Below are 288,358 nucleotides of genomic sequence, written 5' to 3'. Positions count from 1 at the left end.
GTTCCCCGGGGTCAACAGAGATCCCGAGCCCCTGAGGCGTGGTGGGTGCGCAAGCGCCGCGGAGCGCTGCGTCACCGCCCAGACGTCCTTCACGTCACGTCGTGACCTCACGCGGCTCCGGGTCCTCGCACGTCACCGGAAGCGTGACTAAGTGTCCGAAGGTATTTTGAGAGAGGGGGGGGTGCCCCATTCGCCTAACCTTTATCACAGCATACTGTTACAATGGCTCTATTTTATTATTAGCTCTTGTTGTTCATCTCCTACCGCGCCCAATTTGTGGCTTAAACATTCTCTTCAGTATGTAGGTATAGGAAGAAACAGTATAAGCAGGATTAGGTACTCCCCGGGGTCTCTGAACGCATTCCCCCGCCCCCGCCCCCACCCCCAGCGGACCATGGGGGCAGCTGTGTTTCACCAATTCTGCGCTGCCTCCCTGACAACGTCGCGGCAGAAGTTTAAGAATGTGGAGGCTGAGAAAAATTAAGGCCATCCCACCTCAGGTTTAGCCTTAGCGTAAGTACAGCCATCTTAGCTCCGGCAGCCATCTCAGACCGCTGTGCCCAAGGGCTGAGCTTTCCCCTACTTTACTTTAGTTCTAAGAAGCCCCACCCTGCTTTAGTTCCAGAGACCCCCACCCTGCTTTAGTAACAGGAACCCCTAAATACCCCTGCCTTAACTAAGCTCCCGGGCCAAGTCCCTACTCCGCGGTGTCAGGTATACTTGGGCCCAAGCTTAAGCTTGTCAAATAAACCCTGGTGTGATTGCATCGGTGTCGGCTCCTTGGTGGTCTCTCAGATGCGAAAACTCAGGTACAACAAAGAATATTCTGTGTTGCCTTGCTGCCTGTTTTGCATCTGCCTTCGCCAAAGCCTGGGTGGACCCCAGAGCGGGAGGGAGAATGCCTCCGAGCCTGGTGAAGCCCACTGCAGGCTATCCTGTGTCTGTCCTGCGGCTCTGAAGCTCCACGCCAGCTGTTCCCGGGGAAGCTAGAGGCCATCTGCAAAGGGCAGCGACACTGTAGTGGGAGGGTTCCCTCGGGTACACCTCCTGTCACCCTGACATTGAGTGACATAAAAATTGAGGGTACCTGTGTATGTGCCTTAATGTCTGACATGAGATCCAGGCTTTTGTTTCTGACACCAGTTACCACTGTAGTGAATGCCCGTAAACCAAAAGACACCTAAAGAAAAAAAAAACAACCGCTGGAGAGCACCTATTTGCTGAACACGGTTTCTGACCTTAAATTTCCATGATCTGAATATTCCAGAAGACCTCACCGAGGCAATCACATTTACACCTGTACCCAAGTCTCAAGGGCACTGAGCCTCTGCCTCCTTGGGTAAGAAGACCAGTCTTTGACAGAAACTCCTCTGAAATAGGTCTGCAAAGTTTCAGGGATGTTTACATGTGTCCAAGAATCAGTGCTGGTGGTTGCTTGGTAAACATGGCAGCCATGGCCCAAGGCTGGATGCTGCCATGAGGAAGAAGAAGCTCCTCATAGGTGACCGTCAGCCAGGGGTCCACAGCTTCAGCCCCGTAGGATTGGTGAGTTTAGTAGTCCATCCATATATTCCCCTTCCAGCTGCGCATTGTGGTGGGGTAGCCAACATCCGCTAATAAAGAAGTTATGGAAAAATGATTCCCCTCGACCCCTGGGTGTGTTTGGAACCTCTCTTTCTCTGACAGATGATTCAATTCAGGAGAATCTATAGTTCCTCTTGGCCAAACTGGCTCTTACTGGATAGTTCATATGCATTCTATTTAAACATCACTGACAAATAGAATTCAAGTCCCTGTTCGTTTTTTAGTAAACTCTCCACCCTCTTGCAAATCAGTGGATAAAACCTGATGTATGTGAAAAGGAGCAGTGTCACTTTTTTTTTTCTTTTGCCAGGATTACCTGAAGCTTTGCTCAGCCAAGATTCCTTACTAGATTTCAAACGCAGGAAAAAGAATTGGTATGCAGCCAGCTAGCCGTAAGACCTCTAATTAGAATCATAGATTACTAGCTTTGAAGAGGGAATTTATAGATAACTTAGATCAGTGATTTTCAATGTGTGAGCTATATACTTAGGTATCTGTGAATTATAATATTTTAATCCAGAGGATGCCAAACATTGTCCAGACTCTAAATGAATAGTACATACATCTCCTCTTCTCCACATAGAAGACTATTTTTCAAATATATATGCCCCTATTGAGATGAATAAACTACAGATGAATCTCAACGTGTGAATTCATGACAGTTTTTAGTTTTATGCATTTCTTCAAACAACCAACATAAAAATCCACCTACATTTATAGGGAGAGAGCTCATGAAATTTTTTGATGCAAAAAAGGGCATCCTCATATTCAAAAGGGTTTGTGATACTTTCATGTAGGTCTACATTTCCTAGAATCGCGTGGTTGCTTGTAAAATGTACCCCAGATCTGGGAATCCATATCTAGCAAGAGGGCCCAGGAATCTGCATTTTAGGCACATTCTTTCAGAAATTCACCTGCATACTAAAGTGTGAGAACCTTGGCTTAGATCTATCCACTGATTTTATGGGCAAGGGAATTCAGGCTCAGAGGGGATGTGACAGGGCCAAGGTCCTAAATTCTTCATCATAGAATCAATAGAACCTCATCTATCCTGTCCGTGTCTTGTTCCTCTCCAGCCCAGTAAGGTGCCAAGCAAGCTTACTTCTCTCCCAGGAAGGGCTGAGCTGATGAAACCCACATAGCCTCAGTACGGGTGCCTCCATGGGTGAATAGGTTCTGCCTCTGAGATTCCCACTCTTCACCCTCAGCTCTCCCGGACCCAGTCAGGATGGCCAGGCCAGTCTCCTTGCTGCACTCTGTTCATGTCCAGCATTTACAGCCACCAGGCCTTTCCCAGTGCTTTTCCTGCTTCCTGACGCCCTTGCTCATCCTCTATTGGTAGATATCACCAATTCTCTCAAGTCCCAGCTCCAAGTTTTGTGTTGGTTTGGTCTTGAAACTCTCTGTACCTGCACCTGTGCTGGTTTCCATGCTGTTTTTATTTGTGTCTCACGTGCCTGGAGCAGAGCTGTGTGCGGAGGTGCTTGCTTGAATGTGTCCAAATATGCATGACACCAACTCCGAAACATTTAGTGTGGACATACACCCTCTTCACCCTTTTGTTTCTTTATAACCATACTCCCCAAGTGCTTTTTGCCAGGCCCTGGAGATACAAATGGACCAAATGTAGCCCTTCTCTCAAGAAGTTTGTATGCCATGAGTGATTTAGATCCCTCCTTCTCTTTGAGGTGTTGTTGGTTTTTTTTAATGTATATATTGGCACAAATTTAATTTTCTCTGCACCCAAATAGGTGGTAAGTAATTATTAAAGTTTGTAAGCAAGTAGCAAAATTGTGAAGAAGAACAACCAGCAATGGAAACATAAATCCTTAAGGAATAGTATAATTATCTAATTTTAGAGCACTTGCTACATTCTGGACCATTTATAAACAGCATCTTATTTACTCCTCAATGCAACCCTTCAAGTGCACTCTTATTTCTGTTTTAGGGAGGGAAAAAATGAAGTAAGTGACTTGCTTGAGATCCCATCAAATGTGATGCCAGATTTGTGTAATAGGCAAAGCTGTGTCCTTAACTGCTGCTCTGTGTCTCCGCTCCCTGCCCTGACAGTCCTCCTGCATCTAGGTTTGCGTAAATGCTGAAGTAGAAGCAGTTGCCAGAGAATGAAATGAGCAGTGATGAGTCACGGAGGGCAGACAGCAGACCTGAGGTGATTGATGAATTTGTTATCAGTAAGTGGGGTCAGGCATTACAAAACAGCATTAGAATCTATTGCACAAAACCCCAGGTTCTCAGTGAGCCATGCAGAAAGCCAATGCGCGTCACCGTTCTCTGATGTAGAGTTTGGTGTCTTGACCTGCCTTCCCACCCATTTACCCTGGAGCCCTGTCTTCTTCAAGGCTGGTTCTCTAGAGGCAGTCCAGAGAATTCAAATTTTAAAAGCTTGTCCCCAGCCTGACTCATTGTGTGGTCTCTCTCTGGTGAGTCACCAATCTGTGACTCAGTTTTCACATCCTACGCAGGGCTCAGAGCTTGGCTGTTGGGATCCTGGGGACAGATTTATACGGAGGTAGCATAAGGTTAGTGAACCCAGGATCCTGCGCTATGTTTATCTCCTTTGGCTGCTGGGAGCATCTGTCAACCTGTCAGAGGTGTTTATGGGTCGGTCAAGATGGGAAACTCAGGTGGCCTCACCAGTGAAGTCAGCCTCCATTTCGAATGATGCTATGTGTTCAGAGAAAAGACTCATGTAACCTTCACTCCAGATGCTTATCCAAATCAAAGACAGGGAAAGGGTCAGAGAGAGTGGAGCAGGAGGGTTTAGAGAAGAGATTCCTCCAGAAAGAGCTACTCCTGATCTCTCCCTTAGGAGCAGGGGTGGAGCCGCTGCAGGATAACACTGAAAGCTACTCCTTGAAGTAAGGGGATGCAGGAACTAGTGCCCTGGTCATGCTTGGTGACTGCTGCCTGGCTCCTGTCTTCAGGAGGTAGCAGAAGAGAGACGGGTGACTTGCTTTCTAGGTGCAGGAACAGGTAAGAGTGCTGGGTGGGTTTGGATGCACTCTTAGAGTTCTACAGAGTAGGGGATACAGTCATTTCCTGTACATGAGATGTAGGTCATACCAGAGAGACAACAGTCATGTGGTTTGGGTTATCTAAGATCTTGTGTGAAAGTGCCTGCTAGAGGAATGAAGGGCTTCTGGCTGGAAGGCAAGATGTGCTACTCCCCATTGACGCAGGCAGCACCAGGAATGGAGTTACATCTATCAAGGCCAAGAAAGTATAGGACAGAGGTCCCAGAAGGGGACCTTGGAAGAAGCCATGGCATGACCCTATGAGAAGAGTCCTGTTTGGCCCACCAGGATGCTTTCTGTGGCCAAAGGCCAAGCTCAAGTCCAAGCTGTCCTACTCCTTGCATTCCTCCTGCCTGTGGGTTTCTCTTGAAACAGCAGAGAGCAAGAGTGGGATGGGGAAGAATCAGAACAGGAGTCAACTATAAAGCTACATTTCTGCTATGCTGTGAGTCATGCTTGTTCAACATACTGGCTACACAAATCAGGAAGGTATTGCCTATTTTTTATATATTTATTTTCTTAATTACTGATAAATGCCTTTACTTTTCCCTTGGAGCCTGGCCACATCCTTACCTTTCCATTCCTCCTCTCTGTATCTCATAATATGGTTATAGGCCTCTATGATAGCATGCTACATTGTATCCTGATAGTTTACCAGTGTTCGCCATATTAAAAGATGAGTTCCTTGTGGACAGCAATATATCTTATTCAAGATAATATTCTCCATAACCAGCATAGGGATAGGGTATGGTTGGTATGCAGTCATTTCTTACTAAATGAATGACATAATGTATGCACATTGATAGGAAGGACTTAGCAAAAGGGAGATAGATTTATCCAGATCTTTTGAAACTTCTCACATCTTACAGTTTGGCTCTGTCCGTTGTTTGTCCATGTAGCTCTAGTAATAGTCCCCGAAGACCTGAGTAGCTCTTTGCCCATGTGAACTGTTGAGGGAAACCCCAATTATACCCATGAGACACGTGTCCCTGGGGAGGGATGGAGACATTGAAGAGAATAAGCTCTCGATCAGGATAAATAAAAAATGGGAGCTGAGCCACGCCTGCCTGGTTTCAACAGAACCCACTATTGTGCAGGGAACAGTGGAGAAATTGTTCATCCACATCTCATTGCTCATGGAAATATTCCGACTGCAAAGTCAGTGTCAGCTTTGATTTCCTGCCCTGGGAGGAGGCTTGGTCAAAAGGCACAAAGTGGGCCTCTGCAGAGTCATAGGGGCTGTGAGGTGGGGTAGGAGGAGACCCTCACACTCCATCTTTGTTCTCTGGTGGAACTTCTAGTGCTGGGGTGGTCAACCCAGCCCAGCCCAGTTCTAGCCTTAGGCTCCTCTGAGAACTCCTCTTGCAACCACAACAAAATCACAGGCAAAAGAGGTCAGACCAAGCCTTAGAGTCAGTGCCTCAGTCCTTGAAAGGACCAAGCCCTAGAACATTGGGAATCCAGGGGGCTGAGGGCTGGGGAATAGAGAGGCAGAATTCACCCACCCGTTCTGGGTCCCCTTAAAGAGGACAACAACCAAAATAACCTGGAAAAGGCACTTAGAGAGCAAAAGCAGAGCCAGTTGCTGCCTCAAAGCTAATTTTAAGAATGTCCCTTTCTCTTGAAATTTCATCACCATGACTCATCTCACTGCAGGCCAAGATTCTGAAGCTCTGAGTCAGACTGGGCCCTGGGAGCTGAGTCTCGATGGGAGTTTTACCTAAATAAAGCCTGCAAGCTGGGCCTGCTGTGAGAGTTGTGTTTGGAATTTGCTACTTCAGCAATACACAGGCCCCTGCACCTCTCCCATGTAGTTGCCCACTTTTTCTGGGGCTGCTGGTACAAAGTCTCCTCCTTAACACGAGATCCCCCTTCCTCTTGCTTGAACTTTCAGGTAGTGTCTTTCCATACCTTTCCTGCTAATTTAGTTCTTTTTCCCCAATACAGTAAGCATTGCCATTGCCGCTTTTTGGATACTCGCAGGTGCAACAGGTGTGATGATAAAGCACAAATTCCAGAAAGGACCCAGGGTCCCCTTCTCTAAATGGCAATCAAAGGGAATGGCATTTAAACTTGCATCCTAGAAGGTCAGAGCTGGAAGGGGCCTTGGCTCTTCTCATCCACCCTCCCTGTCATTATATAGATAAGTAATCCATATCTTGGAGATGTTAACCAATTTGACCACGGTAGCATAGCAAGGTAGGAGATGAATCTAGACAAGAAGCTGGGGGCTGCTCAGATCTTAATCTCTTGACTAAACTGCTTCTCCTTTTATTTACTCTATGTCCGTATTGATCCCTGGATTTTATAAAACCTACATTTAGATATGGGGGGAGGAGAGGACCTATAGGAATGAGAGAAGAGTCAATGTTCAGGGCTGAATGCCCACTCCTTGGAGTCCCTTGAGCTCCAGGCCAGCAACCTGACAAGATGGCTGCCATGACCATGGTGGCAGGTTATGGCCACTCCTCCTGCCATGGAGGCTTGGAGATATGCCCTGGAAGGGAAGATGGGCCGGTAGCAAGTGGCTTGGGGGCAGTGACCCAATTTTTACTCAGGGATGGTGGTAGTAGAAAGTTAGCCAAAGCAACCAAGACAGAAACTCTGGCATCTCGACTGTCCTTGAGGCACATGGTGGGCATCACCCTTACTGTGAATGAGAGCATGAGGGGATATGTAGCCACGTATTGTAAGAATGGGTTTGGCATCAGGCTGTTGAGGTTAGAATTTTAGGAGGGTTGTAACAGAGGCCCTCTCATATAAGCTCAGGTAGGAAGGATTGCTGTAAGTGTTCAGAGTCCTCACAGGAGCCAAAGGATAGGTGCTGTGGTTCAGCCAGGTCTCAGATCCAAGAAGAGGGCTGTGTCATGAAACCCTTCAGTTCCATAGAGCATGGTTCCTGGCTCCACTCTCTCTGGCTCTGTGTCCTTACCCCAGATCTCTTCCCTCTCTCTGTCCTTCTATCTGTGTCTCTGATTTTACACTCACTTTCTCTTGACATCTCCACTTCTCTCTGTGCATCTGTCTTCCTCTCTCTCTGCCTGCAGTTTTCTCACTTTACTTCACACGTGGCCCAATATGGCTGCCCCTCCTTTAAGTGCAACTCATCAACCAGTGCTGTACTCAGCTTCCAGAGCTATATGGCTGTGATTTGTCCAGATTCTAATACCATAAGAGAGGAACCAGATGGGCCAATCAAGTCCTAGGCTGTTGGCTACCCCATGGATTAGCTGCCCTTGGGTCCAATCAGCTATGGCCATAGGAGCAGGGTCTCCGGGACACAGACAGTCGACAGGAATAGGAATCCTCCTATGGAGGATTCTTGACACACAGAGTATCTGGCTATGTATTCCAGCCTTGCCACTTCTGTGACTTTGGGCAAGGCTCCTTACTTCTCTGAACCTTAGTGTCTTTATCTAAATGAGGGAAATAATACTTACTCCATGAGGTTGTTGAGAAGACTGGATAAATACAATATGTCATCATCAACCCAGCCATCCACATGGCAAATACTTAATAAATAGTTGCTATTATCAACTAGCACTGATTTAAGAGAACTGGAGTCTTGGGCATACATAGCACAACCTGGACTGCGGCCTTTTGAACTTCTTTTTCTTCTTGCCATTTGCGACAACGTAGTTGGAACTAGAGGGTATCATGCTTAGTGAAATAAGTCAAGCGGAGAAAGACAACTATCATATGATCTCCCTGATATGAGGAAGTGGTGATGCAACATGGGGGCTTAAGGGGGTAGGAGAAGAATAAATGGAACAAGATGGGATTGGGAGGGAGACAAACCATAAGTAACTCTTAATCTCACAAAACAAACTGAGGGTTGCTGGGGAGAGGGGAGTTGGGAGAAGGGGGGTGAGGTTATGGACATTGGGGAGGGTATGCGCTATGGTGAGTGCTGTAAAGTGTGTAAACCTGGCGATTCACAGACCTGTACCCCTGGGGATAAAAATATATTATATGTTTATAAAAAGTAAAAAATTCAAACTTCTTTTTCTTTTGTCTTTCTGCACTTGGAAATTTTTTTTTCTTTCCCCACTTGATGTTTCTTCATTTTCCCCTTGTTGTCTGTGCTGTAACCCAATACTTGAGGATTTCACAACAGGATGCATTGAAGCCAATGTTTTCCATTTGGATATGCCTTACACGCTCTGCCTTGCTGTTGTCAGTAACATTGAAGGGGTGGAGGGTGTGGTTTACTGTACTGAATAATGCTGTGATCTGTTTTTTTTTTTTGAAAATTGCTCCAACAAAGGAAAGAAGTTGTCTGTGATGGCACTGCTGGCTTTTATAACATAAATATGAAGGTCTGGTTGTTGTTTGGCAAAAATCCCAAAATTTCCCTCAAGAAGCTCAGGCCAAGTTAAGAGTCAGCTATAGAATGCAGAGATATATTTAATAAAAAGCAAATATTACTCCAGCTGCCAGAAATTTTTATAAATAAATATTTTACCAAACATACACAGCCTCTCTCTGTACCTGTCAGTCCCTTAATTATATATTCTGCAAAGTCATTGCTTGGAAAACTGCATGGGTAAGCTGTGTACATGAGAATGTCAGTGTGTGAGCACTGGTCTTGGGGGGAGGTAGGTTACTAGAGCCTTCGGGACTTAGGGCCAGAGCTACAAATGGAGGAAGGAGTTCACAGATAGAGACAAAGTCCTAACAGCCATGGCAAAGAAAGGCCTGTTCCAGGTTAGAGCAAGGAAATAGGATGCAAAAACAAAGAGAGAATCTATGATAAAATTCTAGGTCATTGCAAAAGTTTCAGTAAAAGCTTCTAGGGCCTGGGCTGACTTCATGGGCTGAGCAGGTGCACAGGTTCCTACACTTAGAAGGACCCCATGCTTGCTTTAATGTTCTGTGGTTGATGTACTAAATTTTTTTAAAAAGATTTTATTTATTTATTTGACAGAGAGAGAGAGAGAGAGAGGGATCACAAACAGAGGGAGAGGGAGAAGCAGGCTCCCTATTAAGCAGGGAGCCAGATGTGGGACTCAATTCCAGGACCCCAGGATCATGACCTGAATGGAAGGCAGATGCTAAACTGATTGAGCCACCCAGGAGCTCCAATGTACTAAAACTCTTAAAGATTTTTGAACAATGGACTCTACATGTTAATTTTTGCGAGGGTCCTTGAAAATTATGTTGCTGGTCCTGGCCCAGGAAAATTGAACCAAAGACTCATTTCCAGAAATACAGCTAATAGGAAGAAAAAGGGAAGGATGAAGGAGCGACCCCTCCCGCTTATCAGGGTGAGGCCTAGAGGCAGCCATCAAGTGATTTTAGAACGTAGAAGAACTAGGCAGAGGTCAGTGATCCAGCTTGAACAGGCAAGGACTGTGGCAGCAAATGACACGCCCATAAGGTTGTGCCTTGAAGTGTGCCTGGGGGTATGGCTCACAGGGCACTGGTCTCAAACTGGAAACCTGCCTGGGTATCAGGTGTCAGTCCTTATCCAATCACAGCAGAGCCTCTTGGCCACAGCCAATCAATAGGGAGGGAGAGCAATACAGGCAAAGTACAGGTACAGGTGAGTTCTCCATAGACAGACATAGATACAAAGGCCAGCTTTGCCCCTTACCGGTGTTGTGCTTTTGGGCAAGCCTTTTTACTTATCTGAGACTTACTTTCTTCATATGTAAAGTGAGGGAAACAATACCTATTCACAAAATTCATCAGAAGATTTGATGAGATACGGTATATAAAATTCCTGTCACTGTGTGGTACATGCAAATAATCAACAGTTCCTATTATAGCCTACAGTTGATTTAGGAGAACCAGAATTAAGAAGAGTAAGTTCTAATCCCACTCATGTGACCTTGGGCAAACCACTTTACCTGTCAGTTTCCTTATAAGTAACAGAAAAATTAAAAAAACAAAAAAACCCACAAAAAACCACCCATGCCTAAAACAGTGCCTTGCACTTAGCAGGTACTCACTGAATGTATGCTACCAAGTGAATGAGTGAAGGTGTGTGTCCTGCCTCACTGTGATAAGGAATATGAGAGCTATTTTCAAATCTACAAAGGGCTTTTTAACTACATTATCTTTTTTGTGGACTTCAGAGAATCAGACTTATTACTTTTGGGGGGAAGGGATCAAATCTGTTTGGGACCACCTCACTCTGAAAATAAAATAACTTTCTGAGTGCTTGCCTCGTTGGGGATTTGGGTCAAACTTTTGTTACTGGCATCAGCACATAGCTAACTAATCCAAATGTAACCAAACTGGGCTGGGAGTCTTTTCATTGCTTCTTTCTCCTAAGTTTTTCTTTCCAGAATAAAAGGGAAATGCTATTATCACATGGCTTACCACAAATCAAAAAGTATAATTAATGACAAGACATTCAATCTGCGTGAGTCTACATCAAATGGATTTAGAGCATGTCATTTCTTTTCATTATGGCTCATGAAGCATGAAGAGTATTTAAAGAGAAAAAAAAAAATGTTTCATTCATTAGCCTCCGAGATGCCAAAAGGGGAAATGACTTATGTACAAATGACATAAAGCACATATTTTCCTTGTTCTGAGTTTACATATCCCATATGGGATAAAAGGAACCCCAATGTCACCACCATACCAAGCGCCTTAGATGAGAAGAGTTCCGGACTTCAAGGATAAAATAATAATCTGAACAATGAGAGGTCAAAGGGGAGCTCCACCAAACTGGAGTGACCTTGAGCTTAAATGGATTCTTGAGGCATTACATACTTTCTGTCTTGAATGATGAAATTGGGATATGGTTAACAATTGCTAGAAGACCCAGCTGGCTAAATCTCTACCAAAAATCTGTGCTCCTTCTTCCATTGTATAAGTTGTGGCTTCTCAACCAAGTGCTAAATTTTCCAGGTTTCTAGCATTGAGTGTGATGGTATAGATAAATTCTCAACAATGCAACATTAGTGGAAGTGATGTGTTCTTGTCCTCTGGAGAAATATGAATACAAATCCTTGGCCCATGATTATTTGGATTATTTGTCTTTTTCTTATTGAGCTGTAGTAGTTATTTATATATTCTGATTACTAGCTCTCTATCAAATGTATGATTTGCAGATATTTTCTCCCATTTTGTAAATTATCTTCACGCTTTCTTGATAGTATCCTATGAACTGCAAAGTTTTTAACTGATGAAGTCCAATTTTTCTATTTTTTCTTTTGCTGCTTTCCATACAATTGCTAAGAAACCATTGCCTCATTCAAGGTCATGTACATTTTCTTCTAAGACTTTCATAGTTATAACTTTTACATTTTGAATTTTGAACCGTTTGAGTTCTTTTTTATATATGACATGAGGTAGGAGTCCAAATTTATTTTGCCTGTGGCTATCCAATTGTACCAACACCATTTGTTGGAAAGATTATTCTTTTCCTTATTGAATATTTTGGCACCTTTGTCAAAGTCAGTTGATCAGGGTTTATTTCTGGATTTTCAGTTCTGTTCTCTTGATCTGTATGTATACCTTCTGCCAGTACCATGCTATCTTGATTGCTATAGTTTTGTACTAAGTTCTGAAATCAGCAAGTGTGAGTTCTTCAGCTTTTTTTTTTCCCCCCCAAGACTGCTTTGTCTTTTCTGGGCCCTTGCATTTCTATTCGAATATTAAGATCAGCTTATCATTATCAGTTAAAGAAAAAAAAAGGCAGCTAGAGCTTTATTAGTGTTGTGTTGACTATATAGGTTAATTTGAGGAGTATTGCCATTTTACCAATACTAAGTCTTTAAATACATAAATAATGGGATGGCTTTCCATTTGTTTAGATTTTCTTTAAATTCTTTCAACAGAGGTGCCTGGGTGGCTCAATCAACTAAGTGTCTGCCTTCAGCTTAGGTCATGATCCCAGGGTCCTGGGATGGAGCCCTGCATCAGGCTCCCTGCACAGAGGAGAATCTGCTTCTTCCTCTCCCTCTGCTCTTTCCCCTGCTTGTGATCTCTCTCTCTCTCTCTTTCTCTCTCAAATAAATAAATAAAATATTTTTTAAAAAGATTTTATTAATTTATTTGACAGACAGAAATCACAAGTAGGCAGAGAGGCAGGCAGAGACAGAGAGGGGGAGAAGCCGACTCGCTGCTGAGCAGAGAGCCCAATGCAGGGCTAGATCCCAGGACCCTGAAATCATGACCTGAGCTGAAGGCAGAGGCTTAATCCACTGAGCCACCCAGGCACCACAATAAATAAAATCTTTAAAAAAAATTCTTTCAAAAATGTCTGATAGATTTTAGTGTATATTTATTGCACTTTAAAAATTAATTTTATTCATAAGTATTTTATTCTTTTTGAAACTATCATAAATGGAATTTTCATAATTCAACTTTCAGATAATTCACTGCTGGTATATAGAAATAAAATAATTTTGTATATTCATCTTATAACCTGCCTGCTTGTTATACTTGTTTATTGGCTGTAATAGGTTTTTTTTAAATAAATTCCTTAGAATTCTCTATATACAACTTCATTTAAACTGTGAATGAAGATATTTTAACCTTTTTTTCTTTCTAATTTGGATACCTTTGATTTGTTTTCCTTACTTAATTCTCATGGCTAGACCCTCTAGTACAATATTGAATAAAAGTAGACATCCTTGTCTTGTTCCTGCTCTTAGAAAGATTTCAGTCTTTTACTATTAAATATAATGGTAGCTGTGGGTTTTTCATAGATGTTCTTTATCAGTTTGGGGAAATTGCCTTCTATTTCCAGTATGTTGAATTTTTTTTTCCATGAAATGGTATTGGGTTTTGTCAAATGCTTTATCTGCATCTATAAGATGAGTATGTGGTTTTTGATCTTTATTAATGGTATATTACATTGTCTAATTTTCATATGTTGGATCTAACATTAATTCCTGGGATAAATTCAATGGGCATGGTGTATGATCCTCTTTATGTGTTGTGGATTTGGTTTGCTAGTATTTTGTTGAGGATTCTTGCATCTACATTCACAAGAGATATTGGTTGGTAATTATCTTTGTGTGACATGTTTGGTTTTAATTTCAGGAAAATATTGGCATCATAAAATGAATTGAGAGGTGTTTCCTCTTCTAATTTTTTTGTGAAGGATTTGTGTGAATTCTTCTTTAAAAAAGTTTTGCCACCAAAGAATGAATCCTGTTTTAGAATTTTCTTTGAAGGAAGTTTTTGATTACTAATTCACTCTCTTTACTTGCTATGGGCCTACTCAGATCTTCTGTGTCATTTTGATTCAGTTTCGGTAGTCAGTTGCACTCTAAGATTTTGTTTGTTTCATCCAGGTTATCTAATTAGTTAGCTGTCTCATTGTTAGTGAATAATTGTTCATAGTGTTTTCTTATAATGCTTTGTATTTCTGTAAGGTTGGTAGTGATATCCCCATTCATTCCTGATTTTAGGGATTTGGTTTCTCTCTCTCTCTCTCTGTTTTCTTGGTCAGTCTAGCCAAAAGTCTTGTCAATTTTGTTAATCACTCCAAAGAAAGAACTTCTGGTTTGTCTGTTTACCCCTATTGGTTTTCTATTTTCTAATTTGTTTCCATTCTTATCTTTATTATTTCCTTCCTCTAACTGCTTTAGGTTGAACTTATTCTTTTTCTTCCTAGTTTCTTAAGGTGGAAATTTGAACTACTGATCTGAGGTCTTTACTCCTTTTTTCATATAGGTATTCACAGCCTTCACAATTTCTAGCAGCAACCTTGCCTGGGTGTTGGATTATGCCCATTTACAACATGGAATCTGAAAGTTAAAGAGCCTAAATGACTTACTAAAGGCTGTATAGACAGTCAGTGGAAAAGTTGGAATTAAAATTTCAACCCTCAAAAAAAAAAAAAAAAGAAAGAAAGTAAAATTTCAATACTCTAAGTGGGGAATGAGGGATTAGTCAAAGTCACCATACTTTTCTTCTCTGCCACATTACTTTTAGAGGCATTAAAATATTCCCAGAGAATTCTAGCTCACTTTTTGTGTCACACTGTCTTGTGTGATTCTGTAATCATTGTAACCATTGTGCATGCATGTGTATGTTTTGACAGCTTATGTAATCTGTGTGTGTGTGTGTGTGTATGTGTGTGTGTGTTTTGAAAGCTCAAGAAAAACACATTTTTTTGAAAGCAGAAAGTATTCTATGAACTTCTATATCTGTAGCACTCAGAATGATAAATAATTTAATGTTTGAATGTTATAAGAGAGGCTGCTCAATGTCTTTTCTCATCTATTGTGTTATTTTAATTTCAGCAAGATCCTTTAGATGGGTGATATTCCTGGGCCCAGAAGCTCAGACATGTTAGCATGTGGCCAGGTCACAGCACTAATAATAGGTGGATTATAGGCATGAAACCAGGTACCTGATTCCACATTTTGTGATCTTTCTGTTCCACATAAGATGCTATGATGAAAATGGAGTAGATGAAATGAAGTACTTTAAAAATAATCATTCATTCATTCATTCATTCACTTCAGAAATGTTTATTGAGCCTTTGTTATATGTCAGGCATTGTACAAATACTTATAAGTGGTGAGCCAAATTAGACATTGTCCTTTTACTTGTGAATAGAGAGATATTAATCAGATTGTTCATACAAATACATGTATAATTGCACCTATCATAAATGTTAGAAGGCAGACTCATAATGATGAGTAACTAATGAGGTGATCTGACTGGTAAGCTAGGTCAGGTAAGACCTCCTTGGGAGTACTGTTTCACTGAGATCTGACGTTCATAGGAGCCAAATGAAGAGCATTGCATGCAGAAATAACAGTATGTATAAATGTCCTGTGGTAGCCCCAGCTCTTTGAGAAACCCAAGGGTTTTGTGTACTTCATTTAAAACATTGTAATCAAAACCAATATGACACATCACAACTGAACAGTGAAACAGTGCAGTGTACGAAAAAGGCAAGTTAATCCTACCTTCTTCAAAGACCAAGTTACCTATCTCTCTGCTTATAAGCATTCACATCAGAGGATAGAGAAAATAGTGGGGGGGGGGGGGAGGAAGTGATATTACTACAGTTTTCTAAATACAAATCTGTTCATGTCAGTCCTTGCTTTAAAAATTTCTCCACTTCTTCCTTGAGTGCAACAAGATTTTTCTGCTTTTAGATGGTGGAAGACTGAACAATTTTAATTTCAATGGTAGTAAATTTATTTTAAGGTCTAGCAGAAATTGCACTAGTAATTTCATACATATTTCTTCCTAGAGGGAAGAGTAAGTAGTTAATCCTACTGTGATGTACCTTAGACAGTTGGCATGAATTACAGGTGAATTTTTCAGCCATACCTATTGATTTTTTTTAATTTTTAATTTTTTAAATTTCTTTTCAGTGTACCAGAATTCATTGTTAATGCACCACACCCAGTGACTTACTGATCTAGCCAAACCTCTCCCTCTACAGTTTAGAAAGCATACAGTTCAGAAGTACACATTGTATATATAATGTGGTTTGCTAAACATGGACCCTCACATCCTGAATTTCTGTGTTGAGTGCTATAATTTTTTCAACCATACATCAAAATGTTATTTCTAATAGTACACAAATATAACAGTAACAGCCAAACATTTTTTAGTTCTTTCCAGATGCCAGGCACTGTCATAAGCCTGTGGCATGACTAACCCATCATAGGAACAACACCAAGTCTGAAGTCTCTTTTGGCTCTAATATTCTTGGATACTCAGCCAACAAGACTCTCTGAGTGGAGCTCTACGTTGAAAGCTCTGGATAAAGCAGTAAATGGGGCATGGGGTCTGGGTCTGTATGGCTGAAGGTCCCAGGCTTGAAGGGTCCCAACACAGTTCGGGGTGGGGAGGTGCGAGTGGCCCAGGGCAACATGAGATGAAGGGCAGGAAATGAGGCCAGAAGTAACAACACCAAGAGGTAGAGTCTCAGTTCTCCAATGAGGAAACTGAAGCACAGCATGGTAGATAATTTGCTCAAGGTCACACTGCTAGGACACGACAAAGCTAAGATAAACACCAGACTGGCAACCCAGTGCTCTTGTTCTAAACCATCACGGACCAGAGTGATTCAAAATCATGATGGTGGCACAGAAAGGAGCAGTTTAGGAAACAGAATAGTAGATAGAATCTAATTTCCTCAACCAGGTACCCTTCTGGCCTCATTTCCTGCCCTTCATCTCATGTTGCCCTGGGCCACTCGCACCTCCCCACCCCGAACTGTGTTGGGACCCTTCAAGCCTGGGACCTTCAGCCATACAGACCCAGACCCCATGCCCCATTTACTGCTTTATCCAGAGCTTTCAACGTAGAGCTCCACTCAGAGAGTCTTGTTGGCTGAGTATCCAAGAATATTAGAGCCAAAAGAGACTTCAGGAATCATCCTGAAGAATTTCATAATTTTCTAGATTAAGGAAAGAGAAGTCTAGGGGAGGAGACCATGTTCCTTGCAGTCACACATCAAGTCACGCACAGATAGGATCAGAATCAAGACCCAGCTCCCAGACCAGGAGCTTTGCTAATCCATCTGGCTCTCAGCCCTTTTTTTTTTTTTTTTTAAGATTTTATTTATTTTATTTGACAGAGAGAGAGATCACAAGTAAGCAGAGAGGCAGGCAGAGAGAGAGGGAGGAGGAAGCAGGCTCCCTGCTGAGCAGAGAGGTCGACGCAGGGCTCGATCCCAGGACCCTGGGATCATGACCCGAGCTGAAGGCAGAGGCTTCAACCCACTGAGCCACCCAGGCGCCCCTGGCTCTCAGCCTTTTGTCCTTTAAATTCATCAAGGAAGATCCAAGAAAAAAACACAAAAACTAGAACACAGATAGCAGAGGACTATGGGTACCTATTTCAATGTTTTTATTAACTCTTGAATACATTCCAGTGCATTTCAAAGTGATTTAGAGACCACAGAGTGGGCCTGGAAATCAAAATCATCCTAAGCAATAACAGTGTTTATGACACCAGCGCTTCACAATGAATCCAGAAAGCATCTGGGAACCTAAAATAGATTCCTCCAGGCTAAGGGGAAAATCTTCATGTAGAGATTAAGAGATTTGTCCGAAGGCATGTGGGGACTTACTGGTTTGGGATTAAGCTGCATGGGCCCATGCCCTCCATCCTGATTTCATCTGACAGCCAACCAATAGCATTAGCCCTGCAGTGAAGACAACACTCACTCACTCATTTATTCATTCATTCATTCAACACATTCACTGATGTCTGGTCTGTGTCAGGCAGAGTGCCAGGCATGAGGCACTAGGTGCCTAAACAGAACATCACGTAAGGATGGCAGGTGGTCACCTACCCTCAACAGCGTGCTGAGAGCCAGAATAAGGACTCCGTGAAGTACACATGGAATCCCAGAGGAAGGAATTATTCTGGTGAGGGCTGCACCTGCACCTGGTTTGAATTCTGTCTCCAACTTCCTAGCTCTGGACCTTCAGAAAACTAATTAGCAGTTCTTGGTCTCGGTTAGTTGGACATTAAAATGGCAGGGGGCATAACGAATGAGAGTATCTATTGCACAGGACCAGCGTGTGGATTAAATTAAATAACATCTGTCGAGTAGTAAGAACAGTGGCTGACTCATCAGTGCTCAGTAAAGGGCCTGTGAATCGTCAGAGGTCAAGGGCTTCCTGCTCTAGCCCCATTTCCACCAGCCGTGTTAACCCAGGCCAGGGACTTAACATTCCTGCATTTCCATTTACTCATTTCTAGATAGCGGGTTGCTCCATAAGAAATCAGAGATCTATGTGTCTCCTATTCTTCAGCGAAGAAACTAAGAAAGCCATCCTGAACCCCAGAGAGTAGCTTCCAGTAGAGAGGAAAGTAAAGGGTACTCTGTGAGTCTCCCTTAGAAGCAAGCTGGGGGCGCCTGGGTGACTCAGTGGATTAAAGCCTCTGCCTTCAGCTCAGGTCATGATCCCAGGGTACTGGGATAGAGCCCCGCATCGGGCTCTCTGCTCAGCAGGGAGCCTGCTTCCTCCTCTCTCTCTGCCTTCGTCTCTGTGATCTCCATCTGTCAAATAAATAAATAATTTTTTTTTTTTTAAAGAAGCATGCTGTATTCGTTTGCTAGGGCTGCCATACCCAAGTACCTCAAACTGGATGGCATAAAAGATATTCATCATCTCATACTTCTGGAGGCTAGAAGTCCGGTGTCACATTGTTGGCAGGGTTGGTTCCTCCTGAGGACTGGGCAGGAGGACCTGGTCGAGGATCACTCCTTGGCTGCAGGTGCACTCCTCCGGGGGCTCTTCACAGTATGTCTTCCCTCTGTGTGTGTCTTTGCATCCAAATGTTTCCTGTTTTGACAAGGGCGCTAATCATGCTTTCCTGGGTCCCACCCTAATGACTTCCCTTTAACTTGATAACCTCTAGAAAGACCCTCTTAACAAATAAGGTTAAAAATTTGAATTTTTTTGGTGGGGGGAGGGCACCAAATCCAGCCCATTATAGAAGGGAGTTAACATTTGAACCTCTGAAAAAGAACTAATAAAAATATATGGCAGATTGTTTTACAATTCACTAGTATCTGTTTTTTCATCTGGGAAAATTGAATTCCCCTGCGCCTTGAAATTAGTCTTGGCTGGGTAATTTGTTTGGATCAATAAAATGCCAGCAGAAGTGACACTCTTGGCAGCAACAGTTTTTGCTTTGTCATGCCACCAGGACTGGCCCTGTATCAGGGGGTTCCTACTTCATCGGCCTGGGTCCCAGAGTAAGGATAGCTATCCGTAACAGAACCCAGAATGGGAGTAAAGCGTAAATCTTTATTTTTACAAGCCACTAAGATTCGGAGGTTCTTTGTTACCTCAGCATAACTAGAAGAAGGGTAGGCAAACTCTGGTCCTTAGGCTGAATCCTTCCTATCACAGTTTTTGTAAATAAAGTTTTATTAGAACATAACCATGTTCATTCATTTGCCAGTTGCCTATGGCTGCTTCCAAACTATAATGGCAGAGCTGAGTAGTTGTGACAGAGACTGCCTGGTCTGCAAATTCTAAAATATACACTATCTGGCCCTTTATAGAAAACTTGCCAACTCTTAACCTAGACAGTTCTTACTAATACAATATATTTGAGGCTTTAATTTTTCCTTGGAATTTTGCTTTTGCAACGTTCCCCAAGCTTTGATATGTAACATAATAATGATTATTTATTTCTAAATAGTATATAATTTATTTTAATTCTCTTTTTCATCTGAGTTATTTTAAAAAGTACAATTAGTTTGTTTTTTAAGTATACTATCCTTTCATTGTATTTACTATCATATCAATGATACTATCATATCATTGTATTATAAGGATACTGTCCTTTCAATAGTACTTATTACATTATAAATATAAATACCATTACATTATAGTCAAAGAATGTGGCATATTAAGTTCTATTGTTGGAATTTATTGAGTTTCTTTGTGGCCAAATACATAGCCTATGTTTGTAAATGATCCACATATATTTGAAAGGAATGTGTATTTTTCTTTGTTAGATGGTGAGTTCTTTCTCTGTGTCTGACTCTCCTTCTCTCCTTTTATATTTGTGATCAAGATAGTTAATGGTTATTATTTTTTATTCAGATCTTTTTCATCTATACTTGCTTTTGGCTTTTTGATTTGCCCTTTTCTGAGATAATGTTAAATTATTCCTTTACAGTTATGAAGTTGTCAATGTCTAACTTATGTCCATCTTTTTTTGTTTATATCTTTTGAAGTTATGGTCCTATATATATAAAGGCACCTGCCTCTTACATCTTCTTGGTGAATTGTACCTTTAATGAATTTGGAACATCTTTCTTCATTCCCTTGAATGTGCTTTGTCTGGCATTAATACTTCTACATCTGCTTTCATTTGGTTAACATTTGCCTGTGTCTCAGCATTCTCAGCTTTTAAGTTTCTCTAGTTATTGTTTGTTTTAGAAGTGCTTTTGGATCTCTTTTTAGACCAAGCTGACAGTCTCTGTCTTTGAATAGTGGGAGTTAATACATTCATACTTGTTACTACAAATATGTTGGGATTTTTAAAAGATATTTTCATTTGTTTCCTATTTAAATTGTTTTTTTTCCCCCAGTTTCCCGTTTCTGCTTTTAATTGGTTTATTGAGGTTTCTTCATCTTTTTTCTTCCAATGTTTAGATTAGGTATGTTTCCTTCAGTTCTATGGAAGTTAGAATGACACACAACTTTTTTCTCTTTTTTTAATTGAAGTGTAATAAACATACAGTGTTATGTTAGTTTTAGGTATACAATATAGGGATTCAATAATTCTGTACATTACTTAGTGCTCATCACAGTAAGTGTACACTTAATCCCCTTTATTTCATCCATTCCCCCACCCATGCACCCATCTCCTCTCTGGCAACCACCAGTTTCTTGTCTGTATTTTTGTTTGTCTCTTTTATTCTTTATTCATCTGTTTTGTTTCTTAAATTCCCCATGTGAGTGAGATTATAATGGTATTTGTCGTTCTCTGACTGACTTATTTCACCTAACATGATACCCTCTCAGTCCAACCATGTTGTTTCAGATGACAAGATCCCATTCCTTTTTATGGCTGAGTAATGTTCATTACATACATACACGTGCGCATGCGCACACACACTCACCGCATTCACTTTTTCTTTAATTTTATTTATTTATTTATTTTCAGCTTAGCAGTATTCATTGTTTTTAGAGATTATGCTGAGTGAAATAAATCAGACACCACATTCACTTTGTCCATTTGTCTATGGATGGACACTTGGTTTGTTTCCATTTCTTGACTGTTGCAAATAATGCTGCAGGGGGGTACCTGGGTTGGCTCTGTTGGTTAAGCATATAATTCTAGTTTTGTTTTTTTTTTTTAAGATTTTATTTATTTATTTGACAGAGAGCACAAGTCGGCAGAGAGGCAGGCAGAGAGAGACGAGGAAGCAGGCTCCCTGCTGAGCAGAGAGCCTGATGCGGGGCTCAATCCCAGGACCCTGGGATCATGACCTGGGCCAAAGGCAGAGGCTTAAACCCACTGAGCCATCCAGGCGCCCCTAACTCTAGGTTTTAGCTCAGGTCGTGATCTCGTGGTTGTGGGATCAAGCCCTTTGTTGGGCTTTGCACTCAGTGAGGAGTCGGCTTCAGATACTTTCTCCCTCTCCTTTTGCCCCTCCTCACTCGTACTCTCTCTTTCTCTCTAAAATGAAAAAATTAAAATCTTTTAAAAAGATAATGCTGCAGAAAATATAAGGCTGCATATATCTTTTGGAATTAGTATTTCTCTTGTCTTTAGGTAAATACCCAGTAGTGCAACTACTGGATCATATGATAATTCTATTTTTGATGTTTTGAGGAGTCTCCATACTGTTTTCCACAGTGGCTGCAGCAGCTTACATTCCCACCAACAGTGCATGAGGGTTCCTTTTTCTCCACATTCTTGCTAAACATTATTTCTTGTCTTTTTGACACTAGCCTTTCTGACACATATGAGGTGATATCTCACTGTGATTTTGATTTGCATTTCCCTGATGATTAGTGATGTCAAGTGTCTGTTGGCCACCTTTATGTGTTTTTCGGAGAAATGTCTCCTCAGGTCCTCTGCTTAATTTTTAATCACTTTATTTATTTATTTATTTTTTGGTGTTGGGTTATATAAGTTTTTTATATGTTTTGGATATTAAGCCCTTATGGGATGTATTATTTGCAAATATCTTCTCCCATTTAGTAGGGCACATTTTTGTTTTAGTGATGGTTTCCTTTACTGTGCAAAAGCTTTTTTATTTTGACATAGTACCAATAGTTTAATTTTGCCTTTTTTCCCTTGCCTAAAGAAGCATGTCTGAAAAAATGTTTCCACAGCCAATGTCAAAGAATTTACTGCCTGTTTTCTTCTAGGATTTTTATGGTTTCAGGTCTCACATCTAAGTCTTTATACATTTTGAGTTAATTTCTGTATATAGTGTAAGAAAGTGGTCCAGTTTAATTCTTTTGCATGTGGCTGTGCAGTTTTTCTCAACAACATTTATTGAGGACTTTGGTTTTTCCCCATTGTCTATTCTTGTCTCCTTTGTCATAGATTAATTGGCCATTTAATTGTGCATTTACTTCTGGCTTCTCTGTTCTGTTCTATTCATCTATGTGTCTATTTTTGTGCCAGTCCCATAATGTTTTGCTTAGGACAGCTTTCTGGTATATCTTTAAATCTAGAATTGGGATACCTCCAGTTTCGTTTTTCTTTCTCAAAATTGCATTGGCTAGGGGCACCTGGGTGACTCAGTGGGCTAAGCCTCTGCCTTTAGCTCAGGTCACGATCTCAGGGTACTGGGATCGAGCCCCGCATCAGGCTCTCTGCTCAGCAGGGAGCCTGCGTCCCCCTCCCTCTCTGCCTGCCTTTCTGCCTACTTGTGTTCTCTGTCTCTGTCAAATAAGTCAATAAAATCTTTTTAAAAAATTGCTTTGACTCCTCAGGATCTTTTGTGGTTCTAGCTCTGTGAAAATGTTACTGGTATTTTGATAGGGATCATATTAAATTTGTTGATTGCTTTGGGTAGCATGAACATTTTAACAATATTGGTTCTTTCAATCCATGAGCATGGAATATCTTTCCTTTTATTTCTGTCATGTTTAATTTCTTTCATCAGTGTTTTATAGTTTTCAGAATAGAGGTCTTTTACTTCCTTGGTTTATTCCTGGGTATTTTGTTCTTTTTTGTGTTATTGTAAGTGGGATTGTTTTCTTAATTTCTCTTTCTTCTTCTTCATTATTAGTGTATAGACATGCAACAAGTTTCTGTATATCAATTTTGTATTCTGTGACCTTACTGAATTCATTTACCAGTTCCAGTATTTTTTGTGTTTTTAAGTAGTTTTCCAGTAGTTTTTAAGGCAGGTGGATATTCAAAGTATTAATTATAAAAATAAAAGAGATATAATCATATTTGTGCACCATGTTTATGGAAAGTCCTTACTGCATATAAAATGCAGGTAATCATCCTATCTGTTCTCCCTGTGTTACAAGAGGATAAGGAGATAAAAAGGGAAATGAAAGCCAGTTCTGTTCTGTTAGTGTTTATGTTAAGATAATTATAGCTCCATTTAATCAAGTTATTTGAACTAATTCTCGAAGCCTTAGCCTTACTTATTAGTTTAAAAGGATTGGATGAATTTCAGGCACAAGAAATCACACAAGCCTGACTTTAGGTCAATACTGACTTTTCCCTATTGGCAAAATTTCCTTTCTACACTGAAGGCCTCTGAGCACATAAAAAGCCTCAAGGTAAGATAAAGGACACAGTAGAGCTGCCTTGTTCAAGGGCTCAAAGTACCTTTTCTAACCAAGATTCATGATAAATCTGTGTGATTTCCTATATGCCAAAAGAGGAATTGTATCTGTTCAACAACAGCTTTAGATTTTGTTCACACAGCTCAAAATTTTGTTTATGTGTCCTGGATTTTCACTTCTCCTTTTCTTCTCTGCTGACACCCAGTTATTCTCTCTCCCAATGTTCCGTCTGTCACATTTCATTGGTTACTTCATTTGTTCATTTATGTAGTCGAAATTGACCAAATGCCTATAAAATGGTATAGATGCTAATGGTACAAAGTTGAACAAAAGGACTTCTTTTCCTCCAAAGCACAGAAGCTGGTTTTGAGAGGATGAATGGTAGGAATTTTATAGACATGGGAATTCTAGGCAGAGTGAAAATTATGTACAGAATTCTTCTTCCTCCATGGTTCTGTTCTAATATGTTTGGGATGACTTCGGGTACTTTGGGATAACAAACAGAGCCCAGGAAAGCCTCTTTACTAAGAATATTACAGGAAATTCCTCTCACCTGAACTTTCAGTGTGTGAAAGAGTCCTTCTGCCTGGGATTCATTTCTACTTTTGGGGACACTGGTAGATTCAACCTGAACTCAGAAGTCCCAAAGAAGGTGAAGACAAAAGAGGCAAGGGACAAAGATAACCGTCAAGTTAAATCATAACTCCTGAATCATCTGGAGAGATTAAGCCATAATTCTCTTAGGCCCAATTGTAGGGAGTTGCTTTTCTATGCAGAAAAATCCTGTCTGGAGTTGGGGCAGATCCAAGTTCTGTGGGGCCTGCTGATTATTACACAACTGGGACTAGAAGGAGGGTGGATCTTTACAAAGACAGCTATAAAACTACAAATCTGGAAGTAGATGCAGTGCCTTGGAAGAGGCCCATGCAAGTGAGGGCCCCAAAGCTTGTCTCTCATTAGATTCCTGGCAACACTGCCTCTGACCAGAGCTCCAGCAATAGGGAGTTAGGGAAGCATTAGGGTTCTTCAGGCATGTCTGGGCCGTGAAGTCACTAGGACTTGTTTTTCAGCATGCTTCACAGGATGTAGCTCACCCAGGTATCTTCATGACATATCCTTGAGTATCAATGATATGTAACCCTATTGGGTACCAAGGTTTCTGGAACCCTAAATCTGTACAACTAATCAAGAAGAGTGTGCTTGTTGACTATGATAGAAACGTCAGGATGCTAGTCTCTTCTCTGGGGTGGTTGCTAGCTTCTCAGTGGAACAAGCATCATCATTCCTTTCTAGGCCTGTGAGGGCTGGGAACCAGGAGCCTTCAGAGCCACCAGGGCAGAGTAAGTAAGCTATTTTGCTCTGGGGTGTTAGGCATGTTCCCTCATGTATTTCTATGTTAATCAACTTGAGTTCTGGTTTAAAGGCAGTGAATCATCTTGAGGACAATCTGTGCTGTTGGTGCTTGCAGGAGTTTAAATGGCCAACTTGGAATCCAACACTGTTGAATTTAGAGGGCAAAAAAATTCACATGTAAGAAGGATGTTTCTCCCTCCAACCAAACAAAATAGAATTAATCCTTATTAAGAAGGAGGAGACCTACAATGTCTGGCAGGGAGAGAATGTCTGGGGGAAATAGTGATTTGCCAATTTACATAGCGTCCTTATTTTTATTTGATTTCCTTCTTGTCCAAGAGTTTTGTTTGGCATTGTATGTGCTTAGTCATTTTGTCATGCATCAGTCAGACTCTATACAGATCCAAGCAAGGACAGGAGCTGGGGCTACAAAGAAACCTAAGAAGGTCTTGCCTTATAAGGAATGACCAGCAGAGAATCTGACCCCAAGAGGTGCTTTGTAAATATCTATTGAAATGAATAGAATTGAATTAAATTAAATATGCTCATAGTTTGGGGGAGAATAAAGAGTAATAAGAAGTAATTATCCTACAGTGTAGCAACTTTTTCCCCCTTAGAAATGCAGGGTTGTATAAACATTAATGGCTCTAGATTTAGAGAGATTAGTAAGAAATCCAGGCTCAAATTCTAGCTCTGTCAGTAATCATGAGTGTGACCTTGAGCAAACTGCTTAGCATCTCTGTGCCAATTACCTCATCTGTCCAGTGAAGTAAAAACTAGTACTTACCTCATAGTGTTGTAAAATTATGAGAGATAATATAAGTCAGTCAGTAAGATGCCTGAGCACAAGAACATTTTGTGTTGCAAAGCATTTACAAGGACTTAAGAAGCACAGTGAAATGGAAGAGAAGGGTTTTGCATTTGGATAGGTGGGGACCAGGATGTGACTTGGATTAGATATAAGGACTGATGGGAGGGTGGATGGATGGATCAGTGGACGAATGGATGGATGAATTGGCAGTAGGGTAACTGTGGTGTGGAAGAGGATAGCACAGGATCTTTTGTTCTATCTGGCCTCTGCAGAAGCTGTTTTCATGTCCCAGTGGCTCTCATGTCATTCACATGATGGGCAGGGTATGACAAAGCCTTGGTGTGAGGGGCTCTCTTTCTTTATGTTTCTGCACAGTACACAGTGTGTGATTCTGGCACAGTGAATTATCGAGACACCGGGGGTTTGGATTTTAGGGAGGGAGAACTAGGTAGGGAAACAGGATAGTCAAGGAAGGCATTAGCATTGGTGGAAACATTTGGGTGCTGTGGGCAGTGAACACCAACAAGGAGGCTGAGGCAGTAGCAGGGGTTCAGACTTTGATCATGAGTTCCAGTGAGACCTAGAGACTCCACCAAATGATTGAGGGCATCTTTGAGGAAGAGTTGAGATCCTGCAGGTGAGGCTGTGAGCTTGCAAAACTTGGGTACTAATAGACCTTATTCGTTCTCTCAGATTGGTGGGATTTGAGGACATTTGGGTTACACAGGGTTTTAAGTATTCACAATATCATTTCTTCCTTTAAAGTTTCTGCTCTGAATTTTAATCATTTAATTCACTTCTTTCAGTGATAATTCATAAGGAAGAGAAATAAAATCTAAGTGAGAAGGACAAACTTTTCCTCTTCCAATTTGGGTCCTGTACTCGGGGTCTGCAAATTAATTGACCATAGGCAGACTAAGAGGAGAAAGACAAAGTTTATTTACAAGAGGTTAGTGGCAGCTATAATTCTCTACCATATTTTGTAGTTTTTGGTGTATCATATTGTACAGTTCCCATTAAATTCCAATGAATTTCTACCTATTCCCAAGTATTTTGTATTTTTTGATATGATAGTAAATGCAAATTATAAAATGTTTGTTTGAATTTTATCTTCCACTTAGTTGTTGTGCATAAGTAGAAATGTAGTTGATTTTTGTATATTGACTCTCTGGTCTTGCTAAATTCATTTCTTAGTTCTAGTAGGTTTTTGCCGATCTCTGAGTTTTTGTGTTCTTTCTTTCTCTTTTTAAGAGCTGAATGCATTTTACTATAGAGCTCACTTAGAAATACTTAAATACACAACTTAAGATGGTATATATTGAGTTTTGAAAGACAGTTCTACACCCTCACTCAAGAACTAATGAAAACCATTGCATTACCAGTTAGTTTGAGTTCTGGTGTGTTCATGTTTCTCTTCAAGAGCTTGCCCCAGTTTTGGTTGTTCCTCCTCTGTTGGAGGAGCACCTGTCCTTCCCATTGCCAGACTGAGAGGCTGCTTCTTGCCCCCAGTACTCTGCACCATGATGGCTGCCAGCTGGTTCTTCATCTCTCATTTGGGGATTGGCTTCTCCCACACTCTCTCTCAGCCTCTGGAGATGGCCAGGGTGTATTCCTTGGCCCACCCACTTTTCAGCACCGTGCTTCACCCTCCATTAGTCATGGAAGGGAAGAGTATCATGGAAAGAGTGATTTCGGTGGCTGGGAATGGAGATAAACAGAGGATCTGACCTTGGCAGAAACAAACTCCTGGGACTTACTGTGTAAACTGTTAAACCTCTAGGCTGCAGAAGCTCAGTGACTTGGTTTCCAGCTTGACTTTTGACATCGATTTCGTAGGTGGGGTAGGGGTGAAGGTCTAAAAGCTGTTACATAGAAATCACAATAAGCTGTGATCACAATAGTAAAGCAGCCATTTTTAAAAATAATTTTTATTAACATAAAATGTAGTATCTGCCCCAGGGGTACAAGTCTGTGAATTGTCAGGTTTACGCACTTCATAACACTCACCATAGCACATACCCTCCCCAATGTCCATAACCCCACCACTCTCTCCCTCCCTCCCTCCCCCCAGCACCCCTCAGTTTGTTTTGTGAGATTAAGAGTCTCTTACAGTTTTTCTCCCTCCTGATCCCATCTTGTTTCATTTTTTCCTTCCCTAGCCCCCTACCCCCACCCTGCCTCTCAAATTCCTCATATCAGGGAGATCATAATGAGAATTGTCTTTCGCTGACTGACTTATTTCGTAAAGCAGCCATTTGTATTTGACCCCACAGCTTTTCAGTTCTTTTCATTGCTCAGTAATAGGAAAATAAAGTGATCTAAATGCTATACATAAGTATTCACAGCACTGTTTTAAGATATGAAAGTACGTTCAGGACTTCCATGAATTTTAATTGTGGTCTACCTACATAAAAAAAATTGGTCTTCTGTATGCCTTGCGTGGTTTTTGATCTTTCACTATTTTACTTTCCCTTCTACAGCATCTATTATTCTCCATCATAATTCATCTACTGCAAGACTGAGAGTACATTGTGTCTGGTACAGTCATTGGTTATCCCTGTATCCAGCACAACACCAGTCACAACAGGAGGGGATGATTCCTTAGCATTTCTGAGTAAACAGTCATGTTGTCCATGAATAGACAGTCTTACTTTGTTCTTTCCATCTTTATGCATTGTATTTCTTTTTCTTGCCTATAGCACTGACTAAAACCTTCTGATTAGTGCAAAATAGCAATAATAAGAACAGACATCCTTATTCTGTCTTTCATTATAGGGAAAAAAGATTGAGAATTTTACCATTAAAGATTATGTTAGGGGCGCCTGGATGGCTCAGTGGGTTAAGCCGCTGCCTTCGGCTCAGGTCATGATCTCAGGGTCCTGGGATCGAGTCCCACATCCGGCTCTCTGCTCAGCAGGGAGCCTGCTTCCTCCTCTCTCTCTGCCTGCCTCTCTGCCTACTTGTGATCTTTCTCTGTCAAATAAATAAATAAAATCTTTAAAAAAAAATTATGTTAGGCATAGGTTTTTTTCATAGATGCTCTTTATCAGACTGAGGTGTTTCCTTTTCTTTCCTATTTTACTGAGGATTTTAAAAACAAAGGGATGCTGAATTTTGTCAGCTGTTTTTTGCCATCTGTTTCAAGGACCCATGGTATTCCTCCATTGTTTTCCTAACATAGTTAATTATATTGACTGATATTTGAATACTCAATTATCCTTACACTCCTGAGGTAAGTCTTATTTGGCCATGATGTAGTATACTTTTTATATACTACTGCATTTTATTTGGAAATATTTTGTTAGAAATGTTTTTATCTATGTTCATGAAGAGTATTTATTTTTAGATTTTTTAATGTAATTTTTTTCAACATCAGGGCTGACATGAATATTAGGAAGACAATAATTTAAATGACAAATTTTACATAGTTATTAACCATTTAATGGTCCTAACCATGTTAGAACTGTTCAGTAGCAAGTAACAGAAAGTAAGTTGAGCTAGCTTAGGCAGCTAGCACTGATCCCAAGATCAGACATGAGACATGTATCCCAGCCTCTAGAAGGAATTGGAACCACAAACCACCAAACCCTCCACCTCCCTACGTCACTATCCTTATTGCTCAGCTTCATTCTTCCCATTTTGAGGACTTTATTTCCCTGCTCCTCTGATTCACATGACATTTCCTAAGCTTATTACTAAAAAACAAATAAATGAGTCCCAGAAAGATTCAGAAACCTTTCTCATGCATCACAAATGCATGCACAGTTAGAAAGTAATCGACTAGTCTTAGTCTAAGAAAAAGGAAAAGCAAATTAGATCTATTGATCAAAACAAAATTTTCATTAGTAATGATTATAGCTAATACTCACTGAGTGTATACTATATACTAGACCATTGGCAAGCACTTCATTTACTTTATCTTATAAGACTTAATCACATCCTTATGGATAAAAACTCATACTATCTCCATTTCACCAATGAAGAAATGAGGCTCAGTGAGGTGAGATAGCTTTATAGACTTCTCTGTGAGTTATAAACTTCACAGTCAATATTGTTGCATCTAAATGGAATGCAGACCTCTGACAGAACACAAATTATTAGAAACAAAAAGGAAGAAGTCAGAATATTAAAACTATTAACCTTCCTATTATGTCTGAGGTTGCGTTTACTATCTGTGGCAATATAAAGATGATTCCCAGCAGTAATGCTACAGAAAGACTTTTGTTTAACAGTGCTGAGGCATAGTCAAAACTATAAGATCATTATCTTTTTATATTACAGTCAAGAAGCTTTTGTTTTCTCAATAGCCAACTGAGCACTCCTATAGCAGAATATCAGAAAGAAAAAGGAACTAACCTTAGTACTAAGAAAGAACTTTAAATTTTAAAAAATAGCCAATAACAATATAACAATGATTACTACTTTATTAAGTATTTACTAAGTTCTAGGTCCTCTGCTAGATGCTTTACCTTTACTGGTTTATTTGCTAGTCATACAACCCCAAAAGTGGGTATTACTGGTGCATTTTGGAGACAGAAAAACTGAAGCACAGAGGGGTTTAGGAACTCTCCCAAGAATCCCAGCAAATAAACTCCAGAGCTAGGAGAGTACCTTGCATGGTTGTAAGTTATGTGAGCACAAATTGGCTCCTTGCCTTTGGATTCGTGTAGCCCATTTGTTATGGTTATTTTGAAAAAAAAGCACTTTATGATTTTATGCCAATTTTCAAAATTCCTTGCTGCCTTTTAGAATAAGACAATATTGTGAATCCAGGAACTCTTAGATACTCTCATTCTGGCTCTCAGCCATAGAGATCACTGCATTTCCTTGACCACAGAAAACACTGGCTTCTATAGCCCAGGGGTCCAGGGCTCATAACCATTTCCAGTTCCCCCAAAGTGCTGAAGACTAGAAGGTAAATAGTCCTTCAGCATGAAACAGAGCAGGGCAAACACACCCTCAGGCATACACAGGATGGAAAGTTTGCTTAATACACAGAGCTCTAATGGCAAACACAGCAAAGCAAACATGGCACTGAGACGAGAAAAAAGGAACAGGGCAGGGGAAAGTCAGCTGATCACATCCAGACATTATCTGCCTGAACATCTGCTTCCCTGGAGGGGGATAGGGAAGGACCCAAGTGGCCCCGATTTGCCTCCTTTAAACACTTGCTGCCCTGATTTTGGCCTAGCCTACATATTGAGTGACAAAAGCCATTTGGAGAGGCCTTTGTTTGGCCGTATCATAATTTATCCAAGATGAAAACATCTTGAATATTGACGTTCATCCCTGATGGATTAACAACAACAACAACAAAAGGGCAAATGTCAAATCAAGGGGCTCCCAACTGCTGAAATTCACAGGCTCGCTCTAGACTAATTAAAACTCAGACTAAGGAAACTTGGGCAAATGGAAATCTGGGGACCCTTCCGGGGAAACTCTATGGTACTAACTTAGGTAAAGTTGGCCTCTAGGAGGGGCTGTATGAGTTGGGAGGAGGAAATCCTTCTCTGCCCTTCACGAACACACATTATCACCATGATCTTCATACCCAACCAAACTAATAAATCTTCTAGTATGCATCTTCCGTGATTACTGGTTGATTGGCACTAAAATCTTGAGGGTAGCCAGTTGATGAGTAAGAGATAGAACCTTCAATCCTCATGGTTTTCCATTCACTAAAATGGAAAATGACATCACCCATGGATTGGTCTAATACATTTGTTGGCAAGTCTGGAATATGCCCTTCAGGTGAATGGCCAATAGTACAAGGAGGCTAACTCTGTAGGCCATGAAGAAACAAGGTGAAGATCAAAGCACAAAACACTTTGTCAGTTCTGCCTGTTTGCCTGTCTTGAGAAGTAATGAATCTTCCAGAAAGTGGGGTGGGCAGCACATTGTAGAAGTAGCCAAGCATACCATGGTTTTAGATATCCTGCCAGGTCAGAAAAACTGAGATTCAGTGTTCCTAAATTGTTCTGAGACCTTTCTTGGGCTTCCTCTATATTCTAGGCATGGTGCTGGGTGCTGGTGGCATAAAGACGAAGACAGAGTCTCATCAGAGTCACGCAGGATAGCTGGGTACCCAGACACAGAGACACACTATCTCCGTCAGGCATGTAGGTGCTGGACCAGAGTTCTGGCAGGCCACTATGGGAGTGCAATGCAGGGGACCACTTAACACAGGCTTCGGTGCAGGCAAGGGAAGGGGTAGAGAAGTATTTCCTGGAAACGATGTCTGAGCTGAGTCTTAAAGAGTGAGTTAGGAGAGGGTTAATTGGAAACAGGGAGTTGAGGGCACCATATTGCAGTCTTGCCATATCCTGAACTGGGAGCTGGAAAGGAATGAAGCCAGAAAGGTAGGGGTCTGGTAACAGAGAAGAGTGTGTGAAAAAAACACCTCTACACCCAGCCACAAAGCACAGAAGTGATGTTTCAAGAAGTTAGATCAAATGCCTATGATTTGAAGCCAGCCAGTCCTAAATTCAAGTGTCAGGTCTGTAACTCACAAGTGAACATCTAGCAAGGTGTTTAACTTTTGGGTCCCATTTTCCTCATCTGCAAGCCGGAAAGAATGACAGTACCCACCTAATGGGGCTGTTGTGAGGACTGAAGGAGGCAGTGTGCGCAAAGCCCTTCAGGTGGTCTCAGCACATTGTAAACTCTCAGTAATGATAGAAAGTAACTTTAGAAAAAATATACATACATTTGCTCATGATCTCACAGTAAACGGCAGAGTGTGGATCTGACACCATCTGCAGGGAACACCCAGGAAGACAGTGGGGGTGACCTGCCTTGGGAGCCAGCAAGAAGGGGAGCAAGCTCAGTAGAGAATTTAAAACTGTAATAAAACTGAATCAACATTCGTCTGCTTTTTATTATTGTCAAGCACAGAAAATTCCAAACGTCGTTAGTGATAAAATACTCCTCCCCCTCCCATATGTTTTGTTGGTTTAAGAATTTCTAAACCGTTGCTGCATGATGACTGTTGAATTTAAAGACATATCTGAAAGCCACAGTGGCCGCCAACATACATTGTCAACTAAAGACCTTCCCCTGGATCTCGTTCAGCAGAGCATAATTTTCAAATGTTCACTCCAGCGGCTCTGTTTCCCCCCTTTACATTTTAGGCAGGTAAGCATTCCAAATGATCACACAGGGTGATAGAAGTGAAGTGACTCAATTCTCTTTCTTCATCTTTCAAGCTCTCAAGCTTTCTAGGCTCTTGTTGTGTAATCTGAATCTACTGTTCCAACAAGGGAGTACATACGAAACCTCATCTGCACACAAAGTGTGCTCACGTGTCTGTGAACTTTTAGGAAATGATGAGGAGTTCTCAGAATTAACTTCCATGTAGATAAAATGTTTATTAAAGAATAAGGAATGGGGCGCCTGGATGGCTCAGTGGTTTAAGCCTCTGCCTTCAGCTCAGGTCATGATCTCAGGGTCCTGGCATCGAGCCCCACATCGGGCTCTCTGCTAAGCGGGGAGCCTGCTTCCCCCTCTCTCTCTGCCTGCCTCTCTGCCTACTTGTGATCTCTCTCTATCAAATAAATAAATAAAAATCTTTAAAAAAAAAAAGAATAAGGAATAAAAATGGGCCAATTTAATGCTATTTTCTCCAAATAATTTTTCCTGCAGAAGAGGGTATTTAAAAGTTATCTGCTCCATGTTTCATATATGCTAGGGTCTCACCTCTGCTGGCCTGTCAGGCTCTAATGGCCCTGCTGATTCTTCCCCTCTTCCCTCCTAACTCCCGCAGGGCTCCCACTGTCCCGGCGCCTCTCCCTTTCCATGCTGGAACCCCCACACTCCTGTCAGCAGAGTCAGTTACTCAGGTAAGACTGTGTCCATCTGAGGCCTTGCTGTAGTGCAAACTCATCACCCAGAATGGACAACACCTCAGTGCTTAGCTACCATGACAGCTTAGCAGGTATGGTGCCCTCTCGAGTAGCAAGCTCTAGATGAAGCACCAAAATAAAGGATGAGGAGAGAGGAAGGAGGCAGGATTCAGAGTCATGGTGACAGTAGAGAAGCAGACCCAAGTGAGGAGAGAGCCCAGAAAAGAGAGGTGGCTTACAGGGTAGGGCTGGAAGGCAGCAACAACAGAGAAGTCTTTCCACTTCACAGTTTTGCCCAAGGCAGAGGAGTATAAATTTGCTCTTTGTGATCTGCTGGTTTGGAGGGATTCCAAAAAAAAAATCCCCAAAGTCTTGAAACTAATTACAGCAAATGATGGGCACTCTTGTAAATACACGAGGAAAAGACAGGAACAGCCTTCTTTTCAAAAGAGAATTTGAGTAAAGTAGCCAAAAACCTGATGGGGACAAGACTGTGGTATCTGGGCAGAGAGACCCTATAAACCCTCCTTGTTAAAAGCCTGTGTCTGCCTAGTCTTCCAAGTAAGTGGGTTTTTAGAAAGACATTTATTAATGAAAGATCACTGTGGAGTTTCCAGAAGTGACGTACAGAATGACAATGTGTTCTTGAGATGGTCAATGCCATCAGTTCTCTTCACTATCTGGACATTCATCCTATATTTGTTGGGCATTTATTTTGCCTCAGGTACTTTGCTTGACCCTTGAGATGCAGTTATGAATGAGAAAAACAGTCTCTCTTCTCACGGGGATTAGAGTCTACCAGCGGTGACAGTAAATAATAATACAATAATTAAATAAATTATCACCCATACAGTAACAAATTCAATGATTTCAAGTGGCCAAAGTGCTATGAAGGAGAAGTACCAGGTGCTATGGGAGAAATAGGCTGGTGGAATTCAACCATGGCAGTTCATGGTAGGAAATCAAGAGTAACGCGAGGCTAGGAATCACTTGGCAGGATCACATACCCACCTATGAAGTACATGGCATTTGCTGAGTGGAGCTATAGGAAATTCTTTGGCACACTCAGAGTGAGATACATTTAGCAGTGACTTACACTCACATTACTTCATCTTGGGGAAATCAACATTTCTAGATAGAAAATACATTTCCAGACTGCACTGTTGCTGTCATCCAAACAATGACAGCAATGTGCATAGTGGAAGGGCCCACACTGGCCTAAGGACTTCCAGTGAGGACTCGGTAAAATGGGTTCCAAGCTCGGGGTCCTAGGACAAGCCAAATGCACTTATAGTGAAGAAAGATACAATGAAGAAAAAGACTTACACAAGGGGCCTTTTTCCAGGAGAAGGGAAAGGACACTATAGCCTGATGCAACAATTTCATGTCTGAGAAATGGACACAACAAACTCAACAAATAATTAAACAATATGCTGGAGGACAGAGATGGGAAGAGTTTGCACCAGAATCCAAGAAGGATTATTAAATAATCTCATTTAAATGGAAACAGAGTTACCTAAACCTCTGGTATCCCTAATCTGCAGCAAATCACAAATAGTGAAGGTAATTTACATAGGTATTTTCTTACTATTCTCACTCAGACTGCTCAAAATTAAAAAAAAAAAAAAGAAACTAAAATAAAGGTAAGAGATATTCAATTGTACTGTTGGAGGGGACTATAGGATGTTTGTTAAATTTGAGAAACTATGGCCCCAAGATGAAAGATGGACCTTATTCAGAGAAGAGAATAGTGGTTTTGTTAGAGGAGGCAGTTAGTTAAGTTCTAACAGGATGCCTGGAGGCCAGCAAAGAGGAAGTCATGACCAGTTCTTGGGGAAGTCAGAGGCCTGTCCTGGCAGCTCTCCACAAGAAGTGGGATCAAACCAGGCAGGCCCAAGATGGTGGATGCCAATACAGGAAACCCCTGAACAAATAAGGAAAAAAAGCACAAAATCCTGATTCCAAGAAATCTCCACCCCAAGTAATGAATATTCCACCCCTTAGTTAATAGCTGTCAATGAAAGATGGAAACCCAACTGCCCAGGGCAGGCAGCTCTCTTGGTGTGCACCCCTTACCCCTTCTCTCTCTCTTACATTCTCTAAGAGTATAATTTTCACTTAAAAAAAAAAAAAAGTATAAACTTTCCCACTGTGTCATTCATCTGCTGTTCTGTGTCTGTCCTTGAATTCCTTCTCCAGATGAGACCATGAACGTTCTGCAACTCCTTTGGGATGAGGTAGGTCAAAGGTCCAGGGCCTGAAGTCTCTTCAGTTTACCCAACAACAGTTTTATTTTCAGAAACACCTGGATCCATTGTACTGACCATTTCTCCTTACTGTTTTTCATGGTCTAGAATGATTGTATTTACCTCTACTTTTTATTGTAAAAATCTCCCTACTCTAGTGTATACAGTTTACACTGTATACAGTTTACTACACAGGACTTCGCTTGTCTAGTTCACAGATACAGTCCAGCTTCTCACAGTCCTTGGAGCAGAGTAGGCACTGAAATAAGTATTTAAGAAATGAAGAGATGATATTACATCAAGAGTAGGACACAACAAGCCAGATATGGCCTGGCAATGAAGGAAGTACATTCCAGATAAGTGATACGCAGTAGAGACCAGTATTCATTGCTCCAAGTGGAGGAAACTCATATTGAACAAATCCCACACAGCAATTCTAAGGTTGAACAGGAGATGAATAAAATATGACAGATGCTTCATTCTTCCAGAATACAAGCTGAGCTTCACAGAAAACTAAAGAAAAATCAGGAGTTTACTTTGGAAATGATGAGTTTGAGATCACCTGTTTTCTATCCAGGTGGTATTATTTTTTTATTTTTATTTATTTTATTTTTTTTAAGATTATTATTTATTTATTTGAAAGACAGAGATCACAAGTAGGCAGAGAAGCAGGCAGAGAGAGAGGAGTGGAGAGCCCAACGTGGGGCTCCATCCCAGGACCCTGAGACCATGACCCGAGCTGAAGGCAGAGACTTTAACCCACTGAGCCACCCAGGCGCCCCCAGGTGGTATTATTAAAGCAGGCAGTTGGATATACAGTTCAGGAGAGAAGTCGAGGCTGGATTTGAAATGATAATGTGGAAAACAAAATTCAACTGAGTAAATTTGAAGATCTAATTGGCTTTCTTAAATAATTAATCAGTTGGGCGGCCTCCCATCTAGCAAGTAGAGGGGTGCTCCCAGGAGCTGTACAAAACAGAAGGTTTTTATAGGAAGGAGGATGGGGCAAGAAAGTTACAAGCAAAAGAAAAGAGAGCATTGTTCCAGGTTAGATCACTTTCCCCTAGGGGGAAGGTCAGGGAATCTTACCAGGTAAATTACCTCATCTTCCTTTGTGACAGACTCCTTCACAGGTGCTTGTCAGAAAATTCTTGATTAATAGGTTAAGATTTCCATTTCTGGGGGAGGTTAAAACTACCATTAGTTTAGCTATTAAGCCCTGATTTGGTGACTTGATCTATCCAAGTAACACCACTTTGGGGCTGTGGTTTTCTTTTTAACAATAGATATTCATTTAGCTGAACTGTGAAGTATGAGTGAGGACAGTAGTGCTGTAAGATAGGGCTAGAAAGGCAGGTTGGGGACAATATGCTAAATAATTTTGAAAAGAAAGATACATTCTACGGTTTCATGGTGATGAGGATGAGGATGAGGTTGAGGATGACTAACTTACCTGTTGGTCCAGAGAACATATGAGGGCCAGCACTTAGCACAGGGAATAAGTGACTAAGCCTGGGGGCCTTCAGAGATAGCATGCTCAAGCATGAGACCTCCCAGATACCTATGTACTTCCCAACTCCCCTCCACTGAACCCCCTGAAAGGAGAAGGAAAGAGCAACAGAGGAAGATGACACAGTGACTTTGCACAGTCTATCTCCTGCTTGGAAGAAACTGAATTTAGAATTAGTCATGTAAAAACACACAACAGGTGATCTTAATGGGAGCATTGTGACATTGTGATTACAATGAGAAATATATATTTGATCTTCTTCTCTGGCTCCGGGTATAGAGCTCCTAAAATCCTTGAAAGTGATGGGGGTGAGAAGAGCATCTTTTGTCATTGGTTGTTAAGCCCCTTTCAACCTTACCTGAGTTTATGCCAATTAGATAACTCTGGAGGTTGAGTTTATGCTAGTGAGATGACTGGAGGATGGGACAGGTTGCTGGAGGAACTTTCAGGTCTCACCCTTCACCCCCTCCTGGAGCCTCACCAATGGCCATTGACTTAGTCAACACTGCCTATGTGGATGGAAATTCCAGAAAAACTCCGAATGAAGAGGTTTGGAGAGGTTCTGGGTTGGTGAATACGCGGAAGTGCAGGAGGGTGGCCTGTCCAGAGAGGGCATGAAAGCTCTGTAATTCTTTCCACATACTCTGCCCTATGCTGTCTTTCATTTGGCAGTTCCTAATTTGTATCTTTTACAGTAAACTGGTGATAGTAAGTAAACAATTTCCCTGAACTCTGTGAGATCATTCTAGGAAATTATTGAACCTGAAGCAGGGATTGTGGGAACCCCCAATTTATAGCCAGTTGGTCAGAAGTATGGGAGGCCCAAACTCGTGGTTGGCGTGTGAACGGGTGGCAGTCCTGGGAGACTGAGCCTTTAATCTGTGGGGTCTGCACTAACTCCTTGTAGATAGTGTCAAAATTAAATGGAATCGTTGGACACCCAGTGTCGTTGTCCACAGAGTTGGAGAATTGGTTGCAAGCATGGGAAACCCTCACACATTTTGTGTCAGAAGTATTCTGTGTGAATAGAGAAATAGTTTTCCCTGTAGGTATGTAAACCTGTTCTCTTGACTAGGCATTAGGAGCTGTAGGACCCTGCTGCCATTTTGTGTATTTCCTACTATGACCAGACACCAAGACATATGAATAAATCAAGCATTGGCATTTATGGATTTATTGCATCATCTATGGTTCAGAGATGTATTGGGCAGCCAGGTCACCAAAAATCTTCTGAGGACAGAATAGCAGCGATAAAGGACCCCACTGCCTTAGAAGAGCTTGCTAAGGCAGCTCTATTGTAAACTCTTCTGCATGCCAAAAGCCTTTCTAAAAGTTTTATGTACTGTATCCCATTCAAATCTGTAGGAGTGGAAATTCTCTTCTTTCATTCTAGGTTCTTTGGCTGATCTAATAACTGAATTAATATAAGACAGGTTAACAAGAGAAAAACAAGCAGAAATTTAATAATAGGAATACTCCCTGTATACGCGGGAGAGACCCAGGAAACTGGAGTAACTCTCTGCAATGTCCAACCCATCACTTTAAACACCATCTTCAGTTTAAGACAAAGATTTGGGGTTGGGGAGTCAGTTATGGGAGGTTACCAGGACAGACACAGTTAAAAAGTAGGATTGTTAAAAAAAAAAAAAAAAGAAAGAAAGAAAGAAAAGAATAAAAAAGTAGATTGTTATGCAGATTTAAGTTCTTGCCTTCTCTATCATACAAGTTTCTAGATATTTGGTCATCCTCCTCTTTAGGTAAGACAAGGAAGACGTCCTTACAAATGGGGATATCCCTTATAAATGTAACTGTCTCTTACAAAAGGATGGGTAACTTACCAGTTTTTAAAATGACCAATATAAAATAATATGTGCAAGAGGCTAATTTTGAGGTGGCAAAATCTGTTTTCCTTCAAATACTATAACAAACATTTTCTGGTGGCTGAGCCAATACATACACATCAAATTATAGTTATAACTTCATGATTGAACCCGATGAGTACATTCTAAATGGAGGACTGAAAATTTACCTTTATGAAGACAAAATTTTTCTATGAAAAAAACTTCTGTGTTTAAATTCAGTTGGCGAAATCTAATTCTCCTGCCGATTTGTAGTTTGATCCATAACCTTAGAATTTGCTTAAATGATCCCAAAGGCTATGGAACAAAGAAATATATATTTGAAAACGTCAGTGAAATAATTAGTTGCAACCCTAAAGATGCACAAATGTCATTTCATGATTTTTGGCTAGCGTCCTCTTTGTGTGTGGGGTAGGGAAGGACAGCATGTTTTCCTTTTTCAATTACTTAGGAGTGATAATGAGTCTTTCTTTGACTCAATATGTCATACCACTGAAAAACTGGTTCCTATTTTAGTTAACATTTGTGAGAGCTGGGTGAGCAGTGTTTTTGCCAGAGAACTTTCTCCTCTCTGTTTTGTGTATGACAGCGCTATGTTAAGGAAAGAAGAGTCCCATTGCTTTGCCAGCTTAAGTTCTAGAAAGATGTAGGATTTTTAAAGCCAGGCTCCAGGAGGATCCGTGAACCCATAAAGCAGCAAGTTATACATATTTATCAGGTATGTACATTTTTCTAGGATGGGCCTATAGCTTTCACTGGAGTCTCAGAGATGCTCTGAGCTTATCAAAGATTAAGATCACTGTTGTACAACTTTCTAGAGGTATAACTAAATAAATAGGTAGAATAATCGAGACTCTTTATAGCTAGATGTATTATAGTAATTTTATGTAAATGCAGTGTTGAAGTAGAGTTTGAAATAGTGATGGTCCCCATTCACGATCCCCATGTTTTTCTCTTTCTGGGGTTCTCCAGGTCCAGCCCTCTGTCATAGTATTCTGTCTGTGCCCTTGAAATTGTTTGAGAATGCTGTCTCCTGTTGCTGAGATACGGTGTAGAGGTGGTATTTTGATTATTTTCTTTTAGTAGAGAGCATGGTCTCGCTCCAACATACTCTCTCACTTGTCAGTTCCCCTGGAATATCAGAAAGCATTTATTTGTTAGGGAATCAGACTAAATACTGCGTGTGTCCATGAAGGGACACCAGGGTATACACAACAGCTAATGTTGAAAAAATGCCTGCGCTTTAACATTTCGTGTGTAACCCATGTAAGTTTCAACAGCCCAGTAACTCCATCTTTGCATGGTGTCACACTGAAAGAAATTTAGCCCTGCTTCTCAAACAACTGCAGAGAAGTTTAATTTTTCATTGAATTTCTCAAACAGCACTAAAATGCAAAATAATGAAAAATAAAAATATTTGATATCCTTTTTTCCTATCTCTGATCTCTATCGTTGCCTGTGCCTGGTGTGTGCTCCCAGTACTTCTCCTCCCCCATTACATGCTCTCCAAAATCTCCCCCAGCTCAGTGCCTTTAAGCCTGAACATCTCTCCTCCTCTCACCGCCTTAGTCCAATGTTCTATAGATCAGCTTGATTTGTTTTGGTTTCTTTCTTTTGCCTGTGTGTCACAACCCCAATTCTTCCTCCTTGCTCCCTCCCCCCCCAAAAGCTGATCCAGCAAGCAAGGTCTTTCTGGAGGGCAGGGGAAGGAAAGAGGGAAGATGAATTGCTACTGCAACTTGAATCATTTATCTCTGACACCGATGTAAAAAAACCCCACCACACTCATTTGAGACCTAAGCATAACTTCAGTTTGGGATCGTATCTATCTTAATTAACTTGTCTAATTAAGCTGTTCACACCTGATTAATTTGATTAGAGGAACGGTTTATAGACATTAGCCCATACATGGTTGCTCTTTATCCTCATCGATTTCATTCTGCGTATGTAACACAGGCACACAACATCCGCAGGCACACACACTACCCCATCACCCTTCCCTTTTTAGCTTTGCATTTAATTGAACCTATCTTTTACTCTAAGGGCCCTGATCCAGCAAGAGCTTTAAGCTTCAGGCAAATGGAAAACTAATTTGCATAAAAGCTGCTTTGCGCCAGTGAAAGTCTGGCACGTTCTAAATGCTGTAAGTACTTAGCCTCCCTTTGCTTTAACCATTAAAATCTGCAAAACAAACCTCCAGGGAAACCATCATGATGGGACTTGTGGAGTCAGGCACATTGGTAACTCAGCTTAAGGAGTCTTTCATCTTCATTCTCATGGCAAGGGAGCCCTAAACACCACCTGACCCGAAGCTGTGCCCTCACATGGGTTGCAGAATGTGCCAGGCCCGACTCCCAGAAGCAGCAATCCCAGGAATGATTGCTGCTAAAACCTCCTTGGGTTTCAAAAGCAAGGATAGGGTGAGACCATCAAACTTGCAAATATCCTTCTGAACACTTCCATTAGTTGTAAAAACTATGTTGCCTCACATCGGGGCGTCTGTGTTATGCATTTCCCAGCATTGGGAGACATCTCCTTTTCTGGCTCTTGTCACCAGTTACTTGGGTGATTTTAGCCTTGAGAATGCCTTCCAGGTCTAATACTCTCTCATAATAACACGAGCACCTTCATAATTCATGATTTGAAAGCAATGTACATGGGAAAGCACGTAAGACAGTGAACAACAAAGACACTTTCGGCGCTGGGCCTTAGGTTCCTCACTTGTAAAAGGAGTGGCACAGAGCAGAGAGAGCAAAATTATCTCCTGAGGGGTGGTCCTGCTTAATGCGTGTGCTGGTTTTTACTCTTAAGAAGTAAACACTGGCAGAAGCTCTGTAAAGAAACATCAACAAAACAAAGCAAAGCAGAAACCACCTCTGGCTCCGTATGAGCTCCCACCTAGCTGAAGAGAAAAGAGATCTTCTCTTATTAGCTAGACGGCAACTCTCCGTGTGTGTGTTGTGTGTGTGTGTGTGTGTGTGTGTGTGTAACAACACCGGTCAAACAACTTATGAACACGAATTGAACATCTGTGTCAATATTAGCAAGTGTTTCTTTCAAACAGGCTGTTAGAAATAATATAAATTATTAATTATTAATTAATTATCAGAAAGTGCTAAACATAATAGGAAAGAGGGTAATCCTGCATTCTTTGTCTGCCTCCCAGCCTCACTGTTCTTTCAAGCCTGTCATTTACACGTGAATCCCATAACCCTTGAGCCTTTGTAGCTCCAAGCACTGCCATCAATCCCGCTGTTTTTGGGAAATGTCAGATGCCATGGCAGCGGCTCTCTAATTTAGTAACGTGTCACTCCTGCTACTTATCTTGAAGTTACCTTTGTCCCCTTGCCTGGACCCTCATTCAATAATTCATCAGAGAAGCTAAACACTTTGTTAGGCACTTTGGGGTGCAAAGGAAAGTCTCAGCTTAAACGTCACTCTCTCGGGAAGGCCAGATCGCCCAATCCCTCTTTGCAGAGACCCATAACTCTGGTATCCCTCTTGAAGTCTGCCATGTATCAGGAGTTTGTCCTTCTTTATTGGTGAGTAGTACCCGCATGGTGTGACTGTCCCAGAAGGTATTCAGTCTTGAAAGACATTTGGGTTGTTTTCAGTGTTTTGCTATTACACATAAGACATGTGAATGTCAGATTCCCTTTCTAGAATAAAATGCCCATGAACGTGCTCACAAGGTTCTATGGCAAGTGCACGTTTAGTTTTGTGAAAAACTCCAGGACTGTTTTCCATACTGGCTGTGCCATTTTACATCAGCGCATGAGAGATCCAGTTTCTCTGCATCCCCCAATTATATTTTACTTGCTCTTGTAGGTTCGTAGTAATATCTCCTAGTGCTTTAATTCACATTTCATCAGTGGCTAACAATGTTGAAAATCTCCACATGTGCTTCTCTTGCTATCTCTAACTCCTCTGTAATGAAATATCTGTTTATTTCTTTTCTCTCTGTATAACTGGATTGATTGAGCGTTTTTTTTGCTTGTTTGTTTTACTACTGAGTTTTGAGGGTATAAGACCTCTGTCGGGTAAGTGTTTTGCAGGTATTCTTTTCCAGTCTTTAGCCTTTTTTTTTTTTTAAGATTTTATTTATTTATTTGACAGAGATCACAAGTAGGGAGAGAGGCAGGCAGAGAGAGAGAGAGGCCTGAGCAGAGAGCCCGATGTGGGGCTCGATCTCAGGACCCTGAGATCATGACCTGAGCCGAAGGCAGAGGCTTAACCCACTGAGCCACCTGGGTGCCCCTCCAGTCTTTAGCCTTTTGATCTTCTGCTGGGAAGTTCTTTCACAGAATGAGGTTTTTAATTTTGATGAAGTCCAGTTTAGTCGTGTTTTCCTTCATGGATTATGCTTCTGGTATCAGGTCTTATAACTTGTCACATAACTCTAGGTCTTGAAGATGTTCTTCTCTGTTTTCTTTTTCTGAAAGTTTTATAGTTTTATATTTTACATTTAAATCCATGATCCATTTTTGAATGGTTATATATGATGTGGAGGTTTAGACCAAGTTTCTTTCTTTTTCTTTTTCTTTCTTTCTTTCTTTCTTTTCTTTTCTTTTTCTTTTTTCTTTTTTTTTTCTTTGCCTAAGGATAACAAGTTGCTTCTGAATAATTAGCTGAAAAGATTAACCTCCTTCCTCCATTGAGTTGTTTTGCACCAGCAATAGACATCTTTTAAAAATTTATTTTCATGAGAGCTGTGGTCCATGTCCTCATGGAGGTGACAATCTCCAGAGGGAATCAGCAAAAATCACAGCAGCTTAAGAGAAAAGCTGGGACAGGGGTATGCGCAGGAGTCTGGGGAAGCAAGGAGCTGTGCCTCAGTGCCTGGCTTCCTCTCCATCTACTTGCATCCACACTGTTCTGTGGCTGAGTGCCTGGAGCCCCCTGCTCTGCACACAGACCTTCCTGGACGAGAATAGTGAGGTCTAACCAGCTAGCTACATTGGAACAATGACCCCTGAACTATTCTCCAGGATTTTTACTCCAGATCTCTGCTTGCCCCCCCCAGCAAGTTGAGCAAATTCATTCTAGTTCTCATTCTCATTCTAGTTCTGTAGTCTTGGCCATCAAATGTCACCTGAGATGTTGTATTCCCAAGTATGAAACTCATTGTTTCTCCCCAGTTTTGTTTGAGGTTGCCCATGTAGATCAAGGATATGAGGAGAGAATAAAGCAGAAATCTGTGCATTCTCTGTGAATTGGCACTGTGCAGATAACCAGTGAGGTACACTCTGACTCCAGGTTAAGGAGATGGTGGACAGAGAGAAGAAAGAGACATTTCTTACTAGACTGACAGCCTACTTGATTTGAGCTCATTTGGTCTATGATGTGTAAAAAAATAAGTTAGTAGCCAAAATAACAGCAACAGCAATAACCCACTGTGTGGCCCAAACTGTCTGGAGTGTTGATCTCTGTGGTTAAAGAGATTAGCCACAGAATTGCTTCACTCCTACCATTAGAGGTTTTATTTGGCACTTATCACATTTAGCTATCTCTGTTTAACTATTTATGGCCTAAACTGTGAATCAACGTCTTTGAAGAAAACTCATCTTTGCAAAAACAACTAGTAGGGGTCCTGGTCTGGGGGGGATTTTCTCCTATTGCCACAGTGACTGCTAAAATTGAGGGTTAATTTTTTCTTGTTGGAAATGTGATTAATCAATTAAGGGCTGGAAACACTGGACTTTTTCATCACTCAAAGGCCCAGGATGCTAATTAACCAGAGTCATCCTATTTCCATAGCAGACCTGGTATGTAGTCAAGTCTTAAAAGGAAAAATTCTAAGTATGACCTGTTAGTAGTAAAGAACTCTTATAAGATCTGTTCATTCATGAGGTCCTCCTGTCTTGGCATATGTTCTTAACCAAAGAGATAATCCCTTTTTGGTTAATGCTAGTGGCTATAACCCACAAACTACAAAATATTAATAGCTTAATGAAATAAAAATATGCTTCTTGCCCATTTAATTCCAAATGGATTTTCCTACTTACTGGCTAGTTCTGTTCCAAGAATAATTAAGGAACCCATGTTCCTCTCATCTTGGAGCTTCTTCATTCTCAGTATATGGGTTCCAAGATCATTGATTTGGGAGAAGGAGCACAGAGGATAGCTATTAGGTGATTTAATGGGCCAAGCCTGAAAATTGCTCAGATCATTTCTGTTCATATTCCATTGCCTAGAACCTGGTTTTATGGCCATACTAACTTCAAGGGTGCCTGGGAAATGTAATGAAATTGTGTCTAGGAGGAAGAAGAAGCAGGTTTAGTGAACCTGCCATAGTGTCTGTCATAGTCTCTGAAGTCATTGCACATCAGTGATTTGGAGCCAAGTGATCTGCAGTGATTTGGAGTTCTTCCAGGGCATATGGTCCCACATAGTCTACCTTGCTGAACACGATGGTGATGATGATGATGACCGGAGGGCTGTTGATCCATTAAAGTTCCTAACAGGTCAGTGAGCTCACCACCAAAACTTCATCAGTTATCTTGCTTTTTTAAATCTATAGATGAGTGAGTATATAAATTGGTGAAATCCTTCCTTTGCCATGGAAATAAATTAATAGTAAAAAGTCACTAGCATGATCCTCATACCTTCATCCCGAATTAACACACTGCCCATGAGTTCAGCAATTCTTTGCCTAGAGAGGCAATATAGTGTAGTGGCCATTAACAGAGTGTAAAACTACGCCTGGGTTCAAATTCTGTCATAGACTAGCTGTATTAATTAAGACTCCTTAATTATGAGGAACAGAGACAAATGAGCTAGTTTATGCTGATAAGGGGCATTTGTTATAAGGATGAAGGGGTATCTTCTGGAAATCAAGAGTAGGAAAACAGCTAGAGCTCAAGAAGGGATGGAAGGCTATCATGAATGTTTTCCCTTCTCTGCTTCTTTCTTTGCAGAAGATTTATCTTCATTTTTTCTGCCCCTATCTTTTTTTCACCATATTATTGCAATCTGCCTCCCCAAGGCTGTCTAGTCTATGTGTTCCAGCCACAAGCAGGGACTTGCAGTCTCTGAATTCCAATTTCAAATTTCTAGGAGAAAGAACCTGATTGGTTCAGCTTGGATCACGTGCTCATGGATGATCCCAATCAATAATGAAAAAAGAAGCAAGGCTCTGTCCAAAAATAGCTTCCAGAGGCCAGGTCCTATAAATGTAGGCTCAATTTTGAAGGTGCAAGGGAGGGAGAGAGAAAGAGAGAGACTCTGCTCACAGATGTCTTATTCCTGAGCCTTAAATTCCTTGTCTATAAAATGGAGATAATACCAGCCAACCCAAAGGGTTATTCTGAGGATTACATGAGACACTGTATACAAAATCTTGTGTAGTACCTTGCACAAAGAAGGTATTCAATAAATGATGAATCAATGGATGGATAGAAAGTAACAATACATCACTGCTTTTATCAGAGGCTATAAGCATTAAGAGATAAGTTTGACTAAGGAGGTAGAAGCTCTGATATAAAGGTGATTGGCTTTCAGTTTTATGCAACATTTTTCATGCTACAATCCAGAAAACATGAAGTTGTTATGCATAAAACCGTGAGGATCTTGAACCCTGATGTAGGTATGCAGGCTTGCCAAATTCTGCATTTGAGCTTTGAAAGAATTTAGGGAAGAGCAAATAAGCCTCTTACAATAAGAAATTATTGTTCCTAACTCATATGCTCTAATGTGCAATGGGTCAAGCAGATGATGATTTTATAAAAACAATTCATTCTCTGGTTTCCTACCTGTTACGGATTGCAAGTTCCTGCCCAGAGGCAGTCTTTGCCACCATGTTTATTACTCCAATAATAGGAGTTGAAACTCCTCCAAACCCTATGCTGAACACTATTTGGCTAACACGCACAGGGTATAACATAGATTTCAATCCCACTGCCACTGCCATTGCCACACACAGGGCATCACTATATTTCTCCTGGGTCAGAGAAATGGTTCCTGTGCTCATTCTTTTCTCACCCCACTACCGCAGACCTCTCCAGGCTTGCCCCTCACAGAACAAACAAACCTCAGACTGCTCAACTTAACATTCTGACCCTTTAAGATCTGGTCCCAGAATATTTTCTAATGTTATTTCTCATCACTCTCCAGTCAATTGCCTCCTTTCTGTCTTCTAAACACTCTTCAGCGTTTGCATTGATTACGCTGCTCATGCTTTTATCTCTAACTGCAGTATTCTACCTATTTCTCTCTTTTTTGAGGTCTTGTCCGTCTCAACTCAGACTTCAACCTCTCCACAAAGCTTTCTGTAATGACTTTAGGTAGCAATTGTTCTCCTCACCTGTGCAGACACTCATTACCTACTGTGGCAAGTCAGTTGTTTGTATCAGTTGTCAAGAATGGCAATAAAGAATTCATCTATTAAAAATGTATAGTTAATCCAAAGTAGGTTATGGTAAACTCTGAGAACAGACAGAAGCATCCTTGACACAAAAGAGGCATCTCTAAGGAAAAACTTACTTGTAAACTCGAAACAAATGATCATTTACTTCCAGAAAATTTAACTCTTGTGGGATAGATGAGATGGGGGAATAAAAAGCATAGTCCAAGTCTCATTTTAGTTAGGGTTAAAGGAGTGAAAGTAGAGAAGCTAATGAATAAAAACATCTACTGTTGGTTGGGATTATATTTTCATATAAATAAATAAATACAGGGTTTCTAAAAAAATATTTTATTTATTTGAGAGAGAGAGAGCACATGCAGGGAGAGCAACAGGCAGAGGGAGAAGCAGGATCCCCACTGATTGTTATGGATATGCTTAGTTTTATTCCTTTCATAATATTTTTACACATACTATTTATTACCTTTTACACATACTATACTATCCCAGGACCCTGGGATCATGATCTGAGCTGAAATCAGGAGCTTAACTGACTGAGCCACCCAGGCGTCCCAAGAAAAATGTAGCTTATACTATGACTCCATTATCAGAAAAAAACAGTGTAGTCCTCCTACTAATTAATAGAAGGAAGAAAAAATTTTAAAAGCTTGATCAAACTTGGGGCACCTGGGTGGCTCAGTGGATTAATTCGCTGCCTTCAGCTCAGGTCATGATCTCAGGGTCCTGGGATTGAGCCCCGCATCAGGCTCTCTGCTCAGCAGGGAGCCTGCTTTCCCTTCTCTCTCTGCCTGATTCTCTGCCTACTTGTGATCTCTCTCTCTCTGTCAAATAAATAAATAAAATCTTAAAAAAAAAAACTTGATCAAACTAGCGAAAAGAAGAAAACAAAGAATGGCAATAAAAGGTAATAAATAGTATGTGTAAAAATATTATGAAAGGAATAAAACTAAGCATATCCATAACAATAAGTGTAATAAGTTATCTCATCAAATGACAAAGGATCACAAATTGGGAGAAAAATCAAAATAAAGAAAAATGCCCCCAAAATGATTTTTAAAATAGTTAACAATAATGACATAGAAGCTAGCCAGTTAGAAGAGATGTTTGTTATAAATAGCTGGCAGTGGTGTGTCAGCAAATACCAGCTTCTTGCTAACCCTGTCAGAGGAAGATCAAAAAGTGTACAAGACATATGAAACCAAACAATAACAAGGAGATAGAATTAATATCAAATAAAGTAGAACTCAGAGCAAAAGATTCAATAAGACAGAAAAGGGTATTTTGAATGATAAAAAGAAAATACAACTTCCACAAAGGCTGATGTACCAACCAAAATAGGATTGAACTGCATAAGACAAAAACTCTTAGAAATAGGAGGAGAATTTGATAAAAGCACAATCAAAACCATATTGGTTCTTTCCAATTTGGGGCTATTTGGTTATTATAAATAAATCTTCTGTAGTCTTTCAAGTAAATAAATTTTTTATAGGCATATGTTTTTATATGTCATGGGCAAATCAGAGTGGAGTTGCTGGGTCATATGATAAGAATACGGTTCACTTTATTACAAACTATCATCAAACTGTTTTCCAGAGTGGCTGTACATTTTGTAGTCCCACCAGCAATGCCCGAGTTCCAGTTGTTCCATTTCTTTCCCAACACTTGATATTGTCCGTGTTTTTTTTATTTTAGCCACTCTAGTGAGTATGGTAACAACATGAGGTTTTTGTAAAGATTGAATGAGATAATATTTTAGAGCACTTAGTCTAGTATCCGGCAACTTAAGCACTTAATAAATATTAGCTATCAGAATTACCAGGTAGCAGAAAAGAGATTAATAAGAAGGCAATAAAAAAAGGAATGTCTATAATTTTATTTTAAGAGAGAGAGCCAGCGAGCAGGGTAGGGGTGGGGAGGAGCAGAAAAACAATCTGAAGCAGGTTCCACACCCAGTGCAGAGGACATCATAGGGCTTGATCTCACCGCCCTGAGATCTTGACCTGATTCGAAACCAAGAGTCAGACATTTAACTGACAGAGCCACCCAGGTGCCCCAAGAATGTCTATAAATTATCAGGAAAAGGACTGAATAATCCTTTTCCTAATAATCCTAGAGATAATGAAACAAATAGTCACTTTGTAGAAATTATAACTAGGCAATAAAAATATGAAAAGATTCTCACCCTTACTAATGGTCAGGAAAGTAAAAATTATAATAACAATGAAGTGTTGTTTCCGAACTGATTAATAAAAATAATGAGACTGATAGCATAAGTGTTTTATAAGTGTAAAAAGAGGAACATTTTTGTATACCAGTGATGGGAATATAAACTGCTATAACTTTGAAAAAAAGAATTGGCCATTATCTATTAAAATCTTAAATATGGATATATTTCATTTGACACTTCTACTTCTAGGCCTTCTGTTTTTCATCAGTAAAAGCATAAGAACGTGGTAATGTAGTTTATAATAGAAATAATGAAAACTCTCCTGGTCACCCATTAATGGTAGAAGGAAGGAATAAATTTCATACAAGTTTGCTAGGAAATACTGTGCAACTAGAAAGGAAAGAGATAGGTCTATATGTATTGTCTGGGGGAATTTCAAATGATATATTGCTAAGCAAGTCCCAGAACAATATTTATGGTATGATCCTATTAGCGGGAATGACTTTCATGGGCCTCAAACTCAGATGTGCAAAAAATATATGATAATTGCCTTTTTAAAACACTTTTTAAAATTTTTAATAAACATATAATGTAATATTAGCCCCAGGGGTACAGGTCTGTGAATCGCCAGGTTTACACACTTCACAGCACTCACCATAGCACATACCCTCCCCAATGTCCATAATCCCACCACCCTCATCCTACCCCCCTCCCCCCAGCAACCCTCAGTTTGTTTTGTGAAATTAAGAGTCTCTTATGGTTTGTCTCCCTCCCAATCCCATCTTGTTTCATTTATTCTTTTCCTACTCCCCAAATCCCCCACGTTGCATCTCCACTTCCTCATATCAGGGATATCATTTGATAGTTGTCTTCCTCTGATTGACTTATTTCGCTAAGCATAATACCCTCTAGTTCCATCCACGTCGTCGTAAATAATTGCCTTTATTTTTATATGGCTGAACCGATGTTATATCTTGAGGAGACAAAAGCCTTGAAGTATGTGAGTGGGGCAGGCACTGGGCAGTTTTCCCTTGGTCATTATCTGCTGCTGTGTCCTTCCCTCTAGACTGTCAGGTCCCTTGGGTCTGCCAGCAACTGGTGTCACCCAACTGATTACAGATCATAGCACAGGGGAAAACATTCTGCTGCTCACTGAGGAACACAGGGCCATAAAGACTCCGAGCGTGTGCCACAGTCCTATTCTACAGTGCTTTTCCTTTGAGATATTTACTTATTCAAAAGCAATGAGGTGTGAAAAGGAGTAAACAGAAAAGCAGAAAGCAGCCCCTGAGCAAAGCCTGGACAGTCTTACAGAGACAGCATGCAAAAATGATCTAAGGATACCAAATGCTATGGACTGCATGTTTGCAGACCCACAAATTCGTATGTTGAAATCCTCATCTCTGATATAATGATATTGGAACTGGGACTTCGGGAAGGTAATTAGATCATGAGGGAAGAGCCTTCCTGTTGGGGTTAATACCCTTATAAGAAGAGACTGAGAGAGTGTGCTCCTTTTCCTCATTACCACGATACAATAAGACAGCCATCTGGAAACCAGGAAAGGCCCTTCACCAAGAACCCAACCATGCCAGCTCCCTGACCTTAGACTTCTAGCCTCCAGAACTGTGAGAAGTAAATGTTTGTTGTTTCAACCACCCAATCTGTGGGATATTTGTAGCCTGAACAAAAACACCAAGGCATGCAGGACTTGAGGGGCTTGGAAGCTTGAGGGAAGGAAAGTGCAGAGAAGTGAGTCCTTGAGGCTTTTGCAAGTTCCTAAGCAGCCTCAAACAAAAGCAGCTGATAGGAGGCTGAGAAGCTCATTGAGCTTACCGTTCCATCTTACACTTGAAAGATAAAAATTAGAGTTCAGGGCCTTCTAAGGTGAAGAGACGCTAGTCGATAATCCAGATCTTCCATGGGGCCCCAAAGGGCTATACTCCAGACATAGGGTATATATGACTATACTCCAGACATAGTGAAATTGGGAATTCCTTGTCTTGGTGACCCTCTTCAAAGACCCTCAACCCAAAGAGTTTGTATCTTTTCTGCTACAGTCAAAATTCACTTTGAAAGTGTTCTTCCAAGTCTGTTGTTCAGACTTGATAGACAAAACCGTATTCTTTTGGTTCTCTCTTCGTTTCTGTTGCAATAACTTGTGGGTAACCAGTGTCGAATGTGATTTGGAACAGAGTAAAGCCATCAGTTTTAAAGAGGAAAAAATTAATTGCACAAAAATATAAATTCTTATGTGTTAGATGGAGATGATAAAACCTAATGTGTAAAGCTGTTGGGATAGAAATAATGAATGTGAAGTGTGTAAATCAGTGTCTAGCACACAGTAGGACTGCAGTATATTATAACTCTACCGCTCTTATGATTCACTCTTTACAAATTGTCTCATTGAGACTGAAGAGAAGTGTTTATTTCAAGCTCAGCCAAGCATGTGTTTGGAAAGGCAGGACACTATAGTTGATTCTCAAAGTTTACCTTTTACAGCTACTATTTGACATTTTGGACAGTCATCTATGATCAGTGTTTTTCTGGAAGCAGACCTTTGAGGTCGTAGCAGTGTTGAGTGAAAGAATCAGAAAGGATTAAAATAAAGCCTCCTCATTCTCAGTTCAGCCTTCCCAGAAACTAAGGGGCTTTAGAAAGTAAAGCTGAAGGTTCGAAAGCTATTTTCAGCATTAAATAAAGCTTTGCAGAAACCAAAAGCTTGTCACACTAGCTAAAATAAGAGGTCAACTTTCTTCAGGCTGGAGTACACCATTTCTGTGTTAACATTGTTTAGCTCATGTTGGTCAATAGCTTTGATGGCTTGTTGATGACATTGGAATTTCTAGGATGCTGTCGATGGGTAACATGTTCTTACAGACACACATTTGGTGGTTTCAGTACCCCAATGGAACATGTCCGGAACAGTCATGGCATTGGACACAAGTATCACAGCACAACAGCTGGTGTTAGGCCAGTAACTGCTGACTTAACTTTCTCCTCATTATTATAATTAGTGCCACAGCCATGACAATGACTCATGTGGTTACACAATTCATCATGCTAAATAGAAGTGACATTATTGATCGTTAAACAATAACTGCCCAAGCAAAATCATTAATTGAATGGCTAAACTTTTTCTTTATAAATTTTGTTTACTTGGAAGATGCACTTTTTCAAAACATGGAATTCATGGAAGAGAGAATAGGGCTTGGGGATCAAGACTTGGGAAATGACTTACTTGAAGCACAAAGACTTTGAGTGGTGGTGGTTCTAAGGAGAAAGATGTGCCGAGAAGGCTTGAAGAATAGGTGGCATATGAACCAGGCAGCGGGCAATACCTCTGATTTAGATATTGGTGGGTAAAGAGTACTCCAGGAGGAGGTAGCTGCTAGAACAGAAGTAAGGGGGAGCAAGGTGAGAGCAGTATCCTCAGTTACCAAGTGGGAGAGGTCAGCATCAATGCATTCATGGTCTTCCTGTCTCAGAGAAGAAAGTCCATGAAATGTGTATTCACCATACCCTTTCTTGATGAGCAGAAATTGCAGATATCTCGAAGGATAACTGTGAGATTGTTAAACTCAAAGCAAGTTAAGAGTATATGATATTTCCTATTCTGTACCTTTTACTTATTTCTAAGGCATCTATTACATTGGGCTGTTAAGAATAGAAACTATAAAGCTACAATAAAATCAACAAAAATAATATGCAACATGTTGATGTGTCATTTATTTTTATATATATCACACACACACACACATGCACGCTTGGTCAAAACTTGTTGGTTAAAACTCTGTCACAAACTACTGATGTTTATATTTGTTCCAAGAAAAACATAAGATTTAATCCACATGCAATTCTATAACTTTGGGTTAAATACATTCAGTGTTAAGATTTGGTTTTAGTCTCTCTTCTTAAGCTTTTCTAATATCCTAACAACCAAGTGGCTGTTTTAATCCTATAGAAAAGATGACTGTTGTCTGCAGGTTTTAAGTATAGAACATGCACTGTGATCCGTTGTGGCAACCAAAGAGTCTAGAGTTGAGAGTCATTATGGGCTCATCTTTTCTGCTTTACCAATTTTGGGGTGGTTTTGCCTGTTGGGACTCACCATGTACTGTCCCTATGAGTCAGAGAGGGTTGTGAGCAAATCTGCTCTGGGGTTCCCAAGGAACCAAGACCATCTGGAAAAGCTGTGTGGTATCAGATCCCAGGCCCTGTCAGGACATCCAGGGCAGAGACACCCAGGGGTTTTCATGAGTCTGCATGACGTTTCACTAATAACAATAGTGAGTCAAGAGGTTCCATGACTGGCATGGGTTATTGAATGAGATTCAAATATGAGTCATGTTTGCTTAATGCAATCTATGTTTCCTATACTTGGTAATCCTTAATGCTCTGGTATTGTGATGTACTGTTAATGTATTTAAGCTCAAACACTTCAAAATTTGATAATAGCATTCATTCACTTTCTTCATGATGATTAATAAATGGGTCCAAGTCTGCTGAGCAGTACTTCTACTTCTACACAATGGAAGTCAGACAGGTAGTTACAGAACTCTGGCTTTCTAGTTCTTTTTTTTTTTTTTTTTTTTTTTTGCTAAAATTCTCCATCAGAGTGATGGTATTTGGTATTTGGTCCATGAGTTACACGCTAAATGCCTGTGTCCCACAGTCACTTTATCCCTGAACTGCATGTCCTGCTCACGTCTCTTGTCAGTTCTCCCTCTAATCCCTTTCTCATTATAACCCCCCACTACCATTTAAGGTAAAGAAAAGGAGAATGGGAGACTTATACCAAAAATCAGAGAATAGTGGTAACTAGACAACAGATGTTTCCAGTTAACTTGGAATTAAGTGGATCTTTTTTGTTTTCATGTCTTGTTGAAGGTGAATTAACCCACTTTTTGGCTCGTTTTGGTCTTGAAATTATGGGAAGTTTCTAAACGCAACATGAATTCTCACTCTGTAGACCTGTAACTATATGGGTAAATAGGAAAGATTATTGGGCAAAATGAGATTGAGTCTAGCCTTACCATGTAATTTTTTATTTTATTGACTTTGATATTCCTTCATTTTGTTGATGTTTCTCTAAATACTCCAGTCCTGCAAGCATAACTAAATAAGAGCATCTGAGTGTCGATTTTTTAACAGGGTACAAGATCAGTGGCCTAGGCCAGCTCACCCCATAGCTCGGTTCCGTCCCGAAGTTCCCGTTAGTGAGGTCCCAAGAATGCCAATTTGCCAAATGTGTAGACGATGCAAAACTCTGAGCAAGAGCTAACACATCAGAAAGAAAAGGCAACACTGTGGAGATGGCAACGAGCAGAAACAAGAGCCAGACATGAACAAACATGAACAAAATTACAATTAAAAAGCATGAAAGAACAAAGAGGTATTTAGGTTTGAAATTTTCTGTAATCTCAAAAAAAATCAATTGTTCAAATAGACTCTTGTCTCTTCAGCAGTTCATTTGGCCTTCAGACTTCTATTAATGACAACCCAACCTATCCAACAGTGTGACAGAGCTCTTACACATTTCAAGTGATCTGAGGCTGCATTATTGGAATTTTGATGGATTAGGGTAGGTAAGGGTCCCACTGGACTTTCCTTATCAGTCCATACCTGAAGCTGGGGGTGAGGGAGGTGGGTGAGAAATCTGCTATTAAGAGAATTGCTTGTTTTCACTCTTTCTGCTTTGGTGACTGACATTTAGTACAGTTTTATAGTTTGGATTTCCAATGGATATTTGCTCCAAACAGCTAGTGCCTTCCTCATATGATGGTCCCTGAAAACACGTAATATCATGCTTCCCCTCAAAATTTTTCTTTTCTTATTAAAAAAAAAAAAAACAAGCAAAAACTCTTATGTTAGAAAAGCATGAACCATGAACTATTACTAGTGTAACTAGTGTAACTAGTGAACTAGTGTTACTAGTTCAATGTACTGACCCAGTGCAATACAACAGGAAACGCCCAATTTATCCTTTTGCATCATGACCTTTGGTTATGCTTGGTCAGGTCTGCCACCCCCCTAGCCCTCCCATGCCTTGAGAAAATATCAGGCCAATCTCAAAACTTACAAGTTTGAGGTGATATAAGTTTAGTGAGGTACAATTTAAAATTTCAATCTCACATTCATTTCAAAGATTCTTCTCCAAGCTAGGCCTGTTTTACATGCAATGGGAAATGGCTGGGGGAGAAAAGGGTATGTATAGTCTGTGTTTCCCTCTTCTTCCCCCTCTCCTATGTGGTTTCTTGGAGGCTTCTTTCTTTGCATACCAACAACAAAAGACTTTGGACTCCGGATTTCTGTCCTGGGGAGCTGAGAGCAACCCTGCAGGCCATTCCTCACTTCCTTAATAGAATGTGGGGTACGATGTATTTTCCTTAGCTTGGGGGTTTAACTGGAATCCTGAGATACTAAGAAAAATCCCATTCAATATCCTGTCATACGGTATATAGATCAGTAAGCGAGATTTCAGAAATGCAAATGTATTGTTCCAATTTGATAGCCTCTTTACTAATTCCAATCTATTATCAATTATTTCTTATTTTGTCCAGGATTTTCATCTTGGCTTGGTACGAGCCAAGAACTTAGAGTTCATTAATTACCAAGAAATTTCTCTCTATGCTAGCTCCAGTGCTCAGCACGCACATCATGTATCTTCCAGTCTCTCACTTTCTTCTTCTCTTTTTAAAGATCTTTATTTATTTGAGAGAGAGGGTGCCCATAAGCTGGGGTGGGAGAAGGGGAAGAGGGAGAGGGAGCTGGATGTGGGGCCTGATCCCAGGACCCTGAGATCATGACCGGAGCGGAAGGCAGAGGCTTAACTGACAGAGCCACCCAGGCACCCCGCAGGAGTAGGGTTTCTAGTGAAATGAAGGAAATTCTGTCCTTTGAGTAAGAAAACCATTCTTGTGATTAAAAAATGATCACACTCGGGGCGCCTGGGCGGTTCAGTGGGTTAAAGCCTCTGCCTTCGGCTCAGGTCATGATCCCAGGGTCCTGGGATCAAGCCCCGCATCGGGCTCTCTGCTTCGCAGGGAGCCTGCTTCCTCTTCTCTCTCTGCCTGCCTCTCTGCTTACTTGTGATCTCTGTCTGTCAAATAAATAAATAAATAATCTTAAAAAAGAAAAAAAAAGAAAGAAGTGTGTTTTTAAAAAAAAATGATCACACTCAACTGTCTTATTGTTCCCCCCATTGTTCAGCTTTCTTCAAGCATCATGTTGTAGGAAGGCATTTTTTCCTTTACAAGAGGAAAGTGAGAGGGGTGCCTGGTGGCTCAGTCGGTTAAGCATTTGCCTTCCGTTCGGGTCAAGATCCCAGGATCCTGGGATCCAGCCTCATGACCAGCTCTCTGCTCAGAGGAGAGCCTGCTTCTCTCTCGCTCTCTGCCTGCCATTTCCCCTGTTTGTGCACACGCTCACTCTCTTTCTCTCTGTGTGTCAAATAAATAAATACAGTCTTTTAAAAAAAAATGTTAGAAACCCTGCTGCTACATGAATGTTTAGTGTCTCCCTGCTTCCAGAAAGTTCTTTCTGGGGAGCAAAGTTTGTGTTCTTGGCACCATCACTGATTTGTTATAAAACCTGGACGATCTCTAAGGTCCTTTCCAACATTAGAATTCTGTAATTGCATATACTCTGGTAATTACTGGAAGTTTTAAAAAGTCCCCAACTCAACTCCAATACTTCTCCTGGTTTGTAAAGAAACTCCAATCCTCTCTTCATTTCTGTCACACTCATCTTGGGAAAGCAAAGGTTTTTAAAAACAGGTGTCAGGGGGGTGCCTGGGTGGCTCAGTGGGTTAAGCCGCTGCCTTCAGCTCAGGTCATGATCTCGGGGTCCTGGGATCGAGCCCCATGTCGGGCTGTCTCCTCAGCGGGGAGCCTGCTTCCCTTCCTCTCTCTGCCTGCCTCTCTGCCTACTTGTGATCTCTGTCTATCAAATAAATAAATAAAAATTCTTTAAAAAAAAAAAAAACAGGTGTCAGGTCTTCTTCCTTCTTCTGAGTAAGAGCTGGGCTTTGGATGCAGTTCCATAGAATCACACAGCTTCTATTGGAGGGTCTTCTGTATGCTCTAGGCAGACAGATGACTTTAAGGTGACAGGGTGATTAGACATGTAAGCCCCTGTCTGGACACATCTCTGTTTTGTGTCAGGAGACTCATGAAGAGAAACTTGGGCCTCATCTTGGTTGACTGATACATATGTCTATTGAACCCGATAGGCCAACTGAACCTTGAAGCTGGACAGGGAAGATGCCTCTCTTTAGGAAAAACCATATTGGACAAAGGATATTTGCAGGGTAGGTGGAATTAGAAACCATAACAGGAGGAAGCAGAGGTTCAAAGTGTGGCATGAGGTTGTTCTGGAATCCAGTGGGGCCCTGTCTTTCCCCAGGAACACTTGTGTGCTCTGAGAAGGGGAGAGATGTAATAAGTGAGTCCAAAGAGGCCATGCCATTCTGCCAGGTAAATCTGAAAGAACCATGCCAGGAGGAGTCCTACACCTTCTTCTTTGCCTTTGCCTGCCACCATGAAGAGAGCTAAACTCTGAGAGTCTGGCAAGAGAGGAAAAATGGGGAATCACAGGAATTCCGAGACAGGAAGAATTATCGAGATTTTCAGGCTGTCCTCTGGAGAAGGCAGCCACCCTGGGGACTTCCGAGGTGTAGGGGTACAGTCCACTAAGTGGGAATCTGAGCAGAGTTTCACCAGTGTTGGGGACTGGATCAGGAGGCTACAGCCCCAGGGGGCAGAGGGAGCAGAAGAGTCAAAGGCGTAATTCAGATTATAAAACCTGCCTCTTTTCTGGGCAGGCTCCTAGATACAATGTTTGAGTGCACTCAGATCCTGACATTTAACAGGTGGAGGGAGACAGATTTTGCAAACTAAAAGCCAAGGGAACTTCCCTGCAACACGAGAGGGGTGGGGGGCTGGGGAACATTCACAGGACTCCCATGTTAATAGAACCTGACAGTGTCTAAAAGGCTCACACTTCTGTGTATGTGTGTGTTCATTCTATGATCACTAAAACATAGTTAAAATTTACTGAACATTCAGTTTCTACGGTTACCTTCCTTAGAGCTATACCAGTATTTCACACTGAAACTTTGAAAATTGTACCTTTGAAAATTCAGTTAAATGCAATTTAACCAATGTTTATTCAGGAATGATTACACAGAGAACACAGAGGAACACAGAGGAAGTATTGAAACAGTAATAGTTAATATTTATTGAAGATTTACTATGTACCACATACTGCATCTTCATGACCACCTTATGCATTAAGTACTATCATTATCATCCTAGTTTTATAGGTAAGAAAATAGAGGTTCAGGAAGATGAAGCAAATCCCCAAGGATCACACAGCTAGTTACTGGCAGAGCAGGGACCCAAACCGCGAAGCATCTGACTGCAAAGAGAAAGCTCTCGGCTTCCATACAAAGAACTTGTAGTGTATATCGGCAAAATACTCAGATGAAAACCCCACACGGTGACCTTGGTTTCTATCCCTTATTTTACCCCTTACTTATTTTATTGTGCAAAGTAAGGTGTTAAATATCATATTCGTGCAGCTCACTCTGAAAACCTGCTATGAACATCAGGGTCAACCCTGTAAAATATAAAAAGGCACTTCGCTAACTCTGATGCCTGAAGAGAAAAAGGGCGTCTTCCAGTCCAGTCCGTGTCACCTGAATGCTGCTTGATGGATCTCCACGTTCACCCTTTACAAGCCAGTCTTTTAGATTCGAAACCAAGCCCCAGGTTCAAGCTAAGGAGAATTAAATCCACCTGCTCCGAGAAGTGCAGATTCCTAACATGAGTGGCCTGCGTGGGACAATTGGTGGGACCTGGACGGAGAAACACTGGCCTTTGGGTCGGAATCCATATGCAGCCTCCCCGCCCAGTGAACGCTGGCTCTGTCACAGGTAAGTGCGCCGCAGTGACAGACTGCGCAAGCCAGCCACTCTAACAGGGGATCCACAAAGGAGGCAAATTACACCTCTTTGGGGGCAAGGCTCAGTGAACCGGGAAGGGGTGCTGGAGGCTTACTCTGAGCTGCGGGGAGGAGGTGTGGAGTGGTGAAATGTTGTGAGACAGGGACAGGGAGCGGAAGAGAACCGACGTTTGCTGAGAATAGCCTGTCCGTCTCACCGATCACCTTCACAGAAGCCTTCATAGGAAAACAAAAAGTAACCCAAACTCTAGTGCATTCCTCAAGATGCCTCCAGAAAGCTAATGATTTTTGTTCCACTGAGGAATAAAATTGTCGACAGAGGAGAATATTCTTTTTCCCCATTATGGAAGTTGGCTGGGACTGTGGCGAAGTCCATGAGGAAGCGGTAGGCCACGCTCATTACAGTTTAACAAGCTTGGAGCCCAAGAGGCGAAGGAGCCAGAGGAGTAGGGGTCAGAAGGCGCAGGGGATGCTGAATGGGCCAGATGGGCGAATCACACCGCGGACAAAGAACTCACCCCTTCGACTGCTGGGCCACTGCCCTGACCTCCCAACAAACACCCAGGGCACAAATTTGTTCCCCCTTATCAGCTGCTTAGCTCAGCAGCTGCTACCATGAATTTCTGTTTCCGCGTCCTGCTTTTTACGAACAGTTGCCTTTTTGTCTAACTTTTGTGTGAGGAGGGAGGAGGCCGACGGGCCAGGAGCATAATGGAGAGATGGCGCGGTCACTGTTCAGAGGACTGAGGGCCTGAATGAAGTGTTTCAAGAGGGGCAGAAAATAGATTTTTTTTTCTTTTTCTTAAACAACCTCTGGGAAATCCGGAGGCCTAGAGAACACATATGAAGTGCTGGTTATTCATTCTCTCCCCAGTCACTCCGATCAAGGGCATTTTCTTCTTGGGATTTCTGTTGCGGGGCGGAAGCAGTGGGCATGTGTGAATGGATTATAGATTGTTTGTGCCGAAACCAGCCATGAAAATAAGAGCTGGCCCGTAGGCCAGGCTTGGAAGGGAGCAGACCTGTCGAGGATTAGTGCGGAAATAAGTGAGAATCAGGCAGGGAGTCTGATGAGAAAGAAATACTGTACACTCTATCCTTCTCTCTGGAAGCAATTACGTGTGGTACCACAACTCCTTGGGTAGAAACCTGAATGGGTTTATTAACAAGGATTTCAAAGTGTTTTTGTGATAACAGGATACAGGGATAATGGAGTCTGGTGGCCACTTCTGTGAGAAAAGTGGGTACTTCAAAGATACCCATTTCTTGTGAAAATTAGGTATTAAAAATTATGGCAGTGCAACAGAAGAGCAGGGAAACGGAATGCAATGAAATAGAAAAATAAGAAACATGTTTTCTTCTCTTCTCTTACCCAACAAAATTACTGTTTGATTTCCCCCTGTGGCATTTTCAGAATATCAGGGAACTGTTTATGCCCACTGGATCGGACAAGGGGAGGGTGGCAGGGAGGTGGAGAGAGGGAAAATCAGTCACCCTGGAAACGACCCCAAAGGAGGGGTCAGTGTCTCCGTGGCCCCTCTCCTCCACATCCATTTCTAACTCATACCCTCTGCACTACTTTGGCCTTCCCCATTCATGTGGATCAAACGTGGTCCAGTGGGTATTTGTTGCAAAGAACCCTGGGCTAGGTGTGGTGTAAGACACAAGGCTGATGAATTAACAATGAGGATGATCACTGGGGATCAGCTGACCTCGGTACATTTGGAGCTCACCGGTACCAGGCCTTGCTAAGCACTTCCCAAACAGAAGCCCTTAGTATCCTGCCAGGGCCTCTGGAGCCTGGGCTAAATCCTGGTTTACTTCAGAGAGTTATTTGACTTCTCCAGGTTTTATTCTGTCATCTGTAAAATGGAGACAATAATGGTACCCGTATCAAGCAGGGTCCAGTCAGGATTTAACAGAAAGAACTGGTTTCACGGGTACTTCAGAGCTGAATGAGAAGGAAGGGAGTTTTGAAGCAATCACAGAGGGTAGCCTCAGTAAGCAGCTCCCACCTCTAAGGCTGGAGGAACCAAGGGAAGAGGCCTGGACGGCTAAGAAGCTAGACCTGTAGAGGAGAAGACCCCTGAAGTTTATGGGGGCCTGTGAAGCTTGTTATAGAATGTGGGAGGACAGTGGAGGCTGCATCTGCTGCTGATGCTGGGGGGTTGGGGAGTGAGGGGATACTGAAAGGCAAAAAAAAAAGCAAACCCAGAGAAAGGAGGCAATGCCCCACTCTGGCCTTCCATCTCTCTCTCTCTCTCTCTCGCCCCCTATTGGCAGAAATTAATAGGAAACTTGAATCCAAAGAACTGCTTTACAGAGTCCAAGCACCGGCCATACACCAGAGGATAAAAAAGTAGATCTAGAGCCGAGAGAAATAGTTTAAAAACAAGCTCAGTATTTTATAAAAATATGATGGCATTACATGAGTTGATACTTATAAAGCACTAGAACAGTGCCTGGCATGTGGAAGTACATTATAATGTGCTTTTAAAAAAACAAATAAATACATTAATCCGCCAAAAACCAATGTAGGAAGTCATATTAGAATCCCAGTTTTATTCACGAAGATGACGGGGCTTACGGAGGTCACATAAAGTGCCCAGGGTTATACAAGCTCATCATTGGTGAAGTCAAGACTGAATGCGAAGCTGTTGCTTTTACTTCTTTGAGCCCCTTTGAGGTGCGGAAAAGACAAGCACATAAGTCAATTACTTCACAGATAGACAGACTATAAAAGTGCAATAGGACAGCTGCAAATAACAGACTTTGGGGAGCATGCGGAAGACAGAAAAGCTGCTGTGGGCTGGGGAATCTGGGCACACTTACCTGCTGGTGGATGTGGTGTTTGAGTGGAGCCGGGGAGAAAGGACAGGGTCTAACTGGCAAGTACCAGAAGCAGAAGAAACTACTTGAGCTAAGTCCCAGAGTGCAGGCATGCGTGCCAAGTCTGATGACTGGGACAAAAATGTTCCCGATCATTCTCCTTTGGCATAAACAGTAGAGCTGAAGTATCTCTGAATATAATATAAATTCTATTAAATATAATAGAATTTAATGGGAATTAAAGAGTTCTTTTAGGGCAACCATGAACATGAAATGTTGTGTAGAATATTACACATTTGTGAAACAATGGGATTAGCCAAAAATTAATGAATTTTTAATGCACCTCCATTTTTTAAACCCATACGTAGAGACATTAAGATCTGCCTACAAAAGACAAATGGTCTTGTTTCAAGATAGCTGACTGGACTAAAACTCTTAATTTGAAGCTATTACGATATCCTTTCAGCGGTACAACAAATTTGGTTTCAATCAAGTCCACTTCTTGGACGGTTATGCACATATTTGGTTCACTTCCATTTTATTTAATTCAACAAACTGAATGCATTCTTGGTGCCAGGCGCTGTCTCAGGTATTGAACATGCAAAGAATTGCAAATGGTGGTTCCAGCCCTCAAGGAGCTCAATCCAGTAGGGTAATGGATAGCTATGCAAATCTTGGGAATCCAAAATGGAAAAGCAAAGGTACTAAGTGCATTGGGAATATGGAAAGTGGCCAGGGAGGATGGGAATGGAATTTCTTTCCAGCCACCCCAGGAAGCAGCATCACAACCATGGCAGTAAATGAGACGTGCAGGGAGAGAGGCCAAAACAAATTATGGAAACTCATTAGTTTTATCTAGTGCTGGACCAGATCACAGCACTGGCTAGCTAAGGAAGTCAGAGTTGTAGGGAGTTGGAATAAGTTCTGGAAAGTTTCTATGACTTGAACCTTGTCTCTGTATCCTATGGTTAGCTGTAAAATTAAAGAAATTGTCCTAAAAGCAGAGATGGAAACCGTGCATGCCAATAGTAAGAGCTAACGGTGTCTGAGCATCCACTCTATGCCAAACACTTTAATATAAAATGAGTATTATATCTAGACATGCAGTTTTTTAGTCCCCAGGAACCCATTTTCCCCTTCTTCCTTGTAGTAGAATATGTGCCTTTCCCATTACAGACAATATTTTCCAGGCTTCCCTGTAGTTTGACCGTGACTTAGTTTTCATCAATAGAATGTGAGTAAAAGTCACGTAGGTAACTTACACGTCACTTCCCCAAAGAAGTGCCCTTCACTTCCTTTTTCCCCCTTTCCACTGGCTGGGAAGCCCATGTGGTTTCAGTGCTTCTGGGCACAGTAGGACACCTGGAGAAAGGACATGGGCTCCTGAACAGCTCTGTGGCAGAGAGCCCTCACCTCCTCTTGCTACTGCCTTCTGCTGCTAGGACCTCTCCTTTCCTGCGGCCAAAGATCAAAACACACGAAAGAAAGACAACATTGCTAGAATTATGTCTGAGTTAAGAAAGGAGAGGCCACAGATGGGGACATGTGAGAGACTCTCATAAGATGTGAACTGTACATGCTTCAGTGAATAGATTATATAAAAATTATATTGGCTTGTTTGGAGCTTTTGTTGTTTCCGTCCTGGCTTCCAGTACAGTTTCGAATGACTGAGGTTTACCTATTAAGTGTTCTCCAGGTGAGAGAAAGGTCATTGTATCAAGCCAGGCAGACTCATTCAACAAACAGGTTTGGACCATTTGCTGTGTGTCAGGAATCAAAGACGAAAATACACCCTGACACACAATTTCACCTCTCAAGATTTGTTGACTAGTGGGATGATGTGCACATATAAAAACAGTATTGAGAGGAAAGTATCAACCCAAACTGTTTGTTTGTTTGTTTGTTTGTTTGTTTAAATCATGTATTGGCTTACGTAAATCTGCAGTTCAAGGGTTCACCATGTCTGCCGCTGCCCCTTCCTAGATTCAGGATCCTCTCCTCTCCCTCAGGAAGAATCTCTTTCAGTCTTCTTTACAGTCCAATCTTTATGAAAGTGGCTGTCCCTTTCCTTCATTCACCCAACTATCAGTTGGACAAAATTATACAAAATTCACTTCTCAGCTCACACCCTGAGCTGAGAAGTGAAGATACAGACGTTTACAGGCAAAGAGCCTTTCCACATGAAACTTACATCCTAGATGGAGACAGACAATAAATAATTAGAGAAATGAGCTAATGACTGGCTCTGGCAAGTTCTGTGAGGGGAAAAATCCTTCTCTCTATAGTCCCTCGTGGAGGCGGACATTGGATGAAGTGGAAGAAAGGCCTTCAGTTGACAGTTTTGTGGAGACCAGAGAGAATGAACACTGTAAGTAGAGGTGACAGCAAGTACAAAGGTCCTGGGGTGGGAAGAAATTGGATGGGGTGGAAACACAGGAAGGAGCAAGTGTGGTTAGAGTGCAGTGAGAGACAGAGTGGGATAGGGTTCACCCTATCTTCAGATTCACCCGAAGAAGTTCATCTTCTTCAGGTTCACCCGAAGAAGTTGCAGAAGACAGGCTGTGGGATAACCTATAGACATCCAAAAGAGTTTGGATTTTATTCTACATACAATGAAATGTTTGCTTTAAAAGGAATCTCCTGGCTACTATGTGGGCAAAGTATAAAGTTAAATTCAGGACTAGATGGACCTCAAATCCTTGTCTGTCCACAGCAATCCATGCCTGGGCTCCACAAGGTACGCAGGAGCCCTTTTGGTAACTGTAGATCCTGTATCAGTGATGTCCCATAGAACTTCCCGCAAAGATGTAAATGTTCCCTATCTGTGCTATCCAATCCCAAGCTGCTAGACAGGGGCTCTTGAGCACGTGAAATGAGGCTAGGTGTGACTGAGGAAATGGATTTTTAAAATTTTATTCCATTTAAATTATTTAAATTTATAGATCCACATGTGGCTAATGGCTATTGTACTGTGCCGTGCAAAGCAACACTGGGTGTCTGGGGATTTCAGCTTTGAAACCCAAAGCCAGGGCCTTCCCGCAAAGGTGAGTGAGCAGAGGGCATGTTACTCCCTAAACGCTAACACCCTCTGTGCGTTCAGCTTGTCAAGATGGAGACGATCAGGAGGCATTCTGAGCTTCATTTTGCCCCTGGGGAGGCACGTGCACAGGGTTAAGAGGCGCCCCACGGGCGTCCTCAGGGGAAGTCCCGCACTGCGAACGAAGGTTTGGGGACCTCTCTTTCCAGAACGCATAAGCCCTGCGCTCTCGCGGCCGCGGGTGCGGTGCAGCCATTGGCAGGAGGAGAACATCGGACCGCAGCGCCTTGCCCCGCCTGCGACACCCGCTCCGGGCGCAGGACAGGTGGGCTGGGGAAGGAAGGATCCGCGAGCCGCCGAGCGACGTTGGAGGTTCGGGGCCCCTCGCCGAGCAGTTGCCTCTTCCTCGCGGGGATGGGGGCGGGGGTGGCGCGGGCGGTCACCCGCACCGGATCTGCTTCCCGGGCTTGCTTTCGCTTTGGCGGGGGCTTGGCTAGGCCTGCGCGCCGCAAGCTAGCGGAGAGAGCCGCGCAGGTGGCGGCCGAGGACGGGCGGAGGCTGGTGCCTTTCGCCCTTCAGGACCCGCTGCCTTCTGCCCGAGGAGGCGTCCCGGGCTCTGACTCCGTGCCCTGAAGCGCGCGTGGCTCCTGGTTGGCCGTCAGGCACCCCTGACCTTGGTTTCTCCCCGGTGCCAGGTCTGCGCAAGGACCATGGGCGCCACGCTGGGCACGGGCGCGCGGCTGGCGCTCCTTCGGGGCCAGGCCTGCGGCGGCGTCCCGCGCTGGACGCCCTCCGCGTCCGCCCGCGGCTGCCACTCCAAATCCGGCCCGGCTCGCTCCGTGCCCCTGAAGAAGCGCGGATACGATGTCACCAGAAACCCGCATCTCAACAAGGTAACGGTCCCGGAGGGTAGGATGGCCCTAGCCGCTGTCCTGTGGCGGGCCGGGAGGGGCGCCCCGCCTCCTGGGTCTGGGCTGGATCCTCCCAGGCGCCCTTCCAGAGGTTTTCCATTTTTGTCCTGCAGAGAGGCTTCGCGTTTGTCGGTTTGGCTCCCTCCCCTCCTTGCTCTTCTGCGAGGAAAGCGGTGACCGGTAGTGCAGGGCGCCTCATCGCTTCCACAAGAACAATAAAGACTGGTTACGGTCCTCTGACCAGTCTGACCTGTGGTGGGAGCTCCGCCTGAGGTTAGCCAATTCTGTTGGTCGCGGGTAGTTCATTTAGCCTCTGTCAAGCACGTTTTCTTATCTGTAAATGAGAGACAGTTGCCCCTGGTGTGTAGTGAGATTTAGAGAGAAAATGGAGGCAGAGTTCTTAGCATAGGACCTGACACCCAGGGAGAACAAATGTCAGCTACGGTTATAACTGTTATTCTGAGAAAAAGATCATTTTTGAGAGCTGGGGGGAAAAGGAAGGCTAGAATTACAGAACTTATAGACCTTAATGGCCATCAAAGATCCTAATTCAAACCTCTCCTTTTATAGATGAGAAAACAAAACAAGGAAAACTAGCTCAAGGTCACCAGCTAGTTAGTTCTGGCCCTGCCACTGGAATCCAGAGCGTGGTGCTGAAGATTCTGGGAGTAGAGTTTAGTATTACTGGAGTTAAAGCCCTGGAAGCAAAGAGACCTTGATTTAAGGCCTGTCTCCCCACACCTCCTCAAATTAACTTGGGCATCTCATTTAATACCTACTTTTACGTAGATATTTAGGTTCAACTTTCTCCTGCCTAACATGGATATAGTGACAGAACCACCATTCTTACCTCATCTGGTTATTGTGACAATCAAATGAATTACTAAACTTGAAATACTATTTTAAGCTATATAGAGTGCTTGATAAATAGGTAATCACTACAAAATAAAATTTTTAATAATTTCTTTGACTCAGAATTGCGAAATGCAAGTGAGAAAACACATGTGGAAAGGTTTTTTTGAGAAATAATATTATACAGATGCTAAGTATTAGGATCATTTTCTACAGAATTAATAGAAGAAGCTAAGGGGAAAAAAAATCTTTCAACCTCTGCTTATTGCACTGCTCCTTGGTCCCCCCACAAAAGACTGTAAATCTTTTGTATATTACTACTTTGGGATATTTAAAGTGTCTTATGAATTGTAATTGCTTTGGTAGCAAACTGGCTTGACCAACAGATACCTTTTACTAAATATGCAGAGAAAGGATTGCAGGCAAGGCTTGACCCTGCAGTGCAGATGGCGTCTCTAAGGATGCAGGTTCTCTCTGGCTCTCTGTTCTGCTTCTTCAATGTCATCTTTGTCCTCAGGCTTCAGGCAGTGGAGTCTTTCACCTCAATGCTGGCATCATCTCCTATCTCCTTTTCCCACACCGCACTGTGCAAAGATAGAAAGACATTTTCTTTGGGAAAGGAGGATTCTTTCTGAAGCCTCAGAGATCATTGACTCTGATTGAATTCCCTTCCTATCCTCCAATTTTCCTAATTTAAGCCAGTCAGGGCTCACCCCTGAAATTAAAGCGAAAGTTTAAGGTAGGACCACTCCAACTGGTTTAGAGTAAGAGGATGGGATTCCTCCACAGCAAATCTGTGTCCTGTCATCAGACAAAGAAGGGGTTGGTACTGGAAAGCAAAACAATAAATTCCCACTACAGACTCCAGGGGTTTTGATAATACTTGCCTTAGAAGTACTGGCATATTATCAATCACCACTTACTGCTTTGGGACTAGTTTAAAAAAAATAAAGGAAGGGCTTGAATGTCTTCTTTTTTAGCCCTAAGTTTGGGGCTCCTTAAAAACACTTTTCCCTTGTCCCTGATATAATTTTTTCTCCTCCTAAATAGTAAAAGTGGGACATTGTCCATAAATCTAGGGGATCGGACCCTTTTGTAATGTTCCAAAATCTTTATATGTCCCTGAAGTCCGTTGATGCTGATCTGGGGTGAGGCGGGTATCTGGGGTGATGCAGAGGGCTGGAGGAGGAGCAGTGGAAGGAGAAGCAGGGCAGGGAGCTGCTGAGGACGCCCTTCACTTCCCTCTGGAGCGTCCCTCTTGCTGTTCGGCTGACCTACAGCACCCCGAGAGAGTGGGCTCTTTCCATCAGCCAGCTGGGGCGACCTGCTGAGTTAAACAGCACAACTGAGGTTATCGCTGAGAACATAAGAGAATGGCAGCTTGGCAGGGAACTGCACTTGGAGGGTGGGTCTGTGGGTGGACCCCCCCCCCCGTTAGATTGTGAGCTCCTCCAGGGCAGAGGCTGTGTTTCATGCATTTGTGGTGGCACAGGGTAGTTGCTGGAAGATCTAGCAAGGCCATGGACATGAATATTAGCATTACATTCTTGCAGTGTGTTTACTAGATTCTTTTTAATTTTTATCTTTAACTATTTTTTTAAACTGATGTGTGGTTGACATACAGTGTATTAGTGTCAGGTGCGGTTGTTGCCAGAGGTGAGGGAGGTGGAGGGATGGGTGAAATAGGTGAAGGAGATTAAGAGGTGCAGACTTCCAGTTATAAAATAAGTAAGTCACAGAGATGTAAAGTGTATGTGTTCACTAGATTTGCATCCCACATTATGAGTATTCTTCAATTGCATGTTTAAAATTTTTTAATTTAAATTCAATTTATTTAACATATACTATATTATTAATTTCAGGGGGTAGAATTTAATGATTCATCAGTTGCATACAAATGCCCAGTGCTCATTCCGTCAAGTGCCCTCCTTAATGCCTGTCACCCAGTTACCCCATCCCCCCCCAACCTCCCCTCCAACAATCCTCAGTTTGTTCCCTAGAGTAAGAGTCTCTTTTGGTTTGCCTCCCTCTCTGTTTTTATCTTATTTTATTTTTTCTTCCCTTCCCCTGTGTTCATCCATTTTGTTTCTTAAATTCTGCATATGAGTAAAATCATATAGTATTTGCCTTTCTCTGATTTATTTGGCTTAGCACAATAGCCTCTAGTTCCATCCACATCATTGCAAATGGCAAGATTTCATTCTTTTTGATGGCTGAGTAATATTCCTGTGTGTGTGTGTGTGTGTGTGTGTGTGTGTACACACCACATCTTTTTTTTATCCATTCATTTCTCAATGGACATCTGGGCTTTAGATAGGTCAGGAGAGACATTTAAGAAGCTTGAGGGCAGAGCATTGTCAGGAGGTGGAATTCTCCAGAAAAATAGCTGCTAAATAGACCAAGCACCACCGCTGTTCTATAATGAATGGATCTGGTTACTGCTCTGTCATAATCTCAATGCGAGATCCGTGACAAGCTCAGGGACCCCTCTGCCCTTGTCACACCACTGTTGTAAGGATCATGGGAGGTGCCTGGGAAATCATTTTGAAAACTGTGGTGAGATAATCAGATGATCATGTGGACACTTCCCAGAGCTGGGGCCAGAGGAGCCTGTAGAGAAGACCTAGTCTGGAAGTTTTCAGATTATGGGTCACAAATTGTGGGACTTGAAGTTAGCTTAGTGGGTCTCACCAGCATTTTAATTTTTTTAAAAGTGGTACAAGCTTCGGCAGCACATATACTAATTTTTTTAAAAGTGGGTTAGAATAGAATTTAAAAACAGCAAATGCCTTAAACGTAATAAAGAAGAGTGTTAAATCACCATGTGAAATGCTGATCTTCACTGTGAATTTTTGTTTAAAAAAACAAAAGCTTTTGAACATTGAACAATCTCATTCAACACGTCAGTTTCAGATGAGGGAACAGACTGAGAAAGTCAAGTAACCTCACAGAGACTGTCATTTGTTGCAGAAGTGGGCAGAAGCAGCCCGCCTCCTGAATTTCAGGCCAGCGAACAGCGATGACATTTCCCATGTACATCTGCTTTGGCTGATTTAGACGGATTCCTAATAATGATAGGGTTGGAACTAGATGATTCTGAGTTCTCTGCAGGAGTCTGTGTTTTCTAAGTCATACAAATGCACTGGTACATCAATTTTTATTTCCTTTTTCACTCCTACCACTCATCTCAGATTTGCACTAGATCTTTTCTATTATCCATGGTGACTGTGGCAACAGAGCAGAGCTTTCATTCTGTATTACAAGATGTCAGCCATATTTTACTTACATTAAATAGGCAACGATGTACTCCATTTCATCGTCATAGGCAGGTATCATCCCCATTCTGTTCAGGTAGCAAATGGGCCTTCAAACCATTTCTGAGCTCAACTTACCTATAGCCTCTCTTAGGAAGGGCTGTCCTATTCCCTGCTCCTGAAACAAGATTTGAGCACCACCCCCCCACCAACCCCGCTTGTCTTATTGCTCTGTGTTTGTTTCCTTTTGGCCTGAGCACCTGTTATAAGGTCTGGTTGGTGTTTCTTCCACCCTGGGCCCTGGGTACCCTGCAGACGGACTCTCTCTGACACATGATATTTTCTATATCTAACTTGAGATGCTCAATGAATATTTGCTCTTGAAATGACCTCAATTGAGGCATGGCCCCTTTGCTGTCAATGTTATTAATCCTACTGCCACTACTTTACAGTTAGCCTGATGCCCTCATTGTCTGGAAAAATGCCTACCAATGGCCTGTTTGAAGGAAAAATACCTCCTTGGCTCTTATCTCCCCACACTTAAGGACATTTCACTGCACAAGTCTGTTATTTCCCAGAGCATATCAACCTCCTCCTTTGACCCACATGCCAGTGATGGACTTTTGCCTTCTGCCACCCACCAACTGCTTCTTGGCAGTTTTTCTTCTTGGGCTTGATATGCAGGGAAAGAATGAGCAAGAAGAGTGTTTAGATCACCATGATCACACGCCTGCGCCTTTCAGGCCGTGGACCTCCGAGCTGCAGGGCCCTGTAGGTGACCACTTTCCTACGTGGACCTGGCGCCTGGAGGTCACTGAACGTGCAGAGGTCCAGTGGCCAGTGCTGCGGCATTGGCTGCACGTCTGAGGTGGCACGGGTTTTAGCTCCATCTTCTGTACACAGTGGTGAGTCATTAGATTCTCATTTGGTGCCAGCTTAGAACTTGACCTTGCCTCCTTGGCATGAGGGGAATCTGTCCCACACTTGGCTCATCGATCTGTCAGGAGATGGTTGCTGGGGGTATGGAGATTGAGCAGTTTGTTGGGGATGCTGCTTTCTGTCCCCAAAGCAGACAGCATAATGTACCTTCGTGAGACCCGTGCTTCGGGCAGGATGTTGAATTGGGCCCCCCTGACTGACAGAGAAACAGTGGGTTCTTTTTTTTTTTCAATAGCTAAAAAGTTTAATAATTCATTTTTAAGCTTAAGATTACAGAAAATCTCTTCTCAGTTTGGGAGTGATTGCAGCGATGGTCCCAATGTTTTATCCATCCTGTATCCATCATTTTTTACCATGTAACCTCATACTCTTTTACCACTGGGATCAGAGTGTCCTACTATATCAATTGACACTGAGTTCAACCATGTGATTTGAAGCAGTGGGTTCTTAAGTCAACACTGTTTCCATGATGTATCAGTTCATTCTACACTGGCGCCTCTTGTACTGTGACTCAGGATGTTGAAGTGCAAATATTGTTCCAGTATTTTAAGAACAAACAAGCAGAGGCAGGTTGAAATTAAATCCTACCTTGTTGACTACTGTTCTGGCTTCATGGGACTGATAGCATTTGGTGTCAGGGCATTGTGCTTGGAGTGGCTAATGGAACTTGTATTCGTTTGGCCAAAGTTTAGGCAGCTGTGAAAACCCCAGTATGGAGACTTAAATGAGATAGAAGTGTGTTTCTCTAATCAACAAGCCTGGGTAGACAACTGCAGGTCAGTGTGTGGCCTGACGTTGTTGCTGTGTGTGTTGCTACGTTCTGTGGTCCAAGGTGGCTGCCCTAGCCTCTGCCAACGATTCCACACAGAAACCAGAGGGAAGGGGAAACGCCTCTTGAGGGCACAATCTGAACATTGCAGATGTCGTTTTCACTCCCACTCAGCTAGCCAGAACTTGATCATAGGCTGCAGCTAGCTGCAAGAGAACCTGGGAAACGCAGTCTGTAGCCTGGGGTCCATATGTGCAGCTAACATTTCTACACCATTAAGGATATTGGGGAAACTGCCACAAAATGTTTCTCTTTGAACTTTTAACTTTTTTTTAACTCTTTTAACTCTTTTAACTTTTTTTTAAAAACTCTTTTAACTTTTAACGTTTTTAGTGTCAACTTTACCCCAAACTTTAAAATCCATCCATTTCTCTCCATCCCTGCTACCTCCAGCCCTGCCCATCCCTTCATCATCTCGTGTCTAGATTTTGCAGGAGCCTGCTCATTGATCTGCCACCTTCCCATCGTCTTCCTTCGGATTCTCAGAACCACATCTTGGGAGGTTAAAACCAGGCACACATCCTTAACCACTCTCCTTCCTTCAGACCCCATATCCAGTCCTTCAAATAGTTCTTTTGCTCTATTTTTGGACGAGGTCTGGAATCCAGCCCCCGCGCACCATGGCTCCCACCCTGACCTAAGCCACCGACGTTTCTTGGCTGGGTAACTGCAGGGGCCACCTCGCTGCTGTCCTTGCTTCCCCCTGAGCTCCTCTTGTTTACTTGTGCATGGCAGCCAGCACCTCTTATGCACTGCAGCCAGCGTGATCCTTTTAAAACCGTTTGACCACGTCACTCTTCTGCTCAAACCCCACAGTCAGAGTCCTTAGAACAGCTTGCCTCATTGGACACCCCCTGCCCTCGTCTTTGCTGCTGCCCAGCCTCACTTCTGCCAGCTGTCCTCCCTGCTGTTCCTCACACACCCTCAGCATGCTCCTGCCTCAAGTCTTTGCCCTGGCTGTTCCCCCTTCCTTGAACACATGTCCCCTCAACAGCCACATGTTAACTCCCTCGCTTTCTTCAAGGCTTCTCCCTTTCTCAGGGAGACCCACTCTGCCCCACCAGATGTCCTTGTGAATGCCCTGCACTTTTCTTGGCCCTCCTTAATGTGGAGGGTTTTGATACTTCCTAATGTATTATTTAATTACCTTACTGAAAATACCCTTGTTTATTGTTTGCATTTCCTCATGACGATGTAAGCTCCGTTCGGGCAGGCATTCTTGTCTTATTTGTTCATTGATGTATCGGAGGCACTCAGAACGGTGCCTGGCCTGTATGTGGCGCTCAATAAACAGTTATTGGATGAGTGAGTCATTCAGAGACTTCTGCTGAGGCTTCTTCTTCTCATCCCTTCCCTTCACCTCCCTTTTCACCAAAGCCCCTGTCTTTCACCCTGGTAACTCTTCTTCCCCAGGGCCCCCCTTTGCAGTGTTGATATGCCCAGGATCACCTCTATCTGGATTGTAGATCACCAGGGCTAAGTAAATAACGTTCAGACCAACTTTTGGAAGTTCATGCATCACTCCGGTGACATTTGTATTCTGTGGAAAACCCACCAAATAGTCTTATTTCAAGCTTTGCCCGCATACCATTAGTTTTGTCTAGAGGCAGTATGTTTATTTTCATGTAATAAAATGTTAACACAGGGACCCTGCCACCTGTTCTAAAAATGATTGTAAATAGCGAAATCTAGATCATGGAAATAGCAACGCTGGAGGCACATGCCATACAGAAATACACGTGTTCTGGCTCAGACTTGGGCCAGCTGGCCTCTAGGCCAGTCTAACTCCAGGCTGTCAAGGTAGGGTGTCTGTAGATGCTTTTTTGGGCTCATCCTCAGTCTCCCTGTTTCCAGCTTCTCTTGGTCCTCTTGGACCTTTGTAAGCTCTAGGGCTATGGCTTTATTTTACTTGGCATTTTTGTCATTTCTACCAAAGGTTTATCATCTACCCTCTTCTTTCCAAATGCCAGTTTTGTAGTGAGAGGGGAGAAAAAGGTCTTTCATTCATAGGGCCCCTGCAAGGGGATCAGTCATGTGCGGCACTTCTGTTTGCAAAGACATGGACTATAGTCCACTTCCAGACCTTCACTTTGATGTGTAGAAAGTACATTGGGAAATCCTTTGGGGTGGAGTCCGACTGCCCGTCTGATGCAGAACACAAAAGATGCTCTATGATGGTGCGATGAAAATCTGAGGGATACCCTCCTGTTGGGGTGCTGAGGTCAGTGGTTAAAAGCATGCCTTCATTCTGTACCCAGATGGTTGCCTGGCAGCCTGCTTATAACACGGCACTGACCGAAAGGACTCAGTAAGGAGTAGAATGTACCCAGTCATTTGAGGAGAGGGATTTTTTGATGGAAAGATCGTCAGCTTTGAGAAACTTGAAAAGAGAAAATCAAAGCTGCATTTGCTTTTAAAAGTTTTATTGAAAGCTGGAGGGACTAAAGAATTGAATTGAATGATTAGCAACTTGAGAATATTACTTTTTTTAAAGCATTTTGTCTGGATTCTGCACCACTGTTGGAAAGCAGAGCTACATGATGCCCAGAGCACACTTGATCCTGAAACATACTCCCCTGAGGTGTGGAACTCTGGAGGGGGCAGACTCTGGTAGTTCCTTTGGGTCCTTTTTGCTTTGCTCTTTCAGAAAACAGAAGGAGGGTGCTACTGTCTGCATGAGTTCGTATCCCTCCTGAGCTCCTGAGGTGTCCCATGACTTTCCCAATAAGAGAAAGGAAGCCAAGTGCCTTCACATCTGAAGAGGAGCTGGGTCTCCACTCACAGTAGACAGTCTCTCCTCCCTCTTTCTCTGGTTTCTGAAGGATGCGGTGAGTTTTCCAAGCCAGATTCCTTCTGTACCAAATTTCCTTCCCTAGGGCAATGTCTTGTGGAGGGAATTTAAGGAATAATGATAGGAATAGCATTTTTTCAGGACATGCAATGTGCCCAGAATTGTTCTAAACAGTTTCTGTGCATTAATTCATTTCATATACTATAGTGTTGCAATGTATGCTCTTACATTCCAGATGTGGAAACTGAGGCCCAAGGAGGTTGGCTAGGTTACCTAACTCGCCCAAGAGCATAGAGGCAGAGCTGCATCTCAAACCCAGGCCATCTGGTTGTAAGTCCACGTCCTCCCCCACTGTGATGCACAACCACTTCTGGGCTCCAAGTGCCCTATCTCTTGAGACTGGCGCGTGGAGTCTGATGTCTCTGGGCCATTCCCTGTCATGGGCCTCTGACGGACTGTTAGCCCTTCCACCGGCTCTGTTAGATCAGACTCCGGGAGCTGGAGAGAACTTCGAGGATCATTGGATGCCTTCTCTTCACCCTTTACATGTGTGTAATTCTCCCAAGACTCCTTTATTTATCAAAGTTATTCAGTCAACATTTGCTCCATATCTGTTCTTTTTTAGGCAGTGGAAACCCAGTGGTGAATACAACCCTTCTTTGGCCTTCAAGGAGCCTATAGTGTAAACAGGGTGACGGTGGAACCAGTTAGGAAGCAGGAAGTTCAATTCAGAAGGTCTGTGTAATGGGAGGTGCATAGGTACTCGTGCTCTCTGGGGCCACCTCTGCCACTCCAGCTTCCTCGATGAGCCACATGGAAGTGACTCATTCATTCCTCCCACGCCTTCGGCATTTAGCTTATGTGGTCACGGCTCTCTCCCACATTTGGTCTCAGTCTACAGACACAGTGTGCATGACTGTCTCCATTTCAATGTCATCTTCAGAGCCAGGACCACGTCTGAGGCATTGCCATGACCAGCCACAATGGCTTCTTCATAGTGTACCTTCAATAACAATTAGTTGGATGAATCCCTTTCCCCTTCCCCCTGGACAGGTCAGAAACCATTATGGCGAAGACAGATAATATACAACCCCATTGGCCATCTCTTCTAAAAAGATGGTGACAATATAAATTATATTTTGATTCTCCTTGGGAGTTTGAGGACTTTGAAAGTGAAGGGAAATCTTTTGTTTTGATCATAGAAGTTTCGGGAATCTACTGCTTTAAGAGAGTCTCCTGCTCTGATGGCCTGCCTGATGTATGTCATCTAAGGGACAGAAGGCTTACAATGAGATTCTTTATTCTAGTCCTTTGAAGACACTAGATTTAGGCCTGCTGTAACTAACAGCAGGTTAAAGGGTTTTGGAGTTTGAAGGAACATAGCTCAAATCGATTGCGTGTGGCCTCCCAGGGCCATGGCCTGTGACTAGGTGTTATGCAGCAGGGCACACAGGCTACCATTGAGGGGCTGGGACCCAGAGTTCCAGCTCCAACTCTCATTCACTAGATCTGGGACCTTGGAAAGGCCATTTCATTTCTCTGAGTCTCAGTTTCTCATCCGGGAATGGGGAGGATAACAAAATATATCTATCTCCCAAGGGTGCTCTCATGTTTAAATGAAATAATGCAGGTCAAGCATATTGTAAGTGCTTGGTTAGTTCTCAGTCAACCCATGTCTCTGAAGTTTCTGCTCCATTTTGAACACAAGGCATCACCCTGGAGCGTGTGGACCTGCCCTCTTAGAGCATCTAGTTCCAAGGAGAAGGGAGGAGCAAGAGATCCAAACTCATCTTAAGTCGGCATGCATACTTTCGATTTTGGCAGAGGTTTGCTAAGAGAGGAATGAGTCAAGGAAGAGGCACGTTGGGTGGAGGCACAATAATTTCTCTGTACTTGATGGAGCTTAAGCTGGATGTTCTAGATATTTGTCTGAAAGAAACTTGAGTAAAAATGTCTGTAGCAGCAGAAAACTCAAGGGCCATTTGAAGAGCTGGTACTTCTGAAAGTTGAAACTAGGGTCGAAGGGAGTGGCCACCATCATACCCTGCAGGAATCCTGGGACTTTGTCCCAATATTTTGGCACATCCTAACCAAGGTTTTAAAAACTAACTCTGAAAAACAAATCCAAATTTAGCTCATCTGTTTATCTGCCAGTCTGTCTTTGTAACATGTCTCTGTCTTTCTGTCTATCACTATAGCACTCTCAGTCTCCCGAGATTATGGTATCAAGACAGCAAGACAAGAGCACGTCAGCTCTGGCAGTTTAGCATAAAAGTTAACATGTTGCTTCAAATCCAGCTAAATCGGGCATGGCGCACCTCACCAAGCTGGCGGCCAGACCGGGCGGGGAGCCTAAGCGAGTCCTACCGTCTCCACACACTTGGCTGTGGTGATTAATAAATCCTGACATTAAAAATATTTTAAATGAGGATCCTCCCTCTGTTAGAATCAGGATGAGCGTGCCTCCAAAGACTATTCACAAATCACCTGGTCCAGCCCTCCGTCTTGGAACAGACAATATCCTAACACATACCACGATTTTACAGGGAGGGTTTCCGAGACCCAGACAGCCTGCCTAGGAAGTGAGTTGAGGCGGATCCTGGCCCTTCTTGGGTGGTGTCTGTGTCCCTTAGACCTTCTGACTTTGAACGGGAGCACTTCGCTTGCCCTCGGAAAATAGCGCCTGAATCCGCTTCACCGACTTCCGTGGAGGGCCTGTGAGTCTCCTCACGGAAAGGAGATGCTTAAATATTGACATTGTCATATGTTGCTCATCTGAACATGTGCTGGTGCAGCTCCTGCTGTCAGCTCTTGGGGGTCCGTTTCTGAAGAGCAGACCCACTCCCAACTCCTACCGCCTTCACTTCAGGTGTTGCGTTTCCCTCTGCAGTAACGCGATCCTGACGACAAAGCATTTGACAGAAGGCTTACCCCTCACATCGTGCTCTCCCGTCTTACCTCTTTTATTTTTGGTCTTTTCCACCCGTGATTATTTGTTTTGACTAGTAAGATCTCTTCAGGTCACAGGACAGTGAATAGCAATGCTATTACCACCTGATAAAATAGGCACAGATATAGATGGTGTGGGAAACAAAACAAAACAAAACCCTATTCACGGCCATTTTTAGAAACGTGCTTTGAAATTTGCCCATCGGAGCTGAAAGATTTCCACTGTTCTCACACTCCAGGAGCTGGCAGCAGCTTCTCCTCGCATCTCAGGAGCCTTGGGAGCCGCCTGGCTGTGTCTGTGGGAATTGATGGCACGGGTGGATGTGGGGCACCTGCCAGGAGGTGCTGGGAGTGAGGGCCTGCCGAGCAGAGGGACTGTCTGACCTCCAGGAAGCCACCCGGGCTGCAGGGCCTTGAGCATCCTCAGCTGCTCCTTTGTTGACTGAGCTGATCGGTGTTCCAGTGTTCCGTGACCTTCTACTGGTCAGCTGGACACCGAGTCAGGTGTGTCTTCTGGAACTCATGATTGCTGGAGTGATAATATTAGAAATAATAATAATAATAGACACGTACAGAATGCCTACCCTGCCAGGTACTCTTATAGATGCTTTACGTATATTCTTGCCAAGTGGAGAAAAAATGGTGAAGAAAGTCAACTTTTCCTGTAGCTCTCTATGAGAGAGATAACAAGTCAACGAACAGAAGTATACAGGTGGTTGTTGGTGGTTGAGGGGAAATGAGCAGGGTCCATTTGAGGAAAGAACAGAGGGTTGACTTCGGCGGAGGGAAGACCTCTCAAGGAGACGATATTTGCAAAGGTCCCTAATGTAAGAGGGGAAACCAGGATAAGTGTGTTTTGGGCAGAGGGAACGGTGCGTGCAGGGTCTGGAGGCAGCAAGCAGCTTGACCTGGAAGATTCTGAGCACAGACAATATGCACTCCAGCGGGAGCGTGATGAGCAAGGGGAGGGGGCCGCCTGAAATCCAGGTGGAGAGGACCTCGGGACCAGAGCGTGCAGGGCCATGGCGTCTGTGGGCCTAGCTTCATTCCCAGTACAGCAGGACACTCTTAAATGTTTCTAAGCGAGGAGGTGATAAAGTGGATTTATGTCCATGAAAGATCTGTGGAGAACAGGTCGGAGAACCAGAGTAGAAGCAGGAAGACAAGAAGGGGCTGCAGAATTAATGGGACCAAGAAAAGATGGCGCTGGCACGTGGGGGGTGACAGGGCAGAGGAGAGAAGTGGCTGGGTTGGAAATGGAGTTTGAAGGTGGAACGGATGGGACAGGACCCTGTGTCCTCTTCCTTCAGCTTCGCCAGGACTCCATCCTGCATTTTTCACACCGCCTACCCTCCATGCAGCTGCCCTCTCCCCCACCCCCCACCATGTACTGCCGTACCTCCTATCCTTCCTCAGCACACCTCATAACACCTCATAATTATAAGGAAGTAGGAGGTTGGTGTTTTACCTTTGGAGCTTAGGAAGTGCTTCTTGATGGGTCGTCTCATTGGATCCCCACAAAAACCTTGAGTCAGGCATTTGTTTTCTAAGCGGGGGAGACCAGGGCCCAGAGAGCCCAAGTGAGTCTCTCAGACCATGAAGGGAAACAATGAAGGGATCACTTCAGATCCTCTGAGACTTCACTGGTTTATTAAACAAATATCTGTGGCGCACCTTTTGTGTTCCAGGTACTGTGTTGGGTTTGAAAAAGAATGAGATGCATCAGTTGTGATCCTTGCCCTCAGGGAACTTACGGTTCAGACTTAAAACCTCATAAATGTAATGCAGTGTGATAGGCTTTATAGTACATTAAAAATATGCTGTTAATAATGTCCGTGGAGAGAAAAAAGGGTGAGGTTTCTTAAAGTGGATGACCTTTGATCCTTCTTATAACAGTGTGTTCCATGAAGTGAAAAGGGAAATCTGCTCTGATTTGTCTCCTAACTACTTAATTTTCTTGCTGTGTCAGGGCAAATATCTATACGATATAAAGGGGTTCCCTGGGTGGACAGAGTAGGGGAAAGGCGTCCCGAGCAAATATGGCAAAATGTCATGGCATGTGAGGCAGTGTGGTAATTCTGAAGGACAGAGTGTGTAGGGTGTGGAGGCTGGAGAGCAGGGCAGGGGTCAGACTTGGATGGGGCTCTGGGACTGCTCCTTGGTTGCCAGAAGAGTTTGACCTTTATCCTGAAGGGCGGGGGTGGGGGGTGGGGGGGTGGACCTCTTGAATGTGACACTAGGGGATTGGAGCAGTAGGCAGATCACCCTGGCCAGTGGAGGGCACAAGAGCAGAGTATCGTTAAGAAGGAGTTCATTACTGAATGGCAGATGAGGAGGGCCTGATATGGTGCTGGTGAGGTGGGCACAGACGTGAGAGGTGCCAAGGAACCAGAACTCTGCATCCGTTCCAGAATTCCTTGAGTTCCATCATAGCAGTAAAAGTCCAAGATTTATTGTCAGTATCCCAGAAAAACAAATGAAAACCTAATATTTATCCATCAGGAATTTACACAGCTTAATCAGGATATTATATTCCTTTGTCTTTGCCTAGAATTAAACGGAGTAAAACTATTAATACTGGTTATCTTACACCAGGATCAGAAATTTCGCTTGGCTTACACGTTGTATGTCTTAAACGTTGAAGAATTATTGTAAGTGCAGGATTTCTCAAAACATGAAATTCCACAAGGAGTCCTTTGGCACTGGGGAAAATTACTAATGAGGAATTGCTAACTTGGGCTTGCTTTATTTTAAGTGTTTTACTCTGAATACTGGTGTGACTGGCCTTTATCTAGCTAACCATGGTCACCTTAGCCAGCATTTTTGTCCTTATGGAGACATTGCCCTGCCTCCCATATGGTAATTGCCATCTCTGCCTTTCCCCCACCACAAAGATTGGACGAGACTATTTTAACACCAACAGAAGTCCAAGGGCCTTGCTTTTTCTTCCATGTTTTCCTTCAGTCCCCTGGAAAAACAGTAACTCCTCACCTCGAAAATGGAAAGAATATTCATTGTTTGAAAAGTGTATTTTCTCGATGAGACTTTCCTTCCTCTGTTTTTGTTTTTGAGAAGACTTAGGTGGAATAGAAACAAGGATTTGAGATTCATGCCAGATGAGCCTTCCACAGATTTGGCCCTCCACGGGCAGTGTTGCTGCTTTCACCATTGGATTGAACTTTAGCTCATCTTTTTCTTTGCTGAGTGCTGGTTTGTCTTTATGGACCATGATTGCTGGAGAAGGAAAATAGAAAGTCACAAGTTTATAGGATTTTTTTTCTTTTGGGGGGGGAGCTAATTCCACCCAGTATCCATCACTCGTCTAGGTAAAAAGCTATTTTAAAGATTTTTAAAGAGGTGAAGTTTTCAAAGAATCAGCAGCACAGATACCTCAGTGAGCCAACTCTTGTTTTTCCTACATTCTTCGGTGTCATCTGGGCAAAGCCCTCTGTCACATGTTATGACTATAATCACGAAACTATGAACATCATAGAAAAAGTCCAATGATGAAAACAAGCTTTCCAAAATGAGAATTCTTGGGAGGCTAATAGTCTTAGAGTTCTTGCAGAATTGTAAAAGATCTTTGGTCAAACCCATTGGATCCAACCATGGGTTTCCCAAGACTTTGATCTTGGGAAACTCACTGTGTCCTATCGCTGCAGTGGTCGTCTTTAATTCTCTTCTTCTTCAAAGGAGTGAATTTTTATAATGGGCCTAACCCTGTAAGCATTTCATAATATTGTAGCTTCAAAGAAGGAAGGCTGTAAACACATTTGCATCCACTTAGCTGATGGTTTGTAGATCTGAGGGACTCTTCGTTCCCTGCGTTCCACAGGGAAAGCATTTATTTCATTGGTTTTGCCTCTGAAGTGGAGTTCCCAACAACCCACTCAGAGAGGAAATGCTACAGTAATATCTTTGGTAGAAAAACGTCTTCTGATGTACTTGCTCTGGTGTTTGTGGTATAATTCTACTTCTGCCTTAAACTGTTTTATTAATTTTACTGCCACTTTTTTGTTTTCCATACCAAGTGAGTAAGACTTTTCTCCTACTTCCTTCTTGTCTTCTTGGTGTCAGGATGTGGTATTTAGCCCCCTAGAGTTGCATAGGGGTCACTAAAAACTATACTTAATTTAGATACATATTACACATTCATGCTTTTGAAATGTACTAACGTGTGCCTTTCATGGATCCCCGTGAAACAGAAATCAGATCATGTGTGCTTGGTTGACTCCCCAGTTGTTGAGAATGGTGATACTAGCCTCTGGGGTTCAGAAACCCTCTCTTCCCCATTTCTTCCCATCAGAACTAAGGGCTTAAGTCTGGAGGCAAGATCCTGGGGCTAAGGTATAAGGGAAAGATGTATCCCAAAGTAGCAATAGGAGAGACACCAAGCCAGGAAGGAGAGAAGAGAACCTGGGGGGTGGGGAAGTGGGCCAGTGGTGAAGGCCAAGAAGAACTGAGTTGTGTGTCTTGTTAGAGACCATAATAATAGGAAGAACATGACAGACAGGAAGAGAGGTGAAGAGAGAGGAGTGAGGATCAAGGTCCATGATAGGTAAGGTAGGATAGTTCAAGGTCAGAATGAATGACTGCTGGCTGCCTATGGAGCATTAGCATTTTGGTGGGTCTGGGAACCTCTGAAGAGGTAAGGCGGCTTCTTAAGAAAGCCAGACTGGGCTGAGCAGCTGCAGATGGCCCAGTGAGTGCAGGAGGCCTGAGGTCCCAGATGGCGTCATTCGAGCACACAGTGGTCTCGGGCTCAAGCTGTTTCTCAGCCTTGGGCTCACAGCCACTCACCTCTGCATACTGTGGCAGTTGCCCTGCACAGCCGCAGTTTGAAGGACATCAGACACCCACTGCCCCCACCAAAGTTCAAGGATATAAGACCCAGAGGCCCTCTAGCTTTCGGAAACCCCATGGTCTACTCTTTTTTGTTTCCATACTATGGTAGCCATCAGGGTCAGAAGCTAATATGTTCTGTGGATCTCCACCAAGCCGAATTCTCCTATTGTGGGAGTCAGTATACCAGAGATGTCCTTGGAAGAGTCTTGTCTAAGCACCAGAAAGCTTTCCCACAGTCTTGTTTTGTTGTCTCTTCTCTCTATATCAAGGACTTCTCAAATTGTTATCATTCACCTGTACCCCCATCTTACTAGTGAAGGAATGTTAGAAGTTAGGGCAGAAACCTACAGGTGGCTGTGGTTTGACCTTGAGGCCAGAGGTCAGTTCTGGCCTCACATCCACTCTCTCTCTGCCCACTTGCAGATGTTCAGACCACAGGTCCAAAGGTGAGTTCTGATTCCCATCAGCTCCACTCGCTCCGTTCCCTTATACCTCCAACAAACCACACCCACCTCCAGTCACCCACCCAACCACACAGAACCAGAGGACTGTATCACCACTCTCTGCCATCTTGGAAACTTTGAATCCCATGACTCTTAGTGCAAAGCTGTGTTTCTAGCTTAATTTGAAAGAATATTCTCATTTCTTTCACCTTAAGTGTTCCTGCTTCATTTTCATGCCTGTGAGCATTTTAGTCTGTAGAAAACAGAGGGGAATTCTGTCTACGACTTCACTGAGATCAGCATGGCTGAGTTTATGAATTCTTTTTTTTTCTTTTTTTCCTTTGAGAAAAGATCAGCTTTGGATCCAGACACAATAGAAAGCTCAGGTCTAGGATTCTGGGATTTGAACACCACACAAGGGTATCCTCTGAGTCCTTTTTAGGGAAGTCGTCATTTATATCCTAGCTCAGATGTATGCTTCTGTGCCAGCAGTAATCAATTACAACAACATGTGGGGGAGATGTTTCTCCTTGGGACAAATATTTGGGTGGGAGGTTTGTGTTTCAAGATACTGAGCACTGATGGTAAATAAAGCCATTTTGCTGTGATTCAATCACATCTTACTCATTCTCTTGTAGGATCGTGTGAAGGGAGATTATGTACATTGGGGAGACGCAGGTCATGCTTTCCCATTGAATAGATCTGTTAAAGGAAAAGGCATTATTTCCTTCCCAGCTTCTTTTTAGACTCAGATGAGAATAGAAATCTCATTATTAAAAAAGAACAAAAACAAGAATAACAAGCCTTTGTGGGAAAGCCCTGACTCCTGAGCCAGGAAACCTCAGGCTCATAGAGCGAGGTGAACGCTGGCTAGGGAGAGAAGAGCTGAGCAGCCATCCTTCTTGGCCGTGGATCCTTCATGGGGCCCGGGGTCAGGATCCACACCCATCTCCCAGCTTCTGTTTCTGGAGGTCAGGAGATGATTGCTTCCACGGCTCCTTCTGGGCTGACATTCAAAATGGGCTCCATGAGGGTGATTTCCTCAGGGGCTTTCCAGCCACGGGAGAAGGCAGAGCCATTCACATTTCTGCGAGGAGGGGAGCGGGGAAGGGTCCTTGGAGGAACTCTGGTTTTGGAGTTCCTGGAGGGACATGGTTTTGCATCCCGCCCTTGCCACTTACCTGCTGTGTGATCTTAGTTAGGCTACTAGATCTTTCTCTCCCTGCCTCTCGTGTCTGCAGACCGTGGCTAACTATCCCAACTTCCCAGAGTCGTTTTCAGTATTAAATAAAAAAGGAGGTAACATCTCTCTAAAGTGCTTGCTTAACCCAGCACCTGATGCACCGTAGGAACCCAGCATATGCTCCTTAGCTCCCTGACCCTTTTACTGCTGTTGACATCCCATTATATATATAAGAGTTCCAGAAACCTGCAAGATCATGTATCCTCCAGCCACACGCTGCTCTCCACGGAGCTTCCACCTTCTTTCCAAAGGAGCTTCTCGGTTAAGGAAGACACAGTAAATAATGCCAGCTTCCTTCCATGTGTGCTGTGGGTTGCGATACCTTCCTTCCTTTCTCTCTCTCTTTCTTTCTTTCTTGCATTTGTTTATAAAAATCAGTAGCAAATGCCGATTTCCCTTTCCCCTGGTGGCTGTAATTGCTGTGTTCCTTTAAGGTCTTGATTGCAGAAATGAATGCAGCTGTTGTGTTCTCCATCCGCACAACCCTGGGGGTCCCGTGGGTGTCCTGCCTCCGGGGCTCCCAGTTCTTTCATCATTCAGGAGGAGGTTTCCACCTCAGACTCTGGGCTTGAGGTTAGTCTGGAAGGGAACAGCCCTTTGGGCTTTTCACCGAGGGGAAGTGGGAGCATGGGGAGGGGGGGAGTGGTGGTGGTGGCTCAGGTAACCCCTGGGGCGGCAGAGCCGGGCATGGGGGCTCTGTGGGAGCTGGAAGCTGGGTAGAATTCATGTTAAGTTGTTTCAGTAAAGGCAGAACCAGGTGTGTGTGAGTGTGTGTGTGTGTGTGTCTGTGAGTGTGCGAGTCTGTGTGCACGTAGTTCAGGATCTCATCTGTTCTCATTCAATGTGCCTATGGTTTCCTTATTTATCGCCTCATCTCCAGTTTCTCCCACTCTGGGTCCAGCTTCTTTGCCAGCCTCCACTAGATGAGATTTTTAAAACATGCTCACTCCCCTTCTTAAAACTTTCTGTGGCTTCTTCCCACCCATAACCACAAGTACAAACTCCCAAACACAATGGCCGAGGCTTTTCTCAAGGGAATCCCAATCCAGCCTCCTCATCTCTCTCCTCACTTTGCGCTCTTTGCCTGCCCACACCAGACTTGCGAATGTTCTCAAGTGCACACCAGGCTGTCCTCCTTCGAGCCTTTGTGCCTGCTGGTCCCTGGTTCCTCTTAGTTCTGACAGCCCTGGGGTCCCTTCCTCTGGAAATCCTCCCTGACACCTCCAGACATGAATGCAAGCTCTCCCCGGCTGTATCTCCGTGTTATGCCACCGCTGTGGCTCTTACCACGTTCTTGCGATGATCTTGTTATTCTCTTCCCAACTGTGCTAGGGTCCCCACAGCAGCGACGGTTCCTTCAGTCCCAAGAGCCTGCCTTGGTGCATCACTCAGTTCGGTGGCTGAGTGAGTTCATGAGTTCACGCACTAAGTGTGTGTGTGTGTGTGTAGATGTTCGCTGTGGGTAAGACCCAGCCGTGGTTGGTCTTGAAACCCTTTGGGGATTCTGTATATAGACCTCTGTAAAGATTTGCTCATTGTGGATTCCATTTTATACTTTTAGTTCTTATGGAGATGCAAGAATCGTAGTGGGCAAATGGCAAATCCTTGCCACACAAATTGTTAGCTTCTCATTTCCTTTCATAGATCCACTCTGGTGGCCTCACGGGCCTCTGAAAGCCTAGATTTTAGGCCCCACTCTGCTGCTTACCAGCTGCTGTGTAACTACAAGCCAGGCACTGAAGGTGAAACCAACACTAACATTTTTAGGGGACACTGCTGTGACATGACTTTCTCATTCAACCCCACACCACCCTCTGAGGTCACCGTTTATTAAGTCCATCTGTCTTTTCTTTCTCTTTCTTTCTTTCTGTCGATACAGAGAGTGAACATTAGAGAAGTTAAGTCACTTGCCCAAGATCACATACATAGCAAATAAAAGCCAAAATACATGCCACTCTGATTCTCAGACTTGCACCTGTTCTTCCTGATGGCTTCCTCTTCTCCAGATCTCAGTTTCCCCATCTGTCATCTCCTAGGCTGTCAGGGGAGGAAGGGAGGATGGGTGGCCCATGTCTCCTGGTGTGGGGAGTGTTGTCCCCGTGGCCTCTGGCCTGGACGAGGCTTCTCTGGAACGAGTGCTGGCTGCAATGGCCAGGCACTGCTCTCCAGCCTAGACCATGACCTTGATCCTCCTCTTTAAGACTGTTTACTCTAAGAGGCAAATACTGGAATACCATAATGAGTTCCATTTATAGGTAGGAAAAACCGAGGCACGGAGAGGGTAATAGGCATCATTAAGGCCTTCCAGGAAATTAAACCTAGAAAGTCTGAGGCCAGACCTCCTTCATGCTGCCTCCCAACACCAATCCACAGAACAGACTCCAGTCCCCTCACCTGTCAGAAGCAACAGGCTTCTGCAAGGGCCCATGGAGGTTTCCTCTCTATTACCCTGATGACTAGTAAATGGTCTCTGCCCCCTCTGCCGGGCACTGTGGGAGCTTCTGCCTTCCCGAGATCTGGGGACTAGGTTAAACAAGGTAGCCCCAGGAGAACAGGAAGGGAAATGACCAAGTCAAAAGATCAGAGTTCCTATCCTGCCTCTGCCCTTTCGCCAGCTCGTGCTGGTCCCCCAACCTCCGTGAGTCTATTTCTTTACAAAATGAGGATAACATCACTGAGTTGTTCTGGGAGTGACATAGGTTCTCGGATATTTGTAAAGCCCTTGCCTTGGCTTGGCCTGTCTTAACAAAATACCATCGACTGTGAGGCTTACATGACAGACATTTACTTCTTGCAGTCCTGGAGGCTAGAAGTCGGAGGTCAGGGTGCTCGCGTGGCCGGGCTCTGGTGAGCACCATCTTCCTAGCTTGTAGTTGGTGGCCTTCTCTCTGTGTTCTCACCAGGCCTTTCCCGAGTGCAGGCACCTGTGCAGAGAGAAAGCTCCTGTGTCTCTTTGTCCCAGCAGAAGAACCCTGCCCTCGTAGCTTCATCTTAACCTAATCACCTGCCAAAGGCCCACCTCCAATCACACTGGGGATTAGGTTTCAACATATGAACGAGTGGGGGGGGGGCACAAATATTCAGTCCGGAATAGCCATCAACCAGCAATATTCATCATCATGAGTTAAAAAGGAGAAGGAAAGATTGCAGGACCAGCTACCAAGACCTCCTAGTTTGGGGGACATCTTAAGGTCACCTGCGAAGCTCTGGTGCCTCAAGTTCACGGGCAGTTCCTAATTCTTTAACAGTGCCCGGTGACATCCAGAACAGAGCAAAGATACAGTCTCACCCCTGAAGAATCGCAGTGGAGAATTTCATCTAAATTAACTTTCATTGTTCCTTATCATCGATTAGAGTTTCAGTTTGACCCCGAGGGAGCAAGCCAAGTCTCGTGTTCAAAGGCACCTGCCGAAAAGTTTCCCAGAAAGACAACAGTGGACACACCCGCTGCTATCTATGACTTTTTCCCCCCCACAATAAAACCCCAAAAGACTAACAAACAGACACAAAACCCACAACCATTTCCAGCCCATAAATGTGGCCTTCTCTCCTACCTGAGCCTTCATGCAGAGTAAACAACACCTCGGGGGTGGGACTAACAGGCTACCAGCCCCTTTGTTGTTTGGATAATTTTCTTTTGGAGACACAGATCATTAATTTCAAACCAAAAGCCACAACTTTCCTGAATGACAGGTAAGCCGTGGATCGGACTATGAGCTAAGAGCCCTGGGAAGTCCGGTGTTTTTGTTGCTCTCCCGGAGGTCAGGCTGCCTGCTCCTTAGCCCACAGGACTGGCCAGCCCTGTCGGGAGGCAGGTGTGGGGCCTCATGGCTGCTCAGGCTGCTGGGGTCCAACAGTGAGCTCAGGCAGGGGTGAATGTGGCTCACTGACATGCGCTGTGGCCCCCGCATTCCCTGGTTCATTTGGGGAGAAGGATTTATTTATCTTTTTAATTTTATTTTCTTGGCAGGGGGAAGGAGGATTTAAATCCGGGCCTCCACTTCGGACTGACCAGGGGGAGACTTCCCTGAACACCTCTCTCAGGTCTCCCACTTTTTCCCTCCCTCTCCCTCTTCCTTCCCGTTCTCTTGCCCCCAAATGGCTGTGTGTTGGAGTGGAAGGACGGGGTGTGTTTTGGGTAGGAACTGGGGACTGAATTAATGGAACGGATCAGGGTCAATGCGGAGTAAGTGCAAAAAAGAAATCCTCGTTCCTTGTCATTGCTCCCATCTTGGACTCCAAAGGCACTTTGGTGACAGAGTCAGCACAGCACTGTGAGCTGGTGGCCTTGCTCTCATGTCAGCTTGGCCGCTACTGGCGGGCCAGCCACTGAACTGCCCTGAGTCCCGGGTCCTACATTGAGATGCTGGGATGTAACCTTACAATATCACCATGATAACCCAGTGAGATAGCAGGGGCAAACATGGCTTGAGAGGTCTAAAAGTGCCGTTTATATTAACACCAGTATTAACTATAACATTTGTCCCCAAGGGAACAAGCCAAGTCTCGTGTTCAAAGGCACCTGCTGAAAAGTTTCCCATCTATCGTAGCACTTTCCCTGGGGCAAGTACTGAACTAAGCATTTTCTAGATACTAACTTTTGTATCTCATGATGACTTCCGGTGGTAGATGCTGTTATTATATGCCCATTGTATAGAATTTGAAACTGAGGCACAGAATGAAGCAACTTGCTGCAGATCACACAGCTACTGAGTGGTGGAGCTGGGATTCAAGCCAGAGCACGCTAGCACCAGAGTCCGAGCTTTCAACCAAGCTTCTGTAAACATGAGCTGTAGTCTTGCAAGGACAAAGAGGCATGGGTCCTGATAGAGTAGATGTTGTCCATCCCATTCCCTGGCTTCCCTTGGTCCATTGGCCTCAGTCCCTTCCCCTGATTTGTGGGCCACCATCCTCTGTGTAGCCCATCTCAACCGCCACCTCACTGGGTCTGCTCTTCCTCCAAGATTCTACACTGTCTCCTATGAAATTCATCTCCTTCCTCCCTATTCCACTGGATACGCAGGGTAGGCACCTCTAGGCTGTTGAATTCTTCTATACTTTCTCCTCACCCCATGTCTCCTGTCCCAAAGTCCTATTGATTCTTCCTTCCCAAAGTATCTCTCAGCTTAGCTACCTGGTGCCACTATCCTGGGCCAAGTCCCACTGCGTGCTGCCTTTCTCTCACAGCGCCCTCTTGACAGCTTGCTGCTCTGCTCCCGCCTCAACTGACCTCACGTCCTGCCCCAAAACAGCTTGTGAGGGCTTTGTTCTGTCATGTACCATCCCATTCAGAAACACTCAGCTACGATGGCCTGACAAATAAACCCAAGCTTCTTGGCCTGTTGCTTCAAGTCTCCTGTGAGGAGAGCACTGCAGCTTGGCTTCCCCCATTACTTCCCTTCACACATACTGTGACCTGGGAAAACACACTCTTCCTCCTTCCTGAAAGTACCTGGACCTCTTGGCCTTCGCTCAAGCCATCCCACCACCTGAAAGGACCTCCCCAGACCACCACCACGCCATCTTCATTTGTGCCTAAGTAACCCCAATGCCCATGGCAGATACTTTTTTTTAAATTAATTAATTTGTTTGAGAGAGAGCAAGGGAGAGGCAGGGGGAGAGAGCCTCAAGCCGACTCCCCACTGAGCACGGAGCCTGATGGGGGGCTTGATCTCATGATCCCAAGATCACAACCTGAGCCAAAAGCGATAGTCAGATGCTTAACCACCTGAGCCACCCAGGTGCCCCCAAGGGCAGATACTTCTTATGAAAACTTTCAAGATGCTCTCTTCCTCCCTAGCTCTGATCTCTGTTGCCGTCTGGCCTGAGGAAGACCAAGCATTTGAATTTTGGATCAACCTGGATTTGTATCCCAGATACCTATAACACATATTACTTCTCTCCCTTGCTTCCACTTCTATAGCAATGGAGTCCCAATGTCCCTTCTGGTTCCCTTTTATTTCTCTTGTTATATTTCTCCTCCATGCCCTTATTTTCTAGTTGTTTAATATAGACAGTGGAACATAGCATTTGGGAGGAAGGGCTGTAGAACCAGCATATCATGGGGTCAAATTCTGGCTTTGTCTCCCTTAACCCTGTAACTCTGGGCAAATTGTCTAGGCATGTGGTGCTCAGGTTCCTGATCTATAAAACAGGGTTATTAGCAACAGGACCCCTCCTGTCATCATTAATGAAAGTGAAATGAGCTAATACCACAAAGCTTTTAGCACCGTATCTGGTACATAGTGACTCAATGTCAGTCTGTCCTCGGTCACATCTCTCCTGTGTGCCAGCCAGCTGACTGGAAACCGTAAAGCTACTTGATACTCTGCAAAGAGGAGTTTCTGTGGCTAAGGATTAAGAAACCAAACCCCCAGCCAGGCCACACAGTGCTCGATGGTGACTCAGTGGTCACTGCAGGAATGCGTGTTGGAGACCCACAACGTTTTTCTGTGGGAACCCTCAACATCCTGAGTCTGCGTCCCTGGGCGCAGGGGCTCGTGTTGTGCTGGGGAGGAGAGTGACTAAGAGCAACCTTTTGGCTGTGGTGACTGACTCATGAATGAGAGGAGTGAGCGGAGGGGGCTCTGCAAGCCCACGTCTCTGTGTGTGTTTCCTGGCAGTACAGCCCTGCCCCACGGCCCAGGGCTTCTATGGAGGGGTTCGTGTAACTGCGCACATTTCCCTGAAGGAAACTGCCTGCCTGGGCCACTGCTCACACCTCCTGTGCCCACCCATGGCCCTGGAATAGCAGTTCTGCCCTGGGTCTCCTCAGCACGTTGTCACAGAGAATCAGTGCATCCGGGGCTGGGAAGAGCCTTGGGAATGGGGCCCAGGGCCCCTCCCCATTATGCAATTGTGAAGACCGATGTCCCAGGGGAAGCAGGAGAGTTAGCAGCAGTCAGGACTGGAAGCCTAAGAACTGTGTTCTTTCCCAGAAACCCTGCAATCCTCTGTGCTAAATGAACAGAGATGAGGACAGCCAATTCTGAGCCCAGTGTCTGGCACCAAGCAGGCATCTAACAGGGTCTGTTAATGTGTTATTACCTACTCGTTTTAAGACTGTTTCAGATTGCCTTTGTCATGCCACTGGTTCCTGATGCATCGGGAGCTTTGTAGAGGATACAGCATGATTCAGCAAGTCTGGGATGGGCATGGGAATATTCTTTCAAGTTTGTCAAAGAGATTCAGCTGTGTATTTGGGTTTGGGAACACAGAGACCCCTCCGTGCCCACTGTTTTCCCATCGTGAGTGTGGCTCTAGTTCTTTCCCATTTCTTCATTCTCTACAAATGAAAGGCAGTTTTGTGGGTGGGCTGGACTTAGCTTTGGAAAATTCTGACTGGAGTCTCTAATTTGTACCCGTCTTAATGAGCTACGTCCCACCAAGACATGGATGTGCAACAAGGGAGGGGTCTGTGTCCTCTCAGGAGGCGGGAGAGCACAGGGGATGAAAACACCGGCTTCAGGATTGAAAATCCCTGTTTGAATCCAAGGTTATGTCATTTATTGTCAGGTTCCTTTAACTCCCCAGGCAAGCTGCAGGACCCCCATTTTTGAAGTGCTTATTACGCATTTTGTTCTACTCAGCACCTACAATCCAGTAGAGAACATCTGCCCCCCACGGGTCAGGAGGCTAGAGAACAGGGGTGGTGGCGGGGAGGCACGTTCTCCAGCCTCCTGCTCCCCCCCCGTCTCCCGCAGTGATCTGGGTTCATCAGTGACCTAGGCGGTACGTCCTCTCCAGTATCTTTCCCATTCATGCCCTTCCTGCCAGCCTTGCCTGCCCCCTTTCCAGGGTCTGTGTGGCCCCCATTTTTTCTCCCCCAAGGACTCCTGGTGAACTCTCACTTCCTCTCAGCCCTCCCCCTACCCATTGCCTCCCTATTGCTGACAGACCCAGGCAGCCCTGTACAGGCACCAACCTCAGCCTGAAAAGCCCTTTGAGAATCCTGACACAGGCCTCTAGTAGCTCACTCACACTTATTAACATGATTACTCAAGGAATAACTACGGTTTCTGAGGAGAAATGCTTGGATGTTGCCATTCTGAGAAGACGCCAAGAAGTGTGTTTTCTCTGGGCCAGAGGCCTCATTTGACAAATCGGTTTCGTTCTGTTGATTTTTCTTGGCATTTGGACGTGTCTGAGGTAAACACTGTGGGAGGTTTGGTTTTTTACCTGAAATTGTAATGTTGCTTTTGGGCTTGGAAGCTCGTGTATAAAGCACCCAAGTTGCTGTTTAATCTCCACAGCGAAGAAAAGGCCAGAAACAAACCCCTAGGGGTCTTTTTCATGGAAACCCAGAAGTGGTGCCATCCATAGCAGGATGAGGGACACAGGAGAGTCACTGGAGACAAAATCCAATGAGGTGTCCAGCTCAGGCCCCTGGGGTGGGAGCCCCAAGCCTGCAGAGTCCATCTGCATTGATACAACTCTTCGAGCGAGTGTTCTCAGTCAGGGTCTTGTGATCAGAAATCCAAACTGTTACTGCTCGCTCCTTTTTCCTTTATTAATACGAGCACTGAGTCAAGATGGCTCCTACGCTGCCAACGTGGCCTTGAGCTCTCTTCATTAGGACTTTGTTGGGGGGCGCCTGGGTGGCTCAGCTGGTTAAGCCTTTGTCTTCGGCTCAGGTTGGTTCTGGAATGGAGTCTCATGTTGGGCTCCTTGCTCAGCAGGGAGCCTGCTTCTCCCTCTGCCTGCAGCTCCTGCTGCGTGTGCTCTCTCTTTCTCTTTCTCTCTGACAAATAAATAAATAAATAAAATCTTTTAAAAAAGAAGAAGAAGAAGAACTTTGCTGGGAAACCCCATACAGAAAACAGGTAACAGCAATGAAAAAGGTTCACTGGGGGGATTTAGATCTTTACTTACAAGTAAGTCGTTGTTTGCAGAGCCCCTGTATTTCCCTGGGTTCTAGAGCTCTGAGAGCTCCAGGCCTGGTTCAGATGTGGTTTCCTCTCCTGTGTGCTTCATACAGCTTCATTGTCACACTGCAGGGATAGCCTTAAACCTCAATAGTTCACGTTTTATTATTCATATCCAACTTCAATCACAGTTCCTTGCCCGTCAGAGCTGACTAAGGAGGTGCCTGGCAGGAGCAGGTGGGCCGTACGCTCAGCCAGCAGGGTCATTTCTGAAGGCTGCCTTATTGAGTAAGAATGATCGCTTTGCCCAAAACCTCAGGCACCCCTGGCTTGTATCAGCTGGGCCACATCTGACCTCTGGAAGCAATGCCAGAAACCCAGGGCTCAGCAGAAACCCAGGACAGACAGAACTGACTTTCAGATGGGAAGACAGTGTAGACTGGCTAACGCTGTTTCTTTCAGAGAGGAAAATCAGAGTTTTAAGTGGTTGGTCTTCATACAGTGCTTACGGCTCCCGGTGATGAAGGAACTTGTAACCAGTCTAAGTGTACCTGTTCCTGGGAGATAATAGGAAATCTAAGGTGGAGAAAGGGCATCTTGTCTAAAGCTTAACATGTGGTCAGTCGTCTTTCTTCAGCTTAAGAGAGTGTTCCTAAGTTGTTTTTAAACTGTTTTGGGGGGTGCCTGGGTGGCTCAGTGTGTTAAGCCTCTGCCTTCAGCTTCAGGTCATGATCTCAGGGTCCTGGAATCGAGCCCTGCATCAGGCTCTTTGCTCAGTGGGGAGCCTGCTTCCCCCCTCTCTCTCTGCCTGCCTCTCTGCCTACTTGTGATCTCTTTCTCTGTGTCAGATAAAAAAAATAAAAATCTTAATAATGATAAACAACTGTTTTCTAAAGCTTTTCCTTAAGAAAACAAATGATTAGAAGCTCTGCATCTTTCTCTTGCAATGTGTTTTGAAACCCCATAGAGAGAGCCACGCCTCTGGGAATAGTCCAGCTGCTCTAAATGTTATAACAAAGGACTACAAGTTCAGGGACATGAACCCAAAATACTAGACATTCTCATGACCCCTGTGAGAGAGATAGTAGGGCTCCAGTTTCCAAGCCTGGGTTTTCTTTTCCCAAAAGACAAATCATCACGCAGTCCCATTGAATTCTCTGTATAACCAGCCAGCTTTTGTAGGAGCAAGGGGAGGGGGTGCATGAGGCTCACAGGTTTTTGTCTGTGGGGACTATGGGGTGTGTCCATGGAGAACATCATCAGGGAGGAAGAATGGACTGGCTCCATGCTTGAGCTAATCAGATGACAACCATAGTCACCTTCCTTGTTTGGTTTTTTTCATCCCGTATTTGCCAACAGGAAATACTAGATTTAGAGGCTTTTCTCCATGTGAAGTTTTTCCCATACCTGTGTAAACTTTTCTGTTGGTAAGACTGGGAAACTAGAGCCACAGAAGCCCATAATTTAGTCAAGATGCACATAGTGGAGGGTTTGGAACACTGGTCTACATAAATCCAGAGTCTGCCTTCCCACCTCCTGTCTTGGTTACCTAATCCATTACCTAGAAAGGAGATGGAATCCTAGACAGGTGACCAGAACAGAAACATTATATTAAAGTTTCCAGGGAGGACGAATGTCTGGATCAAGTTTTTAGTTATCAAATCATCTACAAGGTCAGGGGCAGACACAACTGTAGGATGCTGGTTCTCAACCTTGATGGCACTGAATTATTTGATGAATTTTAAATAATACCAATGGCAGGTCCTACTTCCAGAGATTTCAGTAAAATTTGTCTGAGATATGGCCTGAGCATCAGACATTTTTTTTTAAAGATTTTATTTATTTGACAGAGAAAGAGAGAGATCAGGCAGAGAGGCAGGCAGAGAGAGAGAGAGAGAGGAGGAAGCAGGCTCTCTGCTGAGCAAAAAGCCCGATGTGGGGCTCCATCCCAGGATGCTGAGACCATGACCTGAGCCGAAGGCAGCTGAGCCACCCAGGTGCCCAGCATCAGATATTTTTAAAAAGCTCCAAGGTGAGGGACACCTGGGTGGCTCAGTGGGTTAAAGCCTCTGCCTTCGGCTCAGGTCATGATCCCAGGGTCCTGGGATCGAGCCCCGCATCTCGCTCTCTGCTCAGCGGGGAGCCTGCTTCCTCCTCTCTCTCTGCCTGCCTCTCTGCCTACTTGTGATCTCCCTCTGTCAAATAAATAAATAAAATCTTAAAAAAAAAAAAAAGGCTCCAAGGTGATTCAGATGTGCAGCCAAAATCGAGACCCACTGCTTAGGAAAAACAGAAATGGTGTCTTAGTTCTAGCGGTCCCAGCAGTACTGGGGAGGAGGTGGACGCAGGACAGGCAACAGAAATCAGCCAAGGCTGGGACCCAAACTGTCACACTAACTACTTGCAGTGATTTCTGTGGGTGCCAAAAGGTCGACTCTTATGTACAAGCTTGTTACTATTTTGTGTACTTAAATCTTGACTCTCCAAACAGATTATAAGATCCCTCAGAGTTTGAAATGCCAGTACCCAAAAGATGTCTACCATCTCTGCCATCATCCCCAAACTCTGTGATCAGGAGGGCAGGACCTATAGTTATTCTTAATCTCCCAGGCTGCAGAGCAAAAAGGCCTGGCCCGTGGTGCCTAGAGGTGGGGAGGATGGGAGCATCTTCATCTAGGGGCATGGTCATCCATGGAAAGGGTAATATTAATTTATTAATATTAATTTATTCCAGAAGCCCTTCTGCTTTGGTGTCTGAAATGGGGATATGTTTGTGTACACTGTAACCAAAGCCACCCTTTTCTGGCAAGTTCGTGGGTCTCTTGCCAGAACGTTAGCCTCCCTGCTTCTCCTTTGGTGCAGGTACACAGGCTTCTGCCTCACAGCAAATCAGCTGGTGAGGAGGGCCTTGGCAGAGAAGCTGTAAGGAGATTCACAGGGTCCGGCGGGTTGTGATTTTGAGGTTGATACTGAATCCTTCAGAGTGAGGAGAAAGGGGCAGACTTCACAAGTCAGCAAAAAAACGCTGCCAAGAATGTGCTTGCCAAGTAGCTGTGTACATGATTCTCAGAGCCTTGGAAATTTCACTGTGTGTCTGATTGAAAAATTACATTTGTGGTCTCAGGCCAGGCAAGAATAAAAGAAATAACATACTTAATATTTGTATGCTTCTGGGCTGAGAAACTTTTAGTTTGAAAAAGTTGTTCTCCCGAAGTTGAAAATCACAAAGGACAAGCAACTTTGGTTAGAATTTTGTCAGAAGTCCAGCACAGTCCTCACGGCCATGATACAGAGGGGCTCGAAGAAGGAAATTGTTGAGCAACTGTTTGATTCACAAGTTAGATCCTTGCCACACACTATGTTACCCATGAAGATATTTTCAAAATACAAATATGAGACTATCACCCATCTGCTTAAAGCCTGTCCGTGGCTTTCCGGAACCTTGTGGAACACAAAACCAATCCATGGCATGGCCTACAGGGTCTTGCTGGACTGGTCCCATGCTACCCATGGTCTGTCTGCTCCTTCCTGCTATGGGGCACCGACAGGCATGCTTCTCTCTCCCACGCCCCACACCAAAGCCTCTAGCCACTCTTCACCGGTTGGTTCCGGCCCCTCCTTCAGATCCCAAGGGAAGTGTATCTGTGAGGCTCTAGGCAGGAGTCTGAAACCACACCAGTTATCTGATCCAAGGGGCTATCCTATAACAAACCACTGAACAACGGCAAAATCATTAACTAGATAAATAAAAAGAATAAAAAGGAGATTCCAAGGTGGGGCTGGGAAACTATGGCCCACGGGCTAAATGCAGCTCATGTCAGGCTTTAATGACCGGTGAGGTCAGAATGGATTTTACATCAGTAAAAAAAGCTGTAGAAGTCCAATACACAACAAAGACAGCACGGGGCCCAGAAAGTCTGAAGTGCTTGCTCTCTGACCCTTCACAGAAAAGTGTGACAATCTGCGCTCTGAGGCATCACGGGGGTGACGGCTGGGAGACGCAGCTACCACCCCTCGGTTTGCGGGAACAGAAGTGGAAATTCCTAAAACGCAGAAACTTCAAGAGGTGGCCCAAAGGCCTCCGACCCAGACCAACTATTGTCTCTGAGGTGGGGCATGGTGGCGCAGAGGACCTCAAGCTCCGCCTAACTGCTGCCTCAGGCAAGACCATTGCTGCTGGCCCAGAAAGCGCTGCAGGGACACATGCCACATGCAGGTACAGGGAGCCTGCAGAAGCGCGCCAGGAGGCAGGCAGGAAGGAGCAGGCCCTTCTGTCCCCTCCAGGCTTCCAGTCTCCCTCCATTGTGCCCTCCAGTAGAGCCCAGCATGAAGGCAGCATTCCAGCCCCCAGATCACAGCACAGACATTTGGGGAGCAGGTTTGGAGCATAATCATGCAATACTTGATGCAGGAAGCCTTCCCTGAACTTCCCCGTGTGCTCGGTGCCCTCCCTCGTGTCTTTATTCCATGGCGTGTCTTTTCTCCGCAGCTTTTCCGGCGGGAACCGGGGGGTCATAGCAAGTGCTTTACACGGTGCTCACTGCACCCGCACAGTTCTAAGTCCTTTCCAAGATGAAATCTTCCCAACAACCAAAGACAGATACTCTGTCATGCCCATTTTACAGATACTGAAATGGAGGCATACAGACATGAAATAACTCATGGCTTGACTCAGCTGGCAGTCAGAAAAACCAGCCTGTGGACTAAGGCGGTTTTGCTCCAGGGGTCTGTGTTGGGAAACCACCCTCGACTGCCCCTCAGTTTCATTTTACATCTGTGAATCTTGAGTCAGTGTTGTGTTTCCCTCACTAGACTGGCTTCACGAGGGCAGACATCAGATCTCTTCCCGCTGACCGTTGTGTCCCCTGGGCCCACCGCACAGTCTGACACACAGAAGGCTCTCAAGAAATACTTGTTGAATGGATAAATATGGGGGAATGGGAGTCCAAGAAGAGGGAAGCTAACGGTTAACTGTCCGAGCTAGGATTCCAACACCGATGAACTGGACTGTGGAGCCCGTATTCTCCCCAGCCATGAGCGAGCCCACGAGGGCTTGCCAGCCAGTGATGCATGAAGTTCCCGAGGATGGCCTTGAGGCACTATAAATTTCCCACTGTTCTCTGTATTTTGAACAAATGATAGTGTTCCTTGCGGTCTTCGGGCTATCCAGAATGTGTGACCAGCTATAATTCTGCATTCCCTGGTCATGCCGCATGAGAGAAATCATTATGCTCTATACAATCTCCAAACCAGGGAGTGGGGCCTTCCAGCAAAGCTTTCTTTCTTTCTTTTTTTTTTTTAATTAATTTCTTTTCAGTGTAACAGAATTCATTGTTTCTGCACCACACCCAGTGCTCCATGCCATACGTGCCCTCCATAATACCCACCACCTGGTTCTCCCAACCTCCCATCCCCTACCCGTTCAAAACCCTCAGATTGTTTTTCAGAGTCCGTAGAGCCCTTCATGCTGGGCTCTACTGGTTCACCTCCCCTTCCAATTTCCCTCATCTCCCTTCTCCTCTCCATCTCCCCATGTCGTCCTCGTTATTTGTTATGCTCCACAAATAAGTGAAACCATATGATAATTGACTCTCTCTGCTTGACTTATTTCACTCAGCATAATCTCTTCCAGTCCCGTCCATGTTGATACAAACGTTGGGTATTCGTCCTTTCTGATGGAGGCATAATACTCCATAGTGTATATGGACCACATCTTCCTTATCCATTCATCCGTTGAAAGGCATCTTGGTTCTTTCCACAGTTTGGTGACAGTGGCCATTGCTGCTATAAACATTGGGGTACAGATGGCCCTTCTTTTCACTACATCTGTATCTTTGGGGTAAATACCCAATAGTGCAATTGCAGGGTCATAGGGAAGTTCTATTTTTAATTTCTTACGGAATCTCCACACTATTCTCCAAAGTGGCTGCACCAACTTGCATTCCCACCAACAGTGTAGGAGGGTTCCCCTTTCTCCACATCCTCTCCAACACATGTTGTTTCCCGTCTTGCTAATTTTGGCCATTCTAACTGGTGTGAGGTGGTATCTCAATGTGATTTTAATTTTAATCTCCCTGATGGCTAATGATGATGAACATTTTTTCACGTGTCTGATAGCCATTTGTATATCTTCATTGGAGAAGTGTCTGTTCATGTCTTTTGCCCATTTTTGGACATAATTATCTGTTTTGTGTGGGTTGAGTTTGATAGGTTCTTTATAGATCCTGGATATCAGCCTTTTGTCTGTACTGTCATTTGCAAATATCTTCTCCCATTCCGTGGGTTGTCTCTGTTTTCTTGACTGTTTCCTTTGCTGTGGAGAAGCTTTCGATCTTGATGAAATCCCCAAAGTTCATTTTCACTTTTGTTTCCTTTGCCTTTGGAGACATATCTTGAAAGAAGTTGCTGTGGCTGATATCGAAGAGGTTACTGCCTACATTCTCCTCTATGATTCTGATGGATTCCTGTCTCACGTTGAGGTCTTTTATCTATTTCAAGTTTATTTTTGTGTACGTGCTGGGAAAATTGAACAGCTATATGTAGAAGAATGAAACTTGGCCGTTCTCTTACACCAGCAAAGCTTTCTGAGACACACACCATGTTAACTGACGGTGGTTATGTCTGATGAGGAGCTTAGCAATGGGGGCAGGGATTCTTATCCTTTTTATTCTACATACAGCATAGGGAATAAAATATTTGGACTTCATTTTCAAATAGCACACTAAAAAAAATCTTTAATTTAAAATATAGAAAAAATCATGTTCTTTTAGCAAATTGAAACAAAGTTAAATGGTGCTCATGACGTCAGGTCCACATTCTCACCCATTGGCATGTCCTCTGCTGCTCCCATCTGCATCTCTGGTCTCTCTTCTCTCTTCCCGAGAAAGCTCAAATACTTGCTGGAATCCCCATGCTTCATTTTCTCTGTTCTTGCAACCTTTTGCAGTACTGTTCTACTCAGAACAAAGCCACCATCCCTACAACTGTATACGAGGCCCTCTGTGATCTAGCCCTCGGAGCAGCCCTTTGGCCCTGGCTCTTTTCCTCGGTCTGATGCCAGAGCAGAAGCTCAGGGGAACTGGAGGGAAACAGCCGAGAAAGACAGAAGAATGGAGGGGTTTTACTAACCTTCGTTCATTGTTAACCTTCCAACTCACTAATAAAATTTAGTCGGTAAAATAGCCAGTTTTCTGCATGGACTATTTTAAGACCAGAGAAATAGATCTTAGTTCCCTGTGCTGGTGGTTTCAGATATTCCTATGAACAGAAGCAGCTCCAGAAACTCTGTATTAGATGTGACCCCGGGTAGTAATCTCATTGCCCTTGGTGGGGGGTATGGGGGAGTCATCTCAAAACTCCATTTGTATGGTAAGCATATTGTTTTTAGTTGATTCTGTATTTATTAGGTTGGAGAGGTCTGTTAGAGAATTCACAAATTTCAAAGTCACTGCTAGTGAAAGTAGGGACTACATCTCTTCTGATTAAAACAAACTTGATCTAGATTAAGTAAAATAGAGAACCGAAGGCTAGAGGGGTGTCAGACAGATCCAGTCACTGGCACTCGGAGCAGGCCTGGGGGAACACTGGAACCAGGGACTGGGAGGCCCTCAGAATGCTCCAGCTTCTCTCCTTCCTTATTGCCAACAAGCTAATTTCTTCGACTTCTCAGTTTCTCATTGTGGGAAATATGGCTGCTTCACAGCTCCCAAGTTTACATTAAAATGCCAATTTCAAAGAGATACTAACTCGGCCATCTCTTAGTCCCAGTACTAAATTATAAGAGAGAGAATGTACTGGTCCAGCCTGAGTCGGGTGGCCACCCCTAGTCGAGTCACTGCTGGAGGGAAGAGGCCGCACTATACGTCTGGGCTGCCAGAGGGTGCGTGGGGTCGTAGTGATGATATTCACTGTGTTAAGGAAAAGGCATTTGTAATCACCATAAGGAAACGTGGATATACCCAGAGAGTTTGATAGCTGCTTGCTATTGAACTTACCTACTGATTAAGCTGTGGATTAAGCTGTTACTTCTATAACAGTGCCTTCGTTATTTGACTCTTGACCGTCTGGTAGCTTCAAACAGTATGAAACAAAATAATAATAATTATAGTAGTAATAGTAATAATAATAATAATAATAGCAAAGACTTACCTTGTACCTTAATAAACCAGACCCAATTCTAAGCACTTTGCTCTTTGTTAATTCATCTAAATTAATCCTCACAACAATGGCATCAGGTGGATGTGATTATGATTTCCATTTTAAAGATGTGCTAACTGAGGCACAGAGGACAAAGTCTTTTACTCAAGGTCACACTGGCAGTAAGAGGTGGATCCAGGATTCGAATCCAATAGCCTAGCTCCAGAGTCTGTGTTCCCGGGAGAGTGGTAGAGAATGGCTGAAAGGCTCCAAAGACAAAGCTGGAAAGACATTCTGGGTTGGATCCATTCACCAAATAACCAAGAGGGACTCATCGGCTGATGATGGCAGCTAGGGCTAGGAAGGAGATGCTGCACCAGAAAGTGAAGAGGCAAGAAACCATCACAAAAATATGAATGGAAGGAGAAAAAGACTAGGCAAAAGAGGTGCTTGTGAGGCAGTGTGAAGTCGGGAAACCATAGCACAGAACTGGCAAAAAGCAGAGAAACACCATCCCAGTGTTTTTCAAAATTTGGTCCTTAGACCTACAAGCCCTTGGAAAAAATGCAGTTATCTGGCCCCTACTCTGGACTGAATCAGAAGTTTATCAAATCTCCCAGAAGACCACAGGATTTCGCAGACATTGTTAGGCACTCATTTCATGATTGTCCTGAGGGAGCCGCAGACAGCTTTGCGCACCCCCAGGACCCTGGAGGCCTCACTGCATGTGGCAGTGTCTTCCCTAAACCAGCTTCTGGGGCAGGGAAGTGTGTAGTATGATTTCTAATGATGCATTGATAGTAAGATCTCAAAGGAGAACCCGGACTGCGAAGCTTTCATTCTAGCTTTGTCACAAACTAGCCATGGCAGATACCTAAGGTTTCTTTTGTCAAGGTTGGATATAGGTTAGACTGGACCAACGGAAGTATCTGGAAAAGTCCTTCCACACATGTCCTTCCTTCAGTCCTGCTCTCTTCCGCATCCTGCTCTGCCCAGGGCAGACAGTAAACAATCAGACACTCCTGACTGAGCTCACTTCCCTGTATTAATCACAGTGCCCCAGGCACCCACTGACAATTGCTTAAAGTTGGCCTCCCTTTGAAACTTATATGTTATCTCTACGGTAGATGATCCACAGAGTTTTTGTAAACTCTGAAAATTCATAGCGTTCTTCAAGGAAAAAAAAAGTAATTTCATTGTTTGTCTTAAAGGGTTCATTTTCATTCCTATAAAAATTCATGCAATAACTGTTTTCATATTTTGATTTTCTTAAGTCTCAAGCAGACCTTCTCTCTCCCAATTATTCCAATCTAGACTGTAATTATGATTTGAATGTTGTTTGTACTGAAAACCCTGTAAATCTTCATTATTCAGTTATGCTAAGACGTTGGACTAACTTGACTGTAAACTTATGTTTTAGAGCGACTTGAATGTGAATACAGCTTTATTTAGAAGGACAAGTGTAAAGTTTAAAAGCAGGGGGGCATGGATGGCTCAGTCAGTTAAGTGTCTGCCTTCAACTCGGTCATGATCCCAGGCTCCTGGGATTGAGCCCCACCTCTGGCTTCTCTGCTTCTCCTTCTTCCTCTGTCCCTCCCCCTATATGCACATGCTCCTGCTCTCTCTCTCAAATAAATCAATAAATGAATAAATAAAAATATTTAAGAAAAATTTTTAGAAAGGAAAGAAATCCTTAAATTTTAAAGTATTTTAGGTAAAAAATATAAATAAAAACTTTCTGGGGCGCCTGGGTGGCTCAGTGGGTTAAGCCACTGCCTTCGGCTCAGGTCATGATCTCAGGGTCCTGGGATCGAGTCACGCATCAGGCTCTCTGCCCAGCAGGGAGCCTGCTTCCCTCTCTCTCTCTCTCTCTCTCTCTCTGTCTGCCTCTCCATCTACTTGTGATCTCTCTCTGTCAAATAAATAAATAAAATCTTTAAAAAAAAAAAAAAAACTTTCTGAAGTGTTGAAACCAGGCCTGGCCTGCTGATTCCTTATAAATTCTTAGACCGGTTGTAAATAATTCAAAGTTTTGCTTTTTTGTTTAAGAATACTAAGGATGATGCTTATAAACTAGCAAGCCTAAGGAGAAAAAAGTTTTTAAAATATGGTACAGTTGACCTTTATTGTTCTTAAGTTCCACGAATTCTGTGCCAATAAAAACATGAGTTTTCTTTCTCCCATTGGCACTGGGTTGAAATTGCTGAAAATGGTGATTTTGCTCCTTTTATTAACCTCAAGGAACATTGTGTTGGGATGGGAAATGAATATTTTAAGCAGGCAAACTATCTTCCCAAAGCAATTATGGAGAAATCTGGAATTGGCCTGAGTAGGTGGGTTTTGATACTCTGATTTGGACTCAAAACTGAAACATTTTGGTTCTGGACACTCCTTTGTGAGGTCTGGAAGGGTTCCCTTGATATCAAGTATGTCCTGGATCCAAACCCAGACCTTATTTCCGAGGAGGCCGAGTCCCGATCTTGGGCTGTGTTCCATTATTTAACCAATCGCAAGGCCTGAGAAACCTCACACTCTGATGGGAAAATGTTCTAAGACAAGTGGCCCTGGGTCAGATGGAGCTTATTATGTGAAGCCTCAGGAAATTGGACTAAGGCCCTGGAGGGCAGAGAGATTGGCTGAATTAGTAAAATGTCTGAATTATAAAGTGTTTGACCAGAAAAAGATGTATTTTGTGAAGAAACACAAGTAGCTGAGACTAACTCCTTAATGAGCCTTGCCTGGTAGAGATGCCTAGAAGGTGAACCTTCCCTTTGTAATCCGCAGAATAAATACAAAATGAAGCATGTGATCAACTTTCTTAAATGATTGTTCACTTCCGCCTGATCTCCGTTCTCCCTGCAACTCTATGGCATGACGGAAAGAGGAGTGCCTCTGTAATCCAGCAATCAGAGTTCAGACGCTAGCTCTGAATTCTCTCGCATAAGGCCTGACGTATTAGGAAAGAGAAGACGTATATTCTAATACACTAGAAAGGGGAAGACCCTCTAAGGAGACAATGTGACAGCAGCTAACAGTGGTAACTGATGCCATAAACTGGTGCTTAAACTCTCTGATCTTCAGTTGGCTCATCTGTAAAATGGAGCCATGGCCTCTGCCTCACAAGGAAAATCCAATGGCCCATGAGCCCCTACCTGCTTGTCCTCTCCACAGGGCAGTTTCATCTCCTCCTGGTCTTTCTCTTGCTATGCCACCTGGTCAGCCAGCCTCCCGGCTCTTCTCTATTCTGGCTTTATGGGCTTTGCTGCTCTTTGTCCTCAGCCTGGAACCTGCTTCCTCCACTTTGCTCAGCATACCCCCTCCCCTCCTTCAAGTGCTCCTTCTCACAGGCCAACTTTGACCAACGTTTTTAAGACTGTGACCTGCTCTACTGGCCATGTCTCCCTCTAGATCTTCCATATCACATTTGACTTTTTTTTTCCTTAGCATTCATTGCTAATATACGTCTTTGTTGACTTACTATGTTTATTGCTTATTATCTGTCTCCCAACCGAAGTATCCTTTAAAAGGGGTAGAGAGTTTTATATCAGTTTCTTTCATTGATGTTGCACCTAAAAGAGTGGCTGGCACAGAAAAAGACACTCAATATAATACATTTTTTTTTTTTTAATGAGTAAATGCAAGCTAAGTCTCCAAGCAACCAAAGAGCCTATGCAACACAACACATGTGATTTATTCTGAGAGTGGCCCTGGAGTCCCTTGCACAGAACCCTGTTGGCCCTTAGTTTTGGTATAATCCCCCTAAATAGGCTCTCTGGTTTCCCACCTTACAACATTTTAGAAAAGGGAAGATATTAAAAGGTGGCAATGTGACAGCAGCTAGCAGTGATCACTGACACCTTGATCACAAGAGAGGAGATGGGAAACTTAGAAACAAGCTGGAAAAATTAGATCCTATGTTTGAGACCATTTTATGAAGGCAAATAGCCCCAGAGGACTTCATTCACATGTAATGTTAGGCATTTATGGCATTGAGAATGGTGATTACAGTTGTAAAGATAAGGTTGAATAATGTTCATCAAACCCTACTTAAGATAAAAATATGTATCATATACTGCAGTTCAGTAGGATGTGGAGTGAATGCCTAGTAAGTTCCAGGCACTGGGCTTGGTGCTAGAGATTTAAAGGAAGATGTGTTTTGGTAGTCTGGAGTGTGAAAGAGATAATGTAAACACTTTTAATTTTGTCCAGAGATATTGAAGTTTTAGCATTTAAGAAGGCACAATTAATTACACTGGAAAATTTACTTAAATAAAAGAGCTCATTCCCTGGATAAGTTGCTATGAATTAGTGCGAATCCCAAAGTTGGAAGAGCATTAGTCAGCCAATCAGGCTTACACCAGAAGGATACATTTGCCGCTCTAATTAATGTAGGGTATTTGATCCAAGCTCTTAACTTCTCTCCACTTACCAAAGGTACCATGTTGACAAGTAAGGTCAAATTTGGTGACCAAAAGAGCACTGACATTAGTTGCAATCATATTTTTAATACTCTAACACTCTATCATGCAGTTTCAGTATTATTCTGTAATTTTTCATATGAATAGTTTTTTCAGCAATGAAGTTGCCGATTCCTTAACATTAGAAACAAGGTCATAAATGTGACCAGGTCAGTGTTGTGTATGTTCAAATTTAGATCTAGCTAATATTTATTCTTTGTCTCCTATATGCAAGCTCTGTGCAAGGCATTTTTCCCACTATCTCATTTACTCCTTATATTGTTTTGTAAAGAATCTTGTGATGTAGATATTCTTATCACAATTTCTGGACTGAGGAAACTGAAGCTACTTAGGTTATTTATGCCCTACCTCTTGTAAGTGGATTTGAATTCAGGCCCTAGACTTCAGGCTAGGATCAGTGGTCTTGAATAATGAGCTTTGGTCCTGCCCTACTTAGTCTTCACTGAAGTTTAATGTCATCTCAGAATATTTTTTTGATCTTGGATTATTTATTTTCTTTTTGTCATTTGGACCCCACTTGTAGATCGAGTTTCACATCTGTGCTGCGGTTTAGCACCCAAAAAAAGAAATTTTATATATGATAGAGCCAGAATGTATTTTTCTTTATCCTTTGGTTATTTTTCCTTTCCTACTCACATAGTTTGTGGTTAAATTATTTTCCTTAGACTTTCATACTAAAATAATTTGTCTTTGGGTAGAAGCCAAGCACAGACCATTTTCAATTCTCTACAAGATTGTTTTTCTAAGCAGTTCAAATGAAAGAATTCCCATGCCTCACAATGGGCATTTGTAAGTTGGTTATTTTGGGCAGTCAGTGCTAGAATGTAGTCTCATTTCAAAACCTTGCATCTTCTTACTACACCTTCCCTGAGGAAACGACCCAATAGCTACATAGAAAACAAGAGCAGTGACCTAAAAGCCCACACCAGTTACTGTTTCCAGATTCACATAACAGTTTCCTTCATGTTGAGTTTGAAATTTTAATGAGGTTAGTTAATTTTCCACTTTCTACATAGCTATGCATAAAAATTTCTTCTTACCTTAGAGGGAACTAAGAACTGGAATGAAGAACCCGTGAACTAAACTAATCAAAATAATCCCATGGTTTAGACTTATCAAGCACTTATCTCATACCAGGAATAATGCTAAGTGATTTATCTACCTTATTATAGTTAAGACCTACAACCCCCTGTGGTAGATGAACAAACACTCAAAGAAATAATTTGTCCAAGGTCACTCAGCTGTAACAAATGCCAGATCTGGGACTCAAAACCAAATCAGGTTGGCTCCAGAACCCCTTCTATTCACCTCCTTAAACAAAAAAACAAACAAACAACAAAGATTGTTATTTTGAAATATTTTAGACACAAAAAAGTTACAAAGAAAATACAGAGAGTTCATGTATACCCTTTACCCAGGTTGGCACATACATTTCCAGAATCATTTATTAAAAATAAGAAATGGATGTTGGTACATCGCTATTAACTAAATTCCAGATTGTATTTGGATTTTATCAGTTTTTCTTTCTTTTTTTTTTTAAATTAACATATTCTGTATTATTTTCCCTGGTGGTAGAGGTCTGCAAATCATCAGGCTTACACATTTCACAGCATTTACCATAGCACATACCCTCCACAATGTCCATCAACTAGCCATCCTATCCCTTCCCATACCCCCAGCAATGCTCAGTTTTTGTGTGTGTGATATTAAGAGTCTCTTATGGTTTATCTCCCTCCCAATTGCATCTTGTTTCATTTTTTCCTTCCCTAACCCCACAATCCTCCACCTTGCCTCTCAAAAATCCTCATATCAGGGAGATCATATGATAATTGTCTTTCTCTGATTGACTTATTTCGCTAAGCATAATACCCTCTAGTTCCCTCCACCTCATCGCAAATGGCAAGATTTCATTTCTTTTGATGGCTGCATAGTATTCCATTGTGTATATATACCACCTCTTCTTTATCCATTCATCTGTTGAAGGACATCTAGGTTCTTTCCATAGTTTGGCTATTGTGGACATTGCTGCTGTACACATTTGGGTTCATGTGCCCCTTTGGATCACTATGTTTGTATCTTTAGGGTAAATACTCAGTAGCGTCATTGCTGGGTTGTAGGGCAGCTCTATCTTCAACTTTTTGAGGAATCTCTGTACTGTTTTCCAGAGTGGCTACACCAGCTTGCATTCCCACCAGCAGTGTAGGAGGGTTCCCCTTTCTCCACATCCTCAGCAACATCTGTTGTTTCCTGATTTGTTAATTTTAGCCATTCTGACTGGTGTGAGGTGGTATCTCATTGTGGTTTGATTTGTATTTCCCTGATGCTGAGTGATATGGAGCACTTTTTCATGTGTCTGTTGGCCATCTGGATGTCCTCTTTGCAGAAATGTCTTCATGTCCTTTGCCCATTTCTTGATTGGATTATTTGTTCTTTGGATGTTGAGTTTGGTAAGTTCTTTATAGGTATTAGATACTAACCCTTTATCTGATAGGTCATTTGCAAATATCTTCTCCTAGTCTGTCAGTTGTCTTTTGGTTTTGTTAACTGTTTCCTTTGCTGTGCAAAAGCTTTTGATCTTGATGAAGTCCCAGTAGTTCGTTTTTGCCCTTGCTTCCCTTGCCTTTGGTGATGTTTCTAGGAAGAAGTTGCTGCGGCTGAAGTGGAAGAGGTTGCTGCCTGTGTTCTCCTCAAGGATTTTCATGGATTCCTGTCTCACATTGAGATCTTTCATCCATTTTGAGTCTATTTTGTGTGTGATATAAGGAAATGGTCCAGTTTCATTCTTCTGCATGTGGCTGTCCAATTTTGCCAACACCATTTGTTGAAGAGGATGTCTTTTTTCCATTGGACATTCTTTTCTTGTTTTGTTGAAGATTAGTTGACCATAGAGTTGAGGGTCTATTTCTGGGCTCTCTGTTCTGTTCCATTGATCTTTGTGTCTGTTTTTGTGCCAGTACCATACTTAAGACCCTTTTTCTATTCCAAGATCCAATCCCAGGGAACCACATTTCATTGTGTTGCCATGTCCCCCTAATCTGTCTGCTCTGGATACTTTCTCAGTCTTTGCTTTTATGATCTTGGCAATCATGAAAAATACTAGTCAGGTATCCTATAGAATTACCCCCATCTCCCAGACTGGGTTTGTTTAATGTTTTCTCATGATTAGACTGGGGTCATGAGTTTTTTGAAAGAATATCACAGAGGTAGAATCCTTGTTCTTTTTTTTTTTTTTTTTAGATTTTATTTCTTTATCGGGGGGGGGGGGGAGAGGGCGAGCACAGGCAGACAGAATGGCAGGCAGAGGCAGAGGGAGAAGCAGGCTCCCGCCGAGCAAGGAGCCCGATGTGGGACTCAATCCCAGGACACTGGGATCATGATCTGAGCTAAAGGCAGCTGCTTAACCAACTGAGCCACCCAGGCGTCCTGGTAGAATCCTTGTTCTTAAACGTTTCCTGATCCTGTGTCACTTTCAGTCGTGCCTATGTTATAGACTGGCATTATATTTCTGTCTGCCGTTCTACCTGAGAAGCAACTACAACTGTAGTGTGGTTTGGAAAAACACAAAAAGGCAGAGGTTCATTTAAGTTTGTAACATAATGAGAAATCACATGATGACTTACTTATTTCCATATTGCCAGTTAACAGCTTGTGGAGAAATTCCTAATAAATTCCTAATGTTCAAGTGAAGAGAAGTTCCAATGTTTTAGGTGTTGAAAATCCGTCCAAGAGAAGTACACCTAAATATGGCAAACATTTTATTTAAAAAAAAAAGTTTCTTTAATGCTGCTTACAATAATACAATGTTCAAAAAATAACATAAATGCCTGACAACAGAGGAATATTTACATAAATTGTAGCATATCCCCATGATGGTATAAAACACAACATTTTATACACATATATACATTTTAAAATGATGTTCATAAAAGGTAAATATTAGTATAGCTAACATATAGTGGGAAAAGCTAGATACAATATTGTATATTTATCACTGTCACAGCTAATGATGTACATACGCATGGTCCAAAAATGACTACAGGATAAAAGACAAAAATGTCAGCAGTGGTTGGTGAGTGGTAGGATTATGAGTAAGTTTTACTTCTTTCTACTTTTCAATATATTCCATGCAATTAGGATGTTCACTTTTCCTTTGTTAAAAAAATCAATCAATCAATCTATCTATCTATATGTATACTTATAGATACATTTCCCCCCGACCAAGGAAGAATCCTTGAGAGCAAGACAGATGAACTGGGCCTCATCCTCTCTCTAATCCCCAAGCCACAGCAGCCCCAGGTCAGAAGCTAACATTCTTGGGGTTGGAGGGGGTTGGGAAGAGGACTGAGGTGCTCTGCCACCATCCACCTCACACCTCCATCAGCAACACCCCCTCCAAACACTCACATACCTTGACAGCCCTCCAGAGGCAAAGTGCTTCCCTGTAGCCTCTTGACTGTAGACTGAGAATGAGGGGAACACTTCCTAGCTCTGCGATCTCGAATCAAGAGATAAAGAACGGGCCAAGGGGTGTCCCACAGCTTGGATTTGAACCTTGGCAGATAATGTTACCTTTGTGCCTCTGTTTTGTTATCTATAAAATGGAAATATTATCTGTATCTACCTTGTGAGTTTGGGGAGAGGACAAAGTAAGTTATACCTATGAAGTGCTTAGAATAGTGACAGGGGGCGTCTGGCTCGCTCAGCCCGTAGAGCATGTGACTCTTCATCTTGGGGTCATGAGGTAAGCTGCGCATTGGGTGTAGAGATTACTTTAAAATTTTTTTATTAAATTAAAAAAGGGGCGCCTGGGTGGCTCATTCGGTTGAGCATCTGCCTTCGGGTCAGGTCATGGTGTCAGGGTCCTGGGATCAAGTCCCACACCAGACTCCTTGCTTAGCAGGAAGTCTGCTTCTCCCTCTGCCTGCCACATTCTCTGCTTGTGCTATCTCTCTGTCTCTCTGACAAATAAATAAATAAATAAAATCTGTTTAAAAAAATTAGGGGAAAAAAAAAAGAAGGACTGTGCATGGTACATAGTAAGCATAGTAAGTACCCAGTGAATGGTCTTTAATATAATGGCTTGTGATGGAACCATTAATTTTTATTCACCAGGAATCTGAGAATGCTCTACTAATTGATTTCTTGGGCAACCTCCAACTCTGAAACGCAGTGATTCCATTTATCCAGAGGCTGTAGCTTCTGAAGCTGTGACTCTGAAAAATACAGGCAGAGTCTAAATGTGACCAGAAGCTAACTAACATCTATTTGCTTGGAAGAAGGGTGTATAAATTCCAGCTTAGATTTCTGAAAGTCAGAAAAACATGTCCCAAAAGGACCTCCAGCTGAAGGCTCTGGGTTTTTCAAGCTGGATCACATTTAAAAAAAAAAAAAAAAAAGAATGTGGATCTGCAAGAGCGGATGTATTCTTACAGCCAAAAATCCTAAAAGTTCTCTTGTGGCCCCATATGACATGATTTAACATTTCAGACATTATGTGAAGAAGAAGCTGATTAATATATTTAAAGTGGTGAATGCTATAGAACTTTAGCACCAAACACTTAATATTTAATGAAATATTAAGAATAATGCCAGGATAAAAGAAACAGCTTAACTTGTTCTAGGCTAGGGGATACAGTGAAGCTATTGAAATGCTTAATTTCCAGAGCCATTAATTCAGGGTTGGCAAGTGAAGTGAATGTTTGGGTTAGAGGACCTAGCTTTTGGAGACCATGAAATAACTCCTTAGATACCTCATTGGTGACCGTTGCCAAGACGCTGTGAAGACAAAGAATTGAGGTCCAAGGTAAGAGAACCACCTTGGGGATTGGGAGACTCAGGTTCCCCAGGGAAGATTGTTCTCATTTTGGGGAGCCCTTCATGTCCAGCCTGGCTCCCTGCATGTCCAGACAGAAAGGAAAACAGGTCTCCAGTCTGCTCATGTGGCAATAAAGGGGTCTTGGACTCACGGCAATGTCGTAATCCAGCCCGTGTGTTTTGGATCTAAATTAATCCCAAATCAGGCCAGTTCAAGAGAGGATGTTTGAACCTAGTTGAGATGAGTTTGCAACTTCTACATGAATAGTAGAATAATATTTTCAAAGCATTTTGCAACCTCAAGTGCTGTAAGCCTTTAGGGCTAGACACATCCGCGTTTGAATCCCAGATCCACAGTTTATGAGCTGTAAGACTGGGGCAAATTACTTCAGTTCTCTGTTGCGTAGTTCCTTCTCGGAGGTGCTGAGAAGTTTAGACGAGATTCTGTTTCAAAGTCCCAAGTGCAGAGTTAGACACATAGTGAACGCCCAGCGGTCACAACAACTGTCACCTAAAGGTTCATCTTTTCTCCTCACAATGCCCCTTTAGGTAATGGTTGTTGTGGCCCTTCTTTTGCAGAGGAGAAAACTGAGGTAGGAGAAGCTGAGTACTTGTCGAAGATCAGACACGTAGAAGCAGAGGAAGAGCCAACATTCACGGCCCCATCTTCAGACTTAGCCTCTAGGTCTTCCCATTGCATGACAAGGCAATGACTTCCTTTGGGTGCAGCACCAACCAGAGACTCATTTTTATCAGCCAAATAAGTGTTTTTGGAGCAGCTACTTCTCTTTGTGCTCTTGGGAAACCAGTTTTTTATCCCCAGAGACTCTGGCAAAGTGGCCAGTTATGCTGTCCCAGATTTTCTGATCCAGAACCCAGGCAGCTGAACATCCAGTGAGAACAGGTGAGCAGGGGTGGGGGTAGTCCCCATAGGTACAGGTGGTGAAGGGGTGGATGGAGGCAGGGAGTAGTGGTGGCATGGGGCGTGAAATCTACGGTCCAAGTTCAGGATCTGAACCTGTGTCATCTGGCCTGGGGCGATATCTGGACTTGGGGGCTGTTCTAACCCAGAGCCACAGCTGCCTTAAAACTGGACAGCCTGAGGTCTTCCATTGTGCCCTGGCCTGTCTGGCCAAAAGTTCGTTCAGTTGTGGTCAGTGAAGCACTTAGCCCCTGTTGTCAGCTAGTCACTGTCTGGGTTTTGAGTTGCAGTTGAATCCCCATCATCTCTCCCTGAAGTCAAAAGCAGACAGCCAGTCATCATTCATGCCTGTCAACACAGACTTCTGCATCCCGGCCAATCTGCCTTTGGGTGGCAGATAAGCACCCCTCTCCTCCCCAACACACACACACGATTTAAGGGAGAGCTACGGGATGTCAGAGTCAAGCCAGCCACCCCTGTCCGCCCTGGACCAAAAGGCTTAGGCCTCCCGGTTCTCTAGTCTCCAGCCACAGAAAGGAGGCCAGAGAGACAGTGGAGCCACCAAGTCTGGGGGCTAAGTCCCTCAGAATGGGCCCTCCAGAGGCCTTGGAATGGAAAGTAAGAATGTCTTTCAATCTGACTTTGCTGTGCTTTCCACTTTTGTGCGTGGCATCCCTTGCCTGGCGTACCCACTGATTCCCACATTTTTTACTCCAATGGAAATGCCCCTTTTGGGGGCCCCTGGGTAGTGCAGATAGTTAAGCGTCTGACTCTTGGTTTCAGTTCAGGTCATGATCATGATCTCAGGTGTAAGACTGAGCCATGGCTTGTATCCAGCCCCGGCTCAGGCTCCATGCTTAGCGTGGAGTCTGCTCAAGTCTCCCTCTCTCCCTCTCCACCTCCCCTCTTCTGTCTCTCTCAAATACATAAATAAACCTTAAAATATATAAATAAAAACCCTTTTCTCCATGCAATATCAGGAATAGTGTTTCTTTACCTCGAGGCTATTTAATATTTAGGTATTTAGTTTCTGCTTGTTGGTAATTTTTTATTATGAAATATTTCATACATAGAAAAAGTATAAATATAAAGGATATGTGGCAGTCATTATATGAAACATTGTAAATACAATTTGATGTCCTCTCTAAGCCCCTCCTGGATCATAGCCCTCTTCGTTTTGCCGCCCCTAAGGTAATCACCATCATAATTTTGGTATTTAATAATTCCCATGCATGTTTTAATGCTTTTAATACATATAGATGTATTCTTAAATTATCGTCTTTTTGCATATCTTTAAACATCTTAGCAATTACGTCAAAGTAGGTATGCTTCAACTTCCTCATGTCTAAGATGGGTTTGCTTATAATATCTACTTTTTGAAGGTTTGTTGTGAGGACGAAATGAGTTAATACATGCAAAACACATAAAGTTCTACCTGCCAGTTAAGTGTTAAATAAATCTTAGCTATTATTATCATTATATTTTCTACTTACTGTACTTTAAGAGTTATCCATGTAATAGTTTCAGTCCATTTATTTTAATCACTACGTATAACATTCCATTGTATCAGTAAACTGAAATGTACTTCTCCTGGCCTATGCTAAGAACTATTTAATTGTTCCCAATTTTTGCTATTAGAAACAATTTTGCAGCCAACACTCCAGTACATGTCTCCTTGTATGTGGGCAAGTTTTTCTGGCTTTCATGTAAACAAAGAATGTGAAATTGCTAGTATGTAACTTTAACATATATTAACTCACTTCTGACTAATATATTTATACTGGGCTGTGTGTGTGTGTGTGTGTGTGTGTGTGTGTATGCAAATCCTGAACATTACTAGCCGACTGTAAGCTCTTAGAAGACCGCCAGTGTCTTTCAGTCTTTCTTTGATGTGTGCACCCAGTGTAGGAAGCATACAGGTCTAGGTGACAGGATATAATAATTAAATTGCATGGACTGCGTCCCAGGGGTGTCTGTGTTCTGGAAGGACACACTTGGGACACCAATAGTCAGGTTGGTGGTCATTTGACCAGAGAAGGCTTTCACTGAAAATTCATGACAGACCAGGCATCATATGTACACTCTCAGCCGTGCCTCTCATTAATGGCACTTCTTATTGTTGGGTGTTCAAAACTCATCATTCAGCTTGCAAAGTCCAGTTTCTGATGAGAAAGCCCTGTTCTATTGTGTTTAAAAGCACAGATCAGAGTTCAAGTCCTAATGTCAGCCCATAGGAACTGCATTGCTCTTGTAATGCAGTTCCTATGTTCTTACTCCCGTAAGCCCCTGCTTCCTGATCTGTAAACGGTGCTAATACTAATATCTACCTAAAGGGGGGGCTTGTGACAATGACATAAGAAAATGCAAGTAAGGTTTTTAGCACAGTGCCTAGCACATAAAAAGTGCTCAGCAGTTGGTAGCTCTTACGATGGTCATGTTGATTATGTCATCCATTCACAAGAAGATGCACGCCCTTTTAGGAGTGAGCACAGCTAGAAGGCATCAGGAACTTCTGCTTTCTTCATTGCGCTGTCAACCATCGGCCTGTTACCTGATTTGAAACGTTAGGATATGAATGTATATACATTCACAATGTATTTGATCCCAGCCTTGCTTTATTTGGAGAATGGAGAAGCTTTGTTTTGTTCTCTGATTTTTTGTTCAACCAATAGATTTGGCTCTAATTCACAGAAAAAAAAAGATAACTTCTTTTATGTCTCTTGATTCCCTTTGGAAACTGGGGCAGCCTTCCAGGCCCAGGAGGGCTGCACACTTGAACCTCTAGAGGGAGTTTACGGGGTATTTGAGTCCATTGCTTTGCCTCTGGGCAAAACTGCATTTAAACTGTACCTGAAAATATTGCTATCATGAGTAGATTCTTGGAGAAAATTTCCAGGATCATTTTCCAAACTAGATTCAAACAGTGCCCAGCCTGCTTCCATCACATGTGCACTTAATTTTACTGGAATTAGGTTTCCTTTCAGAGTGGTCTCCAGCTCCCCACAGTGGCCCCTCCTAGGAATTTTCCTAAATTAAGCAAGCGTGCGTGAACTCCAAGAGACTCATGTCTTATCTTTTGGCTGCCTCTTTGTCCCTTTTCTAGAAGCAGGCATAGCATTTCACAAATAATGAGCAACTGCTAAAATTAACTTGCTAGATTTATCCCATAATGTATGGAGCTTTTCCTGTCTCTAAGAAATACCTCCTGTTATTTTTGTTTTTTGTTTTCTTCATTTGTAACCTTATATTTAAAGGAGTGTACTGCTCATGCTTAAATTAATCAGCTCTGGGGTAAAATGTATTTCTGTTCCTCTAAACAACAGCCTGGTTCCGAGCGCTTGGAAAAGAACGTAATGGGTACATTTGGCGTATGGGGCAGTCAAAGCATAATCTTCTTGGGAGTGGGCCTAAAAGAATGATTCTGGAACCCCAGTCTCTTTCTGAAGGAGAGAAAGTAGAGGAGTGCCCTCCTCCAGTATCCAAAGGGCTACTGGGCAGAATGAAAAGTAGACTTACTCTGCATCTCCAGAAGGCCCACAAGGGCCGACAGGTAGCATTGAGTAGGAGGTCAACTTCTGCTCAATGTAAAGAAATACTTTCTAAAAACCACTGGCTGCTCCATCTCTGGAAGTGTTTGCTTGGAAGCTGAAGAAACATCTAGCAAGGATACCGCACGAGGGGGTGGAGAGGACTCTTAGATCCCTTCCAACTCTGCAATTCTGTGACTCTCTTACGGGAAGGGCCTGCTTCCCTATTTGCCTCTTGATGGTGATATTAACTTGATTCTTTGGGGTATTTTTCCCCTATAGTGAAAAAACTGTGTCTCTTAAGTCATTGGTGTTACACGGTCATTGGCATTATATATATTAGTGTAATTGGTGTTAATGGAACCAGAGAGGACAGAATGGGAGTGTGTGTGGTGGAAAAGGGAGAGAGGACAGGTGAGGGAAGCCTCACAGACCTGAAGACACTGAAAGATGAGAGAATTAGGGAAGGCTGGGGGTCTCCAAGGCAAAGTTATGAGAAGATGAAAGATCTTGGTTTATTCGAGGCATGAGGCATTTTCTGGAATGGTTTGACTTAGGGCCATCAGGGTAAGGGGAGAAGTAAAAGTTAAGAAGGAGGTGTGATATTCAAAATATTTAATGACCTATATGGTTGGGATCTAAACCAATCAAAACAGCGGCTAGCTATGTCTCAGTGCTATTGGAATACCAGATAAATATCAGCCCAATCAATAAGTCTGCAAAGTAATTTTTGACCAGAATATCCCAGACAAGGAGTGGCACAATTGAGAATGATCGCTCTGAGAAGAGAATGGATTGCTCAAATTCTTAAGGGCTGTGAGTGTAAGTTCACTAGAATTTATTCGGCAAACTTCAAGAAGCAACACTGCATTGAGCCATAAACCCAGCCATGGAAAATAAACCTAACCCTCAGCCCACAACAACAACGATAACAACAAAACCCACAATGTGCCAAAATGAAAATCAAGCTGTTGGTTTACAAGAAATGTAACCCTGTCTCCTTCAGTTGTTCTCTATGCCAGACTGGTTTTCAGGCGATGCCTGGTTTGGAATGGATTTGCAACGAATTTGCTGAAAACCGCAACCTCACATGTTTACACTTCTTTCTCCCAGTGACACATGGATTAGAAAAAGAAATAGGGGTGCTTAAGACAGGAGGGGTAAGCAGCAGATAATCCGAAGCCAGGCAAATGACCTCCATATCAAAACCAGTCAACCGACCAAAGTCTCCGCATTTCTCCACCAAAATTTCTCCACTTTTCCGTCTGGGGAGAGTCACCAGCACTGTGAACTATCAGTCAGTTCCCAGTGGGCACTGGTGTATTTTTTCTGTCATCCCTGAGTAAGAACACGAGGCCTGAGCAGCATCTGGTGAGCATCAGTTACCGAGCTTGTCAGGGGTATTCTGAGGTACTGGCAAGCTCAGGGGCCACAGGAGGAAGCATGCATAAAGGAATGTGAGAACGCTGATGGGGACGCGAAAATAGCTTCACCAAATGCAGACCACTGATCGATTCTTTCGGGTCAAGGCCAGGTTTCCAACTGAGTGGCATTTGTGTGTGTAGCTCAAAGTGGCCAGAAACACCCCTTTCCCTTGTGAACCACAAGGAGAAACTTAGGAGATTTCCACAAACTCTAGCTCCACAGTTTGTGTCAAAGGCTCAGGAGGGAAGTGATGTACTTGGAGCCAAGCATGTGGTCATGGGCAGGGGAACTCCTGAGCCTCCTTCTCCTCAACCATAAAGTCAATCCTCACTCTTCTTTGGGGATTGCTGTGGCCTTCTCATAAGATAAGATACAGCAATGAATAGATTGCTCGTTGTGTAAGTGTCATATGATATGGCTGTTATTGCTCTTCTCAGATGAGCTCGGATAGCTGTGGGGGTGGGGGCGGGGAGGTGGAGTCTTCTCCTGGCCACAACTTGAAGCCGCCGACCCCCAAATCCTTCTCTGGGAGGGACACAACAAAGGCTCTGGAAGCTCTTAGAAGGTTGGAGTGGAGAGCTAGTCCATTGTTTCTGGGCCAGTAAGTTAGGGCCCTCTCCTCAGGGAGGGGAAAAGCATTGAAAGTGTCCTGGAGGAAGAGACTTGAAGTGAAAAACTTTGAGCTTTGGAGTCAGACTGTCTGGATTTGAAGCCTAGCCAGCTCCTCCCTCTCTGGCTCTATGACTCAGGGAGGCTGCTTGTCCATTCCATCTGTAAAAGCAGGCGTGATTTTCATAAATTTGTTTTTAAAGGGTTGTTATAACGATTTCAAATAATGTAGTTCAGGAGTGTCTGGGTGGCACAGTTGTTTGAGTGTCTGACTCTTGATTTTGGCTCTTGTCATGATCTCAGGGTCATGAGATGGAGCCCCATGTTGGGCTCTGTGCGCAAGGGGAGTCTGCTTGAGATTCTCTCTCTCTCCGTCTCTCCCTTCCCCTCTATCTGCACTTTCTCTCTCTAAAATAAATAAATAAGTAGTTGTAAAAAAATAATAATGTAGTCTAATAGAGCCTAAAATAGTAAATATCAGTGAATAATGACTATTGTTAAGTACCACTGATTTCAATATACAGCTGGCCCTAGAAGGAATGAAGTGGTGGTTAGGGGCACCAAGCAGTTGAAAATCCTTGTGTGCTTTTCACTTCTTAGACTTCACTACCAATAGTTGATTGGAAGCCTTACCTATAGGAAACAGTTGATTAACACGCATTTTGTAAGTTAACGCTTACAAAGGATTAATACATATTTTGTATGTATTATATATATTGTATTATTTCAATAAACTAAAGAAAAGAAAAGGTTTTTAAGTAATTATAAGGAAGAGAAAACATGCTTACAGTACTGTACTATATTTATTTTTTAAAAATTCACATAGAAGTGGCGTCGTGCAGTTCAAACCTGTGGTGTTCAAGAAGGGTCAACTGTAATTCAACAAAAAATACTTGTTCATACAAATGCTACATGTGGCAAAGTTACATGTGGAATCTCAAAAAAAAAAAAAAGGAAGGTGAACACACAGAAGCAGATTAGAATGGTAGTTGCCTAGGGCTGGGAGAAATAGGGAGAAGTTAGTAAAAGGTACGAACTTTCGGTAAGGATCTGCTCTAATGCATAGCATGGTCACTGTAGTTGCTGATGCTGTATTGTGTAACCAAAATTTGCTGAGAGTGAAAGTGAAGTGTTCTTAAACACACACATATATAAATGGTAACTATGTGACGTGATGATTACATAATTAACTCGACACAGGGTGTACATATAAGGACTCATCCTGCTGTATACTTTAAATATATTACCTGTTTTTTTGTTAATTATTCCTCATAAAGCTAAAGATAAGTACTTGTTTGCAGAGGAAATGCCGAGTCCTAGATGGAAAGGGACTCAGAGCGCCCCTGAATCACAGATGAGAAGGCTGAGAACCAGAGAGCACGGCTCTGGGTCACATAGCTATTGGGAGCAGAGTCGCACCGTCCACACTAGCCTTTGAAGCCAGAGTGATCTCCTGTCCTTCAAGCCTCTGAAATGGAGGACGCTTACAGGTGTCAGAGCCTATGACTCAGAAGCACCTCCAGCCTTCTGAGTGCTGGTGGAACAGCATGTCCAGGTGCTCTGAGGAGTCACGGAGGGCAGTGCAGACTGGAAACCAGGTTGGCACAGCCCAGCCCGGGGCCCTGAGCAGCAGAGCGACAGAGTCAGAGGAGAGGCTGAAGAAGAGTCACATCACCAAGTCTCTCTTTAAAGACAGGGAGCCACTGTAGGACTTTAGAGGACAGAGTAACCTAGTCAGACCTGTGTTTTAGAAAACACTCCAGGAGTGCTGTGCAGACACCATCCTGCCTGGTTTGCCCAGGATATCGGCACAAGGGTGAAGTTTACAGAGTGCCTGTGTGTGTGTGTGTGTGTGTGTGTGTGTGTGTGTTGGGGTTAGCAGGGGGATCCCAAAGAGCTCTTGAATTCCTGGTGCAGATTCTCATTTTTCTCCTCTTATCCTCACAACAGCCCTGGGAGGGAAGCAAAGCAGTTAGTACCAGCCCTGTCCTGCAGATGAGGAAAACCAAGGTGCAGAAGTGAAGCGCCTGTCTGGGCCTGAAAGCCAAGAAGCTGGCTCTCATTCTAGTACTATACACCACACTGGGTTGTGTAGGCTGTAACCATGTCTGTAGTAAAAGTCTTTTGCTCTAAAGTAAACTAAAATAACTCGAGGACAAGAGACATAGTATATGCTTAGTAAATACTTGTTAATTTTTTTCTATTACAAACTACAGAGTTTAGTAACAAATTTCAGTAACAAATTTTGACAAATGCAGTTTTCCATAGCAAACATCTATAGTGTCGAGGGCATAACAGTATTTATAAATATTGAAACAAACTTTTTACTATCCTAGGAAGTCTATTTGAGTAAGAGACTTAGAAACTCAGCTTTAAGGTAACAAAATAATCTACAGAATGGGAGAAAATGTTTGCAAGTCATATATCTAGAGTCCAGAATATATAAAGAACTCTTATAACAAGGAAAAGATAAAGAAACTTTAAAATGAACAAAGTTACTTAAATAGACATTTCTTCAAAGAAGATGTACAAATGGACAATGGCCCAGGAAAAGATACTCTGAATCATTAATCATTAGAGAAACATGTATCAAAATCAGAGTGAGATGCCACTTCACATCCACGAAGATGGCGATACTAAAAAACAAAAAACAAAAAACACTGGGAAATACCAAGTGTTGATTAAGATGTGGAGAAACTGGAAACTTTGTACATTGCTGGTGAGAATGTAAAATGACTCATCCACTGTGGAATTTGCTGTGGAATCTGATTCAGCCACTGTGGAATTTGTTGTGGGGGAGTTCCTATAAAAGTTAAACAAAGAATTACCATATGACCCAGTAAGTCCCCTTCTAGGTGGATACCCGAAAGAGTGGAAAACAGACACTCCAACAAATGCATGTTAAGAGTATCCCTAGCAGCACTCTTCACAGCAGCTGAAAGGTTGAAAGAGCACAGATGTCCACAGGTATGGATAAGCAAATAGGAGTGCACCTGTACAGTGGAGATGAGCCAGCCATGACAGGGGATGAAGCACTGGCACGTGTTACAGGAGGGACGAACCTCGAAAACACGCTAAAGTGAAAGAAGGAAGACCCAAAAGGTCACTGATTATATGATTCCATTTCAATGAAATATCTAGAATAAATATACCAAAATAGCAAGATCTATAGAGACAGAAAGTAGCTGCGTGGTTGCTTAGGTCTAGGGGATGGAGGAATGGGAGTACAGAGAGCAGCTGCTGAATGGCAAGGGTGTTTCCTTTGGAGATGATGAAAATAATTTAAAACTACATAAAGGGGTTGGTTGTACAACTTGTGAATGTGCTAAATGCATATTTACTTATTTATTCTTAAAGATTTTATTTATTTGTTTGAGAGAGAGAGCATGAGCAGGGCGGGGTGGGGGAAGGAAAGAAACAGACTCCCCACTGAGCACGGAGCTCTATGCTGGGCTCGATCCTAGGACTCCGGGATCATGACCTGAGCTGAAGGCAGACACTTAACTGATTGAGCCACCCAGATGCTCCCTAAATGCATTTTTAAATGGTTAATTTTAGTTTTAAAAATACATAAAATAAAAGGACATCAAGGTGGCTTAGTCAGTTAAGTGTCTAACTCTTGATTTTGGCTCCGGTCTTAATCTCAGGGTTGCAGGTTGAAGCCCCATTTTGGGCTTTGCTGGGCCAGGAACCTACTTTTAAAAAATATGTATGTATATATACACATATTTGTATCTATATCTACACACACACACACATTTAAATTACAGCTATAGGTATAGTAATATTCAATAGTAATTTTCTTAACTATCTATTAAAATGTCATTTCAGGCCACCTGGGTGGCTCAGTGGGTTAAAGCCTCTACTGGGATCAAGCCCCGCATCAGGCTCTCTGCTCAGCAGGGAGCCTGCTTCCTCCTCTCTCTGCCTGATTCTCTGCCTACTTGTGATCTCCGTCTGTCAAATAAATAAATAAAATCTTTTTTAAAATGTCATTTCTAATCTAGTGGTTTTTACTTAGCTTTTTTTTGTTTTTTAAGAGTTCAGCTTTTTATTGAACACGTTACAGAAGAAGTTTAGCCGGAAAGACCAAAGCCCATGTCTTCGTCAGACTCCTCTGATTCTTCTTTGTTTCCATCTTCTTCTCAGCTGGGCTGGCCGTGCTGCGGGGGGGGCAGGACCAGCTGCTGGGGCAGGTCCACCAGCCCCTACATTGCAGATCCGGCTCCTGACGTTGACACTGGCCGGGGCCTTTGCAAACAAACAAGCCCGGCCCGAAAGGTTCAACACTTACACCCGCTGCTTTAATGAGGGCATTGATCTTATCTTCCGTGACTGTCACCTCATCGTGGAGCAGGCTGAGGGCCACATAGATGCAGGCGAGCACCGAGAAGGGTGGGCAAGTGCTAAGCCGGTGTGGCTGGGCACAGTGTAGTCGCCAGATGAAGTGAGGGTCTCACCCCAACGTGGCCTTAGCTTCCTTTAACATATTGCATTTTTTACTCAAGAGTTAACTGTCTCCCAGATTACTTACAGAAACTGTGCCACAGTTTCCTCATCTGGCAAATGAGAATCATAATTGCACCTGCCTCAGTTAGTTGTTGAGAGGACTAAATGAGTCAGATGTGAGTTTATACCTATGTAAGTCTGCTTATAACCACATTAATCTATTTACATGATGTAATTTAAATATATTTGTATATGATTACATTTATGTCATATAGAAATTCCCTTTTATCCAGTTCTCAACTGTTTCTCAACAAAACAAGTTATAATGTGCAGAGAACATTGGTTTTATGAGGGGACCCTTCTTGGCTCATTCTTTCGTCTAGGAGATGGCCCCTTTGGAGCCAAGTGTGCTCTCTTGCTTCAAGGAGTTTTCCAGGCAGACATTAAATCCTCATGTGAGAAGGTCATGCTGTGTACACCGGTACTTCACAGAGCTGGATGGGTGGACAGGGGCCACAACAAGCCTGTTCTCAGTAGGTGTCTAGTGGGCTTCCCCCTCCCCAGCAACAAGAACTATGTGGCTCCACTTCCCTTCACAGTTCTTTGACCAGAAATATCCATGGCCCCTGTCCAGCTTCAAGGAAGGCTAGATTTGTGGAGGTACATGGCCTCTTTGGTCAGCTGCCAACTGTCTCTGCCACACTGGTTTGGAAGAAGTTCGCTACTGGTTTTGACCTGACCTTATAAACATGTTCCTTGGGACTGAATTCTCATTTCTAGTTCGGGGTCCCAGTACTAGGACCCCTGTGGTCACATCCTTTGGTACCGTACCTCAGGTCTTCTAAATGCGAGTCCTTATTCCTGAAAAGCCATTCATGAGTCTGGGTCTCTGCCACTCATCTAATCTGCTTACACAATTCTGGGTATTATCTGATGTTGAATTCCCAGCTCTCCACATACCATCTATCCACCTGAGTTTCTACCTTATGCTGGACCTGTCAGTCACACTTTCTCTGGCTGCCTGTTGCCAGAGCCTTTCCTCTGTTTCCTGTTGGACCTCACTATGGCTGTTATCCACAACCCGATCCACTCTGGTTTGACACACTGCCTCATCATCCAAGACCTGATTCTAATAGGGGAGATGGAAAGCATAACAAAAAAAAAAAAAAAAAAGAGAGAGAAAGTGCAGGAAAGGAAAACAGAAAAGAGAGGCATGGTGACATCACGAATGAACATTACATGTAGAATGTGGTTCAAGTCTACACTCGGCCACTTACCATGTGCATGACCTTAGCCAAGTCCGGAACCTTTCTAAAATTGGTTTCCTCTGTTACAACGTGAGTGAGGTAGACCAGATGATTGTTAAGGTCCCTTCTGGCCAGTATTTTTTGATTCTACATGTAGTTAAGAAGCCTCCTGAAAGTTTCTTGGACTCTTCTGAGAGGAAGGAAGGAGGCTGGAGCATCCCCACTGACTGGAGGTGTTACGGGCTGAATTCTTAGGGGAAACTACTTAGGAGTATCCAGTCCTTCTGGTTAAACATTTTCCTGGACTTGACTGAGGAAAACCCAAAAACTGTGCCTTCAAAAATGGAGAAGGGGGAGAGTTGGCTTTAAATATATTTCATCTGACTATGATGAAAGTATTAAAATGGCACAAGTAAGAAATGTATAGGGCACTTTACATTCTGCTCGTTTTTGCACTCGTCAGAAAAGCTGAAATTCAGTATGTTCTCAAATTAGCTGAAGAAACCCCTTGTCAAAGACCCCTCAATCCATCTGGTTATCATTATTAAAGCATTATGGGGTGTGTGTGCTTTCCATAGGAAAAAAATGAATAATCCCTTCAAATATGTAATTTTATAGGTTTTGAAATATGAAGGCAACCATTAAGGGAGCTATCAAAGCAGCCTGAGGCACAGGGCAAGTTGTCAGGGGAAAAATATAAAAGAATTTTCAATAACTGAAGGTTCAACTGATTTTAATGCCAAGGCCTAGGATTGTTACAGAACTTCTTGGAATTCCTAAAGACTGCTGTTCCTTGCATGGAGGAATCTGAACCAAAAAGATATATTCTGAATCACCTGGATCATATTAAAGTGACGGGGGCTTGAAGGGGTAGAGAGGGGGGCCCCCAGGTGTGCCTAGGAGCACCAGTGCCCCCACCCCCCGCCCAAGCACAACACAGCTAAGAGCCTCTGTTCTTCTGACTCAGGCATTTTGTTCCAAGAGCACTGTGCCCTGGGCCAGAGTTGCCTCTTAGACATCAACCCAAACAAGACAACATTTTCCCTTAAGCAAAACATAGTAGAAAGAATGAGGGCCTGGAATTAGATCTTGAGCCAGATGCAGACTCCCAGCCCACCCACTCATAAGCTTTGTGACCCCGGGCCAGCACAGTGCCTCGTTCATAGAAGATACTCAGTAAATCCCTCCTGACCTAAACTGTGTTTCTTCATCTACCAAATGACGATGGTAGGAATCACATCATAAGCAGGTTATAATGGTTATATGGGTCAACCATGCTCAAAGCAGTGCCGGATACATTATAACCACTATATATGTATATATGGTGAAAAGAATATTCTGAAAGTTTCTAACAGGTATTTAAACACTCCCCAAACATTATATATAATATTTTCATTTTCTTTATTTTTTATTTTGTTTTATTCACTTTTTAAAATATATTTCCATGCATATTATAAGACCCTCTCAAAGTCTTCAAAATCCTTCAAAGTTCTCCCTTCTACCATTCAGTGCTTTATAGTTTACCAAGTGCTTTTAGTGGAAGAACTGACTTGACCCTGCCCTCAGCCCTGCCCTGCAGAGATCCCCCCCTGGCTTGTCCTGCCTGTGAGACTTGGTATTTGGCTGGAGAAACTTGCTGCTGACTCAGCTCCTAGACACCTCCAGTCCTAACAGGACACAGATTTTCTTTTCTTTTTATTAAAGATTTTATTTATTTATTTGACAGACAGAGATTACAAGTAGGCAGAGAGGCAGGCAGAGAGAGAGGAGGAAGCAGGCTCCCTGCTGAGCAGAGAGCCTGATGCAGGCTCCATCCAAGAACCCTGGGATCAGGACCTGAGCCGAAGGCAGAGGCTTTAACCCACTGAGCCACCCAGGCGCCCCATGGACACAGATTTTCCATCCTCATTCCCTACTACCATCGGGGGTTCCCTTGCAAAATAGAGGAGGTGATTTCACTGTTGCCATCCCTGATTTGGGGCTGGGATTGTTTTCTCACTGGATGAAAAAAAAAAATAACTTTGAAACTTGGCATTTGGATGGGTATCTAAACGTCTCTTCAATCTACTTGTGTTTTGTGAGTTGGTAAATGTGTGGAGACAGAGAAGAAAGGGGGAAAGTCCTTAAAGAATGCAACACTGCCGTTAACTGTAATGAAATTGTCAAAAAAAATTTAGACCATAATCCTCAGTGCTAGTGAAAATGCAGTAGGATGGTTACTTAGACCCTGATTTGGCAGTGAGACTAAAAAGGCTTAAAATTGCTTGACCACTTTAGAATGTAAGTTTCATGAAGGCAGGGATATTTTGTCTGTTTTGAAACGTGTTTGTTATTGCTTAGTACTCTATTACCGATTTAGAACATTGTCCAGCAACTAGCAAGTGCTCATTACCTATTTGTTGAATGAATGAAAGAAGGAGAGTTATCAGTCTCTACAGGCCCATAGCCGTTTAATCTAAAAAACAGTCAGACAAAGATAAGATAAATAAGATAAAAACCAGAAATGCAAACCAAGTGCATGCTCATCAAAGCTTAATTTATGATAGTGAAAGGTGGGAAGCAATTCTACAAAACAGGAATTATTAGATAATCAGTTGGAGTGTTTTTCAGTTTTTTAGTAATGCTTTAAAAATTGAAGTTTTAGGATATGGGAAAATGCTTATATAGTTTTAAGTGAAAAAAAAAAAAGACCTGGAAATTTCATATAGAGTATGATCTCAACTCTGTCTGAACAAGTATTTTTCTTAAGCATAGAAAAGATGTTGGAAGAAAACAGACCAAATGACTCGGTGTTTATCTCTGAGTGATGAGACTAGGTATAATTTTTATTTAATTTTCTTAACTTTTCAGTGGATATAAGCATATATGACTTCTAAATTTAGGGAAAGGTAGATGTTACAAAATCTCTATTGAACTCAGAGTCGGTTGGCGCTGAGGTTTGTGACTCCTCTCCCCTCTCTGCAACTTGCAGGTTGTGCGTTGATATTCTGAGACTTTGTGTAGCTCATGTGATGTCTGTGAAATATTAAGCATTAAACCAAAGGATGTGCTGATAGCTATTGATACTATTCTTACTCCCGGGGTACCGAAGTGGCAGCTTTTGAGAATGCTGTGCAGAGCATCGTGAGGTCCTTGTGGGATGGGTGGTGGAATTCTGGACAGGTTGGGCATGACCTTGTCAGTTCCCAGAGGGGGACCCTGTCTGTCTTGTGTAGTACGAGTCCGGCAGATGGCTAGCTTGTTGTGACGATTTGTCAGGGTGACGGTGAACCACAGCGCTGGTGCGCAGAGGGGAGTCAATTTCCCACACCTACAGACATCATCTACATGCCCCTTCTCTGTTATCTTTTCACTCACAGTCGCACTGAATCCTCGTCATAACCCTGTGCAGAGGGGTCTATGTTAGCTTTTAGATGAGGAAGTGGAGGCCAGTGGAAAGGTAAACAAATTACCTGAAGTCACATACTTAGTGACCAGGGGAGCCGGAATTCAAATACAGCTCTATTTGACTCAGTTCTGGGCTCTTTCTGCCTCACTGCCCTCTTTCCAGAAGAGTGACCAGGCAGTTTGTGCTGCGGGTCTTGTGGAATTTGAGGATTTCCATGCATATTCCAGATGGTACGGTGCTAACCTTTTTTGTGGTTGCTAGCTAGAAATAAAGAAATTTTCAACATCTCAAAATCTGGATAGGAATTGGGTAAAATGCTCCTTTGTGGCTGGTTTCAGGAACAATCCTTAGATAAGTGGCTTATCTCAGATGTGGAGACCAAGCTAGCTAACATCCAGCAATTATCTGTGAAAACCATGCTTCCCATTGGTTACAGTGAGATGCCCTGTGTTTGCCCCCTCAAGGCCACAGGACTTACACTTCCCTCCTTGGATTTAGGGAGGTTACCACAGCTAGGGAAGTGTTCCTTGACCTCTCTGATAGCCTTCGTCTCTTGAAGCTGGACTCTGTTTATATTGTTCTTCCAAGTGGTATTTTTTCAACACAGCTCAATAGTCATTGTGGGACAGTCTCCCTCCCAATGCCAAGAAAGTGGCTCTGAGCATATGATAACTGTGCTGTTGTCAGCTTTGTGAACCAACTGAGGGACTCTAGAGAAAAGCCCCAGTCCACTGCTGGTAACAACCCAGTGCCATTCTTGTCACAGTGACTGAATTCTTTGGACTTACCTGTCCATGGTGTTTCATGGTGCTGTGACTACAAAAACAAAATCAGCCAGTGGAGAAGCTGGTCTGGCTGGAGAGATAACGGGAGGCAACACGGCTCCAATTCCCAGGCCTTGCTTACTCTGATTGCAGTCAGGCTGGGGCTCTGGGTGAGATTTTTGTTAATAGGAGGTATGTTACTTTGCTGGGGCTCCCATAACAAAATACCACAGACTGCGTGGCTTAAACAACAGAAATTTTCTTACAGTTCTGAAGTTTAGAAGTCTAAGACCAAGGTGTTAGCAGGCTGGGATTCTTCTGAGGCCTCTTTCCTTGGGTCACACTTGGCTGCTTCTCCCTGTGTCTTCACACGGTCTTCCTTCTGTCTGTGTTGTCTGTGTCCTGATCTCTTCTTTAAGGACACCAGTCAGAGTGGAATAGGATCCACTGGACAAAACCAGTTTTACTGTAATTACCTCTTCTAAAAAGCCTTAGCTCCAAATACAGTCATGTTCTGTAGAACTAGGGGTTAGGACTGTACCACATGAACTTGGGGGGTGGGGGATGAGCAGGGAAGGGAAACAATTCAACCTATAAAGGGAGACCCGTAGAGAATCAGAATCAGAATAGAACAGTCACTCGACACATTCCAAACCATGAAGGCTGATGTCTGCCAACTCCTCCAATGCTGGCGTAGCTAATCAGACCCTAGGAAAGGACAAGTGTCAGGGAGACTGTGAGGACTCCAGCACAGATGCCTAAGCAGTGCTGAGAAATAGAAATGGGGACTGGCCTCAGTTTCCCTGGCTTGAAACATCTAAGCGCTGCATGTTTTCTACCTTCCCCCAAATAGCTCAGTACACAAGGAGGCAACTTACTGTGCTTTCTCTCACTCTGAGAAGGACCTTGAAGCTATCTATCCCTTTCTTCCTCTCTGTTTGCTCTGCCCTGGTACAGAGCATCTTCCTCCTTCACCTGGACAGTGGCAGGGGCCTGTCACTGTCCCCTAGCCTCCAGGCTCTGCCCCTCCCCGGTCCTTCAGTTGGCTGCCAGAGGGCTCTTCAACGTGGAGATTAGATCCTCACCTGTATGCATGATTGCCTTCCCCGTTGCCTACAGAACAGTTAGAGTTCCTTAGCAGGGCACGTGAAGACCGTGCTTTAAAACACTATAATTAACTGAGCTTGCATGCTCAGACCTGGATTTCAATTTGGTCAGACCTCCCCCACCCCAAATCCTGCTGCCTGCCCCCAGTAAGTTCCCCCTCCCCGGATCTCTTGTCTTCCTCCGAAAGCCTGTCCTGCTTTCCCTCTCTTGCCTCTAGGCTTGAAGAAATGTCCAGAGTCAAGGACTAATTCAAATGTAGCTTCTCTGTGAAGCCTTCCCACTCACCCCAGCCCTCAAGAAGAATCATTCTCTCCCTACTCTCTACCCCCAGAGCAAAACTGTGAGTTTAATATCTTGAATTGTTTCCTTTTCTTAACTTTGTCTCCATCCCTGGAATGGGAGCTCCTTAAGGAAGGGACTTTCTCTACTTCATCTCTATACCGCCCTGCCCCACACTGCCCCTTGCACAGAAGGCACTTAACAGCCTCTAGCTGAGTAAAGACATGAAGTCAAGGAGTCTCTCCATCGCGTTGTTGTTGGTCTGTGCTTGGGAGGCTGCCAGATTGACTGATGATGTTCTTTTCAAACTTGAATGACGAACCATGACCCTTCTGCTGCGGTAGCTCGGCAGTGCTTGTGGGCCCAGCACCCTCCTGGTGTGGGGCCGTTCGCAGGAGTGCTGTAGCCCCTCACCCCCTCACCGCGCTCCGGGGCAGTGCACCTGTAAGAACTGCGCATGCGGGAGCCAGGCAGCAGTGGCTGCGCTGTCGGAGCTCGGGCCCGGGAACAACCCACCGTGGCTACTCCGCAAGTGACTCCCCTTACTCATGTCTTGCCTCTGTGGCCTTCCAAGAATAAGATGCAGAAAAATGTTCCATCAGGGCACTCAGAAGCTGAAGAGATGCAAGTACTTGGCCACCGTGGAAAAGAGCAAAGCTGGAGGGGACCTAAGGGAAAAAAACAATCTAACGCAAAATATTTTCAGACACTTCTTTTTACCATAGAATCTTCTTCTTTCAAAGGAAATCTTGAGTAAGGAAGTCCAAGGAGTATCCTAAAACCTGGGTTACACTGTAGTAGAGGAAGCAAGACAGATCACTCTTCCCACGACACTCTCTGCTTAACACCTCTGTAGAAACTCCGAGGACCCAGCACAGTCCCTCAAGTCCACCCTGGCCTATCCTAATCTCGTTGTCCAACCCTGAATACCGATATTTATTCATTCATTCATTTATAGTCATTTGTTTTCCCTCTGTCCCACCGCCCCCCCCCCAAACATTTATTAAGCTCCTACTACCACACAAGCACTAAGGGAAAAAGAAGTAAGACACAGTGCTTGCCATAAGGAAACCTAAGAGTCTAAATGGGGAGTCAGACTTGTAAACAAACCCTTGCAGTAAATCTGAAAGCTATTTTTAGAGCTCCAAGTCTTGTGGATGACAGAGAGGTCAGCACCATGAAAGGAGAGAGCAATTGATTCTCCAGTCAGTGTCCAAAATAAAGTGGTCACTATTCCCTGGCCAGCGAGATTTATTTCCCGCCATCTGTGGCTAAAGGAATAAAAGAGGGACTTTTCGTGTTCAGACATCCCAGCTCAGACGGTCTCCCCAGCGGCGTGGGTGCTGAGGGCACAGAGCAGGTCCTGGGTGGTGATGGAGGTCAGGGGACTCAGGACACACAGCCACCAGCCCACAGAGAGCGGGGCCGGCTCCTTGGCCCGATTCTTTGGTCCTAGGGCTCTAGGGAGTTAAGAAAGCCTTTGTGCCCAGAGATCTTAATTTTTTTTTAAAGATTTTATTTATTGGACAGACAGAGATCGCAAGTAGGCAGAGAGGCAGGCAGAGAGAGAGGAAGGGAAGCAGGCTCCCCGCTGAGCAGAGAGACCAATTAGGGGCTTGATCGCAGGACCCTGAGATCATGACCTAAGCCAAAGGCAGAGGCTTTAACCCACTGAGCCACCCAAGTGCCCCAGATCTTTAAATCCCATTGTCACTCATGAGGAAACTTCAGAGAACCCAGGCTTTCTTTCACCAGAAATGAATTGAGCTCATTAGTAAAGGGCCCTCCCTGACCCTTCATATTCCAGTGGATGGACAGGCCATGGAGAGGGCAGTCGCAGCATCCCCAGGCTCCATTGGAGGCTGCCATTTTTGCCCCTCATGGCCCAGGGCCTGGGACAGTGCCTTACCCCGTTGGTTGATGTGTTCACTCTTTCTGCTCTCTAGAGAGCCAGAGGTTTTTAGAGGCTGAGATATGTGACTTGATGTGGTCATTTTTTACTGAGTCTCCTTTGACTTACGAGCCTGGAGAGAACATGAATTTAGTCACCTTGCAATGGTCTTTTCAGGGCACCGTCTGTGTTTGTGAGGGCCTGACATGGCACCTGTTTGCAGTGAGAACCCCTAAGCACTTACAAAATAAGGAACTTGCATGTACTTGCACACAGCACATGTTACAACTTAAGAAAGTGAGGGAACTTAGTGCGTATTGGGGATGCATTCTGAACTGGGCACCGGTGCCTAGCTCCCTAGATTATTAAATGGGCAATTATTGTGGTATTATTTCTGTAATGTCTCTCCCTCTGATCTGTGAGCTCCAGGAAGGCAAAGGCTGTGCCTGTCTTGTGCACTGCCATAGCCTGGCTCCTAGCATGCTGCCTGATGAGCAGGAAGGCACACAATAAATATGTTGAATGAGCATGCAAACTATTTTATATGACCTCCAGATGACCCTGTGGATTTGGTATTATTAGCCCACTTACAGATTAACATATTGAGGCTCTGAGAAGTTGAGTGACTTGCTTATGGCTCCACAGCCGGCCCTAACTACAACAGTATTAACCCACGGCTTTCCAGCTGAACCCTTACATACACCTGAACCCAGAAGTTAACAAGAAAAGAGAAGGAATCCGTCTTCCCAATGTTCTAGGAACAACTCTTGTTCTGCCTTCTTTTTAGATGAACCACAGGTTACTCTCTCATAATTATAATTTTATGTCCTACCAGGTTTCTGGTAGTGGAGGAGCATGTTTGCTAATAAAAATGCTGAAGGACAGCCTATTCCACAGTCTATCTTTTGGGATGTGGTTCTGACTTTAAGAATGGAAAACATTTTGGGAAATGGAGGAAGGTGTGGACAAGAGCAGCTATGAAGGGATTTATCCCAGGGTTAAGGCTTGAGTTAAGCTTGGGATGAGTAATATTTACCAAAGAGTTGAGGCTGGAGTGTCCAGGGACAGTGGGAGCCAAAGCATAGAAGCGGCAATGAGGAATGCGAAGAGACCCACCTGCCTGGAGCAGACACAATTGAAGATCATGTCTTGACCCCACTTAAAAGCCTACAGGAGCTCCCTAAGCCACAGGCCTCTCAGCTAGACTCCAAAGCCCCCTGCGACCTGGGCCTGCTTTCCCTGTACCTGTCCAGGCCCCTGGCCTCGTCATCCCCCGAGCAGACCCCTGGGGCAGACTGCAGTGGCCTTGAGCTGTATGCCTCCTGGGCCTCAAAATCACTGTGCTTATGGATCCTTCAACCTGGAATGTTTCCTCTTCCTCTGCCCATCGGCCAGACTTCTGCTCGATCTTACCTTAGATTGTGTGTGTGTGTTTCCTATTTTGTTTTATTTAAATTCAATTAATTAATGTATAATGTATTATTAATTTCAGAGATAGAGGTCAGCGATTCATCAGTCTTATATAATGTCCAATGCTCATTCCATCACATGCCCTCCTTAATGTCCATCACCCAGTTACCCATCCCTTCACCACCCCCGCTCCGCCCGTCCCCTCTGGCAACTCTCAGTTTGTTTCCTATGATTGAGAGTCTCTTACGGTTTGTCTCCCATTCTGGTTTTGTCTTGTTTTGTTTTGTCCTCTCTTCCCCTAGGATCCTCTGCCTTATTTCTTAAATTCCACACATGAGTGAAATTATATGATAATTGTCTTTCTCTATTTGACTTATTTTGCTTAGCATAATACCCTCTAGTTCTATCCATGTCATTTCAAATAGCAAGATTTCATTTTTTGAATGGCTGAGTAATATTCTATTGTATATATACACCACATCTTCTTTATCCATTCATGTGTCGATGGATATCTGGGCGCTTTCCATTGTTTAGCTATTGTGGACCTTGCTGCTATGAACATTGGGGTGCAGGTGCCCCTTCAGATCACTACATCTGTATCTTTGGGTTAAATAACCTGTAGTGCAATTTCTGGGTCATAGAGAAGCTCTATTTTCAACTTTTCGAGGAACCTCCATACTGTCTTCCAGACTTGCTGCACCAGCTTGCAGTCCCACCAACAGTGTAAGCGGGTTCCCCTTTTTCCACATCCTCGCCAGCATCTGTCATTTCCTGACTTGTTAATTTTAGCCATCCTGACTGGTGTGAGGTGGTATCTCATTGTGGTTTTGATTTGTATTTCCCTGATGCCAAGTGATGTGGAGCACTTTTTCATGTGCGTGTTGGCCATCTGGATGTCCTCTTTGCAGAAATGTCTGTTCATGTTCTTTGCCCATTTCTTGATTGGATTATTTCTTCTTTGGGTGTTGAGTTTGATAAGTTCTTTATAGATTTTGGATACTAGCCTTTTATCTGATATGTCATTTGCAAATATCTTCTACCATTCTGTAAGTTGTCTTTTGTTTTTTTTTTAAATATTTTATTTATTTATCTGACAGAGAGAGATTACAAGTAGGCAGAGAGAGAGAGGAGGAAGCAGGCTCCCCGCCGAGCAGAGAGCCCGATGCGGGACTCGATCCCAGGACCCCGAGATCATGACCTGAGCCCAAGGCAGCGGCTTATCTCACTGAGCCACCCAGGCGCCCTGTCTTTTGGTTTTGTTGACTGCTTCCTTTGTGTAAAACTTTTCATCTTGATGAAGTCCCAGTAGTTCATTTTTGCCTTTGTTTCCCTTTCCTTTGGAGATAGGTCTGGCAAGAAGTTGTTGTGGGCGAGGTCAAAGAGGTTGCTGTCTGTGTTCTTCTCTAGAATTTTGATGGATGCTTGTCTCACATCTCTGTCTTTCATCCACTTTGAGTCTGTTTTTGTGTATGGTATAAGAAAATTGTCCAGTTTCATTCTTCTACATGTGGCTTCCAGTTTTCCTAACACCTTTTGTTAATGAGGCTATCTTTTTTCCATAGGATATTCTTTCCTGCTTTGTCAAAGATTAGTTGACCATAAAGTTGAGTGTCCATCTTTGGGTTCTCTGTTGTGTTTCTTTGAGCTACATGTCTGTTTTTGTGCCAGTACCATCCTGCCTTGATGATTATAGTTTTGTAATACAGATTGAAGTACAGGATTTGCATTTTTTTTCCAACATTCCTCTGGCTATTTAGGGTCTTTTCTGTTTCAAAGGGATTATCCCAGCTTTGTGGAAAAAAAGTTGATAGTATTTTGATGGGGATTTCATTGAATATATAGAGTGCTCTAGGTAGCATAAATGTTTTAACAATATTTGTTCTTCCAATCCACAAGCATGGAACATTTTTCCTTTTCTATGTGTATTCCTCAATTTCTTTCATGAGTGTTCTGTAGGTTTCTCAGTATAGATCCTTTGCCTCTTTGGTTAGGTTTATTCTTAGGTATCTTGTGGTTTTGGGTGCTATTGTAAATGGGATCAGTTCCCTGATTTCTTTCTTCTGCTTCATTGTTAGTATATAGAAATACAACTAACTTCTGTGCCTTGATTTTATATCCTGTCATTTTGCTGAATTCCTATATGAGTTAGTTCTAGCAATTTTGAGGTGGACCCTTTTGGGTTTGCCAAATAGAGTATCTGCAAAAAGTGGAAATTTGACTTCTTCTTTGCCAATTTAGATGCCTTTTGTTTATTTTTTTTGTCTGATTGCTGAGGCTAGGCTTCTAGTAGTATGCTGAATAGCAGTGTTGATGGTGGACATCTCTGCCACGTTTCTGACCCTAGGGGAAAAGCTCTCAGTTGTTCCCCATTGAGAATGGTATTCACTGTGGGCTTTTCATAGATGCCATTTATGATATTGAGGTATATTCCTTCTACTCTACACTGTGAAGAGTTTTGATCAAGTAAGGATGCTGTACTTTGTCAAATGCTTTTTTCTGCATCTATGAGAGGATCATAAGGTTCTTGTCCTTCTTTTATTAATTTATTGTATCATGTTGATTGATATGCAGTTGTTGAACCACCCTTGCAGACTAGGAGTAAATCCCACTTGGTCATAGTGAATAATCCTTTTAATGTACTGTTGGATTCTATTGGCTAGTATTTTGGTGAGAATTTTTGTATCCATGTTCATCAAGGATATTGGTCTGTAATTCTCCTTTTTGTTGGGGTCTTTGTCTATTTTGGGGATCAAGGAAATGCTAGCCTCATAGAAAGAGTCTGGAAGTTTTCCTTACTTTTTTATTTTTTAAGATTTTATTTGTTTGACAGAGAGATCACAAGCAGGCAGAGAGGCAGACGGGGGTGGGGGGGGAAGCAGGCTCCCTGCTGAGCAGAGAGCCTGATGTGGGGCTCGATTCCAGGACCCTGAGACCATGACCTGAGCTAAAGGCAGTGGTCCAACCCACTGAGCCACCCAGGCACCCCTTTCCTTACATTTCTATGTTTTGAAACAGCTTCAGAAGAATAAGTATTTTTTTTAATTTTTTTAATAAATTAATTTATTTATTTTCAGAAAAACAGTATTCATTATTTTTTTAAGATTTTATTTATTAATTTGACAGAGAGAAATCACAAGTAGACAGAGAGGCAGCCAGAGAGAGAGAGAGAGGGAAGCAGGCTCCCTGCTGAGCAGAGAGCCCGATGCGGGACTCGATCCCAGGACCCTGAGATCATGACCCGAGCCGAAGGCAGCAGCTTAACCCACTGAGCCACCCAGGCACCCAGTATTCATTATTTTTTCACCACACCCAGTGCTCCATGCAATCCATGCCCTCTATAATACCTACCACCTGGTACCCCAACTTCCCACACCCCCGCCACTTCAAACCCCTCAGGTTGTTTTTCAGAGTCCATAGTCTTTCATGATTCACCTCCCCTTCCAATTTACCCCACTCCTTTCTCCTCTCTAACATCCCTTGTCCTCCATGATATTTGTTATGCTCCACAAATAAGTGAAACCATATGATAATTGACTCTCTGCTTGACTTATTTCACTCAGCATAATCTCTTCCAGTCCCGTCCATGTTGATACAAAAGTTGGGTATTCATCCTTTCTGATGGAGGCATAATACTCCATAGTGTATATGGACCACATCTTCCTTATCCATTTGTCCGTTGAAGGGCATCTTGGTTCTTTCCATAGTTTGGCGACCATGGCCATTGCTGCTATAAACATTGGGGTACGGATGGCCCTTCTTTTCACGACATCTGTATCTTTGGGGTAAATACCCAGGAGTGCAAACCAGGAAAAGACCCTACCAAAAAGGAGAATTTTAGACCAATATCACTGATGAATATGGATGCTAAGATTCTCAACAAGATCCTAGCCAACAGGATCCAACAGCACATTAAAAATATTATCCACCGTGATCAGATGGGATTCATCCCTGGGCTACAAGGATGGTTCAACATTCGCAAATCAATCAATGTGATACAACAAATTAATATGAGAAGAGAGAAGAACCACATGGTCCTCTCAATTGATGCAGAAAAAAGCATTTGACAAAATCCAGCATCTGTTCCTGATTAAAACGCTTCAAAGTATAGGGATAGAGGGAACATTCCTGAACCTCAACAAATCTATCTATGAAAGACCCACAGCAAATATCATCCTCAATGGGAAAAAGCTTGCAGCCTTCCCGTTGAGATCAGGAACACGACAAGGATGCCCACTTTCACCACTCTTGTTCAACATAGTATTAGAAGTCCTAGCAACAGCAATCAGACAACAAAGAGAAATAAAAGGTATCCAAATGGGCAATGAAGAAGTCAAACTCTCTCTCTTTGCAGATGCCATGATTCTTTATATGGAAAACCCAAAAGACTCCACCCCCAAACTACTAGAACTCATACAGCAGAAGAATAAGTATTAATTCTTCTTTAAATGTTTGGTAGAATTCCCCTGGAAAGCCATCTGGCCCTGGACTCTTATTTGTTGGGAGGTTTTTGATGACTGCTTCAATTTCCTTACTGGCAATGGTCCGTTCAGGTTTTTTATTTCTTCCTGTTTCAGTTTTGATATGTTATAAGTTTCCAGGAATGCATCCATTTCTTCCAGATTGCCTAATTTTAGCTTAGATTTAACCATCTTTGCAAACCCTTCCCATCCACCATATTTGTGACCCCCAAGCAATCAGCTTCTTTTTCTATACCCCTAACTCGTGCTCTGTTTGTATCTGTTTCTCTATCAGACTTCATGTTTGCACATCCTTGCCCCTGACCCAGCCTTCCATTCCTTGCCCCATACCCATCCATTTGAATTACGGGAAAAACAGCCTTCCTTATATCTTCAGTCCCTTCTAGAACATTGTCTCCAGCTCCATCTATTAACATCTGTAACCCTCACCCTGAGTTGACTTCTCGTTAACCACTCTCACACCTCTTTTCACACTGCCCAGCCCTCCAAGTCAGGACATAGGTAAGTATCCTTTCATTTCCTCTTATTTTAAAACCCTCTCTCATCCTCCTATTTAAACAAACAAGTAACTTCCACAGCAACCAAGCCTGCTTCCTTTCTCTAAGAGTTGTGCTATTTAGAGACACTGACCTTTTCTCCTTTTCATCACTGTCACTTAACCACCTTTCATTCCTTGAGGACTTTGGCACCAGCTTATAGACTTTCTCTACCCCAGTCCTACCATCATCTTGGGGGATTTCAGCATCAGTAGGACTGGCTCCTCTAACACTTTGGCATTGCCCAACCGGGAAACATTTCCTTTGCATTCCCCCGAAGCTGCTCCCAGAGTCACACCCTGGACCTTTGGCACTGAGTGAAATTCCTCTATGTGAACCACAGAAATCCTGGAATCAAAGAAATCGGTGATTGTAACAATATGCTCTGACCAGAGACACTGTGTGGTTGGCCAACTCTCTGTGCTCCCAACAGTCTTCTGAACAATCCACCTCACCCACCCACCTACCCGTTCCAGTCATCACTCCTGGTCACCATCCTAATCCAGTCCAGCTTGGAGTGCATGGTCCAATTCCCACCCCTCCTGGCAGTGCCCCAGATTTTGTGCACCTTTATATTTCACTGTACTCTTGAGAGAAATCACAACCCTGGATAAACCTGGTGATCACCAGCATCAATGGAGGCCTTCTTGGGGCTGAGAATTTTCATGTTTCTCTGATCACCTTATTCTCACATTCTCTGCAACCTCTCTTTCAAAAACTTCTCCATTCTGACATCACCAGCCCTCCCTCCCCACAGATGATTCCTGCATGGGGCATGAAAGTGCACAGCACTTCCACATGTCAGTGCTTCCTTCCGTCCTGTTATAGCAGCTGAGGGGACCTCTTTTCACCTCTCTATCTGGGTTCTGTCTCCCATTCTCTACCTTCTTGAAGAATTCCCCGCATCAGCATTTCAACGTGCTCAAGCATCTCTGCCTGACACCACACACATTTAGTAGCCAAAGTTTTGGAGAGTTCTATGTGTTTTCTGTTTGTTTCCTCACCTCCTGCTCTCTTCTCCGAAACTCTGGTTTTCCTGGAGCTGACCTTCACTGGCTTTCAGAGGACCTCCTCTTTGCTGAATGCAGTATATGGCTTTCAGTCCTCATGTTTCAGAAAAATTCAGCAGTGTTGACCACTCCTTTCTTCCTTCCTTCCTGAAACACTCCTCTTTGGCCATCTTGTAACAACCCAACTTCTAGTTCCCCTTCTGTCTCTCAACTGTCCCTTCTCAGGTTCTTCCAGCAGCTTATCCTCCTTTATCCAGATTTCAAATGCTGGATTTTCTCCAGGCTCCGACCTAGGCTCTTTCCCCACTCTAAAGTCTCTCCATAGAGTCTCTAATTACCACCTGTTAGCTAACAGTTTTCAGATTCATTCTCTGGTTCTCTCTCTATGGCCAGACATGTGGATGTCCATCTGCCTACTGGACATCTTCAGGTGGCTGTCTCACAGGCTGTCAGACTCAGTATGTATCAAGTACAATCTGAGATGTGCTCCTCTCCTTCCACCCCCTCCCCCAAATATCCTGGTCCTCACTGTTGGGTGTCCCACCTCAGCAGTGCCACCACAGTTATCCATCTGGTTATGTTGGCGACGATCCTTGACCTCTCCCTCCCACTCAACCCCAAATCTCGTCCGTCACCAGCTCCTGTTCATCTTCTCTCCTCCGTACATCTCTTACCTTCCAGTTCTCTCCATCTGCACCCACCATTCTAGTCCAAGCTGCTGTTACCTTTTACCTGGACTATTAAAGGAATCTCCCAAGTTATTAGCATATTCTTAGTCCCTCCAAAAATTCTCCTCACTGTAACTGAAGCAACCATCTGAAAAAACAAACAAACTGAAAACTGTGAAGTTAATTATATCTCTTCTGTTTCAAACCTTTCTGTGTTTTCCCATTGCCCTGAGGCTGAGAACCCAAGTCCTTAGCAAAGTCACCTATATGCTGCACCATCTTGGTCCTGCCTGTGTTCCTTCCCCTTTCCAAGTCTTTGAACATGCTGTTCCTTCTCCACTTAGAGTATTACTCTGCTGAACTCTGCCTTGGCACTTGGCCTAATTAACTCTTTATTTAACTTTCATATCTCATCTTGAGTTGCTTCCTTAGAGAAGGCTTTCCTAATCACCTTCTTCCCAAAGGAAGCTACATCAGGGCTCCCAGTTCCTCCCATGCCTAAATAGCATCTTCTGCATCTGTTCTGTAGTATTTCTTATCATAAAAGGGTTCCTTGGGTAATCATTTATTTAATAAGTGTCTTCCCTGTTAGCATGGGAACTTCTCTTTTTCACAGCTGTACCCCCAGCCTGCATACTGCCTTGCACAGATGAAGTGCTCAAGAAATTTTTGTCAAATGAATGTCATCGCTTTGTTTTGTAACTTTGTTTGAACAACAGATCACTTTGTCTTGTATCTTCTATGTTAATTTCCCCTGCTGGAACATGAGATTCAGGCTTTTTCATCTCTCTTTAAAACTGTATCTAGAATTATATATTCACACAATATGTGCTAGTTGAATGAATGAATGAATGAACAATGTGTAGGTTAAGAAGAATGGGCAGATGGTGAACATCTCAGCAGAGACAGCAGTGAGAAAATCATTCTAAGGTCCTTATCTCACACCTTGGATTATGTGGTTTGCATTAACTTTCAGCCATAAAAATACTTCAGAGATTTGTTCCCTATGAAAAGCCAGCCTCTGATCCTGGTTTCTCACCAAGGTTTAATTGCCCCAAAAGCCCAGATATTTAACTTGAAGCTTCTGTTCTTTTTTCTTTCTTTTTTTTTTTAATGGGAAAGTAACAGAGAAATCCCTTTTTTCCAGACTTAGTAGACATGGCTTGGTTTCTGTCTTCTCCATAAGCATGGCAGCTGATGTTCTCTCTCTGTTATAAACCTGCCCAGTGCCAAGACACTCATCAAGGTTTTCCACTAGGGACAGAGAGAGACCTTGCTACAGCAGTGTGCTATGATTAGTGGTATCACTGTGCTTTGGCACTAAGCCGTCTTTATGTTTTAAGGCAATAACATGATAGAGAATTATATTAAATAGTAATATTTTCCTGTCTTGTCATTGCTGCTCATTTAAAAAGACAGATCTTTACTAATAAGTCAACATCTACCCAGCCTTCCTCCTTAAAAAATTGTCCTAAATGAATTTCTATTGTCAAATAGAATTCATCACAACATGAATCTGCATGTTGTGGATTAGAATTTGTGCAAAACTTTCATCTCCTCTTCTGTGCAGTTTGTCATAATCCCAGAGGTACAGGTGAAAAATCCCTGACTCCTCAATAATCGGCATTTATAGGTGGAGGCCTCGTGCTTGAATTTTAAGCCAGCAACCCAGGTGCTCTTGATGTACAGTGAACTTTGAGACTCAGAGTACTTAATTATAAGTTTAAGTCAAAGACCTTGCATCCTTCTGTGACTTTAGTGATGAGCAGACACACAGAAGTGCACTCTCAGCCTAGGACACAGCATGTGCCCACACAGGGGCGTGGAAATGCTGGCCTTTGCTAGGAAAAATAAAGGAGCTTTCTGTATTGAAGGCTACCCATGGAGGCTGGCAGGAGATGAAGCCGAAATAATCCCTAGCTCATGAAAAACCTTGCAGACTTTGATAAAGGTGTTTTAGGTTAGGAAGTGAAACGGTCTAATTGGTTTTTGGAAACTGTCTGGCAGAGGTTCTAGAAGGTGCATTCCAGGAGCAGGGCAATGAAAGCTTGGGTGACAGTAGCTGAGCCCAGAGCCCAGAGCCCAGCTGTTGAAGAACCATTTGTTGATTAGAGACCAGGGATGATACTGAAGAGAACAGGATGATGAACATGAGCAAGTCGGAAAAGAGAGGAAGAATTAGAACCATTCAGGAGATAAAACTCCATCTGAACTTAGCAATGACTTGGATATGGGTAGAGTTGTGAGGAACACAGGATCTGCCTCTGAAGTTCCTCCTGGGCTCATGGGTGGTTCCAGTGTTGAGGAGAGAATGCAGGATGGAGGTCTGGCAAGGGAGAGGAGTTTGGTTTGGCCCATGTGGTGTTTGACAGGCTTCTGAGACGTATAGGTAAGCATGCAGGAACAGACGGATATATGCATCTGGAATTAAATGATTCTGGGGACATGATGCAAACCATTTCCCTTGCCTGCCACCAACTGATCACCCAGACTGTTGTATTGAATGTAACAGTCACTGGCATTAAGTTAGTGAGTCTTACTAAGCATCAGACACTCTGCTGCACATGTTATGAAATAGGTACTGTTAACCATCTGTCTTACAAAGGAAGAACCTGAAACCTGAAAAGTTAGGTAAGGTACCTAGGCCATGCCACTTGTGAGGGTCAGAGCAGGGATTCGAACCGGCAATCCAGTAATCACTCTCCTGAGCTACAGTGTTTCTCAAATGTTGAAATCACACTTGTGGTTAAAAGTACACTTTACATCACAGGCCAACACCCACAGATGCCCATTACACATGTGTGCATACACTCACACAGGCAACTATGTAAATAGTGAGAAAAACAGCTCTTACCCTGGCATGCCAGCAACTCAGCAACCCTGGCTGGCTCAGTTGGTTAAGCAGCTGCCTTCAGCACAGATCATGGGCCCAGAGTCCTGGGATCAAGACCCATATCAGACTTCCTGCACTGCAGAGAGCCTTCTCCCTCTGCCTGCTGCTCTCTCTACTTGTGCTCTCTCTCTCTGTGTCAAATAAACAAATAAAATCTTAAAAAAAAAAAAAAAAAGAAAAGAAAAGAACCTAGTACTTACCCTTACTGCTACTAATAATGCAACCTGATATTTTTCTACTCAAGTCTTTATCATCTTTTTTTTTTTTTTTAAAGTAGGCTCCACACCCAGTGTGGAGCCCAACACAGGGTTTGAACTCATGACCCTGAGATCAAGACCTGAGCGGAGATTAAGAATTGGATGCTTAACAGATGGAGCCACCCAGGCGCCCCTATTGTCTTTTAAAATGCTGGTTACTTCCTACTAAATTGAGTTCACAGCCAGAGTTTGACTGAGTTTGACAAACATTGCTCTGTTTTGTTCTCCTGGGGCACATAATTCATTTCTCTTCCCAGGCCTGGTCATTCCCTCAGCCTTTGAGGGGAGAACACTGAGTGTTGCTACATGTGTCCCTCCTTTTTCACTCAAGAAGGTATTAAAGGTAAAAGGCTGGGGTGTAGTGGAATGAGGCCAGCCAGGAAACACTCACTTTGTGGTATAGACGGATCAAACCTCATCTTTTTTTTTTTTTTTTAAGATTTTATGTATTTATTTGACACAGAGAGATCACAAGTAGGCTGAGAGACAGCGGGAAAGCAGGCTCCCCGCTGAGCAGAGAGCCCTATTCCTGGCTTGATCCCAGGACCCTGAGATCATGACCCAAACCGAAGGCAGAGACTTAACCCACTGAGCCACCTGGGCACCCCTCAAACCTCATCTTTAATGGGGCTCATGAAGGTTAGTGCAGAATGTGCAAAACCACAGCACAGAACGCGGTGCAAAGCCATGTGTGAGCGCAACAGCAATCGCTAGTGTGAACTTCAGTGGCACCCAGGCCTTGGGGTCTAGTCCAGCTCTACAGCTTCTTCCCTGCATCCCGCCAGGCAAGTGAGTTACTTCCAGGGTATTGTGGGAGGAGAATATTGAAGTGATACTTTGGTTCATTCAACACCCACCATGAGCCGGTCCCTTAGTAGGAACTGAGGAAATAGTGTTAATATCTTTATTCATTTAAATCGTATCTTATCATATCATCATCTAATCATATCATTAATATCTTTATTCATTTAAATAATAATGTATACACTAACTTACAAACTGAATATTCCAGACTATTCCCTAATGACCTGTCAATCAGCCAATGATGTATGGAATCAGCCAGCTCTTAGTGGGTCATTTAAAGGAGACTTTAAATATTGATTTCACTCAGCACAGGATGTAGGTCTTAGAAGAGGCTGGCGGCTCAGTGTCACTAAATGTGTAGGGCACAGAGTTGTTTATTTCAAGCCATCTGCACGTGTCCCTTTGGAGTAGACCGTGTCGCTCTAGACCACCCATGCTGCCTGTGTGCAAATCCCGGGGCCCTGTCCAGAAGCCGTCGGTGGGAAAGAGCTAGTTCATTACGTGCATGTCATCCCGAAACATGCAGAGCCCAGAGCTAACGATATTTATGAAGCGAGAACTTTTTTAGAAGACTTTCGAGTTCATTAAGTGCAAAGATGAGATTCTAATCTCATGGGGGAACAAAGCTCCAGTTCAGGGCTGATCGTAGAATCGAAGCACTGTGAATCAAACAGAAACAAGCCATGTGAGCTTGCGGTGCAACATTTCCTTTCCCTCTCTTGTAATACAAATCTGATTTAAAAATGGAAATACAGTTCAGATAGCATTCCTGGTACTCGAGCTTTTACCTTGCAGTCTGATCCCTTTTGAGCAACTCTTATTAATTTTAGATTTGTATCAAGTCCTCATTACTAGTTAAAATTTATCAGATGCCTAGTCTTAAACTCCAGGATTTACCCTGGAATTTGGGTGCCCCAGCTCTGAGTACCAAGGAAGATGAACACAGTGGATTGAGGGTAGAGGTTAGAGAGGGAAGAATACACAGGAAGGGAAAATCTAAGGATGCTCTAGGCTGCTGTGCCTCTCAGAAGCATGACAGTTATGCAGCCTTGCTTTCTTTGCCACACTCAGCATCTAGTAAGGACCCAGGCACAGCTCCATTGACTGAGTGCCTCAGATGTGCTGGCCATTGGCTAGGCACACCATGCAGGGGGTTTCAGTTGGTTCTCACAGCAATATTGTGAAATCTTCATTCCACAAATGAGGAAACTAAGGGTCAGAGAGGTTAAGAAAGTTGTCCAGGATCACACAGCTAGTGGGGGCAGAGCCACAGTTTGAATCCAGAGCCAGTATCTTCAAAGCCCTATCTCCCTTCTCCTTTGTGTACCTGAACTCTGCTATTTTGCTGAGCACCCCAGCCTGCCAGGCACTAAACTAGTCTGCATAATTCCAAATTAATTCCAAAATACAAAGAAGTGTAAAGGCCACTGGTTTGAATGAAAAGATCACTAGCCTGAAATTCCATGGACGCAGAGGCCAGATATATTTGGTCTCTCACTGTATATCGGGTGCCTATTACGTGGCTAATCCTCAAAACATACTTGTTAAGTGAAAGGTTACTTAAAAATTAATGAACCAAAAATTTGAAATGGAATTCAAAGTTCAAGTCCTGTTTCTACAACTTGCTAGGGACTTGGTTTTGGTAAATCATTTAATTCTCTTAGCCTCAGCGTTACCATCTGCAAAATGGGCAAAACACTCTCACAGCCTGCCTTCTAGGGCAGTGGTTCCCAACCCTTTCTGTACCTAGGAATAGCCCATGGACCTTTAGCAACTTCTCATCCAGGTTTCTGTCTCCAAAATTCTGACTTGCTGTGGTAGGATGTGATCTGGACATTTAACAGTTCCCTAGGTGGTTCTAATGGGTAGCAACTGCTGGAAACACTGTCATAGGGATATTCTTTTTCCTTTTGGGGGAATTGTCAAACATAGCAAGGAAACAAAACTGCCCTGTAAAACCTAAGAGGCAATTAAATAGAATCAGTTGTTATAAAGTCAGTCCAGAAGGACTCTGGGCCTCGAGCTCCTGCTTCCCGATGTCATGACAGAGAAAAAGGCTGGTTGCTCCAGTCTCCCGTGTGTCCCCAGGTCAAAATGCCCTCCTTCCTGATCAGGTGGATGCATAGGAGGAGGATTTGGTTGATGTCAGGGCTGTAACAGGTTAATAGCGACCTGCTGGACAATTGCTCCGTTGGATGAACTTGTCCTTGGGCAGTCTCACGTGCCATTCTGGCACCCCCGTGCACTCACTCTTCCGAACCGGGGCTACATGCACAATGCCTATTTAGAGACCCTCCCAACTATGTCTGTTTATTTGGTTCTTTCTGGTCATGGTTCACTCTTTGACCCAGGCCGCTCAGGCTGGGGCTGTGTTGTGGGAGGAAGGAAACGGTCCTCCCTTGTCCTCAGCAGCTCCCCTGTCTGTCACCTTCCTCTGCTGCTACACTATAGAGGGACAGCTGAGTACGAGGGCCTTCAAGGTGCCAAGAACAATATTATTTAAAATTTTAAATAATAGTCTCTTGGGAAGAAAGGGTCATGAGGCATTCGAACCACCACAGAGAATTTTGCCAAGAGAATGACTCATAAGGCTTCCAGCTATCTACCTCTCTCCCCTTGTTTGGTTAGGACAAAATCCTGAAGTCACCAAGTATTTCAGGAGCGGGTTCTTCCATTTCTCTTGCCTGTTGGTCCTTATCCAACTATTGTGCATACGCCAGTCTTCCGATGGCAAAACAATTGGAATAGCCATTATTCTCACATTCTTCTGAACAGTGTATATTAGCCACATGCCTTCACCATGTCACTGACCCATCTGAGCCACAATTTCCTCTTCTATAAATGGGCATAACAACACCTGCCCTGTCTAGGACTAAATGACATGAACTCTCTGAGACCATTTCAGAAATAACAAAGCAAAAAAATATGCAAGTCATGCTAGGCAGAAAAGGCACCCGGCTCATATAGTCATAATTCCTGTCCTCAAGGAACTTATTATCTTGAAGGGAAAAGAGACAGAAAGGAAAGAAATATCACCAAGGGTAATTGCTCAGTTGCTTAGGGTCCTGAACTCAGAGGGATTTAAAACTGCAATTGTCACAGCCTTTATTTTTTGGCCCTTCTGCCACTTTTTTGAATTTGGGAAAAAATCTCAACATCCATATTCTCATTTGGTTCACACAATCACCCAGTGAAGGCAGCAGACTCAGAGAGGTGAAGTAACCTCTTTAGGATACACAGCCCCAAAGTAGAGAAACTGAATGAGAACTTTTACCTGCAGCTCCCTGCCCATTCCCCCATAATGGCACCTTCATGTCCTGGTCCTTATCCCATGGAGGGAAAAATGGGATTGTATTTCCCACCAGAGCAAGAACTTCTCTGTATATCATAGATAGAACAGTCACAGACAGCCTCGGTGAATTTGCAACCCACAGCACCAAAGCCCAGTCTTTGAGCACAAAACTGGGTTTGGGTTAGTTCGGGCCACTAATAAGCCCTGTATCCTCCACTTTGGGGAATTTTCAATGTGTTTCAGGATCTGTAATTTTGCATCTGATCACAGAGCTATGTCTGGGGTGAAGGGACAGCATTCTCAGCCCTGTGTCTGCTAAGACTTCCCAATGCATGAGTTTCTAAGTCCCCCAAACGTCCATCCCAGGAGTGTTCTCGGGGGCCCTCATAAACCTGGGGCTGGAGGGTTTAGCGAGAGAACAGCAGCCTTATAACCCCACTTCCTACCTCCAAGAGTCCATGTCACCCTAACTCATGAAAGTCCCAAATGGATAGAGTCTACGCAAAAGGAGGAGAAAATGCCTTCTGGTCCTCTAGCAGCTCATCAGCCTTTACTGTACAGTTTGGGAGCTAGTGCGCACAGCTCTGTCCCAGCTGGAGGCCTCTCTCAGCTGATGGATGGAGGAAGTGGCTTAGGGCAGAAGCAGTCTCCTCCAAGCCTGATGTCATGATGGCAGAACAGAGTGCCTTTACTGTTACACATATGTCTGCTCCCCTTCCTTCCATAATAACACTGGTCAGAGGAAACACGGCTCTGTGTATGTCATGTGATCTTCAGGGTGCACTCACCCCTGTTTGCAGATGGGCTGATGGGCCTGAGGCTGATACAGAGGATCTCTCAGCGCCAGCTGCACTGTTAAGGTCACTGCCTCTACTTGGAGAAGCAGAATACTTTCACCCCTACTCAGATGAAAGGCAGCTCGATCAACAAACTTACTTAACCTGTGAACTCTCGGGAGTCATTGATCAGCTCAGAGGAAAATGGTGTGAACTTTGGGAACACATGGACCTGGGTTCTGCTCCTGGTTCTTCCACTGACTGGCTTGTGACCTTGAGCAGTTACCCTTCTGGCCTCGGTTTCTTAGTCCACAAGTGGAAATAATAATCACAGGGTTCTTAACCCAGGGTTGCTGTGAGGATTAGAGAAGCCAAGTGAGAAGCACATGTCTCAGTGCCCGACCCAGCCCCGTGAGTGCTCAGGAGAGGTAACAGTTGCTGTTGTTACTGACGATGAGATTACCATCCTGCAGACCTGTGTGAGCTGCTTTGACCTGCCTGCTGCTTACCACCCCAAGTTTCGGACCTAGTAGTTACTGCTTAAGAGATCAATCAAAAAATACATTCATGTGCTAAAACTGACACTGATGCTGAGAGAGGGGGGCAAGGCTGTGTAATATGGGGTGTCAGCGACGGCCTCGTGGCCCTGGATGTGGATTAGGAGATGGAGGAAGGAAGCCGTCAGAGCACAGTGGTCAAGGTCCTGGTGTGTGGCGGTGCATGGCAGCCAGAAGAGTATGCCTGTCGGGGCCTGGGGAAGAGCTTTGCCCAGCCATGTGCGGGCACTCACCTGGAATGTGGTGACATCACCACGGCCCCTACTCCTCCAGCCCCCTCGACTAGACTAGCTCCTAAGCATGCTTCGGGGCTTATCCCCGGCATCTGCGAATAGACTTTCCTGGGCCACTGCCCTGTGAACAAAATAGTCACAGCTACCAGGAGAACACCTAGCACTCTCCATCATCATCGAACACTGCCTCTCTGCTTCACGCCCATTGTTTCACAGAATCCCATAATGGGAAAACAATCAAAGAAGTGGCTTGCCGGAGGCAGAAGCCCAGAATCTCCATCATGTGTTAATCCACGTCACTCCTCTGATCGACTCAGGAGAGCAGCAAGCAGCACCTGTTTCCTCTGGGACTCCCCAGTGTCTAACAGGTCATCTTGGCACAAAGTAGGAACTCACCAATGCCTGTGGAAGGATGAGAGGAGATTGGCAAGTGCATCACAAGGCTCAGGGTCCAGAACTACTAGGCAGATCACCAAGTGGGATGGGGAGGTCTCCCCTCGGAAAAGCTAAGTCACAGGAGCCCTGTGCAGCTTGGATGTCTCAACAGCAGGAGGCTGGGTCAGGGGCACAGCCCGATGCGGCTTGCTGCCTCTGAGCCCTGTCATTGGACGGTGGGGTCTATGCAGAAATCTCTCTGATGTCAGAAAGTTTTGTCCAGGAAACTTGGGCAATGCTGAGCCCATAGGGAAGATTTCAGCAGCTGGACCAGAGATGATCATTCAGAGAAGATGATAAGTGAGGGAAAATCAGGGCTGACACTTAAAAGATTCACCCTGGTACAGTTTAGGCACTGACCACTCAAAACAGCCCCAGTTCCTTAGTTCTAGAATGGGTCTGGAGCCCACCCACTCTGCCCGACTTTAACCCCTTGGCCATCGGATTGTGGTGGGAGCAGGAGGTCCAGAAGTTCCCTGAAAGAGGCCAGAGCTGGTTGAGCGATCCACTTGGTCAGAGCAATGGCTCTGTAATAATTGAAACATTTCAATTGTTTCAACATAACAACTGTAGGTACCTACTATTATGTGCTGAACACTGCAAGGTTGACCTATGACTAAAAGAACTGGCCATTTTTCAAAAGCCACTTGTTCTATTTTGAGAACTTTATTAAAACTAGATAATATAATACGTGACTTTTCCTTAACCAGGCACACAGAAACTATAATTTCTCAATGTGATAAGAATGAATAAGGGCCGCACTGCCAAATCCGTGTTGCACAATCTTAGGATTCCTGGTATACCTTATGGGAATTATGTGACTTTCTGACACAAAGACCTAGAGTTTTCAGTATCAGTTAGCAAAGTTTATTTCTTCTGTAGAGAAATACAAATTCTAATACTTCTCTCCCACAGGCTAGTGAATCAGCTTGTTCCAATCCTATCTTGGAGGCCATGGTATCTGCAAAGTGCCTGCATTTCTGCTGTACAAACTTGTAAATCTGAAGTTGCCTTAACATTAGCTTCAGGATGAAAAGAAGCTTCTGGAAGTGTTTTTTTTTTTAATCCCTGAAATTAGCAGTTGCTAAACAGTCATAATTTTTTCCTCAAATACAAAAGAAGTTGGTGGCAATCAGCCAAGAGAAACAACTTCGGCTTGTAGAGAGAAGCAGGCTGTTATTAAAAGCCACAGCGGTCATTAACGAAGATGATGTCATCATTCAGGGCCTGGACCCTCCTGGGATCTCCAGGGCCAAGAAGAGATGATTCACAGTCTTTACCAAGCCAGTGAACGGTCACCTGCCTAATGGTGTTTGGTGAAAGTGCTCAGTCTCCAGGGTGGGGCGGTGGGTGGTTCCTGCAAAATGATCAGGGACCTCAGTGTCATGACAGCTTGCAAAGCTGGTGGCCAAAACAGGGGATTTATGAACTGGTGACTTCGGACTTTGATAAATAAAAAGTTTGGTATTCTTGTGTGGAGAGTATGTAAAGAATTCTCTGTGAGTCATACTTTCAAACAAAGTGGAGCCTATCTTGGGGTAAATCTTTCTTACCATTTCAGCACTTCTTCTGAGAGGAGGGACAACTTTTCAGAATTTCATTAAGTTGAGGTATCATTATTGCTTTTTTTAAATTTTTTTTAAAGATTTTATTTATTTAGTTGACAGAGAGAGATCGTAAGTCGGCAGAGAGGTAGGCAGAGAGAGAGAGGAGGAAGCAGGCTCCCCACTGAGCAGAGAGCCCGATGCGGGCCTCGATCCCAGGACCCTGAGACCATGACCTGAGCTGAAGGCAGAGGTTTAACCCACTGAGCCACCCAGGTGCCCCATTATTGCTTTTTAAAAACACTAGAGGAGCCTAGTATTCTGAGATTCCTAAGTTACAAAACAAACAAACAAAAACAGAGAAAATTAGGAGTGACTAAGGGGTCTAAACTTTCATTTGCTTCTTTTCTTTATTTTTCTCTCTTTCCATTCTTCCCTCACCACTCCCACCCCACTCACGTTTTCTGGGGTCCGTATCACCAAGGTCCTAGGAGGAAAATACTGTAAGGGCAAGAATGCAGCTTGTGATCAAATCTTGGTTCTTCACTTGCCTCTAGTCAAAGAAATCATCACAAGAAAATGATCCCACCAAATGGACTTCCTGATTATAAGACGCATCCTGGTTAAGACGCAATAAAACATGGAGAATAGCTATGCAACTTCCAGAGCATGACATCTCTCTTGCTTTGCCTTCTTATCTAGAAAGTGGGGGTTATAAAACCTCCTTACAGTGTGGTTGTAAGGATATGGTAAGACTGAGCATTTATTAGACTCCATTTCTTGGAGCCAATGATCGCCAACAATCCTATGGGTGTTGGATGTGGTGTTGATATCAACAAATGGGCTTGTATCTCCCTGTCACTCTTGAACTTTATGTAGAAGAGTTTGTAGTAATTATAGGAGATGAGGTCTTTTTCAGCTGGCCGAGCAATGTGGGGAGTTCTGGTGCTCCCTGCCTTTTCAGTCTTCCCCACCCCCGAGGGGTCTGGGGGAAGCTAGACTGCCCTCCAAAAACTCTAGGTCTGCTTTATCACCCACACAGCCTTCTGCACTTCTAGGAGGAACCTAGCATTACCTGGGGCTCATTATAAATAGAGTTCATTAATTATTAGTTAAGGGCTGTTCAGAGTTCCCTACACAACACCCATGGGGATGCTGGTCCCTTCCTTGTCCTCCAACCATGACAACTACTCACGGGCTTGCTACTATCGTCACCACCGGAACCCTTCATGAGAAAGCCAGGGGGCTGAGGAAGCCAGGAGCTTTGAGGTCGTGCTGGCTGACTTCTACATAGAAGGGGTCTCCTTTACACAATGGGTGACACCTTATCATGTTGAGATAAAGGTGGAACAGCTGTGGTCCCCATGCCTCTCAATGTCCCTTAGGGAACCAGTCCCTGTACTCCTGCCAACAGACACTGTCTCCATAGGGCTTAACTGGGCCAGGGGGCAGATTCCATGAGCCCCACTGATTCCCCGTCTTCCTGCCAGTTCCCGAACCAGAAGAGGCTTGTTTGTGAAAGACACTTGTGAGAGAATGAAAAGACAAGCCACATACTCAGAGAAATATTTACAGAATACATGGGCAATACAAGACTCAGATCTAAAACATGCAAAGAATTCTTTTAAGACAGCTTTATGGAGTTATAATTCACCCATTTAAAGTGTACGACTCAGTGGTTTAGAGGTGTTGTATATTATTAATTTTTTAAAGTTGTGGGAAAGTAGAACAAAACGTACCATCTTAACCATTTCTAAGTGTATAGTTAAGTGGCATGATGTGTATTCACAGAATTGTGTCATCATCCCAAACAGAAACTCTGTATCCATTAAGCAAAACTCAACCATGCCCATCTCCGCCCTTAGGGAAATCTAATCCACTTTCTACAGGAGTCTGACTGGCTCCATTGGTGGAGCATACGACTATGACTCACCATCTCAGGGTGGTGAGTCCGAGCTCCGCATCGGGTGTAGAGATTACTGAAAAACAACAACAACAACAACAACAAAAAACCATAAAAAAAATCTCTCATCTACTTTCTGTGTCTACGACTTTGCCTATTTTAGATATTTTGTGAAAGTGGAATCATGTATCTGCCCTTTCATATCTGGCTTATTTCACTTAGCATGCTGTTTTCAACGTTCATCCACGTAGTAGCATGGATCAGAACTTCATTCCTTTTTTTGTTTGAATAAACCCTCACTGCACACAATTGCATCTTGTTGGTATGTTCATATGTTGGGTTGATTCCATCTTGAAGATATTGTCGATAATGCTGCGTTGGGTGTTGGTGTACCAGTGTCTGTTCAAGTCCTTGATTTCAGTTCCTTCTGGAATATACTTGGGTGTGGAATTGCTGGGGTCTTACTGTAGTTCTAGGTTTAGCTTTTGGTGGGCCTGCTAATAATTTCTGTTCCTACCAGCAGCATATGAGGGTTTTATTTTTTCCACATCTTTATCAACACTTGTTATTTACTGTTGCTTTTATTCCATCCATCTCCGTGGGTGTGAAACAACATCTCGCTGTAGTTTTGATTTTGCATTTTCCTGATGAATGATGCTGACGTTTTTCCCATGTACTAATGGCGATTTATAAATCTTCTTTGGAGAAATGTACTTTCAGGTTGTTTATTTGCCCATTTTTCAATGGGATTGCTTTCTGTTGATTGTTCTGCTGAAGCAATTATTCATAGATTCTAGATATTAAATGCCTTACGCTATTTCCAGATGTTTTTCCCATTCTGTGGGTTGTCTGTTCACTTTCTTTTTTTAACTTTTTTTTAATAGATTTTATTTATTTCTCAGAGAGAAAGAGAAAAAGCAGGGGGAGTGGCAGGCAGAAAGAGAAGCAGACTTCCCACTGAGCAGGAAGCCCAATGTGGGACCCCATCCCAGGACCCTGGAATCATGACATGAGCTGCAGGCAAAGGCTTAACTGACTGAGCCACCCAGGCATCCCTGTTCACTTTCTTGATAGTGTCCTTTTTGTATGAAAATTTTTAAATGAAGTCAATTTACCTAATTTTTCCTTTGTACTAATGCTTCTGGTATCACATCTAAGAATTCATTGCTAAATCCAAAGTCATAAAGATTTACTCCTATGTTTCCTTCCAAGAGTTTTATGATTTTAGCTCTTATATTTTAGGTTATTGATCCATTTTTAGTTAATTTTTATATTGGGTGTGAGGTAGGGAACCAAATTTATTCTTTTGCATGTGGAAATGCACTCGCCCCAGCACCAACTCTTTAAGAAACTGTTCTCTCCTCCATTGAATGGATATGATGTCCTTGTAAAAAATCAATTGCCATAGATGTGTGAGTTTATTTTGAACTCTTGATTCTAGTCTGTCGATCTATTTATCTGTCCTTATGCAGTACCACACTGTTTTGATTACTGTAGCTTTGTATTACATTTCAAAACCTTTTTTTAAAAAAATGGTTTTGGATGTTTGGGGCCCCTTGTTATTACATATGATTTTGAGGACTGGCTTCTCTATTTCTGCAGGAAAGGCCATTTGAATTCTGATATGGGTTGCATTGAAACTGTTGATCAAAGAATTCTTAAGACTCAATAATAAAACAACAAAACAAAAAATGGGCAAAAAATCTGAACAGATACTTCACCAAAAGATAGACAGATGGAAAATAAGCATATGAAAAAATCCTCAGCATCAATATGCCAATAGGGAATTGCAGATTAAAACAATAATAGCATGCCACTCCATATCTATTACAGTGACTAAAATTTTAAGAACTGACACCACCCAATGCTAGAGACAGTGTGGAACAAGAGAAACTCAGAGGCTGCTGGTGGGAATGCAAAGTAGTGAAGCCACTTTAGAAAACCGTTTGGCAGTTTCTTTAAAAAGCTAAACATAGTCTTACCATATGGTCCAGCAATTGCACTCCTACGTATTTACCCAACTGATTTGAAAACTCATGTCCACACAAAACCTGCCCATGAATATTTATAGCAACTTTATTTATATTCACCAAAAGCTGGAAGCAACCAAGATGAATAGATAAATGGGGAAACAAACCACAGTAAAACCAGACTGGAATGTCATCCCATGATGAAAAGAAAGGAGTTATAGGGGCATCTAGGTGGCTCAGAGGGGGAGCCTGCTTCTTCCTCTGCTCTTCCCCCGACCCTGCTTGGTCTCTCTTTCTCTTTCAAATAAATTAATAAGATCTTTAAGAAAGAAATGCATTACGAAGGCACAAAAATGGATGGATGAAACTTTATATGCTTATGGCTATGTGAAAGTAGCTAGTCTGAAAAGGCTACACACTGTGTGATCCCAATGGTTTCACATTCTGGAAAAGGCAAAACTGTACAGACAGTGTAAAAATATTCAGTAGTGGGGTGCCTGGGTGGCTCAGTGGGTTACCTGGGTGGCTCAGTGGGTTAAGCCTCTGCCTTCGGCTCGGGTCATGATCTCAGGGTGCTGGGATTGAGCCCCGCATTGGGCTCCCTGCTCAGCAGAGAGCCTGCTTCCCCTTCTCTCTCTGCCTGCCTCTCTGCCTACTTGTGATATCTTTCTGTGACAAATAAATAAAATCTTTAAAAAAAAAAATCAGTAGTTGCCAGTGGTCCAAGGCAAGGAAGGGAGGGATTGATAGGTAAAGCACATGCTGTCATGATGGATTCATGATCTTATGCATTTATCAAAACTCATAGAACTTTACAGTACAAAGAATGGCTCTTAATGTATTCAGATTTTCTCAAATCATTTAGTAGGTTGTTGGATCCCACGAAAGAAGGCAGACTGTGACAGGAGAATATAACTGTGTTATAAATGTATGATACAACTTCAGTGAAGGAGGTGGAAGGAAAAGTGATGACCTGAGTAACTTGGGAAATAAGTGGAGTTTCTAAGACTGAAGGCAAAAGGAACAGCTCGTAAGCACTATACTCTGGTGTACTAAGTTGATTCCCATTGCGGCGTTAGGTAACAATTCTGATACTTTTCTATATGTGTGCTGGAATCTAGTAACTAAGTACATAGACGGCAGGTGGGGGTAGCTAAGTCTCTCCTGGGTGGAGTGAGAATTTACTGATTCGCGAAGTGGTGAGGCTAGAATGACCCATGTGGTAATGGACTAGAGACATTTGGATGTAGTTACGTTTAGCTTAGTATAGATTCATTTCCTTGCTCTTTCAGCTGAAAGGAACTAGAAACAACAAAACCCCAGTAGGAAGTAGCACATTTATTAAAAAGAGCCCAGATCTTGGGTTCTAATGCCATGCTCCAAAGAAGGAATCAGGCATCACTGGGGGAAAAAAAAAAATGGCTGATTCTAGGACTAGGGTAGGCAATATACAAGACGGGCTTGGAGCATACTGTGCCAGAAAGTAAGAAGTAGAGGCAAGAGAGGAAAGACAGAAAGAGAAGAAAGAGAGAAGGAGAGAAAGAAAGAAAGGGGGGGAGGGAGGGAGGGAAGGAAGGAAGAAAGGAAAAGCAAAGGAGGAAAGAAGAGAGAGAAAGAAGGAGAGGAAGGAGGAAGGACTTAAGAGCATATGTTCAAGGGACACAGGAACTGACTGAAAGTTCCCAGTGGCCAAAGCTGGAAAAATTTGAGTAAAAAAATAAATAAAGCAGTATTGGAGTATAATCCAAAGTATAAAATAAATACCCACAAGTCCCTTTTCATATAGACAAGAGACTGAATAAAGACACATGGGAGAGAAGAGACCAATCTCCCATGCAGGAGAGTTCCGAAAAAGAAGTCGCTTTACAGCAGAGAACACGGGCAAGCAAAACCCAGCCTGGTGATCAAGGTCGTGATCAAGGTTGATCTCCACAGTGATAAGTCATGTTGAGACTATGGCTCTTGATCTGATGTGAGCAAAATGGCCTTTCAGCTCTGCGGCCTTCTTTCTAAAACCCCGTAACCTCGCTGAGTCATGAGAAAACCATGAGACCAATGCCAGCAGAAGGTGACTTTTGGCTCTCTGCTGCTGGGACCTCCCTGCTCCTCAGTTTCACGCGTATCCCTTCATGCGTGTGTGTTTCTTTCTTGTTCTCTCAGGGGATGGCCTTTACACTGGAAGAAAGGCTGCAGCTTGGAATCCACGGCCTGATACCCCCCTGCTTCCTGAGCCAGGACGTCCAGCTCCTTCGGATCATGAGATACTACGAGCGGCAGCAGAGCGACCTGGACAAGTCAGTGCCTAGAGTCCGCTCCCTCGACCCAAGCCCCAAGTTCAGCTGTCTCCTGCAGCACACGGGTTGTCTTGTACTCTCCAGGAGGAGAGGCTGAGAGCCCCTGAGAGATCCCAGCCCCAGCCCCAGGTCATCTCCCCAAGGGACTGGGCTTGTTAGGACCGAGGCAGAGTCAGAACTCGGAAGGGAGACTGACTTCCAGCAGGTGCAATCTGGTTGGTCCTCTGGGAAGCAGTGGCATCCGAGTCGGCCCGAGAAGCACAGTTAGGGTTTCATCAGACAGCGGTGGGGTTCATAAAAGGCATTTCACTCAGCAGGAATAAGGGGAGCGCGCAGGACAAGTGTGTTGGGAGAGGGGTCCATCATCCAGGTCCCTAGAATAAGGGGAATGTTGTGGGGAGCAAAGTGGAAATGCACAGCAACACCTCGGAAAGGACCTAGGATATCCTATGTTAGACATTTATGGGAACTGTAACTAACCCTGCCACTCCTCTGGGTTCTCCTAGGGAGGATATTCCATGAAGAGCCAACTGAGGAATCACAGGGTCAGCTTCGTCAGTTTCCCTACAGAAGGTCGTGACCTCCCAGGTCACATGGCTATGAACTGGTACAGCCAGGATTCGAACACAGTTCGATCTGGAGTCTGCCTTTTACTGCTCTGCTATGCCACAGCTGGAGGCTTTGGCGCTTAATGGCTACAAGACTAGACCCCAGTGTCAGACTAAGTTCCAATCCTCATTCTACCACTTAATAGCAAAAATTACCCCTCACCGACTGGGTCATTCCTCATTTGTACAATGTGTAGATCAGTTGTATCGAACTCATACGGTTATGATAAGGCTTAAGTGCATTAGTAGTCTAACATGCTCAGAACACTTACATAGTAACTGTAACTTACAACAGGAGGCCCTATGCAAAAGCTTGTAAAATAAATACGTCACCTTGCTATGGGCTCCAGTGGAAATTTAGGGGGAGGATATGGGTTCCCCCTACATATCTGTAGAGCTTAATGGCCAAGATTTGGGGTTGTTGATGGCGTGGCTGTCCTCGTGAGGGTAGAGCTCAGCAGCATGTTAGGGTGATCCTGTTCCCACCTTCTTGTGCTCCCCTCACAGTAGCCACTGCTTCCAAATGGTAGTGAATGAGGAAATCTCGGCCTACTCCCCCCACCCCCCACCCCCGCAGTCCTGAAGGGCTGAATGCTGTGGATATCACTCCCATGAACTCCAAGGCCATACTGCAACTCAGGTCATATATTCACTCCCTCTTGTTTATTCTACCCACACTGGGTCTGGCTACATCACCCTGAAGAGCCAGCCAGAAAGTACACAATGAATTCAACTGACAGCATTACACATGCTTTGAACTTTGAACAACCTGAGCTTCCCTCTTCTGTTAAATTTACAAAGAATTAAAGTCCAACGTGAAATCCTCTTTGCTCATACTTCTCTGGGTTTGTTCAGCTAGATGGAACTTACCTATATAAGAGGGAAGACATGGTGGGCCCCAGGAGCAGGGGACTTGCCTGATCGTGGGAGCTCCAGAGAGCTTATTCCTGGCACTCTGCTGACTTCTCTGACCCACTGACCCACTGACTTCTCTGACCCACTCATTCCCAGAATTCCTTATTTCAGCAGGTGCTCAGGGAAATGCTAAGGAAGCTCCCCAGCTTCTTCTGGGTAAGGGTAATGGTATGCTGGTAAATGTTTACTGACTGGTTCTGGGGCACCGAGGGAGCCCTGATTTGTAGCATTTTCCCATTTCCATAATGGGAATATTCCCAACCATGACCGATTTCAAGTTACCAACTCGAAATCACTGAATGTAGAACTGAGAAGAGATGTGTGTAAATGACTACTGAGGAAAAGAATGCTTACACCAGTAATGAGCTGAGATGCTGGCTTTTCTAAGCAGAAACCCTCCCTTCCTTCTAAACACTATTTTTAGTTCTGGACCAGTGCCTTTGGGAAGGAAGGAGAGACTGAGGCCCCAAGAAGTCATGTGGCTTCCCCAGAGTCACAAAACTAGGAAACAGCAGAGCCGGGATTCAAACCTAGGACCCTGTTACCACACTCAGGGATCATTGCCCTATGGGAACATCACTCTCACCCATTCCATGCCAGGGTTCAAGTGCCCGCAGGCTCTCCTAAGCTGTTGTCCAGGATGGGTGTGATGTCAGTTGTCACCTACACCCCATCATGAATTTCAGACCCTGGGTCTTTTTTCTCCTAGGGTTTTTGCATTTTCAGGACTATGAAATGAAAGGCTGTTTTCCTGGCTTCGTGATTTTAGGCTTCAGGGAATAGGTGAGAAAGAGATTTTTTTGGAGCGTGCCTTCTGAGGTCAGGTCGTACTCAGACACTTGAGAGCTCTGGCTGTGACAGGATCCAGCCACAAGGGGTGGGAAAATCACTGGTGTGTTCAATATCTTCCTGGACCCCACTCCGCCCCAGCCTGGTTGTCTTTTCTCAGTGTCCACCTCGTGATAACGTAACTAACCATGGCACCGTGGTTGAGATTCGAGAATCAGATTGCTTAGACTCAAATCCTTACTCTGCCACGAGACCTTGGGGAGCAATTTCATCTCACTGTGCCTCCTCTCCTTATCTCTAAAGTCGTCCACATTTTGGTACCTGCCTCACAAGTCCTTGGGAGTTTTATATGAATTAATGTAGAATATTTAGAATTGTGCCTACGCCATGAATAAGAGTAAGTATGATAAAGCAGATGATTCTCTCCTCATTTCATAGAAAATGAGACTCATGCTGAGGAGAGATGGGGATTTGCCCATGAACGTGCCATTGTACGTAGCTGAGTGGGAGCCCTGGGTCTTTGCATCAAGGGCCTTTTGCGCTCCCACCTGTAGGGCCCACGTGACCAGCTTGGTTCTTGTCTCCCTTTCCAAGGTACATCATTCTCATGACACTCCAGGACCGGAACGAGAAGCTCTTCTACCGCGTGCTGACGTCAGATGTGGAGAAATTCATGCCCATCGTGTACACTCCCACTGTGGGGCTGGCCTGTCAGCACTACGGCCTGACCTTCCGCAGGCCCCGGTGAGCCGTCCTGGGGCACGGGCTTAGGGAGGGGCTGTCTCCTCCACGGGAATTAATTCTTTCCTCTGACCTTGTTTAATGGGACTCTGGAGGCTGTGCCTGACTGAGCCAGAGGCTTGACAAGACATTTGATTTTAAGCACTTGCTCAGAAAATTACCCCAGGCACAGAGCAATGAGGGGAGTATGGAAGCAAGGGGAGAGCAGCGCTCCGCTCCGCTCCGCTCCGGATGATAAACACCCAACATACTGTTCAGAGTTGTCCTGAGAGGTATTTCGGATTGGTTTTCTTTCATTATCCACCTAAAACACCCCACCCACCCACCCACCCTCTGCTTTTCTGGTCATCTCCACAGTGCTGACAGCTCTCTTACCAATTCGGGCCAATGAATAATGGAGTGTTGGATTCCAAAGACTGAATTCTTCTGCTGACTCAGAGAACCAGTATTCGTTCCTTCATTGGGGCTTGACTCAGATTCCACTTAAAATGTCGTTTTATTAGGCAAAAATTTGGCACTAGGTTTTCTTTAATAGACAAAGAATTTGGGGGAAGTTTTCTAAAAAGATGGCTTGTTTTTTGGTTTTGGGGTTTTTTGGTTTTGTTTTATTTTGTTTTGTTTTCCATGATGAGTTTAGAAGATATATTTTTTAAAGTATATAAAAAAAGGAAAAATGGGAGTATTTTCCCAAAATCCGCAGCGCAAGGTGCCTGGTGATTATCAATACGTATTTCTAGCACTGACAATTAAAAAAGGGACCTGCATTTATTATAGGTAATGGGACATTGTTTTGGTCTGTGTTAGAACATGGAAAAATATAGTGTATTGTGCGGAGATGTGTCATTTATGTTTCCATAGAATTTATAAATCTTTGTGTATATATCATTTGATATATGATGAATATGGAATCATGGATCTCAAACATCTTTTGTTAATTTGGAAAAAACAGTCTTCCTGTGCTGATGCCAGCATTCGGGCTGAACCTTGCAGGCTGAGAGCCCAGGGACTAATGCTGGTTCCCCTCCTTCCTTTTCTGGCCATATATCACCCTTGACAGAGGGCAGTGTATCAGACCTCGTCTTGTGGGAGGTTGTACAGCTGTAGACACCCACAAGTCCTCATCCCTCAGAATAGCCATGCTCCTGCCGTCCTGTGGGGGGCGCTTCATCGGGTTCCAGAGCAATTCTAGTGTTCAACCTCTCTTTCAACAGGAAAGAGACTCCTTTTTTCTTATTATCATTCCGAAACCCATCCTGGCAGAGACCTTGGAAACTGACGGTACCTTTCTGAAGATGCAGGACCCTATTTACCTCCCAGTCCCTACTCAGAAATGATCCCCCAGGCCCTCCCTCCTGCCCAATGCAGGTCAGCTCATGATCCTCCTCTGAGGCCTTCAGCGGCCTACAAGGCTGAAAGAAAGAAGTCCAGCACTTTGACAAGAGCGAGTCTGTCACAGCCCAGCTCCTACTCAGAAATCCCATGCCCTAGCTAATCTGATCTGTTCCCCATTCCCAAGGATGCCTGGCGCTCCAGCCCTCCACCCTTTCACACTCGGGGCCCTCTCCGCCTCCTGCATCTGCCTGCTCTCCTCTCCTGGTTCTCTGTCCGTCAGAATGGAGGCTAGACTTTCAGGTTGCCCAAGACTAGGCTTCTCTGTCTTCCCTGATCCCCACTGGGTGGAACGGCTCACGCCCCCCTCATGCTCCCCCTTAAGTCATCACACATACTTCTAGTCCATAGTTATAGTTTTCGTGCTTCATGTTTTTAATTATGTGTATATCAGCTGTCTCTACCAGAACACAAATTTCTTGAGAGGGCTGGAAACATGTCAGATCCATTTGTGTGGACTAGACCAGTACTGGGCAAGCACTTGACACTCTAATGGGAAAGCTGCATTGTATACTGGCTAGGAAGACCTAGGTCTTTGCTGTTGGCCATGAGATTTAGTCTCCTTGATGTTAGGCATGTTCCTTATCCTCTCTCAGCCTTAATTTCCACATTTATGAAATGCAGGTAATAATACTACTACTTCAGATCTCATTGTGACGGTAAAATGTGAGGCATGAATAAGGGACCTGGCATAAATGTGAGTGTCGATTTGCCTTCAGTGACCGTTACAGGAAGAAGGAAGAATTGCTAAACATAGAGTCATATTATACGTAGACGCCATTACATTTTTTAAAAGAAAATCGAGTCATTGAACACTTAAGGAACTCACACGTTGACCTACACACGCGATTTGGCTCTTCCAGAGCTCTTTGTTTCCTGAAGTCCTTTAGCCATAGCTCGCGGCCGCTACTGGTTTGCAGCTGAGATCCTGTGGAAATGCAAGCCTTCCCGCTCCCAGGCTGTGTGGGAGCCCTTCTCCACAGACTCCGGGGATTAGGTTGTAGATTTAGTTGTGGGCTCCAGATGAACTAGTAATAGGGTCAGGATCCTGCAAACACAGCAGGATTTGCCTCCAGAACCCACTCTAGAATCCAGGGAACACACAAAGCAAAACTTGAGTTCATGAACATTTATGGAGCAGCTACTGGGCACGGGGCATCATGAAATTACCCCCAAAGAATGAATATGGTTCTTGACCTCCAGCAAATCCCTAGCACAATAAGGGGACAGGCAATAATGATAAGTTAAATATAATAAAAGTTTAAAAAAAGAGAGATTTAATAGAGACAAAGAACTACATGGGAGTACATGGGAGGGAGAAATTTATTTTTCCCTGGGGACAGTAGGATTGCATCACAGAAGAGATATTTGAGCTGGTCCAGGAGAATGACTGGGAATTCCATGAGTAAAGAAGGAGGAATGGCCATTCCAGGAAAGGATTTGATTTTGTAGACACCTATGTAGTCATCCTGCTTGGGTTTCTCCCCATCGCCTGTGCCTGGCAAGGAGTGTAAGGTCGTGGGTTGGGGAGGTAGGTTTTTACATCCATTGGCTTATATTGGATCTTCCCAGTGTCCTGTCAGGTTAGTTTGGTAGCAGTATCTCCATTTCCCAGATGGGAAAACTGAGGTAGCCAGAGGAAAGGAACTTGTCCAACATCACAGTTTCGCAACCAGTGAAGTAAGAATTCTGACCACGAGAATCAGGGAAAGCCACATCAAAGACATGCCATTTAAGCTGGGCCATAAAAGGTGAAAGCAAAGAATGGAGGAGGCAAAATTATTTTGTTGACCCAGGCATACCCACCTTTCCACTTGCTAGAATGTAAGGTCTCTGGGACCTCGTGGTGGGTGAAACGGGAGAATAGAGAGATAGGAGAATTGGCCAGTGTCTCTGCCCAAAAAGAAGAAAGTGCTTGGTTCCCTTCCCAACCAAGCCCAAGGGGTTGGAGTCATGGGGAGCCGTGTCACTTGGGTTCAGGCCCCATTGGCAATTCTCCAATGGGTCAACAATGGAGAGGGACGTGTGTGGCAGCCAAGTAGGGGGTTCATATGCGTGGAAATAGGACCCTGCCATCAACTGCAGCCCAGAGAACCAGGTCAGCCCTGAGTGGGTGCAGTCAGCGTACTACAGAAGCTGGACACATAGCGTGGGAAACAAGGCATGTTGTCATCCCCGCAGACCTGCAGTTGCCCAGAGCAGAAGAGGATGATAAGCACAATGCATGTCCGCTGAAGGCCAGGTACTAACTATCCTACGGTCTTTATATATATGAGCTCATTTAATTAGCACAATCCCCTAAGAGGTGCGTATGACTATCATCTTACTTGTAGATGGACAAACTGAGGCACAGAGAAATGACTTGCCCAAAGTCACACAGCTCATACCCAGCAAGGCCTGCGTGCCAACCCATGCAGTGTGAACCGGAATGTGGACGGGTACCACCAAGCTCCACTGCCTGCTGCGGTCTGGGAGTGGTCCCGTTTGGTGGGCTTTTGGGGCTCCAGGAATATTTGATCGCTAGATCCTGTTTGCTGAGCCTCTCTTGGAAGAGAATGGGCCTGAGGCTGTGCGGGGCTGAGGCAGGCATGGGCAGACCGGACTGTGTTCTTGGATCCTTCCCTCGCGCTCCTGGTACAGACTTACCGCATGTGTTTTGCACAAACCCTCCTTCAGATGATCACCCAACGAAACTATTTGACATGTGACATCTGAGCTGTTGCTCCAGGTTTCCATTTGGCCGCTTTCCAGGTGTGGATTCCACACCTGCCTGGCTCTCGAAGGAATTGAGAATACAGGCTCCACCTCCGCCCTGAGCTGCCTCCGAGGCCTGGCCAGGAAGGGCTTGATGGACTAGCATCTGAAAGGAGGACAGCCCCAAGGCCAAGAGGGAGAGAGCCAGCTCCTTCTCGGGTTCTGAAATGATAAACATTCCTGCCAGGTTCCCAGGAACAATGGAGTCCTCTGTGAAAGGGCCTGCCCCCCTCCAAGCCAACTAATCAGGTCCAGCCAACGCTAAAATTGAACTTCCAGCGTGCCTCTGCATCGCCTCACCACCTTGAGGGAGATGCGGGGCTATCTCATGGGCACCTGAATATCCCCGGGCAGATAAACACGGCCGAAGGTTCTAGGCTTTGTGGAGCCTCCTCTGCCCCTTCCTTCTTCTCCTTTGGCACACCCTCTGCGTGTGCCTCCGTGGGCCATAGATCCTGCAGAGCCTGGCTTGAAGCAAGGCCTTTGAGTGTCATTAACATGTGACTCAGAAGAGGAGCAAGCCCTGGGGGAGCCCAGGCAGGAGTCCAAAATGCAACTCAGCTAAGGAGGGGGCTGTGGGGAAGCCAGTATGGGTGTAAGACTGCTATCCAGTGAGAGGGAATCCTCTCCCTCCCCCAGGCTCCTCCATCTTGACCAAACTGGTCAACTCTGGATCACAGGAACTGTCTACCTCGTGGGGACATCGTAAAGGTCAGAGGAGCTCAACGTGTGTGAATGTGCTTTCTCCATTGTCCAGTTCCTCACAAGCTTAAACCTTGTCTTCACCGCCCTCCTCTTGGGCTCTCAGAGATGTGCACATCCCTGGAACCCTAACATCGCCCAGCCTCTGTGTGCGGTCCCACCTGGATGGGTGATGAGGGCAGTGTGTAGGAGCTGGAAGGAGCACGGACCTTGAAGCCAGGCAGACTTGGCCTTGAATCCCCGTTTCCGATGACTATTTTCCAATGACTGTTGATGGTTTAGCAGCCCCTCAGTCTCCTCATGTGGGAAATGGGAGGGATGCCCATTCGTGTGGCTGCTTGTCAGTGAGATTCCGTGTGTCAAGGGCCTGCCCTCCTAGGTGCTCAGCAGCTGTGCCCCCGGGCTCTGTCATGTGACTCTGAGTCACCCTCCCTGGCTGAGGCAGTTCAGTCCTCTGAAGTGCCACACACTCTCTGGTTGGATGTGGACCTGAAGTGATCTGGACTTGTGTCCCTGTTGGCAGGGACAGGTGCAGTCCTAGAGGCTGTGATGAGTGGTGAGGGGAGGGGAGGAAGTGGGCCTTGGCATCACCGGGCCGAGGCTCTGTGGAACACACCTGAAGTTGGGTTTGGATCTGAACAAAGCCAGCCTCCCTGGGCCCCAAGCCAGGCTATTGTCTTCCTTCTCTGCAAATCCAGTGACATGTTTATAGGACAGTAACGGCTACCATTTATGGAATGCTGACGACGCCCGTGGCAGGCCCTCGGCTAGTTACTTCGGGTCCTTTATCCCTGAGCCCTACACGACCCCAAAAGGGGCTTCTTACTTTACCCAGATCAAAACTAAGGCTGACTTGTCTAAGATGTCCCTGCGGACCCAGTGCCAGTTTCCCAGGTTTCTCCTGCAATCCCAGTCGAGCTGCTCATGGCCCCGGTCAGTGAGACACGTGAGGGATTAACATGTAAGTTAATGTAACTTCGTGTTACATGCTACATGTTAACTTCATGCAAGTTCCCTTGTATGACTGGCCTGCACACATGGTGGTCAGACACACACAATCCCATGATGGACAGAGCACTGGGACTGGGGCCCAGGGGAAATAGCTCAGCTCCCCCATTAGCCCCATGGCCTTAGAGCTCAGCTACTCGATCTCCCCAAGCCCAGATCACAGGGTCTGTCCACCTCGTGGGCATGTTGTAAAGGTGAGAGGAGCTCAATGTGTGTGAATGCGCTTTCTCCATTGCCCAATTCCTCACAAGCTTCCAAAGACATGACTTTTTCATCACTTCTCCTTCACCCCAGCGGCCAGAAGGGGTGCGATTAAGGCTCATACTCACCTCCTTGGGCTTCCTGTTTCCTCCTCACTATATCTGTTCAGCCATTGCCTCATTTTGTTTTTGCTTTTGTGCTTGAATCCCTACATGCTTTTATTTACTCTTTCATCTGGTTTTGTTTTTACATCGGAACCTCTTTACCTTCAACCATCTCAACCGCTTCCACCACCTGTCCCTGCGTACACATACCCAAGGGCCCTGGGCCACGTGCCTCTGCATCCCAAATGCCAGCTGAAGCCATTGCTAACCCTTCACAGGACCAGTGGGCACCAACATCTTGACTTCAAGCCACTCTGGGAAACAAAAACAACGTTACCTCGGCAGATGTCCGAAGACCCCTGACACCCAGGGATGACCTCTGAGCCCATCATCATGTGGACCTCAGCCCCACTCTCAGCTGGTCCAGAACAGACACACACGCTCCCAGCATGATTGGAAGGCAGGCAGAAAGCAAGGGTTAGCATCCTCAGACCGGCTGTCTGCTCCCCATTCTTGGGGCACCGAAGTGCTGATTCCTTTGGCCGAGCCCATGCCTCATGCGGTTACACCAGGTTTCTCTGCCAAGCTGTTGCCACCGTGCCACTGAGAAGGCTCCCCAAAACACAGCAAGCACACGGCCCATAGCTGGGTCTGCTTAGCTTCTCATCCGGCAGCCCTGGCACTGGGCGCAGAGCACTGGATGAAGAGTCAGGATGTATGGTGTGGAGCCCTCTCCCTGCTTCCTGGCTGAACATGTAGGCAAGTCTCTGAGCTCCGTCTCAAGTCAAAGCATAGGGTTGGACTGCATGGCTTCTGTGATCTCTTCCAGCTCTAGCCACTGATGATCTAATAACCCAAACTCTATAACCAAGTTAGGAAGGAGATCTCTGACTGAGCCCCAGTCACATTATATAGCTGAGCCTATTTCCCCACCTGGAAAACAAACAGGGTCAAGTTAAAGCCATAGTTCTTAGTGACAGTTGTGCATTAAAAACATGTGGGAGCTTTTAAGACAGAATCCCCAAGGTGGGTCCCGGGCAGGTTTCCTTTTCAAAAGCTTGCCAGGGATTCTCATGGGCAGCCCATACTACAAACCACTGTGCTGGGTGATCTCGACAGTTTTCCCAACTTGGTCTTCTGTGACTTTCGGGGCATCAATAACCTGCCATCCCTATTTCCTAGGCCACTCCAGCCTGGCAGTGAATCGAAGATTAAGGTCATGATAATAGAACAGAACCTCCATCTCCATTCACCCTTCAGCAAGCCTAACTATTGTAGCCGCTGCCAGGTTCCCTCGTGTCTCATTCACAGGGTTAGTGGGGAGGTTCGGGTGGGTTGGAGGGAGACCCTGGGTGCTTCCTTTCTCCTCCCCCAACTTCCTCCTCCTGCAGAGTGCACTGAAGTCCTCCCTCTCCCAAAATGCACACTCAGCAGTTGATTAGACAGGAAAACTCATCAGACCAAAGACCACCAAGCACTGGAGTGACCAGCGTGGCCTGGCTCAGAAGACGGGCTGGGCCCATTGGAGTCCTTGACAGGAATGTGATGGAAAAATGGGAAAAGTTATGTAGGGAGACTTTTACAGTTAGGAAGAGAAATTGGGCAAAAAGTGTGCTATGGTTTAGACATCAGAGTCGGGTCGTAGTAGACCAAAAGCAGATGCCAGCTATGAAGGAAGAGAGGGAAAGGAATTAAATGAGCAGATCTGGGGGGAGAGGACAGCAGTGCAGGTGGGAGCAACTGGAGGAAGTAGGGGGAGCGAGTGCTGGTTCCTAGCTTTCCACTCCAGCTCCTAGTCACAAATTTACCATAAACTCGTTCCCCACGGGTCCCTTAAGTGAACGCCCACCTTACAGGTCACTTGAAGAGCTAAGCCGGAAAAGGGCTGTGAAATTAGATGGATCTGATTAGCGTCCTGACCCCCTGATGAACTGGGTGGGTGAGGCGAACAGGTTAACCGTAGGGCATCACAGATCAGCTTGCATTAGAAGCACCCGGAGTCCTGGTAAAACGCAGATTCGAGGTGACCCGGATGCTGCTGGGGCAGGGACCACACTTTGAAAGCCACAGGATGAAAAGCTGGCGAAAGGTTGCCCCTGAAAACTGAATGGAGACCATCTGCAGGAAGCAGAAGGAGCAGATACTTCCAGGCCCCGCTGGGCATTCGTAGAAAAAGCTGCGAGTCATGAGACGAAGGCTTTTGTGCCAGTTTTAGCGTTTTGGCAGTGCGACTGTCAATGCATCCCTCCCCGGCTCTGGGCCTCTGTGTGCTCATCTATAAAACAAGAGAATTTTATTAGGGGGTCTCTGGGGCGTCTTCCCATTCCAACCCTTCTAGTCTGTAAATGTTGAGCGGACTAGAGCACTGTGCTATATCCATTTGCCTCTGAGGTGTCTGGCATTGAAAGGAGGAAGATGTGAGAGGAGATGGAAACACACACTTACCATTTTCTGACAAGAAAAAGCTTGCAGGCTTATCCGCAGAAGTGTCATTTTGCTGAAAAGCTCTGACTCTCATGTGGGCTCCTTCCCAGGCAGACCAGCTGGGCCATCCAGGGTCTGCCTTGGGTTGTTCCCGTGCTTGGGAATTGAGGCTGGAAGAGAGCTAAGAAGGTGCCACCAGGAGTCTTTCCAAAGCATGAGGTGGTCCAGCTTTTATCTGACACGAATGTCTCTTGAAGCAAGTTACATTGTGTCTGGATCCCACGTCACTGAAACACTCTGAAACAGAGAAACACAGAAGAAAGAAGGACCGTTAATTCTTGCATCTGAATTACAGGGAACTGACTTTTTCTTTTGCAGAGGAAGTTTGAAGATTTACATACAAAAGAAGTGAGTTTGTACTGAACTGCCTGGGACCTGCCTGGGACGTTAGCATCCAGAAGGAGCATCTGCTTTTTGGGGAGGACCGAGGAGCCCCTAGCCATCCATGAGTGTGGGTGTAGGGGCTGAGAGTAAAGGTGGGAAAGGTTGAGCCGCTCCCACAGGCACAGAGATTCTATTTTTCTGCTCAAGCTGGGAGCAAATGAGCTTTATTAACTAGAACAGGATGTTCTGGGTTTGACTTCCTTTAGCCAAAGGCAGATTTCCCTGGCAATTTAAACAAACTGATTTTTGTTTCTTTTTTATCGGACTCTGTCCTTTTCCTCCTTTGTCCCTGGCGATCCCAGCCATGCTGATCAAAAGAATAGGGGTGGGAGAATTTCCTTACTGAGAAGGAAATACGTACATACAGGCAGGAGTTGAGTAGACCTTGCCTCTAATAACCTTGATCTCTCGTTAACCTGTAAAATGCAAGGCAACTTGGGTTTGCTCACGCTAAGTTTAGTCCAAAGGGAGTGGCTTCACAAGAGATGCCCCCAACAGTGCATATATTTTGAAAGGCTCTGGGCTAGATGAAGAATAAAGGATCGTTGTTGTAAAATTTCTTGAAAACGGGTAAATTTCTGCCTTGCCAGAAAAGAACTCCACCCCCAGCTGGCAGATGCCTAAAACCCACTCTTATAGTCAGGTCCTTGGATTGGCTCATTGCCCCTACAGGAATCCCCTCAAATGTTTCATGTGCCCTGGATGGGTAACATTGAAAACTTTATCAATGAACTGGTTTCTTAGAGACTAATCTTGAACCAGAGTTTCCCAAAAACAAAGAGATTGCGGGCCCCTGGGTGGCTCAGTGGGTTAAGCATCTGACTCTTGGGGTTTCAGCTCAGGTCATGATCTCAGGGTCCTGGGTTTAAGCCCTGTGTCTGGCTCTGCACTCAGCAAGGAGTCTGCTTGAGGATTTTTCTCCCTCTCCCTTCTCTGCCCATCCCCCTGCCCTCTCTCTCAAATAAATAAATAAATCTTACCAAAAAACAAACAAACAAACAAACAAACAAACAAAAAAAACCCACCCACGGAGATTAGGAGTTAGGAAGGATAGGTTTTTGTGGGAACGGGAGAGTGATGGGAAGGAGTAGATCAGGAAGATTCTGTCTGGGACGCTGCAGATGGAAACAAGGCTGCGGCAGGGTGCCCAGTGTGGCCTCTACGCTGTCCAGAGGTTACTGGAGGGGAACAAGTGAAAAAGTCAAAAGAGTAAAAAGTAATCTGGGTGGTGGAAGACAGAAGGACTTCTCCAGCTTGACAGCTCTTATCATATGAGCTCCTCTCCTGGACCCCAGGCTTCAGGAGGGAAATGAACTAGGTTTTGTTCTTCTCTGTGTCTCCCATGGTGCTGAGCATAGTGCCTGCAGACACACCAGACAGAACGCTTAAAGACTGTCTTCTAATTAGGTTCAGCAAGCCTTGATTAAGCATCATCTTTATGGTTGGCCACCGTCAAGTACAGGAAAGATCCAAATGGAATAAGATAGTTTATTCCAGGTCTCTGACCCTGAGGAGTTCACAGGCCAGCTGCGAAGAGCATCTCTAAAGCAATGTAAGCCACTTTGTAAAGTGCGGTGGGGATTGTCTAGTTTATTCCGGAAGTATGCAAGTAATTCATTGTGGTAAGAAATCTCTCCACTGAATTGTTGTTTCTTGATCTAAACCTTGAAAAACAGATTTTGATTCCCATTGGGAACATGACCCAGCACAATCCCTTGCATGCAAAGATTTGTGGATGAGCTCCAAGCAGGAAGAACTGCCTGAGTGAGACACATGGTTGGAACAAGCCAGGATCACAGATGCTCGGGACTGGGAATGCGGAAGACATGTCGCTGGCTGCCCTTTCCTCCTTCACAAAACCCTGGTTGTGTTTTTGTTTTGCTTTGTCAGTGACCTTTCTTTCTCCCAGTGGCCATGTGCTTTGAAGAAGTCTTGGTCTTTCCCAGCACCAAGTAGTGGGTCTTAATTAATCCCAGCCAATCATGGTAAAGTCCTTCGGCCAGTGACAATTCTGGGCAAAGAGAGGGGAGGGTAGTCTGCCAGAGGACTCCTGGAAAGGTGTTTCTTGTCCCAAGAGGGCTCCTTCTTCCACGTCCACATGGGATGCGTGGAATTCTGTTAATCATTCTACTTTCACAAAGAAAACAGCCCAGAGGGCAGGCCAGTAATGCCCCAAATGGTAATGCAGGCAGCCTGTGTCCTTAGTGACATTGTTGAGCCACTGAATAAACAAATCGTGGAGGTGCCTTCCCCTGCACTTCTTATTATGTGAAATGAACTTCCTCTTTCCAGTCAGTTGAGTCAGTGCTGTGTTGCTGGCAGCCGAAAGCAGTGTTCCTTCCTGAGGGGATGCCTGAGTCACCTCTGTCACATAGCAGCAGCTCACGTTGGTTTTTTGAGACCTCCTGATGCACCAGATACTCTTCTAGGGTTTCACCAATGTCACAGCATCTCTCTGTGGTAATACTGTTAGGCCCATTTTCATGAAAAGGGAAACTGAGGCACTATGAGCTGAAGTAACTACAAATGTCTAGTACATGGAAGCGCCCACCCCTCCGAGTCTCCAGAGTATATGCCTGAGCAACCTTCCTGAGTCTCTTCCCTCTGGTGACTGAGCATGTCCGGTGGGAGGACTCACCATGACACTGGCCCACGGCCCGTGCAGGGGGTCTTAGGAAATAGGCTGGGGGAGGTAGCACTGATGTAAGGCAGAGCGTGGGGTTGGGATTGTATTAGTGTGAGATCACAGTACACTTTTGAGTGGGAAACTGTAACAAAAGTGTTTTTCGAGAAGGACAATTCTTGAGGATTCAAGAGGAGAGGCCATAGGACACTGTTTTATTTACAGAAGCACCAGGAGAGCAGAGCCAGAGAGGGTCCTAGATGTGAAGATGAAAGTGAGGAAGGGGACCCTGTAGACGCTGGTGTGATGTGGTGGTGAAGAGAGAACTGTCAGATCTGAAGGTGCTGGGGCATAATGGCAGTCATGGAAAGTTGAGATGGACTCCAGAAATGGACCTTCAAGCTGGATGGCGACCACCACCATGACCACTGTCTTTCACTGAGTGGCCAGTAGGGTGATGATTCTGGTATCTTTATTATCTCTGACTCTTACAACAGTCCTGAGAGGTCAGATACCATGATTGTCCCCGGGTCACAGACAAGAGGTTCAGAGGCGATGGGGACCTTGCCTAGAGCCATCTGGCTAGTGCCTTCCAGGGTCTAAACACAAGTCTGTCCTCTTCCAATGCCTCCCTCTCCATCCTCATTGGAACTCCCTCTAGTCCTGCATTGTTGAAACTTGGCATTTCTGAATCATGGCTCCACAAATATTCATATGCCCCCCCCCAAACAACAGAGGCAAATCAAACACATTCCTTAGCCTGAATGACATTAGCAGTTGGTGTCTGCAGGAGCCCCATGTGCATCAGCTCGGTTAGAGTCTGCTGGGGGAAGACGAGGTGAAGTGAAGCTATGAAGGGCAATGCCGTATCAGGGTGCCCTGTTAGAGCACCTCAGGGAGAGAGCCAGACCTTGTGCCTTGGCAGGTCCTGCATACCTGCACAAACAGAGCCTTTCTGGCAGGTAGCGAGGACACACCAAGAGCTTCAGGGTCCTGCTACCATGACACCCCCTTGAGTTGGTATTGGGGTATTACATGGCCTCCAATTTTAGAAGCAGCCTGCACAGCCAACACAGATGTTACCAGTGCACCCCGGAACTCCCAGACAGCACTCCACTCTGGGTTCTGAGACAGGTGGAGGCATTGGCCTCCTACAAGGACTTTGAAAAGAGTCCCATCTCTTCCAGAAGCCTCAGGTGGAGCCCTTTCAGGAGGTGGAATTGATTAGCTCTGAAGACACCTGGGGCTCTAGCTGCAATTCTGCAGGTTCGCCTCCCCTTGCAGCATATAAGGAGACCATCCTGCAGCTGTCCATCAACCAGCTCAAAGGCCAAGAGGGGACATGACAGCTTGCCCAGGGGTACAAGTCAGTGGGAATGGTAGGACTAGAACTCAGGTCTAGAGATAGATATCCGCCCCCATCATTTGAATCAAGCTTAATTCATAATGATGACTTATATGTATAAAGTAGTTTGAAGTTTTAGAATGAATTCAAATACGGTCCCACCAGCTGCTCTGTGAAACAGATAGGGCAGCCCCTTTCACTTGAGGAAATGGATGATTCCTAAGGTTGACTTCCCCAGGTTGTACAAATAGTGAGAGGTAGAACCGAACTGTTTCTATTTGCCATCCAGGACTCTTCTTCCCACCGCTTGATGATGGGCAGGAGTCATGTGTATTTAGCTCACCATTGAATACCCAGTGCCCAGCACTGAGCCTGGCATATTGCCTTGTTGGATAGAAGGAAGCTATATGGAAGGATCCACAGTTAGAATAGGAGCAATGATAAAACAAGCTTGGAGTCTCATTTCCCTGATGACTTCTAATAGAATCTTATCTAGATGAAGGGCACCTAGGTGGCTCAGTCAGTTAAGCATCCGACTCTTGGTTTTGGCTCAGGTCGTGAGCTCAGGGTTGTAGGATCAAACTTCAAATCGTGGGTCTCCCCACTCAGCAGGGAGTCTGCTTGTCCATCTCCCTCTGCCCCTCCCCCTATGCCCTCTCTAAAATAAGTAAATCTTTAAAAAAAAAAAAAAAAGAATCCCACATGAGATTCTATTAATGATTCTTTATAAACAAAGATCTTTAACTTTATTAATTTTGTTTAAAATTCTTAGTGTTTAATTTTTTTAACATTAACCTAAATGTTATTTGATTTCTTTAAGAATCTTTAGCAGGTAGACCTTCCAGGACCTGAGACAGAGTAGCACTCAGTAAGTGCCAGGCTAAGTGTTTCTGGAATTTAATAGAATGTGTAAAGCTAAGCTGGGGAGATAAAAGTAATTGCAGAGTTTCTATGTTACTGGGATAATTAAAGAATAACATTTATCGCCTTCTTTACAAAATAACTTTATCCACAAACCCAGACCTATCAGTTGGGAAGATCAATAGCTAGAGTGGAACGCAGGCCACCTGGGGGGCTCAGCCGGTTAAGCGTCTGCCTTTGGCTCAAGTCAGGATCCCAGGGTCCTGGCACTGGGCTTCCTGCTCAGCGGGAGGCGTGCTTCTCCCTCTGCCCACCACCCCCACCCCATTTAAGCTTGTGCCCCTGAGCATTGCTCTCTCTCAAATAGATAAGTAAAATCTTTTTAAAAAATAGGGTTGAGGGAAATTGGAAGGGGAGATGAACCATGAGAGACTATGGACTCTGAAAAACAATCTGAGGGTTTTGAAGGGGCAGGGGGTAGGAGGTTGGGGAACCAGGTGGTGGGTATTGGAGAGGGCACGGATTGCATGGAGCACTGGGTGTGGTGCAAAAACAATGAATACTGTTATGCTGAAAATAAATTTTAAAAATTAAAAAAAGAAGAAGAAAAATAAATAAATAAATAAACAAAATAGCCAAAGGGGGGGAAAAATAGAGTAGAATGAGATTATGACCTGCATTTCCGGAGTCTTGGGTTCCAGAGGATTAATAACCATGCCCAGCCCTCATCACAGAAGAAAGGCAGTAGGTGGCACTTGTTGGCCAGTGTGGCCTAGACCTTGCAGGAGCCTGTCAGTGCTTCTCCTGTAGACATCAGGTTGTCATGGTAACATTTCTACCAAGGGAAGAACAGATGCAGCCAGAGTGAACCTCCTTTGAGCAAATGGGGGTGGGGGTGGGAGTCCCCAGGGGTGAGAAGCAGAGAAACTTCTCTCTTTCTAGACGAAGATGGTACAGGAAATTTGAATTCGAGTAACAGTAGAACACACTTAGGCAGGGTGCTAGCTAGAATAATTAAGATAAATATGCAATTAAATTATTCTGATTATCAGACTGGGAGGTGAAACCTCTACGGAGGCCAATGATTTTAGATTTCTGTAAAACTCCACTTACCACAGATTATAGCTGCCAGCTTTCTTTCCCATGGTTCTGATTCACTATGTCAGGAGTGGGGTACAAGGATCTCCGTTTAGAAACTGCCCACAGCTCATTGTAGGCAAAGCCCCACCCCACGCCAGAAGTGTTTTAGAACTACACCGGCATCACATGGACCCTATTTTCATAAACTCTGCTCTGGGAAAACACGGAGCACCAGAAATCAAGTCGGAGCAGACTCTGCTATTCTCACCTGTTGGAAAAACTTAGGGAAAATAAAGGCCCTTTTCTACTTAGTCCTAGTTCAAAAACAAAACAATAAGAAGCTACTTCAGTTAATACAGTGCACTTTCTTCTAAGCTTACATTTTGCTAAATGCTTCATTAATTGACAGAAACCGGGAGTTTTCCCTTTGCCTGATGCCCTCACCCCAGGACAGACTCCCACCTACCCTTTAAAACCCAGCCCCCATGTCTTCATCTCTTGCCACTTCCTCGGTCTCTCTCCTCCCTCCCTCATGATGGAATATTTTGCTCCTCCCTCTATCTATTGGTGCACAGGGGCTTTCTGCTAATAATGTTAATGAACTCACTGCAGTATTACCCAGTGGATATTCACAGATCTGCTTTATCAAACAGGGAGCTTATTAGACCGTTGGACCATGTGTCTATTCCTCTTTGTGTCTTTGTCCTTTTCTGTCACCCCTGGCATGGCAATTCCCATGTACTAGAATGAATATGAGCCCCATAAAGTCAGGAATTTTTGTTTGTTTTGTTAACTGAGATAAATTTCCCGATTGCCTAGAATAGTGCTTGTTACATGGGGGGGTGTCTAATAAATAATTATTGAAATAGTTCATGAATGAGTGCTTTACCTCATACAAGCCAATAGAAAAGGAAGACTGGGGGACACCTGGGTGGCTCAGTCGCTTAAGTGTCTGTTTCCGACTTAGGTCATGATTCTGGGGTCTTGAGATCGAGTCTCTCATTGGGCTCCCTGCTCAAGTAGGAGCCTCCTTCTCCTTCTGCCTGCCTCTTTCTTTCTCTCCTCTCTGACAAATAAATAAAATCTTCAAAAGAGAGAGAGAGAAATAGAGGAAAGGAAAGAAAGTCTGGACCTACTATGTTTTTTAGCATAACAGCAAAAATTATTCATAATGACACCAATATTATCAGTCTCCTGAACAGAATAAGATCCCCATTTGATATGCCTGTCATCTGATAGCTTGGGGGTTGGCTATACAGACCCAGGATATTCTAACTGAGAGAAAGCAATAATATTGAAAGCATATAGCTCGTACGTACATAAATCAGATCAAGTCAACTTTTCATAACCTTACTTATTATATTCTATTAACATAAGCCCAGGATGTGAAGGATTTCCTAAGCTTTTTTACATGGAATATAGGAAAATAAGCTTTCTTCTGTTGAGCACTGACCAAACCTGCCAGGCATTGTACTGTTTTCCATATGTTATTTCTTTTAATTGTCATATACAACTTTATTAGAAATGTTTCATTCTCCCTGTTTTACAGATGAGAAAACTGAGGCTCAAAGGTAGTCATTTGTCAAGGTCACTGAGCTACGAACCAGCAGACTTGAGATTGGCATCTGTGTGCGTCTGAGCCTCTGCTCTTGAGCTTCACAATAACGCTGGTGATTTGAGTTGAGTGGATTCAGTTGGGACTTACTCTAACCCAAGAAGCTGGCATCTTTCCCTGGTCATTTGAAAGTAAACACTTTCTTGTCCTTGAACATTACTGACCTTGAGTTTTTTGAGACTTCTTCCTTTAAAGACATTTATAGTTGGGAGGCTACACTTGGTCTGAATGACAGGTCAGATGTCTCCCGGCGCCCCCTCCCGCTTCACTCTTGATGAGTAGCCCTTTTAGACATTTGGTTCCAGGCGCTTAAACTGTCTCTTACATGTGCTTCCAGGAATCAGGGTCCCTGAGGTTTGTACATATGTTTTCCCAGTGAACTTTTGTCCTCTTTGAAAACTGCATTCGGTTCTCCTTTATTAAATTCCAGCTTTCATGACTAATATGTGCTGATAGCTCCAGAAATGTTTATATAATGAATGAAAGTGGGCAGAGTCTTCCGCTTACAAATTGCTTCAAGATAGGGTGCAGATGCCTGCTCGTAGAATTGTCTCGTAAATGCTAGCATAAAATGGATGCGAGCTTTTACAAGTTCAGCTTGTCCTTGGCCTGGGGGCCTGTACAGTTTCAGAGGGTCTTGCTAGGGCTCTGAGCTCCTAGCCCGTTTCTCAAAGGCCACAGAAATGTATGACTCAGTGGGAAAAACTTTGTGTGACTGCTTCTCAAATCCACATCAGAAAAATCAACACATAGGATGTTTTTTTGCCTCTTTATCTTTCACATACCTGTAAACAAGGAGCCCCTGAGTTAGAGGAACAGCAATTTCAGACTCTCAGGTTTGATGATTATTTGCTTGGAAAAATCAGAAGTTCATGTTAGAACAGAGCCGTGTTCCAAAACGCTTACTGCTCAGAGACCCAGATTAACTAGCGGTCTTCTAGACAGCAGGAAGGTGTGTGTTTATTTTGCAAAGTGGAGGCATGTGTGGGTCTGTGCTGTGTTCACAACCATAAAAGAAACTGAAGAGTGTTAAGTGTGACTTCTCAGGAAAAAGGGGGCCTGAAGCCTCCGTGATTATTATTTTTGGAGGAGTAAATATTTCAGTAGAAAAAGAAACTCCTTTGTACCAACTCTGTCTTGGTTTCCTTGGCACATTTTAATTTTTTCAAGTCACAGCTGAAACCACATTAACCTTCCCTGTTCTAATTGGAAGCATCTGTGAATTGTAAAATTAGAATTTTTTGATTCTGTGCTGATTTGCTATTTGGACAGGGGTGTCAGTTTCAGCTGAAATTTCCAACTATGACCTTTTTTCCCCTCCTGTTTATAAATTGTCCAGTCAGCCAGTGATGTGATGGGGATACAAGGCACTCTTCATCAGCTTTTCCATGTATGCGTGCTTTTTGGATGAAAACCACACTTTCTTCTTTAGCTATTTGTACACCTTATCAGGATCCTTTTGATTCAAAGAGAACAGATGGAGAAGTTCTCCCAACCCTTGGAATGCGACTCGAACCATTTTCTCCTGCCAAAAAGCATTCATAATCATTGATACCAGAGCAATATCTGAGATTTGCAAATTCCAGGAAGCAAATATAGACAAATAATGAGAAAGTTACTCTGGTTGTTTTCTGCTAATAGAAGCGTGCATCCTAAGGGGCTTCGTGTTTTACAAATACCTCCTAAATCCAACGAGACGCCTGAGGGCACAGTGCCTCCTTCTCACCTGGTCACCTGTGCTGTTTAGACTCCTCGGCTCCAGGATCCTACCTCCTCTGGTCCAGCCTCAGTATTCTCAGGTGTGAATGGGAACCACACCTGTCGCCCAGATCTGCAGCGATGAGTCAATGCCGTAGTATCTGTAAAATGTGCCCAGGGGTAGTGTCTGAGTCTGTTCAGTCTGCTGTCACAAAATACCACAGACTGGGTGGCTGTAAACTCTGGCTCGGAGCTAGAGTCCGGAAGCCCGAGACCAGAGCGCTGGCCTAGTTGGGTGAGGGCCCTCCCAGATGGCAGGTTTCTCCTTACCCTCACATGGCACAAGGTTCAGGAGGCTTCTCCAGGGCCTCTTGTAAGACGCTAATCCCTCTCCTGAGGGCTCCATCCTCATGACTTTATCACCTCCCACAGGCCCCACCTCCTAATGCCATCACAGTGAGCCCTAGGATTTCAACATGTGAACAGGGAGGAGGGGAACACGTTCAGACCGTAGCAGGAGCTCAACAAATCTTGGCTTCTTTTTTAATTTCCCACTTTCTACACCCCAGAAGTAGAAATGATGAGTTACCCAAGGCCCAGGATAAGGCTCGCCAGGAGGCAAGACCAGTCTGAGGCTGGTGGGTCTACCGCTATTAAGGCTTCATCCTTTGGGTTCAACCCCACCTCTGCAGTGTGGTACCGAGTGTGCTGTCCACCTTTCCTGAAAGCCGAGAGAGCAAAAGACCATGGGTGATCGCAGCCACTTCACGTGTGCTCTGTGCCAGGTTCAAATTAACGACGACACAGAGAGAGGATTCCAAAGGAAGGCACCAGAAAGATAAGCTTGACTTTGCATGGTGGACACCCCATAAATGTCTTCAGTATTGAATTTAATGGACGGGACCAGCAGATCAGTACATTTTCTGAAAGTGAAAAGGAAAACAAACAATAATTGTGCCAAAACACAAGCAAACCAAAATATGGAGTCACCCTGTCTGTGAACCAGGGTACAAAATTAAGCATCTCTTGGAGGGAAACTGATATTCATTCCTTTGGAAAACATTTATTAGGTTAATTAAAAATTAATTAATTAAGAATTAAGACACTGTGAGTAACATTGTATTATTTTATTTAGTGCTCACACAAACTCAATGAGATGATTTAATAAATTAGTGGCTAATTAGAGTTCTGTTTAAATAATAAGCAATTAATACTGAGGTTAAGTAATTTGCCAGAGTTGCCCAGCAAGTAAGGGTTGGTTAGAGCTGGGAGCTGGACTGGGGTGTTTCTCACTCCAGATCTGTGCTGTTGCTGCTACTCCATGGATTTATTTCTTCTTCTTCTCCTCCTCCTCCTCCTCCTCCTCCTCCTCCTCCTTCTTCTCCTCCTCCTCCTCCTCTTCCTTCCCCTCCTCCTCCTCCTTCTTCTTTGCTATAAAAATTTAAGAAAGCTCCATCTTGGTTTTATCACATGCTTTTATTACTCAGTTTCTCCTTTTGTACCTACTTGTTATGAACTACGGAATTGGCGTGACCGACTCATGGTCTTTCCTCATGTCCTTGCGTCCTTGCAGAGAACAACCTAGAAAGTACAGATCTTGCTAGAGTATGTTGTAGAATCCTAGATTTTTAGAGGTTATCTCATCTACTTTACATTTTTCAGAGGGGGAAAACGGACTCCAAGAGGTCTGGTCGGCCTCGAACTTCCTCAGACTCACCAAGCTAGACATAGTGGTGCAAACCCTAGCACCCTTGTCCTGACCGCTCCATTCTCACATTCAGGGAAGGAGAGAAAGGAATAGATCATCTTTCTGGAAATCCCTTTCTGAAGGGGATACAGTGTCCATTGGGCTGTATAGGGGACCCATGGAAATCAATGGAAATGGTGGATTTGATCCCTGCCTTTCTGAGGCTTCAAGTCTGCGTGGGGGAAAATCATCCCACAGAAGCGAGAGGGAGGAAAACGGGGCAGTGGAGCCAAAGGGCCCTAGACTGCAGCTCTCTCAGCCCTCCTGGGCCTGCTTGTTCTGTGCTCCTTCCCCTCTTCCAGCAATGTCTCTGTCATACCCCAGTGTGCTGCTGCTGCTGCTTCTTTTTTTTTTTTTTTATCTGGTCTGCCTCCCTCAGAAAACCTGACTAAATCAGAGGTAAAGTCTCATCCCTCGTTTCCCATGTGTCCAGCAAAATGCATGGTGCAAAGCAGAATGGAGCCTGTGCAGGGGGCAAAGCACTTGTTACCTTCAAGCACGAGAGAGCCAGGAAGCGCAGCCCACTGGGAGGCCCCCCGAAGGAGGCCTGTGGACGGATGTCTCACTCCTCACCTTTAGGCCTCACTCCAAGGACAGGAACACTCCATACCACTTGTTACCCTGGGAGGATCGGGAGGAGGAAAAGAGGCTTCCACCAAGGCTTTGTAACATCCCACCTAGAGGGAGACAGAAAGCAAACAGGATGGGCTGTTCAAGGTACAGGAAATTAGCTAGGGTTGGTCAGTGGGTTTAAAATAATCAAAATGTTCCTCATGGTAGAAAATAAAACCAAAAAAGGAGCGTGAGTGGCCTACCACGAACCCATCCCTTACTTCAGCCACGCTCCCTGCAGACACTTGACCGAAGCAGGGAAGAATATGATTTGTTACGTTCCTCCAAGGCAGGGCCAGCTTCCTCCTCTTGACCTCAGGCGGGGCCTCACCGGCTGCTGGGCCGCAGAGGCTCTTGGGACTTCTCAGACCCTCCTCTCCTGCTGTGCTGCTGGATCCTACCCATAGCCTCTTTCTGCATTTCAGAGGATAACTTCCTTTCCTGCCCAAAATGTATCTGTCCTGGCAAAAAACAGGTGCTATGATGGTTTTGGGGCAACAGGGAGCCTTTGTTCCCGAGTTGAACGTGCCGCCCTCCACCCCCCACCCCCGAGCCCAGTCTCGGTGGTTTGCCTAATGTCACAGGCCCTTTTTAATTAAGTCCTCCTTTCGTGTTGCATTCGCTGCCAAGAAGCCTAAATGAATGCTGTCTATTGGAGTGGATTTTGCTAGTCTCCCCCCTCCCCCAGTTCTATTTTAGGAAACTTCCGAGGGTCACTGGGCTGCAGGCAGAGATAACGGTTAAGAGTCTTTTTCTCAAGAAAAAACATTCTCCTAAGTGAATGTTATCTTGGCTTTTCTTTCTCTTTGGTGTCACTGAATTCTAACATTCCAGAGGATTTTTCTGGCTCTTGATGGAAACTGGAGATAACGATGTAATTGACAGGCTTTGTTGGATGGAGGAAACCTCACGCAGGCTGCTAGCCCTTGCAGCATTCCCGCAAACTGGGGTTTTCAGGGCTGCACGGGGGAAGGAATCCTGATCGCTGTTGCCCGTGGCCACCGTGCGGAAGGCAGCGTATCGATGCATTTGCTTCCTAAAGCTGCTGTTGCCAAATAGCACAAGCTGGGGCCTTAAAACCACAGGAACTCCTTGTCTCACAGTTCTGGAGGCCAGAAGTGTGAAATCAAGGTGTTGACAGAGTTGTGCTCGCTCTGAAATCAGTAGGGAGGATCCTTCCTTGCCTCTCCCACCTCCCCTTGTTTGCCATTGGTCCTTGGGGTCCCTCGTCTTACAGACGTATTCGTGCATTGGCACCTTGGTCACCACGTGGTGGTTTTCTCCCTGGGTGTCCCTACCTCTTGCTATGGAGACACCAGTCACACTGGATCAGGGTCCCCTTGTGACCTCAATTAAATGATGTCTGCTAACACCCTATTTCCAAATAATGTCACAAGTACCTGGGTTTAGGATTTCCATATATCTTCTGGGAGAAACACAAGTCAACCTGTAACAATTGGCTTCGAGTTTTTCTCACCTGGAGAATACGTGGCTATGTTCTCAGCTTTTAGCCCAAGTCATCAGTATCCGCTGCCACTGACAGAGCCCTCCTCACAGGCCAAGCGCTCCACAGTGCACCTGTTACAGGTAATTTCATTTGATCCTCACACAAGGACTTTGGGGCCTGTATTACTATATGTCCCATTCATAACTGCAAAAATAAAGGCCCAGAGCTGTCTCATTTTGGCATTCCGAGCCACTCAGCATACCCAAGACATATCTTGCTTTTGGGGTACTTACGGGCACTTGGTGCTGTGCTAGGCCCATTGTGGGGCAGGGGGACAGCAGTGAGTGAGACGAGTGTTGTCCAGTCTGCAGAGAACATTCAGTCTAGTAGGAGGAGGTGCACATGAAAGACACGATTTCCTAAATGACAGGTCCTAACTCGCACTGCCATAGTGCCCTTTCCAGGCGGGAATTCTTTCTTTCTGATGTCACTGTCTGAGATCCACTACAGGAATGGGACTGCTGACACGAAGAGCAGTGAGAATTTCCGCAGAGCACGGGGGCCCTCACCTCCGCTCAGCCAGAGCTCTGACGTCTTTTCTTAACTAATGGGCATTGAGGAGAGATTTTGTTGAAGGGTGTGTACCATGACTGAGTTACACGGTGGAACAAAACGGCCCTAAAATTGTCCACTCTTAAAGCTAAACGTGTTCTGTGATGTTGCATCATGTCCCTTGTGGGTCAGCTGGGCCTCATACTTGGGCCTTTTTCTCTCTGGGACTGGGCTCCTGAAGTCACCCCATCTGAAGCCATACAGGCTGCTGTGGGAAGGGAAAGAAAATATGGTGAATCGCACCTCGGCCTTGAAACATTTGCACCCCAAGGGGTCACGTAGATTCTGGAGCAGGGTGAACAGCCTATCACAAATACGCCTGTCAGGCCACGTGGCAGGAGCACGAGGAAGAAGGGAGCCGGTGTTCAGCACAGTTTTGGTTACACATCCATCCATTCCCTTCCCCGTCTGCACATGTACCCCAAAGCTCCATGCAGGAGGCGGTCAGTCTCCCTGCTTCTCTGGCCCCTCCTTCTCAGCTTGGTCAGCAGGTCCTGCTGTCCCGGCATCAGCTAAGGGAGAATCTGGGTTCTGTTTCTAGAAACTGAAGTCACAAAGTCCAAATTGGCAAAAGCCATAAATCAGGGGGACAGCAGTCAGTGTTCACCAACAGTTTTCAGCAGGGGTTCCCCTTATACATCAACCTCACAACTCCACGTACAACACAATTTTAATAGCTACTCTACTGACTCACAACTTTTCCGGAATAAGCTGTATGTAACGTAAAGCAGGGCATGGATTCAGGTACGCCCTGGATTCCAGAGGTTGGCAGTTGGCCATATTCACTATAGGTATTTTTTTTCTTCCCTCAAGTTCCAAAATTGTTTCCTTGAAGTAAACAGGAAAATCTTGGGGAAGTCATCAATAGCCAAAGTTATTTTTGTTTTTTTCCTGTTCCGTGGAATGACTGTTAACCGCGAGAGAGTCCCAGGAGTGCTGCTGTCCCAGATGGCCATCTTCGCAGCCCCAGGAGCTGTGAAGGACACTCCATTCCAATTACTCAGAAGAGTCATTAGCCTTGATGAATGTTCAGGTAATGTTAGCTCACCACAGGATGTTCAGCACCTCAGGAACCCCCCGGGGGAGCCTGTAACTCACTCAAAAGCTGGAAATGCCTCTGTGTCTCAGCCCAGGGCTTCTTGGGGCTTCCCAATTTCCTGCCTCTTTTCTTGCCTCAGAGCAGGATGATAACATCTCACCAGCTGTCAAAGGCAATGCTTCACAGGGCACCGCTTATTTCAGGGGATTCTAGCTCCTTCTCATGGAAAGAAGATTGAAGCAGGCCCAGCTGTGGACGTAGACAGCTCCTTGACACATTAAGTGATGGCCCCATCCATCCATCATGGGCCATCAGGAAACCAGAGAGACTGGCCTGCTTTAGGAGGGCTTCACATTAGCCCTGACTCAGACTCACTCTGTTGGACAAGGTCAGACGAGCACCAAGGTTCACGTTGTCTGTAGGGCTTTCCGGTGTGCGGAGTTTTTGTGCACTTGCCTTGTTTCATCCTCAGTCACTCCGTCATGGAGAAGCCATTGCTTCCATTTCAATGAAGAGGAAACAGAGGCACAGAGAGTTGAAGTGACTTGCCCAAATCACACACTAAAGGAGCCACGTTTCTGGGATCTAAAAGACCTGGGCTTTGATCTCATCTCTGCTTTCACATCTGTAGTTCTTAATGTCCTCTGTGGAGTGGTGGTGATGCCCACCTGGTAGTCTTGTGAGAGAACTAAGATATGTACGTAAAGGGTCCAGCAGGGCTCCTGGAACAGAGATGCTCAAAATGCCTATTGGATGGATGGATGGATGGATGGATGGACGGACGGACAAGTGAATGAGTGAACGAATGGTGAATGAGTGAGTGACTAAATGAATATTGCCCATTTGTGCTGTGGTTTTTCTTTCAGTTTGCCCTTGATACCAATCTCACTGAATGCTAGCTTTTGCAGGGAACATGGAAAACTTTTAGTCCCCCAACTGTGTATTGCTACAGTGTTTGGCCCTCACTCAGTGACCCACATAATGGAAGATTTTCCATCAAACTTTATGACTGTCTTCCTGTTTCATCAAAGGCACATATAACTGCCAATCATGGCTCTTCACCAACGTGCACGCTCACTTGGAATCATTCTAGTTAAAATGCAAATTCATAATTAGCTACTAACATCCACTAAGCGGTGCCCCATTTACTATGAGCCAGGTGCTTCACTGGCATTTTGCCAGCATTTGAACCCGAGCAGTCTGACTCCTGAGTCTGCACTAGCCAAGCAACATTAAGAGCCATCCCTTGTTCAGGGATTACTATATGCCAACAGATACTATACTAAACTCTTTTGAATCCACATTGTCTTCATTAGTGTTTATAGCAAAGGTATGAAGGAGCTGGTGTCATGGTCTCATGTTAAAGATAAGGAACTGAACTTGAGGAAGGGAAGTAACTTGTCCATAAGCCACATAGCTGGTGGGTAGCAGGGGCAGGCTTTGACCCAGGTGTTATAGTTGTAAAGTTCTATTTATGATTATATTTAACCCCTAGGCTGTGCCACCTTCCATCTGCCATTTCACCAAAACCTTACTTGATTCTCTTGTAGCCCCATCATTTTCAGTGCTTTGCGTTATAGGAAGTTAGGTGAAAATCCCCACTGCAGCCTCGGGGACTCCGGAGGGTCTGAGGTCTCAGGAGAGACTAAGCAGGTGTAGGTAGGCCCACCTCTCACAGCCCACAGCCCTTAGGTATTCTTCCAGAAGTCACTAAGGAGGAATGCAGGGGAACGATTGTCTACATTTCTCACTTGACCAGAACCTCGTGGAAACAGCAAACCCCATCACCAAGTACTGCTGGGCAAGATAGTTTCCCCCGAGTGGAAAGTGGCTGAAGCAGCAAACAGGTTGATGAGGTCATTGAAGAGTTTACTTCCCTGGCAGTTTCTTCTTTCTGAACTGTTCTAGGGGCAGTTGTGTCTGGAAATGGGTGGATGGGCAGGAGACACCCATAGGGTCCTGATGGAACCTGCAATCCGTTTGTTTATCATCAGACTCCCTCACTCTGTTGGGGGATTTCAATCCCTCACCAACATGCATCAGAGAAAAAGTTTCCATTAGTGGCCCCAAAGAGCATCTCTGGTACATTTCATTCTATACCTCTAGCTGTGGGAACAAGAAGTCTGAGTCGATGGAAAGACCATGGACTCTGGACCCGGGTTCCACCAGGTTCTGATGCTTATGAACTGTGTGACCTTGAACAAGTCACTTCACTTTTCTGGGTATCAAGGTCCCCTTTTATAAAATGAGGTCTTTGGACTAGATATTTCAAAATCCCCATCCAGTCAATCCATTTGGGATCATTTGTAACTACAATTATGATAATAGATGGAGAAGCACTTTGAGAAGTGATTAAAAGCTCTTAATACATTTCAAAAGGTGTTATTTTTGCAACATGATCTCTGCCAAGCATTAAACTATATATGCCAAAAATGAGAGTAAGAGGATCTGTTGAAATTTTAGTAGCTCAAATTTAAATGTAAAAATCTTCATTTCAAGTGTCTTACCTCCCTGTCCTTATCTTCAACGAAGACAGACTGTTTTAATGTATCAAAGAATTTCTGTAATCATACTTTTCCTGTATTTAGAATTAATAACAAGAGCTTTGCTAAGATCTAGAATAGGGATCCTATCCCTTAGGATATGAGCTTTCTATTAAGTATCATTACTCAGGGGAACGTTGAAAACTGAAAACCGGAGTTGTTTGGACGAGGAACATTTCCAGAACAAGGGCATGTTAAAGGCTTTAAGAGGCCAAGGAATGCGTCACTGGGATTAATTAATTAATGCGTCACTGGGGTAAATGACTTCCCCAAGGTCACTCGGTGAGTCATCAGTGAGCCTGGGGTTGGGACTCCGTTCCCCCAGCTCGGAAGAACTGGCATCCTGTTGGTGTTATTGTTCTATGCAACTAGCTCTGGACAGCCTCAGGGGGAAATCACTTATGGATATTAGAAATGCAGCTATGGGAAAGTAAAAACTGGCAGAAACACACCCCTAACGAGACTTTTGCAGGTCAGGCCTCAGAGCAATGGCTGGTTTGAGAGGTGGAGAGGTGGTTCTTTAGAAGTTCCAGGCTTGTACGCTCTCCTTGACCCATTCACCCTTCTGTTGCCACCAAGGCAAGTTCCCCTGTTTAAACTTCCGAAAGCCAGATGAGGCTGCTTTTCTCGTGCAGGGCAGTCCTTGAAGTTCATTATTACCAACATAATGATCTCCCAAATTTCCTAGAGATGATTCTTAGAAACAAGTTCCAAGAAGCCAATCCAGTGCTTTGTTTTCATCTAGATCGATATAACTGAGCACCCCCTGGTTGTTTCAAAATGGTACAGTAAATGCCTGGAACTTGCTTGAGGGGCATCTAGGTGGTTCAGTTGGTTAAACATCTGCCTTTGCCTCAGGTCATGATCCCAGGTCCTGGGATGGAGCCCCACATCAGGCTCCTGCTCAGCGGGGAGCCTATTTCTCCTCTCCCTCTGCAGCTCTCCCTGCTTATGCTCTCTTTCTGTCATATAAATACATATAATCTTTAAAAAAAGAAGAAGGTAAGGGTGCTTCGGTTTCTCAGTGGGTTAAGCCTCTGCCTTCAGCCCAGAACCCTGATCTAAGGGTCTTGGAATCAAGTCCCTCATTGGGCTCTCTGTTCAACAGAGAGCCTGCTTCCCCCTCTCTCTCTCTCTGTCTGCCTCTCTGCCTACTTGCGATCTCTCTCTCTCTGTCAAATAAATAAATAAAATCTTTTATAAATAAATAAATAAGCAGGTAGAAATGAAGGACCTGGCATCGGGTTAGATTAAAGGGGAGAGGACTGATTCCAGAGCTTTGGAATTGCTAAACTAGACATATATCTAGTCCTAGATGTCCTAGTACGGAGTGGGGGTAACATTCACTGAGGAAAAGAGGAAGGGAAGAGAATCAGGTTTGTCTGGAGTCTTTGTTTTGTCTTGTCTTTGAGTCATAGTGGTGGAAGATTAGGATCATAGACTTGGTTTTGGAACCCGTTGTGGTTGATGTGCCTTTGAGACATGCAGAGAGAGATGTCAGGGAGGTCAAGAACAATGGCTCTAAAAGCAGGGGAGGCGTTGCTTCCCAGGAGACGCTTAGCAACCGTCGGGAGATATTTTTGGTTGTCACAAAGATGGGGTGTTATTGGATGGTAGATAGAGACCAGCGGTACTGCCAAACTTCCTATAACACACAGGACTTCACTTCTCACAGCAAAAATTACCCAACCCCGATGTCAACGTGAGAAACTCTGGTCTTCAGATCGTTGAGTTACTGGCCCAATGCCTGGCCCAGGGATGAGCTGACAGAGAGAAAGAATAAAAGTAAAATGGACGAGGAAAATGGACGAGTATAAGTTTTTGAAGAATTGTAATACCTAATAGCTGGATGACCCTGTATGAAACACTAAGAACTTCAAGCCACCAAAGGGAAAAGGAAAACTCAGAGCAGAGTCACAGAGGCCAAAGGTTGGCGGGGGGAGGAGGGAAAAGTGTCGATGCTACAGACAAGCCAAAGGCAATGAAGACAAAATTCCAGTCATATTTGGGACACGGCAGTCATTGGTAGTCTTCGCAAGCATGACTTTGGCCTCATGGCTGTGAGAGAAGACGTCCTGCAGTGGTAGTCGAGAACTGGAGGCAGCTAGTGTAGACAGCACTGTTAAGAAGTTTGGCTGTGAAAGGAAGGAGAGAGAAGGAACGGTATTGTCAAGGAATGTGGAAACCAAGAAGAGTTTGGGGTTCTGTGGTGGGTTTTTGTTGGTTTATTTTGTTTAAAATGTTTTATTATGGAAAATGTTTAACATGCATAAAATAAGCAGAGTATTATGAAGGACCTCTGTGAAAACCCCCTCTCTCCTGATCAGCCGCTGAAGTGACTGTTGAGTTTTCGCAGCTGCCGCTGCTTTGCCAGGCCCTTGTGCATGCACAGGTAATGGTCGGCAGGTCAATAATGTGGGTGGTTTTTATACACAGACCGGAAACTTCATTCTTTCCGTGGCTCCTTCCCTCCCAGAATGCCCCTTTTTGCTTCCGGGATGTTCTTCCAGCCCCTCAAGCCAGTAAGGCTTCGGCTCCCTGCTGCCTTAAGTTGTTTGCAGATTAGTCTCGCCTCAAAGAGCTGCAAATTCGTACATCTCTAGAGGTATCCTACCTGCTTTCAAAGTTAGATGCGCCTTCAGTTTCTACCTGCTTTGGTAGAAACTACCTCCATTGCCTTAAAATATATCTGTATTTTATACACTCTAAATGTTGTAACAATAGTATTATTTTAAAAAACAAACAGTTCTGAGTGGAGGTAAGGTGGTGGAAGAGTAGGGCATCCTAGTTTGGTCTGGTCCATGGAAACAGCTAGATAGTTACCCAGTCATTCTGAACGCCTGCAAAATCAACCAGAGATCTGAGAAGAGAATTGCTACCATTCTACAAATAGAAGAGCGACCACTTTCGGCAAGGTAGGAGGTGGGGAGATGTGAATCTGAGGAGATAAATGGGAAGAAAAACTGCGGGGTGGGGGAGGGAGCCACTACTAGCTGGTGGGGGAACAGGATAGAGTAGTGGAGCCCCAAATCAGAACTTCTGGAAGTCTGGTCCAGTGCGTGATGTTTCTGCCTTTAGAAATGTGCTCAGGAGGCAAAGAGGGGTGGAATCCCAAGTGGCACAGTGAGGTCTCAGGATCCCCAGGGTCACTGAAAGAACGGGGCCAGAGTGCCCCAGAGCTCCCAGGCACCAAAGCAGGGAAGCTGGCTGCAAAGAGGGAGACCAGGTGCCAGCTTTCAGCTAGGGGTTTCCGGAAATCCCGAACCTCAGCACAACCAGGGACCACTCTCTGAGCAGGGGCCCAGCAAGAAGCAGAACCAGGGCAAAACTGCCCTTCCTCCCACAGGGTGTGCACTGCAGGAGTCTGTATACTTTGGAGACCCGAAACTGGGTTGTATGTGTGAGATTAAAAAAATAATAATAATAAAGCTTGGTCACAGGCTGGGTGAGCACAGGGAGCAGGCAGAGATAAGAGAGACCAGAGTGATGATGGACTGCTTTTCCCTGAGGGCTCTCTGAGGAGTAGGGGGCTTGAATTTTCAGTTTCCAGGCTAGAGAGCTGGGTGCCGCCATTTTCATCCCCCAACTGGCTCCTGAGATGGTCACAGGGAGTCTGGACCCCTGGCAAGGATGGTGTGATTCCCGCCGGGACAAACACCTGAGAGTCAGGGCCACAGGCCCCTCCCCCAAATGAGCTGCCTGACCTTCCAGCTATTACCAAGGTTACGGGTCACACAGAAGTGTAAACCTCCAGCTCTTGGTGAAGTATGTAGCATTTGTGGTTCTTTCTTATTCTTTAGTCCTTCAGTTTTATATTCTATTATCCTTTTCAACTATTTTCTTACTGTATCAATTTTTAAGTCTTTTTAAATTTTCATTTTTCACTTACGGTTTATTTATTTTTTCATTTTTGATTTTCATCTATTCAGCTTCGTTTTGTGTGTGTGTGTGTATCTTACCTTTGTTGGGATAGTTTCCTCTAACAAACAGACCAAAATACATCCAGAATCAAGTTTATTGTTCTGTCCAACTTCTTGCCTGATTTTATTCCCATTTTTTTCCCTTTCCTTTTTTGTTTGGTTTCTGTTCTCTTCTGATTAGTTTAGTAGTGTATATTTTTCTGGTTTAGTTCTTATTCTTTAGTCCTTCAGTTTTACATTCTATTATCCTTTTCAACTATTTTCTTATCAATTATTTTTTAAGTCTCTTTCATTTTCATCTTTTCACTTCTGTTTATATATTTTTTTCATTTTTGGCTTCCTTTCATTGTATTTCTTTCTTGCCAGTTTTGAGATCTAGTCTCATCTAACAGAACAAAATATATTCAGACTCTAGTTTATTGTTCTGTTTTATTTCTTGTTGATTTTATTCTAATTTTTTTTTCTATTCTATTGGCTTCTGTTCTCTTCTGATCAGTGTAGTGTATATTTTTCTGGTGTTGTTGATGCCCTATTAGTATTTTCCCTCTCTTAATGTCTGTTCTTTTCTGGACATAATGACAAGATGGAAGAACTCACCCCAAGAAGAGAACAAGAGGCAGTATTCACAGTCAGGGATCTAATAAATATGGTTATAAGTAAGATATCAAAACTAGAATTCAAAACTAGAATTTAGTGATTATAAAGATACGAGGTGACCTTGAAAAAAGTATAGAAGACACTAGAGAATCTCTTACTGAAGAAATAAAAGCTAAAATCTATTCAGGTCAAAATAAAAAAGACTAATTGAGATGATGTCAAAAATGGAGGCTCTAACTGCTGGGATAAACAAGAAGAGAGTGAGTGATACAGAAGACAAAATGATGGAAAATAGTGAAGCTGAGTAAAAGGGAGATAAACAATCACTGGTTCATGAGGGGAGGAGTCAACAGATCAGCGATGCCATAAAGTAAAACAATATTAGAATAATTGGGATCCCAGAGGAAGAGAAAAGAGGGAGGGGCAAAGAAAGATTATTTAAAGAAATTATAGCTGAGAACGTCCTAGTCTAAAAAAGGAAACAGGCATTCAAGTAGAGGAGGCACAGAGGAACCCCCCCCTCAAAATCAATAAAGATAGGTCAACACTTCAAAATATAATAGTGAAGCTTACAAATTTCAGAGATAAAGAGAAAATCCTGAAAGCAGCATGGGACAAGAGATTCTTAACCAAGAAAATAGAAATATAAGGCTGGCAGCAGACCTATCCACAGAGACCTGGCAGGCTGGAAGGGACCGGAAATATATTGAAGGTGCTAAATGAGAAAAATATGCAGTCAAGAATACTTTATCCAGCAAGGCTGTCAATCAGAATAGGAGAGACAAAGAGCTTCCAGAAAACAGAAGCTGAGAGAATTTGTGATACTAAACCAGCCCTGCAAGAAATATTAAAGGGGGTCCTTTAAGGGAAGAGAGAGCCCAGAGTAACAAAAGACCAGAAGCAACAGTGATCTTACAGGTAATACAATGGCACTAAATTTGTATCTTTCAATAATTACTCTGAATGTAAATGGGACAAATGCTTCCATCAAAAGACACAGGATATCAGTTTGGATTAAAAAAAAGAAAGAAAGAAAAAGACCCATTGATATGCTGTTTACTAGAGACTCCTTTTATTTTATTTTCTTTTGTGGGTTTTTCTTTTTTAATTGTGTTGTTAGTCACTATAAAATACATCATTAGCATTTGATGCTGTGTTCCAAGATTCATTGTTAATGTACAATATCCAGTGCTCCATGCAAAATACATACCCTCCTTAATACCCATGACCAGGTTCACCCATCCCCACACAACCCCCTCCAAAACCCTCTATTTCTCAGAGTCCACAGTCCCAATTCACTTTTCTTTTCCTTCTCCTAATGTCCATGTTATTACTTATGTTCCACAAGTAAGTGAAACCATATGATAATTGACTTTCTCTGCTTGACTTATTTCACTCAGCATATCTCCTCCAGTCCTATCCATGTTGATGCAAAAGTTGGGTATTTATCCTTTCTGAGGGCTGAGAAATATTCTATTGTATATATGGACCACATCTTCTTTATCCATTCATCTATTGAAGGGCATTTCAGCTCTTTCTACAGTTTGGCTATTGTGGACATTGCTGCTACGAACATTGGGGTGCATGTGGCCCTTCTTTTTACAACATCTGTATCTTTGGAGTAAATACCGAGTAGTGCAATTGGCAGGTCATAGGATAGCTCTATTTTTAATCTTTTGCGAAACCTCCACACTGTTTTCCAAACTGGCTGTACCAGCTTGCTTTCCCACCAAAAGTTGTAAGAGGGATCCTCTTTCTTCCCATCCTCTCCAATATTTGTTGTTTCTTGCCTTTAATCTTTGCCATTCTAACTGGTGTAAGGTGGTATCTCAATGTGGTTTTGATTTGAATCTCCCTGATGGTTAGTGATGATGAACATTTTTTCATGTGTCTACTAGCCATTTGTATGTCTTCATCGGAGAAGTGTCTGTTCATGTCTTCTGCCCATTTTTTGACTTGATAATTTGTTTTATTTGGGGTGTTGAGTTTGAGGAGTTATTTATAAATCTTGGATATCAGCCCTTTGTCTGTAGTGTCATTTGAGAATATCTTCTCCCATTCTGTGGGTTCTTAGTTTTGTTGACTGTTTCCTTTGCTGTGCAGAAGCTTTTTATCTTGATGGAGTCCAAAAAGTTCATTTTCACTTTTGTTTCCTTTGCCTTTGGAGACATGTCTTGAAAGAACTTGCTGTGGCCAATGTTGAAGAGGTTACTGCCTATGTTCTCCTCTAGGATTTTGACGGATTCCTGTCTCACATTGAGGTCTTTCATCCATTTTGAGTTTATTTTTGTGTATGCTGTAAGAGAATGGTTGAGTTTCATTCTTCTGTATATAGCTGTTCAATTTTCCCAACACCATTTATTGAAGAGACTCTATTTTTTCCACTGGCTATTTTTTCCTGCTTTGTTAAGATTATTTAACCACAGAGTTGAGGGTCCATATCTGGGCTCTCTGTTCTATTCCACTGGCCTATGTGTCTGGTTTTGTGCCAGTACCATGCTATCTTGCTTGAAATCAGGCAACATGATACCCCCAGCTTTGTTTTTCTTCTTCAACATTTCCTTGTCTATTCCAGGTCTTTACTGGTTCCATACAAATTTTAGGATTGTTTGTTCTAGCACTTTGGAAAAATACCAGTGGTATTTTTATCGAGATGGCATTGAAAGTATAGATTGCTCTGGGCAGCGTAGACATTTTAACAACGTTTATTCTTCCAATCCATGAACATGGGCCCATGAGTTTTTCCATCTTTTTGTATCTTCTTCCATTTCTTTCCTAAGTGTTCTATAGATGCTCAAGTATTGATCCTTTACCTCTTTGGTTAGGTTTATTCCAAGGTATCTTACAGGTTTTGGTGCTATTGTAAATGGAATCATATCTCTAATTTCCCTTTCTACAGTTTCATTGTCAGTGTATAAGAAATCAACTGACTTCTGCACATTGATTTTGTATCCTGCCACATTACTAAATTGCTCTATGAATTCTAGTAATTTGGGGGTGGAGTCTTGGTTTTTCTACATAAAGTATCGTGTCATCTGCAAAGAGAAAGTTTGACGACTTCTTTGCCAATTTTAATACCTTTAATTTCTTTTTGTTGTCTGATTGCTGTTGCTAGGACTTCTAATACTATGTTGAACAACATTAGTAAGAGTGGGCATTTTTGTGTTTCTGATCTCAGTGGGAAGGCTCTCAGCTTTTCCCAATTGAGAATGATATTCACTGTGGGTTTTTCACAGATGGATTTTATGAAGTTGAGGAATGTTCCCCAAGAGACTCATTTTAGACCCAAAGTCACTTCAACATTGAAAGTGAGGGGATGGAGAACCACTTATCATACTAATGGATATCAAAAGAAAGCTGGGGTAGCAATACTTAGATTGCACAAACTAGATATTAAACCAAAGATTGTAATAAGAGATGAAGAGGACACTATATCATACTTAAAAGGTCTATCCAACAAGAAGATCTAAGAATGGTAAATATTTATGCCCCTAACTTGGAAGCAGTTAATTATATAAACCAATAATAGCAAAATTAAAGAAACACACAAATAACAATATAATAATCGTAGGTGACTTTAACACTCCCCTTAGGGCAATGGACAGATCATTTAAGCAGGAGATCAACAAAGAAACAAGGGCTTTGACTGATACACTGGACATCACAGATATATTCATAGCATTTTATCCTAAATCAACAATACATGTTTTTGTCAAGTACACATGGAACAATCTCCAGAATAGATCACATACTGGGTCACATATCAGGTTTCAACTGGTATTAAAAGATTGGGATTATTCCCTGTTTATTTTCATACCACAATACTTTGAAACTGGAACTCAAACACAAGAGAAAATTTGGAAGGAACACAAATACATGGAGGTTTAAGAGTATCCTGTTAAGGAATGAATGGGTCAAAAAGGAAATGAAAGAAGAATTGTAAAAAGCCATGGAAGTGAGACGTGGGTGGCTCAATATGTTAAGCATCTGCTTTCAGCTCAGGTCATGATTCCAGGGTCCTGGGATCAAGCCCTGCATCAGGCTCCCTACTCAGCAGGGAGCTTGCTTCTTCTCCCTCTCCTTCTGCCTCTCCTTCCCCCATTCAAGTTTGCTTTCTCTCAAAATGAAATCTTAAAAAAAAAAAAAAAAGTAAAATTCATGAAAGCAAATGAAAAAGAAAACACAATTCAGAACCTTTGGGATGCAACAAAGGCAGTCCTAAGAGGGAAGTATATAGAAATACAAGCCTTTCTCAAGAAGCAAGAAAAGTCTCAAATATATAGCCTTACACCTAAAGGACCTGGAAAAAGAACAGTAAGTAGAGCATATATGTAGCAGAAGAAGAGAAACAATAAAGGTTAGAACAGAAATCAATGAAATAGAAATAAAAAGAATAGATTGATGAAACTAGGAGCTTGTTCTTTGAAAGAATTAATAAGATCAATAAACTCCTAGCCAGACTTATCAAAAGGAGAGATAGAGAGAGGGAGAGAAAGGACCCAAATAAATAAAATCATGAATGAAAGGAAGAGCTCACAACCAACACTAAAGAAATACAATTATAAAAGAATGTTATGAGCAATTATATGCCAACAAATTAGGCAATGCATTCCTAGAAACATGTGAAATACCAAAACTGAAACAGAAAGATATAGAAAACCTGAACAGATCCATAACCAGCAAAGAAATTCAGGCAATAATCAAGAATATCCCAACAAAGAAGAGTCCAGGACCAGATAGCCCACAGGGGGAATTCTACTAAACATTTAAAAAGAATTAATACCTATTTTTCTGAAACTATTTCAAAACATAGAAATGGAAGGAAAACTTCCAAAGTCATTCTATGATACCAGCATTACCTTGATCCCAAAACCAAAGACCTTACCAAAAAGGAGAATTACAGGTCAATATCCCTGATGAACCTGGATGCCAAAATTCTCACCGTGATACTAGCCAGTAAGATCTAAGAGAACTTCAAAGGATTATTCCACGACAAAGTGGGCTTTATTCCTGGGGTGCAAGAGTGGTTCAACATCTGCAAATCAATCAATGTGATATACCAAATTAATGAAATAAAGAACAAGAACCATATGATCTTCTCAATAGATGAAGAAAAAGCATTTGACAAAATACAGCATCCTTTCTGATCAAAACTCTTCACAGTGTAGGAACATACCTCAATATCATAAATGGCATCTATGAAAAACCCACAGCGAATATCATTCTAAATGGGGAACAACTGAAAGCTTTCCCCCTAGGGTCAGGAACGTGGCAGGAATGTCCACTCTCACCAATACTGTTCAACATAGTACTAGAAGTCCTAGACTTAGCAATCAGACAACAAAAAGAAATAAAAGGCATCCAAATAAGCAAAGAAGTCAAACTCTCACTCTTCACAAATGATATAATACTTTATGTGGAAAACCCAAAAGACTCCACTCCAAAAATTGCTGGATCTCATACAGGAACTCATCAAAGTGGCAAGATAGAAAATCAATGTATCCAGGATCTATAAAGAACTCCTGAAACTCAACACACACAAAACAGACAATCTCATATCAAAAAATGGGCAGAAGATATGAACAGACATTTCTCCAATGAAGACATACAAATGGCTATCAGACACATGAAAAAATGTTCATCATCAGTAGCCATCAGGGAGTTCAAATTAAAGCAACATTGAGATACCACCTTACACCAGTTAGAATGGCCAAAATTAGCAAGACAGGAAACAACATGTGTTGGAGAGGATGTGGAGAAAGGGAAACCCTCTTCCACTGTTGGTGGGAATGCAAGTTGGTGCAGCCACTTTGGAGAAAGTGTGGAGATTCCTCAAGAAATTAAAAATAGAGCTTCCCTATGACCCTGCAATTGCATTACTGGGTATTTACCCCAAAGATACAGATGTAGTGAAAAGAAGGGCCATCTGTACCCCAATGTTTATAGCAGCAATGGCCATGGTCACTAAACTGTGGAAAGAACCAAGATGCCCTTCAACAGATGAATGGATAAGGAAGATGTGGTCCATATACACTATGGAGTGTTATGCCTCCATCAGAAAGGACGAATACCCAACTTTTGTAGCAACATGGACGGGACTGGAAGAGATTATGCTGAGTGAAATAAGTCAAGCAGAGAGAGTCAATTATCATATGGTTTCACTTATCTGTGGAGCATAACAAATAGCATGGAGGACAAGGGGAGATGGAGAGGAGAAGGGATATGAGGGAAATTGGAAGGGGAGGTGAACCATGAGAGACTATGGACTCTGAAAAACAATCTGAGGGTTTTGAAGAGGCGGTGGGTGGGAGGTTGGGGGAACCAGGTGGAGGGTATTGGAGAGGGCATGGATTGCATGGAGCACTGGGTGTGGTGCAAAAACAATGAATACTGTTACGCTGGAAAAAAAAATAAATGTACAAAAGTCAGTTGCATTTCTATATGCAACAATGAAACAGAAGAAAATTCAAGGAATGGATCCCATTTACAACTGCACCCAATAAGATACCTAGGAATAAACCTAACCAAAGAGCAAAGGATAAGTACTCTGAAAACTATATAACACTTATAAAGGAAACTGAGGAAGACACCAAGAAATGAAAAAACATTCCATGCTCCTGTATTGGAAGAACAAATATTGTTAAAATGTCTATGCTACCCAAAGCAATCTATACATTTATTGCAATCCCTATCAAAGCATCACCAGCATTTTCCAGAGCTGGAACAAATAATCCTAAAATTTGTATTGAACCAGAAAAGACCCTGAATAGCCAGGGTAATGTTGAAAAAGAAAACCAAAGCTGGTGGCACCACAATTCTGGACTTCAAACTGTATCACAAAGCTGTAATCATGAAGATAGTATGGTATTGGCACAAATACAGACGCATAGATTAATGGAACAGAATAGAGAACCTGTAAATGGATCCTCAACTCTATTGTCAACTAATCTTTGACAAAGCAGGAAAGAATATCCAATGGATAAAAGACAGTCTCTTCAACAAATGGTGCTGGGGAAACTGGACAGTGAAATGCAAAAGAATGAAACTGGATTTTCTTACACCATACACAAAAATAAACTTAAATTGGATGAAAGACCTAAACATGAGACAGGAATCCATCAAAATCCTAGAGGAGAAGACAGGCAGCAACCCCTTTGACCTTGGCCACAGCAACTTCTTGCTAGATACGGCTCCTCTAGGGAAGGGAAAGAAAAGCAAAAATGAAGGGGGACTTCATTTGGGAACTTCATCAAGATTGGGACTTCATTAAGATAAAAACTTTTGCACAGCAAAAGACACAGTTGACAAAACCAAAGGCAACCTACAGAATGGAAGAAGATAATTGCAAATGACATCAGATAAAGGGCTAGTATCCAAGATCCATAAAGAACTTATGAAACTCAATACCCCAAAAACAAACAAAATCCAGTCAAGAAATGGACAGAAGACATAAACAGACATTTCTCCAAAGAAGACATCCAAATGGCCAACAGACACATGAAAAAAAATCTCAATATGACTCAGCATCAGGGAAATACAAATCAAAACCACAGTAAGATACCCCTTCACACCAGTCAGAATAGCTAAAATTAACAACTCAGGTTGAGGAGAGAATGCAAAGAAATGGGAACACTTTTATGGCTGGGAATGGAAAATGGTGCAGCCACTCTGGAAAACAGTATGGAGGTTCCTCAAGAAGTTAAAAATAGAACTTCCCCTATGACCCAGCGATTGCACTACTATTCATTTACCCAAAGGATACAAATGTATTGGTCTGAAGGGGCACCTGCACCCCAATGTTTACAACAGCATTGTCCACAATAGCCAAACTATAGAAATAGATGAATGGATAAAGAAGATATGGAATGGAATATTACTCAGCCATTCAAAAAATGAAATCTTGCCATTTGCAACAACATGGATGGAACTATAGAGTATTATGCTAAACTAAATAAATCGGTCAGAGAAAGACACTTATATAATTTTATTCATACATGGAATTTAAGAAACAAAACAGAAGTATAGGGGAAGGGAGGGAAAAATAAAATAAGCTAAAAACAGAGAGGGAGGCAAACCATAAGAGACTCTTAACTATAGGAAAAAAACAGGGTTGCTGGAGGGGCAGGCGTTTGTGGGAGGATGGGGTAACTGGTGAGGGGCATTGAGAAAGGAACACAATGTAATGAGCACTGGGTATTATATGCATCAGATGAATCACTGAACTCTCCCTCTGAAACTAATAATACACTCTATGTTAATTAATTGAATTTAAATAAAATTTTTAAAAATAACAATTTTGGGCGCCTGGGTGGCTCCGTGAGTTAAGCATCTCCCTTCGGCTCAGGTCATGATCACAGAGTCTTGGGATCAAGCCCCACATCTGCAGGGAGTCTTCTTGTCTGTCTCCTCTCCCTCTGCCCCTCCCTTGGCTCGTGCTCGCTCTCTCTCTCTCAAATATTTTTTAAATTTTTAAAAAATAACAGTGTTTTTATTGCTGTCTGCAGAGAGTTTTCTCTGTCCAAGAGACTGCCACTAACAAAAGCCAGAAGTCCTTTTTTTTTTTCTTTTGTTAGAGATAGAGCCCAAGCTGGGGGAGTGGCAGGAAGAGCCAGCGGAGGGAGAAGCAAGCTCCCTACTGAGGAAGGAGCCTGAAGCGGGGCTCCATCCCGGGACCCCGAGATCATGACCTGAGCCGAAGGCAGACACTTTACTGACTGAGCCATCCAGGCATCCCAAGCCAGAAGTCTTTAAGATGATACAGACTTGGGGATGTTTTATGGCTCTATGATAATGGCTCTAGGGGAGAGAGAGAAGCATCCCTAAGTGTAAGACTTTAGAATAGTCATTGGAACGAAAGAAATGAATTATCTGCAGATGCAGAAGTTTGCGGGCTTGGTGGTGGAAAGCTGACAGAGATGCATCCCTTGGCTTCATGTGACATCAGAGGCAAGGTCACTAGTGGAGTTGGGGCAAGGTGAGGCCGTTGGCGGGTTGAGAATGGAAAAGTTTAAAATAGTCTTTACAGAGAGTAGAAAGAGTGACTCTTGAGCAAAGAAACACTGAAAGAGCAAACACCGGACGATGGTGGACAGTGAACGTGGGTTGCCGATGAAGCATTTATGGTGATGCCAGTCAGCCTGCCCCGTGGTCAGGCTTTCTCCCCCTGCCCTTGGCTGCCCAGGTGGAGTACTCAGGGAACAGACAGTAGGTGTGTCCAGGGTTGGGAGTTTTACAAGACTGCTGGGACCAAAGAGCAGGGCCACGAGCCTTGCGGTGTTGACTAGGGCATGATTTAAATAATGGATCCAAAGTCCGAGCCTCTCACGAAGCCATGAGAAGTACTGTTTGGAAGTCTTCTCTGAGTTAGTGAGGGCAGTGAGAGGGGGGAGGCTGCTCTCGCACCCCTCCCCAGGCTACTCACGTTGGCGACCCAGAGTGAGTGCCTTGTTCACAAGAAGAGCGGTTCTAGATGCTTTGGAGGAACAAAGGAAAGGAAGGAAGCAGCACAGACCAGCCCAGGCACACATACTCTCACACCCCTGATCCCAGGTCCACATACAGAGGTCTAAACACAAAGTTTCTAAATCCAAGCGTATGCACTGTTAAGTAAAATACAATCCACCCTCCTGCCTTTACAGACGTTATTTTCCCGCTAGGTTGGAAGGCCACGTCTGAATTTAGAAGTCCCATGCTCCAGCACTGTGGGGGAGACGTGGCTCCCAGCTAGGAGCCCTTCCCTGCCCCAGCCCTAGCTCCATCCCCCACTGCCTGGGGCATCCTGTACCTGTGTCTGACAACCACAACCCACATGTCTAAGCTCCAGTCACAGCCCCAGGCCTAGCGGTCTGCCCACCATGGTGTGGTCTGTGCTCAGAAGGGGGGACCTGGAGAAGAAGCCAACGTGGGTTTCTGGAAGCAGCCTTCGGGGTCCCTCAGTCCAAGAATTCTGGGGTCCTGTGTGCCTGGTCTAGAGGGAAAAAGGAAAGGTGCCACCTCTGGAGAGCACAAGCCCCATGGGGCACATGGAGTCCTTGTTTGGTGGAGAGGAGTACTTGGAGGAAGGCCAAGGCTGGGCCCTCTCAAATCTTGGGGCCAGGGACCCCTCCCTTGCCCAGGTCTGTGGGAAAACTTAAACAATGCAATGGTACGCAGTCTTGTGGTCTGACTGCCTGGTTTCTCTGTGTGTACGTGTTTTTTCTCCTAGTGGGCTGTTCATCACCATTCATGACAAGGGCCACCTTGCAACAATGCTGAACTCTTGGCCAGAAGATGATATTAAGGTATGATCCTGTTTTCTTTGTTACTGCTCTGTTCTTAGGTGAATCCTTTTAACCTGGACCAGTGTCATGGCCAACTAGAAAATGAGCCATTGTGACACGGAGGGCAAGACACTGCCCTGCTTTCCCAGGCCCAGAGCCCAGACAGGTTAAGAGCCAGGCAGAAGTGCATCACAGAGCAGAGGTTTCTGCCACCCACACCCAGGGGACATTGCCCTTATCATTGTTATTGTTCATAGCAGTGGTCTGAAAATCCGTTCAGTGTGTATTGTGTACCTACTATATATACAGTGCCAGCTTCCATGGCAGATATGGGAAAATCAGATAGACCTTCTTCTCAAGTAGCTGACTTTTCTGGGGAAAATAAGACAGAGACACAAAAGACTAACAAGGAACTTGGTCAGAGATAAATGAAGCACATGGAGAGAGCTGAGGGTGTGCCCAAAAGGCAGAGATAACCTTCAGCCTGAGGGGAATCTAGGAAGACTTCATGAGGGAGGTGACATTGGAGCAGGGACCTTGAGTTGAGGGATAGAGTTTGACTGGATAAGGCTTTGGAGAGTGTAGGACACAGAGTGGGGACATTCTGCAAGAAGAGGCAAAGCTTATGGTGAACAGAACTTGCCCACCTTCGTGTACACAGGAGTGGGGGGGGCAGGTGGTAGTTGTATGCAGAGTGATGAAAAAAACCTGCCACTTCTGCCTGGAATACAAACTGTACTCAAATACTCTAAGAAGAAAACATTTTTATATAATAAGCAGGATATACTATAATATGCAAAGTATATATTCGTTCTGAAATCTAAAAGCTACAGCTGTGTAGAAACTTGTTAGCCTCTGGCTACATGCCCAGATCACCTCCTGCCACAGGGAACATCTATGAAAGAGTATGATGGGCGTTCACATCTAAGATCATCGTTGCCTCTGCAAATGACGGGCGCAAAAATGCAAAACACCTGCTAGCTGCCTGGCAAAGGCATTTCTGGCACACGAGCTGGGGAAGGGTTGGAGCTGATGGGAGGCAGAGGCCCTCCATCATGGCTTCCTCTCCAGACTCTCCCTCCTGTTCCTGCCAGTTTCCTCAGTTTCCCCTGTCTCCCTCTGCTAGGTGCTGAGCTCAGCTTCTCCTCACACACCTCTGGCCGCCTGGGGAGTGGCAGCATTTGGAGCCAGAGCAGGAAAGGCAGAAGCATGGCTCTTAAGAGCCGGGCTCAAGCCACTGCCTGGGCTCATGGCCTTTAGGGCTGCAGTGAAGAGCTCATTTCGTACATCTCTCTGTCTGAGTGTGGGCTTTTCTGCTCCGCTTATCTGCTCAGACTCTGGTATATGCAGGCCTGGGCCTTGCAGGTGTTGGTCTCAGTCCCAGAAGCAAGTTTCTAGGGCATGTCAAAGATGAAGCTCTAATAAAATCTTGAGCACATTCAGGGAAGCCGGCTCACTGGATGGACAGCCAACTCCAGCCTGCCCTGAGCAGACAGGCTGCTGAGGCCGTATGGACTGACCCGGACTCCAGCCTGGGCTGCTCACCCACGATGAAAACTTGTGCAGAGTGGGCACACAGTAGGCACCCGAGGAGCCTGAACCCAGGGAGCGGCCGTGAGGAGCATCTCTGAGGCCACAGGCACTGAGCCCATAGCAGGGCCGTGCAGCCCCCACCAACACAAGCACGCCTTTGCACAGCCTACGAGTTGTTAAAGAGAAAGACAGGAAGCCGGTGCCTCTTAACCGGTAGGAAGGAGGTGCTCCTTTCTCCAGGCTGGCACAGAGCCTCGGTGAGGGGCTCGTGGGCTGGATTTCAGGCTCTAGTTGCTCCTTTGGTCAGGGCGCAACTTAGAAAATATTTGCTGCCTGACTTCAACACATTTAGTTTGAGAACATTTTACATAGTGAGTGCTAAGTACCAATTAGCTGGAGACAGCCACTTTTGTGATTTCAGAGGAAGAACAGTGGAGCTTTAGGTCACCCCAGAGTAGGAGGGACTGGAGCAGACCTCCGACACAGAGAGGTGTCCGAAGCCTCTCAGGAAAACAAGCTTCCATGGGCATATCTGGACCAATGCATCTAATTCCCTTACCCTCCACACTTTTTGAGTAAACATCTGTAGGATTTCCCTGTAGTTCCCAGGATCAAGAAGGTGTACAGGCCCAAAGTCTGGTGAGAGAGAATGACCTGGAAACACTTGCATAGACTGTGTCTGTGATGCCCAAGAGGGGAGCCCAGAGGCGAGGAGCTAGCATCCTGATGACTGGCTGGCCTCTCCCCCTGCAGGAGCTGGGAGCAGACAAGGGAATGCCTGCGGCTGACTCCTTCCCTCCGCCCTTTATTTCTGTCTCCCTTTGGAGAGACCCTGAGATCAGTCCCTGGTAACTATATAGATGACCCAGCTCTGGCTTTGCAGTCAGACATCAGGAATCTTCCATTCACTTGCTGGATGTGCAGATAACCTCTCTGGTCTTTGTTCTGTTAAGGTGAGGACGAGCTATGAAGTCTGTACGATACTAGAAGGCACTCGAATGGGCCTTGTCCTTGCTGGAGGTGGAAGAGACGGCTCTGGCACATGCAGCCATGCAGGGCAGAGAGTGCAGATGCCCAAGAGTAGCCCAGGAGGAGGCCCTCCTACCTGGGAATCACGGGCCACCAAGGGGCAGCCAATGAGGCCCCTAGACATGTTTGACTTGGTCCTCAGTTATTTTTGAAAATTTTGAATTTGTAAGCAATATTTAAAATCTGGAGACTTCATTTAGAAAAAGAAACATATAAACTTGGATTTATGGCTTTCTCTAGAAATACCAGGAGCCCATAGTTTGGCTAAATAGTGGGCCCGTAGTTGGGCACGTAAATAAGACAGGGCTGCTCAGGCACCTCCCCCCACCCCAGCTTACCCGACTCTCCCACCTGCCCCATCCACTGGCCTTTGCTGGAGGGTCCTTTCCTCTCACCCCTAAGGCTGCCCTTTCAAAGGTTCAACCCTAGTCTTTCTTGTTTGTTGTGTATTTCCTCCAGTTGCCCTAAAAAGAGATAAAGGTCTCCCTCCCTAGGCAGGGAATCCCCTTCAGGGTACTTTGGAGCTGGTGTGGATTCCCTCTCATTATTTCCTTTGGTTCTCACAGTCCTTGTGACCAGAGTGGAGAAGGAAGGGGTGCAGTTGACACCCCCAAAGTGGGTCCTGAAGGATGGATAGGGGTGTGTCGTTTCTCAGGTGAGCAAGCTGAGGTCTGTGACTTGCCCACAGTCATCTGTGAGTAGGAGCTGACACCCCCAGAGCCCTATAGCTGAGCCACCCTCTCTCCGCTGCTGAGTCGAGGAGGCAGTTTTCCAGGGCACGGGTATCTTTACACCCTGATGGTGGCAGCCTCTTGGCTGGAAGGACAAGTGGTTCAGAGGAGCTTCTGAACCGACTCAGAAGATAAAAGGTGACTTCCCGTGGTTTCCCAGCCAGAAGGCGGAACTGCGAACTGCGGTATCAGAGAAGCAGGCTGGGGGGGTGTTGAGGCCAAAGCCCAGGACTAGGGGACCACGAAGTTTTGCAGGCCGCTCTTGTTCATGGGGGAGGGGGCAGGCCAGGCCGCCCAGAGAGCTGTCCGGCATAAATCATGGATGGAGAGAAGTGAGAACTGCTGTTCTGACTCTTTCCCACAGTGGACACTGCCTCAAGCCTGAGGAAGACTGAGCTGAGAGCAGCCCTCCTCCCCACAGCTTTCCCAGTCTCCTAAATCTCTACCTCACCCCAGGCCCAGCAGCAGTTTCTAGGGCAGGCGCTGAGAGACAGCTGGATGGGGGTGGGGGGTGGGAGCAGCCTCTGGGGTTGAGCACCAGCCACGTGGGCGTCCCAGCTTGGACCAGGTGCTGGTGCCGGGTGCCTGCCTGCTATGCCCAGGCCCACCATGTGTTAAACCCACTCTGTTCTCAGGGTCAGAAGGAGGGTAGTCCTTGGAAACATTCTCTGAGATGGATGTTAGTCTATCAGGGAGTATTCTTGGGATCAGTACCTCTAGAGGGAAGGGAAACAGGAGAAAGCCAAGGGAGAGGTTGGGCAGAGTGAAGCCTTAAGGAAGACTCAGCTGAGCACATGAGGAGCCTCTGGTATTAGGGTGGCCCTTAGTCAGGACAGGGGAGCCGGGCCTTATAGCCCTGCATCCATCAGTCATTGGTTGTGGTCAGGTGCCCTTCAGAACTGGGTGTGACTTGGGACGCCTGGGTGGCTCAGTTGGTTAAGCAGCTGCCTTCGGCTCAGGTCATGATCCCAGCGTCCTGGGATCGAGTCCCACATCGGGCTCCTTGCTCCGCAGGGAGCCTGCTTCTCCGTCGGGAGCCTGCTTCTCCGTCTGACTCTGCCTTCCACTCTGTCTACCTGTGCTTGCTCTCGCTCGCTCTCTCTGACAAATAAATAAAATCTTTAAAACAAAAAAAAAAGAACTGGGTGTGACTTGGGCAAAGTGGCTCTCTTTGGTCAAGGAAATTCACAGAGTAGGCTGACCCCTGAGGGCTCAGCTGAGGGAATGACTCCTTGGGTCCTGAAAGGGAGATGTGGGGGCACATCCGCATATCCTCTACACGCAGCATCTGCTAAGTGCTTTACGTAAGTGACTTCAAGTGATTATTATTACCCCCATTTTACAGATAAAGATTCTGGCTATTTGCTTCTCCCTGAAGTTGTTCATTCATACCAGGTTGAAGCAGTCCCGTGGAGAGCCTCTGTTCTCCATGTTGTATCCACACTGGCCACTGGCCACCATTTATCCAGTTCCTCTCACACTGCAGGCAACATGCTAAGTACCTGAAGAACCAAAGATGACAAGAACCTTTACTTGCCTATAAGAGCTTAGAACTCCTATGAAAGATGAGGTTCTCATCTAACTATAATACAAGCAAGAAAGTGATAGGTGCTCTGGAGAGAAAAATGCCATGGGAACTCCGAGGAAGGAGTGACAACTTCTGGAAAGGGAGCAACATGGAGGAAGGTGACTTCCATACTGTTCCTGGAAGCACACAAGGATGGTAGGATTCGAATCAGGAAGATCATAGGGATTGAGGGGTAAAATGGCATGAGGTCAGGAAAGTACAAACCTTATACAAGGTTGGAATTATTTCATTTGGATAAAAAAGAAATTCAAAAAGCAGATGACCTAGACTGCGGAAGGCCTTAAACCACCAGTTGAAGATGTTTGAGCTTTATTGCATAGGCATTGAGAGCCATTGGAGGTGTGGGGTAAGGAAATGACAAAGCTGGGTGTGCTTTGGAAAATGAAATGGACCAAGGGGAAATCCAAGAGTGGAGAGACCCATCAGGAGACCATTGCAGTGGTCAGATGAGATGGATGGGCTCACCCAAGGCAACGACAATGCATGGAACAAATAGAAAAGTAAGGAGCATATTGACTCAGCAGAATTTGGTGACCAGTGGCTGTGTTTGACGAATGACAGAGAGGAGTTGAGCTTGGGAGATACAAGATAACAGAGGGAGGGAGGACAGCAGAAGTGAAAGATTTAGAAGAATAAAGGGAGGGACGACTAGGTGGCTCAGTTGGTTAAGCTGCTGCCTTTGGCTCAGGTCATGATCCCAGGGTCCTGGGATGGAGTTGCTTGGCAGGGAGCCTGCTTCTCTCTCTGCCTCTGCCTGTTTGTGCTCGCTCTCTCTCTCTCTCTCTCTGACAAATAAATAATAAATAAAATCTTCTAAAAACTTTTGATTAACAAATTAAAAATAAAAAGAATAAAGGGAAAAGCAGATTCATTTGGTTAGGGACTCAGGAATTTGGGAGGACTATTAACATACAAGTGGCAATATGTGCTTCGAGATGACAGTGGAAGCCCCAAGACTTGCATGGCTGACTTTCTGGGCAGTTGGCCACTATGGCCTCCTCTTGGTTCCATTTCATTCACTGATTTAACAGATGCTTATGGCATGCCCTTCTTGTGGTAATGCTAAACTAGAGAGAAGATAAAACAACTACAAATCCAATATAGGATTTTTGTCCCAAATAATAACCATTGTTATAATCAAAAGCGCAGCAACCATTCACTGATCACTTACTAAAGGCACCTGGTTAAAATGAGACTAATATTACTTCATCATTACAAAAATCTGATGAGTTAGGTCTGATTATCCCCCATTTTGTGGAAAATTAAAACTCAGAAAAATGATCTGTTTAGCCAAGATTACATATGGTGCATTATCAAGAAGCCTAAATTTAAATACTGGTTATCAGACTCAGGACTCCTGCCATTAACCTTTGGGTTGTTTGGTGAGATAAAATGTGCATTTTAAAAAATGTTAAATAAGAACCCAAATGTTTATGCAGCACCTTATGCAGGCTTGGCAGCAGTCGGTGCTTAGTCGATGTTTGTGGCAGGCAAGCGTTCAAGAAGGACAAGCAGGCTAGCTGTGTGGCAGCCGTAAGTGCTAGGGGAAATCACATTAGATTGTAATGGGCAGGCTTTGCATACAGGAGAAAGAGAAGGACCTTCTAGCAGAGAGGACTTTGGGGCTGAGAAGGAGGAGATCATATGTGAGTTCAGAGTATGTCTGGGAGGAGTGAGGAGGCCAGTTTGGCTGGAGTAGGTACTTGTGTGCAGATGAGTAACCAGAGATAAGTCAGAACATATCCTGGGCTCAGATCATTAAGGCGTTAAATGTTTTGGACTCTATTCTATGGACAGTTCGAAGTCACTCAAGGTCGTTGAGCCTGGGAACAGAGTAATGAAAATGGGCTTCTGACACAATGTATGTGACATTGGTTGGCAGGAGAGACTGGAAGGAGGAAAGATGTGTCTGGGCGGAAGCTGTTGTAATAACCCAGCCACCAGCTCCGTGCAATGGAAAGAGGGTGGCAGGCAGAAGTGAGGAGGCGGCCGTGCAGGAGAGGGCCCTTGCCTGGTTCAGGCTGGGAGGCAGCCCTGCAGATCCCGGTCACCATCTGGAAGGGCCCCAGAATTGTAGGGATAACACCCTGGAGTAGGAGCTACCCCACCTCTGGTTAACTCCCTGCCCCTCAATGGAGAGAAATTCTAAGAGGATGGGAATGGAATAAGGAAGCTTTGATCAGGAGAGGTAGTAGAGAAATGCCCGGAGTCTGGGCAGCATGAAGGAACAGGCTCACCCAGGAGCAGAGGGTCAGAGGCGAGCTGTGGGAAGGGTCACACAGGGGCAGTGCAGAACTTGACCAAGAGCGCAGGTGCTTTAGCCTGGTTGCCATGGTGGTAGAAGGAGCCCGGAGCCAGGAACCCCACAGCTGGTTCGAATCCTGACCTGCCTCGTGCACAAGCAAGGTGACTGTGGTAGGCCATCTAATCTTTCTAAGATACCTAATGTGGAAACAGCCAGTCTAGTGCCTGGCATCTGGCTGATATGTAACACATGTGTCAAGTATCTTAGAGCTTCTGTTTGCTCACCTGTGAGACAGCGATAAGAGTCCCAGACTCACCTATCTGCCAGGGCCGTGGGGAGAATCAGGTGCGTGCAGGTTGAGAACATTCCCCATAGAGGCAGTGGATCAGTCTGAGGGGGACAGTCATGATGGTCGTGGGTCTCTTGCCCCTCCTCCCCAAGTCCCCTTTGCAGAAGCAGAGGAGTGTTTGTAAGAATCTCTGTACTTAATCGCTACCAAAAGGCAGCACCAGCCTTTGCATGCCCTTATCCTTAGAGAGCTGGAGCGTAGACATGCTTAAGATGCCATGGGCCCTTTGGGCACCGGATCATAAACTCTCCCAGGACAAGAATGGGTCTTCATGTCTTTATCCCCAGAGCTCAGTGTGGCACCTGCATGGGTTGAGCTGAGCCCTGTGATGTCCGGGACCACAACACGTGAGGCTCTGGGACATCCATCCCTCAGCTGCTCCTAAGCCCTGGTCAAAGCCAGGCTCCAGTGGAGGGAGGGGTGGCCCCGTAAACATAACTCATTTCAAGATGGAGGAAGACAATGATGGTGAGCGGGTTGGGGTGACCTATGAACAACTTCACTGTCACCCGGGGGCATCTCTGTGGTTTTACTTTCAAGACCGTTCCTTCATGGTTTGACTCCTGCCTGACTTCCTATTCTCTCCTTTCATGCGACCAGCATCTCCTTGTTCCCCACACAACACCCACACCCTCCCCGCCACCATCCTGCCTCTGAATTTCCTTTCATATCACGCTCCTTCCTCCGCACTGTACCCCCCCCGCCACCGACAGCCTTCTCCTGTCCAAGGGGTGGCACCTGGGTCCTCTCTTCCTTACAAAAGGTTACCCTACTGGCAATAACTCTCTCTTCTCTCAGTCCCCACTGACATCGTGCTGCTCCGCACCCTCACTCTCCCTCCAGAGTCATTAATTCGAAGTAGACATGTTTCATCTCTTTTTTTGCCCCTTAGTCCTTTAAGGCCTGAATCCATACAGACTTGTGATTACAGATGAGCAGAGGATCTGGCCTCGTGTCTGCCACGTAGCTGCTTCATAAATATGTAGTGAAGGAATGAGTAAGTGAATATCTGTCAAAATCGTAGTAATTTCTACCCCCGTCAGCCTCACCAACATCTGTTAGCAAGTAAGCCCGAAGTAGCACGTAGTATGCCTCCAGCGATTATTTGCTAGAGCACAGTGGTAACCCCAGGACAGCCTGAGAACCCTCTGGGGTTCATAGGAAGCAGTGACCCCAGCAGCTTCCACGAGAGCCCTGCCCTCTGCAGGCTGGACTTGTTGTACCCCAGCAGCAGAGGGCACTTCCATCGGCCTCAAAACCCTGGGCCTGTGGCGGCAACACGAACACTCGTCCCTCATGGTCTCCTTTCAATACGTCCCTGTGCCCAGATCTCGAGCTGGGAATATTTGCTTAGTTTCATGGAGGGAGAGTGACCAGATTTGGTTTCCCTCCAGCTGTTTCTGCAGCCCCCACCCTAAACCTCCCAGTGGGGGGAAGGTGTCCGCCCAGCTCAGTGGGGCTTCTCACCAGCCCGCCAGGGTTGGGGACAGGGAGGACTGCCACCTGCCCTGGAATGAATCCCTTGGCCTTTTCCCTGACCGGTGTTCCATCCCCCAGCAGAGGAGATCGGCACCCAGTTGTCAGGCCCCCAGCCGAGGAGATCCAGCTCCCAGTTGTCAGGCCCGACGTGGGAGGAGTGACAAAATGAGCACTGTGTCACGAGAGGCGTTTCCCTGATTGTTTCCAGGCTGTGGTGGTGACGGACGGCGAGCGCATCCTGGGCCTGGGAGATCTGGGCTGCTACGGCATGGGCATCCCCGTGGGCAAGCTGGCCCTGTACACGGCGTGCGGAGGGGTCAGCCCACAGCAGTGCCTCCCCGTCCTGCTGGATGTGGGCACCAACAATGAGGTAACGCGCCGCCCAGGCCCGGAGCCCTGGGGCCAGAAGCTGGTGGCTGGAGGTGGGGTGGGGGAGGCACCTTTGAGGGGCAGTTATATCGACACAGCATTGGGACATTTCTTTCCTGGGTCCCCCTCGCCAACGCCCTTCCCTTTGGCTGAGAGGTAGGGACCCTTCTCCTCGCTGCCTTGGCCCAGCCCATTCCTTTCCCCCCCGACTACCGGGTCTCCTGGCTCTCCTGGTCTTCCTCCTCAAGGCTCTCTGTGCCCTCCTTGACCCCAGCTGGGGCCTTGTTTGCTTCCCCACTCTGTGACCCTGTGTGGCCTCTCTTGATCCAGGTGACAGAGGCTGCTGGGCGGTATTTTTCCAGCATGGTAGAGGTAGGCTGCCTCAATGAAAGAATTAAGGCTCAAAGCACCCGGGCCAGGGGCTAAAATAGCTCAATCAGTCAGGTGAGTGTCTTGCAAGCCCAGGGAGAGAAGGTGCCCCAAGCTGTGCATGAGATCCTCCTACAGATTCCACATGGTTTGGGATTTAAGGAGCTCAAACCACAGGCAAGAGTTGGCTCCTCTAGGTACCATCCTGGGCCATGGGGTTTGTGCGCATCCGCAGGCTCTGCTCTGGGTCCCTGTGTCAGAGAAGACAAAACATTACCCAAGAGTTCCTTCTTAATGATGTGCATCTCTGAGTTTAAACTTGGTGCAAATTCATCTTTTTTAAAATGGGAAAAAAATTGAGAAAATCAGAGAAGTGTTAAAAATAACAATTAGACACCAGTACCAAGCACGCTTTCCATTTTGATATATTTCCTTGCAGCCTTTCCCACGGCCCCCCCAAACATTTATAAAACCAAAATAGGGTTTATATTGAATATATAGCTTTGCACATACTTTTTAAAACTTTATATGTATGGAGTTTTCTCCCAGGTCATTAGCCGTTACTGCACAATGTCAGCTCCCTGGTGTGTCATAGTTTATGAAGGAAAGCTCCCACAGCTGGATACTCAGGTTGCTTCTTGCCTTTTTGCAAATACAATCTTTACTCTGAGCCCATGTTTGCAGATCAGACTTTGTTTCCATGTGTGATCATGTACTTAGGATGATTTCCTAGAAGCAGAAATGTTGAAGCAAAGGGAGTGGTCACTTTTTAGATTCTTGACTTACATTTGTTGAAAAGGTTATCTTATTCGCATTCTGCAGTGATCTTTCTCAAGACACCTGCTGTGTCTCTGTGTGGCCGCCCCCCTATTTCTAAACAAGAGTGAACACTATGGCTCCTCGGGTGGAATGATGCTTATGCGGGCTTTAGCCACAGATGCCATCAAGTGAGAGGACAGCCAGGCAGATGTCATTTAAGAGCTGGGAAATCCTAGGGGGTGGGAGTGGGGTGAGAGAGGACAAGGGGAGGGGGAGAAGGACTGCCCTGGGAAGTGGGACACTGTCCTGACAGTACGGGCAACCAGGTGAGTCCCCGCACCTATTCAGACTTGATCTCCTCATGGTACAATGAGGAACTGAACCAGAAGGTTTCTGAGGGTTTCTGCCTCTAAAGCTCTTCTCCATATACCTCCCCTCCAGCCTAGGAGACAGAAAGCAAGGTGGAAAGAGCAGTCTTCAAGGTCTGCTGTGTGCTGTGGTTCTCTTCCCTAGACCAGATGCCTGGGTCCTGCCAGGCATGGACATGGACATGGTCCCTCGACATGCACTGAATCATACCAGTGAGGACGAGGGTAGTGAATTTTGTTTCAGTTGTTCCTCTCATCCAGGTCCTCTTGCTGTGTTCCACCTGGATTTAATAGAGACCTCGACTCCCTCACTCCTAAAAGCTGGCTCCAAGCAAGACTGAGTCTGAGGCTAAGGCCACTCTGTCCCCTGGAAGCGCGTGGGTCGCCTCTAGCAGATGCCTAAGACCCCGTGTCGTTGAAGGTCTAACACTGCAATGATGTGCTGACCTGAGAGCTAGCCCCAACTTGTAATAAAGCCACGTGAAGACAGGCAGGAAGCACAGAGTAAGTCAGGGCCAGACACTTTTCACAGGCCACACCCTGTGTAAGCTTGACAACTCCGAGAAATGTATTTGCCCAAAAAGATCTGCCAGGAGTGGCAGGGTAGCGATCCTTGTCTCTGCTCTCCTCCGCCCACACCACACCTGCCTGCCTGGCTGCCTGTGGCTTCAGAAGGAAAGGTCATTTCGTGATTTTTAGAATTTTTGTTACTAAAGTAACATTATTCAGAATCTTAAAAGGAAAGGGAAATGGCATCTCTCCCACCATGCTCCGTCCGTGTTCCTTTCCAATATTCATCTATGCATCAGCGTAGATGGAGTAATGTGCCTGTATTTTTGTTCTCGTTTTTTTTTTTTGATTCATGTTATTTTATGAACATTTTTTATTTATTTAGCAAAAGTTCACTGAATGTTTAGTAGGTGTCAGGCACTCTGCCTGGCATGAGGGAGATACGCGAGAGCCAGGGCATGGGTAGGATATTCTAGTCGTCAGTGTTTCAGTGCCAGCACCTGATTGATCATTTTTAATGGCTAACGTGTTCCTTCTCCTCCCCATGTCTGCTTCTCCCCCTGGGGCTTTAGGCCTCTGAATCACTTCTCCCTCCTGGGTGTGGAAGGGAGAGCACTTTCTCCTGGGGCTGCCCCCTCCTGTCTGGAAGGACCAGAGTAGTCCCCAGCTGAGCTCGGGTACACGCGCCACGGTGCGGGGGAGAGGAAGCAGCTCCCAGCACTGCAGTGTGCCAGGCCTAGCTCGAGGCCGTTGTGGATTTGAATCTCATTTCACCCTCCCGCAGCTGTGTGAGATGAGGAATCCGAGACCCACACACGTGAACTATGCACCTCAGGCCCCCCAGAGCCGGGGTTGGAACCCGCTGCCTCTGGCTCTGGAGTTCCCTTGTCCACCATGGCTCACAACTTCAAGGGATCGGGTGTTTTGTGTTACAGATTTGGTGTTGAAGACCAAGAAAGGAGGTGCTTCGTGCAGGCAGGGAGCCCATGCACGCACAGGCCCAGGGGTTACCGATGCCATGAGCACAGTCCTCCTGCCCCAAAGAAAGGCAAACTCCCACCGGACCCTCTTCACAAAATTCAAGACACAAAAATCCAGAGTTACAAAGTGGCCAATGTTGGGAAGATGGTCATTGCGTTCTTCCCAAATGCAGTTACCATGTGATCTCCCACACTATAGTTTTGTGTTGTGTTTTTTTTTTTTTTAACTGAGTCCATTTGCAAGATTCCCTCCTTCCTGGAAGTCTAGGGGTGTCTCTCCCTCAGAGTAAGCCAGAGCGATAGGAGAGAGACGCTTAACCTCTCATCCACGCGTCCGTACAGGGAGGGTGCTGTTTGAGGAGCTATGGTGTCAGGATAACTAGACTGTCTGTGTGTGTGTGTCTCTGTGAAAACTCCTGAGACTACAGGAGCTCTAATCAGAGTCCAGGACAACAGCCCTTGACGTTTCCTGTTGAAGGAAAACATCTGCTCTCCACCGCCCTGAAATTCTGAGTCACTCTTACATGCCGACCCCAAGGAAGTTTGGAAAAATAAATACGTGCGGCAGCGAGCCCATGAAGAGGGGCTATCCCATGATTGAGTTCTAAAGGGACAAAGTCAGGGCGTCCCCCACCACCAGATAAGCCCGCCAGCTGGCAGCCTCGGTGGCTGTGTGTGGATTGATTCATGTCTTGTCTTTCATCCCCATGCAGCCAGATAGTGTCACAGGCTCCCACATTTGGAGGGACCTAGTTGAGCTACGGTTGAGCTTCACCAACACAGGAATGAGGAGTGCTGACCCACAAGCAGTTGAAACTCCATGTATGACTTTCCAGTCCCCAGAGCTTAACTACTAATAGCCTACTGTCGACGGGAAGACTTACTGATGCCATAAGTAGCCAGTTAGCTCATATCGTGTGTGTCGTATGTATGATGTGTGTTGTACGGTCAGTATATACTGTACCATTACTGTGAAGTGAGCTGGAGAAAAGCAAATGTTATTAAGAAAATCACAGGAGAAAAAAACATTTACAGCACCGTACTATATTGATCGGGAAAAATCCACAGATAAGTGGACAAGAGCCACTCAAAGCTGTTGTTCAAGGGTCAGATGTACTTCTCATAAACCCCTCATTTCACCCTGGAGAAGGGGCACAGAGCAGAAATAGCTTCCCCCAGGACTGACTCCAAGCCCAGTGCTCAGGACACTCTGCATGATTGGTCCTGCAGGGCGACGCCGGGCTTGGCTTTAAGGTGGCCTCTGAACCTTAGCAGGCTTCTCCTGGCAGAAGTCTTGAGCCTTGATGGATTCTTTTTTTTTTTTTTTTTAAGATTTTATTTATTTATTTGACAGATGGAGATCACAAGTAGCAGAGAGGCAGGCAGAGGGGGGGGTGGGAAGCAGGCCCCCTGCTGAGCAGCGAGCCGATGCAGGGCTCGAGCCCAGAACCCTGAGATCATGACCTGAGCCTAAGGCAGAGGCTTTAACCCACTGAGCCACCCAGGCGCCTGAGCCTCAATGAATTCTAATGAGTGGATGTCTTTTTGGAGAGACATGAGGACAGACTGTCCACAGAGCCCAGTCACCAGGGCCCTCAGGGTGCTGCTGGAGTCCTGGAGAAACGTGGGTCCACCAGCAGAGCTGGGGTTGAAGGGTCATGTCCACCTCACGAGAGAGTATCATTACCGCAGCTAATGAACAGCCCACACTTGGCCTGAAGTGCTGTCAGACGTGCTCGCTCTATGTGCACATCACCTTCAAAGGCACCCCTCCAAGGATCTTCATAGCTGACTCCTGGGCTTAACGGAGCCCCTGAGACAGGAGTGGTAGGTAGACCTGCACTCAGCGGGAGAACTTGTCCTGTGTTCACAGCGTGAACCCAATCCCAGGACCTCCCCAGTCCCCCACGCTCCCTGAGGAACCTCTCTGTGGGCCTGTTGCTACAGGAGAGAAGTATTTTTCCCAGCCAGAAGCTTCATCTCTCTTCCCACTTAAAGCCAGTGCTCAGCAAGTGTAGGGCAAGTGAAGAGGAGGAAACCATTTTTGTTTTCCATGACAATTTGTCTCCAAGGAAAACTTAAAATCACAGACCAAAGGGACAGAGCCTAAATTTGGACCAAGGTCTGTCCATCTCCAAAGCCCAGACCCCCTTCTGATTCTAAAGCCAGACCGGCCTGAGGGAGCACAGAGGGGGCACCCTGAGCAGGGCTGCCCAACTGGATGCCACTTTCCTCTGCAGACACCTCCTGCCCACTTCCAAGATTCCTTCTGCCTCTCCCGCAAGGGCCACCAGATTTAGCAAAAAAGACTAGAGGATGCCAGTTCAATTTAAATTTCAGATAAATAGCTAATTGTATTTTTGCAGATGTCCCATGTACGCTCCATGCAAAACTGTGGAGACATAGTGAGGCTAAAAAAAAAATTCTTGCTGATCTGAAATTTAAATTTAACCAGGCATTCTATACTTTATCCAGCAGTACTTCCTGCTAAACACTTCTAAGCATTCATGGGAGGAAGTCAAGGATTGAGGAGGGCCTCTCTCAAGGAGAGAGTCCAGGCTGGTTAACGGTCCCACACCTTGCTGGTGACCGTTCTGATGGCTGCGTCACTCAGTGGGACAGAGGGCAAGACGGGGACTTCTGGTTTCATGTCGTGCCGACGTAGCCAGGAGTGTTCTCCGTGTGCTGTGGGCCCAGCGGGCGGGCAACAGCGACTCCGGCTTCCATTCTAGCTGTCCCTGTTTCCCTGCCTCCTCTACAGGATCACAGCCTGCATCTTCCCTGCCACAACTGAGGTCCTCCAGGGGACCCGGCAGGGGGTGCGGAACAACCACCATGTCTCCTGGCCCCCACAGCATGGAATATTGGGGGAAAGGGGCCCTGTCCTGAGATCCAGTCAAAGCAAGGCTCCATTTCAGCTCAGCCGCTTTCTGGCCAACTCCACCCTCCTCGTCTGTAAAGTGGGGATGAGCATAGGGAAGGTGGAAGGATCAAATTACTTTTGCTTCAGGAGTGAATTACTTGAAAGTTCTATACAAACAGAAGGAGCTTGTTTTTAGTATTCTCCCCATATAGAAACTTTCTTTCCCACGTGTGTATGTGTGTGTGTGCTGGTAGGAAATATTTCAGGCATAAAACGTGTCAATGTAAGGAGTGCTTTAAAGCTGTCAGAGCCACCCCTCTCTCTCAGTGGTACCCTATTATGGTTGACCTTTAATTTTCAACACGGATATACTGAGAAGTTTTTGGAAAATCCTAAAAGTCTTCAATATTCCTGGAGATTTTCATTTGCCCCACAAACCACACATGCAGCACCGAGAAATTGCCCCTTTTGCTGCCAGATGTAGCAGTGATCCCGATCCGTCGCTGGGCAACATTACAGGTTACATCTCACTCTGGCCCCTGGAAGTCTCTGTAAGAACTAAAACTGTGAATCTTCCCCGCAGGTGTCAGGAGCGATACCGGCTTTATGGTTTCTGTGTGTGCCCTCTGGGCCACATGTGTGTGTTTCAGAGTAGAAGCACATCTGCGTAGTTTTGCATCCTGCCTTTCTTACTTTTGATAATCTCATGCACATGAGTCCAGGTAGCTGCCTTGTCTTAAAAACCACCGATTTTAATGACTGCCTGGCTTTCCATCAAGGCATCACATTTATGGTTCACCCTCGGCTGGATGTTTGCTGTCTCTAAGTGGTTTTCAGAGGGTCACCTCGAAGGGGGCATGTGAGGGTGAGCACCGATGTGCCTCCTGTCATCCTTCAGCTCGCAAACATACACTCCTGCCAGGGCGGAGCCCTAACCTGTCTCAAGGAGGGAGAGTCCGGGGTGAAGAGAGTGAGAAATGAAGGGCAGGGCCCACCTTCTTTTTTTTTTTTTTTTTTATTTTTTATTTTATGTTATGTTAGTCACCATACAATACATGATTAGTTTTTGATGTAGTGTTCCAGGGTTCATTGTTTGCGTGTAACGCCCAGTGCTCCATGTAATCCTCCGTGCTCTCCTTAATACCTATCACTAGACTGACACATCCCCCACCACCTCCCCTCCAGAAGCCTCAGTTTGTTTCTCAGAGTCCACAGTCTCTCATGGTTCATTTTCCCCTCCAACCTCCCCTTCATTTTTCCCTTCCTTCTCCTAATGTCCTCCATGTTATTCCTTATGTTCCACAAGTAAGTGAAACCCTATGATAATTGACTTTCTCTGCTTGACTTATTTCACTCAGCATAATCTCCTCCAGTCCCATTCATGTTGATGCAAAAGTTGGGTATTCATCCTTCCTGATGGAGGCATAATATTTCATTGCATATATGGACCACATCTTCTTTATCTATTTGTCTATTAGAGGGTATCTTAGCTCTTTCCACAGTTTGGCTATTGTGGACATTGCTGCTGTGAACATTGGGGTGCATGTGACCCTTCTTTTCACTACATCTGTATCTTTGGAGTAAATACCCAGGAGTACAATTGCCAGGTCAAAGGGTAGCTCTACTTTTAATCTTTTGAGGGACCTCCACACTGTTTTTCCAAGCGGCCACACCAACTTGCATTCCCACCAACAGTAAGAGGGTTCCCCTTTCTCCACATTCTCTCCAACACATGTTGTTTACTGACTTGTTAATTTTAGCCATTCTAACTGGTGTAAGGTGTATCTCAGTGTGGTTTTGATTTGAATCTCCCTGATGGCTAGTGATGATGAATATTTTTTCATGTGTCTGTTACCATTTGTATATCTTCTTTAGAGAAGTGTCTGTTCGTGTCTTCTGCAGATTTTTTCACATGATTATGTTTTGTGTGTGTTGAGTTTGAGGAGTTCTTTATAGATCTTGGGCATCAGCCCTTTGTCTGTATTGTCATTTGCAAATATCTTCTCCCATTCTGTGGGTTGCCTCTTAGTTTTGTTGACTGTTTGCTTTGCTGCGCAGAAACCTTTTATCTTGATGAAGTCCCACAAGTTCATTTTCACTTTTCTTTCCTTTGCCTTTGGAGACAAGGCAAAAACTTGTTCTTTCAAGAACAAGTTCTTTGAAAGAACTTGTTGTGGCCAATGTTGAAGAGGTTACTGCCTGTGTTCTGTAAGATTTTGATGAATTCCTGTCTCATATTAAGGTCTTTCATCCATTTTGAGTTTATCTTTGTGTATGATGTGAGAGAATGGTCATCAGCAGCAATGGACGATCCATACATGTATGTGAGACTGCATCCACTGATTCTGTGCAGGGTGTATGTGTTAGGAGATAGAGAGAGGTGGGGAGGAGGCCAGGGGCAGACAGAGAATAGTGTGTGAGCGCTGTGACAGAAAGAGCTGCAGGAGGTAGAGTAGGGGTTACCTCCACAGGCCAGTGTTCAGATGGGCCTCTTTCTTGACCTGGAATCTCTGGGGTACAATCTACCCTTGTGCCCTCGGGGACTAGTGCAGTGCCAGGCCCATGGAAGGTATTCAGTAAGCTTTCTTTGAACAAATAAAGTGTTTTCTAATTCAAGTCCAGATCAGTGGCTTTGGACAAGACCCAATACCTCAATCTAGATGCTGCCTGGAGTGGTTCTCAACCAGGGACACTTTAACCCTAAATAGACATTTGGCAATGGTTAGAGACTTTGTGTGTGTGTGTGTGTGTGTGTGTGTATGTGTCACCACTGGGGATGCTACTGACTTCTAGTGGAGATCAGAGATGCTGCTAAATATTCTGCAGTGTGCAGCTCAGCCCTCCCATTTAAGAATTCTAAGCCCAAATGTTAAGAGCACCACTGTTGAAAAACCTTAAAATAAACCCATAACACCTGCAGCCAGGATTTAGTAGACTTAGTCTGAGAGGATTTTCTGTATCAAGTCATCCTTGGTTCCTGAAGTTGGAACCACCTAGGAACCTCAGCCGATGGTTCAGCCTCCAGACCCTTCCAGAGATGACACTGACAAGGCGATGGACAGCTCACTTCCAACTGCCTCCTCCCTTCCGCTCCCTGGTCCTTCCCACTAAAGCAGGACTGTTGGGCAAATGGATGCTCTCTGTTCCAGGAGCTGCTCAAAGACCCTCTGTACATCGGGCTGAAACACCAGCGCGTGCGTGGGAAGGAGTACGATGATCTGCTGGACGAGTTCATGCAAGCTGTGACGGACAAGTAAGTGGGTCACCCTGTTCCTTTTGAAAGAGGACTCTGCAGAGATAGTATGACTCAAGTCAACACTGGTTTCAGCAGATACACAAACAAGAGGTAGGAGATGCATGCTTCTCTGGGTGATCTGAAAATCGCAACTTGACCCCACGTCTCTGGCAGACACAAAGCCAGTGGATTTGTTCTGTGGAGAATCTTTGTGAGCCAGTAAGAGAAAGAAAAGGGCCAATGATTGAAGGCTCGTGACTGGGCCGTGGTTACATGTCGGATGTCCCAGGAAGAAAACCCCCTTGGCTAAGCTGTTCTGGTCTCTTGGCATGAACAGCGATGTGGTGAGTGGTGGAGAAAAGAAATGTACCCTTCTGACAAACTGGCTTTGGAAGGCAGCTTGCTGCATGAGCCATCTTTTTCTACCCGTACGTGAGGACCGGATGGTGTTAATTAGCCATCAGGGAGGCCACATGGGCTGTCGGCCTGCAAGATTTATGAGGTGTCATCTGCGCACTGGGGTATGTGATAATTGGCAGCTTCTGCCCCCTCACCCGCCCCGTCTGTCTGCCATCATGGCCACACACACACCCTGCTGTGGCTGGGGTGGCACGGGGATGGAGTTCTGGAAACAGTGCCTCCCCCGACCCACATTTAGTCTGATGGGCAAGTCAGTGAGGATAGAGTTTCGGCAACTCAGCAGGCCCCTGCAGACCCAACAGGTCCCCTAGTCGCTTGAAAACCTCCAACCTTTCTCACTGTCCCAAGAGTGCCCAGGTCATGGCAGGGCTGGCCCGGTCGTCATTGGCAAAGGCCTCCCTTGCCTGCGCTCCGCCGCACAAACGGAAGCCTAGGCTGGGAAGGGCGCCGCTCTGGCATCTGCAGCTTTGGGGACAGGAAAATTGGATTTGACTCTTGACCCCACCACACCTAGGTCTGTGACGTCATGGAGCAGGTGACTAAGTTTGTAAGTCTCCTTATCTGGGGATAAGAAGCAAGCATTTTATCGTTGTCATGGTTTTTTGTTATTGTTTCCTAAGATGAAAGAAAATAGTACTGTTACATGGGATGGGAAGGATCTTATAGAAAAGAAGTCATTAGGAAGGGAGTGTGGGGTAGGGGGGCCAAAGGTCCTGCGTAAGTGAGAGGATGAGGATCTGGTGCACACCTGGAGGGCTTAGCCTTAGACAGGAGACAGGAGCATAGACATGTTGGGTTGAGTAGACAGGGAGCAGAGCGCTGGGCACAGGTACAGGCCGGTGGGGAGATGGGGTGCGGATGTGTGGGATGCCCACTGATTGAGGGCAAGGTCATCCACTGAGAGGGAGGATAGGGGCGGAGGTGGGGGAGGTTTAAGCCTGGAGAAGGCATGACCCACAGTATCCAAACTAGGGTGCTAGGGGATGATTGCTGGATGGCCCCTGGGTCCCCCCGCAGATCGCTGGTCATAAATTTAACTGATTTCTGTGTTTTTCTCTAGCCAGTTTCAAGTGTCTGGATGCAGGACAGGAAGAGGCAGAGAGTAGGATTTAATCAGGGTTGGATTTTGATAGACCAGAGAGAAAAAGAGAAAAGAATTGTGAGTATATTCAAGGGGCTGATGATGATGATGTGTCCTGGGGTGTATGCTGAGTAAGAAGGGACGTGAGGACATTGTGGGCGGGAGAGGGGACCATGGCATGCACGATCAAGGGATGGTAAGTCCTAATGAGGCTTAGGAATGATTGGGTTGGGTAAAAGGTAAAATAAGCTGGACAGAGAGGAGATGGCCATCAGGAAGTGGGGTGTTCACGGCTGAGATCATAGGGGAGGCGCCGCTACTGAGAAGTAACCACCAAAGCAGCAACCTGAGGGTCAGCTGCATTAATAGAGGCATAGCACCTAGAACAAGAGAGGTGAATGTCACAGTTCATGCTCCCCCTTGCAGACCATCCTCAACATCACATTCAGTTCCCGACCGGCTACAGTGAGGGTCGTAAAGACCTTGCGTGCCATTGGAGAGCAGTCACCATGACAGCAAGGGGAGAGAAAAGCTTAGCCTGGTGGGGAGAGGACGTAGGAACTGCTCTGTCCATAGCCAGATATCTTAAAGCTGTTGTTCTTCCAGAAAGGGGCTCCTCTCATTTCCATGTACTCACATGGAGAAGAACCAGTTGGTAGAATGGCAAAGGAGGCAGTTTTCAGCTGAAAACAAATCAGAGCTATCTCACAGCACACCTGACTCTCAATGGGAATGAGTTCCCTGTCACAGAAAGTGTTCAAGTATAGGTTGTGGGTAGTACTGTTACAGGAGGGAAGATAAGCCTCAGAGACTCTATTTAAGATGCCTTTCTTCCCCGGGATTCTATTCGGACCACACAAGATCCCTGTGGGGCTGGCAAGGGTAGGTATTACTGTCCTGTTTCATGGAGGAGGACACTGGGGCCCCGGGAGTTTAAGGAACGGGGACTGCAGAGGGGATCGTGGGTGCTGGCCACATGGGCAGACTGCTTTCCACCCTGCTGAGTTCCCTACAGAGGAAGAGAAGGGAGATGCAATGGGCTTGGAGGGCCCGGTTTCTGCTTCATGTGTCCCGGGCGCGCTGCGGCTCCAGTGAGTCAGAAGTCATTCCACGATTCCCCAGAGAGAAGTCTCGCTCTTCGTGTGAGGAGGTTAGGTAAATGAGTTTGTGAGAAGGGCTCCCATTTATCATCAGAATCGGCTGCCAGTCTCACAGGCATGCAGGCAGTGGGGAGGTCTGGGGAGGGGCGCACATCAGCCGAGAGGAATGTTGTCCTCAAGTGGAAATGATGATGGGTTGACAGCTGCTTGTTTTGACTGTCTAATAAGCTAAAGCAGATGTTTCTGTGGATACTGTAGGTGGGAAATGAGCTGGTCTCCCCAGGCGCTCTGGGGAATATTGTAGCCCCAGGATGGACTGCCTGGAAGCGAGGGGGGTGGGGTATGAGTCAGCAGCCTTGAAACCAAACACAATGTATTTTAAGAAAGCCCTTCTGGAGATGTTGACTCCTGCCTTCAACTTTCTTGTCTTTTTCCAAACATCCTGCTACTGAGAAGCTCCACCCCCTTGCCCCTGTCCACTAACAGGGGCAGAACTTAAGGGTTTGGGCCCAGAGAAAGAGTCACTGTGGCTCCACTACTATCCTGGAGTCTGACTGCTGGGGAGGGCACACCCAGACAGAAGGAATCACTGCGGGCTCAGAGCTGAGACCAAGCCTTCGGTTCCCCAGGCTCCCAGGGTGTACACAGTCATTCCCGCCTCCCTGCGCTCTCTCTTTCTCTCTTTCTGCCCTGCAGACCTGGAACCTGGTGCCTGAGTCACACACTTTCCCTGGCCCTTTCCACTACCATGTGTTTTTTCCTTTGGGTTACTTACAGTAGAACTGATGGGAAAGGTCTGTTTTCCATTTGTACCTGTGGCCTTAGCCCCGTCTGCTGCCTGGCCAGAGGGTCAGGTCAGCAGCAGCTCCTGCCTTTCCATGGGCTCGGGAGGGAAGCCACCCCCTTTCCCTCTTGCTCCCAACCCTAAAATAGAGGTTCTTAAGGTGCTGGGAGGAGTGATATAGGAGAAGGTAAATGATAGTTTAAAAAATAATAACAAACCTGACTTTAAAAAAAAAATCATTTTCTTTTTAGCACCAGGAAAATGTTCTTTTTCAGTCTCTGCATCTTTATATGTCTGGTTCTCTCTCTCTCTTTCTCTCAGTCTCTCTCAATCTCTCTCTGTCCTTCTCTGTCTCTGTCTCTGTCTCTCTCTCTCTCTCTCTCACACACACACACACACACACACACACGTGTGCACACACCACCCTACATTTGAAGTTCACACCAGAGTAAGACTGGCACAATAAAATGTCCACCACATTCTAATATGAAAGATCCTATAAGATCACAGATCCTGCCAGATTCCAAGAGGGGGGAGAACACAAGACAAAATCCCAGGAGGCATAATCTATGGGGCATCACTGTCCCCTTGCAAACCCAACATCTTTTCGTGTGACAACATTTCTTTAAAAAAAAAAAAAAACTTTCCCTATCTCTATTTTCTTTTTTTTTTTTTAAGGATTTTATTTATTCATTTGACAGACAGAGATCACAAGTAGGCAGAGAGGCAGGCAGAGAGAGAGGAGGAAGCAGGCTTCTCACTGAGCAGAGAGCCCGATGCAGGACTCGATCTCAGGACCCTGAGATCATGACCTGAGCTGAAGGCAGAGGCTTTAAGCCACCCAGGTGCCCCAACATTTCTTAACACAAAAATGAGAAAGGGAGACTCGCCCAAAGATAAAAAAAAAATGTACTAGATTGCTCCAAGATCCACCCACTGATACTGATTTGTTAAGAGGCTACCCATCCAGCTCCCCTGCGCTTTGCTCTTAGAGCCAGAAGGAAGCCTTAGCTGGCTTCACCTGCTACCACTGGCTCCCTTGCTCCCTCAGCCCTGTCATGTGCCCCACATGTCATTTTGTGAGAGCCGCACGCAGAGCCTACACGCTTATCTCCCCAGTCTTGAATGTCCTTCCATTTTCTTTTCTTTTTTTAAAGATTTTATTTATTTATTTGACAGAGAGAGACACAGAGAGGCCACAGAAGCAGGGGGAGTGGGAGAGGGAAAGCAGGCTTCCTGCTCAGCAGGGAGCCCGATGAGGGGCTCCGTCCCAGGACCCTGGGATCATGATCTGAGCCGAAGGCAGATGCTTAACTACTGAGCCACCCAGGCGACCTTGTCCTTCCATTTTCACGGCTGTTTCCTTCCAATCATTCAGGCTTGGAGATGGGTCCACACCGAGGCAGCAGGGTCGCACAAGGCAGGATGTTGGCACTGAGAGTCCTACAGGAAACTAGGAACCTTCCGGGGCTACTCCGCCCTCAGAGAAGAGACAGGCTCTACTGGGCAAGCCCAGCAAACGACAAAGAGCTTGTGAGGAGAAAGAATGTCTCTTGGAAGAAACCAAAACACGAAGCCTTCACCACGGGTAGATTTAGGGTCTGCATTTATATGATACATATGGTTCAGAAATGAGTGTAAATTATTGTCTCCTGCCAGTGATTCGGTTGGGGAACCTTCCTGGCAGAAGGCAGAGTCACACTTCTCTGTAAGGACACTCCCACAGGCCGTGCTGTGTGGAATTCCTCGAGGGGAAAACAACTCCCCAGTGAAAATGAATTCATGATTCACTATAATCCACATGAAAACAGTCTGCACTGTGGGAAAATCAGATACACAACTAGTAGAAGAATTAGAAACCTAGGAAAAGGATTCTCAGAAAGAGTAGAGAATAGCTCTGCTTAATATATTAAAGAGATACTTTTCACAAGAACGAAGTCATAAAGAAAGTGCACAACATTGTGGGGGAAAAAAAAAACCCAGCAAGCAAATTTGGAAAAGAACAACAACAAAAAAGCCTTCTGAAAATGGAAATGGAAAACAGACTCGTAGAAATCCAGCAGAGCATTAGGGTAGGACACCATCAGAAAATCCATGTCCTCAAAAGTAGTTCCTGGAGGGGGCACCTGGGTGGCTCAGTGAGCTAAGCCTCTGCCTTCGGCTCAGGTAACGATCCCAGGGTACTGGGATCGCGCCCCACATCTGGGCTTTCTGCTCAGCAGGAAGTCTGCTTCCTGCCACCCCACCTGCCTCTCTGCCGACTTGTGATCTCTGTCTGTCAAATAAATAAATAAAATCTTTTTTAAAAAAGAAAGAAAGAAAAGTACTGCCTGGGGGCGTTTCATTCCATTCTTCTGCCTGATTATCCAGAAATGAAATGGGACATGAAGGTGTTTTATCAGGAAAGATTCATTCTCTTTCTTTCTTTCTTTGAAGATTTATTTATTTATTTGAGAGAGAGTGTGGTGGGGGGCCAGAGAGAAAGCATCCTCAAGCAGACTCTGCACCAAGCAGGGAGCCTGACATGGACTCAACCCCACGACCCTGAGATCATGACCTGAGCCGAAATCAAGAGTCAGACACTTAACCCAGTGAGCCACCCAGGCACCACTCAGGAAAGATTTTTCTAAGCTGCTACTGATGACACAGCATTTCTCAAGGGAAAGAAAGAGTGGATAAGACTGGAGGCCCCAGGTCCAAGCCTCCTCATTCCAAGCCAGAGGGGATATAGGAATTCCAAACCATCCCATGGCGTAGTCCATTCCTCTCACTTTCTCTTTGTCTCTCTTTCTCTGTGTCTTGTTCGTTCATACACACACACACACACACACACGCAAACACACACGGTTTCTTCTTATTCTGCCACAAGTATTTTATTAGGTTAGTAGGTTGTTTTTTGATAAAGTTGGATAACTGGAAAACTCTGAAAAACAAAAGATTTCATCAAAATAAGGTCTATAAAGAAGAAAGTATCTGGATGCATCTACACCGAGCTGGTAACAGTGCCTATAGTTAAAGGATGAAGTTGCCTAGAATTTTTGCTTCCCAAGTCATTCATTTCTATATCATTTGATTGTGCACTAGCATCTCTTTTGTGACTAGAAAAAATAATGAATTTTTTTATAATGAGTTAAGCATCAATTCCTTCCCAGAAATAGTTCTTTGTCTTAAAAAAACAAACAAAACAAAACAATCCCACCCCATCTCCCTCTGGTGAATTCAGTGCTGGGCTAACCTAGGCTCCTGTAGACAACAAAGCAGTTCGCATGCATTATGTCATTTAATATGCTAATCCTATTAAGTAGATAATTTTTATCCTGTGCCACTAAAATAGAAGTTGCAGGGAGGGATCTTTGACTGTTCCGTTCACTGTTACATCTCAAGCACCCATAACAATGCTGAGTGTGCTATGGATTTTCAATAAACACTTGTTGAATGAATGCACAATTTACAGATGAGGAAACTGAGGCATGGAAAGGTTGGGGAGCTTGACCAAGGTCACACCTCTGGTTAATGATTGACCAAGCTATGAAAGGAGGTAGTCAAACTCCAGAACCCACCCTCTCCTTTGGTTACTTTCTGTTTCTGTTCTTTTACGTGAAAGACAGTCCAACATACTCCAGACAGCTTCTTGATACAATAAGCAAGGAAGATAAATGGAGGGAAGGTCTTTTGGAAACTATCCTACTTAGCATACTCTTCCCAGCTTGTTCGAGGGCAGGGTTAGTGCCCCGCCCATCTTCACCACAAGGGGAGCTCTGGAGGAATCAGCTGTCAACTCCCATTTTCAAAACTCCGCAGCTGTCGGCAGTAGGGAAACACCATCTTTGTTGTTTGCTTTTTATTTTTATTGAGATATAATTGACATAGAATCCTGTGTAAATTTATGGTGTGTGACCGGAATTGATAAATATATCGCAATATGATGATCACTGCAGGGTTAGCGAACACCTCTGTCACATCATGTAATTATCATTTCTTTTTTGTGATGGGAAAATTCTCCAGCACCTGCGTTGATGAGCTGGCCCTTCTTGGTTCTTCCCTCTTTAATCACCAAACAGCAGGTGGTCCTGTTACCCCATCACTCACCAGAGCTGGGCGGCCCCTCCAAGTCCTTTCAGAAACTGCAAGCCAACCTCTATGCAGTCATCCCCAACAGGAAGAGCTGAGGATTTCTGGCTCTAGGCTTCTCCTGGTGGTTTTTAAATGGTAAACAAAGAAAAACCCCTAAGCTTGTGGCATCCAGACTACAAAGAAAGTTTCAAGATTTTAATTTTAAGAGCTTGTAAAGAGCATGAGGTTCACTCCCAGCCTTGATGAGAAGGTTTCAAGGAAGTGTTCCCATTCTGAGCCCTCTTAGCAGAGACCATCACTACTCAGTATTTTCATGTATATACTGAATTTTAGGAACACCTCCTGCTGTTCAAGCTATGTCTTACCTAATTTTCCCACCCAGGCCTCCCTAGGACTGTCATCTCACAATCTTAGACTACCAGAGCAAGAAACAGCCGGTTCACTTGACCCAACTCTGTCTCTTTACAGGTGGGGGAACTGAGACCCAGGAAGAAAATTATTTCCCCATAGTCAGATAATGATAAAGGCAGTGGGAAGTCAAGGGGAACCTACCCAGTTGCTTGCTCTGGATCGCATAATTCCTGAAATTGCTTCCAAGCTTTCTTTCAGCCTGTATTTATCATGTGTTTTCTCTGTGCCCCGGAGGGTGGCCAATACAGAGTAGACCTGTCTTGGAGAAGTCCTGCTTCCTGACATTGTATTCTGGACACAAAAAATTATCAGAAAGTTGTTCTAATTAGCTTTTGTTTATTTCTTCATTCATGTGTTTAACTATATTTACGTTCATTCAGAGGACAGATATTTATTCAACACAGTGAGAAGTCAGAAATAGACTTTGTCTCAAGGAGTTTATAATCGACTAGAGAAAAAGAAGAAATCTCTCCCTTGAGTTTGTGTAGCTCTAGCATGCGCCTGGCCAAGGGCCCTGCCGGCAGCATTGATCAGGGTGGCCGGGGGAATGCAGTGGTCCAAGGGCTTGGGACATTGGGTGAGATTTAAAAGTCATGGCCTCCTTCCCAGAAAAGGAGCTGGCCACTCACTTTTACAGAGCACCCACTCTGTGCTGGGGGCTTTAATTATTACAGTGCCCTTAGAGATAAAGAAACTCCGGCTCAAAAGGTTAAGTAACTTGTCCAAAATCACCCAGCTAGAAATTACAAGAGTTTGGACTTTCCCCAAACCCATGTGAGTCCGAAACCTGAGGCAGTTTACAACACCCCACCCCGCCCCCCGGCTCTCCCTGCCTGGCTGGGAAGTCCCACCTGCGTTAACCTGAGCAGCGCCGGTAAAGGCAGCAGCCTGAACGGAGGTGATCCAAGGCTACTCTGCTGCTGTGGCCTCTGGAGGAACAGCGTGTGGTTCCAAGGGGAGCTGTTGTCTTACGGATGTGCGCGGCGGGGCGCTCGGCGGAGGGACTGTCCTCTGCCTTCGGTCATTCATGCTTCCATTCTTTCCCAGCACCGACTGGGCTGGGCAGGTAGAGGGCACTGGGCATGCTTGTTTGCCCAGAGCTGGAGGCCAGAAAAGGAAGTCACTGAGAGCTCCTTCTTCAGCTTTTGTGTCCCACAGGGGCAAATAAGACCACTCCCTTCTCTCAAGGACACTGCCCCATGCTGTTTTGATCTAATCTGTCCCCTGACCTAGCCAAATGGTTCCTTTTCTCCCCCCTCCCCCCCCCCGGCGGCGGTGTGGCTCTCTGCTGTCCTGAAAGCCCAACACACGGGACCAGGATTTCCAACCTTATTGTCCTGCCCCCAGTCCAGCCAGTCAAGGTAAAATTTAGCCAGGTCTGTGGGGGAGGGGCAGTTGAGACGCTAAGGAGGTTGGAGATGTGACGGATGTGGTAGTCGTCCACCTGAAGAGAGCGATCACAACGGGCCACGCTGGTCAGAGAAGGTTCGTGTGATCTCCGTGGCTTTATGACAACTCAGATGTACAGCGTCTGGGCAGATCAGAGCCGGTGTAAATGCTGACACCCCCAAGCCAGCCAGCAGGTTGGTGGCTAGGAAACATGCACAGGCTTTACAAGCAGAGGGTTGAGGAGTGACGATGCTGTGTCCTGGAGGAGAAACCCAGTGCTGACCTCTGACCTTTGAGAGGCCAAGGGGTCAGCAGACTGGCCGCCATCCTCTTCCTAGCACTGGGATTTCTATTCCTATTTGCATGTATGCCCAGGAGCTCAGACAAACTGGGAAGTTGAGGAGGAAATCCAAACTGTTCCTGAAGTGTTTTCTGTCTGGCCAGGGGTGGCCGTCAGAGCAGTGACTGAGGAATGGCCACATTATTCTGGTCCTTTTGCTTAGAAGTCGCTGCTTCCTGTAACTGTCTTGTTACTCAATGGGAGTTTTCCCCATCGGGCCAGAACGCCAGCCACAGGAGCCAGCCAGTCTGGCTGCCAGAGCCCAGCACATCAGGGGGATCTCCCAGGGCTGGACCTAGGAAGGGAAGGGCCTCGAGGTCCACCCTCACCTCCTGGCTGGAATCCCTTCTACAACTTCCGTGCCAAGTGAAAAGGACCACACTTTCCAGTCGCCAACTTCCAGTGACCACAGCATCACTTCCAGCGACTGGTAGCCTCTGTCCCCTGACCTAGCTGAGTGGTTCTGTATTTGAACTCTGAACCGTAGAGAGCATTGAAATGTTGGTCCTTCCAATTCCCACCTGTTGGCTCTGCTTTTTCCCCCAAGGCCACATAAAATAAGTCTACTTTACTCCTTGTCCACAGAACAGAGCAGTTCTTCATGTCTTTGAAGATAATCATGATGCCTCATTCTACTTGGCTTTCTCTTTTTCAGGCTCAGTATTCCCACTTTCTCCACTCCATGGTTTCCAATTTCCTCGCCTACAGAATAGTTTCCTACTATGCTTGTGGTTCCCTTCCCAACCCACCCCCTAGCAGAATGAGTCACTCCCTTGTGCTCATTGGGGTGGAGCTGTGGTGTAAGGGCTTCATATCCACCCCTCCACGATGGCGGGGTCCCAGAGGGAGGGACCATGTCTTCATCACGCTCTAACTGGTTCCCACCTCCCCCATTTCCCTGGGATCTCCCCCAACCCTGCTTCTCTCACCTCTCTTCTCCACTAGCTCCTTTACCTTATAGGCACACCCCGTCTCAAAAATGAATCCATCCTTCAGTCCCTTAACCCCCAATGGCACTCACCCCTACTTCATAGCCAAGCTTCTTGAAACTGATAATCACTGACTTTTCTTCCCCTTCCATTTACCCTTTAACCCCCTACAGCATGGTTTCCCCCACCACACCACTCTACTGAATGTAGTTTGGAAAAGGTGATCGCGGTGATCATCTAAACACCAGCCTCCATAGATACTTTCAGATGTCCTTTTCACTTGACGTCCCAGCAGCATCTGACATTCCTGACCATAGCCCGTCATGTGGCTCCTGTGACAGCTGCTCTGCTGGCCCACCGTCTACCCCACTGGCTTCCCTGTGGGCTTTCTTTTGCTGGACTCTCTTTCCCTCTGCTCCTTGGACATACATGCATCCCAGGACTCTGTCCTTGACCCTGCTTCCTGCGCACTGCACGTGCTCTGCCTGAGACCCTCATCCAGTCCCATGACTCTGACTGGTCACAAGGCCCTGAACTTCATGCTCCTGTCCACGGAGCCTCATGGAGCGCCTACTGCTTTGGGAACACGTCCACTTAGACATCCCAGCGCCTCAGACTCAATCCACATGTACCAAGCTTATCTCACCAAGTAAGTTTGCTAGTCTTTCTCTATCCCCAACCTCAGTGAGCAGTGGACATCCCTGTCCCCCAGCCTGGGCTCCCCGTTCTCCTTCATCTTCTGCACCTGGCCTGTTAACGCATCCCTGCCGTTAAAAACCATCCCCTCCCTGCACACCGCGCCTATGGCATGCTACACTTTATACACATTATCTTACTCGATTCTAACAGGACTGCAAAAGATGTATCGTTAGCTCGATCTCTCATCAGTGAAGACTGAAATTTCGATTAAATAACTTGCCTAAGGTCACACATTTATTGTGCAATGGAGCCAGACCCATTGATCCCAAAGTTCTTTCCACTCCCTGACACTCTGCCAGTTCTCCTTCACACCGTGTAGCCTGTGCCTTCTGTCCCGCGCTGACCGCGCTGCCTGGCTCCAGGAAGACTTCATGGTCTCTCGCAGGAGTGGACCTGTCTTCTTGCCTCTGGTTTGTCCTCCCAGCTGTCCACCCCGTCTTCCACTGTACTGTGACAACGAACTCCCTAAAACACATGCACTTTCTTGCCTCCAGCCCCTCAGTGGGGCCCACTGCCCTCCAGACTGTCTAGGCTCTTTACACAGGTCTGTACCCAGGCAGTCTCCCCCGGCTGCTCCCCCTTTCTCCCCACCCTCCACCCAAGCTTTAGCTCTGTGTATTTTCCTGCAGCTGCTGGAAGGCCCCCTATTCTTATCCTACACGCACATGTTATTCCTCCTGCCTGAGATGCCTTTCTTCCTCCCCCACCCACACAGCCTTCCCGTGAACCCCTGCTCTTCCTTCAGGCCACACCTGTGAAACCCTCACTGCCCCTCGCCACCCCGCCCCCCACAGAGCTGCCTGCTCCCTTCAGGACCTCCCACATACCTAGCACATACCTTTATTATTACCCTGGCTACAGTAGGTTACGATAGCTTCTTTATTTTCTTGGGTTCCCATCAGACTGAGGTTCTTGTATTTGCCTTTGTGATCTTGCAAGTAAGGTGGTCCCTTGTTCACAGTGGACACTTAGACATGTTTGCTGGACTGGATTTTTAGGTCATGCCTAGGATAGATCCTGGGACAAAGGGGATATTCTGCTGAATACGTTTCTTTAATAACTGAAACGGAGGGGCACCTGAGAGGGTCCATTGGTTAAGAGTCTGACTCTTGATCTCAGCTCAGATCATGATCTCGGGTCGTGGGAGATCATGCCAAGTACAGAGCCCACTTAAGATTCTCTCTCTGCCTCTTCCTGTGCCTTTCCCTACCCACCCCCCATTTGTATACATGTGTTCTCTCTCTCTAGAAAAAATAATTGAATTGTAACACAAGGTGATATATGCTATGATAAAGATATACCCAGAGTGTCACGGCAGTCCAGGGAAGAAAAGAATCAGTACTACCCTGAGGGCAGGGAAAGCAATGGCACAGGGAAGCCTTCCTATAAGAGGTGACATTTAAGCTGGACCTTTCAGTTTGAGTAGGAGTTGGCCTGGGTGAAAGGGGGCCTTCTAGACCCTTGAATAAAAACACGGAGCTATGCAAGGACCCATGATATTTGGGAGACAGCAGGATGTGTCCGGGGTAGGGGAAGACATGGGATGGGCAGGGGTTGGGCATTAAGGTTGGGGCCAAAGTGAGTACCAGCCAAGGTTTTTGGACATAATCCTAAAGGCAGTGGGAGCCCTGTATGGATTTTCAGAAAATAAGTGGGCTGCACAGATTTGTGTTTAGAAAGATGGATTGGGGGAAGGGGAATAAACCTGGAGGAGATAAGATTATTATTGTAGGATTCTGGCCAGAAGAGGCAGTTGCAGTAAGCCCAAGGAGAGATGGCCTTGCTCTGAATTCACCCATACCCCTATGGTACAAAATTCTTTCTGTGGAGAGTTGTGTCCGTCAAAGTGTGCTCTGCCATAGGTGGGGAGGGTGACACAGAAGGTAAAGTCAAAGAAGTATAAAGAACGCTAGGTTTAACAGGTTTCCTAATGCAGGACTTTTCAGAGCCTTCAAAATATATTGCATATGTTACATGTAATATTCAGAGTTTCTCAAATACATTAAGCCACAGAAACTTTCTGGGAATATCTCGAGGAACTAGGGCTTAATGGAATACAAAAAAAAAAAAAAAAAAAAAAAAAAAAAAAGTCCAAGAGCTTTCATGATTCTGTCAGCTCTAGTTCCTGGGAGGAAAAGATAAATCAAAGAAATAGCTTTCCACCGATGACAACTGATGTTCTCACTGAGCACTCTGCTGTGAGAATCTGTGGGGGGGCGGGGGGTTGTGTTGAGGGACCAGACTGGCCTCCCCTGAAAATAGGAATGTTGCTTTTGGTCATTTGGTTTGGAGACAGGCTGAGCAAGTTCACCTGCTCCTCCCAGGTCCCTTGTGTTTGTTCAGGCCTGAAAGAGGTTAGATCCAGGTGTTTGAAAAAATGGCAGGTCCTGACCTATGGAACAGAGAAACCAGGTCTGCAGCGCCAGGAATGTTTTGCTCACACAGTGTCCTTCACGCAACACCCCACTTGCTTGGGGGTTGGGCAGAACATCTACGTTAGAATCTCCTCATCCTAGGCAGGTGGCAGGTACCCAGCTCTGTTAGTGCCAGTCTGTGTCTTGTCACAGTGTCATACCGAGCTGTCCCGGACACAGGTCGCCATTTGCAGGCTTCCTCATGCCTGAGCACTGAGGGGAACAATTACTCACCAGCCACCCATCGGCCCTGTGTCTTTAAGGGAACCCTGGCCATGAAATGCCTTCCCTGGCAGCTCCAAGGCCATTTCCCAGCTGAGTCCCCAGCAGGGTGGAAAAGTCTGGGCAGCTCTGCGCCGGTTTGGAATGGGGCCTCTTCCGCCAGGACAGCGGTTCTCCAGCGCAGAAGCACCAGGTAACCCTGAGCACCCGCCAGGGCTTTGGGTTGAAGAGTTCAGACGTGCAGAAGGAGACAGAGAAGCAGGGGCCTCCCCGGTGACGGGTAGCTTCAGGTAGGAAAGAAGGAAGGTCAGCCGAATGCTGCTAGCAGTAAAATCAGGAAACTGCCCCAAGCCCAGTCGCACACCTGAGCAGGTCCCTTCTTAGGGGCTCCTCTGTGCTGCTGTCCTACCCAGAGAGGGCCTGCCTCCGCCCTACGAGCTCAGCTGGTCTGCTGTGTCTCCGCTCTAAGCTGACTTGAAAATACTCCCTCTTCAGATGGGTTCCTGCCACATGTCACTCTTCCTGACAGTGGTCAAACCTCCCTACTTCAGATTTGCAGGAAAAAAAATATGCATGAAGCTCATAGTGTATCTACTCCAGCTATCCCCTGAGTAGCTCCTCTACAACTCCTCACTCTCAGGGAGGGAAACTGAGACCCAGACGGAGAGGAGGACTCACCCAAGACTCAGAGTTTATGTCAGAGACAGAGAGTGAGCACAGTTTGCCTGTCTCCTGGTTTGGTGTTTTCTTCTCACCACATGGCCCTGTCTTTCCCGATGGAGAAAGAAAGCCAGCTCTGTCACCTGTTTAGCTGTATCTTTTACAAAATCATATTGCCATTAAGTTAGGGATAAGTTGAAGCAGTAACACTGCTATTAAGATAAGCGCTGGAGTCAGAGCTGGATTCAGATTCCAGCTCCACTACTTTCCAACTGCAGGAGAGTAAGTAACCCCTGGGCAAAGAGCCTCACATCGGTAGCTCAGGACTCCCTCTCTGGAAGGGCACCTACTGCATAAGGTCATGTGAAGATTAATTGAAATAATGTATATAAATAGCTCAGCATGAAGCCCAGCCAGTAAGAAGCACTTGGTAAAGTTTAGCAATTTTTATTACTGTTGTTAATAGTTGTATCTTAATGAACATGTAAGGCAATTATAATTAACTTTTTTTTATTATGTTAGTCACCATGCAGTGCATCATTAGCTTTTGATGTAGTGTTCCATGATTCATTGTTTGTGTATAACACCCAGTGCTCCCTGCAATCTGTGCCCTCCTTAATACCCACCACTGGGCTCACCCCTCCACATACCCCCCGCCCCTCTAAAACACTCAGTTTGTTTCTCGGAGTCCACAGTCTCCCATGGTTTGTCTTCCCCTCCGATTTCTCCTCCCTTCACTTTTCCTTTCCTTCTCCTAATGTCCTCCATGTTATTCCTTATGTTCCATAAGTAAGTGAAACCATATGATAATTGGCTTTCTGCTTGACTTATTTCACTCAGCACAATCTCCAGTCCCATCCATGTCAATACAAAAGTTGGGTATTCATCCTTTCTGATGGAGGCATAATACTCCATAGTATATATGGACCACATCTTCTTTATCCATTCATCTGTTGAAGGGCATCTCGGCTCTTTCCACAGATTGGCTCTTGTGGACATTGCTGCTATGAACATTGGGATACATATAGCCCTTCTTTTTTTTTCTTTTCTTTTTTTTTTTTTAAGCCAAAGTGACTTTTTATTTTTTAATTTTTTAATAAACATATAATGTATTATTAGCCCCAGGGGTACAGGTCTGTGAATTGCCAGGTTTACACAGTTCACAGCACTCATCATAGCACATACCCTCTCCACTGTCCATAACCCCACCACCTCTCCCTACTCCCCTCCCCCCCAACCCCCCTCATTTTGTTTTGTGACATTAAGAGTCTCTTATAGTTTGTCTCCCTCCTGATCCCATCTTGTTTCATTTATTCTTTTCCTACCCCCCAAGCTCCCCCCCTTGTTGCATCACCACTTCCTCATATCAGGGAGATCATATGATAGTTGTCTTTCTCTGATTGACTTATTTTGCTAAGCATAATACCCTCTAGTTCCATCCATGTTGTTGCAAATGGCAAGATTTCATTTCTTTTGATGGCTGCATAGTATTCCATTGTGTATATATACCACATCTTCTTTATCCATTCATCTGTTGCTGGACATCTAGGTTCTTTCCATAGTTTGGCTATTGTGGAACATATAGCCCTTCTTATCACTACATCTGTACCTTCAGGGTAAATACCCAGTAGTGCAGTTGCAGGGTCATAGGGAAGCTCTATTTTTAATTTCTTAAGGAATATCCACACTAGTTTTCCAAAGTGGCTGCACCAACTTGCATTCCCACCAACATTGTAAGAGGGTTCCCCTTTCTCCACATTCTCTCCAAAACATGTTGTTTACTGTCTTGTTAATTTTGGCCATTCTAACTGGTGTAAGGTGGTATTCAATGTGGTTTTGATTTGAATCTCCCTGATAGCTAGTGATGATGAACATTTTTTCATGTGTCTACTAGCCATTTGTATGTCTTCATTGGAGAAGTGTCTGTTCATGTCTTCTGCCCATTTTTTGACTTGATAATTTGTTTTTTGGCTGCTGAGTTTGAGGAGTTCTTTATAGATCTTGGATATCAGTTCTTTGTCTGTAGTGTCAGTTGCAATATCTTCTCCCATTCTATGGGTTGCCTCTTTGGTTTGTTGACTCTTTCCTTTGCTGTGCAGATTTTTTATCTTAATGGAGTCCCAAAAGTTCATTTTCACTTTTGTTTCCCTTGCCTTTGGAGACGTGTCTTGAAAGAAGTTGCTGTGGCCAGTGTCGAAGAGGTTACTGCCTATGTTCTCCTCTAGGATTTTGATGGATTCCTGTCTCACATTGAGGTCGTTCATCCATTTTGAGTTTGTGTATGGTGTAAGAGAATAGCTGAGTTTCATTCTTCTGTATATACCTGCCAAATTTCCCAACACCATTTATTGAAAAGACTGCCTTTTTCCACTGGATATTTTTTTCCTGCTTTGTTGAAGATTATTTGACCATAGAGTTGAGGGTCCATACCTGGGCTCTCTGTTCTATTCCACTGGTCTATGTGTCTGTTTTTGTGCCAATACCATGCTATCTTGGTGATCAAAGCTTTGTAATAAAGCTTGGAATCAGGCAATGTGATGCCCCCAGATTTGTTTTTCTTCTTCCCCATTTCCTTGGCTATTCAGGGTCTTCTCTGTACCCTACAAATTTTAGGATAATTTGTTCTAGCACTTTGGAAAAATGCCAATGGTATTCTGATTGAGATGACATTGAAAGTATAGATTGCTTTTTAACAATGTTTATTCTTAGGTCCGTGAGCATGGACCCATGAGTTTTTCCATATTTTTGTGTCTTCATCCATTTCTTTCCTAAGTGTTCTAGAGTTCCTCATATAGATCCTTTACCTCTTTGGTTAGATTTATTCCAAAGTGTCTTATGGGTTTTGGTGCTATTTTGAATGGAATTGAATCTCTAATTTCCCTTTCTACAGTTTCATTCTTAGAATCAGCTGATTTCTGTGCGTTGATTGTGTATCCTGCCACATTACTGAGTTGCTGTATAAGTTCTAGTAATTTGGGGGTGGAGTCTTGGTTTTTCCACATAAAGTATCATGTCATCTGCAAAGAGAGAGAATTTGACTTCTTCTTTGCCAATTTGAATACCTTTAATTTCTTTTTGTTGTATGATTGCTGTTGCTAGGAGATCTAATACTATGTTGAACAACAGTGGTGAGAGTGGGCATCCTTGTCGTGTTCCTGATCTCAGTGGGAAGACCAGCTTTTCCCCATTGAGAATGATATTCGCTGTGGGTTTTTCACAGATGGATTTTATGAAGTTGAGGAATGTTCCCTCTATCCCTATACTCTGAAGAGTTTTTATCAGGAAAGAATGTTGTATTTTGTCAGATTCTTTTTCTGCATCAATTGAGAGGACCATGTGTTTCTTCTCTCTTCTTTTATTAATTTATTCTATCACATTGATTGATTTGCAAATGTTGAGCCACTTTTGCATCCCAGGGATAAATCCCACCTGGTCCTCGTGGATAATTTTTTCAATATGCTGTTGGATCCTATTAGCTAGAATCTTGTTGAGAATCTTGGTATCCATATTCATCAGGGATATTGGTGTGAAATTCTCCTTTTTTGATGGAGTCTTTGCCTGGTTTGGGGATCAAGGTAATGCTGGCTTCATAGAAAGAGTCTGGCAGTTTTACTTCTGTTTCTATTTCTTGAAACTGCTTCAGAAGAATAGGTATTATTTCTTCTTTGAATGCTTGGTAGAATTCCCCCAGGGAATCCATCAGGTCCTGAACACTTGTTTTTTGGGAGGTTTTTGATCACTGCTTCAATCTCATTACTAGTTCTTGGTCTATTCAGATTATTGATTTCTTCCTGTTTCAGTCTTGGAATTTTATAGGTTTCCAGGAATGCATCCATTTCTTCTAGATTGCTTAACTTATTGGCATGTACATGTTGATAATAATTTCTGATGATTGTTTCTGTTTCTTTGGTATTAGTCATGAACCTTCCCCTTTCATTCATAATTTTATTAACTTGGGTCTTTTTTCTTTTGGATTAGTCTGGCCAGTGGTTTATTGATCTTATTAATTCTCTCAAAGAACCAGCTTCTACTTTCATTGATGCCTTCTACTGTATCTCTAGTTTCTAACTCATTGATCTCTGCTCTTATCTTAATTATTTTCCTTCTCGTGTATGGGTTAGGCTTAATTTGTTGATTCTCCAGTTCTTTAGGGTGTAAAGAGAGTTTATGTATTCAGGATTTTTTTTTTTTTTTAGTGAGGCTTGGATGGCTATGTATTTCCCCCTTAGGACTGCCTTTGCTATATTCCATAGGTTTTGGACCAATGTGTCTTCATTCTCATTGGTTTCCATGAATTTTTCAAGTTATTCTTTGATTTCCTGGTTGATCCAAATATTCTTGAGCAGGGTGGTATTTACCTTCCAAGTGTTTGAATTTCTTCCAAACTTTTTCTTGTGATTGAGTTCAAGTTTCAAAACGTTGTGGTCTGAGGATATGCAGGGAATAATCTCAGTCTTTTGGTATTGGTTAAGACCTGATTTGTGACCCTGTATGTGGTCTATTCTGGAGAAAGTTCCATGTGCACTCAAGAAGAATGAGTATTGTTGTTTTAGGGTGGAATGTTCTGTATATATCTATGAGGTCCATCTGGCCGAGTGTGTCATTCAAAGCTCTTGTTTCTTTGTTGATTATCTGCTTAGATCAGTCTGCTGCTGAGAAGGGCATGTTAAGATCCCCTAGAATTAACGTATTCTTATCAAAATGTCTCTTTATTCTGATTAACAGTTAGCTTATATAGTTGGCTTCTCCCATGTTGGGGGCATAAATATTTGCAACTGTTAGATCTTCTTGTTGGATAGACTCTTTAAGAATGATGTAGTGTTCTTCTGCATCTCTAACTATAGTCTTTAAACTAAAATCTAATTTGTCTGATATGAGAATCGCTACCCCCAGCTTTCTTTTGAGGCACAGTGGCATGAAAGATGGTTCTCCAACCCTTCACTTTCAGTCTGGATATATCCTTAGGTTCAAAATGTATCTCTTGTAGACAACATATAGATGGGTCCTGTCTTTTTATCCAGTCTTCAACCCTGTGCTGCTTTATGGGAGCACTTAGGCTATTCACATTGAGAGTGATTTTTGAAAGGTATGTTTTTATTGTCATCATGTTGCTGTGAGGACCTTGTTTCTATAGATTGCCTCCTTAAATTTCTGTTCTCTATTACTCTTGGGTCTTTCTTCTTTTATAGAACCCCCATAATATTTCTTGTAGTGCTGGCTTGGTGGTCATGTACTCTTTTAGTCTTTGATAGTCTTGGAAGCTCTTTATCTCTCCATCTATTCTGAATGTCAAGCTTGCCCTATAAAGTATTCTTAGCTACATGTTCTTCTCATCTAGTGTCCTGAATGTGTCTTGCCATCCCTTTCTGGCTTGCCAGGTTTCTTTGGACAGTCTGATATTATTCTGATGTTCCTCCCTTTGTATGTAAGGAATCTCTTCTCCCTAGCTGCCCTTAAAACATTTTTCTGAATTTATGATTCATGAATTTCACAATCACAATCAATTAGCCCTCTTTCTACTCTCATTGAGTTTGATGGGGTATCCTCTCTGCCTCTAGGACATGAACATTTGTTCCATTCCCCAGACTAGGGAAATTCTCAGCTAGCATTTGTATCTTCTAGTCCTTTCTCTCTCTCCACCCCCTCAGGGATCCCGGTTGTTCTAACATTGGAATATTTCATGGTATCATTTATTTCTCTAATTCTGTTCTAAGAATTAGAATTAGTTAATTAGATTAACTAATTGACTAATTAACAATTAATTAATGAACTAATTCAGCTTCTAAGCTGTTTGTTCCTTCTGATCCTCTTTTTTTTCCTTTTTGATCCTCCTTCTGATCATTCTTTTCTATCAGTTTGTCTTTTAGATCACTAATTCGATCTTCTGCCTCATTTACCCTAGCTATTAGAGTATTTGGATTAAATCTCATTGATAGCATTTTGAAGTTCTGACAGATCAGCTCTCACTTCTGTCCTTAGAGATTCTATTTTCCCACTAATGGTCCTCTCCAACCTAGCCACTGTCTGGATAACTGTTGCCCTGAATTCTATTTCTGACATCTTGCTTATGTCCATATCCAATAGTTCTGTGGCAGAGGTCACAGCCTCTGAATTTTTCCTCTATTGGGCATTCCTCTTCCTAGTCATTCTGGTGAGAGGTGGTTGAGGGGATGTATTGTTGAAAATATCAACTATGATCCAGGTAAAGGACACCCTGAAAAGTTTCAGAACAATTGGAAGTCACCACCAAAAAGAAAGAAAAAAGAAAGAAAGAGGAAAAAAAACCAAAAAGCCAAAATGAGCCCCAACAGAAAGATTTATAAAGTACAAAAAAAAAGAAAAAAACAAAAACAAAAAGACCGACAAAAGAAAAAGAAAAACCCAGCCAAAATGAACCCCAAGAATAACATTTATAGAGTACAAAAACAAAAACAAGCACACAGAAAGACAGCAAAAGAGGAAAAAAAATAAAAAGACAAAGTAAAAAGGGGGGTGATGGAAAGGTGGTTATAATCCCTCAATGTGGGTGAGGAAGGGTATTTCAGTTCTTCCTGGGTGTATTTTGTTATCTATGTTGGAATACTCAACTTTCCAGAGATACAGGGAAATTAAAACTGGTATGAGTGTGTATGTAACTGAATAGGGAAAAAGGACTACCTTGAAATATATATATATATATATATATATATATATGAAGAAAAAAGTTTATATATAAAAAAATTCAAGTTAAAAAGTTACTATGGAATATATTGTGTTAAACATCTAGTTGAAATGTAAGTAGGTAAAAAAAATAAAAACAAGAATCATGAGAATGAATTTTTCTTAAAAGAGAAAGTTGTATATAAGAAATATATGGGCTCTCAGGCAGTACCAAGAGCTTAATATTTGTTTTCCCCTGATGTTGGGGTTTTATGGTGGTTTTTTTCCCCCAAATGTGCTGAATTTATTTGTTTCAATATGATTCCATGTTTTGTTTTGTTTGTTTTTTTATTGACATATATTATTTGTTTCAGGAGTACAGGCGTATGATTCATCAGTCTTAACACAATTCACCAAACTCAGCAAAGCACATACCCTCCCCAATGACCATCATCCAATCACCCCATCTCTCCCACCCTCCTCCCCTCCAGCAACCCTCAGTTTGTTTCCTGACATTAAGAGTCTTTTATGCTTTGTGTCCCTCTCTGGTTTCATCTTGTTTCATTTTTCCCTCCCTTTCCGTATAATCCTCTGTCTTGTTTCTCAAATTCCTCCTATCAGTGAAATCATATAATTGTCTTTCTCTGATTGACTTATTTCACTTAGCATAATACCCTCTAGATCCATCCACGTCATTGAAAATGGCAAAATTTCAGGGTTTTGATGGCTGCATAGTATTCCATTGTGTTTATATACCAATCTTATTTATCCATCCATCTGTTGATGGACATCTGAGTTATTTCCATAGTTTGGTTATTGTGGACATTGCTTCTATAAACATTTGGGTGCATGTGCCCCTTGGGTCACAACATTTGCACCAGAATTGCAATTGCTGGTTTGTAAGGTAGCTCTATTTTCAACTTTTTGAGGAACCTCCATACTATTTTCCAGAGCATCTGCACCATCTTACATTCCCACCAACAGTGTAGGAGGGTTCCCCTTTCTCCACATCCTCACCAACACCTGTCATTTCCTGCTGGATGTCTTCTTTGCAGAAATGTCTGTTCATGTCCTCTGCCCACTTCTTGATTGGGTTTTTTGCTCTTTGGGTGTTGAGTTTGATAAGTTCTTTATAGATTTTTGGATACTAGCCCTTTATCTGATAGGTCATTTGCAAGTATCTTCTCCCATTCTGTTGGTTGTCTTTTGTTTTTGTTGACTATTTCCTTTGTTGGACAAAAGCTTTTGATCTTGACAAAGTCCCAAAAGTTCATTTTTGCCCTTGTTTTTTTGCCTTGGGCGATGTTTCTAGGAAGCTGAGGTCAAAGAGATTGCTGCCTGTATTCTCCTCAAGGATTTTAATGGATTCCTGTCTCACATTGAGGTCCTTCATCCATTTTGAATCTAATTTTTTGTGTGTGGTATAGGGAAATGATCCAGTTTCATTCTTCTGCATGTGGCTGTCCAATTTTCCCAACATCATTTGTTGAGGAGACTGTCATTTTTCCATTGGACATTCTTTCCTGTTTTGTCAAACATTAATTGACCATAGAGTTGAAGGTCCACTTCTGGGTTCTCTATTCTGTTCCATTGATGTATGTGTCTGTTTTTGTGCCAGTACCCTACTGTCTTGATGATTACAGCTCTGTATTAGAGCTTGAAGTCTGGAATTGTGATGCCACCAACTTTGGCTTTCTTTTTCAACATTCCTCTGGCTATTTGCAGTCTTTTCTGGTTCCATATAAATTTTAGGATTATTCGTTCCATTTCTTTGCAAAAAATTGATGGTATTTTGATAGGGATTGCATTAAAATGTGTAGATTGCTCTACGTAGCATGGACATTTTCACATTTTTTCTTCCAATCCATGAACATGGAACATTTTTCCATTTCTTTGTGTCTTCCTCCATTTCTTTTATGAGTACTTAATAGTTTTCTGAGTATAGATTCTTTGCCTCCTTGGTCAAATTTATTCCTAGGTATCTTATGATTATAGGGGCAATTATGAACAGGATCAACTCCTTAATTTCTCTTTCTTCCATCTTGTTGTTGGTGTATAAAAATGCAACTGATTTCTGTGCATTGATTTTATATCCTTCCTCTTCACTGAATTCCTATATGAGTTCTAGCAGTTTTGGAGTGGAGGCTTTTGAGTTTTCCACATGAAGTATTATATCATCTGCAAAGAGTGAGAGTTTGACTACTTCTTTGCCAATTTGGATGCCTTTTATTTCTTTTTGTTGTCTGATTGCTGAGGCTAGAACTTCTATAGTATTATGTTGAACAGCAGTGGTGGGAGTGGACATTCCTGCCATGTTCCTGACCCTAAGGGAAAAGCTTTCAGTTGTTCCCATTGAGAACGATATTTGCTGTGGGCTTTTCATAGATGGCTTTTATGATATTGATATTATGATATCCCCACACTGTGAAGAGTTTTGATCAAGAAAGGATGCTGTACTTTGTCAAATGCTTTTTCAGCATCTATTGAGAGTACCATATGGTTCTTGTTCTTTTATTAATGTATTGTATCACTTTGATTTGCTTATTTTGAACTGACCTTACAGCCCAGGAATAAATCCCACTTGGTTGTGGTGACTAACCCTTTTAATGTACTGTTGGATATTATTGGCTAATATTTTGGTGAGAATTTTTTATAAACATATATTTTTATCCCCAGGGGTACAGGTCTGTGAATCACCAGGTTTACACACTTCACAGCACTCACCAAAGCACATACCCTCCCCAATGTCCATAATCCCACCCCCTTCTCCCAAATCCCCTCCCCCCAGCAACCCTCAGTTTGTTTTGTGAGATTAAGAGTCACTTATGGTTTGTCTCCCTCCCAATCCCATCTTGTTTCATTGATTCTTCTCCTACCCACTTAAGACTCCATGTTGCATCACCACTTCCTCATATCAGGGAGATCATATGATAGTTGTCTTTCTCTGCTTGACTTATTTCGCTAAGCATGATACGCTCTAGTTCCATCCATGTTGTCGCAAATGGCAAGATTTCATTTCTTTTGATGGCTGCATAGTATTCCATTGTGTATATATACCACATCTTTTTTTTTTAAAGATTTTATTTGTTTATTTGACAGACAGAGATTACAAATAGACAGAGAGGCAGGCAGAGAGAGAGGGGGAAGCAGGCTCCCCGCTGAGCAGAGAGCCCGATGCGGGACCCAATCCCAGGACCCTGGGATCACGACCTGAGCCGAAGGCAGCAGCTTAACCCACTGAGCCACCCAGGCGCCCCTATACCACATCTTCTTGATCCATTCATCTGTTGATGGACATCTAGGTTCTTTCCATAGTTTGGCTATTGTGGACATTGCTGCTATAAACATTCGGGTGCACGTGCCCCTTTGGATCACTACGTTTGTATCTTTAGGGTAAATACCCAATAGTGCAATTGCTGGGTCATAAGGCAGTTCTATTTTCAACATTTTGAGGAACCTCCATGCTGTTTTCCAGAGTGGCTGCACCAGCTTGCATTCCCACCAACAGTGTAGGAGGGTTCCCCTTTCTCCACATCCTCGCCAGCATCTGTCATTGCCTGACTTGTTTATTTTAGCCATTCTGACTGGTGTGAGGTGATATCTCATTGTGGTTTTGATTTGGTGAGAATTTTTGCATCCATTTTCATTAAGGATATTGGTCTGTAATTCTACTTTTTGATAGTGTCTTTGTCTGGTTTGGGGATCAAGGTAATGCTGGTCTCATAAAATGAGTTTGGATTTTTTCCTTCCATTTCTATTTTTTGGAAGAGTTTCAGGAGAATAGATATTAATTCTTCCTTAAACAAGTGGTGGAGTTCCCCTGGGAAGCTCGTTGGTCCTGGGCTCTTGTTTGCTGGGAGATTTTTAATTACTGCTTCAATCTCCTTACTGGTTATACATCTGTTCAAGTTTTCTATCTTCCTGGTTCAGTTTTGGAAGTTTATACATCTCTAGGAATGCATCCATTTCTTCCAGATTGTCAAATTTACTGGTATATAGTTGCTCATAATATGTTCTTATAATTGTTTGTATTTCTTTGGTGTTGGTAGTGTTCTCTCCACTTTCATTTATGATTTTATTAATTTGGGTCCTTTCTCTTTTCTTTTTGATAGGTCTGGCCAGGGGTTTTTCAGTATCATTAATTCTTTCAAAGAACAACCTCCTAATTTCATTGATTTGTTTTACTGTTCTTTTGGTTTCTATTTCATTAATTTCTGCTCTGATCTGGGTTTAGGCTTTCTTTGCTGTTCTTTCTCTTGCTTCTTTAGGTATAGGGTTAGGTTGTATATTTGAGACCTTTCTTGTTTCCTGACAAAGGTTTGTATTGCTATATACTTTCTTCTCAGGACTGCCTTTTCTGCATCCCAAAGATTTTGAACAGTTGTGTTTTCATTTTTATTTGTTTCCATGAATTTTTTAATTCTTCTTTAATTTCCTGGTTGACCCATTCATTCTTCAGTAAGATGGTCTTTAGCCTCCATATATTTGAGTTACTTCAAACTTTCCTCTTGTGGTTGAGTTCTAGTTCCAAAGCATTGTGGTCTGAAAATCTGCAGGGAATAATCCTAGTCTTTTGGCACCAATTTGTGACCTAGGATGTGATCTGTTCTGAAGAATGTTCCATATGCACTAGAGAAGAATATATATTCTGTTGCTTTGGGATGGAATGTTCTGAATATATGTGTGTTGTCCATCTGGTCCAGTGTGTCATTCAAAGCCTTTATTTCCTTGTTGATCTTTTGCTTAGGTGATCTGTCCTTTTCAGTGAGTGGGATGTTAAAGTCTCCTACTATTATTGTATTATTGTTGATGTGTTTCTTTGATTTTGTTATTAATTGGCTTATATAATTGACTATTACCTTGTTAGGGGCATAGATATTTAAAATTGCTACCTCTTCTTGATGGACAGACCCTTTAAGTGTGATATAGTGGCCTTCCTCATCAGATAGTCTTTGGCTTCAAATCTAATTTATCTGATATAAGCATTGCCACCCCAGCTTTCTTTTGATGTCAATTAGCATGGTAAATTGTTTTCCACCTCCTCACTTTAAACCTGGAAGTGTCTTTGGGTCTAAAATGAGTCTCTTCCAGACAGCGTATCAATGGATCTTGTTTTTTTCTTATCCATTCTGATACCCTGTGTCTTTTGATTGGGGAATTTAGCCCATTTTCATTCAGGGTGACTATTGAAAGATATGAATTTAGTGCTATTGTACTGTCTGTAAGGTGACTGTTACTGTATATTGTCTCTGTTCCTTTCTGGTCTGTTACTTTTAGGCTCTCTCCTTGCTTAGAGGATCCCTTTCAATTTTTCCTGTAGGGCTGGTTTGGTGTTTGCAAATTCTTTTAGTTGTTTGTTTGTCCTGGAAGCTTTTTAACTCTCCTTCTATTTTCAGTGACAGCCTAGCTGGATATAGTATTCCTGGCTGCATATGTTTCTCATTTAGTGCTCTGAATATATCATGCCAGCCCTTTCTGGCCTGCCAGGCCTCTGTGGATAGGTCTGCTGCCAGTCTAAAATTTCTGCTGCTGTAGGTTATGGACCTCTTGTCCCAAGCTGCTTTCAGGATTTTCTCTTCTGAGACTTATAAGTTTTACTATTAGATGATGGGGTGTGGACCTATTTTTATTGATTTCAAGGGGGGATTCTCTGTGCCTCTTGGATTTTGTTGCCTGTTTCCTTCCCCAAATTAGCGGTGTTCCCTGCTATAATTTGCTCCAATATACCTTCTGCTCCCCTTTTCTTCTTTTGGGATCCCAGTTATTCTAATATTGTTTCATCTTACAATATCACTTATCTCGGGCGCCTGGGTGGCTCAGTGGGTTAAGCCGCTGCCTTCGGCTCAGGTATGATCTCGGGGTCCTGGGATCGAGTCCCGCATTGGGCTCTCTGCTCATCAGGGAGCCTGCTTCTCTCTCTCTCTCTCTGCCTGCCTCTCTGTCTACTTGTGATCTCTCTCTGTCAAATAAATAAATAAATAAATCTTTTAAAAAAAAAAAAACAATATCACTTATCTCTCAGATCTTCCCCTTGTGATCCAGTAGTTTATCTCTCTTTTTCTCAGCTTTTTTACTCTCCATCATTTTGTCTTCTGTATCACTAATTCTCTCTTCTGCCCTATTTATCCTAGCAGTAAGAGCCTCCATTTTTTATTATACCTCATTAATAACATTTTTTATTTCAACTTGGTTAGATTTCAGTTCTTTTATTTCTCCACAAAGGGATTCTCTAGTATCTTCTGTGCTTTTTTTCAAGCCCAGCTAGCATCTTTATAATCACCATTCTGAACTTACTAATGTCCGTATAGATTAGTTCCCCAGCAGTTGGTACTGCCTCTTGTTCTTTTTTTTTTTTTTGAGTTGAGATTTTCTGTCTTCTGTCATTTTTTCCACAGAAAAATAGATGAATGATAAAACAAAATCTAGAAGGGTAACAATGACCCCAGAAGAATATACACTAACAAAATCAGAAGAGACCCAAAACCAGGGGGAGAAGAAAAGAAATTTTATATATACATATGTATATATATGTGTATATATATATGTAATATATATCATATACAGGATATATCTGTATATATACATGTATATATGTATGTATGTGTGTATATATATATATGTGTGTGTGTGTATGTGTGTGTATGTGTGTGTGTGTATATATATGTATGTGTATGTATATATATATATATATATATATATATATGATTAGGCTGGTGACTAGACCAGAGCCACACACTTGATTTGGACTGTATTTTGGTCTGTTAGAAGAAACTGCCTTCCAAAATTTTAAAAAAATGTGTGTGTGTGTGTGTGTGTGTGTGTGTATTATAGGTAAACATGATGAAGGCATAGAATAGGACTGTAAAGATGAAAATTTTTAAATATTTTTAAAAAGGAATTGATAAGGGGCACCTGAGTGGCTCAGTGGGTTAAAGCCTCTACTTTTGGCTCAAGTCATGATCTCAGGGTCCTGGGATGGAGCCCCACACCAGGCTCTCTGCTCAGCAGGGAGCCTGCTTCCTCCCTCTTGCTCTGCCTGCCTCTCTGCCTACTTGTGATCTCTGTCTGCCAAATAAATAAGAATCTTTTAAAAAATTAAAAAATTAAAAAAGGAATTGATAAGAAGGTGATTGAAAAATGGGGAAAAAAGGAAGAGAATGTAATCAGGCTGGAGACTAGAACAAAGCCATATGCTAGATTTAGGGTATATTTTGGCCTGTTAGAAGAAACTGTATCCTGAAATTTTAGAGGAAGAAAACTTATATGTATACAAAAAATAAGGTTAAATACTATGAAAGGATTCAGTATGACTATAAAAATGAAAATGAAAAAAGATCTTTAAAAAAGTATTGATAATTGGGGCGCCTGGGTGGCTCAGTGGGTTAAGCCGCTGCCTTCGGCTCAGGTCATGATCTCAGGGTCCTGGGATCGAGTCCCACATCGGGCTCTCTGCTCGGCAGGGGGCCTGCTTCCCTTCCTCTCTCTGTGATCTCTTCCCTTCCTCTCTCCTACTGTGATCTCTCTCTGTCAAATAAATAAATAAAATCTTTAAAAAAAAGGTATTGATAATAGTTAAAATAGGAAAGAGGAAAAATTCCAAAAAATAGAAAAAGAAAAAAAACAAATTTAAAAAATTTAACTTTGAAAGACTAAAGAATCATGGGGAAAAAGCCATGAATTCTATATGCTGTATTCTGCTAACATTGGTGTATTATAATTTCAGTCTCAGATGGTCTCTTTTACTCAGGAGACTTGGTCCTGGAGAGATGTTCTTGCTGATCTTCTGGGGGTGGGGCCTGTTGCAGTGATTCTCAAATGTCTTTGCCTGACAGGGGATTATACCACCCTTGCCAGGGGCCAGGCTAAGCAATCGGCTGGTGTTTGCTCTCAGGAGCTTTTTTTCCCTGAACACTTTCCGTACGGCTCTGGAGGACAGAATAAAGATGGTGGCCTCCCAATTTCTGGCTTGAAGGAGCCGATAGCTTGGGTCCCACTCCTCAGTGTGCCCTCAGAGAAAAGGAGTCCATCATTCCTGTCTCCCAGGTCTCTGGCCACAGTCCATGCTCACCCAGCCTGTGACCAAGCATTTCTATCTCTGATACACAGCCCCATTTGGAGTTTCCAAACCCAGCAGATTTCTGCAGCTTGCTATCACACTGCTCCTCCTGGTGGAGGAAGGTGGGTGTTTCCCCAGATCTGCCACTTGTGGGGTCCCTACTCAAAGAGCAGTGACCTGACTGTGCATCAGATCACAGTTTAAAGTAACCCCAAGCTGAGAGCCCTCTCCTTGGCATCTTCTCTGCAGCCAGCTTCCCCACTCTGGTACTGGGGAGCTCTGCCACACCCAGACGTCTACCCCTGGTCTCTCTGTAACCCTGAGGGTCCTGAAACCCTGTCCCAGCGATGTTTCCATACCAACCCCCCAACGCCCTGCTTAGACTCAGGAGCAATGACTCTCAGTGAAGCAGACTTCTAAAAGTTCCAATTTTGTGCTCCACTGCTCTGCTGTCTGCTGGGAGGCAGTCCCTCCCCCCAGGGTTTATCTTCTCATATATCACCTCAGATTCACTTTTCCACATGTCCTACCTTCCAGAAAGTGGTCACTTTTCTGTTCCTAGAATTGCTGCACTTCTTTTCTTCGATCTCCTGTTGAGTTTCTAGGTGTTCAGAATGGTTTGATAACTATCTGGCTGAACTCCTAGGACCTGATGATATTTAGGTCTCCTACTTCTCTGCCATCCTCCCTACTCCCCCAGGCTTTTACAGTTTTGTGGGGACCCTGTGGTTGTTGTCTTCTTGTTCTTTCAGCTTGTCTTCTGGGGGAGCGACCTACTCACTGTTTTTCAGTCAATGCTGCTTGGGTGAAGTTGCCCCACCCCCATCAAGGGGCTGGGCTCTGTGGAAACTGGTTTTTAGGCTTTTGTTCTCTGGAGGTTTTTGTTCTTTGGCAGCTTTTCACACCTTTTCAGAGGGTCAGAGCAAAATTAACTTCCTGTGCCCAGACCTCCCCCTTAGAGAGAAGCTACAGTCTGCTCCTACTTGAATGTTCCAGAACACATAGCCTCCCCCCTGCAAACTCCATTGAACACTGCAGACTCCCACAGGCAGGGTACACCCCCAGCCACCTTCTCAGTGGTCACCCAAGGCCTCCACTTGTTTCTGTACCCCCATGCCACAAAAACTGTGAGCAATACCGGTCAGGGTGAGCCCAGTCCCAGCAGCTGCAATTCCAGTACTGCTGACTGGAGCCCAAGCTGGATGCACTCAGCCCCAGTGGTGGTGGAGGCACTAGAGGTGGCTGTGGTGCCATGGCAGCTGCCAGCCCCAGGCTTGAGCCCCTGCCAGGCTCCCAGACACCAGCAGGTGCCAGCTGTAGCCATCCTGGGACCATGGGCTTAGGTCCATGCCTGTAGCCACCCAGTCCCAACAATTCTCCCTTAAGTCCCTTTGTTCTGTTTGAATGCTGTTATTAGTCCCTTCCCAACTCATAGTCACTGGTCTCCAGGCTATTGCTGGTCCCCTAGCACAAGGCATTTTCACATTGGGTATTACTTTCCAAGGGCTCATTTCTGGTGGCTCCCTCCCCCTTCTATTTATCATCCAATATTAGTCCATGTACTCCCTCCTCCTCTGTACCTCTCCACTGATGATGACCTTCTTCCCCTGTAGAGATCCAGAAGTGTATAATCTTATATCTTAGGCTGATTTAATGGTGTTCAGAGTACTCTGGTGGATATGTAGCTCATTTCAGGGGACCGATTGAAAGAGGGTCTCCTACTCCTCCACCATCTTGCTCCTCTGTAACATTTAAATGGGTGTTTTGGTGAAGTCCATTACCTGTATTTGAATGTACATGGATAAATTGAGAACAAATTTTTTTCATCTAGACAATTTAGATTTTCACTTTAAATTTTTTTGTTCTTAATGGGCTTTTAATTACATTAACAAGTGGGCAGGCAAACTCACTCATCTACCAACTCCTTCATATATCTAACCCTTTATAAAACATTTATTGGACAAGTAAACTATCAGCTCATCACAGGTGTTCAGTAGATGCTTTTGGAAGGATGAATGGATGTGTTGATGAATAGATGGATGGAAGATGCTGAAAGCAACTGAAGTAGTCACCTTTAGTTCACACAGGCCAGTAGTTTGGTTTTATGAAAAGCCATGAGGGGCTAAGAGACTGGGAGAAAATTGTAAAGGTCCCAAAGTTCTCAATGGAGACAAAAGGTGCAAGGTGCAGTAGGAATGAGGGAAACAAAGGACAGGCTGTCAGAGACCAGCATGGACAGGAGACATTCTGGAGTAAGAGTGGCTCCTGGAAAGGAAATATGTAGGGAGCAGCTATGGGGAAGGGTATCTGAGGTGGTTAAGGGTTCTGAGGGTCCTTAAATCCAAGAAGTTCTAGGAACTAAGTCTAGTTATTGGGTAGAAAATTCACATTAGAATTGCACAAGATGTGCAGTGTGCAAGTTAGGATTAAAGTGACCTGAGTTAATGAGGTTTTACTCTATCTCATCAAATTTTTCCTGGAGAAATTTTTCTTATATAAAATGGAATGTAGGAGGGGGCCAAGATGGTGGTTTAAGAGGACTATAAACTTACCTCATCCTATGACTACAACTAAATAACACTCACATTACTGTAAATAATCTAGAAAACAATCCAAAGACTAGCAGAACAAAGTTCACAACTAAAGGTAGAGAAGAGTTCATTTTGAGGAGGGTGGCAAGCACAAGGACCCAGTAGGGAGCTAAAGGGACCAAGGACATCGATGGGTGGAAAGGAGCTGGAAATATGGAAGAGAGAGAGAAACAGACTACCACACCAAGGAGCCCACCCAGAGACCACAAATCCCCAAAACACTGGGCTCTGAAAGTGAGAAGGGCCAAATTTTGAGTCCTTAAATCCTGGAGTTTTAAGTCAGAGGACTCAGCTCTGGGAGAACCCAGAGGGTGATAGGACGCTGAGTCCTTTCACTTCAGAGAGACAGCATAACAGCCAGCCTGTGGAGATACTGCCTAGAAGCAGCAGTCTGAAAAACACCGTGGGCAAACAGAAGGGAGATTTATTCACACATCTCAGAGCAGGTCCTGGAGGGGCAGGTTCCTGGAGGGGCTCCCCCAGGAACAAAGGAACTGACAGAAGCCATCTCCCTATCCCATTCCCCAGCATAAACACACAGCCACGTGTGGACACCAGCACAGACTTGTTTACACCAAGCAAGTTACACCTAACTTGCTTACACCAAGCTCCCCTCCCAACTTCAGCAGGTTTACTCCTCCCAGTCACACTTGCTTCAGTATTGGCACTGCAGACCCCCACCCCCAGAAGACCAACACTACATCTCCCAGTTTGGGCATGTGCAGGGCCTCTGTCCCTGCAGTGGTGGTTGAAGGCTCTGTGGAAGCCTGAGGCACACATCGTTAAACTTCTGCACATTGTTAAAATTGTACACACTGCCCACACAGCCCTGGTCCCAACAGCAGCCCCACCTTTTTGAAACTGCATGCCTCACCTGGTCAGGGACCAATCCCTGCCTGCAACAGGGAAAGAGATCCTCTACAGATGAATGGACTGAAGGAAAAAGGCAGCCAGGACACACAGCAGGGCAGTGCAACACACACAGGAGACAACCCTCAAGTGGCAAGTTCTGATGACAGATGATACCACACTGTAGGACCTGAAGGACCTCTTCTTCATAAAGCCATTACTTTCAAGAGAAAGAGATATTGCTGAATTTCCTAGTCCAAAGAAACAGATATGGAGTTAGACAAAATGAGGAAACAGAGGAATATATCCCAAATGAAAGAACAGGACAAAACCACATGAGGAGACAAAAGCAAAATGGATATAATATGCCTGATAAAGGATTTAAAGTAATGGTCATAAAGATACTCACTGGACTTGAAAAAAGAGTGGAGGACATCAGTGAAACCCTTAACAAAGAGATAGAAAACACAAAAAAGAACAAATCAGAGATGAAGAGCACAATAAACAAGATTTAAAATACACTAGGTGGACTAAATAGCAGGCTAAAGAAAGCAGAGTAACAAATGAGTCACCTGGAGGAGAGAGTAATGGAAAGTACTCAAGCTGAGGAGGTGAGAGAAAAAGAAAATTATGCAAAATGAGAATAGACTTAGGAAACTCAGTGACTCCATCAAGCATAAAAACATTTCCATTATAGGGATTCCAGAGAAAGAGAAGAGACAACTGGTTCAGTCAGAAGAGCATGTGACTTGGCCTCAGGGTCATGAGTTTGAGTCCCACAATGGGTGTAGAGATTACTAAAAAATAAAATTTTAAAAAGTTGGGGGGGGGTAGGGGGGCAGGAAATTTATTTGAAGAAATAATAGCTGAAAATGTACCTATCTGGGGAAGGAAAGTAAAATGCAGATCCAGGAAGCAGAGAGATTCCCCCACCCAAATCTACACAAGGAGGTAGGTCTATATCAAGACACATAGTAATTAAAATGGCAAAAGTAGCAATAAAGAAAAAAAAATTAAGCAGAAAGAGAAGGGATCCCTGGGTAGCTCAGTCAGCTGAGTGACCAACTCTTGCTTTCAGTTGAGGTCATGATCTCAGAGTCCTGGGATTGAGTCCCATGTCAGGCTCCTTGCTCAATGGGGAGTCTGCTTGTCTTCCTCTCCCTCTGCCCCTTCCCCACTCACACACACACTCTCAAATAAATACATAAATCTTAAAAAAAAAAAAAAAGTGAAAAGAAGACAGTTATAAACAAGGGAAACCCTATAAGGCTATCAGGGGATTTTTGACCTGAAATTTTCCAAGCCAGAAGGGAGTGGAGTAATATATTCAAAATGTTGAAAGAGAAAAATCTGCAGTCAAGAATACTCTATTCAGCAATGCTATCATTCAGAATAGAAGGAGAAATAGTTTCTAAGACAAAAGCTAAAGAAGTTCATGACAACTAAATCAGCGCTACAGGAAATGTTAAAGGGAATTAGTTGAATGGAAAGGAAAGACCATAAACAGAGTAGAAAAATAGGAAGGAACGGGGCACCTGGGTGGCTCAGTGGGTTAAAGCCTCTGCTTTCTGCTCTGGTCATGATCCCAGGATCCTGGGATCGAGCCTTGCATTGGGCTCTCTGCTCAGCAGGGAGCCTGCTTTCTCCTCTCTCTCTGCCTGCCTCTCTGCCTACTTGTGATCACTGTCTGTCAAGTGGATAAATAAAATCTTTAAAAAAAAAAAAGAAAAATAGGAAGGAATAAAAATAATTATATCTGTAAAAATGAGTCAAGAAACTAACAAAATAAAAGGATGTATATGCAGTATGACACCATATATCAAAAATGTGGTGAGAAAAGGAATAAAGCACTCAAATGTAAGCAGCCATCAACCTAATATAGACAGCTATATGCAGAGTATGTTATATACAAACCAAATGGTAACCACACATCAAAAATTAGTAGTAGATATGCAAAACATAAAGAGAAAAGAATCTAGGTATATCACTAAAGAAAGTCAGGAAACTAAAGAAAGTCAGGAAAAGAATCCAGGTATATCACTAAAGAAAGTCAGGATCCTCTGAAAGGATCAGAGAAGAACTACAAAAACAACCACAAAACAAGTAACAAAATGGCAATAAATATATACTGATGAATAATTACTTTCAATATAATAGATTAAATGCTTTAGTCAAAAGACATAGAGTGAAATGTTTATAGCAGCAATGTCTACAATAGCTAAACTAGGGAAAGAACCCAGATGTCCATCAACAGATGAATGGATAAAATAGATGTGGTATATATATACAATGGAATACTATGCAGCCATCAAAAGAAATGAAATTTTACCATTTGCAATGTCATGAATGGAACTAGAGGGTATTATGCTGAGCAAAATAAGTCAATCAGAGAAAGAGAATTATCATATGATCTCTCTGATATGAGGAATTCAAGGGATAGGGTGGGGAGTTGTGGGGGATAGGGAAGGAAAAAATGAAACAATATGGGATCGAGAGGGAGACAAACTGTAAGAGATTCAATCTCACAAAACAAACTGAAGGTTGTTGGGGGGTAGAGGGTAAGGGTAAGGTGACTGGGTTATGGACATTAGGGAGGGTATCTGCTATGGTGAGTGCATAATGTGTAAGACTGATGGTCCACAGACCTGTACCCCTGGGGCAAATAATACATTATATGTTAATCTTAAGAAAAGACATAGGGTGATGGCATGGAAAAAAACAAGATCCATCTGTATGCTGCCTATAAGAGACTCACATGCAGACTGAAAGTAGGGGTATGGAGAAACATTTATTATGCAAATGGAAAACCAGAGTAGCAATACTTATATCTGAAAAAATAGACTTTCATACTAAGACTGTAAAAAGAGACAAAGAGAGGCACTATATAATAATAAAGGGGATAATCCGACAGGAAGATATAATAATTGTAAACATTTATGCACCTAACATGGAAGAACCCAAATGCATGAAGCCGTTCATAACAAACATAAAGGAACTAATTGATAGTGACACAATAATAGTAGGGGATTTTAACATCCACTTACATCAGTGGGCAGATCATCCAGAGAATCAACAAGAAAAGAATGGCTTTGAATGACACACTGGACCAGATGAATTCAACAGATATATTCAGAATATTCAATCCAAAAAGAGCAGAATATACATTCTTTTCACGTGCATATAGCACATTCTTCAAAATAGATCACATATTAGGCCACAAAACAAGTTTCAACAAATTCAAAAAGACAAAGTCATACCATGCATATTTTCTGACCACAATGCTATTAAACTAGAAATTAATCACAAGGAAAAATCTGAGAAGACCACAAATACATGGAGGTTAAATAACATGGTACTAACAATGAATGTGTCAGGCAGGAAATAAAAGGAGAAATTAAAAATACATGGGAACAAATGAAAATGAAAAATAACAGTACAAAATCTCTGGGATGCAGCAAAAGCCATTCTAAGAGGGAAGTTTATAGCAATACAAGCCTACCTCAAGAAACAAGAAAAATCTCAAATAAATAACCTAACCTTACAACTAAAGGAGCTAGAAAAAGAAGAACAAAGAAAACCCAAACCCAGCAGAAGGAAGAAAATAATATCAGAGCATAAATAAATGATATGAAAAAAAAAAAAACAGTAGAACAGATCACTGAAACCAGGGTGATGATTCTTTGAAAAGATCAGCACAACTGGTATGAGCCAGACTCATAACAGGATGGAGGGAGGGGGAATGGGACTCAAACAAAATCACAAATGGAAGAAGAGAAATAACAACTGACACTACAGAAATGCAAAAGATTGTAAGAGAATATTATGAAAAATTATATGCCAACAAATTGGGCAACCTAAAAGAAAGGGAAACATTTCTAGAAATATTTAACATACCAAAACTGAAGCAGGAAGAAATAAAAAATAGATTGATTACCAGCAGTAGAATTAAATCAATAATCAGAAAACTCCCAACAAACAAAAGTCCAGGACCAGAGAGCTTCACGGGTAAATTCTACCAAATATTTAGAGTTAGTCTTCTTAAATTTTTCCAAAAAAAAAAAGAAAAATAGAAGAGGAAGAAAACTTCCAAATTTATTCTGCAAGGCCAGGATTACCCTGATACAGAAACCAGATAACCAGATAAAGTCACCACAAAAAAGAGAACCACAGGCCAGTATTTCTGATGAACACAGATGCAAAAATTCTCAACAAATTATTGGCAAACCAAATCCAACCACACATTAAGAATCATTCACAACAATGCAAGCTGGTGCAACCACTCTGTAAAAACAGTGTGGAGGTTCCTCGAAAAACTGAAAATAGAGCTACCCTATGACCCAGCGATTGCACTACTGGGTATATATCCTAAAGATACAAACGTGGTGCTCCGAAGGGTCACATGCACCCGAATGTTTATAGCAGCAATGTCCACAATAGCCAAACTATGGTAAGAACCTATATGTCCAACAACAGATGAATGGATAAAGAAGATGTGGTGTATATATACAATGGAATACTATGCAGCCATCAAAAGAAATGAAATCTTGCCATTTGCGATGATGTGGATGGAACTAGAGGGTATTATGCTTAGAGAAATAAGTCAATCGGAGAAAGACAACTAACTATCATATGATCTCCCTGATATGAGGAAGTGTAGATGCAATGTGGGGGGTTTGGGGGGTAGGAAAAGAAAAAATGAAACAAGATGGGATTGGGAAGCAGACAAACCATAAAAGACTCAATCTCAAAAAACAGACTGAGCGTTGCTGGAGGGAGGGGGGGACGGGAGAGGGTGGTGGGGTTATGGACATTGGGGAGGATGTGTGCTATGATGAGTGCTGTGAAATGTGTAAACCTGGCAATTCACAGACCTGTACCCCTGGGGATAAAAATACATTATATGTTTATTAAAAATTTTAAAACTAAATTTAAAAAAATCATTCACCACAGTCAAGCGGGATTTATTCCTGGATGCAAGGAGTGTTCAATATTTGCAAATCAATCCATGTGATACATCACATCAATAAGAAAAAAGATAAAAACCATAATTATTTCAGTAGTTATGCAGAAAAAGCTGTTGACAAAGTATATAATTTAAAAAAACCCAACAAACTAAACTTAGAGGGAATATACCTCAACATAATAAAGGCCAAATATGAAAACCCACAGCTAACAGCATACTCAGTGGGGGGAAACTGAGAACTCTTCCCCCAAGGTCAGGAACATGACAAGAATGTCCAGTCTCACCACTTTTATTCAACATAGTCCTAGCCACAGCCATCAGACAAGAAGAAGAAATAAAAGGCAAACATTTTGGTAAGGAAGAAGTAAAACTTCCACTATTGGCAGATGACATGGTACTAGATGTAGAAAACCCTAAAGACTCCACCAAGAAAATACCAGAACCTAATAAATGAATTCAGTGAAGTCCTCGAATGCAAAAACAATGTACAGAAATCTGCAGCATTTCTATACATTGCTAATGAAGCAACCGAAACAGAAATTAAGAAAACAATCCCATTTACAACTGCACTAAAAAGAATAAAACACCTAAGAGTAAACTTACCCCAAGAGGTGAAAGACCTATACTCTGAAAACTATAAAACATTGATGGAAGAAACTGAGGACAACAGAAAGAAATGGAAAGACATTCCATATCATGCATTGGAGGAACATATTGTTGAAATGTCTATAGTACCCAAAGCCATCTACAGATTTAATTCATTCCCTATCAAAATATCAGCAACGTTTTTTATAGAACTAGAAAAAACAATCCTAAAATTTGTAGGGAATCCTAAATTACAGAACTAGAAAAAGCAATCCTAAATTTTTACAGAACTAGAAAAAACAATCCTAAAATAACCAAAACAATCTTAAAAAAAAAAAAAACTGAAGGTATCACAATTCCAGACTTCAAGATATACAAAGCTATAGTAATCAAAACAGTATGTATGGTACTGGCAAAAAAAAAAAAAAAAAAGAAAAGAAAAGTAGACACATCAATAAAATAGAACAGAAAGACCATTAATAAACCCACAATTACATAATCAGATAATCTTCCACAAAGCAGGTAAGAATGTCCAGTGGGAAAAAGACAGTCTCATCAACAAATGGTGTTGGGAAAACTGGACAACCACATGCGAAAGAATGAAACTGGACCACGTCCTTATACCATACACAAAAATAATCCCCAAATATAATAAGAATCTAAGCATCAGACCTGAAACCATAAAAATCCTAGAAGATAATACAGACAGTAATTTCTCTGACATCAGTCAAAGCAACTTCTTTCTAGATATGTCTCCTGAGACAAGAGAAACAAAAGCAAAAAATAAAGTCTTAAGACTAGAGCAAAATGAAAAGCTTCTGCACAGCAGAAGAAACAACCAACAAAACTAAAAGACAACCTATGGGAGATGGTATGTGCAAATGACCTATCTGATAAAGGGTTAGTATCCAAAATACATGAAGAACTTATACAACTTAACACCAAAAAATGAATAAATAACCAAGTAAAAAATGGGAAGAAGAAATGAACTGACATTTCTCCAAAGAAGACACACAGATGACCAACAGACACATGAAAAGATGTTCAACATCACTCATCTTCAAAGCAAGGCAAATCAAAACCACAATGAGATATCACCTCACACCCATCAGAATCATTAAGATTAAAAACTCAAGAAACAAGTGCTGGCGAGGACGGGGAGAAAGAGGAACCTTAGGGCACTGTTGGTGGGAATGCAAACTGGTGCAGTCACTGTGGAAGACAGTATGGAGATTCCTCAAAAAATTAAAAACAGAACTACCTTATGACCCAGTCATCACACTACTGAGTATCTATCCAAAGAAGATGAAAACACTAATTCAAAAGGATACACGCACCTCCATATTTATTGCAGTGTTCTTTACAGCAGCCGTATTATGGAAGCAGCCCAAGTATCCATCAGTAGATGGTGTGGTCTGCATACACAGTGCAGTATTATTCAGCCACAGGAAAAAAAAGAAAGCAAGCTTGCTGTTGGCAACAACATGGATGGAGCAAAAGTGTATGACACTCAGCAAAAGAAGCCAGTCAGAGAAAGACAAATACCACACAATTTCACTCATGTGGAATTTAAGGAACAAAACCAGTGAACAAAGGGGTAAAAAAGAGACAAACCAAAGAACAGACTCTTAACTACAGAGAACAAACTGGTGGTTACCAGAGCGGAGGTGGGGAGGGGGGGTGGGTATGTGAAATAGGTGAAGGGGATTAAGAGTACAGTTATCTTGATGAGCTCTGAGTAATGGATAGAATTGTTTAATCAGCGCGTTATCTGAAACTAATATAACACTGCATGTTAATGACACAGGAATTAAAAAATAAATTTAAAAGTAAAATATAAAAAGTATGATAAAAATTTACTCCTGAAAAACTAAGTTTAACACGAAAACTCTGAACAAAGGTATTTATTTCTAATTCTTGCCTTATTTTTACCTCAGAGTAGTGTTGCTTAAAGGTCAAGTGTGTGTGTGTGTGTGAGAGAGAGAGAGAGAGAGAGAGAGAGAAAGACAGAAAGAACATGCATCCATTGCTTTGTTGTCTGACCTTTTCAGCATTTTAGCTCCAGGCCAGTTGTGGGGCAACACTGGGTGTCTTGTGAGGATTTTATATATAGCAAAATGTCACCAGCAACCAAAGACATTCTGTCCCTCTCTCAAACCAAATACTTGAAATTCACACCCTGGAAAAAAAAAAAATCCACAGTAAATTTTGACTCAGCAAGAATAGCATTAGGTTTGTGCACAGTGGGTTTTCTTTTTCAGTTTTTTCCACTGTATAGAAGCAGGGGAGCCGGATGGTGGGCCTGGAGAGACAGCGAGCCCCTCTCCTCACTCCAAATAGCCCTTGCTCTGTGACTGTGAGGGAGAATTGTTGCCAAGAGGACATGTGTGTTTCGCATGTCACAAGTAAAAATCACCCCAGTTTTCATGCTCATAAGAGCCCACGGCAGTTGCCCGGGCAGACATGACTGTGCCCAATGACAGATGGAAAACTGAGGCAGAAGTGACAGGAGTGAAGTGACAGGTGTCAGACCACTCGGAGCCAGGTCAGGCACACCAACCTGCTGACCCATGCCCAGCACTGTTAGTACCTTGACCATGGAAGTCACAGTCTCTTCATGTCTGCCCCTGTCACATGAACCCACCTCCAGTCCTCCCCACAACAGCTTCAACTCACTAAGATTCTGGAAGGACCGTGGAAGGAGAAGTATTTACCTGCCGCTGGATTTCTATCGTGCAGGGTAAGCCAGGCACAAAATTAGGACGTTGAAAAAGAAGCTTCTGGGCTAATTCAGTACTATGCACCCCTCATAGCCACCAGCCTCATTGGAAGGATGCCCCCAATAGCACAGGGAGGCCCCCAGCTGCGTGCCCCAGCTGGCAGGAGACATAAATCTTTCCAGGCCCCACATTAGTCCTAAGCCTCTGGTTCACACCAAGTGGGGAGTGGCAGACCCCTTCTCTCTATCCCTTGCCCGAGCACTCCTGGCTGATAAATCAGGGCACTTTTTCTCAATGAACGTGAACTCAGATACTGTTAGACACAAATGGATCGATGTATGTATGTCTATGTATTAGGTAATTTCTAATAATTTGTGCCATGCTTGTTTCCAATAAAAGGCACGAAAATCTCACAATGAGGATCAAGAGCAAGAATGGAGTCGGGGGACGGGTGTGTGCAGAAGGGCAGGCTGAGGTTGCCCACGGCACAGGAGCAGAAAACCAAGTGCTCAGCAGACTCACAACATCAGCAGGAAGAATGGGTTATGGATACAGTGGCTTTGTAGGAAATACGGACTTTTCCCTGACCCTGAAGTCTAAGAGTCAACTGTAGGATAGATTTTGTTATTAAGCTGCTATCAAGCAGCTTAATAGGCAAGGCCTTCACCCACAAAGGCAGGATTTCTCAGAACTTCTGGATGGTCAGAATCCAATCTGGGGGTGGTCATGACCACACAATGTATATGTGTATCACAGTATCCCACTGTACAACTTAAACAGATGATTGTTACTTGTCAATTCTACCACAATAAAGGTGGAGGGCATTAAGGCACATTCCCGAGCCCTGCCCCAAACTCCCTGAGTGAGAAGCTCTGGCAGATGATCCTGGGCTCTGTACTTCGAATAAGGTCACGAACTGATTCAAGTGTCCCTAGAAGTTGGCCAACACCCCTATTAAAGGGTGGGGAGATGACAGTGGCTTCATGTAGTGGCCTTTGCCAGCCTTCCTGCATCTGAGCGAGGACACAATGCCTGAACCCAGCAGAGTCTCTAGTGGAGGAGCTCCAGGTCTCAGACCTGGAGAAACACCTGCAGGCTGCAGAGCTCTCCAGGCCCCAGTGGTTGGGAAGTTGGGGTCTCTGCATACACTTGGGTGGGAGTGATCTTGCTCCTGGGATTTCAGATGGCTGCAGGCCCCCAGAAGGGCAGGCCCCATTTCAGTCTTTCCATCACACGCCAAGATCTGCCATCCATAGCCTATGCTAGCCCCAGCCTACATTAGAGTCAGGGATGGGGGCTCAGAGGACCACCAGGCCTGGCGTTCCTGCTCTCTCCAGTTCTGATCCTCATCCATAATGGGGCAGGTAGAACCCAGGGGTCCAGGAGCCAGCCAGATGGCAAAGAACCCCAGTCCAGGAGCCAGCCCCACTACCTCTTGTCCAGTGCCTGCTCACTCCCCAGGGCAGGCTGGGATCTGCCAGGGACTGGCTGTGGGGAGGCAATCACAAATTCTTCCCTTTCCCCGCCCACAGGTTTGGAATAAATTGCCTCATCCAGTTCGAGGACTTTGCCAATGCCAATGCCTTCCGTCTGCTCCACAAATACCGCAACAAGTACTGCATGTTCAACGATGACATCCAAGGTAAGGCTCGCCCCACCTCACAAAGCCACTGAGGACTAAGGCCTCCCCAACAGGCCGCCCTGGGTGCCAGAGTGGGGGCACTCCCCCCCGCTCACCTGCTGCCAGCCACTGGGGAAGAAAGAGTCTTCGTGTTGGGGTCAGCTCCCACTTGGCTAATTCTTAGCTCTCTGACGATGGAAAAGTCCCTTTGCTGGGCCTCAGTTTCCTCACCAACAAGTGATAGGATTACTGCTTCAGAGCAAAGTCAGAATTACGTGAGAGAAAGACTCCCCAAGGCTGCCATTTTCTAGCCAGTTGAACTTGGGCTAATCACATCTCTGAGCTGTAGTTGTGTCGTCTAGTCATTGGGAATGGTAAGAACTGTCTTGGAAGATTATTATGAAAATTTTAAGAGCTATATAGAGCTATAGAATTTCAAATTCCATACATTTCAATGTATAGAAAGTACTGGTACGTAGGATTCATGAGACCACAGCATCAGTCCCCATAACAATGGCCTTTCCCAGCCACAGTAACTCACCCTTGGATTTCCCGAACTCTAGGTATAGCCCTTCAGGGAATCACAAGAGTCCCTTCTCCTAGCTTGGCTGGCATATATGCTACTCAGAATGATAACTATGAAAGACATTGACACCAGGGCACCAGGGCACTCCAGAAGCCAAAGAGAAGCATCTTCTAGTTCAGGGTCAACCGGGTTACCTGTTCTATGGCCCAAAATATCTGAAGGCACTTGCTTCTTGCTTGGAGATGCCAATATGTGAACCTGGGGGGGGGGGGCTCACACATCCATCTCTCCTGATCCAGACCCTCTCAGTAAGAACTTTGGGAAATCTTCTCAGTATTTTTTAAGTTTAGGAGAAACTTCAGGATGTACAGATTATTATTTAACAAATGATGTTTGGCAAGCAAAATCTTTCAAAAACAAAGATGTATGTCAGAACAAGAACAAGCTGGTGGAGGACAGGTGTTGGTCCTTGGGAATAAAAGATTGGCCAACACTTCCTTTTTGCAGATGAGACCCAAAAAGGTCACAACTTTTCATCACATCAGTTAGGTTGACACCCAGGAGAATTCAAACCCACATAGTAATAGCTAAGGTTTAGAGCTGAATATTTATTGTACATCCAGCACTGTTCTAAGCACTTTACACCTTTAATCCTATGAGATTTTATCATCTCTGTCTCAGGGATGAAAAAACTGAGGCACAGAGAAAATAAGTAGCTTACATAGAAAGTGTAATGTTGAAATTGGGACTCTAAGTTCATAATCACTCGCCACACTGTTCTGAGACCTTACACTATTACAGAACCAAAGGCCCCTTCCTTTCCTGTGACCCACATTAAGGGCTAAAGAAATGTGATAAATGGCGCTTTTTTTATCGGTCATAAATTTTCAAGAGGCAGGATAGTACAGTTAAGCATATTATTAGACAATTAAGATCAAAATATATGACTTCAGCGCTTGGAAGCATGGGTAGCCAGAGAGGGGAGTCCCCGTTAGGGAAGCTGACCCATGGCAACCCCTGCCCGCTCAGGGGATGCTGTCCCCCCAGATGTCTGGGCCCTGGCCAGGCACTGGCCGCCAGCCCAGCCTCACCCAGAAAGTGGGGTGCTCTGTATGGACAGAGCAGCCCATTCTCTCCCTGCCCGCCTGCCCGCCACCTACCTGTTAGCCCAGGGGGCAGGGGTGGGATGGTGGCCCTGGAGGAAACAACTGCTGGCTGGCCCCTGACCAATTCCCCGCCGCGGCCCTCACTCGTGAGTCAGCAGTAGGACAGCCGTCCCCCTGGGCCCACGAGGCTGCCGAGGTCAGAAGGGGGAAATGGAAAACAATTCCGCGGGGGCCGCACACCTGGTGCACTCCAGATGTGTTCAGTCACGTGTGTACATCCTCACAAACACGGGCACAGGCACACATCCAGGCCCTGCCACCCCTCTGCCTCCACTGCCCCCACCGCTGCCAGAGAGCCCCGCTAGGATGGAACTAGGGCTGTCCACTCCCCAGTCACAAGCACATTTGCATTCTCCCACCCCCGCCCCAGAAGCATAAGGCCCCCCCTTACACCCGCACCAACCTCTCTGACCTCTGACCTCCTTCCCTGTCTGTTCTCTCTCCACATGGAAGTTCTGCTCCTCAGTCCTTCCCCATCATCGTCCCCCAAGGAACCCCTGCTTGGCATCCACCACCCAGTGGCACCCAGTCCACCACCCAGTGGCACCCAGTCCACCACCCAGTCCACCACAACCTTCCCTGTCCCAGGGAAGACCTCACATCGGCGTTTGCTCCCGCAGTCTGACGTGGGTCCCCACCGGGAGCTCCCGTGGTGCCCGGTTAGTGCTCTTACCTCACTGCACCCCAAACACCCACACTGAATCGTCTGTCTCCCCAGGAGACGATAAGCTGCCCGAGGCAGAGACCATGTCACTCGTTCTCATTCCCCGGTTCCCAGCATAGTGTTTGGCCCATCGAAGCTGTTTCGTAAGGAGCTGGGAGAGAATGAACCAATGCAGTCTGCACGCACACGGACCTCCTCAGAAGCCCACCCGCAGCTCCGGTTGGTGGGTCGAGCTCGGACACCTGCCCCTGCAGCCTCTCTCTGTGCAGGTCCCCATGCACGCTCAGAGGCAGACATAACTCCACATGTGCACCCTCACGCACGCACACACACATGTGTAGCATTTTTAATTAGATCAGCTCACCGGTTTTGTTTCCTGTCTATAGCCAGTTCCAGCAGACTGCCTTTTGCTCCCAGGCAAGCCAGGTGGGAAAGTTTTCCGGGCCCCACAGCAGACCGCAGAGGAATTTCCCATTCTCTTCTCAGATATTATAGACTGAAGTCATGAATCTAAAATGCATAGCAAGAACTAACAAATAGTTCCAGAATGTCAGGACCCCTGTAATATTAAGTCTTTGATCAGGACAGCCTGACGGTTAGGTACGACCGCGTAAGTGACAACTGTGAACAGACGGGCAGAGGAGCACGCCCCCCCACCCCACTCCGCCCCGGACCTTCCTTCAAGAAAAGACTCGTCCCACCTGCTGGCAGAGCTGTCAGCTGCATCAGGCAGAAAGTCTCAGCCAGAGAGAGCCACCTCGCCCACAGTCCTGCCTGCCGAAGATGCCCTCACATAGGGATGAGGGAATAGAAAAGCCCAACCATTGTGGCCTAGTGCAGGACAGTGCGGAGGGGACATCTGAACTCCAGAGCTCCCCACGGGGTCAGCTGAGGCTTTAAGGACTACCTACAGCCCCGCTTCTCCTCTGCCCCATCCTGCTCCCCCCAGCCCCTTCCAGAGGTGCTGATCCCAAGGGCATTTCTTGGTAACCTCCAGAACACTCCATATGGCTCAGAATCTGCTTCCCAGGGAGCCCAACCTATGCAAAGTGATAACATTTTGCATGCACACAGGACTTTGGATGTGAAAAGTGTTTTTCGTCCACAGTATCTCACAACTTCCTCAGATTAGCTCCTCTCCCTTCAGGGAGGAAGACATTGCGGTCTCATGTCACTGAAGAAACTGAAGTTCAAGGATTACCTTTTGCTCCCGGTCACATAGCCAGAGAGGCACAAGGTGGGAATAACTAGAACCTAGTTATTCCGACTCGGCTTCTCCTTCTGTCTCCATGACACCGGGCTGTCTGTTCCCCCATGGGCATGGGGCAGGGCAGCAAGTCCTCTTGCTAAGGATTAAATTCCAGATGCAGAAGTGGGGCTGTCCCTGATCCCCAGCAGCCTGCTGCTCCCATCTTCCCCATCCCTCCTCCAACTCCCCCAGTTTACAGACCAGAGAGGAGGCCCAGAGAGCGGAAGGGGCTTGTCGCCATCACCGGCTGGTTACTGACGGGTCCGGGACCAGAGGCCTATGATGTGTGTTCTCAGTGCTCAGTGGGCAATTAGGAGATGGGCGAGGGATTCCAGGACTCGTGGGACAACACGGACGAGTAAGCTCATGCTAGGATCGGCCCCTGTTACCTCCAAATACAAAGTGAAGAGAAGTGAGACCTAAAGCCATATGGCCATGCTCAAAAATAGAGAAGGAACATCCGGTGCAGAATTGAAGAGGGTTGAGAGAGAGGAGGAGGGAGGGAAGAAAAGAGGAAGGCATGACAGGGGCAAACAGACAAGAGGAACAAATTGCATGTGGTTGCTGGGGCCAGGCCCAGCCCACCCCAGCAGGACTCATTGTCAGACTCTGCCCAGAACCCCACACATGGTAGGGACTGGAACCCAGCTGCCCACGTAAAAATGAGACTGGGGCCACACTGCCTGCTCTGAATACCAGCCCTGCCTCCCCTCCTTGGTAGAACAAGGAAGATCTGACTGAAGGCTTCAGGATCCCACCAGACTGCACTCTGAGAGGGCAGAGCATACCAGGGGCTGACCAGGAGCTCTAGTACCTAATCTGGATGGTGTCCTGGCCAGTGCTGCTGTCCCACATGCTTGGGCTTCCCTGACCCCACAGGGCCGTCTGCAGGGCAGGACCTCAGGAACCCGAGGGCTGGAAGGGTCAGGCACTCCCCAGGGCTGCCAGCGGACTCCTCTGCCCCCACCCCGGTTGACTCAGAAAGCCTCTGCCACCCCAGGCTGGTTCTGTGAGCCAAGCTGCTCACGCACTGACCTATGGCCGGCAGTGTCTGCAGGCATTTTGGAAAAGGCAGGGGCTCGGGGGACTTGTTTCATCTGGGCCCAGAGAAGCATCCCGTCTTAGGGGAGGGGAGAGAGACCCAGAAGGGGACCAGCAACAGCAATGGTCATGCTGGGGGACAGGCCAGCTGTATCCTTTCCCAGGAGCCAGATGCAGGATGCTGCTGGCCTAGTGACCTTGGCCCTCCAGCCCCCGCTGTGAGCTGTGCACACCGTGTGCACACCCCGCCAGCCTGCCCTGGACCTGCACTGCTGCTGAGTCCGACCACATCCCCGGGGCCAGAGGGCCATCAGGCTGCCACGTGGTAGGTCAGACCCCTGTCACCCTTTCACGCTTTCAAGTTTTATTTAATTTGTGTGCCAGAGCGCTTAACACTCAGACCTTGGCTTGAGACAAGCCGAGGTCTGCATCCCCATTTTTCTGCTTTCTGCTTTGACCAAGTGGCTTAAATCCTCACAGCCTTCTTCTCTTTATCTGCAAAATGGACACAACAGTGTAAACAGCCAGGATGGACAGAATGACCATGATGCTTTTTACAAAGCCGTTATCTCTTCTGGGTGGCTGGAGCCTACACGGATTCACCGTGCGGTGTTTCCATCGTGACCACTGTTTGCGGGCCCAGGGTGTTCGAAGGGCAGCAGTGACGTGTAGACAGGGACAGGCATGTAACCGTGCTCAGCGCGAGAACGAAGACCCGGGGTGCAGAGTAGGCTCCTACAGAGGTGAGAGACGGGGGGAAGGGTTGAGAGCCAAACACAGAGCGACTCTGCAGGGGGTGAGCGAGAGCGCGGGAGGGGCAGACCTGAGAAGAGAGGCAGAGCCTTTAGCCGCTCGCCACGCATGCCCTCTTCTTCCACACCATTGACTTCTCCCTGTTCTCTGAATTTTCGCCAACTCTGATTCCGAACGGGCTGGACCGTCTGCCTAGAATTCTCTTCTGTTCTTGGCTAACTTCTGTGTCTCCTTAAAGGCTCAAGCCTCACCCCCTCCAGGGTCCCACCTCCAGGGTCAGGCTTGTCCCACAGGGGTCTGGCTGACCGCCCCTTTCCCCAGAGCCCAGGGCTCACCCACTTTGCAAAATGCCTCCACGTTCCCCAGAGCCCAGACGACATGATACCAAAGGGGCAGATGAGGAGGAATGGCCAAGCACTGGAGACTTTTTCCCGCCAGTTTCTCCTGTTTACAAGAGACCAGGAGCTATTTCCGGCTTGTAGGGGTCCGCTGTCCCCTCCCTCACACCATCACCATGCACAGAGAGCAGCATTTTCTGCCCTTTCCCATCTCTCTCCTCGCAGTGAGGCCTCCCCTGGCCTTCTCAACCTTCTCTCCAGAGCCTTTCCCCCTTCCCCCCCCCATGAAGCCCTGTGTTCTGTGGCTGTTCCTCCCTTACTGGGCTGTCTCTAGCCCTGAGGTTCCTGTAGGTCTCTTGCCTCTGATCCTGGCTCCTCGGGGACCTCCCATTACCCTGCTGCATCAGGTAAAACCCCAAAGCAGCCAAGAAGATGGTAATTATTCCCTCTGGCTCTTCCCAAATTGTGTCAGAAGAGGTCTACCCCATCATCTGCACAGGCCAGGAACTGCCTTCTGTAGAGTCCAGAAAATCTCTTCATAACACAGAAATAGGGCTGCAGTGGTCTAGAAGGTCTTTGCTTGGTATCCAATTAAAGGAACTTGAACTTTCTGAACATATGTGCTGTTAACAACCTACAAACGGACAGTTTTATTTATCCTTCTAGCCTCAAGGCCTAGCACAGTGAAGGCCCAGAACAGGCCCCCAGGACACAATTGAATGATGAACGAGCGAATGAATGAATGAATGGTATGAACAAATGCATGCCAGTAGCCAGCTGCTGTGGGAAGGCAGAAGCAGGCCTGGCCTTGCAGGGGACAACGCCCATCCCCCGCATGGTCCCCAGCCTCGGAAGCCACCACAAGTAGACCCTGACCACGCCTAACTCCCCGTCTGAGACAGCAGCCTTGCCTCACGTGAGAAATGGCTCATTCTTCCCTTTTTCTCCAGAATCTGTTGTCCAGCATAGAAGTTCCTATAACTTGGCCAAATGGGACTGCTAGAAACTACATTTTCGGCTTGGCCTTCTGTGCTATTTCTTCAGCATACCACCTCTAACACTCCATTTGCAGGAAGTGTAATTATGGAAAGCTCCCTCTGAAAAGGAAAACTTGTTTTTCTTTCATGGTGAATAGGAAACAACCAGTCACACTTTGGGTGGCCTGTGGCAATCATGGGCACAAGCCAGATTCAGCAACATCCCTGGACCCCTGGGCCTCTCCAGGTGGTTACCTCCAGAAAGCTAAAGAGCTTCCTTCCTCTCCACTTTTTTTTTTTTTTAAGATTTTATTTATTTATTTGACAGATCACAAGTAGGCAGAGAGGCAGGCGGGGAGGGGGAAGCAGGCTCCCCACTGAGCAGAGAACCCAACGCAGGGCTCGATCCCAGGGCCCTGAGATCATGACCTGAGCTGAAGGCAGAGATTTAACCCACTGAGCCACCCAGGCACCCCTCTTCTCCACTTTTAAATCCCTGACGCATTACCCAAGAACTGCCCAAAATGAAAGTTCACTATGGAGATGCCTCAATTTGCCAAACATTAAAAGATGGGGCTCGAGAACTGCTGTTTTTCCTCTTGGGCTCTGGTCTGGAACTAGGGTAACTTGCCACCTCATAGGATGGCCCCAGAGGAGGAGCCCAGGAAGGCGAGCAGGAGAGTAGGGCTCCAGGAGCCAAGTGCAGAGAGAGCTTCCCACAAGGAAAATGAGCAGCGGTATCCAGGGCAGCTGAGAGGTCAAGGGAAGCAGCAGCTGAGGACTGAGCGCTGAATTTGGCCACGTGGTGGGTGGGACAAGTGACCTTGTCAAGAGGTGGGGACAGTTGCTTGATTGGAATGGATTTCAGGGAGACTGAGAAAAAAAGAAATAGAGGCAACAAATATATTCCGTTCTTAACAAGTAAGAAATAAGGTGGGACTATGCAGTCAACAGAAAGCCTTTTAAAGGTGGAAGCTTCATGATTTATTTGTACGCTGATGGCAGTGATCCAGGGGAGGAGAAACTGAGGATGCAAAAAAAAAAAAGGAAAAAAAAATTACAAGACAAATTCCTTGCGTAGGCAGAATGGACAGGATCTAGCCCATACCTGGAGGTGGTTGAGCTAGGAGCAGGTGGTAACAGGAAGAAAAGCAAAATGTAGAGACACGGAGGCAGAGGGTTTCTAGGCTTAGTGGTGGGGGATTCAGAAGTTCTCTCCTGCTTGTTTCAGTCTTCTTTGAACCTCACTTTCCACTTTTGAAAGGAGAAAAAAAAAGCGGGGGGGGGGGGGGAGTTCATAACACCTGCCTGGTAGAGTTGTTGTAAAGATTAAATGAGCAGACGCAGCTAAGCACACATGCAGCCCAGAGTCAAGGTCACGGTATGTGATCAATAAATGGCAGTTGCCCTCGCATCCTTTCATGGAAATGTTCCATTCTTCCCTATCAGATTTCCCATTGTTTTGTATCCTCCACCCCTTCCATGGCATCTATTGCCTAAGTTCTCTTCCTTCTACCTCCACTGCCCCCATCCCCTAGTTGTCCCCTAGGAAAGCCCCTCCCGCCCCTCCTGCGGCCTTCCAGTCCAGAGTCAGGAGAGGCTGGCAGAGCTTCAGAGACCCTGAAGGGGTAGAAGTAGCACCCGGCCACCCCCCTGCCCTGCTTTGCTTCCAGCTGGGTGATTGGCGGGGGCTTGTTCCCTCCTCTGTGCGGTTGTTGGAGGTCATGCTCTCCGGTCCCCATCCAGCACCGAATTTCTGCAGGTAAGCCCGGTTGTTCAGCTTGTAGGTTCTAACACAAGTTACATGGCTCTGAGAAGGAAAGGACCCAACACGCATGGGGGGGGGGGGTCTGTGGGAGTCTCTCTGCTGGAATGTCTTTGGCGCCATCTGGTGGCGGATGTCCTGCACATCTCCTGTCAGGAGGCAGAAGATGGTCTCAAACACCGATGAGCAAAACCCCCCTCTCTCTGGGGAAGGGAACTAGGACTTCACCTAGAGAAGCTGTCTAGCTCGGTGCACCTCGGGTTTAAACGGGCATATAAATCATCTGCAGACCTTCGGAAATACAGACTCTGACTCAGAAGAACTAAAATGAGAGTGGCTCTTGAGAGCCAGAGAAGAGGATGGGTGGAGGTGTTTACGTCAAGACAGAAACGGGAGTAGCTGACATAAGACTAAGAAAATCATAGCCAGGGGTATTTAGGAATTTGGAGGAGGGTCATACCATGCAATTCTCACTACCTATGTAAGCGATTTAAATAATGACTTCACTGCTCTTTGATGCTTTCTTGGCTGTCAGCTTGGTGTTCCTTTTGAGGGCAGTACAGGGCTGGGCCTGGCCAAGATACAGCCCCATTTATTCGGATTAGATAAAAATTAGTCCTGGGAAAAGAAGGGGAGGTTAGGGATGCCTGGCCAGGGAAAACAGAGCGTCTGACAGAGGAGATCCTGTGCACTGAGTCTTAAGGAATAAATAAGGAACAGATGGTAAACATCACAGGCATAGCACGGAGGTGTAAAGAGACATGACCTGTTAGGGAATGATCGCAAACATGCCTGGTACATCGAGTACACGGGGAGGCAGGAGGCGAAGGCAGGCTGATGCTGACGATACACTTTTCTATACAGGAACTAACAAAAAGCGTATCGTGAACAACTTTTTTATAGTTGCCATCACACTTGCAATCAGTTGATACTAATTAGTCTTCCTTTACAAAGTTATACTTCCAGCTAATACTTTCTTTACAAAGCAGGAATGAACCTATTTTGTTACCAAGGGTGTCCTTGGTACCTCAGAGTCTGGTACACAATTGATGCTTAATAAATAAATGAAGGCAATGAGTTCTACACAGTGACCTCTGACTACTGATTATGTTACAGTTATTGGTGCCCAAGCCCTGGAGAACAGGGAGTTCCCTGAAGGCAGGGACCATGTGTGATTCACCTTCCCTAGTGCCTAGCATGGTGCCCGTCACCTGGTAGGCCCTCTGTGCATGCACTGTGAGCTCCTTGGGGACCCTCAGAAGGGTGTTAGGAAAGCTCCCAGCAATCCTCAGTCCAGGCTGTGGGACCCAGTGTCCTCCAGGCCATTCCTGTGTGAAGGCTGGAGAGCCTGCACCCTATCTTCTGTGTCCCTACCTCAGGGTCCTGCCTTCTGATGCCACAGTGATGAACATGCATTTATTAGGCTCCTGCTGTTTGCTGTGTCCCCTGTCTTAGCCCAACACATGCCCTCTAAGCCAGGTACAAATCCAGCCCATATTCTGGAAGAAGGCCCTTCCCCAGAGCTACAAAATGCAAATGCCTTTGATAGCTGGAAAGAGAAAACAGAAAATTCACTCATGTTTGCACTCTGCCATCTTAAGTATTTGGTTGTCCCTTCCAGATTCCATGTGTGTGTTTCATTGCAAACAGAATCATGATATGTAGACCTTTTAAGGTTCTCTTCCTTCCAACTAACTCAATGAAGCATGGTCTAATGGTTAAAAGCACAAGACCTAGAACCTGATTCCCTGGGATTCCCTTCAAATGTTCACTCTGTTAATGTGATCTTGGATAACTCAGCAAACTACTCTGTACTTCATTTTCCCAGGATGTAAAACGAGGATGATAATAGTTAGGATTAAATAACTAAACATCTTTGCAGTTAGACATGTAAAGCACTTGGAACAGTATCTGACATTAGTTACAAACTTAATAGCATTTTCTCTTGCCATATCATCTACATGTGATCATTCTTAATGGTGCAGTATATTCTGAGTGTCCGCGCTAGCTAATTTACTGAACTGTTACTCCTTTGTTAAGTGTTTAAGTTATCTCCAGTCATTCTGTATTATAAATAACACAGTCATAAATATCCAAGGACATGCATTGTGGATTTTTCCATACATAGCTTCCCAGAAGTAGAACTATGAGGTTAAAGGGCACAAGCATTTTATGCCTTTGGTCTATATTGGGAAATAGCTTCCCAAAAAAGGTCGTAGCATTTTAAAATCCAACTTATGCTGCAACTTCTTACTATTCACCACTCCTTCACCAGGCTTGGAGGACATCAAATTCTTTGATTTGTGCAACTTTAACAGCCCATAAGCAGTCCCACTATAACTTCCTTTTCTTTGACTGTCATGGAGGCTAACGGTGCCCATGTGATTACTTTATTGTGAACTCTATCAGTAAGTGTCTCCACCAGTTGCTTTAACAGAGAAGACTTAGTACAAAATATTGCTTACTACGTATTTTAAAAATGAAAAGCCCTAAGCACTTGTTCTCAGTCCTGAGGCTAGGGCACAAAGAGAAGACCGGGTGGCAACTGGTTAGTGTTGGTGTCTCCGAGGTGTGTGCTACAAGGCTAGTTCTGCAAGTGATGGACAAACTGCAAACTGAATTCAGGTGCTGCTTCTGGAATATTCTGTTGCTGTAGAAGTGGAAAACCAAGGCTGTGGGGTTTCCAAATTTAGAAATATGAAAATGCAACATGTCTATTTAAATTTGAATTTCACAGAAATGATGAATAACTTTTTAGAACATTTGTACTAATATTGCATGGGAGGTATCCTAAAAAAGTTATTTATTGTTTATCAAAAATTCAAAGTTAAGCATCCTACATTTTATCTGTCAATCTCACACGGCAAGGATGATGCTGGATAAAGCATCTGTCCCCCTCACCTAGCTTTCCATCACACTGTGGTGCCCATTATTGGCAGAGCCCAGCATAGAGCCAGTTGGCAAAGCTCAGAAGTGGTTTGCAGACAAAGCCAAGTGAAGGGTGGGTTTGAAACTAAGAAACAATTACCCGATAATTGCCATAGTCCATCCTTTCAACCATTCAGCCTCCATACACACGGTTCTATACCCTGGTACTTCCAGACAACAACAAAAACAACTCTAACAAAATGCCTAATAAAATACATCTTTCCAACAAATGAAAACATTCTCACCTTCTCCCCAAAGTGGGAGGGACAAAGTCTCTACAGTCATTTTATTCGTCTCTGGAAAAGAGTCACACTACCCATCTCTAGGCAGGATTAACTGTCCTTTAAACGCAGTCACAATCACATTTGAAAATTCTGTCACCTGAAGACTAAACTATAGAATTAACCTCCAACAATACTTATATAAACATATAAGAGGAAGGAGAAGGGAGACTAAATTAGCTTATACCATTACATAAATCACATCATCATCAAGGCAGAAACTATGCCAAGCTGCTATAGTCCTTGTTTCTGTCATCAGTCATGAGGCCATAGTCAATGCTTCTGCGTTTCTTGCTTAACCTTCCATCCCATGTTTTCCTGTCCTCAGGGCCACGGTTGGCCAGGGTTCTTTAGTTTGGTGACCATACCTTTCTTTCTGAAGAATGTGAATCCTCAGTGGTCCTGCCTCTCTTTGGTTGCCATAGCAATCACTACTATCCCCTAGTGAGCTTGCAAGTACTAGGACATGCCCCAGAGGATCCCCTGGGCTTGGATCTAGACCCTCCTGCCCTCAGTTGCCCCTCAGTCATCAGGTAGCCTGATAACAGCCCGTCAAGTAGCCCCGTCTTTCTTTGTCCATGGTTTTGTGGCAAAAAGAGAACCAAATGACAAGGTGGCAATCTCAACTCTGTTTGGTAGAACCATGTTGTGAACTCTTATAGAAGCGCTTGTCTCTGGGGAACCAACACCTCCAATCCAGAGCGCATCCATTAAAGAGACTGGAAGCAAAATTTCTGCAAATGAGTTATTAGGTGAAATGATGAAAGGAACCACTTCCACTTCTACCCCTTGATTTCCAGACCCAAGTATTCTGGCTGTAGGAGAAAGGGTACAATATACTGTTTGCTAAGTCAAATCCTGTATTGCCTCCTATAAGACAGAACTTCACCAGCTTCGTGGAGTGTCACCTCACCGGAGTCTTAAGGAAGTCTTCAGTAGCCCATTCTACAGATCTATTTGGCCACCTGCTCCTGGGTGGCCAAGTACATGTCAAGACCACTGAATTCCATGGGCATAAGCCTGTTGCTTCAACTTCTGTTACTGTGAAATGAATTCCTTGATTAGAGCCTTATTGTCTGGTGTCTATCAGGATGATGACAGGGCATCCCCAGATCCCAGACATCCCCAGACTGTGGCACTGGCAGAGTCTTATATACAGGGGGAAAAAAACGTATATCCAGAGTATTTGTTTATTCCAGGGAGGAGAAATCTCTTTCCTGTCTATAATGGGAAGAGTCCAAGGCAATCATGCTGCCCGGTAAGTGGTCCCCAGAGAATGATGACATACCAGTAGCTCCCTGTTCACCTCTGCCATTGACAGGTTAGTCACTGAGCAGTAGCAATAGTGGGTCAGCCTTGGTGACAGGGCGTCCATGCATAGTTTCCATCCTTGCCACCATGACTACTTTGTACAGAAACTCACTGTGTAATCCCTAGGTGACTGGAGAAGGATGCTAAGATACACAGGACATGCCACTTTGCTCGCGTGATTGAGGGAATCTCTTTCATCATGCCCTTTGGAGAACTTTCCTATGTGGCACAAATATGTTCGCAATCTATACTGATCCCACCCTTCCCCAGATTTCCTCATCACCAAGATTACTATTCTGTTCTTTCTAAGTCCCTGACCATCAGCCAAACCATTAGCAACGGCCCATGTATCAGTGTAGACTGTAGACCTAACCATCTCTTAGACCAAAATGGACCACCAAATTTACCACTTCAAGTCCTACCCATCAGGAATATTTTTCTCGCTCTCACTCTTCAGGGCTACCTTTTGCTGGGGCTGTGCAGCTGCAACCATAAACTTCCCATTGATGCCAGTGTATCATGAAGAGTAATCAGTAAACCAAGCCCAAGCTACTTTCTCCTTGGTCGTAAGGAATCCCTAGTGAGGCCCTAGGTGTGCATCGAAGGAGAAGAAATCATGCTTCAGCAGAAGGTGTCAAATGAGTCTGAGCCACCTGCTCATGAGACTTACTTGTACCTTCCAGACGGGCTCAAGCCACTGATGATGGCTGCTGCTGGGCACACCCACCTCATGGCTTGGTGGGTAAGACAGCTCAGATCACAGGGTGACTTCATGTCTCATGGCTAGTTGGTACCCTCATTTTTAATTTGCTTTTTATCTATTTATCCCTTAAATTATTCTGTGAGGCCCACATTTCTTTTCAGCTTCTACTATATTTGTCCTTATCGTTTCGTTTATGAATGCTGGAGGGAGCAGCCGCTGACTATCTGATCCTCCCTCCCAGGGTCCAGTCCAATCCAGGAGCTGTCTGTCCAAGAACAGGCACCTACAAACAGGGCGTATACTTGCTCCCAAACCTGCATGCCTGCAGCACTGACCTCCGGAAGGGCTAAGCAGAGGTGCTTGTTCTGCAGCACATTCCAGGCATGGGGGACTCTGCCAATGGTCTTCTCTCAGGTTGGGGAGCCAGTGGCCAGAGACTGATCTCAGGGCACTCTGTTGCAGGCACGGCCTCTGTCGCTGTGGCAGGGATCCTAGCTGCTCTGCGAATCACCAAGAACAAGCTCTCCAATCATGTGTTTGTTTTTCAAGGTGCGGGTGAGGTAGGTGCCATCAGGAGAACAAGGATTGGTGGAGAAGCATGAAGGAAGGGAGGTGCTCAGGGGTTCAGAGAAGAGGAAGCAGCCAAGGTATACCGTGTTAAGTGCAGCTGCCTGGGCACCAACATTTGGGTGTCCCAAGGACTCCTGAGCCTCCTAGAAGAAGGGGGGAAGGTGCAGAGAAGAGAGGAACTTGGTAAAGCTTCTGACAAATGCTGAGCAGCTGTTTGCCTTGTGTCTGAACATCCACTGTACAATCCCTCCCAGGCAGCCATGGGTATCGCCCACCTCCTTGTCATGGCCCTAGAGAAAGAAGGCGTACCCAAGGCAGAGGCCACAAAGAAGATCTGGATGGTGGACTCCAAGGGGCTCATTGTCAAGGTACGGTCAGTCTGGAAACCTAGAGTTTTCCTGACACCTACAGCCACTGGAACTGGACTGTAAGAGGTCTCTAGGGGAGAAAGTTCTCAGACAAAACACAGTCCAACAGGGGAGTAATGTTCTACCCTCCAAAGCAGAAGATACATCCCAAAGTAGCCTTAACTGCTCTGTCCAAAAGCTTTAATATGTGGGCAACTGCGTGTATGCATGCCCCTTCCTGCCTTGGACTAACCTTCAACCTCAGTAAATCATAGTTTTCCAAAAGTAACACACTCTTGCCTGTCCACATCCTTGCATATTTTGTTTCTCTGCCTGAAATGCCTTTCCCTTTTGCCAAACACCCACTCTCATCCCACAGCCCCATCTGTTTCCTCCTTGTCTTCTGTTACCTCCTCCAAGAGGCTTTCTCTGAGCATCTAGGTCTCAGTCCACTTCCTACATTCACGCTCATGTAGCCGTCCCCCACTATACGCTGTACTTGCCACACTGTAAGGCAGTTGCCCTTTTAATTGTCTCTCTCCCCACTAGGCTTTGTAGTCTTCATATCAATGCCTGGCATGTGATGAGTCTGTAATGATGTTTGAGGTATGAGTGCAAGAATGAATAAGAAACCATCTAACTTCGGACTGGACTACAGAGAGGGGCATGTTTAGATGGCCTCCAAACTTAGAACTTCACTGACAGCTCCACGTTTTAGTGCCCCAAATTCCACTAACAGAGAATGTCAGTGAGAGACTTTTTAAAAAGATGACAGAGATAGGAATGGGGGAAGTCCAGGGGGCTCTCAACAAGAATAGAAGAGGCCCTCAGCAGAAACTGACCTTCTGTTGTCTCCTCTGGAGCTAGATCACCACTAGAAGGAATTCCTCCTCACACCCCAGGTCATTCCAGAGCACAAGGCGGCGCAGGAAGAAGATGCCAGAGGCTGCCACACTTCTCTCTTGCCACCTTTCAACATTATTTTGTTTATCCCATTAAGCTGACCCCTACTTAAGTCGCTCTCAAAGCTGATGTCTTCACTCTGATTCTCATGAGAACAGCTGACCCAAAGGAGTCATCAGAACACCTGTGCCATTTGCCAGCCTGTCAACCCCTGACTCCTATTTGAAGAAATGAAAGGATCCTGAGCTTGTTGCAAAAGCCAGCTGTGGCAAGCCTGTCCTAGGGCTTAGCTTATTATTATGCACAGGGCGGTCCATGGCTCTTGTAAAGTACATTCAGATTAGCTTTCTGATCCTGATGGCTCAGACCCCCATCCCTCAACTGGCCCTGGGTGCTGGCTGCCTTGGGGCCAAAGGTCTTGGTCACGCTCAGGCATTTCATGAGAGCCTTTCGGCCCTGGCCCGGGAACCATGACCCTAAAAGTGCAAAGCAAGGCTTTATGGATTCTCCATGTGTGGTTTGAGCTAAAGAAATCCCCCACACAACCCCACACTGTGACACAAGCACACATTACAATCCTTAGTTCCCATGCAAGTTTTCCCAGATCTGATCAAGAGGGTGAGCGACAAGGCTTCTGAGAGCTCAGACCAAAGCACAGGGCTCTCAGGGAATGTTCTCGGGATCTCCAGAGGCACCCATGTGTTCTCACTGCCAGGCATCATGTTCTCCTTTCCCTGCAGGGGAGGAGCCACCTGAACCACGAGAAGGAGATGTTTGCCCAGGACCATCCTGAAGTGAGCAGCCTGGAGGAGGTGGTGAGGCTGGTGAAACCCACGGCCATCATAGGTAGGAGGAGGCAGGAGGCCCACCGGCCAGCCTAGCTAACCCTCTTCACTTGCAGGTAGAAGCTAAGGCTCAGCCTGTCTCAGCAGGCACAAGGAATCAATGGAAACCACCCTCTCCCCCAGACCCCATGGCCACCGCAGTGCCACCATCTTTCGCTGAGGGACGACTCTATAAAAATCATAGAACTAAGGCACCAAGTTGAGGCTCAGTGATGCAGAATTATACAGTTCAGTGGAAAAGCACAGGGCTGGTCTGAGAGGAATTGAGCACTGCTGTCCCAAACAGGGGACCCTGGCATCTCTCCCTGTGTTGGGAGAGCCACGTACTCTGAAGGACTTTGCCCAGGACCAGGCAGGGACCTGAAAGGACCAGTGTTCCCTCAGGCATGAACAGGAGGTCTTGCCTAGCTCACACAAGAAGACCCTTTTCTCTTTGGCTTCCTGCATCCATCCCTATGGTGAATGCTATCTCCAAGATTCCTGAGTCTTCCATATTGCACCAAGAGGAATGGGGTGTTTATAAAGAGTAGGCCGCCCTACTACCCCCCTTTTCCCTGTAGGTGTTGCTGCCATCGCAGGAGCCTTCACGGAGCAGATTCTGAGGGACATGGCCTCCTTCCACGAGCGCCCTATCATCTTTGCCCTGAGCAACCCCACCAGCAAGGCCGAGTGCACAGCTGAGAAGTGCTACCGGGTCACTGAGGTCAGCGGGGAGTCCTTCCTGCCCTAGGCTGAGAGGACATAGTAACAATAATTATGAGTATCCCTATGAGGGTGAAGAAAAATCCCCACTTTCCTGATGAGTAAACTGAGGTTCAGAATGATGAAATAAATTGCCTGAGGTCACATTGCTGCTAAAGAGTGGAGCTGACCCTCAAACCCAGGTCTGGCTCCAAAGCCCAGGCTCTCACCATCATGTCATACTGCTCAAGGGTCCTCTAGAGACAGAGCTTTGACCAGAACCTGAGGCTTTCATAGACTTTAGGTCACCTGCACTCCTATTGTGTCCTGGGTTAGCCCTCTCGGGAGGTGACAGGTTAAAAACCTCTACCTTTCAGTGATTTCTTGGCTGCCAGGTAACTCAGTGAGAGCTAAGCTTTCTGGTCAAAGGAACAAGTGTGCTTCCAGCACCTGCTATGTGCTTGTGCTGAGCACATGGGAGAGAACAAAGAAGGGTAGGCCACCATTACTGCCTGAAACCCATCTCCAGGCTCCATCTCTGCTTTTCTTCCTGCCTCCAGGGCCGAGGGATCTTTGCCAGCGGAAGTCCTTTTAAGAGCGTGACTCTGGAAGATGGCAGGACCTTCATTCCTGGGCAAGGAAACAATGCCTATGTGTTCCCAGGAGTGGCTCTGGGAGTCATTGCTGGTGGCGTTCGGCACATCCCAGACGAGATCTTCCTCCTGACGGCAGAGGTAGCCCCATCCCTGCTCCCTCGCGTGCGTGCTCCCAGTCAGGTCTGTGATCTCTCCCAGGTGCTAGGCTGGCCCCCAGAGATTCCTTCTCTCATCTCCTCTACCCTCCTGCCCCTCACCCCAGCAATAGATCCTCAAGATGCGTAACCCTCAAGCTTCTCTCAAGATCCCCTCGAGGCTTAAACATCTCTCAGAACACACACATTTTTAAGGGAAATTAAGGAATAGTCCATGGCAGGAGGCGCTGGCAGTGCAGGAACGTCTGTCTGTCTGCTCCTCACCTCCCAGCAGTGTCCACATGCATGCCCAGAACAGAGGCGAGGCCACCAGAACCATCACAAACGGGGCTCATGGACCATGACCAGCAGCGGAGTCTTCTGACCACTGATCTTGGCCACGTTACTGGGGGAACTTATTGCAGAATAAGGCCCACCAGGGCAACTTTCTGTAAGAAAGGGATGGGCCACAAAAGCCTGGTTTGTCTGCTCTGAGGACCAGGATCTGGAGCACAGATACAGGGGTGCTTCTGCTCTGGGTACCTTCCTAGAAACACTGTCAAAATGAGTCTTTGCTGGAAGTGAGGAAAACAAGGAAAGAATTCATTAAGAATGACAGCTCATGTTCCTAATGTCGGCTGCGAATCCTACCAGCCGCAGTGGCTTACATCCACCCCGTGGTTACTAAACGACAAGCCCTTGACATCTATCTTCTCTCTGAGGAAACTACAGGAATGTCTCTTCAGGGAGGGTAAACTAATCGAAACTATAAACACACACTAAACATATTTATCCCCAGTGAGCTTCAAAGGCTCTGTGATTTCTGACACATTCTCATTTCCCCTCCCCGTGGCACTGGTGAGAGCCCCAGGCCAGCAGGACACGGGAACGGCTCCCACACAGCCTTAGCCAGCTCCTTTTCTAGAAGCCCTGCAAGGAACCATCTCATGCTCTAAGTTCCTTCTTCCTGCTTCTTGGTCTTTGAGCACTGGCTCCACAAGGACCGCAAGTGATGTCTCCTGCAGGTTTGTCAGCCTGCCCCAGGCCGTGTGCACACTGGCTATGCCTTTGTGCCACAAGCATCTGCCCATCTTGTGTGACCCTCCTGTGTCTTTCTTCTTACTGCTCTGTCAGTGGTGGTGCCCCTGTGGCCATGGGTGGAGCTGTGTGAATCCCCCCATCAGATGGAAGGAGTCATTTCCTGCTTGGAATGAGCCTTAAAGCAAACTCCCCTGTGGCGCAGAAAGATGGCTGCTCCAGCCTTCCTCTGTAACCCCAAAAGACATCGACACCCTCACCCCCTAGAGCTTGGGGCATTGGTCAGCGCCATCATTTCATGAACGGTGTCAGGAACCTCTCCTCAATCCACATGTTAATCTCTTGCTGCAGTCGGGACAAGTCCTCCCTCTTAGGAGCTGACAGTCTGTTCTTTAAAGGGCTGGCAAGTTACATTTCTGAAAGGGGTACTTAAAAGTTTAAGACAATGAAAGTTGAACCTGATTTTCCTATGGAAAAAAATAATGTAACTTTTAGGAGAATTCTATATCTCATTCCACCTTGACAACTCTCTAAACCAGATACAGTGATCATCCCGATGGGATACCCAGGAAAGTAAGGCACAGAGAGTTTAATCCGTGCCCCAGGTCACCAGGCGCGTGAGCAACAGCACCAGGAGGGCCCCAGAGGATTTACTCCAAGCTGCAGCAGAGCCTCGCCAGTGCCCAGCGTCTGAGAAGGGACCGCCAGCCACCATCCTGCTCTTCAGTCCGCAGGAGGACTCCTCCAGATGCAGATCTCGCCATGGACCTCCTGCTTCAATCTGGTCCCATCTTCCATACCTCCCCCAAGAAAATCCTTGAAAACCCAGAGCAGTTCATCTCTCTCCTCATTTTAGACATATGAATGGCTCCTCAATGCTTACAGGGTAAAACCCAAACTCCTTCATACGGTTTCCATCTAAGGCATGTCATCACCAGGCCCTCCTTTTCTCTCCAGCCTTCAGCCTCGCCCTCCCATTGACCAAGCCAATGTTCTTCTTACAATCTGGAACTCATGCTCCCTCCTGCTGCCTCTCTCCAAGAAATTGCATGTGCTGTTGCCTCTCCCTTTTCGAGTAATTCGTCCTCTGTCCCATCTCCTGGGAAGCTTTCCTGTACATGGCCGACCAGGCCCTGCCTTCCTCTGTGCCTACGTGCACCCTCTGCTTGCACTCACTTCCGTGTTATAACTGTTGTACCTGTTAGTCATTGTCCACTGCCTCCAGACTAAAGGAGGAGAAAGGCTTCTCTGCCACAGACCCTCAGCAACAAGCGCAGAGCCCGGCGTATCCTAGAGCTCAGTTAGTGTTTGAATGAATGAGCGGAAAGGAGAGATAGGAGCAGGGAAATGAGGCGGAAGAGGAGGAAGCCCACGTCCCTGAGGTCAGCCAGACTCTGAGGCAAGACCAGCTGCTCTGGCTCATCCATTCTGGGATGCAGTTTTCAGAGAGCACCACGACTCTTCCCAGCTTTAACTCTGACACAAGATGACTGGGTGGGAGTGGATTCAGAGCCGGCACATAACAGAGGCTGTTCTGCAAGGCTGGCTGAGCTCCAGCATCTGAGGCTGGAGGAGACGACTTGAGGTGGAGAACGGGGCCTCAGAGACCAGCTCTGAACCGGGGAAGGTGTGGGAGGTGCTGTTCCCAGGATGCTGGCATTCGCTGTCACTCACTGCGGAAGAAGGCTTTGCTCAGGACTGAAGGGCGAGCAGCAGGAGCTCTGCATACAGGGAAACAAGATGGCCTAGGTGGGCACCCACGATGTTACTAAGCATGGGGGAGAGGCTGGAACTCGGGGAGGGTCTCAGCGATCTCGATGCAATAGGCTGAACCAGCCATGGGGAGATCCTAGAGTCTGCTTCACAAGTCTCAAGTATATTCGTCTCAGTCTTCGTGAATCTCCTTTAGAATTTAGGGTCCATGTAGTTTAATCTCTCAGCCAATCTCACAGAACAGAAAGGATGTGTCCTTGCTTAGAAGCCCAAGCATGGGGGCGCCTGCGTGGCTCAGCTGGTTAAGCGTCCGACTCTTGATTTCCGCTCAGGTCATGATCTCAGGGTCGTGAGATGTGGCCCCATATTGGGCTCCACACTGCGCATGGAGCCTACTTAAGATTCTCTCTCTCCTGCTCCCTTTGCCCCTCACCCTCTCTCTAAAATAATAAATAAATCTTTAAAAAATAATAAAAGTCCAAGCATTAAACTGCCCTGGGGCCTTGAGGGGGCAGAGACTACAATGGGAAGTGCACTGGTTGGCCACCTCTGAGGGGTGAAGGGAGTCTCTGGGGTAATGGTTTGGGTTTGTTCTGGGAAGATGGAAACTCGGCTTACTCCTCTTGGTTCTCTCTCCCCAGCAAATTGCCCAAGAGGTCTCTGAGCAGCATCTGTCACAGGGGAGACTGTACCCCCCACTCAGCACCATCCGAGATGTGTCTCTGAGAATCGCCATCAAAGTAAGGAGCATCCTACCGCCAGTGATATGGCCAGCGCAGCTCGACAACTTCCACTCGCTGGGAGTTTAGGGGAGCTAAGGAGAGGGCAGCCGTAGCGGCGTCCTGAGCTCCCACGCCAACTCTGGCCAAGAAATGCCTGTCTGCAGCTCGAGCCCCACCCCCACACCCACTCAGGCCAGTTCTGGGAAAGCTCCTGGATTTCCCTTCAAACACCAGGCAAAAAGGTCAACAAAGTCCACAGTCTTGTGGACCAGAATGTGGGTGGAATTTTTTAAAACTGAATCATAAGTGCCCATTTATACAGAAAGGCCAATTTTCATGGCATCCTGAAAAGAGCTCTGGGAACCCCTTCACTTTCCTGAGCCTCAGTTTCTTCCTTTTCCAAAGGGGATGGTAATTCTTCTGAGTTCTGAAGACTAAAGAGGACAGCCAGAAGCTCCACACTCAGAGAGTAAATGCTTATTCCTCCCCCTTTTCTCAGAATGCCTGGGCCACACGATGATCAGGTTCCTGGAATAGTCCAAGGAAAAATGTCCTCCTAGAGACCTTGCAGAGATGGTACATTTTCAGAGAATCAGAACACAGTACAATCAAGACTGGCCCAACATGGATAACTGTTGAATAAGGGTTGCGTTGGGGTTTATTATACTATCATTTTGATTAGTATATATATTTGACATTTTCTGTAAGTTTTAAAAGTAATTTCAGAAGATGCATTGCACAACCGCACATGCTCCCCATGAGCTGTCCATCGTAGGCTCTAGAGTCAGCCCTGAAGACTAATAGTCCAGATCACGGCCCCAGCTCCGCACTGTCCATTTCCTTCCTTTTGGGGATGTAGAGACTAATGCTCTTCTGAAACCAAATCTGATACCCAGAGAACAGTGTCTAGGCTCTTCTCCCAATTCAACCCACATTGGGGGGGGCTGGATATCAGGTACTGGACACCTGATGTGGCCTGCTGCCTAATTTTATCCTCACACTACTCCAGAGAAAGGTCTCATAACTCCCACTTTAGAGATGAGGAAACTGAGGCTCAGCAAGGATAATGTCACCACCGAGAACCCACAGGCAGTTGGAAGCTGGCGCAGACTTGAGTCCGAGGCCTCTTGAATGCAGCCTAGTGTTTATTCACTGCATCACAGCTCCCTACCCAGGTGGAAAGCTCCAAATGCCTCCTAGCCGGTGGCTTCAAGGACAACAGTTTATGGTTGCTCGGGGGCGGTTACCCTTCCACAGGCTCCCAAGTACCCTTTAGGCAACTTTTAGGCAGGTTCCTCCTTAGTTCCATTTCCTCAGCCTGTATGTGTTTCCTTAGGTCCTCGACTTCGCGTACAAACACAACCTAGCCTCCTACTACCCGGAGCCCAAGGACAAGGAGGCTTTTGTAAGATCCCTGGTCTACACTCCAGACTATGACTCCTTCACACTGGACAGCTACACATGGCCTAAGGAAGCCATGAATGTTCAAACAGTCTGATGCAGTCTCAGAGGCTGTGTGAGTCTGGAACAAGCCCAGAGTAACAACGACAATATAAATGGGTTCTAAAATGGCCATCTTTGTCACTGTGTTTTTCCTTTGAACTTTCTGGTGTGAGGGGAGATGTCCAGGCACATAGTGAATGACATCCTTGTCCATGAAGGCCCTGAGAATTCTCTTTTCTTAACCCTCTTCCGACTTCCTGCCCAAGAATTTCTTCATCTAATTGCCAACAATTAGCTAGATCTTGTGGGAAATCTAGAATCCTTCCTAGAATTCTGCCTTTACAGAGCTCAGAGTCTAGTGAAGGAGATGAGATGTGGACACGATTCGTTTTTCCACAAGGGGGAAAGTGATGGAGTCCATGAAAGAAGTGCAGATAAAGGTCAAAGATATTCACAGAAGGGAACGGAGACTTCCTTATGAGAACATAAGAGAAGGCTTCGAGGGGAGAAATGTGTGCAAAGTCCCAAGAGTGAAGATGGGTAGGAGGCATGGGAACCTGAGGAAGGGAAGGGCAGCCACTGAGCAGAGAGCACGGCCCACTCGTGAGGGAGCGCAGTCCCAGCTGGAGGAACACGCACCCTTCAAGACTCAGGTAGGTGTGAAGGCTGAGGGGCTGAAGGCAACTCTAGTCAAAAACTATCCCTCACATGTGGGTTACTGAATAGTAGGATTACTTTTTGGTTATTACTAAAAGGAAAACTAGAGAAATGTGGGCATGTCAGCAGGCCAAGGAGTGAGGAGGAAGAGAGGCAGTGAGGGGAAGAGAATCATGAAGTTCTAGGAAAGCCCTGATTTCATTTTCCTGACTCTGGTACTCTTCTCTATCTCTGCCTCTCTCTCTCTCTCCCTCCCTCCCTCCCTCCCCCCCACCCTTCACTCTGAAGGAATTCAGCAAACCAGAGCAGTATTCTTAAAGAATGCCTTCAGTCTGTCATGTGGGTTTCTTAGACAAGTTCAACCACAGCTTTCACCTCCTTCTGTCTAGCAGAGCCCACACCATGGGATGGGGAGGTGGAGAAAAGCCTACGGCCACCGCAATCAAAGGCCCTGATAAATTTCTAGAACCTATTGGTTCTTTTAACCTCTAATTTTATTGGATAACATAGAAAACAGTAAATCATGCTAAGGGAACTACCACCCCAACCCTTGCTGCCAGCTCAGCCTCAAGATCCCCACCTCCCAGTCACAGGACTGTCGGACTCCTAGCACAGTAATTAGCAGACACACTAGTCATCCCTTGCCCAGGTCTTGTTCTTCCAACACCCACTTCCTTGGTGCTGGTGCTCAGCCAAACACATCCTGAGAAAACATCCCTGTTCTACAATCCCTGGGCTCATGGAGAATGAGAACTTCTTCAGAAGAGGATTTGAAGTAAGCTGCAATCTCAATGCCAGAGAACCTCTACACTGTCATTTCTGTGTCCTGGCCCACCACTTCTGTACCCCAGCTGCACGTCTTTTGTACTCAGTGTCATAGAAAAGTAGTAGAGAAAAGCAATGACGTAAAAGCAGGTTCTTTGAAAAGATCAACTAAATAAATAAACTGTAGCTATACTGACCAAGACATAAAGAAGATACAAAGTACATTTCCTTTGTTTCAACCACACTAAACACAGGCACTTTCAGGCCTGTACCCTTATAAATGCTTGGTCTCCATCTGCCAAGTTCTTCCCCCCACCCATTCCCTGCCCTTTCTCAATTAAATAGCAGCTCACTCCAGCTTTCTGCTGGAGACATCATTCATCTTTGGAGTTCAAATGCATCATTGGAGTTCATCACTCATCTTTGGAGTTCAGATGAGAAAACATCTGAAGTCATCCTGGACAGAGTTAATAATTAGATTAGAAATCAGAAAAAAATGGGAAATTTCTAACCATTTGTAAATTAAATAATACGTTTCTAAATAACCCACAGTTCCAAGAAGTCGTCACAGGGCTAATCATATATATATTGTATTGAATGAAAAATATTCAAATTAATGAGTTTTATCTAGAACACTGCTTAGAGGAAAATTCTGTAGCTCTAAACAAATGCCTTTGTCAGTAAAAAAAGAAAAGTCTCAAAACAATAACATGAACTCCCTGCAGAAACAAACAAAATCCAAAGCAAGTTAAGGTTAGAACAGAGGGGTGCCTGGGTGGCTCAGTGGGTTAAGCCGCTGCCTTCGGCTCAGGTCATAATCTCAGGATCCTGGGATCAAGTCCCGCACTGGGCTCTCTGCTCAGCAGGGAGCCTGCTTCCCTCTCTCTCTTTCTGCCTGCCTCTCCGTCTACTTGTGATTTCTCTCCGTCAAATGAATAAATAAAATCTTTAAAAAAAAAAAAAAAAGATTAGAACAGAAATAATTGATCTAAAACAAGAATTTGATTAATAATTTAAAATCTTCCCACCAAGAAAAGCACAGGCCCAGATGCCTTTTTTAGTTAATTCTATTAAATATTTAAAATAGGAATAGTACTGGAATGCCTGGCTCAGTCGGTTGGGCGGCTGTCTTCGGTTTAGGTCATGATGCCAGCATCCTGGGATCGAGTCCCGCATGGGGCTCCTTGATCGGCAGGGAGCCTGCTTCTCCCTCTGACTCTGCCTGCCATTCTGTCTGCCTGTGCTTGCTCTTGCTCTCTCTCGCTCTCTCTGACAAATAAATAAAATCTTAAAAAAAAAAAAAAAAGATGGTGTGGTTATGTAGATCAATGGAAAAAACCTGAGAATTCACAACTAAGTCCTCACATTTATGGCACATTGATTTGCCACAAACCTACCAAAATACTTCAGTGGGGGAAAGGATAGTCTTTTGAACAAACGGTAGTGCGACGCCTGAATATTCACATGCAAAAAGTTAAAAAAAATTAAGAGAGAGACATTTACTTCACACCATACATAGAAATTAATTTAAAATAGATCACAGACCTAAATGTAAGCTAAAGCTATAAAACTTCTAGAAGAAAATAGAGCAGAAAACTGTGATTGAGAAGAGTTCTTGGATAGTTCAAAAGCATGGTTTGTAAAAGAAAAATTGATAAAATTGTAATTCAGGGTTTTTGTGTGGTTTTTTTTTTTTTTTTTTTTTTTTTTTAGTTTTCCTCTTGAAACATATAATTGAGAGAAAACAAGCAACAGACTGAGGGGAAATACTTGCAAATTATATATCTGAGAAAGGGATTATGTCCAGAATATATGAAGAACTTTTATAGTTCAGTAAGAAATGGACAAAACCACCCAATTAAAAAGGTTGATGAATGTTTGAATTGGCATACTACAAAAAAATATGTGAATGGCTAACAAGCACATGAAAAGATGCTTAATATCACTGGGTCATTTGAAAATTAAAACCATTTCACACTTACCAGAGTGTGGTAAGAAGACGGTTAAGTGTTGAGGAAGATTTGAACCTCTTCTAACATCACTTTGTCTTCTAAGCGCTATGAAATTAAGGGAGCGTTTCCTTTGTCTTTTTAATCCCAGGGTCCTGGGATCGAGCCCCTCATCAGGCTCCCTGCTCCTCAGGAAGCCTCCTTCACCCACTCCCCCTGGTTGTGTTTCCTTTCTCACTGTGTCTCTGTAAAATAAGTAAAATCTTAAAAAAAAAAAAAAATCTTCATTCTAACTCCCCAGGCTCTCAGGCACAGGCCCAGAATTCAGCATGTGTCATTTAGTATACTGGATGTTGTGGTTGTGCCACCCAGATCCCTGTGCAGGGCTGAAACACTCATTTCCCAGCTGCCAGAAATATTTATTAGCTGAAGGTTCACAGCTGCATCCCTCTCTGGGAATTGCAC

General features: G+C 44.6%; 1 protein-coding gene across 5 annotated transcripts; it reads left to right on the top strand.

The window, feature by feature from the left end:
* The first annotated feature begins 65,839 nt into the window (after nt 1-65,839).
* On the top strand, nt 65,840-284,652 carry ME3 (malic enzyme 3). 5 transcript variants are annotated; one of them, XR_006604189.1, is made up of 16 exons: nt 65,840-66,153; nt 66,477-66,674; nt 156,664-156,797; nt 159,704-159,853; nt 200,820-200,895; nt 210,037-210,198; nt 219,196-219,299; nt 261,740-261,849; nt 275,993-276,090; nt 276,355-276,468; nt 278,091-278,196; nt 278,756-278,898; nt 279,437-279,610; nt 281,250-281,530; nt 282,999-283,097; nt 284,416-284,436. XR_006604189.1 is itself a non-coding variant. In XM_045071348.1 (15 exons), exons 2-15 carry the CDS (start codon nt 66,492-66,494, stop codon nt 284,575-284,577), a joined length of 1,815 nt encoding a protein of 604 aa, XP_044927283.1. In that variant the 5' UTR covers nt 65,846-66,106; nt 66,477-66,491; the 3' UTR covers nt 284,578-284,652. The 5 variants fall into 5 exon arrangements, 4 of the variants coding, with proteins under 4 accessions (XP_044927284.1, XP_044927283.1, XP_044927282.1 ...); XM_045071348.1 differs by lacking the exon at nt 281,250-281,530 and having other exon boundaries at nt 65,846-66,106; nt 284,416-284,652; XM_045071347.1 differs by lacking the exon at nt 281,250-281,530 and having other exon boundaries at nt 65,846-66,153; nt 284,416-284,652.
* Nucleotides 284,653-288,358: the final 3,706 nt, after the last annotated feature.

The sequence above is a fragment of the Mustela putorius genome, unplaced genomic scaffold (assembly GCF_011764305.1).
Source record: "Mustela putorius furo isolate JIRA1106 unplaced genomic scaffold, ASM1176430v1.1 tig00003987_pilon_pilon_pilon, whole genome shotgun sequence".
Taxonomy (NCBI): domain Eukaryota; kingdom Metazoa; phylum Chordata; class Mammalia; order Carnivora; family Mustelidae; genus Mustela; species Mustela putorius.
The sequence above is the reverse complement of the archived record's forward strand: the minus strand, read 5'-3'. Positions and strand labels throughout refer to the sequence as shown.

Bases quoted from the DNA above. Each gene is read 5' to 3' on its own strand.
- ME3 (XM_045071348.1), top strand. From the start codon at position 66,492: ATGGGCGCCACGCTGGGCACGGGCGCGCGGCTGGCGCTCCTTCGGGGC. The intron at 159,854-200,819 runs GTGAGCCGTCCT...TTTTTCTCCTAG, and splicing joins CTGACCTTCCGCAGGCCCCG to TGGGCTGTTCATCACCATTC. The intron at 200,896-210,036 runs GTATGATCCTGT...GATTGTTTCCAG, and splicing joins GGCCAGAAGATGATATTAAG to GCTGTGGTGGTGACGGACGG.